The sequence below is a fragment of the Pseudonaja textilis genome, chromosome 8 (genome assembly GCF_049901715.1).
Source record: "Pseudonaja textilis isolate UNSWEBS1 chromosome 8, rPseTex1.2, whole genome shotgun sequence".
Lineage (NCBI taxonomy): Eukaryota > Metazoa > Chordata > Lepidosauria > Squamata > Elapidae > Pseudonaja > Pseudonaja textilis.
The window spans coordinates 41,017,497-41,305,854 of record NC_141997.1 but is presented as its reverse complement, the minus strand read 5'-3'; the positions used below and the strand labels follow the sequence as shown (position 1 = coordinate 41,305,854).

At 42.6% G+C, this 288,358-nt stretch overlaps 1 protein-coding gene across 2 annotated transcripts; it reads right to left on the bottom strand.

Moving 5' to 3' along the window:
* Positions 1 to 79,545: 79,545 nt before the first annotated feature.
* On the bottom strand, positions 79,546 to 263,670 carry KLF12 (KLF transcription factor 12). 2 transcript variants are annotated; one of them, XM_026705313.2, is made up of 7 exons: positions 263,580 to 263,670; positions 235,824 to 235,913; positions 185,911 to 186,448; positions 166,717 to 166,852; positions 120,797 to 120,954; positions 82,635 to 82,675; positions 79,546 to 79,642 (listed from the first exon to the last, which is right to left on the bottom strand). In XM_026705313.2, the coding sequence occupies exons 2-7, from the start codon at positions 235,887 to 235,889 to the stop codon at positions 79,589 to 79,591; spliced, it is 993 nt and encodes a 330-aa protein (XP_026561098.1). In that variant the 5' UTR covers positions 235,890 to 235,913; positions 263,580 to 263,670; the 3' UTR covers positions 79,546 to 79,588. The 2 variants fall into 2 exon arrangements, with proteins under 2 accessions (XP_026561098.1, XP_087794156.1); XM_087938030.1 differs by lacking the exons at positions 79,546 to 79,642; positions 82,635 to 82,675 and adding an exon at positions 94,280 to 95,164.
* Positions 263,671 to 288,358: the final 24,688 nt, after the last annotated feature.

Sequence of the window (288,358 nt, the reverse complement as noted above, 5' to 3'; positions counted from 1 at the left end):
ATACAGTTTCCACAAGGAAGAGACTCCTTATTTAGATATTTCAATGCTCTGTAAGGTCCATGCTTCTACTCTTTATATATGAGAAGCTTCAGTTTAACTCTTTAAAAAGCCCCTGAAATTAAGCAACCTGGGGCAGGTTCTCTTTCTGCTAAAACCTGGGGAGAGTCAAGGTGCAGCATAGGAAAACATGCACCTAAAATGCAAGGGTCCCCCTTCCAGTCTGGCATCTTTTTTAAATGAGGTGTGAGAAACTAATCGGCTTGACATCTGCTTGAGTTGATAGTCCTGTTGGCTTAATGAACTAACTCATGAAAACATACTCTTTAATCTAGATTGTCTTCTGGATTGTCCTGTTGAAAGGTGTCAAAATGCCTTTCTTTCAAGGATTCAATTTTCCCGCTGGGAGAGCTCCTGCGCAAGGATACAGACAACTGCTTGAAAGCTGGATCTTTTTATTTTTCAGGAAGACAGAGAACAGCGAGAAGTCTGCGTTCCTGGGCTAGCTAGCTTCTTATGGTAAGTCCCTGGTTTTTTATACCCCTTTCTCCCTTTGTAAGTTGATTTTGTGTGAGTGTTTGTATTTGTGCCTAATGTTTCAAATCCTGTTTGAATTTGTCTTTATTTCCGCCGGAGGGCAAACTCCGCGGGGTGGCCAGATTGTATTATTGGTTTTCTGTAATCTCTTTTAGCAATCTCCTGTCTGTCCCTTTTGTAATTTATATTTTGTGTCTTTTGTCAGTTTGTTTTGTTTATTTGGTATGTCCTGTGTTTGTAAGGGTTTTCTAAATTATCTTTTGTTTCCTTTTCCTATTTGCCTAGTTTTCTTAATTACTTAGGCTTTTGTCTATAGGGATTCTTTAATACTTTTTATTTGATTCCTTTTCCTATGTAAGCTTGTTTTCTGGCTGACCTGATGTTCCCCTTGGGCTTTTCCTGTTTTTTGTGACACTCCTGCCTTCGTGAAATTCCCTTTCCACTGTCCTAAAGCAAGGGCTTCTGCCCCGGAGGGGAACTGGGATCCGGCAGAAGCTTCCTGCTGGAGAAGGAAGTGGAGCAGTGGTTTTCCAGACCTCCATGCATCAGCTCCCAACTTTGTTTCTCATCATTTCTGAGAAACATCTGGCCTGCCTGAGCATGTGAGAAGATAAGAAAGAAACAGGAGACTGTTCCAAGCAATTTGGTGTCCAAACCCTAGCTATGTATGCTATGCTACCTGCTGCAAAACCACTCTGACTATTTAGCCACATTTTTGTTCTCCTTGTTTTCAGGATCTCAAGGCAGAATTAACTTCTCTCCCTCTCCCTCCCTCTGTCCCTCCCTTCCCCCCTCTGAACCAACCTTACCCTTCCAATTCCCTCTTCCTCATGGCACTTGCTTTTAAGCCCGGCTTAAGGAGAAAGAACCTGCTAGACAAGCTAACCATCAATACTGAAATATTATATCTGCCACCAAAGTCTATTAGGCCATGTCAGAGAGCCATCAAAACTCTGTGAGAACTTGGCAGAAGCCCAAGGGCCATTTCTGGTGTGTAGTGTAGCTACCCTGAAGCAAATGAAGCATCAACAATAATTGTCCAAGAAAGACACCAAAGTCTCAGTGTGCCATGATAAACGAAACCAAACCAAACAGATGTCAAATTTTTGAAGATTCTTTCAAATTCTTTGCTTGCCTTATTGCTTACAGCTCTTACTCCCGCACGTGAAAATATCTACTGTATGGAGAGGCTCAGGCATCCAGGTCATGGTTATCCCCAAAGTGCTTTTTCAAAGGGCAACTGGGCTTTATTTTTCCTTGAAGATGTTTCGCTTCTCATCCAAGAAGCTTCCGAGTTCTGGTCTGAGTCAATTCTGACTCAGAACTGAAGAAGCTTCTTGGATGAGAAACAAAATGGCTTCAAGGAAAAACAAAGCCCAGTTGCTTTTTGAAAAAGCACCTTTGGGACTCACATGAAAATACTTTTTTTTCTCCCAATAAACATATGGTAGACAGATCTTCTGCTGTCCCTTTCACCCATCCATCCTATGCCAACAAGAAAGGCAAGAGGCAGGAATGTCCACAGGATGTGTTAAAAAAAAAACTCAAGGTGTTGGCAGCAATGGTTCAACGGTAGATCCCCTTGATTTTTATAGGTGTTGCTAATTTCTCTCTCTTGTTCCCATTCCAAACATGTTGTGCCCCGCTTACCAACCTATGATTCCTGATAGGAATGCCCTCTGGATTGCTTGCAATGTAAGCAGCTGGAGATATGTCAAATATCTTGGCACATGTGATACGGCAGCTCACTAAAACCATCGCCCTAAAAATAAAGTAGCAAGTGAACCATGATGGGAATTAACAGTGTAGTGCGTGAATAGAATAGGCAATCTCTTACCTCAGACTTCTTTGAATAAAACACCTGATATAATTACACCCCAAACAACAACAAATATATACGTGCGTGTCTATTTTTAAAACCCTTGTGACAGAATTCTTTTGAAACTTTTTGATTTTTTTTTAAAAAACAAAACTATTGATCGGGCCCCAGAGAAATATTTGTAGAATTCACACTGTCACTAGGAATGTTACCTCATTGGGGAAACTCATTGATTTATGCTTCCTACATGATGGAACATTAAAATTAAGCCGCTGTTTTGATCTAATTAGAATTCTGTTCTGACTCAAACAGCCATGCAAATCAGTAATTCCCCCAATGAATACCTCCTTGGAAATGAATTCTTCCCCCATCATGTTGAGTTTGTCTGTTACGTTGCAAGGACTTCCTGGTCTGAAATAGATCAAGAGTCAATCCTAAGCAGATCCCCATTGAGGTCAATGAAACTGACAAGGCAAAGACTGCTGATCTATTTGGCGGGCAGAAGTCTCCTTTGCTTAATCATTTTCTGAACCATTTTCCAAGAAACGTGGTCAAACCAGGGCACAGAGACAATATAAAGTCGTCAACCCATAATTGCAAAGCAATATTTATTGTTTAGCAAACTTGCTCTAATGTGCCTGGCCAGCTTGAACAAATAATTCTGGATGGTTCATGATCCAGAGAAATAAAAAACAGAAACAGAAATGCAAAGAAATATAATAAACAGAGAATGTGGATTTTTTTTTTTTTTAAAAAAAAGCTGAGGTACAAGGAATGCTGACATAATCCTGATTTGATATATTCAGCAATATCAGGCACCACCATAAGCTGACCTGCATTTCTGTGGGAAAAGCCGGGTTTTCCCAGTTTTCTCAAAGGCCAGCAGGCTTGGGCTATTACCCACATTTCTTGAGTCCAGAAACGCTTTCCAAGAGGTTGAAAACATACCTCTAACCCTGCCTACCTTGTACAAACAATGATTACAAGAATTGGATATGTCTAGACTAATGAAAAGAAGGACTAGTGATGACATGATAGCACTGTTCTAATATTTGAGGGGCTCCTACAAAAACAAAGGGATCAAATTACTTCCCAAAGCACCAGAAGCCAAGGCAAAAAACAATGGATGGAACCAAGGAGAGAAGCAACCTAGAACTAAGGACAAATTTCCTAACTGTGAGAGCAACAAATCAAGAGAATAGCTTGCCTCCAGAAGTGCTCCACCCTTGGAAAGCTTTCAAAAAGAGATTGGACAACCATTTGTCTGAAAGGCATAGGCATCTCCTGCTCAAGCAAGGGATTGTACTAGAAGACCTCCAACTCTATTATTCCAATAGAGCCATGACGGCGAACCTATGGCATGTATGCCACAGATGACATGTAGGGCCATTTGTCTGGGCCTGCAAGCCCCAGGGAAATTTACCTCATTGCGCATGCGCATGTCTCCCAGGTGATTTTTGGGCCTTTTTGGGGCCTTGAGGAAAGCCTCTGCAGGCTTTGCAGGCCAAAAAATAGGCCCATTTCATCACTTCCTATATTTCTGGAAATACCAGAAGTGATGAAACGGGCCCATTTTTTGGTCTGCAAAGCCTGCAGAGATATCCCTCAAGCCTCTGGCAGGCTGAAAAAGGCCTCAAAGGGGATAACAATCAGCTGGGAAGCTCAGTGCAGGTAAGAGGGAAGTGGTGGTGGTGGAGAAATCCCACGCGCCTGTGCAGGGGGTGTGGGGGGGCTGCACGCATTGCCTTCTGGGTGCTGGCACCCAGAAATAAGTGCGTTCACGCAAGCGCGTGTGCAATTTTTGGCAAAGGAGCCTAAAAAGGTTAGCCACCACTGCAATAGCATAATAGAATAAGAAGTCCCTTCCAATTCTATTATTATGAATGAATGAATAAATGAATGAATGAATGAATGAATGAATGAATGAATGAATTCTTTATTGGCCAAGTGTGATTAGACACACAATGAATTGGTGCATATGGTCTCAGTGTACATAAAAAGAAAAGATACATTCGTCAAGAATCATAAGGTACAACAGTTAATGTAGTCATAGGGTACAAATAGGCAATTAAATCATACTAGGAAACAGTCAATATTTTCTTGATAAATTGAAGCAGTTAAGTTTATTTTCAAAACAGATATGGTGAGCCACTAGAGACACATGGTTCTCCAAGTGAGCTAGTCCTGTGTTGTGTAGGACTTTAAAGGCAATAACCAACACTTTGATTTACACCTGGAAGAAAACTGGTAGCCAGAGCATTTCACATAACAGAGGTGTTATATAAGCATTACTTTCAAGTGGATGAGAGTAGAATTCCAACTCAACATTCCTGGACATCAAGTGATTTCCATCTCTCTTTGCTGTCCACGGCTATTGCAGTGAACGCATCGGAGTGTAAATGAATGTGAATGTTGATTTTCATCCACGATACCCATAGAGTTGTGCAAAACTTCAGTTCAGAGATTCTATGGTAGTTATTTGCTTCTCCTTCCAATAAAAAAAAGTTCAAATGGTGAATGTGATTGTGTGACAAATCAACTTGGGTTCCGCTATACCGTTTTGAAAATCCTGTGAATGGTGTAGATAAAATTTTAATGGCTTTTTCACTCAAGGGTTAAGATGGGACCATACCAGAGGTGGTATTCAGCAGGTTCTGACCAGTTCTGTAGAACTGGTAGTGAAAATTTTGAGTAGTTCGGAGAACTGGCAAATACCACCTCTGACTGGCCCCGCCCCCATCTATTCTCTGCCTCCTGAGTCCCAGACTGGATCTTCTTTGGTTGCCCTGCACAGGAGAACGCAGCTGGAAAGCAGGTTAGTGGGGTGGGGAGGGAATGGGGATTTTGCAGTAACCTTCCTCCAGGAGTGGGGTGGGAATGCAGATTTTGCAGTATCCTTCCCCTGCCATGCCCACCAATCCACACCACATCCACCAACCCACACCCACAGAACCAGTAGTAAAAATGTTTGAATCCCACCATTGGACCATGTATCCAAACTGATTTGACAAGATATTCTTTACCTTGTAAACAAATAAATAAGGAAGGTCTGGATCCACAATTAATCTATCTTGGAGGAAATCTACAATTCCATGAGATGTAAGCTGGGCCCTGCTGAACAGGTTGTCCTTGACTTAACAACCATTCATTTAGTGACTGTTCAAAACAGTGGTGGGATTCAAATATTTTTTACCACCGGTTCAGTGGGCGTTCCTTGGTGGGTGCGCTTTGCGTGTGTTCACACACTTTGTGCAGGTGTAGAAGCATTCCAAATCGCCTCCTGCACAATCCTGGTCTCTTCAGCAGCTGCTGTGTGGCACTCTTCTGTGCCGAGCAAAGCACCTGTCCTTCAAATTCAGAGGATAAAGGTGAATATGGGAGCCCAGGAGGGCGAGTAGGTCTAACAGCAGATCGGTGGAGAGAACTGGTTTGCTCTCTGCTGCTCATCGCTGCTACGGTCACTGTTAGAATCGGGCCAAACCGGTAGAATACTACCACTGGTTCAAAGTTACAACAGCAACTGAAAAAAGTGGCTTACAACTGTTTTCACACTTATGACCGTTGCAGCATGGTCCCATGATCAAATTTCAGAGGCTTGACAATTGGTTCATACTTATGACAGCTGCAATGTACCAGGGTCACATGATCCTCTTTTGTGACCTTCGGACAAGGCAAGTCAAGAGTGAAGCTGGCTGAGCAACTGCAGCGATTCACTTAATGGCAGCAAGAAGGGACGTGAAATGAAGCAAAATTCGCTTAACAAAGGTCTCACTCAGCAACAGAAATTTTGGGAGCCAATTGTGGTTGTTAAGTCGAGGATGCCCTGTACAGTACGTGGGTTATAATGACCAACCTGATTTTACATAATTGCATTTCTTGGCATTCTGGTTAGGTAAAGTGTCCAGTTTTTAAGAGGAAACCTTTGCACAGAGTGTTGTCTTTTCAGGGGAGACTTTGATTGAAAACCTATTTTTGGCCACAAGAAAAGGAAGAAAGAAAGGGGAAAAAAATTACTTAACCGCACTTGAATGAGAGGAGATTAAAGGTTAAAAGCTTTAGAGGGCTGAAAATGCATTAGCCTTGGAACAGTAAATATAGTCTTCAGAGATATGGACAAATTAGCAAAACAAATGTTAGAGAAGAAAATGCACTTTAAAATGTGCTGGAATCTCGACCAATATATTCCTCACTGCAATGTGCATTTACACGTTCTGCTCCATCCTTTTAAATCCCCTCATTCTCTTAAGTACTGACTGAGGAGAGAGGGGGGCTTCTTTTGAAATTGCCCAGGTGAGGGAGACCTTCCCATTTAAGGGAAGAAAGAAAGTAGGCAGACGGACGGTTCTCCAGTTCAGAAAACCTCCTGGGGAGGACCTAGTGAACGCCAAAAGAACTTTCATCGGAAAAGAAAGCTTTCTTCATAACAAAGAACATTGGATCATAATATTTGTCCTCTTGTTTCGTCTTTCAACTTCTCCTGGGTGTGGATCCCGAAAGGAACGATGCTCTTCTAACTTAGCTTATCCAAATATTTTGCCCAAAATTGTTGTTGCTGGAAACAAAGGTCTGTTTCCAAAAAAATAAAATCTTCCATTTCATTTATAGTTGAGGGAATGGGATGAAACACAACCTTGCTAAATTACTGAAAGGCTAAGTTGCTTGATCTTCAAACTTCCTACGGTCTTTTTTGAGTTTTCTTCTGTTGGGGATGTCCATCTTGAAAAGCCAATGCTTTGGCTGATGGACGCCTTGTGCTTTCAAGGTGAGAAGGCAAGGATGGTCTGAGGTCAACCTGAACTTCTGGGGTTTTACAGGTACTGATTTGTCACTGGCTTCCTCCAAGTCTTAGGGATGTTTTTCTTTTCAGTCTAATGCTCGGCCTTGGGATTGTTATCCAAGAACTAGCCATGTCTGACTCTTGTTATATTTCAAGCACAAATAAAGTCAACCAGGAGCAATTTTCTTTTCAGCTTTATATACCTGCTCTTTCAGAGGAATCTTTCCCCTTGTCAAGCACTAAAGAAGTTAAATCCAAGAGCGGACAGCTTTGCCCCATCATCCATGGAGGCTGATGTTCTCCAGAAAGTTCCCTCTTATCATGGGAATACCAGTGACTTTAGTTTTGAGTAGACTTTGGTAAGATTATGCTTTTAGATAAAAGTCCCTCAAAATCCTAAAATGGTGGCTGCAAAATGGTGCTCAGAATTTCCACCCTGCATTGTTAGATGCAATTTGGAGTGGTGCACAAAACTTGGGGAAAACTATACCAGGCTGTCCTCATAAAAGCCTACTTTGTATTTGCCTTCTCCTCTTCTAGGTCCCATTGCAGAAGAATCTCTACAGTTATGAGATAATTTTAAAGAAACATTTCAGATTAACAGAGTAATTTATAATCACCAGGTGTTTCAGAATGATAAATGATGCCCGTTTTTGCAGCCTGCTTTGAAATCCAAGCCTAAGAGAGGAAGTTGATGGTTTGTCAAGATCCAGAAATATAGAACAGGGGAAAACAACAATAAGAAGACGTGTGTAGTCATTGTTTTAAGTAGTTTTGAAAAAGTTGAGGCAAATGTGTTGACAACTGTTTAGCCCTGAAATTCTCTTCTCTAGATCTCAGATATTGGAACTATTCCTATGAGGTTTATTTCATCTAGATGCCCTTTCCTTGACTTCCTGATGGACTTGGCAGAATGTTCTGAAAAGAAGACATTTGAGCCTTCGATGTGACCAATGGGACTCTGATCAGAGAAACAGGAGCTGGTAGAGAAAGCAATGAAAGGGGGATTTAGAAGAAGATTGTCTCACCTCTTACCTCCCCAAGAATTTTTGAGCTGCCTTTTGATGCCTGGTTTCTCATTTTTTCCTCCATGGACATCCTAGCAAAGACCTAAATTGTCACAGAGTTGAGATGCCCACAAAAGAACAAGAATAAGTAGCAGAGAGACATGTCAGTTCATCGTTGTTCTTAGTTGAGAGCAATGATCCACCTGCCATATTAACTGTTGCCTTGTGGGACGTGGTAGCTCAGTGGCTAAGACACTGCACTTGTTGATCAGAAAGGTCGGCAGTTCAGCAGTTCGAATCCCCTAGCACTGCGTAACGGAGTGAGCTCCCATTACTTGTCCCAGTTTCTGTCAACCTAGTAGTTCGAAAGCATGTAAAAATGCAAGTAGAAAAATAGGGACCACTTTGGTGAGTCATGCCATCCACATGACCATGGAGGTGTCTTCAGACAGTGCTGGTTCTTAGGTTTTTTAATGGAGATGAGCGCCGCCTCCTAGAGGCAGAAATGACTAGCACTTATCTGTGAGGGGAACCTTTACCTTTACCTGCTTTTAACACATCGATAATAAGCATGGTTTCACATTTGCATGAAGGATACCTGATTCTGTCCATACAGAACTTCAGTGAAACCCACAATTGGACGACCATGCATGATAGTTTGCTCCAAATGTTGGTAGGATCAGGAATAGAAGTCATTCCACATCTTTTGCTTCTGTGCTTTCCAACTTCATGGAGTGTACACTGAGGGGGAAGCACGGAAGAAGATGATTGCAATGGATTTGGGGGAAGATTCTATAATTTTTGCATGATCTGCTGGAGTTTATACGTTTCAAAATCAAATCTGAAAAACGGTGAAGAAAAGCAATTGGGTGATATTTCTCAGAATCAATATTTCAGCCTTCAAGCTATCTTCAAGCTTTCTGTAATGACTTTATACATTATGCAGAAAACGGTTATTGATGATTGTGGATGTTATCAGGGCTTTCTTTATTGAAATAAGTCTCTTTAATTTTTTTTCCCCCCTTCAGTGTTATCTACTTGGATAATACACAAACAGTAAGGTGGTTATTTTAACAACGTCTGAACTTACTTTGAACTTTTATTTTTATTAGAGCCCTTTACTGAGGAATTTGGGAGGGAGAGCATGGGGGGAAAGCTATTTGTTTAAATTTTGATTGAGAACAAAGTCTTTAACACTTGGACATCCCTCCCAAAATTGCTCTCCAGCATTAAAAAAAGAAAGAAAAGAAAAAAGAATTATGACTGTTGGTAAGACGGCTTCTCAAGCAAGCCAGTTCTTTTTTTTTTTTTTTACAAACACTGCTAGCCTTTTTGCACAATGTTGGGAAGCCACCAGAACTGTGCATATAATAGTTAAGGTTGACCCTAGGCAGCCCAGGCACAATTAGCTATAAATCAAGGCATGCTATAATATGAGGATTTTTCACATAATGAATCTTTCAGCAAGGCAAACCACTAGTAACTGATGCCCAGATCAGATGGAAGCTAGGAACAAAACAGAAATCCTGTTCCAAGCTCTCTGCTCTGCTCTGCAGCACCAACAGCCCCACCGAGCAGGAGCCCAATACCAGCCCACTTCTTCTGCAGCCGCTTGCTGCCACTCGTGCGCATTGACCTTGGCCTCCATTTTGCCACCAGAGCCTTCCAGAAAGCCCTCTGCAGCTGAGAAATGGGCTCCAAATTGATGCGCATGGCACCCCCTGGCTTCTGTTTCACCTTCAGATGCCTTCCAAAAAGCCCTCTGCAGCAGATAACAGAGCTCTGGATCAATCCGGAGGCCGAGGGTGACATGTGCAAGGGGTGGCAAGTGGCTGGAGAAGTGGGCCGCAGAAGAAGGCAAGGCAGATGTCAGGGTGTGCGAGGCCTGGTAAGTAGGGCAGCTCCCCCACATCCCCACCCTAGCTTAATTTTTACCTCATCCTGCCCCATCCCCTGCACCCTGGGATGGGCAGGGTCTTAATTAGGGCTAATTTGGGGGGATAGGGCTTAATTTGAGCACAGGCATTCAAAAATATGATAAGACTTCTTTTCGGGGTGGGTCTTATTTTAGGGGAAACATAATAGCTTGAGAAGCATGCAAAGCATGGCTCCGTTTTTGCAGAAGAGAGGAACATGCTGTTCTCCAGCTTTGGGGGACTCATCCCTCTTCTTTGCAACCAGCCTGGTCAATGTCCAAGATAATGTCCTGCAAGCAGCTGAAGAAGATCTTAAAAGTAGCAAGAAAAGAGAATCCTTTTCCTTTTAAAATACATGCACCCTACTTTGCAGAAATATATTCCAGTGAGGTGACCTTTGAAACAGAATGCAATAAAAGTAAAGACCTCCTCCAGACCAGCTCCAGATGACTCTATCCATATATTGTTGACTTCTTGGCAAAGGGTTGCTGCTATCTTGTTTGATAATGTTATTGTCTAGGATTCAAGCTTGTTGTTAGTCCTGAAGCTTCCTAGTGGTATCTCATCCAAGGAGAAGCCAGGGGTAACCTCAACCTTGAGAGAGGCTAGTGCTGCCACTGTTAAACCACTGGAGAGTTAATCATGCCAAATTTGTTTTTCATTCCATATTTGCTTTGGAGATACACATACATACAAACCCATGTAATTGCATGAGACTCAAACCAACATCTGATCACCGAGGTGCAAGGGAGGAGATATACAGCCTAGTTCTGAATCCTGTCCTTCAGCTGCTTAGGGGAGGCATTTAAGAAGATCTGACCTGCATGATGCCAACTTTTATGATCGGGCTGTCTACTTTTTTGCTATCCAGGTTGTGGGGCCAGCCCTATCTTGGATTGGATCCAGCAACTACGAGCTGGTTTGAGCAAGAGATGAAAGAAACTGGCCTTTGAACTGAAGATAACAAGTGTTGGCAAGATGCCACCTAAAGAAAGAAAAGCAAGAGTTAAAATAGAGAGGAAAGGATACGACAGAGTCGACATTGTATGAAAAGTTTATTGCACCATGGTGGGTCATGGTGGTTGACCTTCTGTCAGTGTGATTGCAGACATAATTGCATGGATGAAGTGTGACAAGCATGCTTTTTGGGCTTTTGTGAGTCTCATACATGTTTAGCAGGACTGAAAAACAGAGTTGATTTTATTAAAGGAATTCACCGCATAAGGATTTGTCTCTATTTGTGGGTCCCTGCTACACAAACTTGTAAAATGCAATGGATGTGTGTCCCTGAGGGTTTAGCCCACTAGTCATGAGTGACTTTAGGAGGCAGTCATCATCTCCGTTCCCTAAGCCAAAGAGCCAGCATTGTCCAGAGACATTTCTGTGGTCTTGCAAATGGTGTGACATCATGCAACAGCACAAAGTGTACACGTAACATTGTTAACTTCCAGCATGCTTATATGCAGCGCGTATTCATCTACTTCTATTTGCAGGCTTTCAAACTGCTAGTTTGACAGGAGTTGGAACAAGCGATGAGCATTCATTCTGTCTCATGGCATTTGGGTCTTGCACCATTGAGCTGTAGGCCTTTAACAGTCTAATATTCAGTGTCAACCATTGAGCCCTAGAAATGCAAATGGGTGTTCTTAAATTTAGCCCGCACAAATAAGCTGAGCTCTTCCCCTTCCCTACCCAAGAATTGGTCCTTTTTCCTTGAGAAGTGGTCTATAGGACTGCACTGCAACACCCTGGTTCTTTATTCTAATAAGTGAATATGCTGAAAGTTGAAAAAAAATGATCATACTTTATTATTACCCATGTTGTTATTGACAAATCAGCTTTCTAGCTTTACAATCGAGAAGGATCACTAGGCAGGAAAAAAAGCATTTATGAAAGTTGTCAAAAAGAAGCTCATCACCAAGGTGAAACTGGCACCTTTCAGAGAGATAGACAGCAATGCACATTCATTCAGCAGAGAAAAGAAAAAAACAAGAAAGTCCAGCTGGGTCCTGAAAAAGCCCATTTGGGGCAACCATGACCTGGATGAATGAGAATCTCTACAGACTTTTAGCTGTGCAATTTGGGATGAACACCCTTTGAATGGTGTGGAAGTAGGAATGGATTTCCAGAGGAAAAAATGCAGACTACAGGAACTGTTAGCACTACTCAGATGACCCCGAGGACATGGATAAACATCCAAGTGCTTCAATGACCTAAAAGGATGCGAATGATCCGCTGTCTGCAAGGAGTATAAATTCCTCCATTCCCCACCATCCTGTCAGAGCTGAAGTAGCTTCTTGGATGAGAAGCGAAACAACTTTCAAAAGAAAAAAGCAAGGAAATCCAGTTGCCTCCTGAAAAAGCACCTTTGGGATTCTCTTTGGAGGTTTAAAGATTTGATATGCTCCTGATGGGAGCAGGCTGGCATTTTAAAATATTAGCTGGTGTTTGCACTGTTTTTTTGGGGGGTGGGGTGGGGGGCTGCCATCTGGAGGAGAAATCAACAGGAAATGGAAGGAGAAAGTGAAGGTAGAAAGGAAATGAACCCATGGATGGTGATAGTTCAGATGGGGCTGCATTGGTGTGTGAGTTGGAGAGAGAGGGAACCTTTGTCACCCTTTGCTGAGCTCCTCAGCGAAGATTCCATCTTTCCATTTAGAATAGATTAATCCATTAGACTGACAATTACAAAACTGTAGATATAAACAATGTTTCATCAATTATAGAGCAGATGTTTAATTTCTTTTTTTAAAGAAAACTGCCTGAGGTTGAAGCTATTTCAGAAGAGATGTCCTCTTCTACAAGGGAGGAAATGGAAAAACTCTTCTCCAGTGAGGCCTCCTCCATGCAGGTAAAGGTAAAGGTCCCCCTTGCACATACGTGCTAGTCATTTCCTGTTCTAGGGGGTGGTGCTCATCTCCTTTTATAAGCTGAAGAGCCAGCACTGTCCGAAGACATCTCCATGGTCCTGTGGCTGGCATAACTAAATGCCGAAGACTCATGGAACGCTATCACCTTCCCATCAAAGTGGTCCCTATTTTTCTACTTGCATTTTTACATGCTTTCGGACTGCTAGGTTGGCAGAAGCTGGAACAAGGAATGGGAGCTCACTCCGTTATGCGGTGCTAGGGATTTGAACCGCCGAACTACCAACCTTTCTGATCAACAAGCTCAGTGTCTTAACCACTGAGCTACTGTGTCCCATTCACGACATGTTCCCATTCACTGCATCTTCATCCATGCAGAGCAAAGGTTGAATGTAACCCCTTGAGATGTTTCCATCCATTGTGAACCCAGCAGAAGCAACCTTTGAGGTCTCCTGTGAAAATGGTCTTGGGGAATCTCATAGAATACACAGGCTTAGAATGGCTTCTGGTGATCTGTGCATACCATCACATTTGGGGAGTGCTCAGCAAGTATGCTTATTATTTTGCTTTTCAGTGTCCTTGGTTCATTCTGAGGTTGAAAGGCAAGCAGGCAAGGAGAGATCAATGGGTCAGCTTTTTCTGTCAAATGCCACATCGCAGCTCCTGAAGGTCAAACTCCAGGGGTGTGGAATTGGCAACAGTCAAAGTCTTGGGGGCCTCCAGTTCCCATCCTTGTTATGTGCACTGAGCAGATTCTCCGGCCAGTTGAGCTCAGAGCAATGGAAGGACTGGCTCACTGTTTGGTCACGGCTAACCTAGTCCAGATCAAACTCAAGGATGGAGCCTCAGAAAAGTGTTTGCCTTTATTATTATGGTTTCAAAGTTTTGGTTGCTTTATGATGTGCCTCAGCCAAGTTTATAACCATCAACAACTGACATAATTGCATACAATAGTGTTTATCAGCCTCATCGACTTTAAACTGTGTGGACTTCAACTCCCAGAATTTTCCAGCCATGAGTTGAAGTCCACAAGACTCAAAGTTGCTAATGTTGAGAAACACTGGCATACATTTGCAAGAGGCAAAATTCTCCTCTAATGTTTCCATTTAAGAAGCTCTGATATGCAGCAGTGAGGGAGAAAAAGAGAAAAAGGAATAGCAATTCTGCTTGATTATAAGACTTTTAGAGACCATTGAAATAAAATCTGTGTTTTGTTCTTCTGTCTCCTATATTGGATTTCCATTCAGCAGCAAAGATTACTATTTGGATATTCCTAGATGGTGAACAAGTGAATAGAAATTCAGATTGTATTATTTTAGAAATGTCTATTCAGCCTCTGTAATGACTTCCTTCCTTCCTTCCTTCCTTCCTTCCTTCCTTCCTTCCTTCCTTCCTTCCTTCCTTCCTTCCTTCCTTCCTCAAAAAAGCATATTATTCGGTATATGGAAATGGAATGTTTTTTTTTTTTTAAATGAATACACTTACCCTTTTGTTGAAAAGCAAAATTTTATTGTTCAGGTCAGAAATTGTTTCCCCCTCTGCCCCAATAACATTAATAAAACAGAACTATGGAAACTATTCTAAAAGGAAATCATCTCCCATTCTAAAGTTGTATATCTTGGAAAACGATGCTTATAATCAAATCATCTGTTTTGTTTATGCAAAAAATATTTAACATGAGGCATCCTGTGGGGTTTCTTTGATTTTCATAGCTGTTTTGGAAGCCGAATGCAAAGTGGAGAGCTAACATAAACAACTACCGTAACGTGTGTGGACATCTTTAAAACATTAAAAAATTTTTTGATGTTTTAAATGAATACTTTGTACTTTAGAGCTATGCAGTGGCTATAAACCTTCTAACCTGATTGGGGAAAAATCCCCTCCTTGTTTGGTAGTACAGATCAGAAAAAACATGGGTAGGGTACTTGTGGGGTTTCAGCATGTCCCTGCTGAGGTGAAATTCACCAGCAAAGATGGAGACGTCTTCTAAGGCTATGTCCCCATATGCACTCCAGCCAGGAGTGGGTTCTTACCTTATTTGCTACCAGTTTGGTGGGTGATCACGCACGCACACACACCCCTAACAAACCAATCAGCTGAGAGGATGAAGAAGCAAAAAACCAGGAGAAACCCTCTCACCCTCCTATGTGCTTTTCGATCTTTTATCCTCTCAGTTGATTGTTGGAGACTTTTTCCCCCTCCTCTCAGCTGATTGGAGGCCTTTTTTTTTTTACTACCAGTTTGGCTGAACTGGTAGTGGTTTTTTTTACTACTGGTTCAGTCAAACCTAGTGATGGGATTCAAATTTTTTGACTACCGGTTCTGTGGGCATGGCTTGGTGGACATTGTGTGGCTTGGTGGGCGTGGCAGGGGAAGGATACTGTAAAGTCTCCATTCCTACCCCATTCCAGGGGAAGGGTACTGTAAAATCTCCATTTTGTCCCCATCCCACTAACCTGCTTTCCAGCTCCGTTCTCCTATGCGGGCAACAAAAGAAGACCCAGCCGATCAGGTGGGAGTCGGGAGACAGAGAATAGATGGGGGAGGGGCCAGTCAGAGGTGGTATTCTGAACTACTCAAAATTTCTGCTACCGGTTCTGCAGAACTGTTCAGAACCTGCTGAATACCACCTCTGGTCAAACCGTACCAAACCGGCTGCTAACCACCACTGACTCTAGCTTGCCTCAACCAAGGTCTGGCCATCTCATTTTTGCTTTTGTTCAGTCCACAGCTCAGGAGTGGCACTCACTTCAGTCATCTTTGACTGTGGTGGGGTTAAAGCACCATACAAGGCCCATTGTACAAAAGTTGTTGGGTGCTATGACCCATTCTTGTAGAGAAGCTGGAACAGTGGTTCCCAAACTTTCCTGATCTGTGGACCAGCTGTGGCAATGGTGGTGGTGGGAAAGAGGGGATGATTCAGCATAAATGAAGCTTCGTGTACAAGCATGAATGTACAAGCATACATTGCAATGTCCTACCTGTCAATGAATACTTCAGTTTCAACCATAACAACACAAGAGCAAACAATAAATGCAACTCAAGGTAAACCGCATCAAACTTGATTGCAGGAAATACGACTTCAGCAACAGAGTGGTCAATGTCTGGAATACTCGACCTGACTCTGTGGTTTCTTCCCCAAACCCCAAAAACTTTAACCTTAGACTGTCTACTATTGACCTCACCCCTTTCCCAAGAGGTCTGTAGGGGGCGTGCATAAGCGCACCAACGTGCCTACCATCCCTGTCCTATTGTTTCTTTTATTTTTCTTATATGTATCCATTTCATGTATTCATAACTATGTATATTCTTATACCTATTATCTTGTAAGCAATTGACAAATATAAATAAATAAATAAAATGTTTGCGTCTTGTGCAAATGGAGTTTTATTCACTATGCTTACCCATCACTTGCACCGCTCAGTTCCCAATGGGCCACAGCCTGGTACTGGGGGATGGCCCAAGGGTTGGGTACCTCTGAGCTGGAGGACTGGCAGTAACTGAAGTAAAAGAGGGAGGGGAGACATGAGCCATGGGAAGAGGTTTTGTAGGAGATGACCAGTCTCAGCCTGAGGGAGGGGTCAAACACATCATCAGTCATGAGTCCTTTCATGCCCACAAGAGATCTAAGTCCAGCCCACCTTAAATTCTATTGACTCTTATCTACCGCCAGTTTGCTTTGACAGTTAGTAGTTCAGATTCTTCTTGAGAGCTTTTGTGTACACTAAACCTCTGGGGCTGCCACAAAGAAGAGAGAGTCAATCTATTCTCCAAAGCACCTGAGGCCAGGAGAAGAAGCAATGGGTAGAAACTAATCAAGGAGAGAAGCAACTTAGAATTAAGGAGAAATTTCCTGACAGTGAGAACAATTAATCAGTGGAACAATTTGCCTCCGGAAGTTGTAAATATTCCAACAAGGGAACTTTTTAAGCAGAGATTGGATAACTATTTGTCTGAAGTGGTGTACAGTGTCCTGCCTAGGCATGTGGGCTAGAAGACCTCCAAGGTCCCTTCTAACTCTGTTATTCTATTCTAAACCTATATTCATTTGTACTGTGTGGGCTCCTAATTTCCTGTGGTTGACAGTGTTCAGACCCACTCCAGGAAAGATGAAGAATGCCATAATGTGGTTATAGCAAAAAACAAAAAAACCCTCTAAGTCATGTTAGAGTGAAACTGTTGGGCCGTGATTCTCTATCAGATCTCTGGCAATCTCTTCCAGCTGACTTGAAACAGCTCTCATCTCAGGAGGATTATTGCTATCCAGCTTTCTATGAAATACACCTGTATATGAGAAAGTTGCACACTGTAGGAAAGTGTTGTTGTGGGACACTGAATCATGCCAGTTTCTCTCACTGTGGCCTAACTTAGTGTTTTACTGATATGTATATATATATATAAAAACCCAGGACAAATTCACATCAAGCAGAGAACTTTTAAAATATACAGAGGAACAAATGGAATGTAATAAAGGCGAAAAGAAATGATGGATCAGAATTGGTTCACTTCCAACATATGATCCAGACATGTCAGAGCAAAGACACCTCTTTCTTTTCTCCAAACAATACTTCTTTGCTTCCAAAACATTTTATTTCAGTATCCCCCCTAATCTGATGCAGTCTAGGTACATTGGACTGCAAATCCCCTAACTGAGTGAATAATAAAAAGAATAATTCTTAGAGAGATGCAATACTAAATTTCATTAACAGAGGAATACAGTCAAGATCAGGGGAGGTACTAATACCATTCTATAAGGCCTTACTAAGACCACACCTAGAGTACTGCATCCAGTTTTGGTTACCACACTATAAAAAAGATGTTGAGACTCTAAAAAGAGTGCAGAGAAAAGCAAGCAAGATGATTAGGGGACTGGAGGCTAAAACATATGATGAACAGTTGCAGGAACTGGGCATGGCTAGTCTAGTGAAGAGAAGGACCAGGAGAGACATGATAGCAGTCTTCCAATATTTGAGGGGCTGCCACAGAGACGAAGGGGTCAAGCTATTTTCCAAAGTACTCAAAAGCCAGACAAGGAACAATGGATAGAAACTGAACAAGGAGAGATTCAACCTGGAAATAAGGATAACTTTTCTGTTGGTGAGAGCAATCAACCAACGGAACAGCTTGCCTTCAGAAGTTATGGAGCTTCATTACTGGAGGATTTCACGAAGAGATTAGATTAACATTTGTCAGAAATGGTGTAGGGTCACCTGCTTGGGTGGGTGGGGGTTGAACTAGGTGACCTACAAGGTCCCTTCCAACTCTGTTAATCTGTAGTCTGAAAAGCAAAGACATCTAAAGGACTTCCTTGATATATAGAAATATTGAAGTTTTTCAAACCTGGACACCCTAATGTTAAAAAAAAAAATCACTCTCTTTGGAACTGTCTATATTTTTATATGCTGCCTTAACAATTCTTTGGTTAGGACCTGAATGATTAGGTTTTCACCCATCTTAGACTGTAACCCGTACATAATATCAATACCAGAGGTTTAATTCATACTGGATTGGTTGTTACCTGGGTCAACAGCCTTAGGATTTAAACTCCTGAGCATCTGGTGATAAATGGGCTACAGAATTATTGGCAGAACAACAGGGGAGAGCAGCTGCAGGACTATGGAAGAAAAGTTGTTTACCGGTCACAAATGTACAAAGATGGGAAACAAAGACAAAATCACCATCAGTCAATTGCAAAAGGCAGCTTTACTTGGAACAGCTTACATTCTGTGATGATACCTTTCAACACCATCAAACAACAATATGTGTCTATTCCATGTCCTTGAGGAGGCCATGAGACATGGATAGAAATGACAAATCCAATCTAAACAACTGGCTGATTGTGCGTACAACCATAATAATGATAATAATAAGAATATCCAGGTTTGGGAAAAGTTGTTTCTTGCAGTCTGTCAATGCCTCTAATTTATTCAAGGTTTAGGTTTATAAATTTCAGTCAAGTTTGCACCCTGGGAAACAATTTAAGTGACATGATTTGCTATGGCTGCTCATATGTCAGTAGCCCACCATCAAATAGATGTTTACCACCAAGCAAAGAAGGGCTGAAATGGAAAGGGGACACAATTACTTTGCCCCCGCCCCCCACAATTATCCTTCCAGTGGTAAGGTCTCTTGGGTCTTGGATTGGGGCTGAAGGTGTTCAGCAAATGTTGCCAGATGCTGTCATTGGGAAGCCATTTTCCTCACATCTGCAGGGAACAAAGGGGTAGCCGTGTTCCCAACCCATTTGGTCTTCCCACAGAGAACAACAGCGGGGGGGTTCTGCTACTGCCCCTCTTTCCAAAATGGCTTCCTCATTTTTCCTTTCAGTCCATTTGTGAAATCACAGCTGGATTTCAAGTGAAAACTGGCTCTTTCCTCACTGTATGTCTAGATGTTGATTTCTGTATTAAATCAATCAAATCCATACTTTCCCCACTCTCTGAAGGACGTAGAGTTACTTTATATTAAAAGTTCTTTAGGTTGATGTGGAAAGTAATTAATAAATAAACAGCATCAAGGTTTTCTGGTTTTGTCTGGCAAACGCACGTGTGTTGGCAACTTTCAGTTTCATTAGAAACTGTGGTTTGCAACAGTCAGTCCAAGATTGGTTTCAGAACAAACTGTGGTAAAAATCAAAGAGAAACATGTGGGGAAGAGAGAGAGGGAGAAAGAGAAAGGGGGAGGGGGATGGAAGGAGGGAGAGAGAGAGAGAGAGAGAGAGGTTTTCCATTTTAGTTACTACTGAATACCTGCCAAGTTTTTTGGCAGTTTCATTAAACCAAACATGAGTTTTTTCTGAGCACGAATCTCATCAGGAAGAACGATTACAGAGTTCTCTTTAATAAGATTTATTGAGAAGGACCGTACAGTTTCAGGAATTCCAGCAACTGAACAATTTTCCACTTAGAACCAATAAACTCCTGTGTAAATTCAGTGGAGATTTTCTGATTTTCTGTCAGGTGAGGAAGAAGGAGACCTCTTCGGCTGATTGTCTGATCAGTCGGGGAATCATCACCTTTAGTTCAAACAGATTCAGGAATAGTTATTCTATGGTTCTATAGTGATAGGCAAAGCCACGGGGAATCCTACTTTCTGAATGTCGCTGAAATGCACCTGCCATAACTGAAATGATTACCTTAAACCAGGGGTATCAAACTCGATTTCATTGAGGGCCACATCAGGGTGGTGTGTATGGAGGAGGGGAATGGGCAGGGGATGGGTGTGACCATGGTTGGCATGACAGGGGACTGCACCTCCTCACATATGGTTTTATACACTTATAAAAATAGACAGGCGTACATTTCTGTGATTTTGTTTTTTAATGCATACTTATCTACTTGATCACCCTATGAGAGAGAGACCAAATCAAGAAACTGACTCCATAGGAAGACTAGAACTATAAATTATTGACATAGACTATAGCAGCAGAATCCTGCCAGCCTGAAAGGTAAAATATTTGACCTTTCCTCCCTTTTATAACCATCTGAGTCAAGGACAGCCTCCTAGCAGCCAAAACAGGGCCCAGGGGGATGTGCCAGAGTGCTGCAGGAGGCTGTCCAGGCACAAAATGAGGTGCAGAGGGTCACACATGGCCCCGCCATGCCCCATTTTGTCTGCCAAAGTACTGCAGGAGGCCATCCAGGCCCAGACAGGACACAGATGGCTGCCTGCATCCCCCACCCCATTTTTGGTAGTAGAGGAACCATGGGCTAGTCCTTTGCTATTTCCAGGGCAATCCAGCACTGGAAGTTTTTAAGAAGAGAATGGAGAACCATTTGTGTGAACTGCTTTGTGGTGACCTGCTTGAGTAAAGGGTTAGGCTAGAAGACCTCAAACTTCCAACTGTTAAATATCCATTGGTGAAGCTGCTCACAAGATGGAGATACAAATTCTCTACAAATAATGTGCAGTCCAAGGAGAAAAGAAGGATGGGTTGTATTTTGATTGTGTACCATGATGCCTTAAAAAGAAACACTTTGTGGTTTATTTATTTTGTAGCTTTTAACTCTGTGAGGCAGAAGCAGACCAACTTCATTTTAGGAACGTGGCTGCATCTTCAAGACCATGCCATCTTTTTCTTGTTGGCACAGGCAGTTGGACTTTTCCCCAAATGCCAGGATGGAGGCAAGGCAATAGGAGAATTCTCAGCAATGAAATCGGGAGCCAGAAAATTCCGGCTATTTAAATTAGATGCAATATAGGAGAGTTTCCTAGGTAGCACCCAGGACTGTGGGTTTCTCCAGGACTCCCTAGGTGTGGATTCTCATTATGTTTAGCATAAAAATGGAAGCACCGCTAGGCACAGAGAATACAGTTGGCTGGTACAAAGAACAGACTAAAATTTCGATATTTGACTCTAAAATGCAATTTTGTCTTGGTGTACTCATGAAACAGCATCTCGTGGAAGTGGGTTCATCGATCCTAACTTCAGGAAAGCGGTATTGTTAGCTGACTGTTCCAGAAGGAAGGGGGGGGGAACCAAATTTCTCACACTCTGCATCTAATCTAAACAGCCAAACCCTTTATAATAATAAGGGTTCTATTTACGGAGTGCTTTCTACCCTTGCAAAGGTACATTTCCAATTGCTCATAGTGCCTTTCAAGGTGTGAATTATCTCCTAATTACAGGTTTAATTCCTGAGGCAGGACAGGTTTCAAGAGTCTGCCTAAGGCTACATTCAGGAACATGAGTCAAAAAATGTTTCAACTTCCGTTGGAGTGGTTGGACCAGATTTTGAGTTTTGTTAGCATTGTAGCTGAGAACACAAAACCTGTTGGCATCTTCTCATAGCTTGTTCTTGAGCTGGAAGAATGAAGCTGAGTCTATATTTACACAAAAGCTCAACATCCCTTCACTCACTCATTGTAGAGTTAAAGCTAGAGTTGTTTACTCCTGGAGTGGTAGAGAGCTGGTTGAGGCATTGTATCAGCCAAGAGAGAAAGAAGACCTGCTCTTGAAGAGCCTTCCTGGTGTGTCTGGGAGTTGAGGCATAAATGTTGGTGGAAACCATCTTGCCAGTGATATTTTCCCCTGAGGCAGACAGGGTGGTGCCATGAAAGCTTTGCTGTCAAGGCAGGAAATGAGAGAGTATTTAAGGACTTTGTGAAAAAACTGTAGAAGTGTGTAGGCACTTCTACACTCAGATCCTTAGGCTGTCCTAAGACCTCTCAGAAGAAGTGATAGGAGTGAAGTAACATAGGAAGCCAAGCCCTTTGTGTCCCACCACTAGCATAGAGATGAGAAACTCTGCCCCAACAGTTGTGACTTTGGGAGAATGCAGCCTTCTGCAATCCCTCCACCCAATTTGAAAAAGTTTATATCTATACTGGACAAAATGGCCCAAAAGCAAAGAGACCAGAAGTGGTCTTTCAATTAGTTCACACCATGAGGATGTGGCTATAATAGACCACACTTTGGCCAGGGATCACTGATTGTTGGAAATACAGTTGTGCAACTTACTCCTGCTCATGTCACGGCAACAAATTTCAGTCTGTGTAGATGTGTAGGAGCAGCAGAATCTGAGGAGGATTGAAAAGAGTAAAAAGAGGAATCAGCCTAGAATCTCTACATAACCACAAGCTGACTAAGTCAAACCACCCCTTGAATTGTGTTGATCCTTATCTAATTCCAAGCAGGTGCTGATTGTTAGCTGAGAAGATTCCTGTGCATAAGCTTTTAGCAATATATCCCAGGTGGATCTGATCTTTCGTGCCTGACATCAGCAGGGTGCTACATAGATTTACTGATTAAAGTTGGGGCTAATGTTTTGAAGAACAATCCAGCACCAAGTGATCTTCTAACGTGGTGACTAGGAAGGCAATTGCAGAAGACCTTTTTAAGAAAGCCAGCGGGCAGGATGACACTGCTAATCCCCCTCCCTCCTCTGTTGTGATTGCAAGAGACAGTTAACAGGATTGAGTTGCATAAGACATTGTCCCAAGGACCAGCTGTTCCCTCAAAAGCCACCTAGCACCATAACTCAAATGTCATGACATCCTGTTTCACCTTAGCTGACTGTATATGTTTTCTCACAGTCATCTTCTTCTTTAACTATAAAGTGCTAGGGCATACAACCAATTCCTCCTGCTTCTGGTTCTTTCTTGTGCCCTCAATTGCATATTCCTGGCAACCCTTTCACTCAGACTACACATAACTCTGAAGTGAGACGAAGAGTATTCTCCTTTGGATCTCCATCAAGGTACTTTAGTCTGGCATTTACTTTGGCCATTGCAAAATGATCCCAACTAGAACAACATCCCTGGTAGGAGATCTTGTGGCTTCTCTCTCTAAACAAGGGCTAGTTCTTTCACTCATATATTAATTTAATAGAATAGAGAATAGAAAATAGAGAATAGAGAATAGAATAGAATAGAATAGAATAGATTAGAATAGAATAGAATAGAATAGAATAGAATAGAATAGAATAGAATAGAATAGAATAGAATAGAATAGAATAGAATAGAATATTGGCCAAGTGTGATTGTATAGGAATGGAATAGAATAGAACAGGAAAATAGAATAGAATAGAATTCAATTCTTTATTGGCCAAGTGTGGTTGGATACACAAGGAATTTGTCTTCAGTGCATACATTCTCAGTGTACATAAAAATACTTTAATCAAGAATCATAAGATGCAACACTTAGTGATAGTCATAGGATACTAAATAGTAATCAAATTACTAGTAATCAAATTATACTAGGAAAACAAATGAAACAATATAAATCATAGAGACACAAGCAACAAGGTTATAGTCATAAGTAGGAGGAGATAGGTAATAAGAAGGATGAGAAAAACAATAGTAATACAGTCTTAATAAATAGTTTGACGGTGTTGTGGGAATTAGTTGTTTAGCAGAGTGATGGCATGGGAGGTAAAACTGTTAGATCGGTGGATCGGGTCACATAAGAGGCGAGACGCGATAGTGAACAATCAGCTCTTTATTTCAGCTCTGAACAAGGACAGTTTAAGATGTGTGAGCCGCTTGGCTTTATACAGCCAGCTGGCGGCTCGGCGGCCAATGGCAGCGCTTTGAATCTCCCGCGATCGGCTCGGCCAATCGTGGTAGATTCTTAGCGCTCCAATCACAGGCGTTCCTCGAACCAATCGGATTGCGATCTGGGTGGACCAATCAGAATGCGAGTCTTCAAGAATGTTAATACAGAACAAAAACTGTCCTTGAGTCTAGTTGTTCTGGTATGCAATGCTCTATAACATCATTTTGAGGGTAGAAGTTGAAACAATTTATGTCCAGGATGTGAGGAGCCTGTAGATATTTTCACAGCCCTATTTTTGACTTGTACAGTATACAGGTCCTCAATGGGAGGCAGGTTGGCAGCATTTTTTTCTGCAGTTCTAATTATCTGCTGAAGTCTGTGTTTGTCTTGTTTGGTTGCAAACCAGACAGTTATAGAGGTGCAGATGACAGACTCAATAATTCCTCTGTAGAACTGAATCAGCAGCTCCTTGGACAGTCTGAGCTTCCTGAGTTAAGATCAATCAATCCATGCGATCAAATCATGCAGCACTTAAGCAAAATGACAGCCATCAAATTATTCCAAACAATTCTAAAACACAGTAGAGAATGATAGTCACTGGAGATCAGGAAAACCCCAACAGGTGAGGTGTAAAATAGGTTGGAAAAAAATAATAATAACTGGATGAATCAGAAATGTTGATCTATTGCTGACAAATTTGGCGTCGTGGGGCATTTAGGCTTCTAAGGAGGTGGCATTTTATAGTCCCAATAGCTTCCATTAATCATCTGATAAGAATGACACAAATAAACCAGAGGAACTTAGATAGCATCGTTGTGACTGCCATTTTGGAATGGACTAGGAACAGCCAAGAAGGAAATGACAATATTTCTTTAAAGTTCCAGAAGATTAAGACCCAAGAAGAAGAGAGGAAAAAAACCTTGTCAGTCAACAGTCATGAGACAAGATGTCATCAAGGTCAAGTTATACTAGGTGGCTTGAGAAGTATGGTTCTCTCACAAGTCTGAGTTCCTGAACGTGAACCCAGAAAGCTACAGCTGCTCATGTAGAAAAATACAAATGCACCTCAATTTACAACCACAACTGAGCCCAAAATTTTCTGTTAAGCAAGACAATTGTGAAGTGAGTTTTGCCCCATTTTAACACCTTTTAACCTGTCTTGCCATCATTGTTAAGTAAATCACTGCAGTTGTTAAGTTAATAACACGGTTGTTATCAAGTCTGATTTCCCCATTGACTTTGCTGGACAGAAGGTTACAAAAGGTGATCACATGACCCCAGGACACTGCAACCATCATAAATGTGAGCCAGTTGCCAACTGTCTGAATTTTGATCATGTGACCAGGGGGATGCTGCCATGGTCATAAGTGTGAAAAATGGCCATAAGTCATTTTTTCCAGTGTCATTAAATGAACCGTTGTAACTGTTGTGACTACCTGTAGTTCCTTTCAGACATGTTGCTCAGTATATATGCATAGATTTCTATATACATCCCCAAAAGATGAATTTGTGTCCATTGAAGTCACAGACGTCAACCTTTTTCTTTTGTCTTGCTCAAAATAAGTGCCTGGAGTTCCTTTGGTTGTGAAATTTCTACCATCGGTTTTTTCCCTAGACGGATCAGCATTCCTGTGAAGTCACAAGAGTTGGAGGTGATTACCAAAGGTTAGTGACTACTTTGAACAACCAACACAGAAGACAAAAGTTAGTCTCGGTTACCTTTCTTGACCTTAGGCCTCTCTATATGGAAAGGGCCAATTTGCCATGGCCAACTCACCATGGGACAACTTGCTATGAGACAATTTAACAATTCTATTTAATTATTACATAAAATAAATAAAAAATAATTTTAATTTGTGCCATTCACATTTCATACTGTCCCTCCTTTTGCATCCTTTTTAAAAAATAATTCTATTCCATCATTTCTTTGATATTAGTGTAACTCTTAGTGAATTGTCTGGTGGTGAGTTGGCTGTGGCAAGTTGTCCCGCAGCAAGTTGGCCACCGAGTTGACTTTGGGGAGTTGGCCATAGCGAGTTGGCCATGGCGAATTGTCATAGACCCCTCTCTATAGCACAAATCTTCTACATCAAGGGTGTCAAACTCAAGGCCCAGGGGCTGAATCCAGCCCGTGAGGTGCTTATATATGACCCATAGGGTCACCTTAGAAACAGCGAAGGACTGGCCCATGGCGCCTCTGCTAGCGAAAACGGAGCTCGGAGGGGAAGGCACTCTCTGGAGCTCTGTTTTCCTGGCAGAGGATTGAAGGAGGCTGTCACATCCAAAAACAGAGCTTAGGAGGGCTGCATTTGGCTCTCCTAAGCTCTATTTTTACTGGCAGAAGGTTGCAGGAGGATGTGGCAGCCAAAAACAGAGCTTGGGAGTCTGTTTTTGCTGGCACAGAAGTTGGCCTACCACAGATGCCCCCGACATGAGTGACATAGAGCTGGCCATGCCCACCCTGACCCCCCTCAAGGTCTAACCCAACCCTGACATGGCAGCCTTCAATGAAATTGACTTTGACAGCCCTGTTCTACACAATCCACATCTCTGGATTCTTAAACTCTTCAAATTTTATCAGGTTCAACATGGCTGGCGAAGGGTGATCAGAGGGTCAATATATGGGATGCTTCTAAAGATATTTTGATCCAAGTAAGGGCCTTATTGTTTAGAAGCTGCTGGTAGCAGTAGTATTTATATAGTCAAAGAAGAATTTGTTTGTTTGTCCTATTTTTCATGCATGAGGACAACTTTGCATTGACCCAGAAAAAGATGATTCTAATTTTCATATGGTTCCATAAAAGGAAGACCAGACAGATGAAATTGATGTAATTCCAGCCAACATTCTGAGGGCAACATAAGGTTTATCCTTTCCCACTTGGCCCATGGTCATCCATGGTCACAAAGTTCTTAAATAACAATACTTTTTATAGGCTCAACAAAAATTGTTGGAAAAAAATGGTTGAAAAAATGAGCTGGTTAAAATGGACTCAAATTACTCTCCTTAAAAATCCTCTCGAATTTATTTAACATGTTTGTATGTTGCGGTCTCTACCACACTTCTTCCGAAGGCTTTTAGATGGTTTAAAGTCCTCTGTCTACTCCTTTTTATGTCTGCCATAATGTTGTAAGGCCAAGCTGAGAAAGGGAGGGTCAAGTTGACTGTGTGAACAGGATTCAGGTTGATTTTAGTCCATCCCTTGAATCCAGACTAGCTTTGAATAAGAATAAATTCAGTATCCCCAAGTGCTTTTTCACAACTTCTGTTTAAGTCTGTTAGAGAGCTGTGGTGCTCATAATCTCCTCTTTGAAGAGAATACAGTGATAGGGGGTTGTTATTATTATTATTACGGCATTTGAATGGAATGCGGGGCAAATTAATTTGCATCTCAAAATCCTGCAGTGAAAATCTCAGGCATTTTTCAGAAAAATTCCTCTGCCCTACATAAAATTATACATTTGTAAACATAGACTATATTCATAAACCTATTTTGGTAACTGTTAAATGCCAGGCAAATTAATACTCAGACAGTGGGACAGCTGTTCACAGATGCCTTCAAGTGAGGATTCGATTACCTCTGAGCAACGAAGGGGAGAATAATGATGACCCAGGCGGAGTTTGCTCCTGGGTGACAGCAACATTTTTTGAGGTGAGTTGACCACCACAGATCCTGCTCTGCAGGAGGAACTTTACCTCACTTCAGCCGCAGTAGTTTTTGAAGATTCTCCATCAGTCAGGCATGCAAAATACAGGTTGAGATGCCAAGTTTGGGACATGTGCTTTTTAAAAAAATTACAGTGTTATCAGACTATGTGAAATTTTACAAAGGAAAGAAGAGGAGGAGGAGGAGGAGGAGGAGGGAGGAGGAGGAGGAGGAGGAGGAGGAGGAGGAGGAGGAGGAGGAGAGGAGGAGAAGAAGAAAAAAGGATGAAAGGGAGGAGGAGAGGAGGGGGAAGAAGAGGAGGAGGAAGAAGAGGAGGAGGAGGAGAGGAGGAGAGGAGGAGAAGAAGAAAAGGATGAAAGGGAGGAGGAGAGGAGGGGGAAGAAGAGGAGGAGGAAGAAGAGGAGGAGGAGGAGAGGAGGAGAGGAGGAAGAAGCTGAGGAAGCAAAGGAGGAGGAGAAGAAGAAGAAAAGGAGGAAAGAGAGAAGGAGAGGAGGACGAAGAAGCTGAGGAAGAAAAGGAGGAGGAGGAGGAGGAGATCTCTGCTCCTGTAGTTTAGACTGTAACTAAAAACAGGATGATAGCCTATTTTTTCTAGATTTCATCTGCTTTTTAATGGGTTACTGATTCATTTAATGTTCATGAATCCTTAACATCTAACTTGTAGACAATCTGCAATTTACGGAGAAAACCACTATATATCAATTCACAATTAGGCCAATGTTGTCTTTCTGTACAAAAGCAACTCTTCATTCAAAAGAGAGCCTTGGACACATTAGGCTTCAAAGCTTTTCCATGCCAAAGCTAGTCCTCGACTTACAATTTATTTAACAACCGTTCAAGGTTATGATGCTGCTGAAAAGAGTGACTTATAATCAACCCTCACATTAATGACCATTGAAGCATCCCTGTGATTATGATTTGGATGCCTGGCTAACGGTTCACATTTACAATGGTTGCAACATCCTGAGGTCAGATGGTCACCATCGGGAATGTTTCCAGCTGGCTTGACCTTCCCAGCTGGCTTCTTCCTAGCAAAGTCAATGGGAAAGTTAACCGAGAATTGGATCCAAGGATATTGAAATAATTCAACATCAATATCAATGACTACTTCAGTTACAACCGCAATAACACATGGGCAAACAATAGATACAAACTCAAAGTAAACCGCTCCAAACTCGATTGCAGAAAATACGACTTCAGCAACAGAGTGGTCAATGCCTGGAACTCACTACCCGACTCGGTTGTGACATCCTGAAACCCAGAGGTGGTATTCGGCAGGTTCTGACCAGTTCTGGAGAACCGGTAGCAGAAATTTTGAGTAGTTTGGAGAACCGGCAAATACCCCCTCTGACTGGAGATTTTTCCAGTATCCTTCCCCTGCCACGCCCACCAAGCCATGCCCACAGAACCAGTAGTAAAAAAAATTGAATCCCAACACTGCTCAAACCCCCAAAACTTTAACCTTAAACTGTCTACCATGGACCTCACTCCAAACAAAATAAATAAACAAACAAGCAAACAAACAAACAAACAAATAAATAAATAAATTCCAGAATGCTTCTATCTAGTATTTCTCTAAATAGTTCAGTTTACGGATTCTTCCTTCATGGATATCAGAAGTTCTACGTCTTCCAACTTCCCCTTCTACATCATGGCATTGGCCATCTTTCAAAAGCCAATTTCTCTATCCAGAAAGGCTAGAAACTTGCTTTTAAAAAGTACCGTTCTTGAGAAGCAGATTTCAAAAGTGAGTGTGCACATTTCATAGAGTGCTATGATAAAATCAAATGGGCCAGGTGTTTCTTTCTTAACCTTTCGTACCCAATATAAGCTGAGCAAGGAATTTTTATGGGCCAAACTGATGGAAATTCCAAGAGCGAAGGAAGGGAAAAACATTTGAATACACGTCAAATAATGTAATGCTACATTCTTACGGGCAGCTTGCAGCCTCTGAGATTCCCATTTAAAGTTAGTAGTGTTATGTCCTGAGGACTCAAGGAGTTCTCACTCAGGTCCACTCACTTTGTGTGGGCGTTATTCCCCCATTCCCATTGGTCGGTTCTCCCCAGCAGCCAGCTATAAAAGCAGGCTGCGGGGTCCAACTGGCTGCTGATTGCTGCGAGCCAGTTCCAGGCTTGGCAAGCACGGTCAGCCCTTTATTTGTAAAATAAAGTACTGTTGCACTCATGCTCTGGTTCAGCCTCTCATTGCTCAAACTTAACACTGGCGACGAGGATGGGATGGCTACCAGAAGCACCTTGCAACCGCTGAGTCACTAGCCACCGATCTACAGCCCAGAGAGAGCGATCGGCTGGCAAAAAGGGAAACGCTGATCCGCAGCCAGAGAGAGCGGTCAGCTAACGAAACGAGCGATCAAAAAGAGCAAACGCAGATCCGCAGCCAGAGAAAGCGGTCTGAGTCAAATAGTTAGAAGCGCCTGTAGCCGCTTGTTAGCCTCGCTACGGGGAAAGTGAAGCGCTGCGAGCCGCAGCCGCTCTGCATTTGGCGCGAAATTCAAACGGGTGTCATTTGAATTTCGAGCCAGTAGGAATCACAGCACAGCGCTGTAGAGAGTCACTAACGCCCACTTTTTTGGCGCGAATCAAGACACCTCCAACGGCTAGCAGCCAACGTGGTAACCCAGAGAGAGAGAAGAGAGGGTAGCAAAAACCTCTCCAGAGCTGATATCACTAGTAACTCACGAGCGTCGTAGTCCCAGAGAGATTTCTCCGCAGGTAGCCCAGCCGTTCCAGCACCATGGGTTCCAATCCAGTATTCCCGGCGTTTAAACCAGACGAAGAGAAGTGGGAATCGTATAAGAACCGTTTCAATCATTACATCGATGCGGTCGGCCTGTCGGATGCGGGAGAGCATCGGAAAAAATCCTATTTCCTAATCTACTGCGGAGCCACCGTTTACGATACCGCTGCAGCACTCGTGGCGCCGAGAGAATTAAAAACGTTCCGTGGTCCGAAGTTGCTTGAGATCCTCACAAACCACTACGCTCCCAGGCCTTCACAAATCGCCAGGAGGTTCACGCTCCGAATGAGGAAGCAATCAAGTAAGGAGACCATCAACCAATATATGGCCGCCTCAGAACAGCAGCCCTGCACTGCGGGTTTGGAACATACCTGGAGGACATGCTCCTCGATCAATTAGTTTGTGGGGTCAAGGATCTCAACCTACAGAGGCGACTGCTAGCTAAAAAGACCTCAACCTCGCGCAAGCGGTAGAGGAGGCCCTAGCAGCCGAGCTAGCAACAAACTCAGCCACCGAAATTCAGGGCCCAAGCGCCAAGCTAGCAGCGTTCCCAGTCCATTCCGAAGAGGTGGAAGCGGAGGAAGGCCACAACGATGAGAACGATGTCCATCGCCTCACCAATGACAGACGGTCGCAGGTAGGGGCCAAACAAGAATACACCGGTCCACCCAAGCACATCACCCTGTGCCTAGCCTGTGGGGATCACATCAAAGGGCCACCTGCAAGTTTAAAGGAGCCGTTGCAACAACTGCCATAAGAGGGGGCACATTGCGAGAGTCTGCCAAGCCCCCAAAGCGCTGCACACAGACCCCCGTCCTCGCACTCGGGACCACAGAGGCAAGTATTAAACTGTCGCACGCACCGCCTTGCCAGGCATACTTGCCACTCTGTTAGTAAAATTTCTCTCCGTTTCCCTAGAAGGTAAACCGTGCCACATGGAGGTTGACACAGGGTCAGCGCTCTCAATAATCTCGTGGAACACCCTCAAGAGACTCCACCCCAGCCTATCTACTACCCGGCTTCAGAGATGCCAGTTCGGTCTGAAGGACTACCAGGGGAAGGCCATTCCCGTGATCGGCAGAGGCAAGTTCTTTGTCAGTTTTAGAGCTTTTAAAGGCCACCTACCTCTAGTGGTAGTTAACGGCAATCTACCCACCTTATTGGGGCTCGATTGGTTTCCCCACCTCGGCCTAGGGTTAACAGGAGTCCATGCTGTCTCAACCTCAGACACTGACTCCTTATTCGCTGACTACGCAGATGTGTTCAGCGAGGAGCTGGGGTGTTATAATGGAACCCCCATCTCGCTCACCGTTGACCCCCAGGCAGTCCCAATCAGATTAAAACCACGTAGAGTTCCATTTGCTATTCGACCAAAACTAGACGCTGAATTGGATAAACTACTAAAACAAGGGGTCATTGAGCCAACAGATTTCGCCAAGTGGGAGACGCCCATTGTCACACCCTCAAAAAGATGGTAGCCTGAGAATTTGCTCGGACTACAAGACAACAATCAATAAATATTTACAAGTTAGCGCCTACCCCGTGCCCGTCATTCAGCACTTATTGCACACATTCGAACCGGGCAGTATTTTTGCTAAATTGGACATGTCTCAAGCATATCAACAGTTCCTGTTGATAACCAAACAGCGGAACTTCAGACCATCGTCACTCACAGGGGTGCCTTCCGATGCAAGCGTCTCCAATTTGGCGTAAGTGTTGCCCCGGTATTTTTCAATCCCTCATGGAGCGGATTTTACAGGGCCTCCCTGGTGTAGTACCCTACTTCGACGACATCTTGGTCTCGGCCAGGGACAGACCCCAACTCTTCCAGAGAGTGCGAGCAGTGTTAGAGAGGTTCAGACAGCATGGCCTCAAGTTAAAAAAAAGAAAAATGCGCCATTGCCACTAGACAGGTGGACTTTCTGGGTTATAAAATTGACGCCTCTGGCATTCACCCCTGGAGTCCAAGGTCAGGGCGATCCACGAAGCTCCCACACCGACCTCCAAAACGGAGCTACAAGCTTTCTTGGGACTCCTAAACTTTTATGCATCCTTTTTGCCCCATAAAGCCTCAGTAGCCGAACCCCTACACAGATTACTAGACAAAAAGTCACCGTGGCACTGGGGGCACAAAGAAGACCAGGCGTTTAACGCCGTCAAATCACTACTTACGTCAGAGGCAGTGCTCATCCAATTCGACCCCAACCTTCCTTTAGTACTGGCAGCAGACGCATCCCCTTTTGGAATTGGGGCGGTCCTTAGTCACCGACTTGCCAATGGCGCCGAGGCCCCCATCGCCTTTTTCTCCAGGACGCTCTCGGCCACGGAGCGAAATTACAGCCAAATAGACAAGGAAGCCCTAGCAGCTGTTGCAGCCGTGAAAAAGTTTCACGAATTCCTTTTTGGCCACTTCTTGAACTGGTCACCGACCATAAGCCCCTCCTGGGCCTACTGGCCGGTGACAAACAGACACCTCAAGTCCTCTCCCCTCGGATGACAAGGTGGACGCTTTTCCTAGCGGCCTACTCATACAAACTTATCCACCGCCCGGGCAAAACTCTATCCCATGCTGACGCACTCAGTCGCTGCCCCTTACCCACTCCGGCTGAAGACCCAGCTCCTGTCAACGCCATTTTTGAAATCACCCAGTTGGACCTGCCCATCACCGCCCTTGACATCGCCGCCAAAACCAAGGCAGACCAAACGCTCGCCCAGGTGCTCGACTGGGTGAGGAGGGGGTGGCCGGGAGGCAATGTTGATAACAAATTCGCACCCTTTAAGACTCGCATGCAGGAGCTGTCCAGTTTGCAGGGTTGTCTACTGTGGGGCACTCGAGTGATCATTCTGACCTCGCTGCGTACCCGAGTCCTGGAGGCGTTGCACGAGGGACACCCCGGCATTGTGAGAATGAAGGCGTTGGCACGCAGCTACGTGTGGTGGCCGGGTCTAGACGAGGACATTGTCAATTGGGTAAGTTCCTGCAGCATTTGCCAGGAATCCCGTCCTGCTCCCCCATCGCCACCCCTACCAGATGGGAGAGTGCCAGCGCCCCTTGGTCTAGAATCCATATCGATCTGGCCGGCCCGTGCATGGAAAGATGTTCCTAGTGGTCGTGGACGCTTATTCCAAGTGAATAGACGTGGCGCAGCTATCCATGACCACCACACTAGCAATCACCAATGTGTTAACGCGCCTGTTCGTTACCCATGGACTACCCGACTCATTGGTCTCCGATAATGGCCCACAGTTCGCATCAGTAGAATTCAGCCGTTTTGCAGCCAACCTAGGCATTCGCCACATCTTCACAGCCCCATTTCATCCTGCGAGTAATGGGTTGGCTGAAAGGGCCGTCAGGACCACCAAAGAGGCCCTCGCTAGGTTTGGCAGAGATGACTGGCACCACAAACTCTCACGGTTCCTGATGAGCCAGCACTCAACCCCTGTGCAGTCACCAATAAGTCCCCAGCGGAACTTCTGATGGGCCGGCGCCTGAGGACTGTATTAGATAGACTGCACCCACAATACTGCCCTGACTCTCCCCTCGCTTCCACTTCGGGGTTAGACATTTTATGTTACAGGAGCCGATATTCGCAAGGAATTTCGCTGGGGACCCACTTTGGATTCCGGGCGAGGTCATCGCCGTCACCGGGCCGAGATCATATAGAGTCAGGCTGGAGGATGGTCGCGTCTTGAGGAGACACATAGACCAACTCAGAAGGCGCCTCAGCAACCTCGCAAACAAGAATCCAGAGTCTCCAGTCGAAGGGGAACCGTCCCATCCGCCACCTAGCCACACCGCACCCAGTGACCAGTCTGCGCCAGCGGTCGTTCCGGTCAGCCCAAACTCGGACAACAGCGCCCAGAGAGTTGATCAACCGGATCCAACCCACGAGAGTTTGACTCCAGAAACCAACCCGGTGGTTTCCGAGGATGCCCAGTCCAGAGAGAGTGTTGGCGACACTATGCCAGCTCAACCGTCACAGACTGATACCGAACAGTCAGACAATGTTCCCGAGTTGCGCCGCTCCGGGCGCCAACACAAACCCCCCATCTACCTCAAGGACTATGCGTGTTCGCATCTGGGGGGAAGGGGTGTTATGTCCTGAGGACTCAAGGAGTTCTCACTCAGGTCCACTCACTTTGTGTGGGCGTTATTCCCCCATTCCCATTGGTCGGTTCTCCCCAGCAGCCAGCTATAAAAGCAGGCTGCGGGGTCCAACTGGCTGCTGATTGCTGCGAGCCAGTTCCAGGCTTGGCAAGCACAGTCAGTCCTTTATTTGTAAAATAAAGTACTGTTGCACTCATGCTCTGGTTCAGCCTCTCATTGCTCAAACTTAACAAGTAGTTTAAGTTGGAATGTGCTCCTTCTGTTGAAGCTGCACTGCCTTTAGGGCCATGGGGATTGGTGGGTGGGAAGGGCACGTATAGATTTTTGGAAATCCCTTGTAACAGAATAACAGAGTTGGAAGGGACCTTAGAGGTCGTCTAGTCCATCCCCCTGCTCAAGTAGGAAACTCTATTCTATTTCAGACAAATAGTTGTCTAATCTCTTCTTATAAACCTCCAACGTTGGAGCACCTAACAAAGCTGTTCCACTGCTTAATTGTTATCACTATTAGGAAGTTTCTCCTTCATTACAGGTTGCTTCTCTCCTGGATCAGTTTCTCTTCTTGATTAGTGGTGAAGTACCTCAGGTTTTCCACTCTTAGGATTGGTTTGGGGAACAGGCCATCGTTGTATGCAGACTTGGATAAGAATATGAGAAAAAACGTTGAATGGGAGCGTCATCACTTGAGACTTTCAAGAAGACATTGGACTGCCGTTTGTCAGAAATGGTGTAGGGTCTCGTGCTTGGTTGAGGGGTTGGACCAGATCAGGGCAGTGATGGCATTCAATATTTTTTTACTACTGGTTTTGTGGACGTGGCTTGGTGGGTGTGGCTTGGTGGGTGTGGCAGGGGAAGGATACTGCAAAATCTCCATTCCCTCCCCACGCCACTAACCTGCTTTCCAGCTCCGTTCTCCTGTGCAGGGCAACAAAAGAAGAGCCAGCCAATCAGCCGGGACTCAGGAGGCAGAGAATAGATGTGGGTGGGGCCAGTCAGAGGTGGGATTTGCCGGTTCTCCAAACTACTCAAAATTTCCGCTACCAGTTCTCCAGAACTGGTCAGAATACCTCCTCTGGATCAGGGGTGTCAAACTCAGTTTCATTGAGGGCCACATCTAGGTTGTGTGTTGACTTTGGTGGGGTGGGGTTTCCGTGGTCAGGGTGGGCATGGCCAGCTCAATGTCACTTGTGTCAGAGAGCGCCTATGGTGGCCCAAGTGCTCTGCCAGCGAACGGGCTCCCAAGCTCCGTTTTCAGCTGCGATGGCCTCCTGCAAGCCCCTGCCAGTGAAATATAGCTCCGAAAGCCTGCCCACAGCCCTCCCGAGCTCCCTTTTCGCTGGCAGAGGCACTATGGGCAGGTCCTTCGCTATTTCCAGGATGGTCTTGTGAGCCAGATCTAAGCACCCCATGGGCCAGATCTGGCCCCTGGGCCTTGAGTTTGACACTCCCCTGGGCTAGATGATCTAGAAGGTCCCTTCCAACTCGGTTAATCTGTAACGGCATTTAGCATTTAGTAGAGTTAAACTTTCATCCTTCAGAAATGAAACAAGCTTGTACAATAGCAACCCGAGATGGGTGGACTTGGATGGAACAAGCATTATATCTGAAGCCAAAGTTTTGAAGGGAAGGGGACCCTTTCTTGTGTGTGAGAAGCTGGGAGAGATTCCCCTGGGGTCACTTCACTTCACAGAACCTGAAACCAGCAGGTAGCTTCTTGCTAAGCTAATCATGGCATCAGTACCCAAGGCCAGCAAAGGTGGTGAATGCTTCTTCTTGAATTTCAGATGGATGCCTTAGTACATGATATCAGTTTAATTCAGTCTTCCAGGGTCCAGAACAGGGTCTTTCTGGATCTTCTTGATCTTTTCATTTTTCTTGATACCAAGTCAGCTTAGACCTGGACGGAGAACATGGAGACCTTCAAAGTGGGAAAGGTTATTAACATTAAACGAATGATGGAGTCTAAAATGTTCTCCAGATCTAAAGTTTAATTAAACGAACCGCAAAACCAAACCACTGCACTTGAGAAATTCCTGCAAATTTCTAGGCAAGTATCACTCAGGAATTATAATGGGGTGGGTTGGTGTTACTCAGCAGAGGAAATTTGTTTATAAATTCTTCACTGCTGATGTTCAACTCCTTTAGTTATACTTGGTGGGTTGCATTCAGGCCAGGATCATCCCTTCTGGGCATTTTAAGCCATGTGAACGGCAGGTTTCTGTATGAGAGAAACTTCCTACAGTAGGTAAGTTTTCCACAACTGATGATATATCCTGCAAGGAGGTTGTGAGGTTAAGGTTCTAGAAACCATCAGGTTCTTCAAGTTTTTGGAAATTAGAAAGTCCAATTGTCCAATGGTTTTTAAGAACTGAGTCAGCCTTTTTTTTTCTAACTTCAATGCTATAGAATAGAATTCTTTATTGGCCAAGTTTGATTGGACACACAAGGAATTTGCCTTGGTGCAAATACTCTCAGTATACATAAAAGAAAAGATACATTCATTAAGAGTAAAGGATCATAAGGTACAACACTTAATGATAGTTATAGGTACAATAAGCAATCAAATCATACTAGGAAATAGTCAATATAAATCATAAGGATACAAGGGACAAAGTTACAGTCATACAGTCACAAGTGGGAGGGGACGGGTGATAAGGAGTGATGAGAAGATTAATAGTAATAGTAGTGCAGACTTTGTAATAGTTGAACAATATTGAGGGAATTATTTGTTTAGCAGAGTGATGGTTTTCAGGAAAAAACTGTTCTTGTGTCTAGTTGTTCTGGTGCTCTATAGCGTCATTTTGAGGGTAGGAGTTGAATGTCCGGGATGTGAGGGGTCTGTAACTATTTTCACAGCCCTTTTTTTGACTTGTGCAGTATACAGGTCCTCGATGGAAGGCAGGTTGGTAGTAATTGTTTTTCTGCAGTCCTAATTATCCTCTGAAGTCTGATATATTGACCAAAAATTGGAGAAAGGATTTCAGTAGCACCAAAACACCTTGCCTCATAGATCCTACCATGCCTGTCCCCACCATGCAGGAAAACTTCTAAGACCAGTCATGTCCTACTCAGGAACATGATAGCTTCTAAGAATAAAGAAGGGACTTTTCACCATCTATGGTGGACATGTGATAAAGCAAAAAATATATATTGGAGTATGATTCACACTCTAATACAGAAAATACGGAGATAGAAATGATACCTGAATTTTTCCTTTTGGGACTAATGGAAAAAGAACTGGAGAAAAAAATTGCAACCTTGCTACTATACATGTTGACAGCAACACCGACTAGTATATGCACAAAAATGGAAGGACACTTTGATAGCTACCATGGAAGAATGGTTGCAGAAGTTGATGGAGTTGGCTGAAATGGCAAAACTAACTACTCTGATTAAATTTTTTTTTTAAAGCTTAAATTCTTTTGTTTCCACATGGAAACCGCTTCTGAACTTAATGCTTGATGTGGAAAAGAGTGTAATTTTGACTTTGGGTTTTACAGATTAGATTGGTCGATCTTTATAGAAATGATTTGTTCAAATTATTATGCAAAAACAAAAAGCTGTGATTTGATACTAGTGCCTTATTTTACTGCAACAGAGTCAGAAGTCAATGGTTCTTTTTCTTTTCTTTTCCTTACCTTTCCTCACTTCTCTCTCCCCCTTCCCTTCTCCTTTCATTCTCTTTTATCTCCTTTTGTATTTTGTATTTTATATAATTCTATATATATAAAAGCGAAATACCACTCACGCATCATCACAAAATCTCCAGCACAGTAGAGCCTACAAACTTGACATTTGGCTCGTATGTTCCCCTTGGCTTCTAGGTGCCCACTAAGAAAGGATTTTTTCAAAAGGACCATCAGAGCATTAGTATTTCATATATTATTATTAACATGCTCTGATGCTAAGGAGTTCTACTTCCTCTCCCCACCTGAAAATAAATCTGTTCCAAATGCAAAACACAAGCAGAGGAGAGGAGTTTCAGTTTTAGTTTCACAGCAGCAACCAGCTTTAGTACAAAACAGTTGAGCTAAGTCAAACCCAAGCTCCTTGATGTCTCCTTCTTGCTAACATAGCAAATACCGTTTCACTTTCCAAATAGCCCTCAACTCTCTCACACACTAACAGGACAGTAGCAGATGAATACCAATGGATGCTGGTAGGCAGAGGCAGAATTTTTGTTCACGTATTTCCCTCCCCCAAAACCCAAGCGCAATCACATCATTTCATAGTGAAGCATGGGTATCGAGCTAGTACTTTATAACCTAATTAAAAATAATTGAAAAAAAAAGGAACACGATAGCTTTATTGGACAGTCTCTTGCAGTTCTCTGCAAACTCAACAGTATCTCTGCCTTCCAAACATTGCCCCTGAAAATGCAAGCAAGGTGACAGTTATTTAAAACCAACAAGCAAATCACAAACTTGCCAGTGCAAATCCTTATCCTAGTTTGCAAGACACCTTTGAACACAGGACAAAAGATGTCTTTGCACCTGGAAAGCTTCCTCACATAGCAACTGCTCAGCTCTTTTTTCCTTGTTTGCCAAACGCACACAGATCAATGCACAAAACATTATAGGTAAACAACTACACAAAACGCCTAGAGAAAGAGAGACGCTGTCCGTACAATTCCTTTTCCCTTTCATGAGGAATTGAAGTGAGAGGAGGTTTGTAACTTTAGGAGGTGTCCTAAGATTAGGGACTGAAGAAGGTTCTCTGCACTTTCCTTTTGGTCAGATGGAGGTAATCCTGATGGTGAGACGACGTTCTCTACCTTTATTTAGCATTCTGAAGTCAGCAGACGTGAAGGCGATTGCAAATCAGAACCGCTTTAGAGAAAGCGGGAAGTTTCACAGCGGTTGAAGGGAAATGAGCCCAACTCCGTTTCAGAGGTTGGACACAAATAGGATACTTCCGAGGGTGGGCTGTTACCAGTTCATCCCAATTTGGGCAAACCCATAACTAATTTTATGGCCGTTTTATGGCCAGTTCAGCGAACCAGCAAATCCCACACCTGGCTGGCTCCACCCACTCCTCCCCTCCCCAGAGTCCCCACATAGCCCATTTTGGATCCCAGTAAGTACAGGGCCCACACTGAGGCAAAAAACAGGCCTTCTGGAAGTTCCAGAAAGCCAGAAATTGGCCCATTTCTGGCCTCCAGAGGGCCTGTGGACCCCGGAAAGGCTGTTTTCACCCATCTGGAGGCTTGAGGAAAGGCTCCGGAGCCCAAGGAGGGCAAAAATGCCCCCCCCCCCATGGTGCAGGAACCGACTAGGCCATGCCCACCTTGGCCACATCCATGCCCACCCAGCAACCGGGCAGAGAACCGATTGCTAAAATTTTTGAAGCCCACCCCTGGATATTTCTTAAGCAAGAATGATATCAATATCAAAATCAACTTTCCCAAATTAAGCCCTATCCAGACAAGAAGTCATGGATAGAAGATCATTAAAGAGAGATCCAACATAGAATTAAAGAGACATTTCCTGACAGTTAGAACAATTAACCAATGCAATGACTTGCCTCCAGACGTCGTGGGCGCTCCATCACTGGAGGTTTTGAAGAGACTGGACAGCAATCTATCCAGAATAGTATATGGTCTCCTGCTCAAGCAGACAGTTGAACTAGAAGACCTCCAAAGTCCCTTCCAACTCTATTGTGCTGATGTTTCTAAGTTTTGTCCATCATCCAGATGTGCCTTAAACCATTTTTGAATTTCTACTGCTTTGCAAATGCAGTAGATGAAAAGTCCCATGATTTCCAACCAAGTGCCATTTAAGGATTCAGGAAAGTATATTCCAGCCCCTGTGGAAGGTGCCAAATTGGGACAGAGTAATAACAGTAACTAGGTCTGTAAGCATTATCTCTTCTTTGTGACTTTTGAAGTTCAGCATCACGTGACTGTTTTGAGATGGTGAAGAGAGAAATGTAGACTGTGTCTGCTGGAATAAAAAAAATCATCACATGGTTCCTTTTGCAACAGATGGGGTATTTTAAGTTAAAGTGTAGAGACTAGGAAAGAACTGGAGGTATTTTCACAGAGAAAGTCAAGTTGACAGATGTTTGGTAGAGTGATTGTGCTTTCCATAATTAGGAAGAAGAAGAAAGATTCATAATTTATTTTGGAATTAGAACATGGACAATTTAAAAACACCTTTCTTACACAAAGTCCACTGGATGTGTAGCAAAAAAAAGTTGGATGGTCCACCTTTGGGCTGCTTGATCACCCATAATGATTTTGTTTCTTCTACCACTTGTCATATGAATTAAGTATTCAAGTGGCTTTGTTTGCTCAGACTCCTTTTGGCAAAACAAATGAAAACCCAGAAATTCTAAAGCTAAAGAGATGCTGTGCTTTGGCCAATGCTGCCTTCAACTTATAGCACAGCAAGATCTTGGATGAAGTCAGAGAGGTCTCTTCATCCCAGCTCTAGTCTCTGTGAAGGGCCAGATGATGTAGGACAAGGGTCTTCAAACTTGGCAAGTTTAAGACTTGTGGACTTCAAATCCCAGAATTCCTGAGCTAATATGGCTGGAGGAGGAATTCTGGGAATTGAAGTCCACATGTCTTAAAGCTGTCAAGTTTGAAGACCCCTGATGTAGAAGATGACCAAGCTGAGCCTGAGGACATGATCAAATGCATCATAGTTTGGAGTCTCTGTGCACCAATAAGAGATTCTAAGACCAGCTCCCCTTGAAGTCCATTGACCCTTAACTGACGCCAATTCATCTTGACTGCTAGTAGCTCAGATTGTGTGTAGGTAGAATGAAATAAACCTAGAGCACTTCTGAACTCTATCCTGGCTCCTGACTTCTTGCACCTGACAGATGGAGGCATCCATTGGATGTCAGTCAAAAAGTCAAGAAAGTGGACCCAAATGCACAGTTGAAGTCCCATCCCTTTTCTGCATGTGTGGTGCACACAAGATGTACACTAAGAGAAATAAGTCTTCCATCAGGCAGTGTGATGACCCGGGGCGTGGCACAAAAATAACAAAGTCACAAAAATAGATAAATTCCCTTTAATACCTCCAACTTGGCCCCCAATGTCCAGTTATCTTCGGCTGGAGACCAAACTCTTCCAAAAAGAGTCTACAAAGGAAAGAAATACAGACTGAACCCAAAGTACACATAAAGTAGAAATTTAAAAAAAAAAAAACACAAACCACACTGAAGTAATTAACACGATAAGCCAGGATAATAAATTGCAGGCTTCCAAAAGATAATGAAGTATACACAGTTGGGAGGATGCCAAAACCCAGTTAAGCCTCGACAAAGATAATGCACACTTTGCTTCCAGCAAGGTGCTTTGTGCAAATGCCCTTCTTATATCCTGTTCTTCCAGATGCAACTAATGAAAGGGATCAGGGCCTTTTTCTCTCCCGTAAAGCCATGTTGCTCCCTTCTCTGTTCCTCCCTGCATCCCCTAGGATGAAGAGGCAGTGGCCCTGAGTCTTCCTCTGAATGCCCAGCTGGACTATGCCCTTCCCCCATTTTTTCCACAGCCTCATGAGCCACACTCCCACTCCCTGTCAGCTGCTCAACCTGCCCTGCAGAATCAGACTCCAACAAGGGCATGACAGGCAGGCACAGTACTAACTAGACTTTTTAGCACCTTATAGGCCAGAGGTGGTATTCAGCAGGTTTTGACCAGTTCTGGAGAAACGGTAGTGGAAATTTTGAGTAGTTCGGAGAACTGGCAAATACCATCTCTGACTGGCCCCACCCTCATCTATTCTCTGCCTCCCAAGTCCCAGCTGATCGGTTGGGTCTTCTTTTGTTGCCCTGTACAGGAGAACGGAGCTGGAAAGCAGGTTAGTAGGATGGGGAGTGAATGGGGATTTTGCAGTATCCTTCCCCTGCCACACCCACCAAGCCACACTCAACAAGCCACACCCAAAGAACTGGTAGTAAAATTATTTGAATCCTATAACTGTTATAGGCCCTTCTGATGGTATCTGTCTTTTTCACATGCAACCTTGAACTAAGCAGCAAAAGTATCTGAGATATCCATCAAAGAAAGGGTGGTTTGAAATAAGAAATAGGAGATTGTGAGAAACCACCATCGTCATCATCATCATCATCAACAACAACAACATCATCAATCACCCTGGGAGTTTTAGGGATTCTCATTCCGGTGTCTCTGCAGAATGCCAGTTTGGAGAAAACTTCCCTCCAAATTCAAGTCAGTTACCTTAATAGAAAGAGCAAGTATGGACTGGATAATATGTTTATTTTACACAGGTAATTCAAGATCTTATGTAGAAATGATTAATTATCTCCCTGGGAAAGGAATCGCAGTTTCCCACTTCCTCGGGTATCTCTCCTTCTCACCTCAGCCCTTCTAGAAGGTTCTTCCTCCCACACAATACTTTTAAGCTCTGTGCAACTGCACCCAGGCGGTGCTTGTGGGTTTGTTTGCTTTTTCCTCTTCTACGGCAGCGTAGGACAATTAATGTTCTTTACGTGATGGAATCTCACTCTTCCCTCCTGCAAGGCTTGTGGGATCGAACTTGTCACGTGACCCATTCTTGACAAAGGGAGGATCTCTAAAAAAAAAAAGAAAGAAAAAAGAAAAGAAAGAAAAAGGCCTCCTCCCTTCCCTGGAATAAATTCCTGTCGAACTAATCTTGTCTGTACAGGTGTTGACACAAGATGTTCCCAGATGAAAAAGAGGGAAATGACACACGGCGGGTCACGTGGCAGCTGTTGCAATGTAGCATGAGAGAGTTTTATAAAAGGAAGAAGGACACTGCAGGACAATCCTAGGCAACAGGACCTGAGGCTGAGTCCTTCTGGAGTCGGTCGAGCTAACTCCCCGAGTCAGAGCCTCAAGGACAGCAGCCTAATTTGGCAGACACCAACGTGTTGTTGCTGATTCAGACCCAGTTTGGGCTTCCTTGTAGTAAACTCAGAGCCTGAATGGAAAACAAAACAAATTCCATTCTTTGGTATGAATGAGCACCAGCACACGCCTAACCCTTTCTGCTCGCTTTCCGTGTTCTTCCAGGTTGGGGAAGACTGCAATATTTCCAGAGAAGGCCTAGGGTTTGTGTGGTAAGGAAACTCAGGATGTGAGCCAGTGGTGGATTCAAAGCATTTTACTACTAGTTCTGTGGGCGTGGCTTGGTAGGCGTGGCAGGGGAAGGATATACTGTAAAATCCCCATTCTCTCCCCTCTCCTGGGGGAAGGTTGCTGCAAAATCCCACCACCCCACTAACCTGCTTTCCAGCTCCATTCTTCTGTTCAGGGCAACAAAAAAGACCCAGCCAATCAGCTGGGAGTCAATGGGAGGCAGAGAATAAATGGGGGTGGGTCTAGTCAGAGGTGGTATTTACCGGTTCTCTGAACTACTCAACATTTCCACTACCAGTTCTCTAGAACTGGTCAGAACCTGCTGAATAACCACCTCTGGTGTGAGCTTTCTCAAATGATGATCAGTAGCCAGTTGGAAGAGTAGAGGGAACAATTCAGCTAGACCTGTGTTCTTCAGGGTTTGAGAAGCATGCAGTATCTCCAGATAAGGCCTGGGGCTTCTGTGGCAAGGAAACGCAGAGCGGGAGCTTCCTCAAATGCTGAGCAATGGCCAACTGGAGAAGTAGAGGGACCCATTCCTCCCACTGAGTAAAAAGCTATCGGATAGAGTTGCACTCTTCCATTGGACCCCCATCTTTCTTAGCTCATGTGGTCCAACTGGATGGAACCAGAGTGAAAAGAGCAGACATCCAGCTTCATATGGGTGTGTTTCAAGGTCAAATGGTGGATTATCTCTAGTTTCCTAGGCAGCTTTTGATCTTCCCCAGAAAGCATGAAATCCTGATCAAGACCAGATAGCAGAATTTAGAACAGAATCCTTCTCCCAAATCTTTCCTTAACAACCATGGTGTTCCTGACAGGTGAAATGCACCATTGTCCCACAGAGGTGTCTACACACACACACACACACACACACACACACACACAGAGTCCTGAGATTGGCAGCTCTGTGCAAGAGACCATTTGCATGTCTGGGAACCCTGGAGACCTGTTGGACATCTGCCACAATGTCCTTGTTTAACCTCCTGGGAAGAGATATGCAAGGGTTGAGTGGGAGAATACATGATGGGCAAGTTGGTACGGTCTGAATGGTCCACCCTTTATTTTGGCCTCTGGGCTGGGGTGAGGGAGATGGGTCATAAAGTTACCCAATCCTATTCTAGCCACGGTGCTGATTAGTGACATGGTGTAGGTGAATTTCAGAGGGACCGCATTCATGAGCAGTCAATTGCATAAATACTTTTTGATTGCAAGCAGTGATCTTTGATAACATTTGCATAACAAATGTTTATTTAGCTAATGCTAACCAATGGCATTCTTAAAGCAGCAACCTAGGTGAGTAGTTTTACAAGCTCGGACTTGTGTAGGTTTTCTTTGTGTAGAATCAAAGACATTTAAAATAAAGGCAACTATGAGGAGAGTTTGGCTCCTGATGGTTTTATGAACACAATCATGCTGACCTCTTGGCCACAATGGGAAGTGATGTGCCATTGCCTTCTTCCAGGACAATTTTCCAGTTTCCCAAACTAGATCACAGCCCGGAACACCACAGAGGCCTCCCATCCAAGTCCTAGTCAGGGCCAACCATGGTGTGTCTCCAACTCCAGACAGGGATCACCCAGGGATCACCTGCAACTTGACATGGGATTCGTAATGACTTTTTCTGCAGCAAAATGTTTTCATCTGGCTTCCAACTCAGTTACAATCAATGAGCTGTCTAGAATGCCCTAAGAGAACCCAGGGATGGTCTTTAGAAATTTGAGCATATCAGTTCAAAAATGATCTAGCAGGTCACCATAGGAACATAAGGACATAACCAGTTCTATGATGTTCACCAGGTTACTCTCATCATACAGTAGTTTGGCTTAGATCAGAACAAAGTTTTGATCAATTGCCCCTCATATTTTTTTCTTTCTTTCTTTCTTTCTTTCTTTCTTTCTTTCTTTCTTTCTTTCTTTCTTTCTTTCTTTCTTTCTTTCTTTCTTTCCTTCCTTCCTTCCTCCTTCCTTCCTTCCTTTCTTCCTTCCTTCCATACTTCTCCCTCCACAGCCCTTCCTTCCTTCCTTCCTTCCTTCCTTCCTTCCTTCCCTCCTTCCTTCCTTCCTCCTTCCTCCCTCTCTCTTCCTTCCATACTTCTCCTCCTTCCTTCCCTCCTTCCTCCCTCCTTCCTACCATCTTCCCGCCTTCCTTCCTTCCTCCTTCATACCACATTCATTGATTCCTTTAAGTCGAAGTTTGAGAACTGAACCTACAAACCTCTGAGTACAGATCAGATACCAAACCAAGACCCTTCTTTGGGCTGTTGGGTAGGTCTGGGTTTTTTCTTCTGTCAAGAATCTAGCTGGAGGATGAACGTGAGCATTGGTCTGATCTACTGCACGTCAGCATCAATCACTTAACATGTCATAAGAGAGACAAGAGCATTTAAGCACTTCCTTGTGTCCTTCTTTGGGTGACCCAGAGGGCAAAATTCTAGGTGAAGTGAATTCCTTGAAGTGCTCCTTCCAGGTTAGCCAAACCACTGACAAAGTCAGGTTGCCCTCATGTCACCCATCCCCCGGCAGTTTTGGAGATCAGGAATGTACAACAGATTGTATCAGGTGAGGAGTTATCTCTGTGCATACTTGGTAACCTTTGTTTAAGGCTACAGATACCCAGAGGGCTGAAAGGAAAACGTTCCAAAATGATATTTGATCGGATTTGTTGAATCGGTCAGTGAATGTTCAGTTCAGAGAGAGGAGGGGATGCTCTTTGCATTTCATTCAGGCTTTAATTGGAAACAAACCACATAAGATTAATTCTAATATTTCTAACAATTCTAATCAGCTAATTCCTGTAGATGGATCTATTTGTCCAATTGGAGAACGTTACAAGATCCTTATGTTAAAGGAACCCTGATCAAATGACTATGTCAAAATTAAAATGAGAAACTGCACATTTTGTTTAGTGTTTGAATTCAGCTATTTTTTTTTTTTTTTTTTTTGCAAAGCTAGCCATACAATTTCTTCCGGTAGAACTTTTAAAAGTGTAAGCTGCACATTTTAAAAAGCGCTCTGAATTTCCTCCTCTCTCTATATTGAAAAACTTAATTTCAGAAAGGGCTCAAGTTGGAAATAATAAAATTGATGAGCAATCAAACAAGTATAAAAGTTTGCTACCATATACATAGTATTCTCGTTGGTAACAGTGGTGACAAAACAATACACGGCACCGAAGGAAACCAATAGCTGCTGCTACAAGATCTTTGGAGTGGCCTCTCTCAACCTGATACCTTCCAGTGTCCATCATCCTCAGTAAGCATGGTTTTTGAAACCCAGGGCATCCACAGGGTGACAAGTTGGGCACAAGCTGGCTTAATATGGATTTGGAGCATCAAGCTGGATTTCTTCACATACGTAACCTCTGATTTTTGCCCAAGTCCCATTTCTGGGTAGAAAGATTCATCTCCACTCAGTTCCATATGAAAAAAGTGTCAGTTTGAATCAAACGGAAAAAGAAATGAGAATCCAGCACCAGAATTGTCAAGGAAAGAATTTATTTTCAGCTGATTCACTTCTCTCTGATGGCCTCGGTATCTGAATAACCCTAAAGGAACATGAAACCAACTTGCTTGCACACAATATGCACCCTGTACATTTGTAATCACAAGAGATATTTCTTAGTTTTTCATTCTTTTTTGTTTTGTTTTAAATACTAGCTGATCACCCGGCATTGCCCGGGTATTTATTTATCCTAATCCTGTATTAGACAGGAAAAACCCTGATTTTGGCAACCCAGAACAAACATAATTTCTAATGTTGGATTTTCCCCATTACCAGAGAGAGCCCCCTTGTGGAGTACTGTGAAGCCGTTACCATGGCAACTCCACAGCGCTGTGCAGTAGAAGCCATTTGAAGGCAGTATGGTAGAAGCCATTTGAAGGCACAATAGGCTGTATCCTAACAGAACACATACCTGAGGCGTGTTTCTTTCCATCATAATATTTGTTTCCAGAGAGTAAGTAATCTGTGTACCAAGTTTGGTTGAAATTGCTCAAGGTGTTCCAGAGTTATGCTGGAACATACACACACACACACACACACACACACACACACACACACACACACAGAGGCATTTTTAAATATATAGATGATGCAAGAGTGCATCTAATAAATTCCAGTCCTTATTATTAGGGCCTTAAAGGGCCTGGAGTTTTTGATCATTTAGGCAAGATTCCATTTGACATTTATATGTGATTCCCTTTAAATGGAATCCCTGACTCTTTGTGCAGGACATGCAGATGGGTCTCGGATCATTTTCTAGAAACCGACAGGAGGCTTACAAAATCCAAAATCTTTTTGTGAGTTTTTGGGAGCTCTGAACAGATCTCTTTAGTTTTATGGTGCGTTCTTCTCTTTGGGAACCTGTTTGATGGACTTAATTACATTGCCAAAGAAATACCAGCTGGGAAAGAGTAGCACTTTTCTTCCTCTTTGTTAATGGGATTAAGTGGTCCACCCAGGGGTGTTAATATGTTATGCGCCCAGCTAACAGCTTAGCTACTAATTCAAATGCTGCCTAATATTTTCTTCAAAGAAAAGTGAAGGCAATACTGTAGTTAAAACAAAAAAGAACCTCAGAAGCAGATTTACTTTTCCTCGTGAAGCAATTTGTCTGGTAGGCAGAAAGTGTTGGGAAAACAGATTTTCATCCCTCTATTCCCAAATTAGATTAAGTCGAAAGGAGCAAAATGAAAAAACTTTCCAGAGAGGATGGATGGCTGTGGATAGATAGACAACCCTTTTCACCTGGATGATATGCTGAACATTTGTACACCATTCCAAAGAATGTTCACCAATTGCATCAGCAACATTTTGATGATTTTAGATACACAGATGCAAATGAAAAAAATAAAAATTACAGATTACAGATTAACAGAGTTGGAAGGAACCTTGTAGGTTGTCTAGTCCAATCCCCTGCCCAAGCAGGAGACCCTACACAGTTTCTAACAAATGACAGTCCAATCTCTTCTTGAGACCAGCCAGTGATGAAGCTCCCACAACTTCTGAAGGCAAATTCTGTTCCATAGGTTGATTGTTCTCCCTGTCAGAAAATTTCTCCTTATTTTTAGATTGAATCTCTCCTTGATCAGTTTCCATCCATTATTCCTTGTCTGGCCTACAGGTGCTTTACAAAATAGCTTGACTCCTTCCTCTCTGTGGCAGCAGAATACTGCTATCATGTCTCCCCTGGTCCTTCTCTTCACTAGACTAGCCATGCCCAATTCCTGTAACTGTTCAAACATACGTTTTAAATAAAATAACTGTGAGAAGGACTTTGGAGTCCTGGTGGACAATCACTTACACATGATTCAGCAGTGTGCAGCCTGAAAATCTAATACAATCCATGGTTGTATAAACAGAGGCATAGAATCAAAATCACATGAAGTATTAATATTGCTGTTTAAATCCTTAGTAAGGCCACACCTGGAATAATGCATCCAGTTTTGGTCACCACATCACAAAAAAGATGTTGAGACTGTGGGGGAAAAATGCAGAGAACAGCAATGAAGACAATTAAAGGCCTGGGGACTAAAACACATCAAGAAAGGTTGCAGGATTTGGGTTTGGCTAGTCTAGAGAAAAGAAGGACTAAGGGGGAGACATGATAGCAGTGTTCCGATATCTCAGGGGCTGCCACAAAGAAGAGGGAGTCAAGCTATTCTCCAAAGCACCTGAGGGCAGGACAAGAAACAATGGATGGAAACTCATCAAAGAGAGAAGCAACCTGGAATTAAGGAGAAACTTCCAAACAGTGAGGACAATAAACCAGTGGAACGGCTGGCCTTCAGAAGTTGTGGGTGCTTCATCACTGGATGTCTTTAAGAAGAGACAGGACAGGCACCTGTTTGAAATGGTATAGGGTTTTCTGCTTGAGTATGGAGTTGGACTAGTGCAGCGGTGTCAAACACAAGGCCCGTGGGCCAGATCCAGCCCGCCATATGGTTGGATCCGGCCCGCAGGGCTGTTCTGGAAAATGTAAGGGGCCGGCCTGCATCGCTTTGGCCCAGTCTACCCAATGCAAAGAGGAAACGTGCCAGCAGTTGGGGAGTGGCATCAAGCTGGCCACGTCCACCCAGTTGGCCACACCCACCCAGTCGGCCATGCCCATCCAGCCTGCCAAGGTCAACCACAGCCCTGATGCGACCCTCAATGAAATTGAGTTTGACAACTCTGGACTAGAGGACCTCCAAGGCAGTGATGGTATGCTACCGGTTTGGCCTGGTTTGACTGAACCGGTAGTAAAAAAAAGCCTCCGACAATCAGTTGAGAGGAAAGGAAAAAAACCTCCTGAGATGAGAAAGAAGAGAAAAGCACAGGATTGACCCTCCCACCCACCCGTGCGTGATCACCGAACCGTTAGTGGAACAGGTGGGATCCCACTGCTACGCCAAGGTCCCTTTCAGCTCTATTCTGATTGAAATAGGAATACACAGTGTGCCTTCCTGAAGGACTAGAGGATGGTGATCAGGTGGGCTGTTTACTTTTTTCTTTTCTCTCCAGATGTTAATGGGCAACGTCAAGGTCCCTTCAGCTCTCCTTTTCTTCTTAGTTTGGATTTGGGGTGTCGAGCAAGATACCTTCACATATAGGAAAGCAGTTGACAGCTGTTCAAACTCTTCATAAACAGGATACTTGGCCATCCTTCCTGTTGGCAGTGGGTGAGGGTTGCCCTTGGCAATGTTCTCCTTGGTAGTTACATACATACATACCAAGATCTACAAAAAAGCTGCTAACATTTTCTTAAAAAAATAATATCCAAGATGATGAAAAGACACATCTGTAAAGAACTCTTTACTTTCATGGTAAAATATATTCCAGTGTGCCACCATCCTTCCTTCCATCCTTCCTTTCTTCTACTGCTCCTTTCTTTCCTTCCTCCCTTCCTCCCTCCCTTCCTTCCTGCTCCCTCACTTCTGTTGCTTCTCTCTTCTCCCTCCTTCCTTCACTCCCTCCTTCCCTCCTCCCTCCCTCCCTTCCTCATTTTCCAAAGGATTTTACAAACCTGAGGAACTAATTTTCAAAAAGTGGAAGGAAAGAAGCAGATCCAGACCATGAATTCAGAAAAAGAAAAGAAAATTACGAGGGGATTATTAACACACGGAATAAACACTGGCCCCCATTGCGATCCATTAATTAGAAAGCCACCGTAATAAACTCTCATTTGTTTGAAAAACAAAAATGCCTCCTCATCCTTTCATACACTTCGAGACGAACAAAAATCTTGCTTGCTTGAAATGTTGAAGTTATGGGGATCATGTAATCTGATCATCTTTATATCATCACCATGCATTTCCGATACCAGCCCGGTGCGGTGGAATGATATTTCCTGGCTGCCTGAGTAAAATATTTAAGAGCCTCTCTTTTCCTGTGTGTTCCCTAGTGCTATGATGCTCAGGTGAAGAACCACTGCTGGAGAATCGTTCTTCTAAATTGTCCAGGGTTGTGAAAAAGCTCTTTTTCTCTCCCTGCCAAAGGTTGCTTTCCTATTCTCCAAAATAGCGTGTCATTGATGGCTCCTTAAGCACTTGTGCTAAAAAAAACAAATGGCAGTCATTATGCTATTAAAGCTTTAGAATGCCTAATGCACTTATTAAAGAATAGCTGCCGTTCAAATTCATTCGAGAACATTTCCTACTTCAGCTGACAATTACAAGGGTGGTTCAAGTGATGTTAATGCACTGTGTGCTCAAGTATGCCTCCCACGCACATCCATTGGCAGAATTGTAAAGTGGCTTGGGATCTTTCAGGGTTATCTAGTCTGACCCTTCTGTCCAGGGCAAGAAATTTGGGGTTCAGCCTTTCTAGGCTAAGATTAGGAGAGACATGAAGAATTTCTACAAGATTGTCAAGACTAGGGGAAACATTACAGAAGTCTTCCAATATTTGAGGGGCTCCTACAAAGTTGAAGTGATCCACCTACTTTCCAAAGCACCAGAAAGTAAGATGAGAAACAATGGATGGAAACTAATCAAGGAGAGAAGAAACCTAGAACTAAGGAGAGATTTTCTAAAGGTGAGAGCAATGAACCAATGGAACACTTGCCTTGATAAGTTATGAATGCTCCAATATTGGGGGCTTTCAAAAAGAGACTGAATAATCATTTAGCTGAGATGGTATAGGGTTAGGGAGATTGAAGTGGAAGACCTCCAAGGTCTCTTCCAACTCTATTATTCAATGTCTATGTCAAGCTTCTTTGCTTGAAGGCCTACAGCATCTTCTCAAGAACCTTTCACTACTTGAGAGGAAGATGGTGACTCTTCATTTTATGAATTGAAAGGCATGGTATTAATTAAGGTATATGATTTCAAGTCTTGATGACTGAATAGAATCCTTTTCTGCACCCAGAGGACCCAGAATATTTCAGGATATAACAGATTGTGATGGCAAACATAAGCCTGTCATTCAATGAGCCGTGGTGGCGCAGTGGTTAGAAGACAGTACTGCAGGCTACTTCTGCTGATCATTGGCTGCCAGCAGGTTGGCAATTCGGGTCTCACTGGCTCAAAGTTGACTCAGCCTTCCATCCTTTTGAGGTGGGTAAAATGAGGACCCAGATTGTTGGGGGCAATAGGCTGACTCTGAAAGCCAATTAGAGGCAGCTGTAAAAGCACTGTGAAGTGGTATATAATTCTAAGTGCTATTACAAGGAAGGAAGGAAGGAAGGGAGGGAGGGAGGGAGGGAGGAAGGAAGGAAGGAAGGAAGGAAGGAAGGAAGGAAGGAAGGAAGGAAGGAAGGAAGGAAGGAAGGGCTGTGGTGGTGCAGGGGTTAGAAAGCAGTATTTCAGGCAAATTCTGCTCACAGTCAAGAGTTAGATCTTGACCATCTCAAGGTTGACTCAGCCTTCCATCCTTCTGTGGTTGGTAAATGAGGACCCAGATTGTTGGGGGCAATATGCTGACTCTGTAAACTGCTTAGAGAGGGCTGTAAAAAGCACTGCGAAGCAGTATACAAGTCTAAATGCTATTGCTATTGTCCTTCAATATTATGATCCTGGTTTATTTTTCCCTAACAGTAGGTTAGTCCTCAAGGATGCATTTAGTTGTCCTTCTTTGAAGGATCTAGCAAAGTGATGAATGCACAATACCAATATAAAGGGTTTTTTCTAAGCCAAAACTACATTGCCAATCTTTGCAATTACATTGCATCAGAAGCAACTATATCAGTAACGAAGAATGTGAAAAATATGGCACGCATCCTCTTGTGTAATCAAGGAGAGAACACTTGGTTTCCTTTATCTTTCCACATTCCAGGTTTATTTTAATGCATTTTTTTGTTGCTTTTAAAGAGGTTTCATAAATAGAGCTAGCACACACATGCATATTTGGTTTGCTGTTTCAGCTGAGGTGATTGAAACTTACAAATCCATCTACGTTATTACTTCATTCTGCAATAATTTGGAATTTAACTGAAAAGAGGAAACTCTTATAATTGAGCAAACTTGGTTGCCGGCCAATGCACAATCAAGTTAGCAATCAACTTAACTGAGGAAAGACAAGCCTGATCTGGTGATCTAGCATGGTTTCCAAGTCTTTCTATATTTTAACAAAAATATAGAACACCAGAACTAAACACAAGAACATTTTTTTCCCGAAAGCCATCACTCTGCTAAACAAATAATTCCTTCAACACTGTTCAACTATTACAAAGTCTGCACTACTATTACTGTTAATCTTCTCATCACTCCTTATCACCCCTCCCCTACCACTTGTAACTGTATGACTGTAACTTTGTCCCTTGTATCCTTACGGTATATACTGACTGTTTCCTAGTATGATTTGATTGCTGTACCCTATGACTATCATTAAGTGTTGTCCGATATGATTTTTGATTCTTAACGAATGTATCTTTTCTTTATGTATACTGAGAGTATTTACACCAAGACAAATTCCTTGTGTGTCCAATCACACTTGGCCAATAATGAATATTCTATTCTATTCTATTCTATTCTATTCTATTCTATTCTATTCTATTCTATTCTATTCTATTCTACTCTACTCTACTCTACTCTACTCTACTCTACTCTACTCTATTCTATTCTATTCTATTCTATTCTATTCTATTCTATTCTATATCAGGTAGTCATTAAATGACATTTGCTAATAGCTCTGGGTACTGGCTTCGCCATCTAAGAGTGTAAGAAGAAGAGTCCTTAAAATAAAAAAATGAATTGTGCTTCTCACCAAATTTAGGTAAGTAGGTGGGGTGGGAGATAGAGGAGATCTATTTAATTCTATCACTGTCCTGTGTTTTTGGATCATCTAGTGCAGTGGTGGGATTCAAAAGGTTTTACCACTGGTTCAGTGGACGTGGCTTGGTGGGCACGCTTTGTGCACGTGCAAGCACTTTGCGTGGGTGGAGACATCAAACATGCACTTTGCGTAAGCGCAGAGGTGTTCTAACTCACCTGCAAGCCTGAACCCTCCCGGTCGCTTCAGCAGCTTCCGCGTGGCATTATTCTGTGCCGCACAAAACAGTTGCGCTTCGAAAGCAGAGGATAAAGGTGAGTATGGGAGCCTGGGCGGGCAGGTGGGCCCAACAGCAGAACAGCAGAGAGAACCACTTCGGTCTCTGCTGCCCATCGCCACTACCGGCTCGGCAGAACCAGACCAAACTGGTAGAATACCACTTCTGATCTAGCGCAGGTGTGTCAAACTCAAGACCCGTGGGCTGCATCCAGACTACAGGGTGCTTAGATCTGGCCTGTGGGTCTGGTCCTGGAAACAGCAAAGGATCGACCCGTGGTGCTTCTGCCAGAGAAAATGGAGCTCAGGAGGGTGGTGTGTGGTGGCCCTTTTCACTGGCCGAGGGCTGCAGGCAGTGGTGGGATTCAGCCAATTCGCCCCACTTCGAGAGAACCGGTTGTTAACTTTCGGAGCAGTTCGGTGAACTGGTTGTTGGAATAAATCATTTGGGAAAAGAACTAGTTGTTAAGTGATTTGAATCCCACCACTGGCTGCAGAAGGCCATCCCTGCCAAAAATGGAGCCCGGGGGGCCCACATGGGCCCCTCTGAGTTCTGTTCTGCTGGCAGAGTGCTAGCAAAACAAACTACTAGCAAAAGTGGATTCTCCCCAACCCCTCCACAGGTGCCACCAATATTGTTTTTTTATTATTTTTTATTTTATTTGGTTTGTCAATTGCTTACAAGATAATAGGTATAAGTAAAAACATAGTTACGAATACATGGATACATATAAGAAAAATAAAAGAAACAATAGGACAGGGACCATAGGCACGTTGGTGCGCTTATGCACGCCCCCTACAGACCTCTTAGGAAAGGGGTGAGGTCAATAGTAGAAAGTCTAAGGTTAAAGTTTTTGGGGTTTGGGGAAGAAACCACAGAGTCAGGTAGAGTATTCCAGACATTGACCACTCTGTTGCTGAAGTCGTACTTCCTGCAATCAAGTTTGGCGCGATTAACCTTGAGTTTGTATCTATTGTTTGCTCTTGTGTTGTTATGGCTGAAGCTGAAGTATTCATTGACAGGTAGGACATTGCAATGATGTTGAGTGATGTTGAGCTGGCCATGGCCACCATGGCCACACCCACCGTGGCCCCGCCCCCCCACCTTCCCAAGGTCAAACACAACTCTGATGCAGCCCTCAATGAAATCTAGTTTGACATCCCTGATCTAGAGCAGCAAACCCCATCCATTCTGGCTTTGTGTGTTGGCGACGGGGTTGGCAGTGGAGGAAGGAAAAGAGGGGATGGTTCTTCTCGTGCAAGTGGAGCTGCGCATGCTTCCTTGCTTGCCTATCACTTGTGGGGCCTGGTTCTGTATGGGCCGCAGCCCAGTATCAGGCCCTGGCCCAGGAGTTGGGGCAATGGTGGGAGTCAATATTTTTTTGCTATTGGTTCTGTGGGCATGGCTTGGTAGGCATGGTGTGGCTTGGTGGGCATGGCAGGGGAAGGATACTGCAAAATTTCCCTTCCCTCCTCACTCCTGGGGGAAGGTTCCTGCAAAATCCCCATTCCCTCCCCACCCCCACTAACCTGCTTTTCGGCTCCGTTCTCCTGTGCAGCGCAACAAAAGAAGACCCAGCCAATCATCTGAGACTCGGGAGGCAGAGAATAGATGAGGGCGGGGCCAGTCAGAGGTGGGATTTGCTGGTTCTCTGAACTACTCAAAATTTCCGCTACCGGTTCTCCAGAACTGGTCAGAACCTGCTTAATACCACCTCTGGGTTGGGGACCCCCTGAGGTAGAGCTTCTCTGCACACAAAAAAATGCATGAATGGAGCTAATACAAAATAACTGCCCAGTGCCACTGGTTAGGAGATTCAGAAAACAAGCAAATCCTACAAGAGACTATGATTCTCACCAAGCTGCTCATGCAGGGTTACTCCCTTTGACCTTAACTTCTTTTTTGGACACACACAAACACCCACAAATGGAAAAAAGATTCATCTTCATGGTGGTTGTGAACACTCAGCAGGTCTCAACAGATTTCACGCAGCCCTCCTGAATGTTCTGGAGTAGAAAAGTTGGTTTATTTAAATCTTCATAAATAACTTTTTTTTTTTTTTTTGTAAACGATGTCAAAACAAACTACCAGATATCTTTAGAGGATTCTTTAAACAAATAACATTCAACTCTCTTAAAGAATCCCCTCCAGGTATTATACTAAGAAGACATCTGTTCTCTCCAGCAATATCAACTGCCATGGGAAAGAAGTTCAAAGCAAAAAGAGTAACTAACAAAAATGGGTTCTTTTGCCAAGATGTAAATTGCAGCCAAATACTACATTCATAGCTGTAAATGAAAAAAAAAAAAAAAAGATACAGATGTATATAGATACATGAATTGTCCTTTTCTTCCCTGCTCCCTTCTCTTGGTTTTGCACATGCATATTGAAGCTATTTAATGTTTGGTTCCAAATACCCCAAGTTTCAATTTAGCTGTAGATTGACCCTAAATTCATGAGTCCTTTCTGGTCCTATTGAACTGAGAAGATAGCTGAAGCTGCCCCTTGGTTTCTCAGACATATTTCTCTCCCATTCTTTCACCCAGAAGCTCATAGTCCTTTATAAGGTTCTTCCCCTTACCAGTATAACTGTGTTGGAAGGGACCTTGGAGGTCTTATAGTCCAGGGGTCACCAACCTCTTGGACCTCAGGGACCACCAAACTCATAATTTTAAATCCCACGGACCAGAGACCCTGGGAAAATCCCCAAAAAGTCTGCAGGAAAATTCCCCACCCTGTTTTCCTACCGATCGATCGTTCTTTATTTGGGATCGCAGGATACCATCTCCAGCTCTGTTCTCAGGGGTGGGGGTGGAGGGGAGAGACACTTTTGGCTTCATGCAAGGAAAGCAGCAGAAGTCTTTCTTTTTCTCCCCCAAACTCCACCAGAAATGAGTCTTTGTGAGACTTGTCACACCGGTTCAGCCTCTTGGAACAGAATGCCTTGCAGGGTCCCAAAGACTCATTTCTGGCAGAGTTTGGGGGAGAGAAAGAAAGACTTTTGCTGCTTTCCTTGCATGCAGCCAAAAGCAGAAGAAGAAAGAAGCAGAAAGAAGCAGCCCGGTGGCCAGGCGAGGCATTTGGGGCAAGTGGGGCAAGTTCCCCCCCTCCGACCTTTCCTCCTTCCCATCACTACCTCGTGTTGTTCGCAATGCAAGCCTTGTGTTCCCGCAGGCCATTTGGGTGGTGCAGCCTTGTGTTCCCATGCAGCCTGGCTTAATTGCTTTGGGGGGGGGGTGACATTTCTCTGTGGACCATCAAAATTTTCTCATGGACCACCAGTGGTCCCCAACCCACTGGCAACCACTGTTCTAGTCCATCTCCCTGCTCAAGCATATACTATTCTGGACAAGTAGTTGTCCAGTCTCTTCTTAAAAATTTCCAGTGATGGAACTACAACTTTTGGAGGAAAGCCATTCCACTGATTAATTGTTCCCACCATTAGGAAATTTCTACCTTGATTAGTTTTCATCCATTGTTTCTTGTCTTGTCTCCTTGTGCTTTGGAAAATAGCTTGACTCCCTCTTCCTTGTGGCAGCTCCCTCAAATATTGGAACACTGCTATCATGTCAGCCCTAGTCCTTCTTTTCATTAGACTAGCCGTACCCAATTCTTGTAAGCTCCTTCCTGTGTTTTAGCCTCCAGTCCTCTAATCAACTTTGTTGCTCTTTTCTGCAACTCTTTCCAGAGTCTCAAAATCTTCTTTCTTAGAAACCCGGCAAGATGGTTAACCTGGATCAGGGGCTTCCAAATTTTAAGACCTGTGGATTTCAACTAGCATGGCTGGCTGAAGGATTCTGGGAGCTGAAGTCCGCAAGTCTTAAAGTTGCTGAGTTTGTAGATCCCTGGCCTGGAGGATACCGCTCAGCAGGACTGTTCAAAGGAGATGGCAAATTAAATCAAGATGGAATGCTCCACACACACACAAAAATGAGGGTGCTTCGTTTGCACTCTTGTGGATATTCTCTTAATTTATTTATTTTTTTGCCAAAGAATATTTCACAACATTTGTTTTTCCCAGTCTTAGGCTGAACCTCGTAATCATATTGAGTTAGTCCAGTTTTGCCCACTTTCAATCCCTTAAAACTCTGAACAGAATTTCCTCAGCTCTGCTGTTTGATATTTCCCTCCACCCCCAATGGAGATATATTAGAAATGGAAGATCTTTTGGGGCATGTCAAAGTATGTGCACTTCCCATGGTTTTATTAGAAATTAAATATGCTATATATTGGTCTCCCAGACTGAATCTAATTGCAATTATAATCCTCGCATCCTTCTTCATGCAATTGATGTTAATGAAAGAGAACAAACATATTTGATCTACAAGAGCCAAGCAGAACCCTAGGCTAAACTGACGTTAGGCCACAATGTTTTACTATACTCTCCGTGTTTGTTGATCATGGTTTGCATCTCACAGACACCAATATTAATTTTTAAACTCATCTTTTAGGACACTTACTGTGAAAAAGAACGAAGCAGATTGAGACACCTACCCCATTGGAAACAGGGATCATGATCTTTGTTTTCTTTAGCTTCTTGGACTGCACTTTCAGAAGCCCAATAACCCCATTATTATAATTACACTGGGGTGGAAGACAAATATATGTCTTTCCCTATCAAGAATCTCAGGTCTCCTGAGAAGCCCCTGTGCACCCTTATACAAAAATTTACACAGTGATTGACCTCCATTTACAGATTAACAGAGTTGGAAGGGACCTTGTAGGTCGTCTAGTCTAACCCACCCACCCAAGCAGGAGACCCTACACCATTTCTGACAAATGGCAATCCAGTCTCTTCTGGAAAGCCTCCAGTGATGACGCTCCCACAATCTCCGAAGGCAACTTCTGTTCCATGGGTTGATTGTTCTCACTGTCAGAAAATTTCATCTTAGTTCCAGTTTCAATCTCTCCTTGTTCAGTTTCCATCCATTGTTCCTGGTCCGGCCTCCAGGTGTTTGGAAAATAGCTTGATCCCTTCCTCTCTGTGGCATCCCCTCAAATACTAGAACACTGCTATCATGTCTCTCCTGGTCCTTTCTGCGCCAGGCTGCAGACAGGTTGCCACCACGTCCCTATAATTCCAAGACCATCCCATGCCTACCACACCTGCGTGGCTTTTTCATGGTGTCCCACCCGAAAAGACAAGGCCCATGTCAAGAAGATGAAGAGATGAAGGATGATGGCTTGATTATGATGGAGTATTTCCTGGCCAGCAGAAAGAACAGTTCTTGAGTCTTCTTTTTGTCTGGAGAAGCCTAGAGGATCATGGATGTTGACTTTTGGGGTATGGGTGGGAGATGCAATGTATTTCTCTATTTCAGGGAATGAAATACTTCTACCAGCTTCACACCTTAACTTGTCAACTCAATCCATTTGAGGCTTTCAAAAGGCATATCTCTTCCAAAATACTTAATTTGGACTGGATCTTGCCTCTAATCCGTGCACTCTTGTGATGAAATTCCACTCACATCTTCATCAGCTGCTGATTTCACCCTAGGAGAAGAGATTTATTTTTTTAATGGACTTCTGGCTCTTCTATATGTTTCCTATTGGTGCTCTTTGCACCGGGAGCTGTTTGGATACTCCTGGAAAATCACTGCATGTACTGTTGTGATACAAAACATTAAAGCTTTCCTATAAACAAATTAAATGGCGTCCTACTTTGGACGTGCAGCTACAAGATGGAAAAGCCACAATCAAACAATTCTGCAGGAGATACTTTGCGTGCGCGCGCGCACACACACACATAAAATCCCATTTCTGGTAAAATCCAATTACATTTCTAGAAGGGTTGGATTCAACCCCCAAGATTGCACAAGGGCAAATGAGGAATCTATTAACCTTTGGGCTGTTGTGGGGATAGGAACATGGAAGGAAACTAACATACAGTCCATGTAACTGAAGAAAACAACAATGTTTTTCCCCACATTCAGGAGAAAAATACCAAGAAAAATCCACTTGATGGTAAAAACCACAGCTTCGGGCCCAGATGTGCACAAGGGGCAGAGTTCAAATGAGGTGGAGTAGGGCATTGGAAAACCTCAGAAAGCACATTTGCAGAAATGTATAATTAATTCTTGGAAACAAACAAGTTCTGAGCTAAAAAGGCTTTTCCAGCCCCCACCTGGCAAATAAGGGAAGAAGTGCAGAGTGGAAGGGAGGTTGTCTTCTCCTGGAGCTTCTCCTTCATTAAAGGTAGCTTCAAATGGCCTCCTGTTAGAGATCCATTCTGAAAGTAGGGTTGCAACTCCAAGAAACTTTCCTGATACGTGATGGGACTGTCATCCAGACAGTGGTCCAACCCCTTGGTTGTCACTTGCAAATATCAATAGGAAAGTTGGAGAAGAGGTTCCCATCACAAACCTCAGTAGGGATAGGAAACACGATGGCAAACCTATGGCACGCATGCTGGAAGTGGCATGCGGAGCCACCTCTGCCACCACATGAGGGGTCGCCTGGAATAGCCCTACTGCGCATGCGCGCCTGCCACCCGCCAGCTAATTGTCAGGTATCTGGCACACATACGGGGGTGGTGGTGGTGGCAGAGTTTGGGAGATGCGTGTGCATGTGTAGAGATGTTCTGGCATGTGTGGGGGGGGTCTCATGCACATGTGCAGGGGGTGTGGCCCCCCCGCACGCATTGCTTTCTAGGTGCTAGCATGTGAATACACACGCACACACAATTTTTGGTATGGGACCCCCCAAAGTTTAGCCACCACTGGGTTAGGATGAGGCCAGGCAGTCACAATCCATGAACATCTTGCTTCTTCATCACCTTTCTGCAACAAATTATTCCCTGAATATTTTCTTTTAGGAAGCTTCAAGCAACAGGATTGCTGAGATGACACAGCGCTAGAAGTTAACCCGTAGAACCTGATTCTAACCATTGTTTGAACATGGTTGCTCTTTCTTTATGTTGCCTTATCTCAACTTGGCTGATCTTGGAAAGCCAAACAGTTGTTCAGGTTGCTTAATGTCTATGGAGATTCTCAGTCGTACCACGTCATGGTTTTCCCAATGGAGCTTTTTCAAAAGGCAACTGGTTTTTGTTTCACTTCCTGTCCAAGAAGCTTCTTCAGTTCAGGTTGCTTACTAAGTAAGTGTAGGGGAGATAACAAGGAACTACCTGGTAAGTTGGAGGGACAAACATCAACAGCCCAATCCTGTAAGAATGCAAGGAAACCACTCGAGGGTGGGATTCAAAAATTTTTAGCAAAGGGTTCTCTGTCAGGTTGCTGGGTGGGCGTGGCCCAGAGGTGGTATTCAGCAGGTTCTGACCAGTTCTGGAGAACCGGTAGTGGAAATTTTGAGTGGTTTGGAGAACGGGCAAATACCACCTCTGACTGGCTCCGCCCCCATCTCTTATCTGCCTCCCGAGTCCCAGTTGATTGGCTGAGTCTTCTTTGGTTGCCCTGCACAGGAGAACGGAGCTGAAAAGCAGGTTAGTGGGATGGGCAGGGAATGGCGATTTTGCAGTATTTTTTCCCTGCCCCGCCCATCCAGGCCCCTCCCACCAAGCCATGCCCACAGAACCAGTAGTCAATTTTTTTGAATCCCACCACTGGCGTGGCCTTGTTGGCCTCCTGCATCACAGTGGGGGGGTTTTGCCCTCCCCGAGCTCCGGAGGCTTCCCTTGAGCCCCCCAAAGGGCGAAAATGGCTTGCATGGGTTCTGAAGGTTGTCTGGAAGCCAGAAACGGACCCATTTCTGGCCTTCCCAAACTTCCAGGAGGCTGTTCTTTTGCTCTCCCCAAACCTCCGCATGCGCCTTGCACTTACCTGCACCCAAAATAGGCTGTGTGGGGAGTCAAGGTGAGTCAAGGAGGGTGGGGCCAGCCAGGATGGGATTTGGGGGGTTCTCCAAACTGCACAGAATCTTAGCTAGGGGCTGTCCTGAACTCCTGCGAACCCCCAGCAGCTCATCCCTGAAACCACTCCTGTATTCTTGTTGACAAAACAACCTGGTTGTATCCACGAAGCCAGAGTGACTGAATTGAAGAAAACCTTACCTTTTAGGCTTTGTCCTAAAATAGAAGAGGGATTTTTTTTAAAAAAAGTTGAAGTCTCATTTTAGGACGGTTAAAGGAAAACAGTTTTTTGGCCCATATTTCTCAGTGGTGTCTGCTTACCTCGGCTCTCGCCTGCTGCATCTTCCGGTGGGGTCTTTCTCAGGTGAGGGAGGAGGGACTTCGTAACGTCCCATCTGCCCTCTGCTGTAGATTCCCCTTCTTCTCCTAGCTGCAGACACTTCTCCATTATCCTGAGCCTTCAGGGAAAAAAAACAACAACAATGGTTCTTCTCAAATTACCGCCTACCCTCCAATTGTCTGGAGATGACGAGACATTTTTGAGGATTATCGTTCTAGAAGCAAGCCTTGTGCATATCTTCAAACCAGTTTAGCCAGATGTTTTGTCTGAAAAGCAGACCATGAGGAAGGAAGGAAGGAAGGAAGAGGGAAATCTACTTTTCGGCTGAGATGTGGATAGGCTTTTTCCTCACTTTGTCCCTGCTGGAATCTGAAGCTGTGTGAAAAATGAAATCGTTTGTGGAACTGAAAATGAAGAAAAGCATCAAACGTGTTTCAAAGCACAGCGGAGGAAAGTATGTGGGCCACTAATTCTATTTATTCCCAGAGACATTGCTACAAAGGGCTGAAAATCCTTGGGGGAATGATAGAGACTACTCTCCCATCTGTTTTGCTGATAACAATTTTGCCTTGCTTTGTTTTAAAGCATGATAATTGTTGTGGATAGCATTAACAGATGGATAGAATCAAGATCTCATGAAGCGTTAATTCCACTTTATAATGCCTCAGTAAGGCTACACTTGGAATACTGCATCCAGTTTTGGTCGCCATGATGTAAAAAGATGTTGAGACTCTAGAAATAGTGCAGAGAAGAGCAACAAAGATGATTAGGGGACTGGAGGCTAAAATATATAAAGATCAGTTGCAGGAATTGGGTTCATCTGGGTTCAGGGCTAGGGGTGACATGATAGCAATGATTCAATATTTGAGGGGTTGCCACAAGGAAGAGGTCAACCTATTCTCTGAAGAACCTGAAGGCAGAACAAGCAATAAATGGAAACTAATCGAGGAGAGAAGCAAGGGTGAGATTCAAAATTTTTAACAACCAGTTCTGTGGGCATGGCTTAGGTGGTGGGCGTGGCTTGGTGCTTATGTGACTGGGTGGGCATGGCTTGGTGGTCATGTGATTGGCTGGACGTGGCCAACTCAATATCACTCACATTGAGGAACGCATCTCCTTGCCTGGCTTCTCATGACTGTGGGGATGCTGCAACAGTCGTAAGTGTGAAAAATGGTCATAAGTCACTTTTTTCAGTGCCATTGTAACTTTGAATGGTCACTCCACACAAGCAAAGTACCAGCAAAGGAGGGGAAAAAAAACTCCAGAGAAGTTCCTGAGACAGGAAGTCTAGTCCTACCAAGAATGTAATAAGGGTTAACAGAGAGGCAGTTTCTGTAAGCAACACCAGAATGTTTCCTTCCTGCCTTCCTTACAGGATTAGGCCAGTAATTTCTTCAAACAACCTGTTCTCCGAACTGCTTAGAAGGTTAACAACCAGTTCTAGTGAATAGATGTGAACTGGTAGAATCCCACCCCTGGGTGAGAAGCAACTTAGAACTAAGGAGAAATTTCCTAATGGTTGCTATAATTAATCAGTGAAATGAATTTCACCTCCAGAAGTTGTGGGTGCTCCAACACAGGAGATTTTAAAGAAGAGATTGGAAAACAATTTGTCTGAAATTGTATAAGGTCTCCTGTTTGAACAGGGAGTTGGTGTCAACCCTGAAGTGAGCCTGGCTGAAGTAGAAGACCTCCAAGATCCTTCCCACCATCTGTTATTCTGTTTTTCCCTAAATGTGCAAAAATGGTTCATATTTTTTTTTTTACCTACTCACTTCCTTCTCTTCCTAAAATGGTTCCCCAATGACCAAGACAGGCAAATCGTGGAGATTTGAGATATTTTGAGTGAAAAGGGAAATGGTTTGTCTCCCAGATCCTCCTGGTCTTGATTTGGATAGCATCCATTTCATCTCTTCACTGGCATAGAGACTAATGCTTCCGTAGGTTTTACCATCAGAAAGGAGATTTGATCATGGAAGAGAGGAAAGAAAGAAGGGTGTTGTGTTTGCAACAATATTTTGGATATGGCTGTGCAACTGAAAAGGGGGGGTGGGTTATTAGTAGTCCTAGTCTTAGTCACAACATCTTTGCAAAAATGATAGGGATTACACATCTGACGCAAATCACCCCGCCCCCACACGATATCCTTCCCATAAACACATGAAAGTTGCCTTCATAGGTCTATAACGATACAGATAATTATGAGACAAGATTGAACATCAAAATACATAAATGTTTTAGGGCATCACACACACACACACACACACACACACACACACATGACATCCTTCCCATAAACACATGAAAGTTGCCTTCATAGGTCTATAATGATACAGATAATTATGAGACAAGATTGAACATCAAAATACATAAATGTTTTAGGGTGGGCTAACCTTTTTGGGCTCCACTGCCAAAAATTGGGTGCGCACCAGCGCGCACGCGCTCACGTGCCAACACCCAGAATGTAATGCACCTCTCCTCCCCAAGCCCCCTGCACATGCACATGCAATCCCCACCCTGCACCCCCCTTATCTGCACTGTGCGTCACAGCTGATTTTTGGGATGGTTTGACGCCTTTTTCAGCCTCCCAGAGGCTTAGAAAAAGCCTCCCTCTGCATGGCTTTTCAGGCTGAATTATAGGCCAGTTTCGTTATTTCTGGTATTTTCAGAAAAACAGGAAGTGATGAAACAGGGCTAGTTTTCGGCCTGCAGAAGCCTTCCTCAAGCCTTTCGGAGGCTGAAAAAGGCCTGCAAAGCCTGCAGAGGCCTTCCTCAAGCCTTTGGGTGGCCGAAAAAAGGCCTCAAACCAGCCGAAAAATCAGCTGTGAGGCACGTGCATGCATAGTGAGATAAGTTTGCCTGCGGCTCGCGTGTCAGCGCAAATGGCTCTGTGTGCCACTCGTGGCACACATGCCATAGGTTCGCCATCACAATTTTAGGGCCTTTTGCCCAAGCAAACATTGCAAGCTTGTCCAACTGACAAAGTTATATCCAATCCTGGTTTCCAGTCGAGCAAGAGAAAACCCAACCCAACCCCAAACTATTGAATGTACTTCTTTTAAAAGCTACAAAAGCTACTTTGATTATAAATACCAAGCAAAATTAGGGAAAGCAAACAAACATTCTGAACTCTGTTTCTCTTTTAACCCAGAAACAACAACAACAACAAAAAACCAACACAATCACACTTCCCAGGAGCCTTTCATGTTCAAACTTCAAAGAAGCCTCCCCCAAAAAGAGAGAAAATTAGCCTCCAGAAAGCGGCTGCTTTCTAAACCTATTTCTAAACCTATTAAAATGTTCTTCTGCAAGGGCTTTTAAGTGTCAGTTCATTCGCATTTGCTAGCATTTTCACAAGGAAAAGAAGAGGACCAGCCTCAAGGATGGTGATGAATACAAGCAGTCTCCACAATTTCTGCTGCTCAGCCAGAGAGTTGAGAAGTGAATTTTGCCTTGTTTTATGACCTTTCTTGCCACAGCTGTTAAGTGAATCACTGCAGTTGTTCAATGTCTGTGGAGATTCTTAGTCACCCAGGTTATGATTGTCCCAAAAGTGTTTTTTTTTTTCAGGAAGCAACTGGACTCTCAGGTTTTTTTTTAATTTTGAAAACGTTTTGCTCCTTATCCAAGAAGCTTCTTCAACTCTGACAGGATAGTGGGGAATGGAAGGATTTATATTCCTTGCAGACCGACTCCCAGGTGCTTCAATGACCCACTAAAAGGATGCAACTATATTCCTGCAGGGAATATAAATCCTTCCATCCCTCGCTATTCTGTCAGAGCTGAAGAAGCTTCTTGGATGAGAAGCGAAACATTTTCAAAAGAAAAACAAAACAGTTGTTCAGTTAGTAATATGATTGTTAAACAAATCTGGCTTCTCCCATTGACTTCGCTTGTCAGAAGGTCACAAAGTGGGGTCACTTAACCCCGGGAAGGCTGCAACCGTCATAAATATAAAGCAGTTGCCAAGCATCTGAATTGTGATCATGGGATTGCAATGCTGTAACGGTCATAAGTGTGAAAAGAATCGTGACTCGTTTTTTTCAATGCCGTCATAACTTTAAACAGTCACTAAATGAATGGGTTGTAACTCGGTTGTAAGTTGTAACTACCTGGAGAAGCAGGATAGTGATACCATCTCTGCTGAGTTGCCTTGGAGCTAGATGGGAGGTAGACTTCTGCATTAGAAGGACGAGGAACAAGGCCTTCTCCTTTCATTCTTCATTTAGCCAATCTCTGCAAGATTTCTGGTTGGAACAGCTCACATATTCTGCTGCAAATTTGTTGGGATTGCAGCGAAACCCATTACGTGTTGATTCAGAAGTAAACCTCCCCAAATCTAATGGAGATTATTTTCAAGAAGTGGGGATACAATTGCAGGATTGCAATAAAACAAATAGACTGTAGAAGTTGCAAACTTTTAGTTAATATTTAGTACTTGCTGGAAGAAATATCCAGGTCCAGTTCCAAGCCAGAAGAAAGGCACTGGAGACAAAATGGAGACTGGAGCCTGATTGGAAAGATGGTTTAATGATGAAGCGGAAGAACACTGATTTTTCTGGGCAGCTGACCACATGGAGTTGAGAGTGAGGGGGAAAGTATACCTTCTCTTGGGCTTTGAACTTGAGCTTCCTGTTTCTGTGCAAGAACATGCATTCTATTGGATGTTGTCAGACTCCCATAGGGCCATGTACAAATCCTAGGAGTTTGTCTGAGCTAAGTTTGGTTGAAGTTTGGCTGATGCAATGAAGGGGCTTGTTGGGCAATTTCCTATTGTGGCTGAATGGCTTTGCCCTGAAGGATAATTCCATCATCCTGGATCGGAAGATCTTTTGTTTTGTAGATAGGCTGGCCCAGTCTTTCTTAATGGGCACAAAATATCAGCTGGGCAATTAAGAAAGTGGGGGTTACTTTAAAAAAAACCCATGTTTCTCCATTTCTACCTTTGGGAAATATATTATTCTTCCTTTTTAAAGTATATACTTCTCATAATATTTCATTCTTCTAGGAGAGAGGTGGTGTTAAACTTTCTACAGACTGGAACCCTGCAAAGTTGCAAAGGGCGTGCATTTTGTAATGGGCCTGCATTTCAAAAAATAAGCTGATAAAAGGCAAGTCTTCTCATACATCCCTCTCTATGCGATAAGCGATTCCAGAGAAAAAAAATCAAGCCATTTCACAAAAGAGATGCTTGATTAAAACAAATGCACACCCATGGTGCTGGGCAAAACCAGTTCAGGGTGCTGGTGTGATTAAATTGGCAATTATAATAATAATTAAGGAGGGGAAAAAAAATATTTTCAAGGGTTTTCCTTGCCTGCCAAAGGACTCCAGGCAATTAAAGGCAAAAATAATTATGAAAAGTGGAGCAATAAAACAAGAAATATTCAAGCTGGCAACCTCCAAAGATGGAAAATACTGAATTGATTCCATTGTTTTATAAAGGAGCTGAGAGGAATTAACTACCCCCTGTGACATTAATAGGAGGTGAGAAGATAGGAAGCCCATCCAATTGTTGACTTTCTCTACTGTTTGCAAATACAGAGAGCCTTTGACTTATGACCACAACTGTTGCTAAGCGAGGCACTTGTTAAGTGAAGTTTGCCCCATTTTACTTCCACAGTAGTAAAGTGAATCATTGCAATTGTTCAGTTAGTAACGTGGTTGTTACTCAGGCTCTGGCTTCTCCCGTTGACTTTGCTTGTCAGAATGTTACAAGAGGGGATCATGTGACCCTGGGAAACTGCAACCATCATTACTACGAACCAGTTGTCGAGCATCTGAATGTAAACCACGAGACCATGGGGATTCTGCAATGGTCATAAGTGTGAAAAAAATGGTCACAAGTCACTTTTTTCAGTGCTTTTGTTTCTTTGAATGGTCACTAAATTAACTATTGTGAGTGGAGGACTACGTATAATGATATGTGGGAGCTGGATGCTTATGCACCAGAAGTAGAAATAAATCCTGCTGTATAATGGTATAGCTCCATAATGGCGAACCTATGGCATGTATGCCACAGGTGGCACGCAGAGCCATTTGTGCTGGCACGCGAGCTTTTGGCCAACTTACCTCACTGTGCATGTGCGTGCCTCACAGCTGATTTTTGGCAGGTTGGAGGCCTTTTTCGGCTTCCCAAAGGCTTGAGGAAGGCTTCTGCAACCTTCTACAAGCTTTGTAGGCCAAAAACTAGCTCCGTTTCATCACTTCCTGTTTTTTCTGAAAATACCGGAAGTGACGAAATGGGGCTAGTTTTCGGCCTGCAAAGCCTGCAGAAGCCTTCCTCAAGCCTTTGGGAGACAGGAAAAGGCCTGCCAAAAATCAGCTGTGAAGCACAGTGCAGGTAAGGGGGCAGCGGGGGATGGATGGCTGGATAGGGATTGCGCGCACATGTGTAGGGGCATGGGGGGGTGCACATTGCCTTCTGGGTGCTGGCACGTGAGCGTGCAAGCGGACGCACAATTTTTTGCACAGGAGCCCAAAAAGGTTAGCCACCACTGGTATAGCTTCTACAACTTCTGAAAATAAGTTGTATGAAAGCCAGTCATGAGAACTAGAACGGAGTAAAAATTGCTACAAAGTAGGTCCCAATGCAGCTGAAGATATTGTCCAGGAACAGATGGCTGGAAGTCCCAAAGGTGCTTTTTTCAAGAGGCAACTGGACTTTCTGGTTTCGCTTCTCATCCGAGAAGCTTCTTCAACTCTGACTGGATGGTGAGAACGGAAGGATTTATTATTTCTTGCAGATAGCGGGTCATTTGCATTCTTCTTAGAGAGTCGTTGAGGCCACTTGTAGCCTTACTCACCTGAGTATGCAAATAGGTGTGAAGCCCTGTTGGCTGCAGGGTGTTTTCTGATCTTTGCCCCTTCAGTGTTGAAGACAGATGAAGGCTGTTGGGGATGAGTCTGGGTTGTCCCCATCTTAAACTGAAGCACAAATGGTTCCTATAGTCTGCAATTTTTCTGGAAATCCATTCACGCTCCTTTACCATTCGAAGGGTGTTCATCCCAAAGTGCATAGCTAAATGTCTATGGAGGTTCTCAGTCATCCAGGTCATGGTTGTCCCAAAGGTGCTTTTTCAGGAGGTAACTGGACTTTTCTGTTCTTCTTGGAAGACGTTTCGCTTCTCATCCAAGAAGCTTCCTCAGCTCTGACTGGATGGTAGGGAACAAAAGGATTTATATTCCTTGCAGACAGCTGGTCATTTGCAATTCTCCACCATCCAGCCAGAGCTAAAGAAGCTTCTTAGATGAGAAGCGAAACATCTTCAGGGAAAAACAAGAAGGTTGAGTTGCCTCCTGAAAAAAAAAAAACTTTGGAACAACTATGACCCGGATGACTGAGAACCTCCATAGACAGATGGCTAGAACAAAAAAAAATAATCATTTGCATCAATTATGCAGAATGACATGCAGGTAACCTTCAATTTATGGTCATAACTGGAGCCAGAATTTCTGTTGCTAAGCGAGGAAGTTGTTACATAGGTCCTGCCTGCTTTTACAACCTTTTTTCTTTTTTTGGAGAAGTTGTTAAACCAATCACTGTAACTGTTACATGAATCATACCATTATTAAGTGATATTCATTGATGTTGATTGTTGGAAGCTGGTTGTTGGAAGGTCCCAAATGGTAACCAGGTGACCCTGGGAAGCTGCAATCATTGTAAATATATAACAGAATAACAGAACAGAATAAGAAAGTTAAAAGGGACCTTGGAGGTCTTCTAGTCCAACCCCCTGCGCAAGCAAGAGAGTCCTATACCATGTAGGATAAATGGCTGTCCAGTCTCTTCTTAAACACCTCCAGTGATGGAGCACCCACAACTTCTAAAGGCAAGTTGTGCCACTGGTTAATAGTTCCCAACAATGGTGGGATTACACTTTTTTTTTACTAACAGTTCTGTGGGCATGGCTTGGAGGGCATGGCAGGGGAAGGATACTGCAAAATACTCCATTCCCTCCCCACCCCACTAACCTGCTTTCAGCTCCGTTCTCCAGTGCAGGGCAACCAAAGAAGAGCCAGCTGATCAGCTGGGACTCGGGAGGCAGAGAATAGATGGGGCCAGGGCCAGTCAGAGGTGATATTTGCTGGTTCTTGGAACCACTCAAAATTTCCACTACTGGTTCTCCAGAACTGGTCAGAACCTGCTGAATAACCACCTCTGGTTCCCACTCAGATTCTCAAATATGTCAAGCACCCAAATGTTTATCAAATGACTACAGGAATGCTGTGATGGTTGTAAGTCCAAGTCATTTTTTTCCAGATGTTGTGACTTCAGAGGATCACTAAACAAATGGTTGTAACTCAAGGACTACCTATAGTCATGGTGGCACAGTGGTTACTGCAGGCTACTTCTGTTGACTGAAGTACTTGCAGGCTACTTCTGGATACTTCTGTTGACTGCTGGCTGCTTGCAATTTGGCAGTTTGAATCTCACCAGGCTCAGGGTTGACTCAGTCTTCCATCCTTTTGAGGTGGGTTAAAATGAGGACCCAGATTGTTGAAGGCAAGATGCTGACTCGGTAAATGACTTAGAGAAAGCTGTAAAGCACTGTAAAGTGGTATATAACTCTAAGTGATATTCCTGTTGCTATAATTGACCACCCCCACCCCTATAGGTTAAAATATCATCATGTAGGTTGGTCCTTAATTCATGGACACTTGTGTAGTTGTTGTTGTGGCATCACTCTTCCCTTATTTGCTATTACGATCTGCGGTGTGCCTTGTTGGCTGTACAACACTGTAATCTGCAACTCTTACACTGGAAAAACATATGGACTATACAACTCAATCAGGGCAAAGCAATAGACACAATCTACATAGACTTCTGTAAAGCCTTCGATTCAGTGGTACACGACAAACTACTCCTAAAACTAAAATCCTATGGTATATCTGGACACCTGCATAACTGGATAGAAGCATTCCTGTCAAACAGACAACAAATGGTCAAAATTGGGAGTGTCCTATCAAATTCTGTACCTGTCAACAGTGGTGTCCCCCAAGGCAGTGTTCTAGGACCAACTCTCTTCATACTCTACATAAATGACCTCTGTGATCATATTAAGAGCAACTGCGTTCTCTTCGCTGATGATGTAAAGCTATTCAACCCCACAGACAATACTGCTACCCTCCCAAAAGACCTTAACTATGTATCAGGATGGTCAAACAAATGGCAACTTCAAAACTCAATAAATAAATGCTCTGTCTTACGTATTGTCAAAAAAAAATCGGAAAATAAAATACAAGCTAAATAATCAAGACCTTGTTGAGGATCCAAACTTTGTCAAGGATCGTGGAGTACTCATCTCAAATGATCTACGTGCTAGATCCCACTGTAACTACATAGCGAAAAAGGCATTAAGGGTTGTTAATCTAATCCTATGTAGCTTCTTCTCTGGTAATATCACACTTCTAACTAGAGCATACAAAACATTTGCTAGATCTATACTTGAATACAGCTCATCAGTCTGGAACCCATATCATGTATCTGATATTAACACAATTGAATCAGTCCAGAAATATTTCACAAGAAGAGTTCTCCGCTCCTCTACTCATTGCAGAATACCTTATGCCACCAGACTTGAAACTCTAGACCTAGAAAACCTAGAACTACGCCGCGTCCGGTCCGATCTAAATATAGTATATAAAATCATACATTGCAATGTCCTACTTGTCAATGAATACTTCGGCTTCAATCATAACAATACAAGAACAAACAATAGATACAAACTCAAGGTTAACCGCACCAAACTTGACTACAGAAAATACAACTTCAGCAACAGAGTGGTCAATGTCTGGAATACTCTACCTGACTCTGTGGTTTCTTCCCCAAACCCCCAAAACTGTAACCTTAGATTGTCTACTATTGACCTCACTCCCTTTCTAAGAGGCCTGTAGGGGGCGTGCATAAGCGGACCAATCATGCCTACAATCCCTGTCCTATTATTCTTTTTTTTTCTTATAAGTATCTATCTCATGTATTCAAAACTATATTTATTCTTTTTGACAAATCAAATAAATACTAAATACACTTCTAGGGGATGGTGCACTCAAATTATTGCTAATGGTTCCTTCCAACTTTACCTGTAATTTACTGGTGATTTGTAATGTACATAGTGGTTTTGTTTAGAACTTCAGAGATAGATGGCAGATCAGTCGATACTACTTTATTGTTTTCTTCTTGACATGGTTCAAGTTATTCTCCCATTTGGGGCGTGCCAGATTTGGTTGTCAAAATGAATCAAAGGGCATTCTTTCCCTTTTATTTTTCCTGCACTGGTACAATATCTTAAGTCACAAGAGACTATTTGGATTAAACTGTGACATTTGTATTGATGTAAAGCCCCAGCTATAGCAATAAAAATAAAGTTAAAAGATTAATTATAAGTCCTGTGGTGCAATTTGTAATCAGCAAAGTAAACACTCCACCCAAAATAATTCTAGCTATGATGAGTCCTTTTTTAAAATGGTATATTATGATTAATTTGAGTGAGTCACAACTCTGTTTAGCAACCTATTCTCGGCCTTTTGGCTAATTTAATGTCTGATCTCCTCATAGTACATATTAGATTAGATTAACAGAGTTGGAAGGGACCTTGTAGGTCATCTAGTCCAATCCCCCCAGCAGGAGACCTTGCACCATTTCTGACAAATGGCAGTCCAATCTCTCCTTGAAAGCCTCCAGTGATGAAGCTCTCACAACTTCTGAAGGCAAGCTGTTCCATTGGTTGATTGTTCTCATTGTCAGAAAATTCCTCCTTATTTCTAGATTGAATCTCTCTTTGATCAGTTTCCATCCATTCTTCCTTGTCTGGTCTTCAGGTGCCTTGGAAAATAGCTTGACCCCTTCCTCTCTGTGGTAGCCTCTCAAATATTGGAACACTGCTATCATGTCTCCCCTGGTCCTTCTCTTCACAAGACTAGCCATGCCCAGTTCCTGTAACTGTATAAATATTGAAGGTGATGGTTCTATACTGAAATCATTAGTCACAGTGTTTTTCCATTTTCTTTTTAGAAGGGAAATAGCTGCACTTAAGAAGAAAACTTTTTTGCATATTGTCATGTAAGCCCAGTTGAACTAATCCACCAGCAAAAAAAACCCTCCTGCCTCTAGCATGTTCCAATATTCGAGGAGCTGCCACAAAGAAGAGGGTGTCAATGTATTTTCCAAAGCACCTGAAGGCAGGGCAAGAAGCGATGAATGGAAACTAATAAAGGAGAGAAGCAACTTAGAACTAAGGAGAAACATCTTAACAGTGAGAGCAATCAACCAATGGAACAGCAGAAGTTGTGAGTACTCCATCACTGGAAATTTTTCTCATGAGTGTTCTCTCCAAGGACTTTCCAGGGCAGATCCAACTTAGCTGTTCAAGCAGCCAAAAAACCCAATACAACCCCAAGTTTCATTAACAGAGTGGTAGAATCAAGATCATGTGACATACTAATACCACTCTATAAACCTTAGTAAGACCACACCTAGAATACTGCATCCAGTTTGGGTCACCACACTATAGAAAAGATGTTGAGACTCTAGAAAAAGTGCAGAGAAGAGCAATCAAGATGATTAGGGGACTGAAGGCTAAAACATAGGATGCACAGTTGTAGGAACTGGGCCTGGCTCGTCTAGTGAAGAGAAAAACCAGGGGTGATGGGATAGCAGTGTTCCAATATTGGAGAGGCTGCCACAGAGAGAATGGGGTCAAGCTATTTTCCAAAGCCCCTGAAGGTCAGACAAGGAATAATGAATGGAAACTGATCAAGGAGAGATTCAACCTGGAAATAAGGAGAAGTTTTCTGGTAGTGAAAGCAATCAACCAATGCTTGCCTTTGGAAGTTGTGGGAGTTTCATCACTGGAGGCTTTCAAGAAGAGACCGGACATCCATCTGTCAGAAATGGTATAGGGTCTCTTGTTTGAACAGGGGTTGGACTAGGTGACCTACAAGGTCCCTTTCCAACTGTCTTATTCTGTTATGAGGATCAGCTAGGAGGAGCTGTCCCAGCTTTGGAGATGCTCTCCTTGGTGAAGAGTCTGTATTTCTGAAGCTTCAAGGTGGATTAAATTGCCTCTGTCAGCTCCCTGGCCTTGAGGATGGGGCTTGTGCACAACCCCCAGATCTGGCACTAAATTATGAAGTTCCAATTCCCTGGCTGTGTTTCTTAGCACAGTTGGTTCAAGTGGAAAAATGTGTGTGGAGTCTGTAGACAACAAAAGAAGACTTCACAAGTAGAGGTCAAAATAACTTGCATTCGGACAAGAGAATATGAACTGAGGAGTCATTGAATTAAATATGTTTTCTTGGACGCAGACCTCAAAAATTAGGGTAAACAAACTTCTCCACAGCCCCCTGAAGACTTTTCTAAGTATCTTCCAACTAGTTTAAAGCCTCCCAAGTTCAAGCATTAGACTTTACATTGCTACTCGGGAGGTCTGAGAGTGGAGTTTAATGTAAATTTTCTCACATGGGAAGAAATTCACAGTGCAGGTGGAAAAATAGCAAATCAATTTATTCACTAGCACAATGAATGGGTCCCCAGGGCAGGAGCATTGTAAAATTCTCCCCTTCCCACATTTTTGCCTACTTTTAAAAAAGTTTGACTTTTAGTTCAAAAGCTGCTGACTCTTAATTCCAGATAGGCCAAAAAATGTGCCAGTTCTTTTGGGGAAGATTGGCGTTGCCAGTGATGAAGCAATCACTTTGGGGCTGTTCAGAAGCCTGTTTAGTGAATTTGGAAGCCAGCACTGAGCTTTTCCAAACACTTTTTTTTACTGTCTGAAATCAGAGGGGCGCATAACAGCTTTGGGAGACTGATAATGCCTGGGTGGCCACAAGACGGTCACCAAGAATGTCAAACTCAAGGCCCGCAGTCCAGTTCTGGCCCATGGAGTGCTTAGATCTGGCCCTTGGGGCCACCCTGGAAACAATGAAGGACTGGCCCGCAGTGCCTCTGCCAGCATAAAAGGAGCACAGGAGGGGCGCCCCCCTTCCAAGCTCTATTTTCCCTGGCAGAGGGCTGTAGGAGGCTGCCATGGCCAAAAAAATGGGCCTGTGAGGAGGGGGGGTTGCATGGCCACCCCGACCTCCATTTTTGCTGGCAGAGGGCTATCATAACCAACAAAACACAAAACAAAAGGAGAAAGTTTTCCCTTTTGCATTTGAGTATCCAAGAAGGAACAGAAAGAAGAAAGAAAGAGAAAAAGAAGGGAAGGTGGGAAGTGAGCAAGGAAGGAAACAGAAGGAAGAAGGGGGAAGGAAGAAGAAAGGAGAATGAAGAGGCAAGGAAAAAGAAGAAAAGGAAGGGAGGGAGGGAGAGAGGGCGGGAGGGAGGGAGGGAGGGAGGAAGGAAGGAAGGAAGGAAGGAAGGAAGGAAGGAAGGAAGGAAGGAAGGAAGGAAAGAGATTATAATGAGAGTGAGGGAAGTTCTGCCTTAGCACTTGGCCACCACAGGTGCATTTGACATGAGTGACATTGAGCTGGCCACACCCACCCTGGCCATGCCCACTGCTGGCCCCGCAAGGTCAAACACAAACCTGATGCGGCCTTCATGAAATTGAGTTTGATACCCCTGGTCTACGCCATACCTGGCACGCGCTGTTGGAATTGTCTTGAAGGCTCTTGAGATTCTCCTAAGCTCAGGTGTCTAGTTCACCTGCAGCAAAGAGAAACATTTTCTGGTGGAGATCAAATTGCAGGCTAAATGAGAAACTGGCTTGAAGGGTAGACGCCATGCCAGTGGGAATGACTTCAAGCAGGGGTCGAAATGGCCTTCAGAACTTTGGCCAATAGGAGTGGACAATAGCATTTCAGGTTATTAGGCCTGTAGGACAACTTATCTGGAATGGGAAGAACTGTTTCAGAACTGTAAGATGTCTGTTGTGTGTTGACGTTGCTCTATCTATGATTTGATCCCATTCCTTTCCTGTCTTAGTAATTTCAGTCATTTATGGAGTTACCTGCATATTGCCATGATAATACCACTTTTCTACTGAAACCAGCTGGGTTTGGAGCACTGCAGACTCAGGTATACCATTTTTCTAGAAGTAGCTTCTCAACAGTATGAAGTTCTTTGTCTTGGAGGAGACGTTGGGACCCATTTCCGTGGGTGGTTGCATAAAATCAGGCAACCCTCTCTTTTATTATGTTTGCTTTCACAATACTCTTTGTGTAATCAAGGAAAGCTCCATTTACGCATATTCAAACAGAACACATCATTCAGGATGAGATTGGACCTATAAAAACATGGACTCAAGGACACAGGCAGGAAGACTCCTATGACAAATAACATTTTCAGGAGTGATTACCAAGAGAAGTGGTGGTAGGTGATTGACTAGGACAGTGGTGGTGGTCCATGAGAAAAATTTGGTGGTCCACAGAGAAATGTCACCCCCAAAGCAATTAATTCAGGCTGCTTCTTTCCACTTCTTTCTTCTTCTGCTTTTGGCTGCATGCAAGGAAAGCAGCAACAGTCTTTCTTTCTCTCCCCCAAACTCTGCCAGAAATGAGTCTTTGGGACCCTGCAAGGCATCCTGTTCCAAGAGGCTGTGCTGGCATGACAAGTCTCACAAAGATTCATTTCTAGTGGAGTTTGGGGGAGAGAAAGAAAGACTTCTGCTGCTTCTGCTGCTTTCCTTGCATGAAGCCAAAAGTCTCTCTCTCTCCCTCCCCCTGAGAATGGAGCTGGAGATGATATCCTGCGATCCCAAATCAAGAACGACAAATTGGTAGGAAAACGGGGTGGGGAATTTTCCTGCAGACTTTTTTTAGGATTTTCCCAGGGTCTCTGGTCTATGGGATTTAAAATTATGAGTTTGGTGGTCCTTGAGGTCCAAAAGGTTGGCGACCCCTGGACTAGGAGATCTTTCTATAGATTAGCCTTCATAATGAATGAAAACGGAGCCAAACAGTCTTCACATCCGAACCTCTTCTTCCAAATCCCAACCTCTTCTTTTCAGGAGGAGAATAAGGAAAAACAAGTCCTGTCAGCTCAGGGTTGGCTCTGGTGATGGTATGGACAATCTTCTCTCATCTCAATGAGATGTTCAATAAAGTGCAGCTCTTCCAATGAATTTCAGCTGCCTCTTTGACCCACATCCATCTCCTCTATCCACTGTTTCCCACTTTTTGGAGGCAAGGGGGAAAATACCCATCACCCATTCTGCACATATTTTGATTTGTCTGCTCAGCTGTTGAGATGTGATGTTGAGTGGTTCATCTGCCAATGTAAAGTGCCAGGCGAGACTTCCATGGAAGAGGATGGACAGAGTTGGTTTCTTATTGACGTGGAAGATATTCTGGATTCAGGGTAGAATAGAATGGAACAGAATAACAGAATTGGAAGGGACCTTGGAAGTCTTCTAGTCCAACCCCCTGCCTAGGCAGGAAACCCTACAGCATTTCAGACAAAGTGTTATCCAATCTCTTCTTAAAAATTCCCAGTATTGGAGCATTTACAACTTCTGGAGGCAAGTTGTTTAACTGATTCATTGTTCTAACTGTCTGGAAATATCTCCTTAGTTCTAGGTTGCTTCTCTCCTTGGTTAGTTTCCACCCATTGTTTCTTGTCCTGCCTTCAGGTGCTTTGGAGAATAGCTTGATTCCTTCTTCTTTGTGGCAGCCCCAGAGATACTGGAACACTGCTATCATGTCACCCCTCATCCTTCTTTTCGTCAAACTATATGAGGTGTACGAGAGGGTGATGGAGCACTTAATAAAACTCCACACTGGTCTCAACAAGGCTACATCATGGAGACATCATGGCTTCTGACTGGAAACTAAAGCGGACTCCTGTGGTAACCAGACCTTCACAAGAAATGGAAAAGAAAGAGCCATAAAAGTTACAAGGGGAAATGCTTTTGCTGATAAAAGGCAGAGCAGATAACAAATCACAAAAGCCCCCTCAAGGGAGATAACCTTGAGGCGCACCTGTATATAAAGATTAAACAACAACCTGTATGGAGCAATTTATAGGGCTTATCAAATGGCAGGTTTCACTATTGACATTTGCAAAAACTCAACTTTATTATGGGTTTCTCTTTGTTAATATTCTGGGCTCAGGCAGAAACCAACTTTTTTTGGGGTGGGGTGGGGGGAAAGCACTTCAGGGAAGAAAAAGTTTTATCTGAGAAGTTTTATAAAAGGCATTTAATGAAATGCTATATGACCTCAAAAGACAAACAATAAAGGCTTAAAATACAGCTTTCAGGACAATTAGGCCTGTATCTCTTCCTCAACACTTGCATGCATGCCTTATACATGCACACATGCACGCACGCATGAATAACACACACACACACACACACACACACACACACACACACACACCCCTCTTAGTCAGCTCATGGCTGACTAAGTCAAGATCCAACCCATTAGAGTTCAAAAAACTCTGGATTTGATACCTGCCTTGAAGGAAAGGGAGGTTATCAAACACCTGGCAGGTGGAAAACAAGGACTTGTGGGCTGAGCTCAGCAAGCCCTTGTTCAAAAGAAAAGAAGGAAGGGAGGGAAGGAAGGAAGGAGGGAGGCAAGTTGGAAAGGGAGAGAGACAGGGGGAGAGAGCGAAAGGAGGGAGGGAGGAAGGAAAGAAGGAAGGGAGGAAAGAAGGAGGAAGGAAGAAGAAAGGAAAGAAGGATGGAAGAGAGGGAGTGAAGGAGGGAGGGAGGGGTAAGGAAGGAGGGTGGGAGGGAAGGAAGAAAGGGAGGGAGGGAGAGAGGGCAAGTGAAGGGAGGGAGGGAGGAAGGAAGGAAAGGAGGGAGGGAGAGGAAGGAAGGAGGAAGGAAGAAGAAAAGAAAGAAGGATGGAAGGAAGGAACAGAGGAAGGGAGGGAGAAAAGAAAAAAGGAAGGAAGGAAGGAAGGAAGGAAGGAAGGAAGGAAGGAAGGAAGGAAGGAAGGAAAAAAGTTTGATTTTATGATAGGAAAGTATGCTGGTATTCCAGAAAGAGAAGCAGCTTGGTTGTGTGAACTTTTGCTCTTCCGTGGTAGCCCAAAGCCAGCTTCACATTTCTATTCCATGCTTGTTCAAAACATTTGAACCTTGAATGATACAGCCTCTGAACTGAAGCCCTAACATGTAAGCATGTGGCCAAAGCCACCCCCATCATCCATGATCTAAGCCGGAGGTCACTGCTGTGCAAGAACCTGGAGGAGAAAGTTCACCGATTCTTCTACAGAAGAATCTTCTGAAGGGCTACTTCATGGGCCAAACATTTTGGAGACTGGATTCAGTTGCCAACTGCTACCTTAGGAGAGATGGTTAAATTCAGCTCCAGCTTTGTTTCACAGAACAACAGAAATACGATGCACAGCATGTGAACTGCTGTGAGCTATTCAAGTTGTGCAGGACCCAGAGGGAAAACACATTTTTTTTTGTTTTGTTTAATCAAAGGGCAGATGTAGGATTGGAGAGAGAGAGAGAGAGAGAGGATCTTCCCAGGAAGGGTCTTGTGTGGGTGTTCAGTGTGGACAACTTGGACCAAATGGGAAGAGATGCAGTTTGGAGTTAAGGTCCTGTTGGGGAAAAGAAAGAGATTAATTCCAGAAGAGACCATCAAGTGGAACAATTAATCTATTGTCAGGAAGGCATTCACACACATTCACTCACTACATAAGGGGGCTGAGGGACTACTTTGCCTTCCCACAAATCAGTAGCTCAGTCCGCGAAAGTCTCCTTACAATCTCCATAGGACGGTGCTTTAAGGGGGATTTTGATAAAAGCCAAATGCTGTGGGCTATTGTTAATTGGGCTATTGTTCTGGTCCTTATTAGAGAAACCACAATCTCAAATGCAAACAAACAGATGGAGAAGCTCGCATCGACAACTGGATTTTGCCGATTCTCTCCTCAAAACATTGGGCTCTGTGTCAAAGTCAAAGTAGGGTTAAACTTTTTGACCATCCTTCCACCTCCATCTCCCCCAGACTCTGTGGGTGGCTTTTCCTTCAGTTAAATCCCAAAGGCCAATCAGTGGTAGACCGAAGGCTAGATCTTGGCCTAAAGTTCTCCTAATAATCACCCGGAAAAGGACAGACAGAATATGATTGTATTTCTTTTCTTTCTTTTTTTTTACTGAAAAGCAATCATTTTATAGGCAGGGTTTGGCCATAAGCAGCAGGAAGCTGACTAGTCCTGATCTTTTATTTTACTTTAGTTTACAGTTTTAGTTTGGTTTGGTTTGGTTTACTTTACCTTAGGTTGTTTAGGTTAGTTAAGATTAGTTTAGTTTAGCTTAGTTTAAATTAGATTAGTTTAGCTTACATTAGTTTAGTTTAGTACCTTTAAATCCACAGTTTAGCTTTTAAAAAGGATTTGTTTACATATAGCATTATTTACACTTTAGCAGACTCATCAGTGATGGTCTGGTACACATAGCTCACACACATGTACACACAATTACATTTCTCAACATAATAATTATTCAGTACATTGTAACTAGCAACTGACTGGGCCTACTCTTTTGGAAACAAAGGCTCAACAGGGATATCAAGATGACATGTATCCGTTGTCACTTGACGTGGCAATCCTTAAATTTTGGAAACTGTTGAAACTGTTCCAGATTTCCTTGAATGCTCCCTGGATCCTCCTCTGAATGGGCTGCTTGTGGTACTAGCAGACTCTTTTGCTTCCTCTTGAAGCCATGGAATCAGAGGTGGTTATTCAGCAGGTTCTGACCAGTTCTGGAGAAACGGTAGCGGAAATTTTGAGTAGTTCAGAGAACCGGCAAATCCCACCTTTGACTGGCCCTGCCACCATCTATTCTCTGCCTCCCGAGTCCCAGCTGATCATCTGGGTCTTCTTTTGTTGCACAGGAAAATGGAGATGGAAAGCAGGTTAGTGATGTGGGGAGGGAATGGAGATTTTGCAGTATCCTTCCCCTGTCATGCCCACCAAGCCACACCCACAGAACCCTTAGTAAAAAAAAATTAATCCCACAATTGCACAGAATGTTCACGTTTCCCAATTGGACAACTTCAGAATTCTCAGCAAAGACCACATGGATTAGAGCATTCTGGGATTTGAAGACCTCACATCTGGAAGTTGGAAAAAAACATCTTTCCTTTGGGGTTTTGAATGCCATCTTGTGTTTTAAAAGCTGTTGTCAGTTTTCAGTTACAGTAAATCCGCAGTAATAGAGCTATTGTTGGCACGTAGCAGCTTTAGCTAGTCCTGCAGGGCACTGAATTGAAAAACATGAGGACTAGTGTGTCAGCTAGTTGTGTGATCCTTAGAAGAAAAAAGGACAGAGGGGAAAAAAAGCCATCTCTAATTTAATTAACTCCGGGAGTAGTTATGTCTTACATGAAAGAAACAGCTATTGTAGGTAAAAAAACAACTCAGAATACTCATATAATTAAGCAGCACAATAATGTATTATGAGCATTATCCTGTAGGTTTTTTTTTATTAAACATTGCCATTAAAAAGATAAAAACTAATGCAAACAAAAAAAATAAAAGAATTAAAAAAGAAAGCATAGAAAAGAAAAAATAGAAAAGAAAAAAAGGAAAGAAACATGAAATAAATATATAAAGAAATGACTTCCTCCATTGACAAAAGTATAAACAAAATTAGTAACTTATCAGCCACCCTTCTTGAAATACAATAAATAATCTCTTCTTCTCATATTTCATCTCTCATATGTAAACAAATCTTTAAATTTTGCTGCTCAGTCCCAATCAGCAAAAGTAATTTAAGGGTTACCAGAGATAACAACATATCTATTTTAACTTTGATCAAATAAGCCAACTTTATATTTCTTCCTTTTAATTTTAACAATCTTGATATTTATTCTTTTTAAATAATGTCCTGGAACTAGATGTTGTTTTTTCCTTTCTCACAAAATCTCCTTTAATTATAATTGTTAGTTTCTTCTGGTTCCCTTTAGTCTCCAACCTTTAAAGTCTCACCTATTATATTTTTTAACAAGAATTCAAAACAAAAACATTTTCCCATGGGAAAGGATTTTTATAATTAATTCCAAAATATTATTTCAAATCCACATGGACCCTCAGTCTGTTTATAACTTTCAAAAATCAAAGTTCTAACCATCCTTTGCTGCTTATTCCAATTTTTTTAAAAGTTCTTAAACTTATATTTAAAACTTCTTTTGCTAAGGAGTGAAGAAAGCTCAACTGGAATTATAAAACTTGTTGATCAAAAGGTTCCTAATAGCCAAAAAAGAAGTTAACAAACAACTTCCAAGAATGATTAGAAAAGTAGTATGCAAGTGTCTTTCTGAAAGTACTAACAAGATGGCTATTGCCTCACCTCCCAGAGCTCTGGAACTATTGAATACCATTGTCTTGTGATTCCTCAGAGGAACAACTGTACAGAGCACTTGTAGACAATCTCAAATCTTCTTGTCTGGAGAAGAGCCAAATCTACTTGCCAGCTCTTCATTTTTCTGCTTTCTCTATTCTCCACTAAACACAATATATTTTTGAAGGAAAAAAAATCTCGTTCGACCAAGGCAGTTGGAGTTTTGCGAACCAACAGACAACTTACCTTTGACGCCTCCTGGAAGTCCTTGGAAGAATTACAATGTTCTATAGACAGATAAAGCGTAAGGTTAGTCATACCCAAAAGTTGTCCTAGGGCTTTGCAAAAAAAAAAAAAAAAAGGAATGAGGGTATTCCTTTAGGTACAAACTGTTCGTTCCCTTTAAGAGCCAGTTTTGTCTAATGGTTAAAGCATCAGGTTAGAAAACTGTGAATTCAAGTCCTGCCTTAGCCATGAAAGCCAGCTGGGTTACTTGGGGCCACGTCACTCTCTCTCAGCCCAATTCACCTCATAGGGTTGTTGTTGTGGGGGAAAAAGAAGTGTTGGATATGTTTGCATTGTAAAAATAATGAAAGTGGAATACAAATAAATAAATGAATAAATAGGTTCTCCTTTTGCAAAGTGGGAGCCCAGAGCTAGGAGAAGGAAGTTAAAACAAGTATTTGTCAAATGTTTTTTATGGGATTTTTTTTTTTTTTGAAAATACAGATGTATAACAAATGGCAAGCCACCCAATGGAATAATTGATTGGTCAGGAGAGAAACATTCCATACAAAATGCTTTTATTTATCCTTCATGCCTCCATTCAGATATTTATACCAATGCATACATTTAAAAGTTTAAATTCTATTTCAATTCACAGCTCAAGTCATAGGGAAGTGGAATACATAAGAGCAATGCACCAACAGAATTAGGTCTGAGACATCATTAAAAACGTTAATACTTGTTCATGAAGTTAATTGTCTGCTGATGGTTCTTGTCTTTAGAGGGAATCCCCATTACGATGGTCATTGGGCAAACAAACAAACAAACCAAAAATAAAATTCACTGTTTTACAGTAAAGAAGAGAAAAAGCTCTGAGCTTATTTACAATACATACACTATACATAAATACAAGAATGACACGTACATAATCATTGATAAACTTATAACGTAGGCGCTGTTTAGCTGCTACGTAGCCTAGAACGTGCAGGAAGAAAGTACTGGGAAATCAAATGCCATTTTTCCTCCCCGGGAAAAGAAAAATGTCAGCTCTTAAAATCGTTTGAAAAACAACAAAGGAAAAGGGAGGAGCTGTAATTTTGTTGCTAGTACTGGCACAACTAATAATTTGGTGACTATTTTGGGATGAATGGATGGACAGACTCTCATGTTAATAGCCAATGTCTGATCAATTGGATGTCTGGATAAAGATCAATAGGTTGCAAAGCCTTTTCTGTCCTGGGTGATGTCATGACCTCTCCAGTCTTGATTTCCTCACTTTCAAATCACTTTACATCATTGTTGCCTTTGCTGGGGAAGAGAAAAACCCACTCTCTTCTCAGCCTTAGCCAGCATGTTGGTGGTGATGTGCAGAATGGAAGTTGAGATTCAGTGTCACCTGTAGAAGCAGATGCCCACTCTAAAAGGATAACACTCTCAAGTTTTCTTCCACACACACACACGCACACACATAGCAAAAGAAACCTATGGATAGTACGACCCTGTGAGGAGGCCTTTAAAATGGCGGATCTCTCCAAGTAAGCTGAGTCTATCTTACTGACTCTACCATGAGTGCTATGCTCAACAGCTTCCTCGCCTCTTTGAAGTCCCATGCTGGCAAAAACAAAGTTCTAAGGACATTGTGAGCTGAATTTAGAAACGTCTGCAAGGGACTTCCTTATAGGAATTGGGTGGAGAAGGGCATCACTTTGACACACTACTTTACAGAACAAGATTTATTTATTTAGACACTTTCTGCTGGGTTGTGCTTTTCTAGTCAAGAATGGCGCCAGAGAAAGTCCTGTGGAATTGGACTCCAAAAGTGCACCTTAGATTCTTTGACATTGAATATGCCAGGACCAAATTTAATAAAAATTTTGGAGGGTCACTGCGCTTTTATGCAAAAGGCTTTGGGGTCCAGATGTCTCAAAGAAACTGAAAAAAACTCCTCTCTCAAAGGATGGAGAGGCACAGGAATCAGTCTCCCTCCATATAAGGCACCCTCATTTTTTTTTTTCTGTACAGAAAGGAACATTAATGGAGGTATCCACAAGGGCTGATTTAAAAAAAAAGGCAATATGGTAGCCACAACAATGGGATCAATGCTCCACCTTTTATGTGGACAACCCTGATCAAAAGCCACCCATGATTTTTACAAGCTTTGGGTTCACCTATCTTCCATTTTCCATGATGCCTTATTTGTACAAACAAACAAGATGGCGAAATCACTTTGTATACATAGTAAGCCAGCAAAATTAGATAAGAAAAAACCTGACAACTTCTATTTATCATGTGGGATAATGGCCTTTTCCCCCCCAAAATATGAAATGGTTAAGAGTTGTTCACAATATTAGGCAACTTTTTTAAAAAATATTCGTTCTTTCCTTAACGCAAAGCCGTTAAAAAAAACCCCACACATCAGCCCTGTAAAGTTACTAACTCTTGACAATTGTTTCATTCTACCATATTTCAAGATGCTAGAGAAAGGAATTTTAGTAAACTGATGAGAAAGAGGATTTATCTGGCAGTATTTATTGTCTTCTCTATATCAGAATACATGATTCTTACTCCTTGAGTTAGCATTGGTAAGGTTCTGCTGCAACTTCGATCAAGTGGAAATAGACAGAACCCACGAAAATGACTCCAAAGTGAGTACTCATCCCAAAATAAACTGGTCATCTGAATGAAGGGCAACTGGATTTCACGCCAGCTACTAGCTCGCATGAAGTGAAAATGGCCATTTTCTGCAAGCCATTATTTTTGCAGGGGTGAGTTTTAAGGGTTGCCTTCAATTGACTTAGCTTAGTCTTCACGACCGGCTGATTTGACAACATTAGAAAACACTAAGAAGAGTGAGAAATGAAAAGAATTAGAAATGATATGCATCCACTGTTTAGTATGACCTGATGCTTATGAAAAAAAAAAAAAACCTTTTCTCTATTTGTTTTTGTCTTCTAACTGTATAGAAACCCCACCCATCTCCTTGGGATAACACTGTCACACAGAAGGAAGCAGAGAAATGGCACTTGGTGATTTGCTGTGTTGCATTGAACCCCCATGTAATCTTCCCTCCCCCTCCCTCCCCCTTGAAAACAATATTCTAGGACAATTCAGCTGCATGTTTATTGCTTCGTAAAAAGAATAGGGCTCATCCCCATCTGATCTATTGTTCATAGACAGGCACTTTTCAAAGCACTTCACCTGTGTAGATTGTTAAATGTTCCCGAAGAAATTTGTTAGCCGATAGTCATACGGTTATTATTGTTGTTATTATGGAATCCATGCATTTATTTGCTGAGTTAAAATAGCGAGTTTTTCCTCTGGGATCCTTACATATAGGATTGTATGCAAGCTGTGCATAATTTCATACCTCCTCCCTCTTTCTGAGGGAGAACAATTTAAGATCTGAGCCTACAAATGAAGCTACTCTGTTTTAATCTTTATTTATATGAGCTTGGCAGGTACCTGCTCTGTCTCACAAAGCATCTAGCTAAGAATCCATTTGCTCTTCAAAACTGTTTAAGACTCCCTTCTGCCTTTTTTGCAGATGGAGTCTATTGATCAGTGAACAGAAGAAAACCCAGAAGAATAATGATTATTTAAAAGTCCACTGCATTCTACAATGAAAATTATACAGCCTCAATACAACCATCTTTCCAATTAACTGATCAAAACTTGTGAGTTTTCAAAGCAATATGTGCAACAGATTTGATTCCACCTTGTCCATTCACCTCTCTCTCTTTCCAGTTACTCTAAAAACAAGTTACCTTGAAAAACAAGGTCTTTTATCACATATCTACTGTCTGGACTGGCCAGCCTCCAATGAACTTAACTGGAGTATAGGACTATTATCTTCAATTCATCTGACAATTCATTGAATTGTCTTCAATTCATGCTTTCTAGAAAGCCTGTTTGTAAGAACAGAGATAGGAATGATACTGCTATTTATTGTTTATAATTGGAAGACATCAGATGCAAAACGACTTCCATTCCTCAATTATCATCCCTTTCCTTTTATTTCCTTTGATTATCAAACTGGAGTTTACAGGAGGTGAACATTTCCTGTAGAGCCCTGCCTACTATATTAGATGGACTTGAATTCCCTTCATCAGGTAGATGGTACCTGGCCTAAGTACTCTCTCACCTACCTAACTACAGCTCTCTCCTCCCAGATGTTTGTGTGTCCATCTAGTGAGAAGTGAAGCATGTCACACACAGCTGATGACAGGATTCTAAATTTCCCAAAGCAACAGAATAACAGAGTTAGAAGGGATCTTGGAGTCTTCTAGTCCAACTCCCTCCTCAAGCAGGAAACTGTATACTATTTCAGACAAATGGCTGTCTGAAATCTCTTCTTAAAAACCTCCAGTGTTGGAGCATCTACAACTTCTGGAGGAAAGCTGTTTCACTGATAAATTGTCAGCAAATCTCTCCTTAGTTCTAGATTGTGTCTCTCCTTGGTTAGTTTCCATCCATTGCTTCTTGTCCTGCCTTCAGGTGCTTTGGAGAATAGCTTGACTCCCTCTTCTTTGTGGAAGTCCCTTGTGGAACACTGCTATCATGTCACCCCTGGTCCTTGTTTTCATTAAACTAGACATGCCCTCTATGAGTTCTTTGCTGGTAAGGTTGGAAAGTTAAGCTTAGATTTTATTGTGTTAAAGAAAAGTCAAAATGTTGAAAGATTGAAGAAGCTACATTACACTTGACAATGTGCACAGCGTATCCATGAATTGTTTGAACGTAGGATGCCCACTACTGCTCTGTCCTATTTCCAGTCTCAATAGGTCCATTTTTCAAAGCATTCGTGCTTGGAATCACTTCAGGGAAGCAGATTTTTTAGAGTTTAGCTTTATGCTTTGACAGGTTTTTTTTTAAAAAAAATCAGTTTACGGAAATTAAAACTGGTTCTTTCTACCATTTCCTGACTCTATCTCAGATAACATGAAACCAAGTTTCCGTGATACATGACATGAAAGGATTGGGCTCTGACAAACTAGAACAATCTTTCCCGCTTTTTTTTTTTTTAAAGAAAAAAAAGTTAATTGTGTCATAAAGGTTTCACACTGCATTTTCAGAGCATATTCTTGCTGATGACAACCAAAACTTTGTTTCAAAACACTTTTCATTTCCATTATTTACATTCTGTGAAAAACTGTCTGTTTGAAAATACTTCTTCACTATAACATATATATTACAGAATATTGTAACTTTTACAAGTCTGGCAAAATATGTTCCATTCGCTTTTCTGAATTGTTCCCCCACCCCTGTATTTTTATAAGATGCAGCATCCATATATTTGAAGTTCATACTAAAAAAAATATGAACAGATTACTGCAGTGAGTTTGATATCAACATATGGAAAAAGTCCCAACGGGCTTGACCTATTGAGTAAACTATGCACAGTTACAGATATTTTAATGAAATTGTGAAAATATAGCAGTCTTAAATGTACACATCTTCATCTATAAAACACAGGCAAAGGCATAATACAGGAATTACAAGCTGGTTTCCAGATAGGAGAAATTTATGCCCATAGAAGAGCTAGTTCCAACTTCTGTTGGGAAGCCATATTGAAGCTTAATTCAGATCACATACATGCAAATAATCAGCAATGTGCACACATGAGGGACACAGGATGTTTTGATGAGGGTACCCACTCTCCATTAGGCTTAAAAATCAGAGCATTTGGTAGCTCTTCCAGAAAACATGAAAGGGCCAAAGATATTAACTGGCATACTTGTTCCCAACAAAACCAGAAAAGGTTCATGATTTATCTTCCTCCAAAAATTCAACTGTTATCAAACACAACCTTACACAAACATAGATCTGCACACAGATTCTGGGATGCTCATTGACATAAATACAGGTAGTCCTCAACTACAATTAAGCCCCAAATTTCTGTTGCTAAGTGAGATAGCTGTTAAGTGAGTTTTCCCCATTTTACGACCTTTTTTGCCACCGTGCTTGAACGGTGGCAGTTGTTAAGGTAGTAACACGGTTGTTGTTATGTGAATCTAACTTCCGTGTTGACTTGGCTTGTCAGAAGGAAGCAAAAGGAGATCACATGACCCCCGAACACTGCAACCATCATAAATATGAGTCAGTTGCCAAGTAGGTGAATGTTGATCACATGACCATGGGGGAATGCTACAAACCGTCATAAGTGTGAAAAAAACGGCATGAAGTCCCCTTTTCTTCGGCACCATTGCAATTTTGAACAGTCGCTAAATGAACAATTGTAAGTTGAGGACTATCTGTATAACCATGTCACCGATACATTTATGCAAGGAATCTTCCCTGCTCCCCAATACCAATATACCACCAGCCCCTTGATATCAGATTCATTCGATGAGTTCATTCAAGTAAACCACAATGCATGAATAATGCTTCTTAATTCAGAAATTGCGGTGGGCCATTTGCAAAGGGCTCGATACTTTTGAAATAAGTGGGTAGGCAATGAGGTCAAGAATGAAACCCTGCATTATGCTGGGGCCAACTTAAGTTGTAACTTCAGAGCAGCATCTGTAAGATCTTGCTCTTTTCATCAGCAGCACAGACTCCTCCCATTTTGGGCAGGTGACTGATGATGCAGGAAAGAGGCGGGCTTATATTATGATACAATCAATCTGCTTTCATCAGTCTGAACTTCCTTGCCTGGACCCTATGACTGGAAGATAATTGGAGAAGTACCTTTCTGTATGCTTGGGAAATTGCATCTCTATGGTGAAAATTTTGTCCAGTAATCATGGGATGTCCCAGAGTGCATTCAATATAAGTTGAATCTCCAGAGAGCAGGACATTCAGTCTTCCTCTGGCACCAGAGATATTGACCATGTGACACGATGCTCTGGAATGTAGCAATTTCTCCCAGAGTCAAGGGACAAGCAGAGTGAATCTTTTTCTGGCTCAACATGATTGAAAAGGAACAGACCTTGAATGGTCCTTTCATCTGTCTTGAAACAATCTGGGGAATCCACTTTAGTTGGTGGGGTTCAATGTGCTAGCATTCCATCATAATTTAATTTTTAAAACTGTACATTAAAAAAAAAAAACCAGTGGGGTTTAATTGCTGTAATTTATGAACAGGAGAATGCATTCATTCACAGGAACATTTCTGAAAATTGCAAATTTGGAACCAAATAATCCAACATGGGAACGCTTCTGAAAATTGCAAATTCTAAACCAAACAATCCAATTTTACCTGTAAAGTTTTATGTGAGGTTTTACACAGAGTTTTTCATTCCCTTTGAAGCAATGCAACCATCAGTAGCATGACAGAAAAAAAAAGAGAATTTTCCCCATTCTGTTTTAACAAACGGATAATCGGAGAAGAGATGCCATTGCATTATGTCATCATTCCTAATGGAATTTTATTCTGGTGGAAAGCTACTTTTAACAGTAGTGCTAACGAAAGAAATTCGACACCTCCACACTTTCTTTTGTGAAGGCAATTTGCTTGCCTGCTAATTAATCTGCCAAAGAGAAGCAGTTCTTCCAGAATAGCACTGTCTTTGTTCATGGAAAACTTCCAATACTGAAATTTATTGAACCATCCGAACGGATTGGATCGGCTAATAAAATGGTATATGGGAGATAACACTGGCATTAAAAGGTTTGCAACAAAGGCAATCTTTCTACGGTGCAGCCGCAGTTCAAGAAAATCCATGAACCTTGGAACAACATCAACACAACAAGAAAAAAACAGGCATCAGAAAGAATCCTTATAATATGGGTTAGTCAAAATAGTTCCCACTCAACAGTCCTCCCTCAGACATGTAAATTTCTAAAAATTATCCTGTACTGATAACTAAGAGATGTATTAAAACTCATCAGTGCTTTGGATTCCATCTCCAGAAAAGCTTGGAGGTTGTGAATATTACTCCTGCCTGCCACACCTTGAATCAGTTGGATCCAGGTGTTTTAAGGTAGGCAGAGGGTGCAACTTTTGTGTGCTCTGAAGCACCTCTTGGAGGCTGAACATGAAGCACCAAACAGCCCTATGAAGGTCAACTCTCTAGAGAACTAACCAAGGTTCCCTGTGCTCAGGTAGGCTAGGATGAGGATAACTTCCCTATCGGGTCTCTAAAACTAAACTATGCCCCAGTTTGGAAGATGTATGGACCAGCGTGAGCAGAAACTACTGGCGGATGACAGACTGATCATTGCATCCTTTGTTTTTGACTCAGTCTTGAGAAAGAAGGAAACAGAGAATTGTAAGAATAGAAAACATCCTTCTGGTCTAATTTATTTAGAAATTGTCAATTGCACAGCAGGGAGAATAGGAAAGCTGCTAATTATTTTATTGAATTATAGGGTCACAATTAAATTGTGACTCTGTTGTTTGATACACATATTTTTCTCTAAATTGTTTGGGCAACTGTTGCTTTCCAAGGACCAACACAACTCAAAGGATCATTTCCTATTGATTATGAGATAAAGTGATTAGGTCAACGATGAAATTAATCTATGCAGATTTGAAACAATGCTTTTTGATTAAACGCTCAGGAAATATCTCTGAGTAAAAATGAAGCAATTGAGCTCCCTTCCTATTTCTCTTCTCTGAAAAGAGAAAGGAAATACAGGAGAATGTTTGATGGACCACAGCATCAGCCTCCTTCTCATAAAAGGGAAGATAAATCTATCTATAAATCCTTCCATTCCCCACCATCCAGTCAGAGCTGAAGAAGCTTCTTGATGAGAAGTGAAACATCTTCAAAGAAAAACCAGAAAGTCCAGTTGCCTCTTGAAAAAAGGCACTTTGGGACCTGGATGACTGAGAATTTCCATACACATTTAAAGATAAATCTATGTTCCTAGTGAGCAAATCTTCCACAGGAACAGGACTGCATCTTTCTTCTTAGATAATAGTTCAAAAGACCACAGGTCTACAAAGGCAAGATGATTCTGATTTTTGGGAGACAGAAAAACACTCCTCTGGGAATTCCCTGCCATCACTCCGAACTTAATTTGGTCTTGCTGGGGCCAGGATGAAAAGTTGGTCAACCTACTAAGTCATAAGAGTTGACCTGGGAATCAACCAGCCAGAAGAGCTCTTGGTTTTAAGAGGAAGTTAAGCAACAGAACCTGCAGAACTTGAAAACTCCCAAGTTCATCTGAAACCTGCCCACTGGTATGGATAGAAAAATGCCCCAAGACCTCTGCAGTCTGAATGGACTCTTTCTGGAATGGCTACTAGAGGCTGCACAAAGTTATCTTAAAAGTGTACAACTGAGTCTAAAGATCAATGCTACTGGCACGGGATGCTTTGATTCTGCTCCTATGTTCAAAAAATGATGAATCCTTGACTGACTGAATAGCTTACATATGTTAGATGTTCAAGATGGATGAATGATTCCAAATAAATTTAGAAACCTACTGTCATAAAAGAAGCAGTGCAGGTAGTCCTGGACCACAATTGATCCCAATATTTCTGTGCTAAGCAAAAGATTTGTCAAGTGAGTTTTGCCCTGTTTTACGACCTTCCTTGTCACAGTTGTTAAGTGAACCACAGCTAGTAACATTGTTGTTAAGTGAATCTGGCTTCCCCCATTTGGCTTTGCTGGTCAGAAGGTCACAAAAGCAGATCACATGACCCCTAAGGCACTGCAACCGTCATAAATAGATGAGTTAGTGGCCAAGTGTCTGAATTTTGGTCACGTGACCATGGGGATACTACAAGGTGAAAAATGGTGATAAGTCCCTTTTTTCAGTGCTGTTGTAACTTCAAATTGTCACTAAATGAATTGCTGTACCTGTATTGGTTTAATGTTTCCTTTTGTTTTTGACCACTAGGTTCAAGGGTTCATGTAGCATTTTATAATGCATCATTAATTTGTTCTAAGCTCATCATGCTCTCACGGCCCTAATTAGCAAAATCTTTTAGCTCAAGACAACTATGTCTTCTATCGAACAGGGAATTAGAACCAGGTAGATGGGAACCGAGAACTTAAGCTACCCAACCTGACTGATAATTTGTATACCCAAGATAATCTACATCAGGGTTCTCCAACTTTGGCAGTTTTAAGACTTGTGGACTTTAACTCCCAGAATTCCGCAACTGGCCATACCGGCTGAGGAATTCTGGGAGTTGAGGCCCACAAGTCCTAAAGTTGCCAAGGTTGGAGAACCCTGATCTACATGGCTGTGTGAGCAGCTCAGATGAAAAGATTATGGGATGAAGATGTACATATGCATATATGTATTTGAGCTGTGGCCACCCATCCCTTCTACACTAGTTCCAAAGGCCCAGTTGTATGAACAGATGGTTACCATTTGATTCTGAACCTTCTTAATTAAGACTGAAAAACCAGAGCTATCAGTTCACATTTACTTATTTCGACACAGTGGCCCACAAAAATGCTTACTCATTTACGTCAGTCTGCCTCATCGAGAGCAAAGAAACAGCTGTTTCTAGCCTGGGTGCAATGGTTGGCATTTCTTGGGGAGATTTCAGGAGAAGGATGCCCACTCTTCCACTTCTTTCTAAAATCCTTTGGAATCATTTTTATACCATCTCTAAAAATGGTTCCCTGACGTGCGTGGGGAGCCAGTGGCTCCATCACCCCCTACCTATTTCAGGAATCCCTGGCCATGGTTCTTTGTCTAACCACCTGGGCCTCTGCCCAGCCCAGCCCAAATTAACGATGACTAAATCTCACTGGCCCTATATCGTAACTCCATGGAGTGAGTTTAAAATTATTCTTGCCAGACCTTTGTTTTAGGGCTGGGAAGTACTTTGAAATTTTTTCTCAATGCTCTTCTTTATTCTGATGCATTAATTTCCTTTTTGGTCACAGAGGATGTTCACTTCAAAACTTAGACGCTACAATCCTAAGTACAATTCTACCACAGGGGTCAACTGAGTGGGACAATTCACACACACGCACACAGAGACACACACAGAGCCTATACAAATTATAGCATCAATTAATGGATGAACATGTGAGAGTGCACCATCAAGAAGCGTTTAAGACAACTCTCTGTGGCCAACTTGCCATGGGCAACTCACCAGAAAACTCGCGGCGGGACAAGAGTTACACTAATATCAGGGCAAGAGTTGCACTAATTTCTTCACACGATGGAATAAAATCATTAAAGAAAGGATACTAAAGGAGGGACAAAATGAAAAGTGAAGGGCAAACATTGCAATACTTTTTAAATTGTTTGAACTAGTTGAGTTGTCCCCCAGCGAATTGGTTGTGGTGAGTCATCCCATTCTGATCAAGGATCCACTCCCATATAATGGAAGGTTTATCATGCCAACGCATGGACAGGGCTAATCAATGGCGCTGCTTCTCCTGTGCAGTTGTTAATCAACTACAGAGCAACCCAAGAGTAAGAGATGGCTGGTTGAAAATCTGTTACTTTCAGGGAAATATGCTGAGAACTGATACATTGGTTTAGAAAGGATGGCATCAGTTTTGGTTCTATTATGTGTCCAAGTCTGGTTTTAATGAACTCTTTCTATTATAGAGTAAGCAAATGGATATAAAACAGGGAATTTCACACCGAAATATTACGGATGCCAGTTTTACAGATTCCAGCAAAAACAGAAAAGAAAAAGATTTAGGAAGTTTTAGAAGAATTAATGGCCTCTAAAGTCCAGCATAACAAGAAAGAGGTAAATATGTACAAATACCACCATCTTTATTGCATAAGTGTGCTGAGAATTTTTTTTTCTTCACTTCAAGGAGCTTAATTTAAAAAAAAAAACAAAAAAAAAACTCCCTTCTCTTTCCAGTCTGTTCAGCTGGCTTAGGAAATCGTTGGGCAGAATGATATTCTGCAGTGTTTGAAACAGAGGGGAGCAAATGAATAATGACAACAACAGCAACAACCAAATAAAAAAATAATAATAAGAAGAAGCAGCAGCAGCAGCAAACAGAGAGAAAGCTCTTGAGGACTTGCTCTTTTCTATCGTTTAGGAAAACATCCAGTCTTCGAAATAGCAGAAATTCTTCAGGAGAAAAAAAAGTGGGATGGTTGAGAGAAAAATAAAAATAAAATACAAGCCATAAATACTTTTGAAAACGGCGCGGGTTAGAAAATAATGCCCAATCTCGATGCATTTCGGCTTTTATCCTCAGCAAAAAGGTAACGCCTTTCGGGCCTCTGCTGGACAGCCGGCTTAAGGTGGGAGGAAAGATTGTAGCATTCTCGTTCCTGCTTCTTTGTGAATGTGGGACAACACCAAATGCTCCTTTTGTGCTAACACCATCAAAACAGGATTCAGTCCTGCTGAATGCACTGTAGTTAAAAGAGACCCAGCTCTTGAAATTTCATAGGTATATATATATTTCATAGGTATATATATATATATATATACCTATGAATATATATACTCATATATATATAGACAAGGTAGCATTTTTTTCAGACCAACATGTGCCTTCGGCGGTGCAATGCCAAATGATCTGAACGGGAAAAACTTCGGTCACAGTCCGCACACTTGAACGGCTTCACTCCTGTGTGTTTGCGGTAGTGCCTCGTGAGTTCATCTGAGCGAGCAAATTTCCATGTGCATCCTTCCCAGGTACATTTGTACGGTTTCTCTCCTAGGGGAGGGAGCAAAAGAGAAAGAGGGATTCATTATTGGACTCAGAGCGGGTGGTAGGTGATATCCTGAAAATCCAGAAATGCAAGTGCGCATAGAGTTTAGTTCAGAGGTGGTATTCGGCAGGTTCTGACCAGTTCTGGAGAACCAGCAGTAGAAATTTTGAGTAGTTCAGAGAACCGGCAAATACCACCTCTGATTGGCCCCGTCCCCATCTATTCTCTGCCTCCCAAGCCCCAATTGATCAGCTGTGTCTTCTTTGGTTTCCCTGCACAGGAGAACGGAGCTAGAAAGCAGGTTAGTGGGGTGGGGAGATTTTACAGTATCCTTCCCCTGCCACGCCTACCAAGCCACGCCACCCCCATCAATCCATGCCCACAGAACCAGTAGTAAAAAAAATTGAATCCCACCACTGGTTTAGTTATTTAAGAGACTTATATGACCAGTGATCTAATGAGCTGGGTCAGAGCAGCTGTGATAAGAACATCAAAGCAATAAAGACCAACATTCAACTCTCCCCGAACTCATAGAATGCTAAAACAGCACTCCCAAACTTCATAAAAAAAAAACCCATGATTGCTGGGTTCCAGCCTCAACCTGTCCCAATGGAAAGGTAAAGTTTTCCCTGTTCAGTTACATCTCACTGAGGGGCGGAGTGCTCATCTCTATTTCTTAGCCAAGCGAGCCAGTGTTGTCCAAAGACATTTTCCATGGTCATGTGGCCAGCACGGCTATGCTGCAAAGGCTCATGGAATACTATTACCTTCCCACCAAAGTGGTACCTATTTATCTGCTTGCATTTGCATGCTTTCAAACTGTTAGGTTGGCATGAGCTGGGGCAAATAATGAGAGTTCACCTCAGGGTGGGATTCATAAATTTCAGCAACTAGTTCTCTGCCCAGCTGCTGGGTAGCCTAGTCAGCCTCCTGCACCATGGTAGGGAGGTGATGTTTTCATCTTTCCAGAGGGCAAAAATGGCTTCCCCGGCCTTTGGAGGTGCTCCAGAGGCTGGAAACAGGCCCGTATCAGGCCTTCTGGAACTTCTGGGAGGACCAACTTTCACCCTCCATGAGCCTCTGTGTGGGCCCTGTACTCACCTGGTATCCAAAATGGGCCACATGGGGACTCCTGGGAGGGGCAGGGTGGGGTGGGCAGGGCCAGCCACAAATGGGATTTACTGGTTCGCCGAACTGTGCAGAATCTTAGCTAGACGATTGCCCAAACCTGTGTGAACCCATAGGAGCCCACCCCTGGTTCACCTGTTGCAAGGTGCTTGGGTCTTGAACTTAGGCTATCAGCTTTCTACCTGACAAGCTCTGTGTCTTTAACCACTGAACCATTACACACACACACACACCAGTCGCAACATTTGGAGGTCATTGTTCAACAACCTTCCAAATTTGGATTTACGTTGCTATGACTCTGCTGTTGAGGTCAAAACCAGTCGCAATCGTGAACTGGCTCCAAGGGAGATCTGGCATAGATTCCACCTATGTAGTACCATCCAATGTTGGAAAAGTACTGCAAGAGATCCATCACAATGGAAACACAACTGTAAATTGGCTAAGCCCAGCAGCTTTGATCACTGAACCTGTAGATTGGGAGGGTGAGATTTGCCAGCTAATTGCATCTTGGGATTCTGAACTGGGTAAGACAGGGAGGGCAAAGATTTCCATATCCTCAGAAAAGTGTCTTTTCTGAAGTATTCCCAGAGCTGGCCCTTGCTCTTCTTCTGAGAACACTTTTTTCCTCTTTCTTGTGATTCCCGTTTGAAAGCCAACAAAAGCTGTGGACGGACAATCATGGAATAAGCCAGATTTCCTCAAAATTCCAAGTATAATAAGCAAGATTATGGGCTGGGGTTTCTATCATTAGCATCGCACAACTGTCTGACAGGGAAATAAAACAGTTGCTTCTGAGAACACCAGTTTGAGTGATGAGATCCTGGATTGAAATGACCACAATACATTAATAGTAGCAACAGCGTGGGCTGCAGCCCTGCCAGGGAGAGCTTCTCCTTTCCGATAGCCAAAAAAGGACAGATGGTTGGAATATTTTAATTTGTATCTGGAGGTCCACGGCACAGGGTGCAAGGATTTGGCAGCTGGAAGAAGAATAGCCCTAAACTCCATGACAGATGGCAAGACATGTACTATGACATACCCTCACCACAAACAGCTGGCCAGCTATGCCAGACAAATGAATCAGGATTTCATATGACTCGGCAGAAGGTCCTTGTGGGATCTTTAGAGACAAGCTAACCTAGGAAGGAGCCATGCACATCAAGAGAGAAATATAAATACTAAGGTCAGGGATGGGGGTTCACAGGAGTTCAGGAGAGCCCCTAGCTTAGATTCTGTGAGTTTCAGAGAACCCCCAAATCCCACTCCTGGCTGGCCCCTCCCCATTCACCCCTCCCCTCCCAGGAGGCCCCAAGTGCAGGGTGAGCACCGAGGTCAGGGTGCGAAAAAACAGGCCTCCTGGAAGTTTTGGAAGGCTGGAAACAACCCGGTTTCCTGCCTCCAGAGGCCCTCTGAAGCCCAGGGAAGCTGTTTTCACCCTCTCGGAGGCTCGACCAAAGCCTCCAGAGTCCAGGGAAAGCACAAATGCCCCCCTCTCACCCACCCCCAGCGCGGTGCAGGAGGTGAACTAGGCCACCCCCACCATGGCCACATCCACCCAGCAACCTTTGCTAAAATTTTTGAAGCCTACCCCTGACTATGGGGTCAGTAGCCCGAGTATTTAGACTAAAATGATCAAATATGTTCAGTACATATCATTTAATCTGACACTCCTGGTGATTCCTTGACCACATCAATATAGGTTTCATATCAATAATATTTGGGTGTCTTGCTGGGATGGTTTTTGACTTTCCTGGAGTTTCCAACCAAGCCTTACCAGGTCTCTTTGCTGTCTTTGCTTAGCTGGTGAGCCTCACAAGGTTAGTCAGATAGGTAGTAGCGCTATATAATCAATCATATGTTTAATGGAAAGAACTAGTAAAGACTGACTTCTTAGCAAGTCTCTTCCTGTGTATTTGTCCTTAGCCTGACTTGATCAGATGAAGGCAATTCTTGCTTCAGTTTCTCTTTTCCAACAGGGACTAGTGAAAAAGCCCACCAACTACAATAAGAACAACCCTTCCTGGTGGTTGTTCTCTAGGAAGTTGTATTCATTTAGATTCTGCCTCTGTGAATTTAATTTTCCGTTGTTTTATTACTACAGTTATTCTCTATGGACACACCTCACACCTATCTATGAGTCTGTTTAGGTGTTGTTTGAAAGAGATTCCGAATGCAAATCCTGAATTAGAGGAAGAAAGATGTCTTATCTGTCCCTACATCCTTGCCTATCAGATCCACTGAGGGAGTCCGTACACAAGACATGTAAAAACTTGTAAGGTTGTTGTAACAGAGTTACCTTACGCTGGAGGTTCATCTGAACCCAAGTGGAAGTTCAGGGATTATACAAGCTAGAGTTTATGAGAAACTCAGATTTACAATAAATGGATAGAGAACCTGGTCTTTGAAATTGCCAGGATCTTTAGCCGTCTTTGCCACCTGTGAATTTCTTTCAGTACAAATGGCCTTCTCTTCCTTATATCAGAAATGTTGACAATTTAATGAAGGAGAAAAATAGGGCTAATGCTAACAGCAATAACACTCAGACTTATATACCACTTCACAGTGCTTTACAGCCCTCTCTAAGTGGTTTACAGAGTCAACATATTGCCCCCAACATACTAGCTCCTCATTTTACTGACCTCAGAAACATGGAAGCCTGAGTCATCCTCGAACTAGTCAGAATTGAACTTCTGGCTGTGGGCAGAGTTACATAGCAATGATGCATTCTAACCACTGCGCCACCATGGCTCTTGTTATGTACAAGGTTAAACTGACTTTGACTTATGGAATAGATTTTTAAACTTTGCATAACAATTTAGTTTAATAACTTAGGGATGGGTATGGACTAGCCCAGGGGCCTTCAAACTTAACAGCTTTAAGACTTGTATACTTCAACTCCCAGAATTCCTCCTCCAGTCATGTTAGCTCAGGAATTCTGGGAGTTGAAGTCCACAAGGCTTAAACTTGCCAAGTTTGAAGACCCTAGGACTAGTCTAAGCCTTAATGGATTCCTTCCTACCCTTGTCTAGCAAGTCTGTCTTTTAGGCTCAAAAAGGGGAAGGCATCAGAAACCAGAAAGTGATGAGTTGGAGAACAAAGAAATGATGAGATAAAATATATGCAATTCATGATTGCTCAACACTATTTCAAAAGAACAATGTCTATGAAGATTCTCAATCCTCCAGGTCATGGTTGCTCCAAATGTGCTTTTCCAAAAGGCAACTGGATTTTCTTGGAAAACATTTTTCTTATAAAACATTTCATTTTTCATCCAAGAAGCTTCTCCAGTTCTGACTGAATGGTGGGGAATGGAAAGACTTATATTTCTTGCGGTTATCCAATGGTTAGCACAGATAAATCCCCAAGTGGCCTCAACAATTATCACAGAGATAATGACTGACCTTCGGAGTATTAACAACTAGATTACCGCAAGGAATATAAATCCTTCCATTCCCTACCATTCAATCAGAACTGAAGAAGTTTCTTGGATGAGAAGTGAAACGTTTTTCAGAGAAAAGAAAACAAAAAAAGCCCAGTTGCTTTTGAAAAAGCACCTTTGGTTCAATTCAATAGGAAGCTTTGAGAGCACTCTTGCAATAAGACATGGCATAACCTTTTGCCCCCAAGGAGAATTAACACTGAATTTTAATAAAAAAAACATGCTATGTTTAAGGCCAGGGTAGGTCCTCTGCCTCACCTTCAGTTTCTTCCCTCTGTTATCATGGCCACAATCCAAAACAGGATTTATATTTTCATCACATGGAATATGGAATGCTTAATTCTGTGCTGGATTGTGAGTCATATGTTTACATGCTCAAGAATCGGTTTTCCCTAGTAAATTCTTGGCTTTTCCTGCCAGAACAATCTGTTTCTTTTTTCTTTTTTTCCTCCTTTGCTACTACTGGAGTAAGTGCCCTGTGGGCAGAAAGAAAGAGTATAAACAAAAAACAAAAAAAAACACAAATAATAAAATAATATAAAAGTGGCAGTAGTAGAATCCTTCCAAGCTACTGGTCATTTGTTTAATGGATTAACTTCTATTTTTTTAAATTGGTGGTCATAATTTTGTACTGATTTCGTCCTGTTTAATTTTTAACTTTGATTTTTAATTTTGAACGTTTAATTCTGTTAGCTGGTCAAAGTGCAGCAATGTATGGAGGTTTCTCTGTTGAGTCATTTATTAAATCCACTGCTTCCCAAGATATTTGCTGATGTCCACCCTATCACACGACCCCCTTCAAAGGAAGGCATTAGTCATAACACGGAGCCTTTTCATCTGAGCTCCCTGCCCACTGGATGACTGTTACAAATACATCCAAGTTTGAATCCAGGTTAAAATCTCTTCCATATTAGAGGGGATGTACCTCTACTCATGTCCTCTGGTATGCCAAACCATTTTGGTATTAACAAAAAAGACAAAAGTAATTGGGAATCACTGGGTTGGTGGCCCATAGCATTAGAGGACTCAATTATTCTCCTTTTTTATGACCCTGTAATCCCTATTCAGAGTAGAGTTGGGGTGACTGGATGGAGCTGAGCATTTACTGTCTGGATACCCTTCCTAACGCCTATGAGGAGTTCACAGCAGATACATATTTTTGTACCCTAAGAGAGAAACATCTGCTGCTATCTAAGAACTCTCAGTCTTCCCACTGGGAAGCCATTGTCTTCACCACTAGGCTACCATGCCACTCTAGCGTAAGAGGGTCCCTTTAATATTGGCCACATTGCCCGAACTATGTTGTTCTGGGTTAGTAAAGGTATAGGTGCAGTAAGCGCAGGGGTCAGCAGCCAGAGCATAAACTATAACAAGCCATAATTTGTAGGTTCGATTCTAACTCAGTGAAGATCTTAGTCATTTTGGCAGCTATTTTTAATATAAATATTTAATATTTTCTTCAAACCACCACCAAACATGCCCACATACTGAACTCCCATTAATTGCTGTTGTTAAGTGAAGTTCACCACACCCATTTTCTTCACAGAGCCTAAGACAGCAGGATCAAACTTGGAACATGACCTTGGGTCTTAACGAAATTTAATTAAGGTGCGCAGCCAACTCAACGCACCGCATGGAATCCAAAAGGCGAATCTTTCAAGCCCTATGCTTGGCGAGCGGGTGCTCTCTTGAAACGCTTATAGCTATGCAGGTGACTAACTGCATTCTGGGTCATGCCCCAAATTCACTCCACTTGGACCACAAAGAGCAAATAAAACCATGATTTAGGGCATGTCTACGCAGGACTGGAGACTCTGGGTATCTCTGGAGGGGGAATAACAAATGAAGCAGCTGCTATTGTTGCTGTTTCTTCCTTCACAGCTGAGGAGGACCACAACGCTGAGGTTTTGCTGATCAACAGCTAACACAACACAGCTCTTTCCTGTCATAATACCATAACAGTATAGAGAAGCCTGGGATGTGTAGGGAAACCAATATCACCTTGGACGAGAAGGGTAAAGTTTTTTGTGACATTATAAGGTGTGAGGATGGAGACCTTTCCTCAGTGTTTCAACAGGACACTTTTTTCTTCCCTTGGCAGCAGAGGTGGTATTCAGCTGGTTTGGACCGGTTCTGGTGTAACGGTAGCAAACATTTTGACTGGTTCAGAGAACTGGCAATTACCACCTCTGGCTGGCCCTGCCCAACTGCCGCCGTCGTTATCCCTCCTATATTTCCTTGTTTTTTTACCTCAGCTGATTCGCACATCCGAGCGGATTGCCATGCCTCAGCTGAGTTGAAAAATACTTCAGGCAGCTGTCCAGCCTGAACAGAGCTCCGTATTTGTGCTCAACGCACGTGCGTGAAACTCAGCTGATTCACACCATTGCCGCACCTCAGCTGATCTTAAAAATACTCCAGGCAGCTCACCAAGTTGACAGAGCTCTCTATTTGTGCTGTGTGCGTGTGAAGCTTAACTGATTCACGCTATTGCCGCGTCTCATAGAACCGGTAGGGAAAAATTTGGAAACCCACCACTGCTTGGCAGGAAATGGGAGAGGAGTTCTTTCCCCATTCTGACTGACCCGATTTCAAACCGGTCAGTACTGGGCTGACTGGGCAAAACATAGCATTTCTTTTGAGCTTCTGAATGTTTCCAAAGAACGAATGAGCCCCTTATGAAAGAGATACCCAGAACGCTGTGGCAGAAAGCTGGTGTTGTGACTGCAGATGTGCTGATGGTTATTTATGCACAGGCCAATACTGACCATCCTTTCTTGACATCCCAAGTCACATAGGTTCCATATCGCAGTGCCTGGGATGGGAATTCCCATGTTCCCATGTTCTATGCATTCTGCTTGTTAAAAACAAAGGTGTGGGTAAATAGATCTTATGAAGGGGTCTGTTTTACAGGTGCAAAATATCTGAAAACCCATATATTGAAAAAAAAATTCCACACAGCAAAAACATGGGCACACTTCTGTTGGTATGAAGCTACATTTTATGGGAGGGAGGAGAACGTGTAGGCAGCAAGAAAGTGGTGACACTCCACTTTTTAGCTGGGGAATAGAATAGAATAGAATAGAATAGAATAGAATAGAATAGAATAGAATAGAATAGAATAGAATAGAATAGAATAGAATAGAATTATTTATTGGCCAGGTGTGATTGGACACATAAGGAATTTTCTTGGTGCAAATGCTCTCACTGTACATAAAAGAAAAGATACATTCGTCAAGAGTCGAGAATCATAAGGTACAACACTACAAAGTTCTGGGGAACTGAATCTTAGGAGATCTCTTTTGAGACTGAGGGAGGTCCTTGATGCTCTCCGAGTTTGGTTATTTTCTTGCAGACTTTTCATCATCCAAACTAGGTAATACAACCAGTGCTTTTAAGACTTCATTTAAACAAGTACAAAAGTCTTCAGGTGAAGCTCATTATGACACAAAAGTGTGATGCAACCTTCTTCCAGGATACAGTTTTTCAACCAGTTTAGCCCAAACGCCTGGAATTTGCAGGTGGTTCCCCATCCAAGGATTAACCATATAATGCCCTGCTTAGCTCTGGGATCAGCCACAGTCAACTAAGTCCCACAGATGCCAAGCTAATTAGAGGGCTTACTGTAAGGGTTTCTTCCCTTTTCTATTTTGAAATGGCTATGAGTGTTTAATTAATGATAGTCAACGTAAGACCTGGAACCCACAAAAGGGGGGTTATGGGTCACCTATAACCCGAGGAACACTAGGCTTTCCATTCTGTTGGATGACAAGGGTTCACACTATTTTCATGGAGCACCCAGATCTGATGAAAAAAGTGGCTTTGGAGTTGCACTTGTCTAGGAATAAATTAATGGCTTAATAAACCTCACCTCCACTTGAACACATGAGTTGCATCAAATGCCTCTTAAATTACATCAGTTTCATTACTTCATTTCTCAAAAGTCCTTGATTCAGCAAACTTGGACTATGCAAATACGGGGGCTGGGTTCTCCTAGCTATTTGCAGAAATTACTGATTTGGAGCCACTTAGTACCACAGGAACAACACAACATGCAAATAAATTGTCTTTAGTACACAGGTATATATTAAGCAAGCCCCGGGAACATTGTGTTCTAAGAACAGGACGGTGTCTTCATCCTCCAGCATTGTTGAATGTGGGGCAAAACCCCAGAAACTGCAGCGATGACTTCTTTTCCTTGTTCTTTCATTGACTCATAAGAACTCCGAACAAGTTATGAAATGAGATGTAATAAATCAGAATAGTAAAGGAAGAATTCTCTATTCTATACTCCTGTTGGGAAAAGAGTCACTTATAGCTTCAGGGCCAATTCTCTTTCCACCATATCTTTCCTCCGTTTCCTCCTCCATGAGCTGAACTTGGCCATAGATCCACCCAAACTGTGGTCGAAATGTGGGAGGAAACAGTATTCGCAGGAAGTATTCACTTATTCCTGGAATTTTTGTCTTGAATTTGGGCAATTCTGTGTCAAGTGAATCTACCAGTAGGCTTTGAAGTCCCATCCATGCCAAGGTGCTTTGTCTTAAGCAGGTATAAGAGCCATGGTGACGTAGTGGTTAGAATGCAGTATTGCAGGCAAACTCTGCCCACAGTCTGGAGTTCGATCCTGACTGGCTCAAGGTTGACTCAGCCTCCCATCCTTCTGAGGTCGGTAAAATAATGACTGAGTTTGTTAGAGGCAATATGCTGACTCTGTAAACCGTTTAGAGAGGGCCCTATGAAGTGTATATAAATCTAAGTGCTGTTGCTAGTGGCCATCCTTGTTATGACTTGATTGAAATTCGGTTGATCGTTTTTAAGGTTATTAGACTGGGTTGTTACTGGCAATTCATCCTTTTCAAACTCCAGCTGTTCTGCAGTCTGAGGCTTACGGATTTTAATGTTGTGTTCTACTTCATGTATTGGACCACAATTTGAAGTACATGCAGTCCTTGAGTTATGGCCACAATTGAGCCCAACATTTTATGTTGCTGAGTGAAACATTTGTGAAGTGCGTTTTGCCTCATTTTACGACTTTTCTCACCCCATTTGTTAAGTGAATCACCACATTTGTTAAGTGAATCTGGCTTCCCCTTGGACTTTGCTTTGTTAGAAGGTCACAAAAGGGGATTGCATAACCCTGGGACCCGGCAACTGTCGCAAGTACATGCCAGTTGCCAAGCGTCTGAATTTCGATCTCGTTGACTATGGGGAAGCTGCAATGGTTGTAAGTGGTCATCAGTCCCTTTTTTCAGTGCCTTTGTAACTTTGAACGGTCACTAAATGAACTGTTGTAAGTTAAGGACTATTTGTAAAAGTTGCTCAGAGGCCTCACAAAAACCCCTCGCCATCTCTAAACTGCAAACTTACAGCATTTTGTAGCAATTTTATTCTGAGAATGGCAGTTTGGAAAAGCAGCTGAGAAATTATGTTGGAGACCCCCAACCTCAGAGCTGTATTTCTCATTTCCTATGCACAGAAGGAGTAGTAATAGCAATAGCACTTAGACTTATAGACTGCTTCACAGTGCTTTACAGCCCTCTCTAAGCGGCGTACAGAGTCAGCCTCTTGTCCCCAACAATCTGGGTCCTCATTTTACCCACCTTGGAAGGATGGAAGGATGAGTCAACCTTGAGCCGGTCATGATCAAACTGCTGGCTCTGGGCAGAGTCAGCCTGCAATACTATATTTTAACCACTGTGCCACTATAGCTTCCTTCCTTCCTTCCTTCCTTCCTTCCTTCCTTCCTTCCTTCCTTCCTTCCTTCCTTCCTTCCTTCCTTCCTTCACAATAGCACTTAAACTTATATGCCACTTTACAGCCCCCTCTAAGAGGTTTTACACAGTCAGCCTATTGCCCCCAACAATCTGGGTCCTTATTTTACCAACCTCGGAAGGATGGAAGGCTGAATCAACCTTGAGCCTGGTAGGATTCGAATTGCCAAACTGCAGGCAGCCAGCAGTCAGCAGAAGTAGCCTGCAGTACTGCACTCTGACCACTGTGCCACCGTGGCTCATAATCATCTAATCACCATAGCTGCTAAATCATCTAAAACTGAGAGTAATGATAAAGTTGGCCAGTGCGATTATAGATACTTTCCTCCTCCTTTTTGCTTCCCAGACCCTCCTGTTTAATACAGGTAGTCCTCAACTTGCAACAGTTTGTTTAGTGACCATTCAAAATGGCCCTGAAAAAAGTGATTTTATGACCGTTTTTCACATAACCATTGCAGCATCTCCATGGTCATGTAATTTACATTGGGATGCTTGACAACTGGTTCACATTTATGATGGTCACAGCATCCTGGGGTTGGATGATTCCCTTTTGTGACCTTCGGACAAACAAAGTCTGTGCAGAAAGTTCACTTAGCAACCGTGTTACTCACTTAACAACGGCGGCAATTACCTTAGCCACTGTGGCGAGACAAGTCGTAAGATGGGGCAAAATGCACTGAACACATGTCTCATTGAACAACGGCATACATTTTGAGCTTCATTGTGGTTCGTAAGTCAAGGAGTAGCTGTGTACCTGTTTTTGAAATTGTAAGTTGGGTCACTCGTCTTCAAGACCAGGTACAATTCGTCGGATTTGTCTTGCTTGAGAAAGAAGAAGAAAGGGAAAAAAAAAACCCACACAGAAGACAAAATGGTAATGAATCAACTTCCGCCTCTGTCTGCAAGTTGATGCAAAGTCCTCAGATTATACTGCAATATTTATTCAATCCTACGTGCTCCACAGTTGATTGTAAATACAGAGTTGCCAAGCTGGTTACCTGTACAGGTATTCGGTTGCAGCCCTGTTTCTCAGGTTGAATCTCTCTAATTCTACATTATGCCCTGCCGTCCTTTCCAGAGACTCTGCTATTGAGAAAGTCTGGAGGGTTTGAATGTAAAGAAGATTACCTGGAAAGCTACTTGGGTTGATCTAATTGCTCTCAAGACAATGATGCATTAATGTTTTAGCCAATCCAAATGCCTTCCTTCCCGGGCTGGTTATGAGATAGAAAGCCTTGATCGAAAGTTAATTTTTTACCATGCCAGTCACCCAAGGAACAAGCTAAACACAAATGTTTGTCCTCCTCCCGAGGCATGAGAAAAATGATTGAGTCACGATGATGTCTTGAAAAAAGACAATAGCCAACGTCAAGTCTTCAATGTGGAAAGTCACCTGCTTTTCAATCTTAAAGCTCTTCTATAGAGTCCCAACCCTTGGTGTCAGATTTTCCAGGGAGCCCCAAAAGTGGTTTTTCAAGAAGCAACTGGACTTTCTGTTGTTGTTTTTTTCTTTGAAGACATTTTGCTTCTCATCCAAGAAACTTTTTCAGCTCTGACTGGATGGTGGGAAATGGAAGGATTTATACTCCTTGCAAATAGCTAGTCATTTGCATTCTTTTAATGAGTCATTAAGGTCATTTGGAGATTTATCTGTGTCTTCAGAGTCACCTGAGTAGTGCAAATGGTGTGGAGCCTTCTTGGAACTGTTGAAAGAAAGAAGGCTCCATACCCATTTGCACCACTCAGGTGATCCTGAGGACACAAATGAACCTCCAGGTAACCTTAAGGACTCACTAAAAGAATGCAAATGACCAGCTGTCTGCAAACAGTATAAATTCATCCACTCCCCACCACCCAGTCAGTGCTGAAGAAGCTTCTTGGATGAGAAGCGAAACATCTTCAAATAAAAAAAACCAGAAAATTCAGTTGCTTCTTGAAAAACCACCTTTGGGACTCCCTGGAAAATCTGACACAAAGGGTTGGGATTCTATAGAAGAGCAACCTAGAACTGAGGAGAAATTTCCTGACAGCTAGAACATTTAATCAGTGGAACAACTTGCAGTTCCAACACTGGAAGTTTTTAAAGAAGAGACTGAATAATCACCTGTCGAAGTGGTGTGGGGTTTCCTGTCTAAGAAGGGGGTTGGACTAGAAGACCTCCAAGATCCCTTCCAACTCTGTTATTCTATTCTATTCTATTCTATTCTATTCTATTCTATTCTATTCTATTCTATTCTATTCTATTCTATTCTATTCTATTCCATTCCATTCCATTCCATTCCATTCTTTCTCATTCTATTCTATTCTATTCTATTCTATTCTATTCTATTCTATTCCATTCCATTCCATTCCATTCCATTCCATTCCATTCCATTCCATTCTATTCTATTCTATTCTATTCTATTCTATTCTATTCTATTCTATTCTTTCTCATTCTATTCTATTCTATTCTATTCTATTCTATTCTATTTCATTGTATTTTATTTTATTGTATTGTGTTCCATTCCATCTCATTCTATTCTATTCTATTCTATTCTATTCTATTCTATTCTATTCTATTCTATTCTATTCTATTCTATTCTATTCCATTCCATTCCATTCCATTCCATTCCATTCCATTCCATTCTATCTCCATAGATACTTTCCAGGGAGCTTTGAGAAAAGGTGGGCTACCTCTTTTCTTCTGAAAAGGCCATTTCAGCAGGGGGAGAGAGTCCCTTTTTTTGAATATCTTTTGTATTTCTATGATACAACAATGGATTGGTATATTGACAATTTTGTGAGATAACTAAAAGCAATGTTAAAAGGTAATGATAATAAACTTGGGAACTGGGACCACTGGAGTTGTCTACTTGAGAGGAGCAACATAGCCCTAGGCTGAAAAATCCTGCACCTGATTCTATGGACTTCTATGGACTTCTATCCAGACTGGCTCAACCGTGAGATCCTTGTTTCACCACCACTGCCTGTCTGGGAATTATAGTTCAACCTGGGAAGTCTCCTAGTCCAACTCTCCATGGAGACTTACTTGCCCAAATTTGGGGCTACTTGTCGATGAAATTGCTGCCGAATTTGTGACATTCTGGCTTGAACATCTGCACATGTATAGTAATCTATATAGTAACTGAATAGTGGAATTTGAGACATATCGGTCAATTAAATATGCTTTTTACCCTAATTAAGGAGAAACTGCTGGATATCAGTCCTGGCACAAGTATCTTTAATGCTGCGCAATCAGTTCCATAAGAAGAGAAGAAATAGCTAATTTTTCATGATGTACCCAAAGGGAGCTGAAATATACATTAGGCACGGCTCCCACACAGCTGTGGAACCCGGTTTTCAATCTTGTTCTAGGAATGTTTGTGGGCTGCAGTTCTAGAAGTCAAGATATTATGCAATATTTTTGAGTGATCTTACTCTTTGAACATCCTGAAATCATCAGGATTCCTGTATGCCACACACGCAGACATGAACATACACATGTACGACTGTCCAAAAGCAACAGTCATAACTGCAAATCTTTGCCTTACAGCCCACAGAGTGCAGCTCAGGCTCTCAAAGGAACAAAACAGAAATCTTTCTCACTGGGCATAGAATAGAAATTAGCATAGCATAGCATAGCATAGCATAGCATAGCATAGCATAGGATAGCATAGCATAACATAGCATAGCATAGCATAGCAGCTATTCTCCAAAGCACCTGAGAGCAGGACAAGAAGCAATGGGTGCAAAGTAATCAAAAAGAGAAGCAACTTAGAATTAAGGAGAAATTTCCTGACAGTTAGAACAATTAATCAGTGGAACAACTTGCCTCCAGAAGTTGTGAATGCTCCAACAACACTGGAAGTTTTAAAGAAGAGCTTGGATAACTATTTATCTGAAGTGGTGTAGGGTTTTATGTCTAAGCAGGGAGTTGGACTAGAGGACCTCCAAGGTCCCTTCCAACTCTGTTGTTCTATTCTATTCTATTCTGTTCTGTTCTGTTCCGTTCCGTTCCGTTCCGTTCCATTCCATTCCATTCCATTCCATTCCATTCCATTCTATTCTATTCTATTCTATTCTATTCTATAATAGAGTAGAGTAGAGTAGAGTAGAGTAGAGTAGAGTAGAGTAGAGTAGAGTAGAGTAGAGTAGAATAGAAATTCTTTATTGGCCAAGTGTGATTGGAGACACACGCACAAGGGATTTGTCTCTGGTGCATAAGCTCTCGATGTACATACAAGCAACAAGAGATAACCATAATCATAAAATACAATCATCATAAATCATAGCTACAACACACAGCGCCAGTCATAGGATACTAAACAATCAACATAAATCATAACAGGATACTAAATAGGAGTAATCCACATAAATCATGAGCTACAACAACGAAGTCATAGTCATCAGAATCTAAGGAAATAGGCAATAGACAGATGAGAGAATAATAAGTAATGCAGCCCTACTAAGTGGCTTGGCTTTCTACCTAGAAAGAGTGTTGTGGGAATTAGTAATTTAGCAGAGTGATAGCATGGGGCGAAAAACTATCTTTGCATCTGGTTGTTTTGGGGAGGTTGTTCTGGCATGCATATCATACCTACAGAGCAATAATTCCTCAAAAATGGTGTCTTATGAATTCCTGCACACTTCATGGCCCTATTTTCATATCTGCCCATTAATCCAAAGCTATCTTATTGAAAGAAATGGACCCTGGTTGTCATAAGCTTGTTTCCTTCACATGACCACTGGGTCTTCCCAGTGGAAATGCCAGCAGAGTGAAAATCCCCTGGTCAACTGCATAGATCTTGGCTCATGCCTTTCACATCTTGTGTGAGCTGTATAACAGATAATCAGAGTTGGAAGGGACCTTGTAGGTCATCTAGTCCAACCCCTCACCCAAGCGGGAGACCCTACACTATTTCTGACAAATGGCAGTCCAATCTCTAATTGAAAGTCTCAAGTGATGGCGCTCACACAACTTCCGAGGGCAAGCTGATCCATTGATTAATTGTTAATTGTATAGTAAAGGATTTCTGACACAGCGAATATATGTTTCACTGCCCTGTGGGCCAACATTCACTTTCTTTCATTTCCAGAAATTGACTGGGAATATGTCCTTCCAGAACACCATAGCCTTAAGCCAACTATGTTAGCTAAGGAGACAAGCAAACAAGAAATTAATTTCTGATCACCAATTTCTTATTTGCCAACTGGTGAGCAAGGGCTGTGGTGGAAACACTTTTGTATTGTTATTATTAAAAGCTTAAAGTTTTCCCCTGTCCAGTTGTGATTGACTACAGGAGAAGTGGTCATCTCCAATTCTCATTTTAGGACGCCTGAACTGCATAAGAGACACATCCGTCTTCATATGGCCAGCATGAAAATACGGAATAGTGTTAAACTTCCCACTGAAATGGTATCTATTTATCTACTTGCATTTGCATGCTTTTGATCTGATAGGTTTGCAGGAGCTGGGGCAAGTGACAGGAGCTCATCCCATCATGTGGCACTCAGGTCTTGAACTTGGGCTGTCGACTTTGCAGATGGCTTCTTTAATCACTGAGCTAACACACACACCCCTCTCTTCTTTATTATGAATTCTTATTTTCTGGAATTCTAATTTTTCTCCTGTGACGTCAGCCAACTCTGTGCCAACCGGATCGAACTCCACATGGCTAATTTGTGGAAAATAATGTTCTAATGTATGGGTGTCAAACTTGATTTTATTGAGGGCCACATCAGGGTTGTGTTTGACCTCAGGCTGGGGTGGGTGTGGCCAGAGTGAGCATGGCCAGCATTATATCATTTGTGTTGCCTGTGGTGGCCTGAGCACTCTAACACTGAAAAGGGAATCCTGAGCTCCATTTTCAGCTGTGACAGCCTCCTGTAACTCTCTCCCAGTGAAAACAGAGCTCGGGGGACATGAGTGGCCCTCACAAGCTTTGTTTTAGGCTGGGATGGCCTCCTGCAACCCTTTGCCAGCAAAAACAGAATTCATAAGGGCTGCATCTGGCCCTTGTGAGCTCCATTTTTGCTGGCAGAGGCACCACAGGCTGGTCCATTGCTATTTCCAGGGCAGCCCCATGGGACGGATCAAATCACGTTGTGGGCTGGATCCAGCCCCGGGCCTTGAGTTTGACTCCCCTGTTCTAATGTAATAACTTAAAACAATTCGCCTGTAGCAGAAGGAAATCCAACGTGGGCTCAGTTTAGGATTTGGATTAAACAACCAAAATGGCACCCACTGCCCGCCAAGCTGCAATGTTCCCAGATCCATCAGAATACCCCATTCCGCATCCCATCTGCTTCCACGCACACACCTTTTTTGTGTAATGGTTTGGCTAGCCTCAGGATGTTCTCTTTCAGCCCGGTTGAAAGAAAAAGGTTGTTGTGGGACAAAGAGGTACGCTGTGGCCCACATGAGTTTGTGGAACCTGCTCTAAAGAAAGGCAGAGAATCTCTAGAATGAAGACCAGCCCTGAAGGATTAGCAGGAGAGAATGACTTGTCTCCAGTCTGTCAAATCAAGAGATTAGCAGGCAAGACAATTTCTAAAAGCTGAGTAGACAAAGCGTATTAAGACAACAAAAGGCGCTTAAAGGTCACAGAAGAAGGGGAACTTCTCCTGTCTCTGGCCATGAGTTTTACCTGGACTCCCATCTTTTCAATGCACAAAAGTCTGAACAAAGACTAATGACAGGTGCCATTTCTTATTCAAATAATATCTGGAGTAACCATGGCGTCGCAGGAATGCAAAGTTTGAACAGGCTCAGACTAAACAAAATGCGAACTCCTTTCTCCTTTCAAGCAGCATCTCAAAGGTATGAAAAATGAGACATGAATGGCACGGCCATCGCGCTCGTAGCAGAGACTTGTGTGCAAGCAAATCTATAGTATCTATAGTTCTACACCTGCCATGTAGAAACAAAAACAGACCATGACTGTCAGAAGGATGAGGAGAAAGGGGCGGGAGAAGGCTAAAAGCGCAACTCAGAGCTCAGTTTGTGTCCCAATTTTGCAAGAGCGAAGTGGCTGCTGGTTCTTCTTTCTTTAGCATGTATTGTTCTGACCTAGGCTTCACAAAATCACAAAGCAGACTCTTCGTCCTGACAAAATCCCTTTTTATTAGGCTAATGTGAATTCCTATCATTCCCATCCAGCAAAGTCCTGGCAAACAGTCTTTCAAGGGTGAATTGCAACCAAAGATCTTATCAGGCTTGGAGAGTTACCAGGCTGATAGCTTCCAAGCGCAATGCTGTACAAGAAAATACTTGGCAAGGAGTCTCTGAGAGTCACGAACAAATTAAACACACTAGTCACACTAATTAAACAAACTAATTGTCTCCTGCAAACACCACTCCACTTTCACTCCTCTTTATTCCCTATAGGAGGGGCCATTCACCGTCCACCTGTGCCTTTACTCCTGAGTCGATCCTTGTTCCTTAACTGTTACCTTCTCCTGGCAGCTCTGCACATGCACATATAAGGAACAGGCTCCAGCTGTTCTTCTGCCCCACTGATTTCTGACTCCTGGCAGCTAATAACCGTCGGACGGCCCTGGCCCCATTTCTGCTTCCGATGCAGAGCACTAGTCAGAACCTTCCCCAGACTCCAGGACTGGCCCAGGTTCCTCCCCAACCTCCTCACTCTCTGAGTCTGCTGCCAGTATCCCACTCATGTTCTTTAGCTGTTCTGAAAAGAGCTATGTAACATTGCAAGGGTACCGCAATGCTGATCCTGTGGGATCTGAAAACTTAGACTGAATTTGCCTGGGTACTATCAATTTTTTCTGAAGTGTCTGCAGCATCTGCTGTTGTGCCTGAAAAGAAAAGGACTGAGCTCAAATGTAAATTTTTCCCCAAACCCCAAAAACTTTAACCTTAGACTGTCTACTATTGACCTCACCCCTTTCCTAAGAGGTCTGTAGGGGGCATGCATAAGTGCCTCAACATGCCTACCATCCCTGTCCTATTGTTTCTTTTATTTTTCTTATATGTATCCATGTATTCATAACTATGTTTTTACTTATACCTATTATCTTGTAAGCAATTGACAAATAAAAAAAATGGATCCACTATATTTACTTCTCTTCTTTCCTTCAATAGAAGACACACTCAATAGCCTTAGACTAGAATACAGGTAGTCTGCAACGTACAACAGTTCATTTAGCGACCATGTAAAGTTACAAAGCCTCTGAAAAAAGTGACTTATGACCATTTTTCACACTTACGACCATTGCAGCATCCCTACGGTCCCATGATCAAAATTCAGATGCTTGGCAACTGGCTCATCTCTATAACGGCTACAGTGTCCTGGGGTTATGTGATCCACTTTTGTGACCTTCTGACAAACAAAATCCAGAATCTGGGGCATCCAGATTCATCTAACAATCATGTTACTCACTTAACAAATGCAACGATTCCCTTGAGGACTAGGGCAAGGAAAGTCATAACATGGGGCACACTCACTTTACAAATGTTTCACTTTGCAGCATAAATTTGGAGCTCAGTTGTGGTCGTAACTCAGGGACGACCTGTATTACAGAAATGACGTTGCTGTAACTTCTACAAGTTTGTATAGTTCAGAGTATACAAGGAGAAGGAGAAGGCCGAAGCTGCCCGGGTCCGAAATCTTCCTGCCTGGTGTTCTTTGGTGTCCTTTTTCCACCTGCTCTCTCTATGAGAAGGAGTCCCAAAGTTTCCATGGAATCCCCTGGAAGAGGAAAGAGTGGCTGAGGAACATGGGTCCAGGAGTGAGATAGTTCCTAACAGTGAGGGCAATTAACCAAGTTGTGGGCACTCCACCACTGGAGGTTTTGAACAAGAGGCTGGACAGCCACTTGTCTGGAATGGTATAGGGTCTTCTGCTTGAGCGGTATGGGGGTTGGAGTAGAACAGGGGTCACCAAACTTTTGGACATCAGGGACCACCAAACTCATAATTTTAAATCCCGCGGACCTGGGAAAATCCCCCCAAAAGTGTGCAGGAAAATTCCCCAACCCATTTTCCTACCAACTGATCATTCTTTATTTGGGATCGCAGGATACTGTCTCCAGCTTCTTTCTCAAGGGGAGAGAGAGAGAGAGACTTTTGGCTTCATGCAAAGAAAGCAGCAGAAGAAGCAGAAGTCTTTCTTTCTCTCTCCCAATCTCTGATAGAAATGAGTCTTTGTGAGACTTGTCATTCGGTGCATTTGGAGCAAGATGCCTTGCAGAGTCCCAAAGACTCATTTCTGGCAGAGTTTGGGGAAGAGAAAGAAAGACTTTTGCTGCTTTCCTTGTGTGCAGCCAAAAGCAGAAGAAGAAAGAAGCAGAAAGAAGCAGCCTGGTGGCCAGGCAAGGCATGTGGGGCAAGTTCCCCACCTCTGCCCTTCGCCCCCTCCCCTCATACCTCGTGTTGTTTGCAATGCAAGCGATGCAAGCCTTGCGTTCCCATGGGGCATGTGGGCAGGGCAGCCTTGTGTTCCTTCGCAGCCTAGATTAATTGCTTTGGGGGCAGTGCTTTGGGGGTGACATTTCTCTGTGGACCACCAAAATTTTCTCCCGGACCACCAGTGGTCCCCCAGCCCACTGGTTGGCAACCACTGGACCTCTAAGGTCCGTTCCAGCTCTATTCTGAATTGAGTGAGATGGGCTGGTTCTGTTTTATGCAACGTTCTTAAAAATGGTCACAGGGCTGTAATAACTTGTGTGAAAATACTGAAGTGGCTTGAACAGAGCAGGACCTGTGAACAAAGCCTTCATGTTTGAATTTCTTACTCTGAGGAGTGCATCTTTCAGGTCTGGGCTACAACTCAAACTGATCATGGAAGTGGTTCCTCTCTTTCTGGTTGGAAGAACTGCAGCCTGTTGGGTTTTCAGGACATAATGTAGTTTGTCAGAACCTTTGCTCTGAATTCTTGCTGAGATCTTCATGTCACTTCTCGTTCGCTGAATCTTTCACTGTTACAGGCTAGGAGCATTGAGGATGCTACATAAATAAAATGCTCCTTGTGAAGAATACTGCAACGGAACTGAAAAAAGTTAATCCTAATGGCTCTTTTAAATCAAGATTGGCAGGAGAATCTGCCTTAATATCTAGTAACTTTACCATTATAGCTGATGGTGAAGATCTCTGCTTCTGATAGGCTCCATTGTTAGCAATGAAAAGTATCTGCAGAGTCAAAGCAACCAACTTTGTTTTACTATGATGTTTAGTAAAAAGCCACTTAAGCATTGTCGGAAGGATCAATTTACTTCTAATCTGCAGCTGTGGGTTATTAATACATATTGTTGCTCAAGGTTTGAATTTGTACTTTTTCAAGAAGATTTTCAAGAATTTGGTAGGTTTCTTTGAGTAGTTTAGTCTTTCTGTCCTTTTTTTCTGTCTTCACCAGAAGCTATAGTGGTAAAAAATACTATCTATTAAGACAATCCTGATTTGAAAGAACAGTTAGGATTAACTTTTCAGTTCCATTACAGTATTCTTCGCAAGGAGCATGTTATGAAATTGACCTTAAACTATAAGGGTGATGATATTTCTACTTTAATGGGGTAGGATGGGATTGTGCCAAAAAGACAATATGGCATATATATATATATATATAATTGTGCCAAAAAGACAATATGGCATATATATATATATATATAATGTTTACAACTATAAATACAAAACACGTGCAGCCATTTTGGCATTACTTTGCCATGCATACCAAAGATGTAGTCAAACCCATTAACATTTGATTTTTCCAATACTCTACGTAAACTGTTCTTGCTGAGGTCAATACATGCATGATTAAATACGTTGTACCTTTACTGTGGCCTTCCGTCATTATTCCCAACAGGAATAATTCTGGCTGAAATTGAATGTGTTCTCCCACCATTTGCTCTATTCGTGCCTGTCAATTTCCAATATTGTCTTGCGTGGCTTTGATCACATTGACTGTGGAAATGCTACAAAGGTCGTAAGTGTGAAAAACGGTCATAAGTCACTTTTTTCAGGGCCTTTCTAACTCTGAACGGTCACTAAATGAACTGTTGTAAGTCAAGGCCCACTTTTACTCCCTGTATGACAAGGAGCTCTTTCTTCCCACAAAACAGGCAGGACCGATAGAGACACATTTTGTGCACAAGTCCTTGGGAACCCCTTTGACTAAACTTCCCAAATTACTATTAGGGTAGTAGTCACTTTTACTAATCAGTAGAAACTAAAGCTACGCCGACAAAACCTAAGTGTAACTATTCGTAATAGTTTCTCCTTTCGAAAGAAGATTGCACATTTTTTTTTAAATTCACATCTCTTCCACAACTGATTTTACATGTGACGGAAGAATATACAAATGAGAAAACAGTAGGCGGGATATTTGTGACTCATAATTCCTCACTTACGGAGGGGTGTGTGTGTGTATGTGTGTCACACTTGTTTAGAAGCTGTTTGTTGTTAGCGTGCACCCTCTGGTGGATCAGGTGAAACTTACAAAAGCAGACATCGCTCGGCCCCAACCATCTGAAGGGAAAAGAAAGCAATAGCAATATAGCCCTTGGACTTATATACCGCTTCACAGTGCTTTTACAGCCCTCTCTAAGCAGTTTTTAGAGTCAGCCTATTGCCCCCAACAATCTGGGTCTTCATTTTACACACCTTAGAAGGATGGAAGGCTGAGTCAACCTTGAGCCACTCAGAATAGTAGCAGAACAATTAGTTTTGTGAAGCCATATGAACTTGGGGTTAGCAGGCCTTCTTAACTGTCTGTGTTAACCCTAACCCTTTTAGGGTGTAGCAATATCATGTTACTCATGTCACAAAGGCTTGTTCATAGACAACCCCCATCACAGACAACCCTCATCAAACTTGATTGATCTTAAAAATAAAGACAACAATAGCATCCATACACCTGAATCTACACCATTTATATGGGAGATATTCTAAAATTTAGAATAGAATAGAACTGAAAGGGACCCCGGAGGTCTTCTAGTCCAGCCCCCTGCTCAAGCAGGATAACCTATACTATTTCAGATAAGTGGCTGTCTAGTCTCTTCTTAAAAACCTTTTAAAAGTCTCTTAAGACTCTTCTTAAAAACCTTTAAATTTTCAACATCCCAAATGGCCCACAAAAGATAAGATAACCTCTATTGTCTTTTTTTTAATATGAGCACACTGGCGCATATTAAAAATGAAATTCTGCTGCTTGCTCTCAAAAGAAAGCATATATCTACTATCTATCTATCTATCTATCTATCTATCTATCTATCTATCTATCTATCTATCTATCTATCATCTATCATCTCTATATCTATCTATCTATCTATCTATCTATCTATCTATCTATCTATCTATCATCTATCATCTCTATCTCTATCTATCTATCTATCTATCTATCATCTATCATCTCTATCTATCTATCTATCTATCTATCTATCTATCTATCTATCTATCTAGACACACACACACACACACACACACACAAGAGATAGATAGATAAATAGATAGATAGATAGATAGATAGATAGATAGATAGACAGACAGACGATAGAGAGATGATAGATAAATAGCGGGAAAGAGAGATCAGGGGTATCAAACTCAATTTAATTGAGGGCCGCATCAGAATTGTGTTTGACTCTGGGGTGGTGGTGGAGGGGAATGACCAGGGTCAGCCTGGCCAGCATGATGTCACTTGTGTTGGGGGGCACCTGTGGTGGCCTGAGTGAAAACGGGATCCCGAGCTCCGTTTTTGTCTGAGACGGCCTCCTGCAACCCTCTGCCGGAGAAAATAAAGCTCAGAGGGCACACATGTGGCCCTCACGAACTCCATTTCCGCTGGCAGAGGCACCGCGGACCGGTCCTTCACTATTTCCAGGGCAGCCCTGAGGGCCAGATCTAAGCACCCCGCAGGCTGTATCTGGCCCACGGGCCTTGAGTTTTACACTCCTGATATAGATGATAGATAGATGATAGATTGATGGACATAGAGATAGATACAGAATAGATATATGTATATGCACACACAAATTAATCACTGTCCATTTTGAATACATTGAGGAAAGAGGAAACTTGAACGTCCACAAGGTTGATGTTATATGCAACAAAACTGTGACTGAATCTGGATGTTCTGTTTTGGATATCACACAGCCTCTTCCCCAAAAAGTAACAAGGTTGTGAAGAGGATGTGTAGCATCCCAGATACTGTGGACCCTGCTCAAGCATCACTTATAAGCTGTACGCTAGAATTGAATATATTTCCTTTTAATCACTTAACCTATGGAACATTTGTACAATACTGCACATGATCTTTCAGCTCATTAGGACGTCTTTAAACATTTTGGCCTGGAAAAAAATGGAGTCGTTCAGCTCTAAGCAAGTTAGAGTATATTTTAGTAGGAACAAGTCTGCTCACTTACTCGTTTATTAGATTATTATCCATTTTGACTTCATGCACTATATTTAAGAAGACATCCTTATTTAGGCTTTGTTAATCCTTTGTCCCACTCCCTACCTTAACAAGTTCCTACCTGCCAACACAATTCCGTTTTATGAGGCCTAAATAAAAAGGCAGCTCCCTGAAGACTTTTTCCAAGTTTGAGCACTCTGACTCTCAAGCACAGAACTACTGATATATTTTTTTTTACTTAATTGGCTGTAAAAAGACTGCTGATTGTGAAGCAAACTTTCAAATGCAGGTGATTAAAATAATTTTATGTATCTCATGATGTTTTCATGAGAGACTTCTGGTAAAACTGCCCTGTAGGATTGGCAGTTGGGAGTCCAACACCTGTACATCAAATGAAGCTCTTCTGAGCCAAGGAGGAATTGCAATGCTCAGGACTACTCAGGAGACAGTCTCCAAGGGGAGGCCAAAGCATCCACAGGACCTGAAACTTATGGAAGTTCTTTGTTCCTGCAGGGTAATGCAAAGCTGTTAGAACCCAGGGGCACAGGGATGGGTTGCTTCATGTTGATCCTTCTCTATCACGCCATCATGGGAAGTTCATAACTTTTCTGGTTTTGTAGGAGGGAGTGAGGCTAACCACAAGGAGAGATACAAGCAGTTTTCTTACACATTAAAGACCTGGGGGCTTGCCATTCTTTTCTGGTACAAAGTCTCCAGCCCAGATCTTGTCTGAAAAGGACCTGGGAACGCAATGTTCAGTCTCTGTGCCAAGTCACCTTGGGGTTCCTGGAACCCTATCAAGGGGACCCATAAAGAGCAGAAGAACTAGACTGCTTGCCATCTAGGGCACCCTTCTATGCGAGGGTTTTCTGGCAGCCCAGCTCCAACTCAGGTCCTGATGGAGACGGAGATGAAGAGATTACCCAGAATCCCTTCCAGATTGAAACACTGCTCTTCAGTAGCCCATAAAAATGTTCAAAGCCCACCAGATGGAAGGAAAATCTGAGAGTTTTGGTTAAAGGGAGCAGCCCTGTTGGTGAAGGACACAAGAAGCAACCTCAGACATGCTTCTGAAAAGGGTATAATTTTCTTTGTGCATCCTAGCTTCCTTCATCTAACGGTGATGCTAATGATGCAGATGCACTGAAAGGACCTGGGCCCCTTCTGATGGCTCTATAAAACCACCCTAAGGTGAGCCCACCTGAGATCAGTCAGCCATGTGAATGAGCAACCCTCACATGACATAATGCAAGTAGTCAGCATGTGTTTTAACAATGGTTTTAATCAGTTACAGTCCCGAGATTCCTGCTACTCTCAAAATACCATCCTATCTGGAGAATGCAAATCCATCCAAAATAGCCAGAAGTTTTTCAATATTGCCCAAAATCACTGCTGGCTATATAAATTTGATAAATTAATGGATGATAGATAGATAGATAGATAGATAGATAGATAGATAGATAGATAGATAGATAGATAGATAGATAGATAGACAGACAGACATTTTTAAAAAACTTGGGGAGGGGAGTCCTTCTCAGTGACTGGAGGAATGGATACAGAATGGATACCGATTACATCTTTTTCTCCTGAACTGAACTGATGTCCAACTGGAATGTCACGTCACTAGAGATAACCATGAAGAACCCTCTAGAGCAAGAAAGTCACAAGAAATTTATCCAGATTGTTGACTGGATTTGAGCCCTGCACCTTTGTTGACTGTACACATCCTGTTTCCCCACCTTTACAGAAAAATACCGGAACTGAAGAAGTGTTTCTTATTATGGGAAATGCCTGGGTTTCTAGGATTACATGGCAGATGGGAATTATCAAGAGAACTGCACCGTATGCAATTCTATCCAGCTCATCCAGCTGCAATCACCACTCAATTCCTGGCTGCAAAGGTTCACCAACGTCACGCATATTTATGGCACCAACATCGCTAGAGCTGCTCACCTGTGTGGGTCCTCCGATGAGCCTTCAGGTGGGAACTTTTTGTGTAAACCTTATTGCACCCTTCAAAATCACACCTGTGGATGCGGCGCTTTCGAGAGTCTGGCGATTCAGACCGTCTCTGGCGTCTTGTGCTCTCAATGCTAAACGGTGAAATTGAACTGTGAAATAGAAAGAAAATAGGAAGTTAATTTCCTTCCCACAGGTAAATCCTCAGGTGGTCTCAATGGCTCTCAGAAAGAGTATTTTTTAATATATATATTTATTTATAGTTTTTTCTTTGACATATGTAAGTGCTTAGTGAACAGTGTGTTGTCTGGGTCAATTTACTTTATACACAATATTAATAACGGCACTAATAATATTGTGATGACCCAGGGCGTGGCACAAAAGCAACAAAGTCACAAAAGTAGGTTAAAGTCCCTTTAATTCCTCCAACTTGACCTCCAATGTTCAGTTATCATCAGCTGGAGTAAAAACACTCCCAAGAACAGTTTTTAAAGGGAAGAAATTTAGTCTGAACCAAAAGTACATATAAATTATAGATAAAAACCAACACAAACCACACTGCGGCAATTAACAAGACGGGGCAGGATAAGGAATTGCAGAACTCAAAAGATAATGAAACACAGACAGTTGGGAGGACACCAGAACCCAGATAGGACTTGACAAACAAAGATAATGCATGCTTTGCTTTCATCAAGTTTCTGTGCGCAAACCCCCTCTTTATCCTGTTTCCCCAGCTACAGCCAATGAAGGGAATCAGGGCCTCCTTCTCCCCCATAACCCACGTTGATCCCTTATTTGTTCCTCACCGCGTGCCCTAGGATGCAGAGGGGGTGGGCCTAGGTCTTCCTATGAATGCCCAGCCGGACTGTGCCCTTCCCCAGTTTCCTCCACAGCCACCGGAGCCACACTCCCACTCCCTGTCAGCTGTTCCACCTCTCCCTCGGAATCAGACTCCAACAGGGGCATGACAACTGTTTAGGTATATACATCTTTCAACTTCTAACATTTATGTATACATAGTAATTATAATATATCATATTATGTGGCAGTATACATATTGCTATTTTCCCAATTTCTACTTTTTACCTCTATTTTCTAACCCTTAATAAAGCAATTCCCATATTAGGAAGTATCATGTATGTATCCATCATCTCTTGTTCTTTTTAATATTTCAACTCTTGTAAGCTTTTGGACAAATCTCAGAGAGAGTACTTAACAACCAGATGACTGCGAAGAAATAGGATCCTCCCCACCATCCTGCCAGAACTGATGAGAAGTGAAACCAAGAAAGTATTTTGAAAAAACACCTTTGGGACAACCATGGCTTGGAGGACTGACACTTTGCTCTGAGACAAATGTGAGATGGGTGGCAAAAGACAGAAAACTTATTCGGCAAAGAATGAATACAAATCACAATATGGTTTTCATTGACTCTTCTTAATACTCTCACACTTTTCCTCAGCACACTTCTCTTTAATGACACAGAGTCCTGAAACATATGGATATGGGGCACACACCAGGGGCAGGATTCAACTAGTGTAACAACCGGTTCAGTGAGCGTGCACTTTGCGTGTGTGCAGCATTTGCAACTCATCTTCTGCTGCAAGCCCTGTGTGTAAAACAGCTGATGCGCGGCAATCCACTGTGCCATGCAAAGCAGCTGAGCTGGAAAATCTGGAAAGAAAGCACAGATGGGTAGGAGACTAACAGCTGATAGTCAGAGCGAACTGGTTCGCTCCCAGCTGATCTTTGGAGCTACCAGTTTTCCTGAACCGGGTTGAACCAGTAGAATCCTACCCCTGGCACACACCACCTCGCTTTGTAAACCTTGTCCTGGGTCACTAATAGGTCATCCTCAGCTTATGACCCCCATGGAACCCAATGTTTCTGTTCTCTAAGCGAGACAGCTGTTAAGTTAATTTTACCTCATTTTGCAACTTTTCTTGCCACAGTTGTTAAATGAATCACTGCCGTTGTTCAGTCAGTAACAGGGTGGTGCAGTGAGTCTGGTTCCCTATTGACTTTGCTTGTCTGACGTTTGCAAAAGATGATTACATGACCCCTGGGACACTGCAACCGTCATAAATACGAAACAGTTTCCAAGAATCCAAATTTTGATCATGTGATCATGGGGATGTTGCAATGGTTGTAAGTGTGAAAAACGGCCATAAGTCACTTTTTTTCCGTGCTGTTGCAACTTTGAAAAAGTCACTAAACAAACAGTTGAAAATCAAGGACTATGTGTAAGTTTTCTCCCAAGTTCCTGCCACCTTGGGAGCTAATTTTATTCAGCCCAAAGAGGAACCTACACTTGTCTCTTTCTCTGAAGCCTTTACGACACAGGTGTCAAACTCAATTTCACTGAGGGCAGCATCAGGGTTGTGAGGCACGGTTGGGGCCGTGGAGATGACTATGGTGGGCACAGCCAGCTTGATGTCACTCATATTGGGGCGGTTAAGGCGGGACTTCCCTCAGAGCCTCCCTCCTTCTCATAATCTCCTTCCTTCCTCCCTTCCTTCTTCCTTCCTTCCTCCTTCCTTCCTTCTCCTTTCCTCCTTCCCTCCCTCCCCTCCTCCCTCTTCCCTTATTTTTCCTTCCCTTCTCTCTTCCCATCTTCCCTTCTTTTTCTTTGTCTTTCCTCTACCCTTTTTCTGTCCCTTCTTGCATGCTCAAATGTAAAAGGGAAAACATTTCTCCTTTTGTTTTGTTTTTAGTTTGTTTTACCAGCCCTCTGCCAGTAAAAATGGAGCACACACACACACACACACAAAGCTCCATTTTCGCTGGCAGAGGTACTGAGGGCTGGTCCTTCGCTGTTTCCAGGCCAGCCCCATGGGCCAGATCTAAGCACTCTGCAGGCCAGATTGGGCCCACGGGCCTCGAGTTTGACACTCCTGCTTTAGGAGAATTACAGATCTTTGTGTCCACATGTCTGTTCTTCTCTGTAAAAATAATAATAATAATAATTAGATTCTAGCCATCCCCAACTTGGGCCTTGTGCATGAATTTGGACTGCAATTCCAGATGATGGGCACCCAATTAAAGACAGAGGGTGTGTTCCATGGCCATTTTTAATTATATGCAATAACTACAGATAATTGTTTCAAGCTGAAGATTTCCATTCTTCCACTAGATGGAGAAAAAACCCTTCAGAAGAGCGGAAGATTCCCAGCAGCCGCTAAACCAGCTTCTCTCCCCCTTTTAACTTACAACATTTATTTTCCTGCCAAAGGTTTCTTCCTTTGTTTGCCTGATGAAATCACCTGGATTTCACAGGCTTTGGTCCCTACAGGTGATACAAACAATGGTTTTACTGCTTTAAAACCTGTCGTGTGTCTGTCTGAAGAGGAAAACAAATCTTTAATAAGTTGTGTGATTACCTTTTTTTTTTTTTTTTTGGCCAAGGTTAATAATAAATAAAATATAATAAGGTCAGTTAGTTTTGGAGGAACAAATATGTGTTTCCTATAGAACTTTGGTTTCATCACAAAACAATTTATCTTCGCTCGCATTTAGCAACACACAAAAATTTAACCAAAACTGGATCTTCAGTGCAGCAGTTGGATCCTACTTATTCCACTGCCGGTTCAGTGATCATGCGTGCACGTAACATGTGCACACCTAATGCATGCATGCAGCTTTTCCCACACCAGCTGAGGCCTGAACACCAGTCTGCACAGGCCTGCACACCAGCTAAGGCCTATGGAAGGGCCGATCCTGCACTTTTCTCTTCTTTCTCCTCTCAGCAGATTGTCAGAGGGTTTTTTTTACTACCAGTTCAGCTAAACCGGGCCAAACCAGGTAGCATACCACCACTCCTTCAGTGCAGAAATTCCAAAAGTGCTTTGGTGGGCCACATCTTCTATGGTACCAGAAAACAAATTCTTTAATTTGAATTACTGTCAAAGAAGACTCTTCCATCATGTCAGATCCAAATTGGATATAAATACAGAGAATTTTAAGAAGATGAATGCAAAGTTCCAGGTACAAAGACTATCTGGCCACATCTTCGCTAATAAAATGAAGCAGGAACTCTAAAACGAAGTGTCCGCTGATATACGAGTAAAGGTATAAAAACAGATTTTTGCCCTACAAAAATCCAGATGACCGCCAGATAGAAAGAAAGAGGAAACATTTCCTACATCTGCAACCTTGTGGTCTCAGGTTTTTTCACAACTGGTAGCCCAAGGAAGCAATTTTAAATTCTAAGCCCGGAGATGATTTCAGGGTTAGTCCAAAGCAGAGGTGGTATTCAGCAGGTTCTGACCAGTTCTGGAGAACTGGTAGCAGAAATTTTGAGTAGTTCAGAGAACCGGCAAATATCGCCTCTGACTGGAGATTTTACAGTATCCTTCCCCTGCCACACCCATTAAGCCACACCCACAGAACCAGTAGAAAAATTTTTTGAATCCCACCACTGGTCCAAAGTTTCCTTTAGTATTTGACTTTAAGCATTTCTGGTAAGATGGAACAGTAAGTAAACCTGGATGTAACTACATAAAGAAAGCCGAACAGCAACGGAGAAGCGCTTTGACATCTCACAGCAACCTCACTGACTCCATTGATATTTCATTATTCAGTAATCTATGATTCCACAGAGAAATCAACTGTACTTAAATATATTTGTAGTACTAGAGGAGAAACAAAAATGCTAAAAGGAAATTTATCACTGCAGTAAGGTCTTGGGCATTATATTCATGGAGCATGATGTTCCCAGATTTTGACCTATAGAGTAATCTACACACCTGGTACAAATTTACAGTGATATATATATATGAAAACTGCATAGGTTTGAACAAAAAAAAAGCCGGCTCTTTGGGCACAGTCTCGTATAACGAGTGTTATAAATTCTCCAAAGTAGGACTAGGCAATTTATTACGATTTCTGGTTTGCCTCCAAGATCATGGAATCGCAAAACCCCCAAAGCTTGAGGCACATCATTCATCTTTTCACCTGGATTCCTGCAGTGAGAACAGGAATGAAAAATCGCCTGGTTGGGTAATCTCTTCTCCTGCAGTGCAGCAAGGACAGAAAGACAAATTGAAGGCTACACAGCCAATCCTGACAAAATCAGCCATCCTCCCCCTCCCAGCCAAGACCCTTCCTTGAAGAAGATCAGACTTGCTCCTGTTCCAATCTCATGGGGAAGCAATTTCAGTAAGCCCCGCCCTAGGTTTCATAATACTTAAATATATGATATGCAGGGGGGTTCCTCTATCCAGGGGATAACTGTTTTCGCAATTGTTTTTATGGTTTGATTGTCATGCATGGATGGATGGATAGATAGACAGACAGACAGATAGGTGGAATACATAGGATGATGAAAATGGATAGATAGATAGATAGATAGATAGATAGATAGATAGATAGATAGATAGATAGATAGATAGATAGATGTAGATACCGATATGTAGGTAGGTAGGTAGGTAGGTAGATAGATAGATAGATAGATAGATAGATAGATAGATAGATAGATAGATAGATAGATAGATAGATAGATGTAGATACAGTAGGTAGGTAGGTAGGTAGGTATGTAGATAGATAGATAGATAGATAGATAGATAGATAGATAGATAGATAGATAGATAGATAGATAGACAGACAGACAGACAGACAGACAGATAGACAGATAGATGTAGGTAGGTAGGTAGGTAGGTAGGTAGGTAGGTAGGTAGGTAGGTTGATGAAAAGAGAGAGAGAGAGAGATGATGATGATAATGGTGATGATCGATGATGATAGGTGACAAGATAGATAGATAGATAGATAGATAGATAGATAGATAGATAGATAGATAGATAGATAGATGATAAAACAAACCTCTCTGTCACCTAAAACAAGGACCAAGAAACAAAAAAGAAAAAGAGGAGAGACAAACTCTTGAAAGGACAGATTTAAAATAGCCAAGCACTTGTTGACTGGAGGTGACAATGCAGAGGAAAATTAGTCTCACGTGTCTCTTCAAGTCAATTCACAGAGGAATGTCAAAGGGTACCCTGTGTGTTGTGTCTCCATTGACAATTAAAAGTATATTTACTGAACAATGTCAGGATTTTGAATTAACTAGCTTGCCTTTTATTTCTTGACCCCAGAAAAAAAAATAAATAAACAAGGAAGAAGAGCCTATTATTGACCTGGCTTTTTTCCCAAGGACAATCAACTATCTTGATTTAATTTTCAGCCACCTTTAAGGGCTCTTAATGCCTTGATTCCCTTGTTAGTGGTCTCCTAGGGAAAGTGTCTTCAGCCTCATTTGGAGAAGCATAAAAAGCTAGAGAATTGGACAACTCAAGCATCCCCAGTTATTGAGAGTGCCTAGTTCACATTATTATTACTAAAGGCAATGGAGCCAATTGCTGCATTTAAGGGCGGAGGAATTATTCTTTTCATACTTGGCACATTGCATGTTGGGGGTGATTTTATTTATGACATGAAACAAGAATCAGATGCTGGACGAGTTTGCTCATCCAGCCTTCTTTATAAACCAGTAGGACCCATTGTGAAACTTTAATATCTTTCAATGAGAACAAATTATTAAAAAGATCAGAACAAGCAAAAGAGAGCCAAATCATTCCAGAAAGCTGTATGGATCCATGCCTTGGATGTGATTTTGCTTTGAATTTGATCCAAGGAGTTGGTAGAATCCCAGAGAATGAGAGATTAGAATAGGATAGGATAGGATAGGATAGAACAGAATATTAATGTGATTGGAAAGAATAAAATACAATGCAGAATAGAATAGAATAGAATAGAATAGAATAGAATAGAATAGAATAGAATAGAATAGAATAAGGAATGGAATGGAATGGAATAGAATAGAATAGAATAGAATAGAATAGAATAGAATAGAATAGAATAGAATAGAATTATTGGCCAAGTGTGATTGACACAGAAATTTGTCTCCAGTGCATAAACTCTCAGTGTGCACACAATAGTGCACACAATAGCCTTTAAAACATTCCATATAGAATAGAATAGAACAGAACAGAACAGAACAAAACAGAATAGAATAGGATTGGATTGGAAAGGATAGGATGGGATGGGATGGGATGGAATGGAATGGATTAGAACAGAACAGAACAGAATATTAATGTGATTGGAAATAATAAAATAGAATGCAGAATAGTATAGTAATAGAATATAATAGACTATTAATGCAATTGGAAAGAAGAATATAATAGAATAGAATTCTTTATTGGTCAAGTATGCTGCTGACATAAAGGGAACCCAGAAGTCTTCCTGAGTTGGGGTCAAGAAAAGGGAAAAAGGAGAGACCAGGAAAAGACACAGTAACAGGTTGTATGACATCTATATGAGTTCTCTTCTTCCTATTTATTTATTGAGAATATTACTACATTGCCCAACTCAAAGACAAACCTAAATACAAAAATGAAAGCTTTCTTGAATCCTCAACTCTATGAAGCCATTTCCATCTGCATCAGAGATAATATTTTATTTAATGCTTTGGACACTATCCAGCAGGAGAAAAAAACTCTGAAGACCACTAACAAAAGAGAACCTTTGCAATTCCTCATTTACTATTTACACAGTCCAAAAGGACTGTGCTTGAATCATAAATCCCCCACTAAATCTTCTTCCCTGTCCTCACTAACCAGCATATTTATAATTTCCAGGCTACAAGGTGGCACTTACAAAATCTTGCATTTTCAGTATGGCATGGTGACCCCCGAAGCTGAAAGGCAGGAAAAGGAGGCTAATTGGTAGCGTTAGAAGATTCCTATTGGGTCATTGGCTTCATTCTTGACGGTAGGTGGCATCACAGCCTCAAATTTCTCTAGCTACAATCCTGTCTCTGCCCTTTGTTCTTTCTTCAGAAGGTAATTCAACTACATTTCTCTTGGTCTCCTCAAGAGGAAAGACACACACAAGGAAAGGTGTGAGAGAAATAAATTACTGCAGGTAAGATTCTTGGCTAATAGACATCTAGTTATCAATGTATTAAATTGACAAGATTTTTGAGTGATTATGAAATCAATGAAGAATAAAAGGAAAAAGGAGTCCTTCCTTCTTTCCTCCCTCCCTCCCTCCTCCCTCCCTTCTTTCTTTCCTCCCTCCCTCCTTTCCTCCCTCCCTTCCTTCCGTCATCTTGCCTAGTCTTCTGCATGAAAATTCTTCGTTTCCAGACATAAAATTCTGTATCACACAGGGAAGTCAATGAAATCTCAATCCTAACCAAGAATCAGCAAAGAGGAGTTACGAGTTACTAATGTCTTAATTACCAATAATGTAGCTTTACTAAAAATGGACAGCACACTGAGCAGATGGACAGGGGAAAAATAAGAAGAGCATTGTGCTCAGAAAAGATTTCAAAAAAGTGTGAAAGGTAATACAAATAGAAAAAAAGAGAATAAAAGATAAATAAAGAAGTGACTTCCAATCTGCTTTACAGCAGTTTTGAACTTTTTGTCATTCTTTGAAGTTCCACCAGAACTCTCTTCTCGCCATGTTCAAGCCCTTCTTAATCAAAAAAATCTATAAATCGCCAAATTATTTTATTCCATTTTCAGCAAAAAAGAAAGTCCATAAGAAGTTCCCAGTCCTTAAGAAAAGTACCTGTTGTATTATCCTCAATCAAACAAGTCAATATTGCCATTTCTACAAATTCCATCATCTTCCCAATCCATTCCTCCATTGTGGGTATTTCAATATTTTTCTATCCTGGGGCATAATCTCACTCAATTCATATGGCAGAAAACCAGTGGTGGGATTCAAATAATTTAACAACCGGTTCTCTGCCCTAATGATTTCTTCTAGCAACCAGTTCACCAAACCGCTCAGAAAGTTAACAACCGGTTTTCCCGAAGTGGTGCGAACTGGCTGAATCCCACCACTGCAAGAAAACCCAAGACAGCCAGGATTTAATTTAACTTTTTGTGATTTGAAAAGAGGGCTAATGAAGTGGGAAGATGCTCCTTGCTGAACGGACAGATTCTTTATTTATCCATAGATGGAGGATCAGATTTAGGATTCTGGTCTAAAACGTTACACATGTAGATAAACATGGACAATAGAAATGCTTCCATGATTTCCTAAGGCAGGGGACTTAGTATTTCTATTTGCCCCTTGGTACTCAACAGTTGGATGTTTTTCTTTTCTTACTAAGAGGAGAACATTAGAATAAAAATGACTCCTTGATGACAGACCCTCCTTGATTAGACTTTCCCAGACAAGCTGAGGTCCACGCTCAGAAACCTCTTGACAAATGGATTGTATTTGTCGTACTTACTAACTCAAAGCTTTTCTACGTTTCTCAGGCACTCTAAGACAAGGCTCGGAGGAATGAGACTTCCTTGATCTACTACATCCAGGAAGCAAGGGGGTGGGGGAGGTTGTAAGAAAAAAAAAAGACATTAAGCTTGTACAATGTTTACAAGAAAAAGAAGTAGCTACAGCAGGAGGAAGAAGCCAAGATGAAAGAAAACCTTCCTTGCAAAGCGAAGCAAATCAAATGCAAATATTTGAGCTGTGGGATGATTTCCCCATATGTTTTGTTGGATGCGTGTTTGGATTTTGAAGCAAAAAAGGGTGGGGAACCCACAAAAATTGCTGACTCTGAATAAAAAAAAGTCAGTGATTAAAGCTGAGCTAACGTTTCTTAGAACGGATTTTTTAGAGAGGGTGGTTGAACGTTTCCCCCCTGTCCTCCTCCTCCTCCTCCTCCTCCTCCTCCTCTTGCCTTGTCATGCTACATACTGTACAACAATACTATGCTTGGGCCTTATGGACAATCCAAAAATGTCTGTGAAAAAAGCAACAACCAGCAAACACACCATCTCCACCTCATAGTTTATGGGCAACTCTCAGCTTTAAAAACAGGGGAAAAAAAACTCTCATGGAGGTTCTTTTAATCCTTTGGGCAAACATTAGCCAGAGCCTTTGGTGCTTGAAGTCTGGGAGTACTTCATAAGGCCATTTTCATTACACCATAAGAAAATCCACCATCCACTGGAGGTTTTTTAAGAAGAGATTGGATAACCGCTTGTCTGAAATGCTATAGGGTTTCCTGCCTAAGCAGGGGGTTGGACTAGAAGACCTCCAAGGTCCTTTCCAACTCTTCCCCTCTCCTCTCCTCTCCTCTCCTCTCCTCTCATTCTATTCTATTCTATTCTATTCTATTCTATTCTATTCTATTCTATTCTATTCTATTCCATTCATGCAGGTGAGGGATGGGCTTGCTCCAAATCAGGTCTTCCAGCCACTCTGAAAACGAGGTCGCTTCACTTATGTTAGTCCTATGTTCTGACCTCTATTTGGCTGCAGGGATGGGATTCTTCTACAAGCATTGTAGAAACTTAATGCGGATGGATTAAAACCACGTCAACTTGCTGGCTTCCTGTTCTGAGCCATATAGTTCCACCAGCTTTATGAAGGCAAGTTGCACTAGTGAGAGAATAAAGAAAAATAATGAACCACTCATTCCTACCGGTGCGTGACAACCTTCCTCATTTATCAGCCAGAAGACTCAAATCCAGGAAGCACTCACTGGTGTTTGTACAATATCTGCCTAACAACTTTATTTTGGGGCTCCAAAAAAAAACAAAAAAAAACACCAAACCACCCCACTAGGGCTTATTTTGGGGAAAACATGATTTCAGGGTGATTAACCCAGCTGGGTACTCTAGCCCCCATCACACACACAAAAGGCGGCAAGTGTGCAGGGACCAATGATATCTGGAAACAGCTGCAGCCTTCTGGAGCCTTGGGTGTCACACTCGCCTGCCATGTCTCTGTCTCTGTCTGCTGCTTGGACAGGCAATCAGCTCACCTACACTGCATGGGTTGCGGCTGCTGTGCACACCATTGGTTTGCATGCTCTCTCTGTTTCCTGGGCTGGCCACGCCTAACCCCTTCACTAGGGCTTATTTTTTGGGGGTAGAGATTATATTAGGTGCAGATTAAAAATCAGTCTAGGGGTAGGTCCTATTTTTGGGTAAACACGGTATGAGCCTCCCACACCTTGGTTGCCTCCCACATCTTGGAAACCCATGAGTCTGATTGATCTCAGTGGAGCCCTCTTGCTTACATAGCTACTCAGGGAGAGGGAAGAAGAAAGAAAAAAAAAAACCTCAAGTGATAGTGAAGTTAAACTACCTTGGATTTGTAATGAAAATGGGCCATCTCTATAATGAGATAATTCTATTATCTCTGTATTTAAGCAATTTGATCCTTAATGTCCATGACCTTTGGTGATTTGAGGCATGTGCAATCCTAAAAAGCATTCAAGGATATTTCTTTCTGCTTTGCCACCTCATAGCAGCCTTTTCTGCCTCATTGGAACTAGTTACGGTTTATTGGTCATGTTTACACCCCACCCATACTCCAGGGTTACTCGCTGTTATTTTGTTTATCTCTCACAGCCCTAAACCAGCCAATATCCCACACTTCTTTTGGGAGTGTACAGATCGATTTATAGGAAGGATAAATAAGATCATTCCATAAAGCAGCGCAGAATAAAATGAAACAAAAATCCTCACCGCAAACAATCAAACCGTGTGTTTGGAAATAAAAACAACACCAGCAGAAAAGACAAAGCTCCATAAACACTAAAATAGCTCTGGAAAATATCAATATTTCCTTTTGGTGTCAATAAAAGACAAAGTAGAAGCAGAAAACAAGACTTTCTACAGAGGCCATCCTGTTAACATGTCTTCAGTCAAAAAAAATGATACCCTCAGATACCCAACACAAGCTCTCAGTTGGTGCTCTTTTAAAGCTGTTGGATTAGGGGAGGCGTTACTGACTTTTCAGAACAAGGACATTCAATTCTCCTAACTAGCTACAGCAATCAATTATGCAACTGCCATTGCAACCAGATTCTAGCAATGCATCTGTGTGAAAGGCGTTCTATACTTCCTAACTCCTGGAAGTTGATGACAGGAGCTTAGGGGAACGGGGCAATGCCACGTCCTATGATATTTTGCAAATAATGGGACACCTGCTATTTTGAGGTTCTATAAACTGCCTTTGTTTACATGGAAAAAACCTGGTCTGAAGTGATGTCTCTCAAAGACAACAACATGTATTGGCTCACTTCTCTTTCATCCACTAATATAGGGCAATGGACAGTCACTTGTCTGACTTAAAACCTTTTTATTAAATTATAGAATAAAATACAAACATACAGCAGCAAATAGGAGGACATAGTGGGGAGGAGAAAGGGAAAGAAAATTGAAAGGGGGAAAGAGAAAAGAAAAAAAATGTTGACTTCCTCTGTTGCAGTAGAATAAAGCATTAACATCAAACCTTAACTTTTTACTTTTCCATAATAATATAAAATAGCCATTGTTATAACAACAAATCAATCTAACCAGTAAAATCCAGAATCAAAGTTTTGTTTTTTTTTCCACCTCAAGCACAAAGTCAAGAAGTGGTTTCCATATAGTAACAAAAGTACTTATATTCTTTTCTTTGACCAAAACAGTCAATTTAGACATCTCTGCCAACTCCATCAACTTCTGTAGTTGTCCATCCATGGTGGGAATCAAAATGCCCTTCCATTTTTGTTTGAAATGGTATAGGCTCTCATGTATGAGTCTGTTATTTTGTTCTTTCTGATATTAAGGTCCATAAGATTCTGTCTCAGAGATCACATTTAAGGAAGAAAAATGAACACCAAATGCAAGGGATTATACCTGCTCCAGAATAACAATTCTTACGGAGACATGATTAGTCATTGATTTTTTTAAAAATTCAGTGGACAAAGGCTACCTTTTTGTACCACATCAGCTGATGCCTCAATCCATTGAGTAACAACTTATCAAGAAACAGGGTATGTATAATGAATTATTGACACTTCCAAGGAGACCAAAAGATTATTTGCTTGCAGAAATAAGATTGACAATGAAGAAAACCCTCCAAATATTGTTTTGCGGTATAGTTTTATCTCAAAAACACATATATAGGCATACATTCATGATATAATAACCAGGGGTGGGATTCAAAAATCCCAATAACCAGTTCGCTACCCGGTTGCTGGGTGAATGTGGCCATGGTGGCTGTGGCCTACTAGAATTTCTGGGAGGGCCATTTTTCACCCTCCCCAGGGTCCGGAGGCTTCCCTCGAGCCTCTGGGAGGGTGAAAATGGCCTCCCCTGGGCTCCAGAGGCCCACCAGAAGCCAGAAATAGGCCCATTTCTGGTCTTCCAGAACTTCTAGTTAAGCCCATTTTTTGCCCTCCCAGAGCCTTTGCGCGGACCCTGCAGTTACCTGCATCCAAAATGGGCTGCGTGGAGACTCCTGGGCAGGGCCAGCTGATCAGTTCAACTACCAGTTCAGCAAACCAGATGTAAATTTAACATCCAGTTTGCCCTAATGGGTCCGAACCGGTAGAATCCCACTCCTAATAATAATGTAAATGTCGGGCTCTGAGTTTGCAATGGAGCCCGTCAGCTCCGAACACGCCTCTCAGCAAGTAAGCTGGCAGTGAAGAATATCACCTTAGCTCTGCTGACGCTGGATCTGTATTGCTGCTTGTGTGCTGGCCAATGGTGTTGAAGGTTGCTTTAGAATAACTCAGCAGAGCTGTGAGCTGCAGGATGGATTCTGAAGCAACTGCGGGCTGCAGGATGGATTCTGAAACAACTGCGGGGTTGCAGGATGGATTCTGAAGCAACTGCGGGACTGGAAATGGCTTTTTTCATGTATTGATGTGGTACATATTGTTAGAAGAGGTTGGGGCACAAATAGGTGCTAATTAAGCATTAAGACATGGTGAAGGTGGCACCAGGTGGGGATCAGTTAGTGAGGGTCAGACTAGGTTAGGGATGTAGATGTGTAATAGGGTTAATAGCATTTAGAGATAATAGGTTAGGCGTGGCCAGAACTAGAACTGTGTATAGGCCTGGATGTAGTGTGGTGTGTCTCATGATAATGGTAATAAAAGGAAAGAGAGCAAACTCAAACCCAATGCTAATCTTGCCTGGCTTTTAGTCATTCTTGCCTGATTAGAGTATTTGTTATTTGCTGATATATTGAATAAACCATCATTGTCCTAAAGAGGAGCTGGAGTTTGGGTTCATTTAAAGACAAATCTTCAACCCTCAAGGACTGGCTGACAGTGAAATTGTATTACAGTGTCAAATATCACTTTGGGAAAAATGTATGCATGGAAAAAACTGCACAGAAATACATTAGGACAAATGAGTATAAAAACTCAGTGAAACGCTTCTCTGATTTAAAAAAAAAATGCTTGTATTATACAAATGAGTTAGAATGAACTTAGGGTTATCAAAAACAGAAAGTGGGTAAAATTAAACTCGGTGGATTTTTCTAACAATGTCTTTGTTCCTATCGATTTAATAGTCCCTTTGGTATGGTGCTATCTTTCCAGTTCCTTTAACTAGCTCTTTGTCATCAGCAATAAGCTTCCCCCCCACACCTCGATAGCCAAAAATCACCTAGTGAATTTCTGTAACGGTGAATTTGAGCTGGGAACTTCTCAGCCATTTGTCCACAGCAGCTTTCATTAAGAAAGTAGCGGTAGGCTTGTTTTCACAGGCATGGGATTTCAGGGGAACTATAGAAGCAAGAGGTGGTAACTTATTCATGAGTCTCTTCTAAAATAAAACATCACAACTAAATGGCAATTCGGTTGCTCAGGCTTTGACCACAAACAATGGAGCTGAGAGATTATGCTAGCCTACTCGCCTGACTATTTTACTTGCAGATCCCAAAGATAGATTGTTTGGATTGATAGAATGGAATGGAATGGAATAGAATAGAATAGAATAGAATAGAATAGAATAGAATAGAATAGAATAGAATAGAATAGAATTCTTTATTGGCCAAGTGTGGTTGGACACACAAGGAATTTGTCTTGGTGCAAATGCTCTCAGTGTACATAAAAAGAAAAGATACATTCATCAAGAATCATAAGGTACAACAATTAATGATAGTCATAGGGTACAAATAAGCAATCAAATCATACTAGGAAACAATCAATATACTGATATTCTTTTGGGGGTAGTTTTTACTTCTGGCTCTAGTTCCCCAACCCATCCACCCCTGATCTGTAGGATCCATGGCATATCAGAAACCAGGCTGCACAACAAGAAAAGCTCCATCCATGGAATGCAGGCAGCACACAAAACCTCGACCTCTCCACTATGGAAAAAAACTCTCTCCATGGAACCAGTCCCTTGTGCCCAAAAGATTGGGGGCTGCTGTCCTAGTGGACTCCCAGAATGAGTTTACAAATGTTCATAAAGAAAAGAAAACTATGAGGAGGAGAGGGAAGGGGAAGGAGGAGGAGGAGGAGGAAAAATAAAGGGAAAGGAAGAGAGGGGAGGAGAAGGGAAGGAAGAGAGGAAAGGAAAAGAAAGGAAACAAAGATAGAAGAAGGAAAGGAAAGGAAGAAGATAGAAGAAAAAGGAAAGGAGAGGAGAGGAGAAGAAAAGAAGATAGAAGAAGGAAAGGAAAGAAGTAAAAGGAAAGGACAAAGATAGAAAAAAAGGAAAGGAGAGGAGAAGAGAAGAGAGGCGAGGAGACGAAAGGAAGACAGAAGAAGGAAAGGAAATGATAGGAAAGGAGAGATATTATTTTGCATAACAAAAGGGATAGAAGAATTTGGAGATAATTTCTTTGAGTCCAATATGGATGTCAGAAAATCTTTGCGACAAAGCTTTCAGCCCACCTCCCATACGTTTTTCTTCACCCCAAGTAAAAGATGTGGAATTCCATGGCCATTGCTTGCCCTGGTTTAGAATAATTTCTGGCAAACTTCTTCTTTATGAAAAGATTTGCCTTGGCCAATCGCCCTTTCCAATCCTACTGTCCTGACTCATCCCACAACTGTACTTTATAGCCTCATCTGTCACACTTCGCTGCTTTTAATAACTGCTTTAATATTTCCCCTCAAAATTGTATCTAATTATATACCGCTATTGTCTTCACAACACATGCTACTTGATACGGATTAACCCTCTGGGATTCAAACTTTGCAGCAGCTACCTTTCAATGCGTTTTCAAATTAAAAGAGTGGCAGTTTATAAAAAAGGTTGCAGGGAAGCAACCGCAGACTCTGAATGCCTGCAGTTACTTGGTTGGTCATCTCTTTAGGAATGAAGCTAGCTTCACCCCTTTTGTTAACATGGTTAGTTCTGCTCCTGGAAGGGAAGAGGGAATGTCCCTTCCCTGGACATTCCCTTAGAAGCAGGGGTAGGATTCAAAAATCCCAGCAACTGGTTTGCTGCCCAGTTGCTGGGTGGGCGTGGCATGGTGGGTGTGGCATGGTGGGCGCGGCCTATTGGAACTTCCGGGAAGGCCATTTTTCGCCTTCCCAAGGGTACGGAGGCTTCCCTCAGACCTCTGGGAGGGCGAAAATGGCCTACCCCCAGGCTCCGGAGGCCCTGTGGAACCTGGAAATAGGCCTCTTTCCAGACTTCTGGTACTTCTGGGAGGCTTGTTTTTTCCCTCTCCCATAGTCTCCATGTGGACGCTGTACTTACCTGCGTCGAAAATGGGCTGCGTGGGGACTCCTGGGAGGGACGGGGTGGGATGGGTGGGGCCAGCTGGTCGGTTCAAATACCGGTTCAGCAAAGCAGATGCAAATTTAACACCTGGTTCTCCCGAACTGGTCCGAACCTGTAGAATCCCACCCCTGCTTAGAAGTCACTGCTAGGAACTCTTCCAAGATTATAGAAATATCCCGAGACCTCACTTTTTGAAGAATTCTTTTGGATTTCAGAGATGCCTTTGCAAAATGGGGTGAAGTTGCCAATTCCTGTTCTAGACAGCCCTGTGCTTCTTACTTCTGGAGGGCTACCAGTCCAACCAGCAATAGCAATAGCACTTAGACTTATATACCGCTTCATAGTGCTTTACTGTGCTCACTAAGCATATTGAGTCAGCATATTGCCCCCAAGAATCTGGGTTATCCCTTTGCTGACCTTGGAAGAATGGAAGGCTGAGTTAACCTTGAACTGGTCAGGATTGAACTAGCCTGCAATACTGCATTTTAACTATTGCACCATCGGGGCTCTTCTGCATTTAGATCTCTGCTGCAAGATTATAGAAGTGGAACACTGACTGCACCCTTGTCCCTCTACAGAGCAAGAAGGGACACTCCAAAGCACCCTTTGGAGCTCATCATGAGCCATGGCTGTGCAGTGGTTAGAAGGCAATACTGCTACTTCTACTGACTTCTGGCTGCCAGCAGTTTGATTCTCATTGGCTGAAGGTTGACTCAGACTTCCATTCTTCCAAGATCTGTAAAATGAGGACCCAGACTGTTGCGGGCAAGAGGCTGAATCTGTAAACTGCTTAGAGAGGGCTGTGAAGCAGTATATAAGTCTAAGTGCTATTACTAAGGAAGGCAGGCAGGCAGGCATAGTGGCACAGTGGTTAATATATAGTCCTACAGGCTAACTCTGTCCATAACCAGCTGTTTGATCATGACCAGCTCAAGGTTGATTCAACCTTCCATCCTTCCAAGGTGGGTAAAACAAAGACCCAGATTGTTGGGAGCAATAGGCTGACTCTGTAAATTGCTTAGAGTGGGCTGTAAAGCACTGTGAAGTGGTATATAAGTCTAAGCACTATTGCTATCGATAAGCAATGAAACTGTAGCAAAAGACTTATATTGAATAGGTTGGACATTGGGAACAGCCCAACACTAAGCCTAATGTATAATAGTGAAAAGTAATATTTCCCCCCATTTGCATCATTGAGACTGGTCTAGCAAGCTGTTTCAGAACTCAAGTAAGCTATTCCTTCCATTATGTTCCAGCTGAAAGCCTCCTCACCATCTGAGGTTTTACGGATTAGATATTCAGAGAATAAATCTCTCCTAACGTTCCGTACAAACCTACTCAACTTACTGCTGTTAAAGCAGATTCCATAGATGTACCTAAGTCTCAATCTGATTGGAGCTGATGGAATGAATTTCAGTTGTTGATACAACAGTGTGATAAAACTTGGGAAAGCTTGGGCCAATCAGTTACTTTGCTCCGTCCTTGCCAAACTTCAAACATTGGCCTCTTGATGAGCTAATGAAAGTATAAATATTCAGAAATGCAAATCAGCTCATTTAATCAGCCACAAAGGTTCATGACAGTTGCAAAATATTTTATTGCAATATGCTAAGAGCAGGCATTATATATGCATGTTTTTTTATGCTTAAATTCCATAGGCTGACTAATTTTTCTGCTCTAAGTATCATATAGCTCTCCGACGTTATTTGAATCAGGCCTGGTGGTTGTTATCTGCATTAGGCTCTCATGATTGGTTATCCTATTAAGTTGTCTACAAATGAGTTGCACACTCTTGAATTACATTACCGTGCTCTACCTAGACTAGTAATCAAGAACCTGTTTGACATTCCAAATGATACACATTTTCATATGCACACCAAACAGTAGGTATATTCAGAAATACGCCTTCCAAATATTTTGGAAGTTCAAGGTTTTTGTAGATAACAGATTTATGGTGAAACCTCTATCTTCTAATCCAGAGTCTCCAAACTTGACTTTATCCTTATAATTTATATTGACTCTTTCCTAGTATGATTTGATTGCTTATTTGTTCCCTATGACTATAATTAAGTGTTGTAACTGATGATTTTATGACTCTTGACAAATGTATCTTTTCTTTTATGTACACTGAGAGCATTTGCACCAAGACAAATTCCTTGTGTGTCCAATCACACTTGGCCAATAAAGAATTCTAAGTCTAGGTCCTTTAAGACTTGTGGACTTCAGCTCCCAGAATTCTTCAGCCAGCCATGTTTGTAAAGACCCAATGACTTAAAAGTTGGTATGAAAATTCAAGTATATCCTTTCTCTCCCCAATACCTAATGAACACAACAACGACTCCAAAAGTAGCATATTTTGAGGGTCTCCAAGTCAAGAAATGTCTTTTACTATGTTCTCATTTTGATCTCAAAATCTAGAATCTATTAATGGAGGTACTGATAAATCTACTGATGACTGTTCAACAGGCTGACTTTGCAATTTAGGGTGGCTTTGGCAGAGAAGATTAATTTTTGGTATTTCTTACTTAATATAATGTACCTGCTGATATCTTTCTAAGTTTCAAAAAGACAAGAAAAAACCCCTTTATAATTAAAATACTCATTCCTCTAGCAAAATAATAGACATATCTACTACCGGAAGTTAGCATTTCCTTATTGTTGTTATTGTGGATATTCTTTACAAGTTACTGTCTGATGCTTACCCTCACACAAACCACCATAAGAACCTTGGTGGCGCAGTGGTTAGAGTGCAGTACTGCAAACTACTCTGCTGGCTGCCTGCAATTTGGCAGATCGAGTCCCACCAGGCTCAAGGTTGACTCAGCCTTCCATCCTTCTGAGTAGGATAAACTGAGGACCCTGATTGTTGGGGGCAATTTGCTGACTCTGTAAGAGGTCTGTAAAGCACTGCAAAGTGATATGTAAGTCTAAGTGCTATTGCTATTTTTTTCAGATAATGTTGAGATATTCCTAATTCACTCTTTAGCTTAGAAATACAGATTCGTAATCCTTCAATAAACGACATCCCAGCATCGAACAATTCCTTATTTTTTCCCATTATTTTGCCTTTCTCTTTCACATATGCTTGAAACATTCAAAATCCTACTTTCTGCTTACCACCTGTTGCTGTTGTTATAATATCAACCAATTTGGTGCTAGGTTTTGATACAATATTTAATGATGGGTTTTTATATACATGCATGCAAGGAGAATGTGTAGGAATGTTTCTTAATACTAATTGCCAACTCTGATCAGAGGCAGATACATTCAACATATGTTCCCAATTATTTCTTAAGTTGTTACTCATTGAATTTCCTTGTGATCGTATCAACAGATCTACCTCCAACTGCCTCTACTTTCACAATTAAAAAAAAAATACAACGAAACTCCAAATGTTGTTTCTAATGGCGAGATTTCAACACTACTCTCCAAAATGTTAATACAATGCTCTGTACAAGCCCAAGATGGATGTTAAGGCAAATATAGGTAGTCCTTGACTTACAACATTCATTTAATGACGGTTCAAAGTTAAACAGCACCAAAAAAGTGAGCTATCGTTGTTTTTCACACATATGACCATTGCAGCATTAAGATAGTCATGCGCTAGCAACTGAGACACTTGGCAACTGGCTCATATTGATATTACATATTACAATGTCTCAGGATTATGTGATTCTCTTTTGTGACCTTCTGACAAGCAAATGGGGAAGCCAGATTCACTTAACAACCATGTTACTAACTTAAGAAACTGCAGTGATTCACTTAACGTGTTAAGAAAGGTCTTAAAATGGGGCAAAAACTCACTCAACAACTGCCTCACTTGGTAATAAAAAATTTGGGTCAATTGTGGACGTACGTTATGTACTATCAGTACAGAAACTGCCTTTTCTTAACAAAGTCATCCAGTTCGGGATTCCTATCATCAAAGGTTATTGATTAATGTCTATAAAAAATATCTAATAGTCCCAGATATCAACTACAATATTTCCTTCTCTGTTTTACAATGCTATTCATATCTTACTTCCAACTCTTTTCCCAAAGGTACTTTTTCAAGAGGCAACTGGACATTCTTGGTTTTTTTTCCCCTTTTGAAGACATTTAGCTTCTCAAATCTCCAAGTGGCTTCAATGACTTTCTAAAAGAATGAAAATGACCAGCTGTCTGCAAGGAGTATAAATCCTTCCATTCCCTACCATCCAGTCAGAGCCAAAGAAGCTTCTCGGATGAGAAGTGAAGTGTCTTCAAAGAAAAACCACAAAGTCCTGTTGCCTCTTGAAAAAACACCTCTGGGACAACCATGACCTGGATGACTGCGATTCTCCATAGACTTACAACTGTCTTGTCAGTGAGTGTTCGATAACTTTTTAAAGATTATTTATTATTGATTTGATTTCTAAGGTTGCTTCCTAAGCAAAGATTGAGCTTATTTCTTTTTTGTACAATATTCAGGCAGAACCAAGTCTCCAGTTGCTTTAAGAAGCAGACATCTTCTCCACTTTGGAAAATAAATAGATCCTGAGGATAGTGGCGAATATCTGTAGCTTGGGTGTAGGATTTGATTGCTTATTGTTCCCTATGACTATCATTAAGTGTTGTACCTTACGATTCCTGACTCTTGATGAATGTATCTTTTCTTTTATGTACACTGAGAGCATTTGCATCAAGACAAATTCCTTGTGTGTCCAATCACGCTTGGCCAATAAAGAATTCTATTCTATTCTAAAAAGAAAAAGAAAAAGGATGAGGGTGGAGGTTTGTTCTCCAAGTGTGTGAGTTGATTTCCAAATGTTTCTTTACCAGGCTAGGTAATAATATCTTCAGCAGAATGCAGGGAATGTCTGTGTCAGTGTTCCTCTCCTTAGAGAGGGCTATAAGTGGTATATAAGTCTAAGTGCTATTGCTATAAAGTAGGGGTGTCAAACTCTATTTAATTGAGGGCCACATCAGGGTTATGCCTGACTTTGGGGTTGGGGTGGGGCATGACCATGGTGAGCATGGCCAAGGGGAGTGTGGCCGGCTTGATGTCACTCATATCAGGGGCACCTGTGGTGTCCTGAGAGCTCTGCCAGCAAAAATGAGCTCCCAACCTCCATTTTCAATGGCCTCCTGCAACCCTCTGCCAGCACAAATGGAGCACGGGAGGGCTGCACATGGCTCTCTGAGCTGGCAAAATTTTTGCTGGCAAAGGCACCGCGGACCAGTCCCTTGCTATTTCCAGGAGGTCCCCATGGGCTAGATCTAAGCACCCCATAAGCCTGATTCAGCTCACGGGCCTTGAGTTTGACACCCCTTGTCAACTCATAAAATATTTGTATGGTCTTTTTAGAGTTGTCAAGACAAAGGGAGGGGGGAAATGGGTTTGAAACAGCAGTGTGGCAGCTTGGAAATCGAAAGTGTATTCCATCAATAGTTTTTTTTAAAGATAGTAACTAGGTGTCTGAAGTTTCTGCTGTGCAAATATCTAACTGGAGAACATGATTGATGATTCTTGGCTATGGGTGTGTCTCATTGGAGAATATGAATTATGATACACCCAAGGGGTGGGGGGAAAACTAGAGTCAAGGGTGACAATGAATTATGTGTCTCAGAGTCAGTTACATCCAGGCAGTGCCAGCATGTTAATTCCCAATAAATCATTTTTAAGTTTTGGATGTTTGGCTTGAGACTCTTGATTTAATTGGGGTAACTTCTGGAATCCTGACACTCCTGCTATAAGGGCTTCCAACATGAAGCCCGAAAAAGCAGAAAACACAGACAGTGTCATCCCCTAAATTCTGCTGAAATTGTTATCTAGCCTGGTAACAAAACATTCAGAAACCAACCCACAAGCTTTGAGAAGGAACCTCCACCTTCATAAATATGTTCCTTTTGTGCTATACTTTGGCAGGAGGCATCATGGTTGAAAACCAACCAAAACAAATCTTACTCACAAAGATTTCCCCGAGTTATGATTTATTATTCTTGAGTGCTGTCCATGTAAATTGATGACTGCCCCGTTAATTGCCTAATTAAGAATGCTGCCTATTGTCTCTCGCACTTTTTATTTAGTGCATATACATACTGTACATAATCGTTAGAAAAACATGAATATTGTTATGATAGATGAAGACAGGCACTGTTCCTCTTGACTTGCATTTTCCTTTCCACAGACGGACTTGCAACCAGTTTGCTCACAGCTCTCTTTTCACTTTACTCTCTCTGGTTTTATCTCCTTCCCTGATTCATACGTGCATACCGAAAGCAAAACACACACACACAAATACTCATGGGTGCAAGTAGTGCGTAGCTAAAGATAACACAATAAACTTTTGCAACTCTCGCCAGCTCTCTCTCGCCAGTTCAAAATCAAAAACACTTCAGTGTAACAGCAACAAAGGTATTCCATATACAGCCGTGTGGACGTGGGCTTTTTGTCAGCCATATTTCGTTGCAATGGGAAATGACCATATATAGGCGCTTGCAGCCAAACAACCAGGCATGACATCCGGCAAACCAGGATCAACCGCAAAGCGGACAAATTTGGGCTGGAATGAATTGTCTTGTAGTGCAGAACTAATTTTCATCATGTGATTTGATCGTAGCCCCTCTCCAAAATCCTTTTCCATCTGTAATGGGGGAAGATGCTCTTTCGTGATAACTGAGGGGCTTTGGTTCCAACTCCTTAAAATTCTATCTTTGGGTAGCTCCATAAGTCTGGGGCTGCTGAGGGTCAGCTGCAGCTGATCTGCTTCATTCTCTGCAGATTTCCTTCCCCATGGGTGCAAAAGGGAGGGAGAAGGGAGCTCCCAATGCCAACCAGCCCCTCTGCTTGCTGAACTGGGTCACGCACGCCCAGCCTACTTCCTGCAGTCTTGCTAGGTGAACAATCACCTGTTGGTTTTGGCACCGGCTCAAAGAGGCCCCTCATGGAAATGGCAGAATTTGCTTGAAAGGAGAGCAGCCTGGACTCCAGTTAACTCTCTAGGGCGGGTTGGGGTGGGGGAGGTAGAGTGGAAGACCAGATGAGCCCCTGCATGCAACAGCCAAGCGGCAGGGAACAGGAGAGAGAGAGAGGGAGAGGGGGTGGGAGGGAGAGAGAGAGAAACAAATTGCTGGAGAGAAACGAGTTCTCTGCAAGCAAGCAGAAATAATCCCACCAACTGACCAAGCACCATGGCTGTCCATTTTTTTCTCGATAATTGGTAGAAGGAATGTGTGTATATGTGTGAGACAGAGACAGAGGGAGACAGAGAGAGACAGAAAAAGACACCCACAGAGAGAGAGAGACACAGACAGAGACACACAGAGACAGAGACACAAAGAGACAGAGACAGACACACACACACACAGACACACACACACAGAGAGAGAGAGAGAGAGAGAGAGAGAGAGTCAGCTCCAACATCTATTCAGTAATATATACTACTGAGTAGAGGACATGTTCACATTGCTACTAGCCATCAAAAATTTAGGACATCTCCTCTGAGTAGACAGAACCAGTTTTTGCAAACTAGTTTCCCCCTGTGCATGGTATGTCTGACCACAGGAATCTGTATGTTTACTAGCGGGACACAAAATGGAATTTCGAGGGACTTGTTCTGCTGATGTCCAAAGACTCATTTTTCCACCCACTCTTCTTCTCCTCCTTTGATCTGGACCAGATGTACGTGGGCTCCTCCTCCTAAAGGATTGTCACCAGTACTTTTGGAAGAATCTTGAGGGTTGTATCCTTCCATCCAGAAATTCAGCAGGTACCTTCTTTTTGTATCTCTCTGTAACTCGGAAATGGTTCACTCAACTGAGTCTTGGTGCACAAGTTTGGGCAGAAGGTTACAAAGGGATGCAGCCATCTGGACGTTAGAGCATAATCTGCTGTTTCTCCATTGTCTTTGAAATTTTGCCCCAAATACCAAAGTAAAAGAGGCTGAATTCTTCTGGCTTTGCAGGGAGAAGCATCACTTATTAGAACTTCTTCAATGGTTCCATCTGCAGCTAGCAAACCCAGGTGGCTTCATTTATGGATTATTGTGTCAACATCACCAGGAGCCTCATATATTAGTGAGTCTTACTGCTGGTCAACAATGGTCAAGAAGATGACAGAATAACATAGTTGGAAGGGCCTTTTGAGGTCTTCTAGTCCAGCCCCCTGCTCAAGCAGGAAACCCTTTCAGACAAATGGTTGTCCAATCTCTTCTTAAAAGCCTCCACTATTGGAATAGCTACAACTTCTGGAGTTTAGTTGTTCCACTGATTAATTGTTCTGTCGGGAAATGTCTCCTTTAGTTCTAGGCTGATTCTCTCCTTGATTGATTTCCATCCATTGCTTCTTGTCCTGCCTGCAGATGCTTTGGAAAATAGATTGGCCCCTTCTTCTTTGTGCCAGCCACAAAGATATTGGAAGACTGCTATCTTATCACCCCTGGTCCTTCTTTTCATAAACTAAAGGTAAAGGTTCCTCTTACATATACGTGCTAGTTGTTTCTGACTCTAGGGGGCAGTGCTCATCTCTGTTACAAAGCCGAAAAGCCAGCGCTGTCCAAAGACGTCTCCATGGTCATGTGGCCATCATGACTAAATGCTTAAGGCGCACAGAATGCTGTTACTTTCCCACCAAAGTGGTCTCTATTTTTCTACTTACATTTTTACATGCTTTCCAACTGCTGGGTTGGCAGAAGCTGGGACAAGTAACGGGAGCTCACGCGGTGCTAGGGGTTCGAACTGCCAAACTGCTGACCTTTCTGATCGACACGCTCAGAGTCTTAGCCACTGAGCCACCATGTCCCCTCTTTCATTAATTAGAGCTACCCAATTCCTACTTTGCATCTGACATATACCAGCCTATGATGAGAAGAAATGCAATCTGTTTAATAGGACTGGCCCTCCCTTTTATCATAAAAACTTGTGTTATTCTCCACCACATGAAGTCAACACTCACACACACCCCAGAAACACAATAAGATCTTTTCTTATGGACCAGATGTCTGGGAACTTGCCTTTGGATCAAAAAAAAAAAAAAAAAACCAACCCACATTCAGTCTCATATAATGATCCTATTCTTAAAAAATTCAGAGAACTGTCATAGGAAATCCATGCAGCCCATGGAATAGTTGCAAAATGCAACCTGGACCCAATCAGATTAAGGGTATATAGCAACATCATTTAAGGCAGTTTTTTTTCATCCTGAGGGTGTTGGAAATTAAAACCCACCCCTCTCCTAGAAAAATGAAACATTTTTGGGTATACTAAACAGGCAGAATATTTCCCCTAAAAGAGAAGTAGAAACTCAAAAAAGAGAGGCAGAAACTCAGCCCCTTCCACCTTTGTTAATGGGCCATTAAGATCTATTCTACATAAGAAAGATCTACCTCCTTCACGTAGAACCATTCAATTGTCCTTCATGGCACCACCCGCCAAGTTTCAATGAAACTTAGCACACAGACAACCTACAGAGCTACCTATGACCTCTGACAGCAACCAATCGGGATACTCTTCCTGTTCCCCAGGAAGTTCAAAGCCAGAGAAGGTATAAAATCCAGGGACTCTCCGCATCTTTTCACTTTTTCTGCCCAGGAACCCATCCTGTCCACCATTAACAGCCTCAGTGTTGCCAGTGTCTTTTTCCCTACTTGGAAGTGAACCCAGAAGGATATTTCTTCCAACAACGGTAAACTATGTTCACACAACAGAAATAAGCCTTTGGGGGTTATGTAGAAAAAGTAGGACTGCATTCAACATAGCTGACCATGAGAAAGAGATCTGTTTACTTTCTTTTTCTCTGCATCCTAGTCCCCCAATGGGCACACGATGGCAACCAATGACCACCAATTTGTAAATTATCTGAAATTCTAAGACGTAGAGTAAAACTTCCCTAGAATCTGCTCATTAACCAAAGGTGCAAATCGGAATTCATCAGAACTTCTAGTGGGATTTTACTAGCAGGCTGGAAAGAGCAATAATGGGCCCTTCAGCTAGCTTGAGGAAAATGCCAAAATCAGATGTCTGTTAAAATAATAAACCAAATGCTGAACGTACTTTCCAAAGATTTTCTTCCTCAGCGGCAATGGAATCTTGCCCTAAAGCTGGTTTCCTTCAGCAAAGGCTCTTCATGAATATTCATGGCCTATCCATTCCCACACTCTAAGAGTTAAGTGTCACTTCTTTAAACCTTTGGAGTTCTAGCAGGGTATTGTGAAACGGCCTTCTCAGGACTGCCAGCCCTTCACCTCACCCCAATACCGTATCTGCGTGGCTGTTTACAGCAGCAGCCAGCTAAGGCAGGTATCCAGAAGCAGAGGAGGTGAGAGGTTCATCTTTCCTCCAGCCATTATGCAAAGCTCTGGGATTCTGCAGGAAGTTCAACTGTTGTTTTTGGGGATTTATACGGTGAGACAAAGAGAGAGAGAGAAGAGAGGGGAGGGGAGGGGGGGAGGACAGGAGAGGAGATGAGAGGGAAAGAAAGAAAGAAAGGAAGGAAGGAAAAGAAAGGAAAGAAGGAAGGAGGAGGAGGGGAGGGCAGGGGAGGAAAGGAGAGAAGATGAGAGGGAAAGAAAGAAAGGAAGGAAGGAAGGAAAAGAAAGGAAAGAATGAAGGAGGAGGAGGGCAGGGCAGGGGAGGAAAGGAGATGAGAGGGAGAAAAAGAAAGAAAAAAGAAAGTGAAAGAAGTGAGAAAGAAAGAAAGAAAGAAAGAAAGAAAGAAAGAAAGAAAGAAAGAAAGAAAGAAAGAAAGAAAGAAAGAAAGAAAGAAAGAAAGAAAGAAAGAAAAGAGAATTTCACTGTTTCTCTCCATGTACTCTGCTCAATCAACATATAATCTATCAAGAAGAACAGAAGTGAGCAAAGTCAAGCTTCCAGATGCTGCCTTGTATCACAAACCCAACATCCACGAATGGGACCTGGATACAAGAGGTAGAAAGAATTGGCTGCTTATTTATTTTGCAAATCTTACCCTTGGAGATGATCTCCATGCAGGAAATGCAAAACTGTATGTTGCACCAGGACAGAGATTCTAAATGTGTAATTTGAACCTATACTGTGCCCAAACCCTTGGGAATTGCAAAGACTTGCTGATCTGTTGCAAAGAAGTATCTGGAGGACTTGTCTTAGGTTCAGCCCTGCCATGGGCAAGGTGAGTTCTAGGTTTGTGAAGAGTCTTTTACTTTTGCCTGAGGAGCACTGGAGGAGGTCAAGAGCATACGAAGGAGCAGAGGGAAAGGCATCTTTTCAAATCTTCTCCCAGTGTAAACACACCCTAGAGCAGGGGTGTCCAACCTTGGCAACTTTAAGCTGGCTGAGGAATTCTGGGAGTTGAAGTCCACAAGTCTTAAAGTTGCCAAGGTTGGACACCCCTGCCCTGATGACTGAGTTCATGGCATTTTATTCGCACCACTCTAAAAGAGGCTCCCCTCCAGCTCTCTGGAGATTTTGTTTAGACTTCCTGTCAGCTCCCCTAGGTAAACCAGACAGAAAACACAACCAGATGGATCACTGGAAGTGTATATTAACAGAATCTTGCAAGTCTGAAAGTACAACTCTCCCACCATCTCTTTTACAGTCTGAGAACTTGGGGGGAGAAGATCCCTTCGGAGTCGCTTCCTCTGCCCATTATGCAACTCTTTCTCTTTCCTGAGTCCTCCTAGGCAACTTTTCTCCTTTCTCTCCCATCTCCCAAGGTCATTCTCACATACCATTGCACTTCCCAGTCTAGCCAACTGTCCAAGTTCAAGTGCCAAACATGAACCAAAGTCCGACCAGGAACTGCTTACCTGCTGAGAAAAAAACCCTTTGTGAATCTGACTATGGACTCCCTAGGATGGGGGAAAAGTGGCCCGTTGGAGAAAAGCTATGTGAAGCAAGGGAAGAGTTAAGGGCCTCCGCCAGATCTCTGCGTCTCAAACCACTTTGAAAAGGGTTACTGGGATTTTGTTAGAGAATTTCAAACATGCTGCTTGTCAACTAAAAAAAAATACTTCTTTGGTCTTTTTAGTTGCCAGCAGAAAGGGAGTGGGGAAAGCAGTGCATTCCTTAAATGCTTCAGATAATTGCTAGGAAGCTGTTGGCACACAAGATTATTACTGGAGAACATGATTGATGACTCTTGGCTATGTACTGTGTGTGTCCCATTGGAGAATATACATCCAGGGGGTGGGGGGAAGACCAGGGTTAAGGGTGAAATGAATAATGTGCCTTAGAGTCGGCTACACCCAGGTAACGCTGACATGGTCACTCCTAATAAATCTTTTTTTTTTTTACTCCGAGAGACGCAGCTAGAGACTTATGATTTGAATGGGGTGCATTGTCAGAGCCTTGACGCTGCTGCTGTTGCTGTCTACTGAGTGATGTCCAGGCAGCAAGGTCAAGTCCTAGCAAAACAGTGAATGTAATCTCCCATTTTAAATGCCATCTCCCCTATGGAGATCTGAACACATCTGTGGATGATCCCTTTAACTAGCACACTTTCCCGTTCCCCGGGGCCCCATTCATTAATCACAGGGGTAGATAAATGTCCTTGTCTGATTAGTTTGGGAGGAGCGATACACAGCCCCCGATAATGAAATCTGATACACAGTTCTTGATCCTTTAAATCCCTTACTTCAGCAGACTCGAGTCAAACACCAGTGGCGAGTATCTGAGATGGTATAATTAATCCCGATCATCTTTTAATGCTGAAAACGAGCTGATTCGGCACTCTTTTGGCGCATGATTAGAAGACCGCTCTTACTTCTTTCTTCCTCAACGAGCAACAGGTTCTTTCAAACGTTCGGGAAAGAAAATATTTCATATCAAGCATATGAACATGTTTTATTCCTCGATGCTTGCTCATGTAGCGTCATTAATCCCCAGCATGAAATCGGTAAGCTTTAAACATTAACCACATCAGAAGCAATGAATATATATATACGTATGACTTTCTAAATTCTGTATGGAAGTAAACAGTGTTGATAGAAAGGGCGGGGGGAGGAAATGCACATATTTGATCAGAAGATAATGCATGGGTTGTGTCATTTGGGTGGGTCAAAGAAAAGGAGAAAAGGAGATTTTAAAGCTCCAACAGAAATGAGGCTGAAACCAAGGCTGGCTGGTCAATCTTCTGAGGTCAAAGTGCTTTTAAGAGATGGAGCTGACATTTTGAGAGGGGCCCAGAAGCAAAATGCAATTTTGCATGAAGATGTCCTCAGAAGTAAAGATTGCTGCATGCAATACGGTTTACTCCCAAGTTAAACAGGCGTAAGATCGCAGACATTTCTTTGACGCATGTCTCAGGGGTGGGATTCTACCAGTTCACAGCTATTCGATAGAACCAGTTGTTAACATCCTAAGCAGTTCAGAGAACCAGTTGTTAGAAGAAATTACTGACCTAATCCTGTAAGGAAGGCAGGAAGGAAACATTCTGGTGTTGCTTACAGAAACTGCCTCTCCGTTAACCCTTATTACATTCTTGGCAGGACTAGACTTCCTGTCTCTGGAACTTCTCTGGAGTTTTTTCCCCCTCCTTTGCTGGTACTTTGCTTGTGTGGAATGACCATTCAAAGTTACAATGGCCCTGAAAAAAGTGACTTATGACCATTTTTCACACTTACGACTGTTGCAGCATCCCCACAGTCATGAGAAGCTAGGTGAGGAGATGCGTGCCTTGATATGAGTGATATTGAGTTGGCCACACCCAGCCAATAACATGACTGCCAAGCCATGTCCACCCAGTCACATGACCACCCAGCCACACCCACCACCTAAGCCACTCCCACAGAACCGGTAGTTAAACATTTTGAATCCCACCCCTGGCATGTCTCCAAACAGACTTGTTTGTAGGAATTTGGTTAACAGTAATCCCAGAACCTCGGGGTGTGTGTGTGTGTGTATATCCCATAGGTACTTTTTCAGGAGGCAACTGGACTTTCTTGTTTTTTCTTGTTTTTGAGGACACAGACAAACCCCCAAGTGGCTTAAATGGCTCTCTAAAAGAATGCAAATGACCAGCTGTCTACCAGGAATATAAATCTTTCCATTCCTCACCACCCAGTCAGAGCTGAATAAGCTGCTTGGATGAGAAGCGAAACATCTTCAAAGAAAAAAGAGCATTCAGTTGCTTCCTGAAAAATCACCTTTGGGTAACCATGACCTGGATAACTGTGAATCTCCATAGACTTTGGGGATATCCACTCAAGAAGGCCATGCTAAAGTAATAAGAGAAAACCCTTTAGGCTATTATTTATTCACATTATTGTAACAATCTTAGAGAAAAGGTAAAGGTTTCTCCTGTCCAGTCATGTCTGACTTTAGGGCGTGATACTCATCTCTGTTTCCTAGCTGAGGGACTCAGCACGTCTAAAGATGTGTACATTGTCATGGTACTACCAGGATGAAATGCAGAGAACGCTGTTACTTTCCCACCAAAGTGGTACCTATTTATCTATTCACACTTGCATGCCTTCAAACTGCTAGGTTGGCCGGAGCTGGGAAGTAACAGGAGCTCATCCTGTCCCACGGTCTTTGGGTCTCGAACCTGGGCTTCCAGCTTTCCAACTGACGACCTCGGCATCTTTTTAACTGCTGTAGCTTATAAACACCATCTTAGGAAAGGCACTGCTCCTTTTCTCAAAGGAGAATATTTGCATCGTTTAAAAATACTTTTTGTCTTCTCCCTCAACTATCATTTAGCCCTATGCCTTCTAGATGCAGATTACCTGCAAAACCCATCGATCGGTTAAAATAAACACATTCAATTGATTAAGGTTTGCATAATGAATTCAACTACCTTTTGTTCTGCATACAAATCATACTACGCACGATTGGCATACAAAAAAGGCCATCGCACAGAATAGACTTCATTTTTACTGCAGATCTCGGTCTAGATTCACAGGTGTCAAACTCGTGGCATCACGTTGCTGTCACGTGATCTTGTGCGGTGTTTTTTTTTTCCCCTTCCAAACATCACATGACAGCAACGTGATGTCACGAGTTGGAGAACCGGTAACAGAAATTTTGAGTAGTTTGGAGAACCAGCAAATACCACGTCTGACTGGAGATTTTACAGGATCCTTCCCCTGCCAGGCCCACCCAGCTACGCCCACAGAACTGATAGCAAAAAACTTTTGAATCTCACCACTGCCTCCAGTATGACACCCCTATAAGATCTTCCTGAAAACTTCTGTGGCCACATTCAAAATGTCTTGCCTTAAATGGCCTTTGGTCTCTCCTCTATCTGCTATCTCCCATTTGCTCCCTGCAAATCCATGCATCCTTCATTCTCTTATCAATCCTTCTCTTTTGTCTTTCCTTACCTCCTCACTTCTTCCCCATTCTTTCGTCTCTGTCCTGTTTGCTGCCTCCCTTTCCTTTTCCATTATTCTCCGCTGCACTTCCACACGCCCTTCCTTTTGTTTTGAGTAGGCTGCCCATCTGCGCCTTCATTGTCACCACACTTCGAATCACACCCCTGCCTTGTCATTTCCTGGGCACACTCTGGGCTGACTGCACCAGCAGATGTAGCTGATCTATCTGAAGGAACAGAATCAAAGCCATGACCGCTTATGTCATAACAGTTCTCTTAATTTTGAAAATGCCTGGAGATTTTTTTTCTTGCTTCTATAAATGTTACAACCAATGAGAAATATTTTGTGGTAATTTCATCCAGAGTGCAGAAAAATGACATATGTTGATGCCTAAGGTTGATCAACAAATTGGAAAAGTATGGATATCAAAGGCCAAATGAATTTTGGATTAAGCAGCACCACTCCACTGTGGCTGTGACTCCAGAATGGAATTTCTAAGTCCAATATCGGCATAACAGGCACGATGAGTACAAAGTACATTAGTTGAGTTTTAAAAACCCTAGCAAAAAAAAATGTCGATTATTATACTCATTCTTCCATTGCCTTTCATTCTACAAGACCTTCTTGAACAAAGTCTTACTAGGATTTGTCCTGGCTTCAAAAAAAGGGGCTGTCTCTGGGATCAGCACAGCTTCTTCTCCTTTCAGTCCTGCAAAAAGGGGCTATATTTTTACATGGAGGGTCTCATAATTACTGGGTTGGACATTATTACCCAACGTCAGTGGATACAATCACCCAGGTCAATGGCGGTAACTACAGGTTTGGGTAATTAAAAGATGAATGGAAATGAGGTAGGGAAAGGATAAGAGGGTCAGTAGAAAAGGAAGCGGGAACAATTCCTCTTTATCTAAGCCATAAACAAGCAAGCAAATAAATAATCTTGACTCTGCAGCGAGAAAAAGATAAACCAAGCGTTCAATGGGATCTTTTGAGCCAAACAGGGCTCCCGGCCCATAACCGCCTCCCCCAGGGGGAAAAACCAAGGCCGCCTCTGCAGCTGCCCATCCAAGAAGGAGCCAAGAAGCACAAGAGGCCTCCATGCCAGCAGAGAAAGCCAAAGTCGAGGGACTGGCACCTGGATCCTGCAGCTGCCAAACGCAGCCCATCTGGTGACAGGAAGCGAGTTGTGAGGCCAAAGGAGCATCGGGAAAGGGAAGGAAATAAAAAGCAGAATGGAAGTGTGTGTGTGTGTGTGAATAAAGACTCTAAATGGAGATTGAATTTGGTGACATCAATGCATCCCATGCATCAAATCCACAACCTCCTAAATTAGGAACGACTCATGCTCTGTGGCTGGAATAATCTGAGTAAATAGAGATAAGAAGGAAATGTGTCCCTGATTCTTAACACAGGAAAAAGGGTGCAATTCCTTTACTCAATGTAAATATGGTGCTTGAGGATAGAGTTTCTACAAAGGACAGTGGAAGCATTCTTCCAACACCGGCTGGTTCGGTGTTCGCAACCAAGGGGTAAAGGGGTAAAGGGGTAAAGTCACAATGCCCACGGTCTTGCCTGGAGTCTTTCAACAGACAAGTTCTACCCACACGCATAGGGATGTGGTGGCTCAGTGGCTAAGATGCTGAGATAGTTGATCAGAAAGGTTGGCAGTTCAGCAGTTCGAATCCCTAGTGCCGTGTAATGGAGTGAGTTCCCATCACTTGTCCCAGCTTCTGCCAACCCAGAAGTTCAAAAGCATGTAAAAATGCAAGTAGAAAAATAGGGACCACTTTGGTGGGAAGGGAACAGCGTTCCATGCACCTTTGGCATTTAGTCATGCCGGCCACATGACCACGGAGACGTCTTCGGACAGTGCTCGCTCTTCAGCTTTGTAACGGAGGTGAGGACTGCCCCCTAGAACCGGAAACAAGTAGCACGGATGTGTGTGGGGAACCTTTACCTTAATCTTACCCACACTCATAAAACAAAGCACGGAGTATCCCAAAGGTGCTGAACCATGACCTGGATGACTGAGAATCTCCATAGACATTGAGAGCACTGAGTAAGCCAAAGAACCATAAATATGAGTTCATACATAAACAACAACACAGCCACAAACTCCGTACAGTTTTAAAAAAAATAAATGGAAACACGCTGAAGAAAAAGCAAGCATTATAGGAAGCCAGGATAGAGTTATCTCTTGGCTTAATCAAAAGTAGAATGCTAGAAGGCAAAATGAATCAACCCCAAACACTCAGTCACTGGTTCTAGTGCCGTGGTTAGCAAATTGTTTTCTACTCTTATTTATTTCCTATGGTTTTCATGTAGCTTCCTCTCACACTTTTAGAAGGACAGTCAAAACCCAACCAGACCATCCTTCCAACGGCACAAAGGAAATTCTTCACTGTCCATCCCCACTTAAACTCTTCACCTGATCAATGCTTTTTAGATATATAATTTGGGACTCATCATCCTGCTATTCTTTCCTCATTAAAGGTGATGACTGCCTTTTAGAGCAGGGGTGTCAAACTCAATGCCTGCAGGCTGGATCCAGTCCACAGGGTCCTTAGATCTGGTCCACGAGGACACCTTAGAAACAGTGAAGGACCATCCTGCAGTGCTTCTGCCAGTGAAAACTGAGCTCGAGAAGGCCATGTGTGGCTCCATTTTTGGCTGCGACCACCTCCTGCCAGTGACATGGAGCTTGGCAGGGCAGCCCTCCTGGGCTCTGTTTTCACTGGCAGAGGGACGCAGGATGCCGAGCTGGTCATGCTCACCCTGCGTATGCCCACCTGAGCCATGCCCACTCTCCGTCTTGAGGTCAAACACAACCTCGATGCGGACCCTAATGAAATAGAGTTCAACACCCCTTCTTTAGAGTCTTCCTTTCCAACAGAGTCCAATTCTTATTTCAGTATGTTTGGCCAACCCAAGCAACTGATTCCAAAGGCCATTAAGAAGAAGCCTGATCAAGGTTTTACAGAAAACAAAACTGCTTGTTGTTTTACTGACAATGCTAGTAGTCTGGATTCCCGCTTTCTCACCGAAGAAGACTCATTTATGATGCCGTTGATGGAAACAGATTGAAATCTCTGGCCCAGCAGCTACAAGACTTGAGATATTCCACCAACATTAAACCTGCTTAGATACCATAGTTTCTATGGGCAGGGATGGGATCCGATGGTATAACTACCGGTTCTGTCACTCTGCATCGTGCACACGTGAGTCACGCGAGTCGTGTGAGTGCAATTTATGACCTGCTGAGCTGTCCAGACAGCTGAGCAGTGCTGCGTGCAAGTGTGCAACCGCAGCTGTGTCGCGCAAAGCAGCTGCAGTTGAAAACGCAGGAAATAAAGGTCAGGTAAGAACCTGGGTGGGCCAAAACAGCAGCAGACATAGAATCAGTTCTATGTATGCTCTCTGTTTGCTGCTTTTCATAGCAACCGGTTCTACAGAAGTGGACAGAACTGGTAGAATCCCAACCCTGTTTACAGGGGCAGGAACTGCATCCCCCCCTACACAGGCTAATTCTCTTCTGCAAAACACTTCCTATTTTGAAAGAGGGCGCCTGAAACTCTGATTTTTCTCAGACTGAGCCTCCCAGGAAGAACAAGACAGAACTGAGACTTAGTGAAATGGGGAGAAGCAAGGGCAACAGACAGTAGATAGCATAGACTTAATGACTTCTCCATTGTCATCAAAGTATTAAAAGACTTTTAGACCAGGGGTCCCCAATTCCAGGCTGTGGCCCACTACCAGGCTCTAGCCTTTTGGGAATTGGGCCATGTGAGTGGCTGGCCAGTGTGTGTTGAATGCACAGGCAGTTCAACTTGTGCAAGTGGTGGGCTGGCAGGCACTCATGCCCACCATTCATGTCAGTTGAGCTGGACGCATGTGTGCCACCATGCTGCTTGTGCTGACCCACCATTTGCACAAGGGCTGCATACATATGCCACACCTGCCCGTTGCTCACACAAGGGCTTACTGCACATGCATGCCAGACTGCCACTTGTGCAAGGGCTGCGTGTGCAAGCATGCACTGGCTCACTGCTGACACAGCCCAGGGAACTGGGCTGCCAAGCCGTAGAGGTTGGGGACCGCTGTTTTAGATTACACATCAGCCAGGCATTTGCAGTCATCTGAAGGTATTGTCACACCGTTTATGACTTTAATCTTCCATCCCAATATAAAGGGACCTAAGAAGGTTTGATGAATTATCGCCTATGTCTGTGTCTCCTGGCTTTCTTTTTACACTGTCCACAACCATGCCAAGATCAAGCCTAATTTCTGATGGACATGCAGGGCTGAATTTGTAAAATATGTTCCAGGGGCTTCCAAGAGACTAAGCATGGTTAAATATAAAGCCTTCTGAAAATGGCCACTATACCACTGTGTTTCCCGGAGGAGTGGCCAAAATTAAGCCCTTGGCTATTCCACATTTTCCTACATCAAGTCTCTGCAACTTTGGTGGGTAGTAGCCAAAGTTCTCCATGCAATTCGTTTTCCCGGTTGCAATCTATGGCTGTGAAAGTTGGACCACCAGGAAGGCTGAGCGCCAAAGAATTGAGGCCTTTGAACTATGGTGCTGGGGGAGACTCCTGCGAGTGCCTTGGACCGCAAGGCGATCAAACTGGTCAATCCTAGAGGAGATCAACCCTGACTGCTCTTTAGAAGGCCAGATCTTGAAGATGAAACTCTAATTTACTTAATTCCACCTTACGAGAAGGAGAAGACCCTAATGCTGGGAACGACTGAGGGCAAAAGAAGAAGAAAGTGATGGCGGAGAATGAGGGGGCTGGATGGAGTCACTGAAGCAGTTAGCATGAGCTTAAATGGACTCTCAGGGAACGTAGAGGAGAGGAAGGCCTGGAGGAACATTATCCATGGGGTTGCAATGGGTTGGACATGACTTCACGACTAACAACAACAACAAGCTAAAGTCTTGATGTAAACAGGAAGCCTACGCTGTTTGTGGAGCTATTTTAGTCTATCCAAAAGCCATGTTTCCATTGTCTATCTCCACAGAATGATATAATGGATTGTGCTGGACTGATGATGGGGCAGACAGTGTCTGAAGGTCATCTCCATATTTAAAATGAAAGACCAAATGTGAAAAAATTAAAATATCACAGCAAACACCTTTTTTATCTGCAAAATCCTGGCAGAAAGGGAGCTTTTCAAATGAAATGGATTTAAAATATGACACTCTCTCCCATCTCAAAATCTGAATAAGAACGATAAGAAGTAAAGCCAGTCTCAAGCCAAGTTTGACTCTTACTGCACAGCAGTCTAGCTTAGCCACAGCAGCTGGTGCTTGCAAAGCTGTCCTGATTTGTACACAACTTTATTGTTTTCATTCCAGAATTGCCACTGTTTTTCTAACTTGTGAGATCGGAAAACTTTGGGGCAATGTGTTGAGGTAATTCCCCGTTAAGAGAATGAGCACATACAGGGAGATGTATAGAGAGTAGTGTTTGAATAATACACACACAGCACACAGATACACTGTAGTAAATGTAGGTAAATGTAGGTTTTTACTTCCAGAAACGTTAAGCAAAGTCCAAAAACAGGCAGTCCAAAGTCATTCACAGGTTAAATCAGTCAGTTTTCAATCCAGGGATAATCCAAATATCAAAGTCCAGTGTCAAAAACAGTTCAGTAACAGACTTACATTAAATCCAGTAATATCAGTCAATTAGAAGAAATGGAGCAACGGCAATACTTTCCAACAGAATGAAACAGAGATACACTCACACTCTCTTCTGAGACTCAGACTAAGACAAACCAGGTTTCTGGCTCCATCTTAGGGCCGTTTGAGAAACCACACCTAATTACACTTTTGCATTTTCTTAAAGTTACAGTTTTAAAATGTTTATCCTGGTTTATATATTTCTAACTTTCTAATATATTTCTAACTATATATTTCTAACTGTTAGGTGACTCATATTCCTAACACAATGTCCAATTCTTTTGGGAACTGGTCCTATTGCAGACCGCATTGCACAAAGACAAAATATTTCGATGAATGTCAAATGCTGAAGCTTTGAGTGATGCATGTCAAAGGATTTCAAGAAATGTTTCATCCCTGCTTGTCCATATTTTCAGATCCTTAGCCCTTTCCTTTAGCAATTAGCAGTCACTATAGCACTTAGGCTTATATACCACTTTATAATGCTTTACAGCCCCTCTTTAAATGGTTTACAGGGTCTGCATATTGCCCCCAACAATCTGTGTCCTCATTTTACCAACTTCGGAATGATGGAAGGCTGAGTCAACTTTGAACCAGTTGGGATTGAACTCCTGGCAGTGAGCAGAATCAGCCGGCAATACTGCTTCCTAACCACTGCACCACCATGGCTCTTTACTCAAGGAAATTCAACAGTGGCACAGTCAGTTATATTCTACTTTCCAGCTCACAATATTTTTGTAATTGCCCAACCCTACCACAGCACAATGCTGTGGATAGTACTCATAAAATACTCTAAAAGTCTAACAGGTTCAAAAGTGCCTTGCATAGATCTACAGAATAAAATCCTGTTTTCTGATTACACTGAACCGAATCTTCCATGGAATCACATAAATATTATTTTAGTGCACATGGAACTCTTACTCTTTCCTAATGAATAGTATTCCTGAAACACAACTTCTGATATATTTGGAAAACTGAAAAAGTTTCGTATTCAAACTAAAGCAACCTTATTTGGGAACAAGTCTCATTAAACAAGGTATGGAACTGCAATGACAAATCATGATTATTGACAGGGGTCGTTTATAAAATTGCTGTTGGAAGCTAGCACAGGCATTCTTAAGCTGACGAATTGTTGGAAGTCATTGTTTCTTAAACTATGTATCATGGAGCACCCCAAAACCCTGAAGGTAGCACCCAACATGCCTGAGGTTCAAAATCTATCACTTTTCATTAGTCAAACCAGCACCTACCCCAAGAGGGATGAAGGGATGCTGGCAGCCTTCTATGATGTATCATGGCCTGAAAATTGTCAATCTGTAGGCTCCCTTTCCTAGCAAACAAGCATGCAATGTTTTTTAAAGTTATAATGAAGCAAAACACTTCTCCATTATTACTTTGAGTTCTGATATGGAAAAAAAAATGAATTGTCCATTGATTTTGAGGCTAAGATCAGTTCCACTAAAAATAAGCAGCTATTGATGCAATAATTTGATTTGTACAAAATACCAATGTTGATTTTCAGCTTGCTTCAAGGTTATTTGACACATTATACACAGGGTAGGGTACTCCAGCCACCTATACCACCATAGCATTGGCAATCATGTTGTGTGGAGGGGCACATTGAAACCTCTTAAAATATCAAATGCCGAAGATTTGGGGGAAGATAGCAATTTAGAATATGGTTCATTCATGTGTAGCAACTTTCACAATGGTTCACACTCTGTATGAAATAGCCCATCATTAAAGGAGAATATTTGTAGCTCAGGGTTAAAAAAGGGGGCCCTTGGTACTTTCTGACCTTGCTTGTTTTCTTGCAGATGTTTCATTGCCCTAACTAGGTAAGATCATCAGTGCTAGTAAGGAGTGTTGTTTGCTGTCAGTTTATATTCCAGTGTCTTGCTTGTCACGGGTGGGATTCTACCCGTTCTCACCTTTTCGCTAGAACCAGTTGTTAACATTCTAAGCAGTTTGGAGAACCGGTTGTTAGAAGAAATTACTGGCCTAATCCTGTAAGGAAGGCAGGAAGGAAACATTCTGGTGTTGCTTATAGAAACCACCTCTCCATTAACCCTTATTACATTCTTGGCAGGACTAGACTTCCTGTCTCAGAAACTTCTCTGGAGTTTTTTTCCCTCCTTTGCTGGTACTTTGCTTGTGTGGAGTTCAAAATTACAATGGCACTGAAAAAAGTGACTTATGACCGTTTTTCACACTTACGACTGTTGCAGCATCCCCACAGTCATCAGAGGCCAGGCGAGGAGATGCGTGCCTCGATGTGAGTGATGTTGAGTTGGCAACGCCCAGCCAATAACATGACCACCTAGCCATGCCCACCAACTAAGCCACGCCCACAGAACTGGTTGTTAAAAAGTTTGAATCCCACCCCTGGTGTGGGTGGAGGTAGTCTTACAGATTGTTTGGTTGGGCTGTTTGCTGTTGGCTTCTTTGGCAGTTTCTTGATTGGGGTATTGTTTACTTAAAAGCAACAATTAAGTAAGCAATTAAAAAACTGCCAAAGAGCCATCAATAAACAGCCCAACCAAAGAATCTCTATGACCATCCTCACCCAACATAGACAGGCAAGTCACCAGAATATAAACTGACAGCAAACAGCACTCTTTACTAGCACTGATGATATTACCTAGGTAGGGTAATTAGATGTCTGGAAGAAGACAAGCAAGCTCAGAGAGCACCAAGGACCTCATCATCTCAAATCACTGTGGTTGCTAAAAACATCTGCATATTTTTGTAGAATTCTTTGGAAAATTAGTAGCTTTTAGTCAAGAGAAAAACTGGTTTCTTGTAGTTGGGCTGGAGGGTGGGGTCCTTAAAAGAGAAACCATGCATAATGTGAAATGTATGCAGTATTTCCTTTCTTGCCAAATGTAACTTGCTGAGTTATTATATTAACAGTATAGAAGCAGTCATTTGCTTAGCCCCCGCTGCAATGACCAAGGAAAGTTGATTCTCCTGGCCAAAACTCTGTTGGAAGAAGATCAGTGCTGAAGGCTGAAGACAACCAGAGGCTATCACATGGACCTATATTGGCTGTCTGAAATACCTGTGGCTTCATGTGGGTCAAGTTGCCCTTGGAGTCCTGGAAGTGATTTTCTTTGATGGGTTAGACCAGAGTTTCTCAACCTTAAATTTTCTCAGATGCTGGCTGAAGAATTCTGGGAGGCTTGAAGTCCACCCACCTTAAAGTTGCCAAGGTTAAGGAACACTTGCCATCCCAGCATCGAATGAATTACTTTCCTGAATTCAACCTCAAAGCAAGGGACTCTGGGCTGATGTCAATGCAGCAGGCAAAAGATTCAACCCAACGGAGTCCCAAATGGAGCTCAGGTAGGACCAAGCAAGGAGCTTCAGAGCACTTTCTGACAATCAGCCTTCCTGATCTCCAGCCTTTCTGGATCCCAACCTGGTTTGAGCTACTTCTAATGCAAAGAAGGAGAGCGACTCTGTGTCTTGGAAGAGGCTCCTTGTTCATCCATTTGTAACTCTCTGAACTGGAAGAATCTAAGTGGAGAAAAGCAACAGAGGACTTCTAGAGATTTGACTGGACATCTCCTTCAGGCTCTTACCAAGCAGGAGAACTAGCATCTCCCCATTCTTCCCAGAGCATAAGAATCACACCATAGCAGGGACTGTCCCTTGTCTGGCAACCTCAGGTTGTGATGACCCAGGGTGGGATACAAAAGCAACAAGTTCACAAAAACAGGTGAAGTCCCTTTAATTTCTTCAACTTGGCTTCAAAGCTCCAATTATCATTGACTGGAGAAAAAACTCCCCCACAGATATTTGCAAAAAGGAAGAACTTCCATTCAAACTCAAAATACATATAAATTATAAACAGAAAAAACAACAACACAAACTACACTGAAGCAATTAATGAGACAAGGCAGGATAAGGTCTTGAAGAGTCCACAGATATCAAAATACATGCACTGGGAAGGATGCCAGAACTCAGATAAAAATGGAAAGAGTAGAATTATTTTATGCTTTGCTTCCAGCACTGGGTCATGCGCAGTTTGTCCTTTTAAACAGTCCTCACAGCTACAGTCCATGAAGAGGTTCAGGGCCCTTTCCTCCCCCGTAGAACATGCCATTCATGTTTCTCCCTTATCCTCTCTTCCCTGCGTGCCCTAGGATGAAGAGAGGATGGGCCTGGGTCTTCCTCTGAATGCTCAGCTGGCCTATGCCCTTCCCCAGTTTCCTCCACAACCTCCAGAGCCACACTCCCACTCCCTGTCCACTGTTCCTCCACTCCCTCGGAGTCAGACTCCATCAGGGATATGACACAGGTCTTCCCAGCCAGCTTCCATAACTGATGCGGAAGCAAACATTAACAATGAGAATGCAGAAAAGTCTCTTCCTGCTTATTTCAAGTTTGATGTCTTCAATGTCTTCACTGGGAAAAAGGAAGAAAAAACAACAACAAACCAACCAACATGGCAACATTAAGGCAGCAAAAGAGACTTCTAACACAGAGAAACACTTCTCCTGGCATAGTAATGAGGAGAAAGTGCACTTCACCTTTGTTATACCAACCACTTCTATCTTCATTTACAATTATTTATAGGGGGCACTCAAATTCAGTATCATCCAGTGTAGGCACTTGAGCAAACGTTTAGAGTAGTCCTCTGCATTTTAAGTAAGCTTTTCTATGCTGGAGTGGTTCCACAAAAACAAAACAGACCCTCCTTTCCCCTTCCCAGGTATAGGTAGGGTTTGACAGTGTCTTCTCCAGGATCTCTTTCATGTTCTGCTTGGCTTCAAAATAGCAGCTCCTGAGAAGCTTTGGGACTCAGCCTACTTGTGATGTCCCAGGGACAGCACAGAGATAACACACAAACAGCTGGCAGTTCAAACCATCCCTTTATTGCTCCAAATTTCCCCAAATGCTCCCATGTTTCTGGCCAGTCCCAGAGCAAAGTGATGTCAACTCCCCACACACATATCTCAAGCTGCATATAGTCCAGCCCAGCGCCGTGTACACCAAGGCTGCACAGCAATAAATCCAGCAGGGCAAATCAAGGCATTCAGGAAGCAAAGGATCCAGGTAATAAGTCCAGAAAGCCAGAAAGAATGCACGGACTCTTGGGAAATTCAAACATCAGCATTTGTTCTCAACAAATGCCCCTTTCCACAGCATCTCCTTAAGCCTCATTCCCCAGGTGTGCCTTGTGAAGATGGGCCGGGCACTCTTCTCTTGAGTAGCCTGCTCAGTCTGCATTGTTCTCACCTTCTCTCCACTCTCCGTGCTCTCGAATCAGGAGGAGGTGGTCTTTGCTCATTGCCTGAGCTCTGTCTCTCTTGTTCATCCTGCCCCTGTTCCTCCCTGTCTATAAGCTGTCCTAATCCTGAAAGGCCCTGGCCTGAGTAGCCCTTCCCTTCCCCATTTTCTTCCAAAGCCAAAGAAGCCACCCCCCGGATCTCTGTCACCTCAGGTTCCTGCTCACCTTCCCCTGCAGATTCAGGCTCCGACAAGGGCATAACACTACCCCTGTCTTCAGGATAGGGGTACAATGCTGCCAATCAATTGGTGCACAACTCTCCTTTGACTTCCCTGCTCTGCCTTGATCCTCTAAATTCAGATTGTTCTGCAGAGGACACATTCTTGCCTTTGTTCCTTGAGGAATACTTGCTAGCATCAGCATTTTAATGCCCCTGATCATGCACTGAATTAAACACACATGCAGAGGGAAGAGAGGGTCATCCATAGTTCAGCAACATTGCATGCCAGTGCATAAAAATAGCTATTTTTACACAAGGAAGGAAACACGAAAAAGCGATCCCACAGATGGGGAACTGGAAGAGGCAGTAGACAGCACTCAGAGCGACTTAATTCCATTTAGTTCTTTACAGAGTTCTGCTGACACGCAGCCACATATCATAACTCTTAGCAATCTGGCACAATCACAAAGAACAATATTTCCACTTTTACCATTTTCTGGGTATGCTTTTCATGAGTTTCTTCAAGCCCTAAGTTTAGTTGATTTGGACCAGTGGTGTGTTTCAAAATTGTCTACTACCGGTTCAGTGGGCATGGCTTGGTGGGTGCACTTTGCGTGCACTCACTTTGCGGGCATGCATGCACTAAACACGCACTTTACACAGGTGCAGAGGTGCTACAACTCACCTCCTGCAAGCCTGCACTCTCCTGGTTGCTTCAGTAGCTGTTGCGCGGCACTCTGCTGTGCCGCGCAAAGCAGCTGCACTTCAAAAGCAGAGGATAAAGCTTAGTATGGGAGCCCAAGCAGGTGGGTGGGCCTAACAGCAGAGAGGTGGAGAGAACCAGATCGGTCCCTGCTGCTCATCACCACTACAGGCTCAGCAGAACTGGGCTGAACCAGTAGAATACCACCACTGATTTGGACCCTCTCTATCACAGAACATGGTTTATTAAGAGCTTTTCCAACTTTTTTCAAACCGTGATCAACATCAATGTCTCAATGTCCCTTGATCATGCTAGTCTTGGATTCTGTCCAACTCTGAATTGGAGACTCCATTCCAGGATCTGCCTATCAAGCTCTCCTTCACTCCTAAAGACATATCTGGGAGAAAGACACCATCAACCTGTATAACAAGAGGAGGGCAGACTGAACTTAGCATTGCACATGATCCTACCCAAAACACCTAGAACTATTTTTTATCTCCACATAATTATTAATTTAACCAACTTTATTTATGCTTCCACTTTCTTACCCCTTCATGTATTCCTTCAGAGTACTGAGAAGTTGCTTTTTCATGGGACTAATTTTTGATTATATGAACAAGCAAAAATTCAACTATGGCACAGAATCCCCAAAATGCAGCCAACCCCCGTCTGTTTGACTGAACAGAAAGGGTACATGGAAGAAAGAGAGTTCACAAACTTGCAGGCAAAACTATCCTCTACTGATTTTAGCAGTTTCTCAAAACCAGAAGGGTGCTGACCAGACAAACAAGAGACAACAGGATCTAGAAATTGCCTAAAAAACTATGATTGTTTTGCCTGCTTCAAAGATTCATCCAGGCTTGCTCCATACAACGTGGTTAAAAGAAATCGGGTATCAGCCTTATGTGCAAAGCAGTATGAAAAAGCTGCCGCAATAATCTCTTACTTGTTTACAGAAAGGACTCTGAGTTATTTTCTGCTAGTAAAGCAACAGTGGGATCCTACCAGTTCCACTACTGGTTCAGTGATCACGCACGTGCACCTAACGCACGCGCACCTCATGCACAGACACCTAACCTAGCTTTCTACACACCAGCTGAGGCCTGCAGCGCCAATCAGCTGAGAGGATAAAGAAGAGAAAAGCGCAGGGGCGGCTGGGAGGGCCGATCCTGCACTTTTCTCTTCTTTCTCATCTCAGCTGGCTGGAGGCTTTTTTTTTCTCCCTCCTCTCAGCTGATTGTCAGAGCTTTTTACTACCAGTGTGGGTGAACCGGTCTGAACCGGTAGCATGCCACTATTGTAATAAAGTGATCTGATAGTAAATCAGTGTGAAGCCTCCCTGAGTATTTGCATTATCTATCTATCCAGCAGGAACTATGGATAGGGCTTCAAGAGAGAATGGACTTCTTTTGCAATGAATCCAATCAATTGCTCAGGCAGATGCAAAGAAACATCTTCTCCCCAACCTTACAAGTAAAGTTTTGAAAAAGACTTTGTATTCTGGAAAGAGTTACATTTCATTTCTGATAAACAACTCAAGACAAAGAATAATATGAAGAAAAGAGTAAACCCAGAATGTTTCCTTGCAAAGCAGAAAAGATCTACCAGAAGACACCTTTTAAGTTGGCCAAGCCAACAAAAACATCTTTAAAATACAATATCATCGGTTGAGTTTCCTTTGCCATTTGAGGTAACTCCACCTCTAACCGAGCCCAACCAATCAGAGTTTGGCTGTATAGTGAATGGCACTAGATATTGGCAAAGCAGAAAAGATCTACCAAAGACACCTTAAGCTAGCCAAGACAATAGAGATGTCTTTAAAATACAGTATCATCAGTTTAGTTTCCTGTGCCATTTGAGGTAATCCCACCTCTAACTGAGTCTGGCCAATCAGAGGCTGGCTGTCTATCATCAATTGCGTTTCATCAGTTGAGTATCATCAGTTGAGTTTCCTCTGCCATTTGAGGCAACCCCACCTCTAACCGAGGCCAACCAATCAGAGTTTGGCTGTATAGTGAATGGCACTAGATATTGGCAAAGCAGAAAAGATCTACCAAAGACACCTTAAGCTAGCCAAGACAATAGAGATGTCTTTAAAATACAGTATCATCAGTTTAGTTTTCTGTGCCATTTGAGGTAATCCCACCTCTAACTGAGTCTGGCCAATCAGAGGCTGGCTGTCTATCATCAATTGAGTTTCATCAGTTGAGTATCATCAGTTGAGTTTCCTCTGCCATTTGAGGTAACCCCACCTCTAACCAAGCCTGGGATAATCAGAGGTTGGCTGTCTAGTGAACAGCACCTTGCCATCAGCCCGAAGACTCCATACTTACTCTTGAACAGCTCTGGCTATTGAGAGGGCCGTGGATCCAGTCTCATTCACGCTATCCAAAGTCACATTGGGCAGGTCATCATCGTCACTGTCGCTTTTAATCTGCCTGGGAGACAGGCCACGAGGGTCCATTTGTGCTGGGAATAAAAAAAAAACACAATTGATTAACAACACCACTGTGGCATTAATATTGCCCTGTAACCAGAGGTGGTATTCAGCCAGTTCTGACAGGTTCTGGAGAACCAGTAGAGGAAATTTTGAGTAGTTTGGAGAACTGGTAAATACCACCTCTGACTGGCCCCATCCCCATCTATTCACTGCCTCCCGAGTCCCAGCTGATTGGCTGGCTCCTCTTTTGTTGCCTTGAACAGGAGAACAGAGCTGGAAAGCAGGTTAGTGGGGTGGGAAGGGAATGGGGATTTTACAGTATCCTTCCCCTGGAGTGGGGTGGAAATGAGGATTTTAAAGTATCCTTCCCCTGCCACGCACACCAAGCCACACCCAACAAGCCACACCACGCCCACCGGTAGTAATAAAAATTTAATACCACCACTCTCTGTAACAACATTAAGATGGGCATGGTCCCTCTCTTCTGCATATGCCATCAATGAATTTCTTATTCTTGTTTAGATCTCAGGAGCAGCTCAGACGATTTTATTAAAAGGACATATAGTTTAAACAATGAAAGTTGTGAGTATCTACAGCCAGAAATACAGTCTTCCCTCCTGGCCCTTTGGAAAATAAGTTGACCCCCTCTTCTTTGTGTCAGCCCCTCAGATACTGGAATACTGCTATCATGTCAACCCTAGTCCTTCTTTTCTCTAGACTAGCCAAACCCAAATCCTACAATTCATATTAAATGTAATTAATATTAAACAGTCAGGCTCTCTCTCCAGTGTGGGGAGGGGGGATAACATTCAGAACCAGGAAGTAGCCCAACAAAATGGCTGCCACCCCCACGTGAAGGTTATCCCTTTCTGTGATGAGAGAAGCAGTAACAAACTTCACTCAAGCGACTAAGGCTTTTAGCACATCTGCAATCCGACAAAAAAGTGCAGGCCCACAATAATGGTTGCACAATGCAAATATTCAAGCCACACAAATATTAGACTAACTGATCTCAATAATGAATCGGTCACCATGGGTCAAAAAAAAGTTCTTCTAGAAGTTGAACTCCAGATCTTGACCCAATGTTCCTATTTCTTTTTCCTTCGTCAACTCTGAGCATAATGTGCTTCTCCATTAGCACTATCATAATGTGCTTCTCCGTTAGCAAGTCTTGAGTCCTTTCCCCTTGCCCCCCCCTCCCCATTTTTTTTTGTAAGTAACTAAATGGCATGGAATGAGACTCTAAGCAACTAAGTTTGTGCGTCATTCTCATGGTATGACACTGCTGCCCTGGAATTAAAACACAACAACATACAAACAAACACAAATGTGCTGCCTTTTCGCTAGTGTCCAAACCAGTTGTTTATGAATGCAACTGCTCTTCCTGTAGTAGGACAGGATCATCCCTGTTCTTTAGCAAATTTAAGGGTATCTTCAATCGGAGGTCCTCTCCCTTGGCAGAGGCCCTGTCTATCAAATCTGTTTAAATGACAAAGATAATAATGTTTAAGAGGTAAATGGTGTCGTTGCCAGGAAGCCTGCCTATATAGGGTAGAAAAACACAACTGATATATGTGAGGGGAGGAAACAGGAGAAGATTCCTCGTAAGAGTTCCTCAAAGATGTTCAATGAGTGATGAATATTTGGGAAGAAGGGTCTGCCTTGGAACAACACAAAGGAGATGCAATGTCTAGAATTTAAGATGATGATCAATCAAAGATTGTCAGTTCGAGACCCAAGTACTGCAAGATGGGGTGAGCTCCCATTCTTTCCCTAGCTCCTGCCAACCTAGTAGTTCGAAATCTTGAAAATGCAAGTAGATAAATAGATACCCACTTCAGTGGGAAGGTAACAGCATTCCATGCACCTTGGCATATAGTCATGCTGGCTACATGACCATAGAAGCCATCTTCAGACAACATTGGCTTCCTCAGCTAGGAAATGAAGATGAGCACCACTCCTTAGAGTCAGACACAACTGGACAGGGGAAACCAATGCCTGAATTGTAACCAAAACTCCCTCCATGTTGCTTGCTTCCCTTCTATATATTCTGTGGGTTTCTGTGATTTGAAAACATCAGACAGCTACCATAAACCTCAACTCTTATTTAAAAAGAAAAACATCTGGTCGAGTCAACCTTAGAAGGTTACAACATTCACATTTTAAAGGCAATTTTGATGTTTTTTTAATAGGTTGGGTCAATAATGTCAATTGCCTAAACTAACCTCAAAACAAATCATGGATTTTTAGATTTGTTGGGGTTTTTTTCCTCCCTATGTCCTGTTGCGGAATGTGGTTAGAAACCTTTGATTCATAGCAAGATGGGGGCATCAATTTTCAATGTTCTGTTGGCAAATTAAAGGCAAAGAGCAACCTTCAGCACTGAAGTCTATTTGCAAACGATATTCCATCAACTTCATCACTTAGCTGTGACTTTAAAATGGCAGCTATATTATCTTGCCCTTTCCGAATTATGCAACTAATTATGCAGTAAGCTTGTTAATGCCGCAGGATTATCGTTTCTTGGACCTGAATGCTGAATATTAACCTTCTGTTGTGCAGAAGGAAAGCGGGGAGAAGAAGAAAATTGCCGGGAGGATCTGGCACAACTCTAATGGTGTGCTGTGTGAACAGCAGTCTATTTCGGCTCTTATGTGTTTCTCAGTCTTGGCCACTCTGTGAAATGTAGACTTCGACTCCCAGAATTTCCCATGTTGAAGTCCACATATCCCCAAATGGCCAAGGTTGAAAAATACTGTGTCAAAGCTTTTAATGGACTCGCCACACCTAAGAAGATCAAGGTCTTCATAGATCTCCTAAAGAGAATGACCAGGTAGAACATAGAACATTAGAGTTGGAAGGGATCTTTGAGGCCTTCTAGTCCAACTTCCTACTCAAGCAATAGCTCTTAGACTTATACACTACTTTATAGTGCTTTGACAGCCCTCTCTAAGAAGTTTACAGAGTCAGCATATTGCCCCCAACAATCTGAACTCTCGTTTTACCCTCCTCGGAAGGATGGAAGGCTGAGTTAACATTGACCTGGTGAGATTTGAACTGCCAAATTGCAGGCAGCCGGCTGTCAGCAGAAGTAGCCTGCAATACTGCACTCTAACCACTGTGGCTCAGTGAGTCTCTATACAGGAGTCCCTATACCCATGATGGGGAACCTGTGGCAGGTGAGCCATCGCCCCAGATCAGGTGCATTGCTCATGCATGCGCCTCCCACCAGCGAACTGATTGTCAGGTATCTGCTGTGCATGCGCAGGGGTTGGGGCACACATGGGAGATGGATGTGCATGTGCAGAGGCAAGCGGTGCATGTGGGGGATGCATGTGTGCATTCTCAGAGGCGCACGGCACATGGGGTTGCGTGTGCATGCACAGAGGCACACAGCACACGGGGGGGACACACGTGCGTGCACAGGGGGGGCAGGGGGGTTGCGCACGCAGTTCATTATGGGTGCAGGCCCTTTCGGCATCTGAGGATGAAAAGGTTAGCCATCACTGCTCTATACCATTTCAGACAAATGGCTGTTCAGTTTCTTCTTAAAAGCATCCAGTGATGGACCACCCACAATTTACAAAGTTGAAGCTTTGAGGTATGCTGGGGGTCTCCTATTTAGGAAGGGAGAGGAAGGAAGGAGAAAGAAGGGGAAAGATTGACCAATGAGAAGTATATCAGGGGAAAAAAATCAGTGTTGGAAAAATCATAGGTAGCTTCGTGGTTTGTCACCTGTTGGATGTTTTGTGAGAAAGTCCTCATCCTCAAAAAAATTCCTAACTAGTTGGTGCTCCAAAATAGATAGAGAGCAGTAGACACTCGCATGGGACCTCCATAGCTCACATTCTACTCATGAAGAACCCTGAGAAGATGGCCACACTTCTAGTTTTCCTTCCACAGCTTTTTAAATCTCGAAGGCTCCATCTGGCTGGGAATTCAAATTCTGGCCAAACATCCCCAGTCTATGAATTGGTGGAAGCAGCTTTTATGAACCCTGCCATGCAGCCTGGGCACAATCCTTCGTGCTTGCGGTGCTCTTCAGTTCTTCTGCCTTAAACTCTGGCTTATGTCTTATGCCATATCCCTTCTGCATTTTAGTGCCCCTTTGCCCCTTTCAGATCTTCTGCTCATAGGAGGACCATATGCCTGCTAAGTCACAAAGGAGAGTCTTTGTAAATGTAAACACTCTGCCCAGGCAGAAATCCAAAATCTTTCCAAATGGTCAGAGTTTAAGAAGCAGCTAGGACAAAAAACAAACAAACAGAGTGCAACGTTGTTTGGATGCATTATTTGGGTGGGAAAGAAATTGCATCGATTCAGTTCTCACTCATTTTTTTTGGAATTATTTTTTATTTAGACTCATTAAAGGTAAAGGGGTCTCAATGGCTTAGCAGCTGAAGATGCTGAGTTTACCAGCGGGAAAATTGACAGCCCGGGTTTGAAATCCAAGTGCCGTGGGACAGGGTGAGCTCCTGTTATTTGCCCCAGCTCCTAGCAGTTCGAAAGCATGCAAATGCAAGTAGATAAATAGGTAGGAAGGTGGATTGTACATAGAGGTTCCATGGGCCTCCAAAGTCCATTCCAAATCTATTCCATGGGCATCAGCGTATAGTCATGCTGGCCACATGACCATGAAAAATGTCTTTGGACAATGCTGGCTGTCTCCGCTAAGAAATAAGATGAGCACTACCCTCTAAAGTCAGACATGACTGGACAAGGGAAACCTTTACTTTTACCTATGCCTGATTATTTACAGAGAAAATTATTTTTAATTGTAAATACTTTGTCCAGATAGAATTCCAAAATCTATCCAAATGGTCAGGGTTTAAGAAGCAGCAAGAAAAACAATTGGAATGCAACATTATGTGGATGCATTATTTGGATGGACTTGAGAAGAAAAGAAATGGCACTAATTCTCACTCATTTAACAGAATAACAGAATAATAGAGTTGAGAGGGACCTTGGAGGTCTTTTAGTCCAACTCTTTGCTTCAGCAGGAAAAACCTATACTATTTCAGACAAATGGTTGTCCAATCTCTTCTTAAAACTTCCAAGACAGAGCACCCAGGAAGTTGTTTCACTGATTAATTGTTCTAACAGTCAGGAAGTTTCTCTTGTTCTAGTTTGGTCCTCCCCTTGGTTAGTTTCCACCCATTGCTTCTTGTCCTGCCTTCAGGTGCTTTGGAGAATACTTGACTCCCTCTTTTTTTGTGGCAGCCCCTGAGATATTGGAACACATACTGGAAGGTATTAAATCATTAATACCTTCAGGACCAGCTCTGATTTTACAGTCTGTTTTTTCAGATGTATTTTTGGTTCAGCCTCATTACTAACGTCTTATTCTAGGGAGCCTTTCAGGCCTGAGAAACAGCACACATGTGTATGTATGTGTGGGGAGAGCATAAATTAAAAAAAAAAAATTCAGAGCATGTGATGTACAATGCATTGGTAAACAGTGTTCTCCCCAGAGCATCCTCTTTTTAAAAAACTTCAAACGTGGCAATCAACAAATACCTTCAGGACCAACTCTGATTTTACAGAGTCTATATAAACATCGCCATAAATTCATAGGCATCTCTCACAGCGGTATCCAAGTGTCATATAAATCCTGTTGGTTTCCTCTTTGAAACCCGTGGTGTTTTCTCTGGGGAGGGAAAAAGACTCAAAGGTATTCAGTAGGCTTTAAAATCATGTCTGTTGACTGGAGCAGAGCAGTGGGCTTGTTCCCTACCCAGCCTGCTGGGCTGAGAAGAAAACGGCCATTTTTTGGATGGCTATGCTACTCTCTCTCTGTGCCTAGCCGTGATCAGGCAGCACATGACATGAAAATACACACAGCCTCCTACTGTACTGCAAATTAAAAATTTGCGGGCCAGTTGATAAGGGATTACCATTTATCATGCTTTGGATTTCTTAGCTCAAAATGCTAGGCAAATAGTTCTTCTTGCAAAGTTCTTTGAAAGTTGTTTTGGTGAGCAAAGGTGAATAGGTCTCGCTCCCCACACAGCACTGAAGCAATTAATTCTACTTGCATGCCCAAACACACACACACACACACACACACAAATACCCTGCTGAGAAACCTTATCAAGCTGCCCTGATATTGCACCCCATAATTTCTGCCTGAGTTACATCGCAAGCTGTTTGCATGACAAAAGGGGAATTGCAAAGGAGGCAGAGATTATAACGCATAAACCCAGGTCCGAGACCTGGATGACAACAGTCAAAAAAAAACAGATCAGCCTAAGATTCTAAATAACTGAGTGTCGTATAAACAACTTGGCCCAAAACGCAATAACTGTATCTTCAATAAAATCCCGAAGTTTAAATTGCTAGCGGGTTTTGATCTCAATTCCAGCTGAGATCCTAGGGGAGATCAGAAAAGGCTCCAACTTCTATTGGCCTGCTTGCTAGAAATTCCTCAGGCAAGGCATATTAAAAAGCTCTGAATCTTGCAAAAAGGGGAAATTATCTTCTAACCCTTCAGTGCCAAAATGAGTTTCTCATGGATAAGGAAAAAAGTATGCTGGTATGAATCAGGGAGAAATAGCGGCATTTGCTTCTACTCAAATTATTATTATTATTTGCAATAAATTTTTATTGTTTTCCACCAGTACAAATCTTAGTTAGATTTTTCAATAGTTTTTGTATCAACATATAATATTGTCATACATTTTGATCATCTATTCGTACATATTGTTGACATATATTTCCTTTTCTTGAAGTTATTATTGTTATTCATTTATCTGTTTACATATTGCGAACGTATACGCTCTGTTGAGGTTCTCAAATTATTAAGTAAGTTTTTTTTCCTGACTTTTTGCCAAAGTAAGCAGCTAGAAGAATCTTGAATTTTTAATACGGTCTAACAGGTTTGAAAGTTAATGTGAAGAGTGTTTTTAATGATTTCCCAAGTAGGAAGGTGTTCAGTATTAAGGAAGGTGTTCAGTATTAAGGAAGGTGCTAATCAAAGATAGATGCAACCTAGAAACTAAGGAGAAATTTCCTGACAGTAAAAATAATCAACCAGTAAAACAGTGTGCCTTCAGAACTTGTAAGTGCTCCATCACTGGAGACTTTTAAGAAGAGTCTGGATGTGATATTGTGTCTCCTGCTTGAGCTAGTCTAGTGAAGAGAAGGACCAGGAGAGACATGATAGTAGTCTTCCAATATTTGAGGGGCTGCCACAGAGAGGAAGAGATTCAAGCTGTTCTCCAAAGCACCTGTAGGCCAGACAAGGAATAATGGATGGAAACTGATCAAGGAGAGATTCAACCTGGAAATAAGGAGAACTTTTCTGACAATGAGAACAATCAACCAATGGAACAGCTTTGCCTTCAGAACTTGTGGGAGCTTTATCACTGGGAGCTTTCAAGAAGAGACTGAACTGCCATCTGTCAGAAATGGTGTAGGGTCTCCTGCTTGGGCAGGGGGTTGGACTAGATGACCTACAAGGTCCCTTCCAACTCTGTTAATCTGTTAAAATCTGTTAAAGGCCTTTTCCAATTCTGATAATTTGTGTTCTTTTTCCGATGATCTGTTCCAAGTGATACATTTTGACCAAATAATGGTGCCAGGACATCATATCTCAGGGACTTCATATGCACAGGTTTTTATTTTTCTTACTTTAGGATCAGGTCAGGATGGTCTAGCTGTGCCTCTGATTTATTCTAACATACCGTTCTGCATTGGCCAACCTGGTGCCAGCAGAGAGCCCATATGCCAAATTGAATGGAATTGTCCTCCTGCCCCATTTACAGCCCTGAGTGACTCATTTCTTCCACTGGGGTGCAGTCCTCCTACGAAAAGGTCCATGATATGCTTCTAAAATGCTCCAAATTGTGGCCATTACAGTATTTTACATTTGCCAATTCCACTTTCTAAAGAAGTGCTTCTTTTTTTTTATATTGGGAATCTCTCCAGGTTCGTCTGTACTGGCTGACCCTATACTCCGAGAGAAATTAGAACTCCATTTTCTCTTTGATGTGTGGCCAAGGGTGCCTTTCCTTGTGCTTTTCTACTCTTCATACACTCTTGTTCTTCTCAACAGAATAACAGAGTTGAAAGGAACCTTGGAGGTCTTCTGCTCCATCTCAGTGCTCAGGCAGGGAAACCCTATCCAATTTCGGACAAATTGTTGTGCAATCTCTTCTTAAAAATCTCCAGTGTTGGAGCATCCACAACTTCTGGAGGCAAGTCATTCCACTGATTAATAGTTCTCATGGTCAGGACATTTTTTGGAAGTTCTAGGTTGCTTCTCTCCTTTGATTAATTTCCATCCATTGCTCGTTGCCCTGCCTTTAGGTGCTATGGAGAATAGGTTGACCTTCTCTTCTTTGCTGCAGCTCCTCAATTATTGGAACATTGCTATTATATCACTCCTGGAAATACCTAATTCCTGCAACTTTTCTTCATATATTTAGCCTTCAGTCCCCTAATCATCTTTGTTGCTCTTCTCTGCACTCTTTCTAGAGCTTCAACAACTTTTTTATATCATGATGATCAAAACTGGATGCAGTATTCCAAGTGTCGTCTTACCAAGGCAGTATAAAATGGTATTAACACTTCACATAATCTTGATCCTATCCCTCTGTTAATGCAGCCTGAGATGTTGTTATTGATGTTATTGTTGTTATTATTGTAGTTCTTTGACAGCTGCTATGCTTATGACATGGCATCCTACTTAGCTCAATGTCTTCCTGACATGCAAATAATTCCTCATTCCTAAGGAGAAATCCCAGAATTCCAAGGTGATTTTTCTCCTGTCTCTGGAAAATGCCCTCCACATCTCCTTTGCTAGATGGTTGTTCCTAGACTGCACCAGTGACAACACCTTCATCGGTCCTTCTTCCTTTATTTTAACCTTGACTCTCCACCCTAGCATCTCCTTGGATTTCTCGGTAGCTGTGGGTGGTTTTCCTAATACAGAACACAACTCCTCTACCACTGTTTCTATTGCTTTGGTTTCCTTGCAACCAGGTTCTTAGCTCAGACCCCGTTTGAGCTGTTTCCCTTCAACGTACATTACTTCATGCTTGCTTTCGCCACAGTTCATTTGCCAACCACATATTCACTGTGTTCTTGTTGTTTTGAATTCTCTTTTTTTTTTATCCCCTTCTTGTTTTAACACCCAGAAATGATCCGGTATTACATGCCTTCCCCTCTATACTCCAGAATATTTATGAAGTTCAAAACCACAGATCCCAAGTGGGCTCCACTGTTTTTACCTTTCTATATTAGCGAGAGAGAGAGAGAAAAAAAAAAACACATGTGAAAATTTTAAACATCTACCTTTAATCCTCCATAATGGATTGTGCCCGTGATATTTTTACACGATATAAATATCAATAACCTACCTCGTGAAATGACACAGAAGTTTCTAATTAAGTTACTAATAAGCCGAGTCAGCTGACAAAACATGATGAACTGGCTATGCATAATTGGATTTTTCTACTCTCCCAGCACCCTCCTTGGAGTTGTCTATACACTCCTGATTGGTGTTCTTCCAACAGCATCCAATCTTTTCTACTTCTACTTTTATGGGTACTAAGAGAAGGGTTTGCTAGAAGACACAAGAGGCTGCTGGTGAACACAGGAGTTCTGCCAGCATTGCCTTTGTAACTTCCAAGATCCCTCTCAGTAGGTGAGCCCAAATATTTTGGGCATGCTTAAGTGATTAGGAGAAGGAGTGGCAGAACCTGGCAGTGGAATCAAGAGAGGAATCAGCCTAGAGTCTTGATGTAGCCACAAGTGGGCTGAATCCAACCCCTCTTGAATTTCAGTGATCCGTATCTAACACCAAGTAGTGCTAAATATCAGTTGAGTAGTTTTCTGTGCATAGGCACGATTAGTAATAAATTAGTTTAATTGGAACTTCATGTGTGATCCTGATCTTTTGCACCTAAAAGGTACTATAGGGCAAAAAAAGGACTTTTATCTTGTAAACACCCCCTTCTCTCCTCCCCCAAATGGACCTCTGCCTCGCTCTTCGGGAGTATGGCCTCATGCAATGGGGCAACTCTAACTGAGCCTCATAGGTTTCTTATGTTCTAAGCCACCCATAACCTTTTAGATATTTCTTGTATCGCAATTGCCAGCATTTTTCTCAATTGTTCACTCTAAGTGGGGATTCTGGGATTTGTAGTATTTCAACGCCAGTAAACAAAGCTTTGGCATTCCAATTATAAAGGATAATTTTCAGCTTCAGAAACAAAATACTACATTTTTTTCTGTTTTCAGCAAAAAAAAAATTTGTTCAGGACTTCTTTCAGATTTTTTTTTTTAGCAAAAAAAATTAAGAGTTTGCCGCTTTTTTATGTACTTCTCTTCAATCCTCTGGGCATTATTGAAAGCTAAGATAAACAGCTTGGATTTGTATTTGGACAGTTTGATTAATCTTTGGGCTTGCACATTTTTCAGCTATCCAAGAATGCACTAAACATATCATGAATAGGATTTACAACCTATGGGAAATCTTCTATTTCTTGCATTGAGAGAATAATGAAAGGAGAAATTCTATAAAGTGCTTGGGCTATTTTTTTTTCCTCCCTAAATTAATAATGGCAGTATTGGAATACTAATCAAGTACTAAGCATGAGAAGAAAACTATAACTACAAAATGAAGCAGTTTCAATAGTGAACACTCAATATGCACAATATCTTGGAAACAGTCAACTGGGATCCATCCACAAAGTGTGGATTTAAGTTTCACTGCAATGGTTAAACTTATTGAGAAAATCTCGAGAACTTCACCATTTTATCCTCAGGCTATGTTCCTCATCTGTTGAAAGGGAATAATTATTATCTGAAAGCATTATTTGCATAAGGATCTTTGTTTGGAAGGCAGAAGATCCATCTTGGAGTTCTTGGAATCCAAATATAAAAGGAAACTGCTTAACCAACTGAGAAGCTCCTTAAATATTTTGCTTGACCATTTTTGGGCAACATCTCCAGATCATTCCATTGGTCTCATTGATGTAATTATGGGACCCAAAGGAACTTAGAAAGGTGATAGGATGGCCACCTCTGATGGTGCTGCATTACCCTGGGAAATTCAATGATACAAGCAAATATGAATGATCCCTCAAAAATCACACTTTCCAAAGAGACATTTTATACCATTCCAGAGTAAATGAACAACAATGCTTTTAGCTACACTAAAATGTGTAAGAGATACAAAGCATGATAAAAATTGGCTTGCAGACCTAGAGACATTTGTAGTCTCCTGTTGACTATTAATCAATTAATACCATTAATTGAGGGTTTTTTTCTCTTAGATATTCAAGCAGGACTACACCTTAAGTAGTTCTGTCTTGCCGTGGGCCAGTTTTTAGGCAGGACTTGATCCCTCAGCAAAACTCAATAAAATAAGCTTTGGAAAATAGAAACAAAGCAAGGTACTCCCAAACCCTGAATTTTAAAATTAGCATGATTGCTGTGGATCAGGTATGATGAATGATAATGAACTTAAAGCATCACAACACTTAATATATCATTATGGACATCACTAACAGCTATGGGGAGGATTAATTCCCACAAACTGCCTCCGCATGACCAAATAGAATGGAAAGAAATCTTATCCATTTACTCTCCTGGTGCAATATAAGGTGTTAGTTACCTTTAAACCCTAAACCCTGTTAGTTGCTTTAAACCCTAAATGGCATGGGGGCAATTTATTTGCAGGATTGCCTCTCCTTAACTATCCTACCAGATCAGATAGGGGATATGCGCTCCAGATCCCTTCCCTTAAATATTGTCATCTGGTGGGACCTCAGAGATGCACAACCAAGAAAGGGAGGGAGGGATGGAGGAAAAAAGGAAGGAAGATGCTGTGGGAAGCCACCATCATTTTCTAGAAGTATGAAATATTTTGAGGAATATTAAAAAAAAGGGCAGAATATTATACTTCCCCAAATGAGAAGTGGAAAAACACGTTTTTCTTAAAAGACAGAAAGCAGACCCAATCTAGCAGATTTTTGTGCCCATTGAGAAAGATTGGGCCAATCTTTCTACAAAACAAAAGACCTTCAGCTCCAGGGTGAAGGGATTAAGATATGACCCTCCAGCCCATAATAGGATTAACCCATCTAGCCGCAGGGCTCACTACATTGCACAATCTCCTAAGGACATTGCATCACCTTTAGAAACTTCAACCAAACTTCTCAGACAACATACAGAGCCAGCTATGACCCTTGCATAGCCCAATGGGACTGTGACAATAGCCAATAGAATACACGTTCTTGCACAGGAACAGGAAGCTCAAGTTCAAAGCCCAAGGGAATGTATAAAAACCCCTAACTCTCAACTCCATGTGGTCAGCTGCTCAGCACTATCCATGCACTTGGTGGTTCTGCTTCACTATTAAACCATCTTTCCAATCAACTTCCATGTTCCCATCATTAGAGAGTTTATGCAGATGCTTAATATCTACTTTCCCTAAACTGGTAGATCCACATGCTTTTTTTTTTTTTTTAACTACCAACCAATTTCATTCTGAAATATTGGAATCTCTCTGCATTCTTCTTCTCAGATCTCCAACCAGGCTGATGAACATCCTTTTGGCTGTGGTATCAAAGAAACAATCTGCTTCCCTGCATCCTTCTATTTGTTCATTCAGAAGGGATGAGTAGGAAGATGCTTTCTGGGCATTGTTCCTAAAATTCCTCAGTGCCAGTCAGTTGTAATTCAGGTAACATTGATTGGGATGAGGCTCTGGGCCCACCAGCTGGCAAAGAAAAGGTATCAATGCTTAGCCACCTATCTAGGCAAAATCTGATCTGCTCATGAGACAATACTGCTTCCCTGCTTGGATGTCAGACCAGATGGCGTCTTAATAAGTTAGCAAATCTTTGCAAAGGCTGAATTTCCAAAATAAGGGGAAAGAGTTGAGCCCATCACTATGATGAACTTTTATCCAAGAAAGTATCTACATTAAACATCTCATTAAATACATAATTCTAAGAATTGGAATTTCCTTTATTATTTTTTAAGGTGCTATGGCAGGGGTGTCAAACTCAGTTTCACTGAAGGTCACATCGGGGTTGTGTTTGACCTCAGGAGGTTGGGATGAGCGTGACCAGGGTGGGTGTGGCCAGCTCAACGTCACTTGATGTCACCTGGGGTGTCCAAGTGCTAGGGCAGGACTTCTCTCAGATCCTTCCTTTTCTTCTTTTTCCTTCCCTCTTCATTCTCCTTTCTTCTTCCTTCCCCACTTTCCTTATTTTTCCTCCCTTGCTCTCTTTTTTTTCTTTTTCTTTCCCTTTCTCCTTTCCTGTCCCTTCTTGCATGCTCAAATGCAGAAGGGGAAACATTTCTCCTCTTGTTTTGTTTTTAGTTTGTTTTGCTAGCCTTCTGCCAGTGAAAATGGAGCCCCGGGGAACGCGTGCAGTCCATCTACAGGGTAGGATTTTAGAACCCTGAGATTCTTGAGACATTTAAAAGGGGCACCTAAATTAAAAGATGAGCTTAAAGTAACCAAGATACTTAGAAAATAGACAGATACTTGCAACTCAACAGAAGAATACTGGATAGATTGTGGGAGTGCTTTGACTTTATATGTTGCTAGTGACTCCTTCTCCTTCTACTCTTTAATTTAATCAGCATCTTAATATATTCGATGCATCCAAATTATATATCCAAATTCTCCATAATGCACAGGTCACTACATTTAAATTAAGTTTGAATATTTTCTGGAAGTTAATCCATTACTTTAGTACAGAACAGAAAACTACCAACAGTTTTTCTTGATCTAATTCCATTTTTTTGCCCCAATAAAATAAAGGCAGAATTTCATTGCTAGGCTCAGAGGGATAATGGAGAAAAAAGGATGAAATTAATGTTCTTGGTAACTCATACTGCCAGGGGTCCCTGAGGAGCAGAACAGATTAAGATCATAATAAACAGACAAACATTTCCTTAAAATATCTACAAGGAAAGACAAAGTATCTTGACTAAATCCAGGGAGAATAGATACTATACTGAGCTCCAACGAATATACCTGTGATTGATCAAGTACTTTGGAGACACCCAAGCAAAATCTTCTTAGAGCTAAGAAAACATGTGCAACTTTTCTTTAGGCATGGAGAAAATACCCAGAGCTTTTTTCCCCTCTTCTTCCCTTCTTTCCTTCCCTTCTTTTTCTACAGAACGTCATGATGAATGGACTTGCTCTTAGGAAAATACTTGATGATTACCAATCAAAGTTTAAATTAAAAGCAGCTTGCTTCAGAGTGGGGAGAAAAAAAAGTGCTCAATTTATTCCATAAAACTTTATGTACACAGCAGCAAATGGCTGTGAACTTAATGGCCATAATACCATGTCTACCGAGTAATTTTTATTACAATTTATAGCAAGATTACACATACTCCAGTTTTCAGGCCTTTATGGAGATTTAACAGGACATTGCAGCTTAAGAATATTCTCTGGTGCAGCCTCTGAAAAATGGGTTCCAGCTCTCAGGTTTACATTTTGTCACTTTCCATCTTAGCTTTCTGAAGTTCTCGAGATCATCAGTATCCTTCTCTCCATCAGGTTGTGTTTGCAGTACCTCTGCACCAAGACCTTGCCTGTGGATGTCATGGGTTCCTATCAGCCATAAAGACCCATAGGAAAAAAAAAGAAGAAGAAGATAACCTACACATAATTCAAACGCTCATCTACGGAGAACATTTTTTACTCCACAAAAATCTGAAGCCCTTTTTTTCATTTTGAGTGGAATACTGCTAAATTCACACTTATTTACAGGAAGCTGAATTCTTGAGAGTGTCAAGACCTAAATCACATCAAGTATCTAATTTATAACCGATTCACCCTGGAACATAAAGCAAAGCCAGAGGGAAGAAAACCAATCACAACTTTGAGCAGCACACGATGTAAAGGGCTCAACGTGCAGCTTTTCAGTCAAGGCTGTGCTGAAAATGTCTTGCAAAACCTGGCGATTTCTCTGCAGATATTTCCTCAGCTGACGTCACTCCCAGTTCTCAAAGCTGGGCTTCGTGAATATCCCCACTAAAAGCGAGAGATTAGTAAACATCCTGTGACATCACGCCATCTGGGCTAATAGGGATCACCGCACCCAAACATTTTATACGGGAATAAGTCTTTAGCCCAAATATATGATCTGCCTCAAAAGAGTTCCCAATGTATCACGAGGAGAACATGATTGTGCTGGTTATATTTCTGTCCCCTTGTGAGAAGCTCATATAGGTGTCTAACAAGGGTACAGTAGATGAAAGGTTAGCCAAGTTCTCGATATAAATTGAGTGTCTGTGGATGGCAGGCGGAACGTAAAATTTATCCTGGGGAAAAATAAAATTTCAGAGATAAACACTGGTCTTTAAGAGACATGCCTGTAACAAGATCTTTTGAGCTTGGATGTTCTGATCCAGCTCCCCAAACATGACAAATCCTCTGATGTGAACTCCAAAAATTTATTTGTTAGGAATGCTGGCAGACCTGATAAAAAGTTTCTCTCATGGGCTAACAGGTCTGGCCGGCTAGGAGATGAAGAGTTGCCTGCCACATATATACATCTCTGCCTTTTATCCCCAGAGCTAAGGTGGGGCTTCGCTAGCAGGGTTGGGTCTTCCATCCCAAGGATCAGCCCATAGATTTCCACTGCTCTCCTCTCCTCTGCCTTCTGTGCATCTGCACATCAGGCCCTGGACCCAGATGTTCCTCCTCTTCTTCATCAGCCACCTCCAGACCTGGGGGCTGTTGACTCTCCATCTGAGGGATGATGGATGGTCCAGGCTCCGCCTCTGACTGACTCTCTCTCTCTCTCTCTCTCTCTGCCAGCTCCATTCTCTCTTCCCCCTCGGAGCTCTCAGGTTGCCTTGATGCTCACCCTGATTCCCAGGTCTCCTCCTTCTCTTCTCATTCAACTGCTGGAGGGGCCGGTGGCCGACTGGATACAACATTGGGAGGAACTAAGAAAATGGAGATTTGTGTCTTCCTGCAGTGCATGGGATAATTTTGGACAAATTCTAATGGAATGTCACAGTCACAGCGCACCGGTGTTCTCAACACAAATCTTCCACTGCCTGTTATAAAGTCAGGATTACATGTCCACAGACCAGAAAGAATTCAAATAATCTTTGTGCATTGTAGAGCTGCACTTCCCAAAGAGGGCCAGGAGTTGAGAAGCAGAGTTGGTATTCAGCAGGTTCTGACCAGTTCTGGAGAACCGGTAGCAGAAATTTTGAGTAGTTTGGAGAACCGGCAAATACCACCTCTGACTGGCCATCTATTCTCTGCCTCCTGAGTCCCAGCTGATTGGCTGGGTCTTCTTTGGTTGCCCTGCACAGGAGAATGGAGCTGGAAAGCAGGTTAGTGGAGTGGGGAGGGAATGGGATTTTGCAGTAACTTTCCCCCAGGAGTGGGGAGGGAATGGAGATTTTGCAGTATCCTTTCCCTGCCACGCCCACCAAGCCACACAACACCCACCATGCCCACAGAACCAGTAGTAAAAAATGTTGAATCCCACCACTGTTGAGAAGGAAAATAAATTCTGAAGATTTGGAAATACATTTACAAAATACACAACTGCTTGCTAGTAACAGCAAGAACAGCAGTATATAATCATAATCACGGTGAAAATTAACAAGAAGGCAAATGAAAAGCAACTTCAAGATTGTTACATATACTTTCTTTTGACTGATACTCTTAAAGCAGATCTTCTTTTCTTGGCGTGCTGGATTTTATTAAAATATAGCATGAGATCATGGTTGAAATTACTTTATCTCTACTCCTGGATGGTGCTCACAGTGAGAAAAAGTAAAGAAATGTATGGAAATATACTCCCATATCTCTGTTTATTTTTTGCACAAGGAAGAAAACCTCTAAGAGCAACCCAAAAGTGCTTTTTTTTTTTTCAAGAGGCAGTTGGATCTCCTTGGTTTGTTTTTCCTTTGAAAATGTTTTGCTTCTCATCCAAGAAGCTCCTTGAATGAAAAGCAAACCGTTTTCAAAGAAGAAGAAAAAAAACAAAGGAAGTCCAGTTGCCTTTTAGAAAAAAAGCACCTTTGTGACAACGGTGACCAGGGTGATTGAGAATGACACATCAGGAATCACACCCACAAAACCAGCATGCCTGCAAGGTTCACCCATTTTGTGGCACACCAGTAATGTTCAATAAAATGTCCACCTGATTTTTGTCCTACCATCTGGTGGACATCCGGTGGACTGCATACATGCACAGGTCCTTTCTGCATTTTTAAAACAGATGGAGGTTATAAGTTCAGATCTCCAATTCTACTCTCCCTGCTCAAGAATCTACCAAGCCAGTCTCAGAATTTTCTCCCTGTTGGTTGGTGTTTTCCTACGCAGGTGCAGGACCTGACATTATTAGTTACCATGTCGGATTGGGCCAAATGTCCAAATCCGTTGAAGTCATTTTGACTTTTTTTTTTTTTTTGCTGCTTACACAATATGCCTAAATTTCCATTTTCCAATTTGATGACAATTCCTTCCATCTACCAGGTAATTTTTAAAGATAATCCATGGGCATTCTACACCAAGTGCATAGTGACATTGTGGTGCAAATGCCATACTTCTATCCTTGCATCCAACACATTTTGCATTTGGCCTCGCTACTCTTCCAACAAATGCGATAGCTCAGTGGTTAAGATGCTGGACTTATCACTGGAAAGCTGGCAGCCTGGATTTGAGACCCAAGTGCCAGACGATCCTGTCCTCGGCCCAACTCCTCCCAAGGTAACAGTTTGAAAGTGTGTAATGCAAGTAGATAAATAGGTACCATTTTGGGGGGAGGTGACAGTGCTCCATGTTTCATCACATGCTCCACACTGCAGCACATCATGTTAGCCACATGACTGATTAAATATCTTGAGATAACATTGGTTCAATGGCCTAGAAACCGAGATGAACACTGTCCCTAAAATTGTTTAAGACTAGCAGAGTAAAACTTGCAGGGACTCCTTTTATTCCCCCAATGGAGAGTTTACGCAGAGCTCCCACTATTCTGAAACTACTGCAAATCACAATTTATTTCTTCTAAAGACAACATTGTGACCAGGCATGCACATACATTTTCTCACAACAATTCTCACCACAAATCTGTAAGATAAATCAATTCTATTAGCTCCAATGCAGAGGCGAGGAAGGGACAAGCCAGGAATTTATCTAAGGCACTGAGGGAATTCACAGCAAATGGCTGGATATGAATTCAAAAAGTTCCACTTGGAAATTGAGTTATAAATACTCTGGTATACCATCTGTGCGGCTCATTAGCTAGTCTCTCCAATAACTGGCCCAAAAGGCAATTAATACACATTCGTCTTTGGTTGGTGAACAAAATTGAGAATCAAGAACAAAATTGAATTTAAAAATGGAGGAAGGAGACCATCGAGCAAGGAATAACATTAAGGGAGGATATAGCTGAAGATCAACCTTCCTTATACTACTTAGAGGACCCTGACTAGTTTGAGAGTTGGAATACCTAAACATACAAGCAATATACTCAAGTACAGGTTCTTAGTGGATAATAGCACTCTACTGTATGTGAATGTAGAGAGACATGGAGCCCGGCCCATCTGCTGGTATGTCAGCTACTTCCAGAAACATCAGGGGTGGGATTCTACCAAGTTGGCCTGGTTCAGGTGAATTGGTATCTCCAAGGATCAGCTATGAACAAACCAGTTCACTCTGATGATCAGCTGTTTGGCCAACCCACCCACCTTGGCTCTAGTCTGTACCTGTATCCTGGTTTTCAAGCTCAGCTGATTTCCTGTGGCACAACGGATTGCCATGCATCAGCTGTTTAACACAGAGATTGCTGGAGAAGGTCACTAGCAAATGCTCTGTGCACGCGCAAAGCATGCACACGCTCACCAAACCAGTTATTACACTGGTTGAATCACACCCCTAAGAAACATGTACTGATAAATGATTTATTTTGAGCCAGCAACAAAGCCAAGAAGGTGGCTTCATTATCAAAGTTTAAAGTGTGATTTAGACATAGAAGAAAAAGACTCTTAGGCTAGTTTTCAAATGATGATTGAATCGGAATGATTCAGGAAGCATTCTTTCATTGTGCTACTCTTATTTTGTAAGAGTTCTTCTTACCTTTGACATGACTTCTCCCGTCCTCTAGTAGTGGTACTACTATAGTGTTGTTGACATTCCCTGGTGATCTCACCGCAGTGTAGACCACCGGTACCGACTGCACCACCACAGGAATCCGGTGGACATGACTCATTTTGTTGGTCTGTAGGTTCATAGGGCTCGAAGGTGGAACCGGGTGGATTATGTGCAAAAATTGTTGCCCTCCAACCCCAGAGGCAGATGCCACAAGAGGACCTGGAGTTAATACCGATGGGGCGGATGTTGCCGATGCCACTGAGGTTATGACCGTTGGAGACGAAGCTGGCCGACTAGAAGACGTTGAAGTTGAAGAGGGGGACAACGCAGAGGCTGTGATTGATACTGGTGAAGACGAGGTGGCAAGAGGGGAGGATCGGGCTTTGTTGATGGACAAGTCCACTGGCTCTGTCTGCGTCTGGAAATGATCCGTGCACAAGGCGTCTTCTTCTGGCTCTGTCTTCATGGTGTTCAGCAAGAGGGGCACAGCTTCCATATCTGGGTAGTTATGAACGTTGGGAGACTATGGAGAGAAAAGAAGGAAAACAGGTCAAAACAGCTCTTTATTCAGTAGATCAGTACAACTCGAGGTGATATTCAGCAGGTTCCGACCAGTTCTGGAGAACCGATAGTGGAAATTTTGAGTAGTTCGGAGAATCGGCAAAGACCACCTCTGGCTGGCCCCACCCCCATCTATTCTCTGCCTCCCAAGTCCCAGATGATCAGCTGGGTCTTCTTTTGTTGCCCTGCACAGGAGAATGGAGCTGGAAAGCAGGTTAGTGGGGTGGGGAAGGAATGGGATTTTGCAGTAACCTTCCCCCTGGAGTAGGGAGGGAATGGGGATTTTACAGTATACTTCCCTGCCACGCCCACCAAGCCACACCCACAGAACTGGTGAGAACAAACAACCAATGGAACAGCTTGCCCTCAGAAGTTGTGGGAGCGCCATCACTTGAGAACTTCAAGAAGAAGAGATTGGTAGTAAAAGCCTTTGAATCCCACCACTGAGTACAACCCAGCAACTTGTCTGTCTGACAGCTCTCCCTTTTATAGGGAGCTGTCAGATGGCTCAACCAATGAGATTCAACTATTTTCCCGCCAGAATGGCAGACCTGAGTGAAGCCTACATTCCTTGGCTTCACTCCCTTATTAGAGTATTCAATACCCACTGAACAACCTCTCAGAGATATTGGAACATTTAGTCACACTGCCACATCTTATATGGTTTGCCAACTTGGAGATGTGAGCCATTAGTGCTCAACTTTGCTTCTTCCCTGTTTCAACAGAAGCTTAGTACACAAGCAACTAGAAATCTTAAGCTATTACTACAGGTAGTCCTCAGCTTATGACTACAAAACTGAACCCAAAACTTCTGTTGCTAAGCAAGGCAGTGAAGCAAATGTTGCCCCATTTTATGACCTGTTTTGCCACAAGTGTTAAGTGAGTCACTGCACTGTGTCACCGAACTGGTAGTAACACCATTTGAATCCCACCACTAGGGCGCTGCAACAATTGTAAGTGTAGGAAACAGTCGTAAGTCTCTTTTTTCAGTGGCCTTGTAATTTAAAATGATCATGAAATGAACTATTGTAAGTCAAGGAATACCTGTAGTTTATTTTTTAATAAATTTCTTTGCACAGAGAAGTCTCAATTGGTCTGAAATTATTGTGGTTGTACGAACTACTTTTAAAACCACATTATACCTCTTATTCCCCTGTAGGTTTACAGGCCAGGCCTTGTTATCCAGATCACAAAAATTCTCTGCAGATCCATTGAAAATTAGAATCATTTTACTTTCACCCCGATCTGACCATCATATTGGGATTGAATTGCTTTGTCCTATTCAGGGGGAGGTCAATTCCTTATTCGATATATTATAGCCGTTAAGCGTCAATTTAAGGCAAATGCTTTGAAAGTGGGAAAGGAAGGAATCTGGGATCGGATTTTTATTGGAGAAAAATGCAACAGAGGTGGCGATCACATACCACGTAAATTGTTTGGTCTTGTCCTCTGCACAACCTGAAGCTTACTTTAAAAATTTCAGTAAAAATGACAGATAGAGGTGGAAGGAGATGGGATGGGCCCTTTAGCTTTCATGCCAGGAATGTAGCACATTTCATTGACCTAAAGGTGCTTTTCCAAAAGGTAACTAGACTTTCTCGGGGGAGAGGGGATTCCCCTTGAAAATCTTTTGCTTCTCGTTCAGGAAGCTGCTTCTTGGATGAGAAGTGAAACATTTTCAAAGAAAACAAAACAAAACAAAACAAAAGACTAGTTGTTGTTTGTAAAAGCACCTTTGGGACAACCATGACCTGGATGACAAGAGAATTTCCACAGACGTTCATTGCCTAAGATGCAATGAAGGGGGTTGCTCCAACCCCTCAAATGCACAGGAAGACAGTAGAGGTGGACCTCAGCTTTGGAAGGGAGCTGAAGGTAGTACGATAAAGAAATCCATGCACGTGGATTGTACTTTGTATGGAAGTGTGCATTCACACACATATATACAGACTCGATTTATGATGTCACGCCTCCTGATTTAGAACCATTGGCAAAGTATGGTTCTAGATCCCAATGGAGGGCTGGAAATCACAGTTTGTAACAACTCAAAAAAAAAAAGAGGAAAATCCATATCCTGCATCCCACATTCTGACATGGAGCTCAGGACCTTCCTTCAACCTCAGCTTCCCAGCTGTGCAGCAAAAAATCTGGAAACCAAATCCAATCAACAATTCCAGATATGTTACGTCTTATTTCCTAAGGGTAAAGCAGGGCTGTCAAACTCGACTTCACTTAAGGCCGCATCAGAGTTGTGTTTGAGTGGGGTGGGCATGGCCAGCTCAAAGTCATTCATAATGGGGGCGCCTGTGGAAACACAAGTCCTCTGCCAGCAAAAACGGGCTCCCAAGCTCTGTTTTTGGCTGCGACGGCCACCTGCAACCCTCTGCCAGTGAAAACAGAACTCGGAAGGGCTGCACTGCAAGCTGGTCCTTTGCTGTTTCCAGGGCAGCCCTGAGGACCAGGTCTAAGCACCCCATGGGATGCAGTCCAAGGGCTTTGAGTTTGACACCCCGGGGTAAACCAAGGAAGTTAAGTACAATAAGAGAATCAAATGCTTCATCAGGACACTTCCCCTTTTGCTAAGAAATCCAGAGGAGAAAAATAATAATAAAGAAGGATTTTACCTATATCTTTGCTCCCTGAGTGGAGCAAATTGTCAGGAGAAGAAAAGAGCAGGTTTCATAAATTATCATTATTGGGTCAAAAATGAAGGTGAGCACATCAGCTGTATCTGCAACTAGACAGATTTAAGCCCGGCTCCCCAGAGTCCGAGCTGCAGTTACTTTTCATGTAGACATATGCTTCTGATGTCCAAATTACTTTGCAGTGCAAATTAGTACTGTCAAACCTGGATATATTACAAATTAAATGGGAGAAATTTATACTTCCTTTTTGCCTACATCGAAAATAATATCTTAACTTTGAGTATACACATAATTGCGTATTACAGCGTTGAAATTTTAATGGGATAAAGCCGAAAGCTGTGAAATGCTGGCTGTTTGACCAAAATGATTTGGTGTCTCACGAATGGGCTTCAATAAATCAAGCTCCTTATGACCCAATGTGATACAATATGATTACTTTCAAAGGAAAGCAGAGATGAAAGGCAGCAGCTTGCATTTGGCACAATGACATGACAGTCTAAGGGCCTCCTGGTGTACCGTTTTCTGAGAAGATGATTTGTTTTATTTATTTAGTTTGGTTTGTCAAGCATGTATGAGAAAACTAGTATAAGTATGAACATAACATATAAACATGTATAAGTATACATAAGTATACACATAATAATTGAGTACCAATACATGGAAACAGTAGGACAGGGATGTTAGGCCTGCGGGTGCGCTTATGCATGCCCCCTTACAGACCTCTGAGGAATGGAGTGAGGTCCATGGTAGACAGTTTAAGGTTAAAGTTTTGGGGGTTTGAGGATGTAACAAGAGAGTCAGGTAGTCAGTTCCAGGCATTGACCACTGTTGCTGAAGTTGTATTTTCTGCAGTCGAGTTTGGAGCGGTTTACTTTGATTTTTGTATCTTGCCTGGGATCTAGCCCATCATGAGAAAAACATATAACAGATAGCATTTAGCATTTAGCAATAGCATTTAGACTTATATACCACTTCAAAGTGCTTTACAGCCCTCTCTAAGCTAATCAAGGCTGATCCTCTCCTTGATAAGTTTCCATCCATTGTTTCTTGTCTAATTTCAGAATGGGGTACATCTCCAATGAGATTGGATGAGAAATTCAATGAAGATTTACTCTTTGAGAGGTCATGTGGGTAGCATCTCAAACCTCAAGATATTGCAACACAGCCAACGACCCAGGAGATTATAGCACAAGACCCAGGATGTCACAACAATAGAACTCAGAAGGTCATCACACAGCCCATTACCCAGGTTGTTACAACCCAGGAGACTGAAAGACACACAGCCAGTACCTCAGCCACATAGGTTCTTACGAAAAAGCCAACCAATCTGCAAACATCGACTCCACGAACCAATCAAGAAATAACAACATAGCCTGGAGAGTTCCGGTTTGTAGCGCTTCAGCGACAGGCAGGAATCCACGATTGTGCACGGTTTCTGCCTGGGCTCGCCACTGGAGCATCCCAAGCCAGTCTGGCTTCAGGGCTAAGCCACCCCGTAGAGATGGCAAAGAGGGGGGAGATTCCAGAAGGGTCGAGGGAAGCCGCATCTTTCCTCCCCAGTTGGCTAAACTCCCTTTCCCAAAGGCAAACGAGCGGCGGTCAGAAATGGCCACCTCAAAGAAGCACTCATCCGGAAAAGAAAGTGCAGGAAGAAGTTAAGAAGTGAAAGTTTTGGCTGACCGGGATAAGAAGCAACAATCAAGGTATCCTGGAATTTAAATTTTTAAAAAGATACATCGTTCCCTAAGAAGATTCGGAAGCAGCAAATGAAAGTGAAAAGGGAAAGGGTTTTTTTTTTTCAGTCTCCTTCCTTACATTGACAGTGAACAGAGATGAATGAGAAATTGGAAAAACCCGCTTTGGCATCAAGAGGTAATTAATTAAATGTCAAGGGGACAATAAGGATTTCTGAACATTAAAAAAAAATTTTTTTTTCTTGCTGTAAGTGGGAAGGGAGAGGAAAATAATTTGAATAAGATTTGGAAGGAGGAGACTGCCTGGAATTTAAAAGAATCTGATTAAACTCTAACAAGTCTTCTAAAAGATACATTTTAACTGGAACTTTGTAATTAAATAGCAACCCCAAGAAGAGAAAGTGAAAAAAGAAGAAAGTGTTAAAAGAAACAGCTTGTGTCTATTCGGATTGTTTGATGACTTTGGGACATAGGAAAATACCCAAACAAAGCTGAATACTATACATACATACATACATACATACATACATACATACATGGTGTATGTATGTATGTATGTATGTATAGTATTCAGCTTTGTTCGGGTATAGTATAGTACTATTCAGGTATAGTAACTAACTGCTGAACTGAGTGTAGTTCTGAAAGGAATTCCTGAGTCTCGGTAAAAGGGGAATCTAATAGTGTCAATGGAAAGAACCGTGGATGGTACCCCACATTAGCATAAAATGGTGTCATTTGGGTGGAGGTGTGCTGGGAGTTGTTGAATGCAAACTCCACCAGAGGGAGATAATCAACCCAGTTGTTCTGCCGTTGATTTACAAAACAATGGAAATATTGCTCGAGAATGCCAATGAACTTCTCCGTCCCACCATCAGTTTCTGGATGGTGCACCGACAACAACACACCTGCACCTGTGATGTGGTCATCAGGCTTTTCCAAAATTGGGCTGTAAATTGTACACCGCAGTCAGAAACTACCCTGTCTGGCAGGCCATGGAGACGAAAAACATGCTGCAAGAACAAATGGGCAGTTGTATGGGCCGATGGCAATTTACGACACGGAATGAAGTGGGCCATTTTTGTCAACATGTCGACCACCACAAGCACAGTCGTAAATCCTGAGGATGATGGTAAATAAGTCAAGAAGTCCATGGAAATCGCTCCCCATGGTCTTTCTGGAGTCGGCAGAGGTTGGAGGAGACCAGGAGGAGCACCCGTCGCAGCTTTTTCTTGCCTGCACAGTACACAGGATGTGACATAGGTGTGGACATCATACCGTACTCGAGGCCACCAAAAAGTCCGTGTTACAAGATGGAGGGTCTTAAAAAACCCAAAATGGCCGGCTTGTCGTGACACTGAGTCATAATAAGGGCTCGAAGCAGCCCCGTGGGTATGTACAACCAGCCCCGATGCCTGAGTAAACCCTCCTCCAAAGTCCATGGGGATTCAGGTCCAATCTCCCCCATCCTCTACTGCGACCAAGCATCTAGGCGCTGTGCCTCTCGCACCTGAGTCCGCAAGTCCACTGGTTTCTGAACTGCGGCCAAGGATTCTGCTGGCAGCACCGTCCACGGAGGAAGGGGGTCCTCAGGGAAAAGGTACTCGGGTTTGTGGGACAGGGCATCCGCCCCTCGATTGTGACCACTGGGGATATAGGTTACAGAAAAATTGAACCGGGCAAAGAACAACGACCATCGGATCTGCTGCTGGTTCAACTTTCTCGCTGTTGACAAATGTTCTAAATTCTGATGGTCAGTCCGGACCTCCACCTTGTGTCAGGCCCACTCAAGATGATGTCGCCAAGCCTCAAACATAGCCTTGATAGTCAACAAATTTTTTTCCCAGATGATGTAATTGCATTCGGAAGGAGTGAGTTTCCGGGAATAATAAGCACAGGGAAAAAGAGTGACGCTATCCACCGGGGCTTGCAACAGCATCGCCCCAATAGCCACTTTGGACGCATCCATCTCCACCACAAAAGGACGATGCAGATCAGGGTGCCTCAGGATGGGTTCTTGCACGAAAGCATTCTTAAGGGCCTCAAAAGCCTGTTGCTGTGGGGGGCCCCACTGGAATGGGACCTTCCGAAGGAGCTGAGTTATTGGACCTGTCAGCTTGGCAAAACCCGGGATGAAGGTTCGGTAATAGTTAGTGAACCCCAATAAGCATTGAATGTCCTTTCTGCTACGAGGGGGTTCCCAACTACGTAAGGCCTCCACCTTATGTGGATCCATGGCGATACCTTTGGGAGAGATGATGTGCCCAAGGAACTCAATGGAAGTCTGGAAGAAGAAACATTTCTCCAGCTTTGCATAAAGTTGGTGCTCCTGAAGGTGTTGCAAGACCAGACGAACGTGTTGAAGGTGGCAGTCCCTGGACCCAGAATAGATCAGAATATCATTCAGTACACCACCATGAACTGATCTAACATATCCCGAAACACATCATTCATCAGGTGCTGGAAGACTGTGGGGGCATTGGTCAACCCAAACGGCATCACAGTGTACTCAAAATGGCTGTATCGGGTGCCAAATGCTGTCTTCCATTCGTCCCCCTCCCACATCCGCACCAGGTTATAGGCCCCTCGAAGATCGTGCTTGGTGAAGATAGTGGCCTCCCTCAACCTCTCCAACAACTCCGGAATGAGTGGCAAAGGGTAGCTATTCTGCACTGTGATGGCGTTTAGTCAACGGTAATCACAGCACAAATGTAAGTCTCCCATTTTTTTCTTGACAAAGAGGATTGGGGCTGAGAGAGGGGACGATGAAGGCCGGATGAACCCTCAAGTCAAGTTTTTGTCCAAAAAGTCCCGTAGTGTAGCCAGCTCGGGCTCAGACATGGAGTACAAACATCCCTTTGGTAGTGGTACATTGAGCAATCATAGGGCTGATGCGGGGGTAACCGGTCCGCCTCCTTCTCACTGAACACATCCGTGAAGTCCGTCAGTTCAGGAGGTATGGAGATGGCAGAGGTGGTGATGTCCTGGCCAGCACAGGTGTGGCAGAAGTGGTCCATGCACTGCAGATTCGGAAAAGAAGTGGCGTTCTGTGACCATGCCACCTGAGGATCATGAATCCTAAGCCAAGCCATGCCGAGGACTAATAGGAAATGGAGGTCCACAGTGACATAAAAGCGGATCACCTCCTCATATTCTCCAATGACTAGGTGCAAAGGCTGGGTGGTGAATTTAATGGGTCCTGCAATAAGTTCCCGCCCATCAATAGTCTCGACCCTCATCGGAGGTGCTACCAGAACCAAGGGGACATCAAAATGAGCCGCAAAGACTTGGTCCATAAAGTTAGTCATGGCCCCTGGGTCCACCAGCGCATTCGCTGGAATCCCTTCCAACTGGTTAGCCAAGAAAACCCGAGTGTCCAAAATCAGATGCTGAGGGGGCCCAGAGTCAATCTCCGTTAATTCAGGTGGGTGTTTGAATTGTGCCCAGCCTAGGGTTTCCCCCAGGTCAGGCCTGCCCCATTTCCCGACTGATCACGCTGAGATTCAGGCACAGGCTTGAGCAACCCACCTCGCTTTAGAGGACAAATACAAGCACAACCCCCCTTGGCATCTCCATGTTTGCTCCTGAGCTGTCAGGCAAGGTCTAACCACTCCTAACTCCATTGGTTCTTCGTCCATTTTCACAACACGTTGGGTGACCCAGGGCGCTGTTAGCACAGGGCGCTGCACTACAGATGTGGATGGCTGCTCCTGGATGGCGTGATGGTTCTTTCACCATTGGAGATGTGTGTTGATGCACAAGCATTGCACCCCCAGAGTGTCAAGGGTCGGGGCCGGGTCCTCTTGAACTAACTCGTCTTGCAGCTCATCCGACAGGGCATCCTGGAAGGCGTCCATTAACGCCGCATCATTCCAGTTGGAGTCCAGGCATAAAAGCCAAAATTCAGAAATAAACTCTTGCAGGGGCGCCTTCCTTGGCGAAGGTCCTTAAGGCGCCTGGCTGCCGTCTCCACTCGTATGGGGTCTTCATACATGTGGCACATGTGTTGCCAAAAACCCTGGTAATTAGTTAATAACGGGCTGTTCTTGAGCAACAAAGGTGTGGCCCATCTGGCGGCCAAGCCGGAAAGGAGGCTTATCACAAACCACACCCGAGCCTGGTCATCTGAGAAATCCTCTGCCTCATAGCCATAAATAACTGGCACTGTCCCATGAAAGCCGGGAACATCTCAGGCTACCCAGAAAACTTATCTGGCACAGCCACCGGGCTTTCCCGATGGGAAGGGGGAGAAGGAGCTTCATGAGCCTGCAGCAAAGCAAGTCGGGCTGTTAATTGAGCCACTTGCTGTTGTAGAGTTTGATTTTCATCTTGCAGCTGTTGTTGAAACTGCTGCTGCTGGTCCATCTTAGGTAAAAGATGGTTTAAGTCTGGTACGGGACAAAAATGTTCTGTCTCACCTTTCTTCTTTCCCAAAAGATGAAAGAGTACAAACTCACACAAACACAGGCAGGCAAGCTGTCTCGGACTTCATGGAGTTAATTCTTTGGAACTGATAATGTCCTTGGCATTCCAACATGCTATGCCTGCCAAGTCTGAACTGATAACAAGTAAAAAGCTACTCCTAGAAAATTACAAGGCAGACCACAAAAAATCATTCACAAAGAACACCTGAAGTAAAATTAAACTTTGTCCTGTACAAAGTTCCAGCCGACACACCCACTTTTATCCCCTATTGGGTGTGGGTCAATGACTCAGCTCACTCTCTGATCTTCCCATGCCTCCTACGTTGCTGCTCACGTTTCTCCCTATGACGCTGCTTACGATCAAGCCAACATTCTTCCTCTTGACTCCCTGTCAGGGGCTGCTCCAATATGCCTTCCTCCTGATTAATCTCAGGCTGTTCCTCTCGGTTGTCTGATGAAACCTGAGGCATTATCAGGGAGGAAGGCATTGACAGAGAGGAAGGTCCTGGGGAGAAAGGCATCCCCAGATCCTCCTCTTCATCCTCCAAGTCCTCTTCCTCTGACAGCACAGGCTCGGGAATCAGAGCCACAACATATATATATGTATGGTATTCAGCTTTGTTCAAGTATTTTCCCACGTCATTATAGTTGTGCTTTTAAAGTTGTAGCAATGTTTCGGCAGAATCCCATTTGCCATCATCAGGCTTCTGTATAGTGTTCGTCTGGGAAAATACCCGAACAAAGCTGAATCCCATACATATAAATACCCGCAAAAACTTAAGAAAACACACACACACACACACACACACACACACACATATATAACCAGTAAATATATATATTTACTCCATATATATATATATATATATATATATATATATATATATACATACATACATACATACATATACATATACATATATGGAGTAAATATATATATTTACTGGTTATATATATATTTTTACTGGTTACCAAATCCTTCTTCCAAATGTGGGTTGTTGGCATCAGTCTTGCTCTGTTGTCTATTTAGTTTATCTGCATGATTTTTATCTTACACTAAAAAAAGGTCAACTTTTCATTAGTGGTTTTCACAAATTCAAAGCATCCTGAAATCAAAATGCCAATTAAGTTCAATTGCAATGGAAAATAGGCAATTTCATGATCGTAAGAGGAGGCTCCAGGCTTTCAGAATGTTACAAATGCAATATATTTCAATTGAAAGAATTGAGTGGATTTGAAATAACCATTTCAAATTCAAAATAACAACAGCAATAGCACTTAGACTTATATACTATTTCAAACTGCTTTCCAGCCCTCTCTAAGCTGTTTACAGAGTCAGCATATTGCCCTCAATAATCTGGGTCCTCAATTTACCCACCTCAGAAGGATAGAAGGATGGTGAGATTCAGCCTTGAGCCAGGTGATATTCGAACTGAAAATTGAAGGCAACCGGCAGCCGGCAGCCAGCAGAAGTAGTCTACAGTACTGCATTCTGACCACTGTACCACCATGGCTGTTAAAGATATTTTTTTTTGCATGGCTTAAACTGAGCTGATGTATCTGGTAGACCATCTGCCAAGTCCTCCCAATTTGGCACACCAACATTGCAGTGATACGAGCAGTGTCTGCTCAGTCCTCAGAGGCAGCCCAGACAGTGGAGCCCGCTCACAGCAGGAGCAACTAAGACTTTCAGAAATTCCTATACCAGCATCCAAAAGCCATATGTTTCTATGCTAAGTCTTAAATCAGCCATCCAATAAAGAAAGCCTGCACTTCAATGTGACTTGTATGATTTATTAGCTAATTATAAATTGGATTTGCCTCCTCGGTACATGCTACTTGTACATAACTGTAAAGGACCAAGCCAAGGATCATCTAATCTGCTATTGTCTGCTAAAGTAGCACATTTTTAAAAATATGTGTATATATAATGAATGCCGGTTTGCTGATGCTTCTTGGTGCATTTGGAAAATTATTATTATTTGTTCTTGGGTCGTTGCCATCTGAATTGCTATTGCTAATGACCTTGGCTTTGATGATTGGCCTCTATAAATGTTATCCTGCCAAGTGCTGTCCGTGGTCTCATCCTTCTGTGAGCTTAAGAGCCAAGAAGAAATGTCCAAGGAGAGCCTGAAGAATTGGATAAGAAGGGGGGATCATCCAAGCATCCAAGAAAAATGATCCAGGGAGAAGACAGGACAGCAAGAAGATACAATTTTCTATCACAAGCAAGCAGGACATTATACGGTTTCAACCCCACCATCAAGAAGCTCGGTTTTGTAAACAGGTCCTTAAGTGGCTGGCAATTAAACTCAAACTGACACTTCAATACAGTTTCATTCTCTAAGAAAGGAAGTTGCCATTTAAATCCCTTCAGACTGTAGTTTTATCAACTAATGTTTCAATGGATTAATTCACAGGATAATTTAAGCCATCAAGGCAGCTTTACATTAGAGAAGTGAAAGACAATGGCAACTTAATTTATTGAAGCTATTATTGTGTTGTGTTTTTCTAACACAAGATATTTTTTTTTTTACAGTAAATAAGTGATGGCTTCTCTTTGTACTGAAATAATACATGTATCTGACTCTTGAGTCAATGCCTTAACAAACAAAAAAAGTTAGTATCATAAGGGTTTGGTAAGATGCAAATGTATGTAAATTGTTACCCTTCGTGAAACTTGTATCTACATATAGTGGTATGTCAGTGTTTTTTGTTAATTGGTTCCAGGAAACGTGACTGAATGAATACCAAACATTTCCCCCACCAAAAGAAATAATGTAGGTAAAAGAGGCAACCAACACCCACAAGTTCTAACTTGCATGTAGAATATGAAACAAATGACAAATACTAGGACATAATTTTCATTTCAAAGTGAATTGAGTGCCAAATTCATTGAGAGTCAAAGCAGTCAAGTACTGAGGAACCAGTATATGTTGCCAATTCGGCTTTAAATCCTGGGGTTCCTTACAGAATGCAAAAATATGCATTGATTTCAATGAACTTTAATTGATTAACTATCTGTTCATAGACAATAAATGAACAATTTTTGTTCCAGTTGTAGAGAAATCTTAAAGCTGTTACATAAAAATTCATCCCATACTCAGTTCTGACTTTCAAGAACCATAAATCTTACACTGAAATACCTAGAATCATAATCTATACAACATGGTCGATTGGACATGTATTGACGAAACACTCAAAAGTGTGAACTATCAATTCAGTTCATTCCCATCGCACAGAATGACAGTCACACAGGGATATACTGTATTTGTCACTGCAATCGAGCAAGCGGCCCATGTGACCTCTCCCTCTTCCTCTTGTCTTCCAGAGACATGGAATAGAACTTCTGAAGGATGCCAGGCCTCTTGAACAGCTTCTACATCAATGTGACAACAATGTGTCACCGCAGGCCACCTTGAAATTCATGTGAACTTCAGAAGGCTCCTGGGCTGAAAGATTATGAGTGGTGCTAGATTTTTATCTTAATAGAAATTGTTCCTGGGTGAACCTCAGCAACGAAATTACCAACTGTGATCCAGGAATAAGAAGGGCCAACCAGATGGTTACTGGGACATGTCATCATTAATCTAATTAATTGTTCTTCCAACAAGCACCACAATTCTAGTCTTGACATCCTAGGAGTGGTACCTCCAAGGGTTACAGATTTCTGGCTACACTTGGTTTTTCATCTGAGAAATAAAGCAAAGATCCAGCCTCCAGTATGCAGTATCAATTACTTCTTGAGATAAACACACTGAGAGAAGAAAAACAACCGGACACAACTCTTTTGAAATGCTACAAAATGTTTACAGGTAGTCCTTGACTTACAACAGTTTACTTGGTGAACATTCAAAGTCACAACAGCCCTGAAAAAAGGTGACTTATGACTGTCTTTCACATTTACAACCATTGAAGCCATTCCCACAGTCCCATGATCAAAATTCAGATGTTTGGCAACTGGCTCATATTTATGACGTTTGCTGTCACCCAGGGTCATATGATCCTCTTTTGCAACTTTCTGGGAAGCAAAGCCAATGGGGAAGCCAGATTCACATAAGAACCATGTTACCAAATTGACAATTGCAGTGATTCAGTCACCAACTGTGGCAAGAAAGATGTAAAATGGGGGCAAAACATACTTAACATCCGTCTCACTTAGCAAATGAAATTTTGGGCTCAATCGTGGTCCTAAGACAAGGACAAAAGTACACATATAGACTGGGTGAAACCAGGCTCAATAGCAGTAACGGTGAGAGGGATCTTGGAGTCTGTGGACAACCAGCTAAATATGAGCCAGCAGTGTGCAGCAGCAGCCAAAAAAGCCAATGCAATCCTAAGTTGCATTAACAGAGGGATACAGTCAAGATCAAGGGAAGTACTAATACCACTCTATAAAGCCTTAGTAAGACCACACCTAGAGTACTGCATCCAGTTTTGGTCACCACATTATAAAAAAGAAGTTGAGACTCTAGAAAAAGTACAGAGAAGAGCAACCAGGATGATTAGGGACTGGAGACTAAAACATATGAAGAACGGTTGCAGGAACTGGGCTTGGCTTGTCTAGTAAAGAGAAGGATCAGGGAGACATGATAGCAGTCTTCCAATATTTGAGGGAGGAATATTGAGGTCAAGCTATTTTCTAAAACACCCAAAGGCCAGACAAGGAACAATGGATAGAAACTGAACAAGGAGAGATTTAACCTGGAAACAAGGAGAAACTTTCTGACAGTGAGAACGATCAACCAATGGAACAGCTTGCCCTCGGAAGTTATGGGAGCGTCATCACTTGAGACTTTCAAGAAGAAATTGGATTCCCATCTGTCAAAAATGGTGTAGGGTCTCCTGCTTGGGCAGAGGGTTGGACTAGATGACCTACAAGGTCCCTTCCTATTCTGATTACCTGTTATCTGACTGCTTGTATATGCATCTCAGTTAATGATATATCTTTGCACCATTCAAAATGTGAGCATCTTGCACCTTGGATATAAAATGTACTAGTTTTGTGGGTTCAATCAGCTCTTCATACATCTGGGCCCGAAGATCAACAAAGGTCAGCCAGATGTTCCTATATAGAGAAGCCCTTCACAGACACTGCCTTTGTCCCTGTTCCTCTCCACATGCGTATGTCCTCATGGCTAATAGAAAGAAAAATCATCCTTGAGAGATTTGGCTATTGCTAAGCCTGAGAATATAGGGGATATGAAGAATTCCCAAGTATGCTTAGCAAAAGCCACTAATTTTCCCTATTGCAGAAGAAACTCTAAAACTGGACTGAAGAGAATATTCTGTTCTGATTCTTAATGGGCTGCCATTTTCTGTGTTGAGTTAAGACTATCTGAAGTGCTGGGCAGCCATCAGGGAGACATGAGAAAGTTCTGAAAGACTTTCCCAAATCCTCAGCCTCACACGACTCATGTAGGAGTTTCTCTGAGAGTCAAGTTCTCAGGGTAGAGATCAGTGGTGGGATTCAAAATTTTTTTAATACCAGTTCTGTGGGTGTGGCTTGGTGGGCATGGCATGGTTTGGTGGGTGTTTGATCTGGGAGGATGGTTCAAGAACGGAGGCAAGACTCACGGAAGGGAAGGTTACTGCAAAATCTCCATTTCCTCCCCATCTCACTAATCTGCTTTCCAGCTCCATTCTCCTGTGCAGGGCAACAAAAGAAAGCGAACAGCTAGGACTCGAGAGGCAGAGAATAGATGCGGATGGAGCATCTTCTCAGTCATGATATGCTGAGAATGGAGAGACTTCTGGTTGAAGCTCAAGCCATGAATGGATTTGTGGGTCTGAATTTTACTGCCCAATCCGGATGTCAACTCATAATATATTTCTCTGGTCTTTTAAGAGTTGCCAGCAGAAAGGGAGCGGGTGAGGAAATAGTGCATTCCTTAAATGACTTTATAGATAATTTCTAGGTGAATGGTGTTTCTGGCATGCAAAATTATAACTGGAGAGCATGATTGATGACTCTTGGCTATGGATGTGTCCCATTGGAGAATATGAATTATGATACACCCACTGTACAGGGGAAGACCAGAGTCAAGGGTAAAATGAATGATGTGTCTCAGAGTTGGCTACACCCAGGTAGCACCAGCTTGTTAACCCCTAATAAATCTTCTTTAAGCTCTGAAAGATCTGGCTAGAGGTCATGATTTAAATGGGGGTGAACACTGGAGCCCTGATACCTGGTCTGTTAACATGATGTATGATCCTCAGCTCCCCAAATGTACGGCGCAGCCCACAACCACCCAAAGTTTCCTTACTCTTTGATATTTATTTGTTTGTTTATTTATTTGTTCATTTGTCAAACATGTACAAATAACAAGTATAGATATAAACATAAACATGAATAAAGGAAGTAAATACAGATAAATGGGAACAGTAAGATAGGGACGGTAGGCACGCTGGATCGCTTATGCACGTCCCCTTTAAGACCTCTAAGGAATGGGGTGAGGTCCATGGTAGACAGTTTGAGGTTGAAGCTGTGAGGATTTAAGGCTCTAACAATGGAGTCTGGTAGATATTGCCACTCAGAGTTAGTTCAAGTCTTAGCTGACCTCTAGATTTTTAGTGGGAGAAGTTCAAATGAACATTTTTCCAGGAAATCACAATGGGATCACAACCTTCAGGTGCTGAGCATGAACACAGCAGCCATTTCAGTGGGTCCACCATGCAACCACAGTAAAAGGCACTGAGCCTCAGATATTAGTTCTGTTTTCATGGAAGACCTGGTGAAATACCAGACAGAATGAAACGTAAATGCAAAGTTCATACAAGAGCCATGAAATGTAATAGATTTGTGGCTAGAAAAGTATGCATTTAAACAACCCCCAGAGCATCTTTCAGGAAATATGTTAATAAATCCAGCATTTTTTTTTTCACTTAAGACCATTTTGGTTTTGGAAACTTAGTCAAGCAATAAACATTTATGCAGAAGATATGCAGCTTCACTCTTGGCCAACTCGAACAGCATAGCAGCAACTTTGCAGGGATGATTCATTTCTTTTTATCCCTACCAAAAGGGATAGACACATTTACTCTGCAGAAGAAGAAAAAGCACTCTTTTTTTCCAGATAAATTGGGTGTCCATGTAACCTTGCTTTCCAGATCAGGGGGAGGCTGCCTTCTAAATGGTTACACAAATAGCACGGAAATGCTTTCACAATTCCTCTGCCTACACATTAATGCTTGTAAAATTTGCTGCTTTTCCAGACAATGAAACAAGCAGAATGGCAAGAGGACCTGACATGATTCAACCAAATTACACCAGCAATCCTGACTCAAGGATCTTTCAGTATATCTTTTAGCATATTGATTTATTTGGCTGATTTATTAACTGTATTTGTAGCTTTCCTTTTCCTGGGAGACTTCCTTCATTTTATTCTGGAGGTCGTTGCGGAGACAGAAGGTCATTCAGTGAGTGCTGCAGCTTTGCCAGAGCAAGTCCTACACCTTAAACACAACATGATCCCAACTCTGAATATGTTTATGAACAGGAAACATTCGCATATGCCTCTGACAAATAGGGACTCTACAACCATGAACTGTAGTGGGGCAGTGGTTAGAACGCAGTATTGCAGGCTAATTCTGCTGACTACAGTTTGGCAGTTCAAGTCTCACCGGCTCAAGGTTGATTCATCCTTCCATCCTTCCGTGGTCGGTAAAATGTGGATGCAGATTGTTGGGGGCAATAGGCTGACTCTGTCAACTGCTTAGAGAGGGCTGTAAAGCACTGTGAAGCAGTATATACTGTAAGTCTAAGTGCGAAGAGCTATTGTTATAATGACTCTCAGGTCAGTGGTGAGTTAAGCATCTGGAGGTGCTTAAATCAACCTCACCAACAAGCAAAGAGGGTCTGACTCATATAGATGGCCACCATTGGCCCACATAAAATCCACTAAACTGTTTAATTAAATTTGAAAAAGAGCTACGATCCCTGCATTGAAACATTGTTGACTCAAACTGCCTTGTTTCCCTGATTTTCACCGAACCTCAGGTATTGTTTTGTGAACAAATATGGTGGGCCTGTAAAAGAGTAATCTGGGAGACTTGGAGGTGAAGCGGAAAACTTGAGTGGTTTGCTTAGAGTTCTCCAGTTAGTAACTGAAACTGACTCTGTGTGTGTGTGTGAGTGTTTGTGTGTGTGTGTGTGTGAGAGAGAGAGAGAGAGGGGGGGGGGCTCAGCAGTTAAAGACACTGAGTTTGTCACCTGGAAAGCTGAAAGCCCAATGTTGCACGATGGGGTGAGCTCCTGTTACTTGCCCCAGATCCTGCCAGCGTAGCAGTTTGAAAGCATGCAAATGCGAGTAGATAAATAGGTACCACTTCGGAGGGAAGATAACTGTATTCCATGTGCCTTGGCATATAGTCATGCTGGCCATCTGACCAAAGAAAAGGCTTTGTGCAATGCTGGCTCCCCCAACTAAGAAACGGAGATGAGATCACCCTCTAGAGACAGACATGACTGGACAGGTGAAACGTTGATCTTTATTTTTACCCTTCGGTTTGCAGATATGACCCCCCCGTGCCCTCCTTTGTACCCTTCCAGTGCCCTGGACTAGTAGTTTATTGGTCCTAGATCAAGACACATCCCTACTCATGGAAACCCAGGCCTCATCACAGCAGGAGGTCTACGAAATGGCCACCCAGGATTTTCAAAACTCAATAGTTCTGGTTATTGCTTGAGGTGAATCTCCCAAGAATTACAGCTCTGTGCTTTTTCCTGTTACAAATCTACTGCTTTAAGCCTCATAATTCTGTCCTTTGATGAATCGAGCACAAATGCATCATTTCGTTCTGAGCAGCCTTTGGCGCTGAATGTCTTTGGGTCTTCTTGCCAAGGAATTGGGAGTAGGGGAGCCTCATTATCCTCTCTGGTCAGATGGACTCATGTTTATTCCAGAGAGCGTAAAAACATTGAATTTGGCTTTAAAGGCAGCAGCAGTATGATGAATAGGAAAAATGGGATTGGACTCCTGTTGCTGTCAACTCTGGATCTGTAGGTTTAAGAGGAGTTATAGTTCACAGAGAAGGATGTTTTTCAGCATTGGCCAGCTTTCTCTTTATATATACAGAACTATTTTGCTGTATTGGGGGAAAAAGTGTATTGACTAAACACTGGTATTGCAAATTCAACAAGGACCCATTCTACAACAGCCAGAGATTATTTATTCTAGAACTGTTCATGGCTAGGAAAATTTGCTGATTGTATAATGAAGCCAATTTTGCTTCCAATTCACATCCAACTGAGTCACACATATCTCAGCCATAGCTCCACTGACATTTTAACTTGATCTTCTACATCTCCAGCAACCTCAGTGCAGGCAGCCTACACACTTTGAGGTAGTAAAGTTCTACTGGTTTGGCAGGTTGTTTGTAGGGAGCAATGAGTTCTTCTTGGTCAAGGTCAAAGGTTCCCTCTACATCCTCCACAGATATGTTCATCTACCAGAAGGGAGTGCAATGCATCTCAGCCAAAAAAAAATACCCCCGTCAATCTGCCCTTTGAAAGGATATGTTCAGATTTTACTCAGGTTCTTTCCATCTCCTCAAAGCAGACTCAGAGAAGCTCTAAAAATGTCATATTGCATTTCCTTTGGCCATGGTATCAGAAGTCTACTCACTGATTTAGATCCCGATGGGATAATTTATTGTATCTCCATCAGTTTAATGAGATAAAAGTTCTTTAAAAAATGTCATTATGCAGATTTTGAGATGCTAGTCAGATCTATTATCAAAAGGAAAAGAATTCAGCTGTGAAGAAAACAGTATCCTTCTCTGTGAATGTCATATTGGCCATAAGTGTGTGTGTGTGCGTGTTTGTCTGTGAATTAGTTGGATTAGTTCAGCACTTCTGGACTTCAGGAGTGAAAGATCTAACCTTGATCGAAAGGATGGTTTTGTTGTTGTTAGTTTCAAGGTCGTGTCTGACCCATCACAACCCCATGGACATAATTCCTCCAGGCCTTCCTGTCCTCTACCATCTTTTGGAGTCCATTTAAGCTCATGCCTACTGCTTCAGTGACTCCATCCAGCCACCTCATTCTCTGCCACCCTCTTCTTCTTCTTTTGCCCTCCATAGTTCCCAGCATTAGGCGCTTCTCCAGTGAGTCCTTCTTTCTCATTAGGTGGCCAAAGTTTGAGTTTCATCTTCAGGATCTGGCCTTCTAAAGAGCAGTCAGGATTTATGGATGGTTTATGGAAAGGTAATTCCCTTGAGTGGGAACTTTTTGCCACATTCAATGGTCAAATATGAACAGGTCTATGTAGACAACCATGGAAGCCTGTCCAATATGACCTCATAAATTAAATACTATAAAATTCTCCAAAGCACCTGAAGGCAGGACAAGAGCAATGGATGAAAACTAATCAAGGAGAGATCCAACCTAGAACTAAGGAGAAATTTCTTGACAGTGAGAACAACCAATCAATCAGCAGAACATGTTGCCTTCAGATATTACGGGTACTCCAAAACTGGAGCTTTTAAGAAGACATTGGATAACCTGGAATGGTATAGGGTCTCTTGCATGAGAGCAGGGGGCTGGACTAGAAGATGTCCAAGGTCCCTCCCAACTCTGTATTGCATTAAAAAAGAAGTAAAACATATTCAAACAACAGTAATGACATTAAAAAGGCAACAAGGATGCAACCGTTGAGCTTAAGAACCTCATTTAAAATAGTCCCTGCTGGAGAAAACAATTGTTTGAAGTTTATCTTGAAATTAATCTGGGGCAATGTCCCTCTTCTGATATCCTTTCCCAATCACAGCTGAGCTACCTAGATAGCACAGCTTTTCGGATCCAAGTTGCATCAGAGAAGCACCCAATCAAGCTTACTTCCCCAAGGCTGGATGATGGCACTGAAAACATCTCAGCATCCTCAAATATCCTTAGCAGAGCAGTCATCACTTATTGGTGCACATCCCTTTGGCAAACATATTTCTGTACAGGGGTGGGCTTCAAAAACCCCAGCAATGCGTTCTCTTCCCGGTTGCTGGGTGGACATGGCCTACTGGAACTTCTGGGAGGCCCATTTTTAATCCTCCTCAGGTTCTGGAGGCTTTCCTCGAGCCTCTGGGAGGGCAAAAACGGTCTCCCCTGGGCTCTGGAAACCCTCCGGAGGCCAGAAATGGGCCTGTTTCCGGTCTTCCGGAGCCTCTGGGAGGCCCGTTTCCCCCCTCCCTGAGTCTTCCTGTGGGCCCTGCACTTACCTGCATCCCAAATGGGCTGCATTGAGACTCCTGGGAGGGGCAGGGCAGGTAAGTGAGGCCAGCCAGGGGTGAGGTTTGATGGTTTGCCAAACCAGCCATAACATTAACAATAGGTCCACCCAAATCTGGGTGAACCTGTAGCAGCCCACCCTTGATTCTGTACCAGTAAAGGAGAATATTTCTAACTCAGGGTTGTAATGATGAGTCCTGGATGTTCTCTGAGCTTGGTTGTTTTGTTGCATACGTTTCATTACCCAAACTAGGCAACATCATTAGTGCTAGTTATTCTGTTATTCTAGCTTTGATGATGTTACCTAGTTCAGCATTCCCCAACCTTTTCAGGTTGGTGGCCTGGTGCAGGGGGAGTGGAGGAAAGAGGGGATGGTTTTGTATGAGGGGCAGGTGCATGCACAGCTTCATTTGTGAATGGTGGGTAGGTATGTCTGCCACTCGCATGAGTGGGGCTGCATGCACACATGTGCGCAGTGGCCCACAGCATACAGGTTGGGAACCCCTGATCTAGTTTGGGTAATGAAACATCTGCAACATAACAACTACGCTCAGAGACCACTAACGTATTCTGTGTTTATCTATAGGAAGGGAAACGAGTGAAAAAAAAAAATCTTACTCAAATCCATAAAACATAAGAGATGTCTAGACATATAATTGATGTTGGTGCAATATTTAAATCAAACGAACAAAAAATGTTTATGAAGATGGCAGATTGTAGTTAAAATTATACTTTACACTTATTTTTATTTATTTACAGTGTTTTATATGATTTCAGTGATGGTGAAACTAAGTAATTAAGAAAGATATATATTGACAGGGCTTTTTTTTTCCTAAGCGCTCCAAATTCTTTGGTAAGGAAAATTAAAGTCCCATACTCTTTAAATTATTCAAATTAAGCAAATATGCACATTTTAACGTGCATAATTTACTCCGATTTTGCGAACCACTAAAGAGGAAGGCCACTATTAAAAATGTCCCAACAGCTTTATTCCAGTCGCAACAGCCTTCTGAAAGTTTAGCAAGAATCAATCGCTCATTAAATTATATCTGAAAGCTAGAAAATAGCTTGAAAAACCAAACATAATGAAAAAAATGATATTTTTTCCAGAATTTAAATTCTTTAGCTAACGCCAACTTATTACACTATAGCAGGGGTCGCCAACCGTTTGGACCTCAGGAACCACCAAACTCATAATTTTAAAACTCGCGGACCAGAGACCCTGAGAAAATCCCAAAAAAAGTCTGCAGGAAAATTCCCCACCCCATTTTCCTACCGATCGATCATTCTTTATTTGCAATTGCAGGATACCGTCTCCTGCTCAGTTCTCAGGGGGAGAGAGAGAGAGACTTTTGGCTTCGTGTAAGGAAAGCAGCAGAAGCAGCAGAAGTCTTTCTTTCTCTCCCCCAAACTCTGGCAGGAATGAGTCTTTGTGAGACTTGTAATGCCGACATAGCCTCTTGGAGCAGGATGCTTTGCATGGTCCCAAAGACTCATTTCTAATGGAGTTTGGGGGAGAGAAAGAAAGACTTTTGCTGCTTTCCTTACAAGCAGCCAAAAGCAGAAAAAGAAAGAAGTGGAAAGAAACATCCCGGTGGCCAGACCAGTCACATGGGGGGACTGGGGCAAGCTTCCCCCTCCACCTTTTCCCCCCTTTCCTCACTACCTTGTGTTGTTCGCAATGCAAGTGACACAAGCCTTGTGTTCCCGCAGGCCACGTGGGCAGCGCAGTCTTGTGTTCCCATGCAGCTTGGATTAATTGCTTTGGGGGGGTGACATTTCTCTGTGGACGACCAAAATTTTCTCACGGACCACCAGTGGTTCCTGGCCCACTGGTTGGTGACCACTGCACTATCGAAGTGAGGCAGACATTACAAACTTTATTTCAATTTGAATAATATGGAAGACCAACTGCTGTTGTAGCCAATATACCTCAGAAATCATACGACCCAAATTAACAAATTTTGGATTCTTGTGATAAGAGCCAGGCAGAGAAACTTGAAAGTTATCTTTCTTGTCTACTCCTAGCCCATATATGAGGAGTCTCTAAAAAGATATGAGCAAGCCCTTCACTGTGATGTATAAGAACCCTTGGAGAAGAAAGCCTGAAGACCTGAAGACAATGGAAAGAAAAAGGAAGAGAAAGAAGAAGAAGATACAGTCAGAAATCAGTGAAAGATGTCAAGAGCTATGAGTTCCTGGGGTCATATAAAGGTTTCAGCTCAGTAGGTGAACAACAGCTGTTAGCTGTATATTCCAAGAAACTCTCTCTCTCTCTCTCTCTCTCTCTCACACACACACACACACACACACACACACACACACACACTTGCGCTCTCTCTCTCTCTCCTCCCTCCCTCCTCCAATGTGCATAAGATCAACCTAAGCATTTATAATTTTATGCAGCTTGTCTGAAAGCACTAGCAAAGTGTTATCAATTTGCTCTGGTCTCAATGAAAGACCAATCCTGGCCCAGCTCCAACCTTCTGAACCCTTCCTGACTCCAACACACCAAGGTGCCAGGACATATCTTGGCAATGTGTGTTTCCCTTTCCAGCCCTTTCTGCCTGCAGGTATGTAAAACAGACTTCAAACCAGCCCAGCATTTGCACTGCTGTCATCTTTGGAAACGTACTGAAGCTTATCAGTGGAATGTATGCTGTTGCTAGATGAGAAACTGCCGCAACATTGCTGTTACAGTATTCCTTTGTAAAGCAATCGTGTCAGTTTTTAAATTAGAATAAACCTCCATTACAAGCATGATTTTTATTTTTTAATTTCTCCATTGATCAAAGGTATATATTTTTTCTTTCTCCTCCTCAAAAGCCTCATCTCTTGTCTTCCAGGATTTCTTATATAAAATACAGCATTATTTCATTTTTCCAAAGGTCTTTGAAATGCAGCACAGGTTAACTGAAATAATCAATACCCATTTAAGTTCATTAAAAAGAGTTGGCTACATTTAGTAATTCAGTTTGCCTTGCAGTTAGAAAGAGTAAACCTTTCAAATTTACTGTATTCCCTAGAAAACTCAAGCAGAAATTTAGAAGTTATAGGGATACATTTAACTGATGTCCATAGCAATCAGACTAGTTTTCTAAAATATGCATTATAGCCATTCTATGCTTGGGAAGCATATAAGAGTATAAACAAACTTGGAATTTTCTGTGGATATTTAAGCATATTTTAAAATGAGTACATATGCAACCATCTGATAAAATTTGGAAACTCTGAGACAAAATACAGCTTTCTTCCAAGTCATCATGATGGAAACAAGTTTAAATCAATTAGTTGTTGATTAACACTGAGAGATAGATGTCAAGTTAAATTTGATTAACTTATGTCATATGCGTACTTTGCATGTACTGTATCTCCCAGTGTTAATTTGTATGGAATTCCCATCACTTTAGGTTATAAAATTCACTCTGCAGAAGCATCAAACCTGAAAGTTAATATCACATAAATGGATAATATATGAACTGGATGTTGTTGTTTTTTTAAATGTTTACCTGTTTTGTCCATAAGTGTAAGATTAAACCAACATACTTTATGAATCTTGTAAATATTTGGGGCTCACAAGTCCATGTAAAAAATTATCTTCTGTCTGTGGTTTTGAAAACAATTGCATTAGTTTTAAAAACCATCTTTGGAAATTGACTATTAATTGCTTTAATGAAATTAGATGCCTTCAAACTGACAAGACTGGAAACACAAAGTGAGTGCCCTCAATTCTTAATATCTAGAAAAAATGAAACTGTAGCTTTATAAACTGTAAGAATTCAAAATAAACAGCAAAAAGCAAGACAAACTTTTGGCTTAAGAAAGTTTTAAATAAAAGGATCAGAAAAAAGTTGGAACGTTTGACTTTGAATGTTAAGACTTTGAAATTAATTTTAAAGATTAGATATATTGTTGTGGGAAAGAAACAATTATTTTCAATATTGGAGACTTAACAAGAAAAGCAAGTTATAGTGGCATTTAGAGATACTGTTGAGGAATGGCAATGGGACTTTGAATCAACAATGTCAGCTATGCTGTGTATTTTTATGAGCACCCTGTTCCCAGAAGAAGCTGTTCCACCGAACATGCTGTTACAGAAAAAGATTTCCAACAAAACTCATCTGACATGATTATGGAGAACTATGTGAACAACAATTCATCACTGGATATAGAATTAGCAATAGCACTTAGACTTATATGGCACTTTATAGCAGTGATTGCCAACCATTGGGCCGGGGACCACTGGTGGTCTGTGAGAAAATTTTGGTAGTCCGTAGAGAAATGTCACCCGCAAAGCACTCCCCCCAAAGCAATTAATCCAGGCTGTGTGGGAACACAAGGCTGCACCACCCACACGGCCCACGGGAACACAAGGCTTTCATTGCAAACAATACGAGGTAGTGAGGGAAGGAGGGAAAGGGTGAGGGAGGAACTTGCCCCACTCACCCCACAGGCCTCACCTGTCCAGCGGGCTGCTTCTTTCTGCTTCTTTCTTCTTCTGCTTTTGGCTGCATGCAAGGAAAGCAGCAGAAGTCTTTCTTTCTCTCCCCCAAACTCTGCCAGAAATGAGTCTTTGGGACCTTGCAAGGCATTACTGCTCCAAGAGGCTGCGCCAGCAAAGACTCATTTCTGGCAGAGCTTGGGGGAGAGAAAGAAAGACTTCTGCTGCTTTCCTTGCATGAAGCCAAAAGTCTCTCTCTCTCTCTTTCTCCCCCTGAGAATGGATCTGGAAATGGAATCCTGCGATCCCAAATAAAGAATGATCGATCAGTAGGAAAACAGGGTGGGGAGTTTTCCTGCAGACTTTTGGGGGGATTTTCCCAGGGTCTCTGTTGCTTTCTGCAGAGAGCCTGGAAAAATGTCAGCAAGCCACCGAGAGTCAAAATTCATATTAGTGATCTGGGGGATTTAAAATTATGAGTTTGGTTGTCCCTGAGGTCGAAAAGGTTGGGGAGCCCTGCTTTATAGTGCTTTACAGCACTCCCTAAGTGGCTTACAGAGGCAGCATATTGTCCCCAATAATCTGGGTCCTCATTTTACTCACCTTGGAAGGATGAAAGGATGAGTCAACCTTGAGTTGATGAGGCTCAAACTCCAGGCTGTGGGCAGAGTGTGCCTGCAATGCTACATTCTAACCACTGCACCACCAGAGCAGATATACAAAATCAGATATACAAAACATATACAGATAATTCCCTTTTTTACAACTCAGTAATGCTTTAATTCAGGGTAGAATCCGGGTGAATGGATGGAGCATTTACTGGCTAGATTCCCTTCCTGATGGCATGTGGAGGTCACAGCATATATTTTTTCTTTGCATCCTAGGAGAGAAACATCTGCCATGACCTAGAATTGAATTCTCAACCTTTAGCGGGGAAGATGAGCACTAGGGCATCATGCTGCTCATACAAAAGATCTGCAAATGAGGATCTAAAAACTGAGGACAAAATTAAAATGCCTGGTCCAGAGAATAATCGGAATGATTTCTTTCTGCTGGACTTACAAAAGAGACTTGTTTAAGGTTTGAAGAAATTCAAGACAAGGAATAATCATCATTTGAAGGGAATAAAGAGCAAGCTTGCTTTATGTAAAAAGAGGGAATGTAAAATTGGCATATTTGATCAGGGTTAAAATGGATATATTCTTGTTTGGGTGGATCTTTCTGAATTTGCTGACATCTGCACTGCAAAAGGCAATTATTGGTTTTCCTTAAAATTAAGTTTTATATTTATTGATGAATGTGATTATGGCTCTTTTCAGACTTTTCACCAACATCTGGATTAAAAATAATACGTTTATTGATTTTCCCTATAGTTAAGAGTTGAGTTATGGGAAGAATAGTTTTATATTTGTTAACTAATAGGTGGTGAAGAGGTGATGAAATTACTTATTTTAAGGAGAATGGGAAATCGTTTTCTGGGGTGTTTCTCTTCTACTTCTTTCTTTCTTTCTTTCTTTCTTTCTTTCTTTCTTTCTTTCTTTCTTTCTTTCTTTCTTTCTTTCTTTCTTTCTTTCTTTCTTTCTTTCTTTCTTTCTTTCTCTGTCTCTCTCTTGCTTTCTTGCACCATTTATTTTATTTTCCTTTTTTAGTCCGTATTATCTTTTATTATTGTAGTTAAAAACAATCTACCATATTTTGCTCTTGAAATAGAGTAGAACAGCAGTCCTAAATTATGGGGTGGGATGATGTCTTAGATTTATCACCTGAGTCAAGGCTAAAGCTGGGGGCAGTGTTTTCCTCCACAGGTGAAAAATACCTGTTTTGGTCTTAAACTTGATTGGCTTGCTAAATTGCAAAGCAACTTTCTGAAGCTTGCTACCCTCTGGGGTAGATGGTGGGCCTCCCTCTTTCACAGAGTTGCTGAGCAGGATTTGATCTAATGGATGTTAAATCTACCCTGCCTTTCTTTAAGAAACCTGCTCCAGAGACCTTCACTCTTGGAAGCATTATTAGTAGTAGATTTTGGGCCACAAAGATCTACTTGGGGACTCAATTCCAGGCCTGCTTAGTTATACAAAGCCTGAATTGGCTTAAGCCATAATTATCTTCATAGCTGCCTCTTCCTGCACACGATGCCCCATTGCCAAGCCCTCAGTGGAAAACCTTTCGGAAGTTTAGCCATGAATAATCCAACACCAAAAACAAAGGCTTCTTTTTCTGCAGCAAGGCCTCTGTGATAAAATAGGCCTCCTGCCGTTTCGGACAAAGTTTAAAGACATATTTATTTACCTAGGCCTTTTAATGTTATTGTTTTAGTGTGTGCTTTATATCTCTTATGGTCTTAATGTTGTTTTTATGAATGTTTTTATGGTTTCTTTGTAAGCCTCTCAAAGCCGTTAAGGAGATGGGTGGCATATAAAATTTCTCAACGGATAAATAAATGATGAGCTGGGTAAATGTATTGCTACCTGATCTGCCTCTATGACCTCAACCTTGACTAAAGATATAATGATGGAAGAGCGGGAGGCACTTCTGGCCTCGCTTGTGCCTCATAAGAAAAACAAAGAGGTGCTCTGCCTCCTTGGGGGAAGGAAACTGGGCTCGGGGTCTGAATTTGTGGCTAGTACACAACACATTCATTGCACCTGTCCCCAAAACATGGGATGTGGCAGATGTTTCACATTCCAAACCCTTCCGTTTTGAGCTCAACATTCTCCCCTTTCTGTGCGAAGATGTTGATTCCAACCAGGAGCAGGTTGTCTTGAAGACATTAAGCCTGAGGGACTTCTGAAGTGTTCAGAGGAGTCCATTTTGCCCTCAAAAGAAGCAGCTGTGCACTCAAATATGTGAGACCATTACATTTTGGAATATGTTAGTCAATAAACGGGGACTGAGCAGGAGTGGGATTCAAATATCTTAACCTGTTCTGTAGGCGTGGTCTAATTTGTGGGTGTGGCTTGGTGGTCACATGGCTTGTATATAAATATTAGGCATGGCTTGTATGTAAATATTTATGTAAATATTTAATTTTTTATAAAAAAAGAGCAACTTTTACCCCAAATCAGGCAAATCAGGCAGGCAGATTGAATTGCTCACAGAATCACAGAATCATCCAGAGATCTATCTTTCTGCAATCTGCTACCTGAGTCTGCACTGAAAAATAGAAGCTAGGAAGGCTCAGCTCTGCTTTTAGATTAGCTTGAAAGCAAGAAATCCAATGATTTCCTGCTTTCTAGCTAATCTCAATCTTCCCAGCACTGCTGACAGTCGGAACAGTTGATGGTCGGGGGAAAAAAAAGGAAAAATAGCAACTTAGCAGGCAAATTGCATGGCGCACATGCCTGGTGAGGAGTGAGTAGGCAGGGAAGGGTCAGCCAATGGTGCGATTTGCCGGTTCTCCGAACTGCGTAGAATCGTAACAACCGGTTCCATAGAATCGGTGCAACCAGGTAGAATCCTATCCCTGGCACTGAGGGAGAACGTCATGCCAATGGAATGAAAGATGCCAACATCAGCTTTGACCCAGCTGCTCTCAAGAGACCTATAAAGTCCAAGTCTCAGAATAGAATAGAGCTGGAAGGGACCTTAGAGGTTTTCTAGTCCAACCCCCTGCTCAAACAGGGGACCCTATAACCATGTCAGACAACTGATTGTCCAATCTCTTCTTAAATACCTTCAGTGATTAAGCACCCACAACTTCTGGAGGCAGCAGTCCCACTGATCCATTATTTTAACAATTAGGAAATTTCTCCTTAATTCCAGTTACTTCTCTCCTTGATTAGTTTCCATCCATTGTTTCTTGTCCTGCCCTCTAGTGCTTTGGAAAATAAGTTGATCCCCTTTTCTTTGTGGCAGACCCTCACATACGGGAATACTGCTATCATGTCACCCCTAGTCCTTCTTTTCTCTTGACTAGTCATACCCAATTCCCGCAAATGTTCTTCATGCGTTTATGTCATGCCTTTAATCATCTTGGTTGCTTTTCCGAAGTTCCAACATCTTTTTCGTAATGTGGTAACATTACATCACATTTCTGTCTCTGTAGAGGTGAGCTTGGAGAGAGTGTGGACATGCCCATTTTCTTCCTGTGGAAATGGCTTCCTCCAGGACCTTTGGTCTACAGACCCGGGACTCCCCAACAATCCCTATTCAAGTACAACCGCTCAGCATTTCTTTTTAGATCAGCTGTGACCATCTATGGCAAGAAATTCATATGAAATGAAAGAGGTAGAAATTATGACTTCACAGTGAGCACTTTCACACCTGGTTCTTGATCTATTAGTTGGTCTCTCCTGCCTCTCTTGTCCATGTGTGTCTCGTCTGCATGTCTGGATATTTTTCTGTTCAAATTCTCTCTTTTGGAGGATGGGCATGGAGGCAAAGCTAAGCTTTCCCAGTCACACATTCATTATTTTTACAAAAAGATATGTTTTCTACATTTAGCTTAATACAATATTGGCTGAGTAGCACGAATGGAAGAATAACATCCAGTGAAGTTCTAGAAGATTTAATTTCTTCCAGTCTTTCTAGCTCAAACAATTTGGTTCTACAATTAAACAACACTTCAAAAAACTTTTAAGAATAGAATAGAATAGAATAGAATAGAATAGAATAGAATAGAATAGAATAGAATAGAATAGAATAGAATAGAACTCTTTATTGGCCAAGTGTGATTGGACACACAAAAAATTTGTCTTCAGTATATAAGCTCTCATTGTACTTAAAGGCTATAAGTAATAAATCATGCCCATAGTCATAAAAATACATTCATCATAAATCATAAAATACAACACTTAGTGATTGTCATAGGATACTAAATAAGCAATCAACATAAATCATATTAGGAAACTAAATAAAAAAATATAAATCTTAAAGATACAAGCAACAAAGTTATAGTCAAAGGTAGAAATGGAGATAAATAATAGGAAAATGAGAAGAATATATTAATACAGTCTTACTATATAATCCGATAGTGTGGTGGGAATTAGTTATTTAGCAGAGTGATGGCATGGGGGGGGAAACTGTCTAGTTGTTCTGCTGTGGAATGCCCTACAGCATTGTTTTGAGGGTAGAAGTTGAAACCATTTATGTCCAGGATGTGAGGGGTCTGTAGATATTTTCACAGTCCTCCTTTTGACTCATGCAGTGATACTTGTAAAATACCGTTTTATAAGAATATCTATTTTAGAAATACCGACGGTGACAAGCTATGTGTCACCTTCAATTAGCAAGAACAGATATCTCTCTTAGGCCCTTACAGCTCCCACTTCATTATCACCTGATGTTTGGTCAGTACCTAGAGAGCAAATTAACTTTTCTATCTCCGTTTTTTTTGAATCTAACAATTGCAACAAATGACTCTTTAGTCATCCAAGCAATGGAACAACAAAGGCTGATCTCTTATTTAAAGAGAACTGTTTATGAGCCACCGGCTGTTAAAGAAAAAAATATATCTGCAGAGCCTCTGTCTCTTAAGCCATCCTGCAGAACAGAAGTGAGCTGGGAGATGTCAAAAATTGATGCCAACAAGTCAATGAGAAATATGGATTCTTTGATTTCGGTGGGTAATTATCCTGACTGAGTGCAATCATGTTTCCAGTTTATTTTGAAATTATGTGCGCATTCAGATTTTTTTGGGGGGATGGGGTGGAGGTATGTGGGGGAGGGGTCTCTAATAACAGCTGAGGATCACCTTAAATGAAAACGACACTTGCTTATTTTCCAGAAGGTTCATGACAAGAGACTTTCAGCGTGGCTTACAATTAACAAGGCCTTTGATGGAAAAAATTGGCCTCTGCCACTAATCAAAGCATCCAAGACAACCTCCAGCAGGCATAATTCTGCCCCTTTTTGTTTCTGAAAAATCTTGACAAGAGCAGAATGGTTTCCGCCGTTCCTTTCTTCTTTGACAATTAACGAGGGAAAGGTTATTCTGCATGACTCCCCTAAAGATTTTGGCATTAATTAGAGAAAGACCACACACATCCGTGGTCAAATGGTGCCCCCAATTTGTACCTTTGCTAGTTTCCCACAGGGGTGGGGGGTGGGGGAGCTTCCTCTTGAACTGGCCTTGTACCCTTAGTTTTCCTTCCTCCTCGACGGAGCAATCTTTCATCCTAACCTAATCCAAATTTAATACAATGCAAGCAGTCTGAGCACTTCAGCTCTAAAATACTGCAAAAGGGCGACGGGAGTTAAAGATTTAAATCAATTTGCATTCTCGTCTTGCCTCGAGGAAGAAACTCGGCACACAAGAGAACCTGAATTAAGGAATATACAGATTACAAATGTCATCAGTCTGTGGGACAATCTAGTTGCTCCCAGACGCCGTCGCGTTTCACATTTCTGCTTTACCCAGCTTGCTGCCCTGAGCCTCTCAAAACCTCAACTTCTGGGATTTCTGGACAGCAGTAACACCTGGGAGTTGAAATCCAAGGTATTCAGAGGACACTGGATAGAAGAAGGGTATTCCTTTTGAGATAAGTTGTATCTGCCAGGCACAATAAATCAGGAAGCAAGGTGGGTCAATTGACTAGAGGTTTTTTGCATGCTAACGCTGTCTACAAGAATCCAAACTACAGTAGTAACATGCTTAGGATACTGGTTGATGATCAGCAAGTGTACGTTTGAGACCCAAGTGCTATTTTGTGACAGGATGAGCTCCCTTCATTTGCTCCAGCTCCTGCCAACCTAACACTTGGGAAAGTGTGTATCTGTAAGTAGATAGATAGGTACCACTTCAGGAGGCACAATAATGGGGACATGAAAGGAGCCACCAAATGGGCATCCCCCAAGCAATGGTAATGTCACCGGCTAATTTTTTCAGGTTGGAACTGTCCTTGGACATGAACAGTCAAAGCACAATGGTAGTAGATAAGAATCAATGGAATTCAAGGTGGGTTAGATTTAGATCTCCTGGAAGCTCAAAGGGACTCAAGTCTTTGCATTTGAGCCCTTTTCAGGCTCAGCCCGGTCACCTCCAGAATATCACCTTAGTAACATTATTTGGGGAGGTAGCACACCAACAATTCATGGTTTTCTTGTGCAAATTTAGAACTAGATACCACACTAGAAAAGGTTCAATTACCACAAAAATGAACTTTCCATGTCTGATTCTTTTATAATCCATGAAAACTGAGTAAACTTGACACATCCTATTCCTTCTCCAAGAGCAACTACAATGGAGTTGTGGAAGAAGGTAGAAAGTGTCATCACATTAGCACACCGATATATACAGGCAAGAACCCAACCTTTCAGACTAATATTCACACTGGAAGTTTTGAGACCAAGTCAGGAAGATATTTACAAAATGGCTTCCATAGTAAGTATTGCCAGCAAAATAGATATATTGACTTCACTTGGGCTGAAGTCAAAGTGGTATTTTTCTAAGCCAGTCCTCCTCAGATTACTCTGCTGTTTTTGCAGTTTGCAAGACACTAGCTTCCTGTTTTACTTTTTCTAAATTAGTGAATCTTAAAATATGAAATCCAGCAGGTACCGTAGTAAAAGATCTGTAGGAAGTTCTGATTCCAACCTCCAGGAGGTTGGAATCACAATATCTCTGACACTTTCCCCTAAGATCGTCAGAGTCCTAGGATAGCCATAGTTGTAGCACAAGAACTATGAATTATAAAAGCCCTAAAGAACGGACCTTTTCTTCTTTTTCTGCTTCTGCCTCATTAAAAGGTCAACAGATGCAATGAGGGCCATGAGGGAAATCCTATAATGGCACATAAGTCCTGGGAGAATCTGAAAACTGGTGAGAATTTTGACCGAAGCATTGACCAAGGTTCAAGGACAGGTTCACACTTATTTAGCTGATAATGACACAGAGAAGAAAAGGACAATGTAGAAATATATCCAGAAAGGACTCAGGACTCTTCTCCTGTTCACAACTCTTTAGTGCATGCATTTTTCTTTAGACATGGAAATCTGAGCAATGCCACATCCTATATTCTGTATTCCATTGAGAGTCCCACACAGTTCCCTACGTCACAGGGAATCTGTTCCCTAGAACTCTAATTGAAAATGTACCTACTCATTTAAAGGGCTATATGTGTGAGGTGCACGTACAATATTTTTATTTGATTGAACGTTAGATTTTAAAAATTCAATATTCTGGATCATTCTTTTTTTCACCCACAAGGAGATGTATAATAAAACTGTAAAACAGGAGTCCCCAAGCCCCAGTTTGAGGACTGGCACCAGCCTACAGCTTGCCAAAAACCAGGCCATGCAAACAAGGGAAGCCCTATCTGCAGAATGCAGGCAGCACACAAAACCACACCCCCTCTCCTTCGTGGAAAAACCTCTCTCCTGTTGTGGCCTATCAGCTGCTAGCCCCTCCAGCAGTCGAATCAGAGGGAGAGGAGGTGTGGGAATCAGGGTCAGCATCAAGGCAATCAGACAGCTGTGAGGGTGATGAGGGAATGGAGCTGTCAGAGAGAGAGAGACATAGGCAGAGCCTGGGCCGTCCATCAGCCCTCAGATGGAGAGTCAACAGTCCCAGGTCTGGAGGTGGCTAATGAGGAAGAGGAGGAACAGCCGGGTCTAGTGCCTGACGTGTGAATGCACAGAAGGCAGAGGGGAGGAGAGCAGTGGAAATCTATGAGCCGATCCTTGGGAAGGAAGAGCCACCGCTGTTAGCGAAGCCCCATCCTAGCTCTGGAGATAAAAGGCAGGGAGAGGAGATGAATAGGTGTGGTAGACAACTATTCATCTTACTGCCAGACAACTTGTTAGCCTGCTGTGAAAGAGAGAGAGAGAGAGAGAGAGAGAGAGAGAGAGAGAGAGAGAGAGAGAGGTTTTTGTCGGGGCTGCTAGCTCTCCTAATAAAGGAATAATTGATTTAACTACAGAGGGCTTTTTGTGTTTGGGAGCCAGGTCAGAACATCTTCATAGTTCTGGTGGCAGAAAGGTCAAGTTTTCCCTGTCCAGTTGTATCCAATTCTAGGGGGTGATGCTCATCTTCATTTCTTGACCGAGGGAGCCAGCATTGTTTGAAGACACTCTCTGTGGACATGAGGCCAGCACGACTATATGTTGAGGTGCACGGAACGTTGTTACCTTCCCACTGAGGTGATACCTATTAATCTGCTTGCATTTGCATGCTTTCGAACTGCTAGGTTGACAGGAGCTGGAGTAAGGAATGGGAGCTCACCCCATTGCATGGTGCTCAAAGCGGGGCCATCAGCTTTCTAGCTGACAAGCTCAGCGTCTTTAACCATTGCACCATCGTGTCCCAGTGGAACTATACAGATGCTTAAATCAACAGTCTACGCAGACGCATTTAAAGAAAATTCAAATGGGGCTTAGAGTTTACTGTTGCAACATATAAGGAGAACAGGTCCTCTGTGTCCTGTAATGTGCAGTGGCACTCCCAGGAGTAGTTGGGACTCATGTTGAAATGTGAATGTTGGCAATTAATTAATGCAATTTCATTAAAGCAACTTCCATGCACTGTAAATACTTTCACATTAATTCCCCTGTTTTTTGATCAATAAAAAATGTTTCCTCACTCACTTTAAAGAAGGTCCACTCTGATTGGAACAATCTGCTTCTCAAAGGTAAAGGTTCCCCTCGCACATATGTGCTAATTGTTTCTGGCTCTAGGGGGCACTGCACATCTCCATTACAAAGCTGATGAGCTAGTGCTGTCTGAAGATGTCTCCTTGGTTATGTGGCCAACGTAACTAAATGCCGAAGGCGCACGGAACACTGTTACCTTCCCATCAAAGGGGTCCCTATTTTTCTACTTGCATTTTTACATGCTTTCGAACTGCTAGGTTGGCAGAAGCTGGGACAAATAACAGGAGCTCACTCCATTACGCAGCGCTAGGGATTTGGACTGCCAAAATGCTGACCTTTCTGATCGACAAGCTTAGCCACTGAGTCACTGCAGCCCTTTATCTGCTTCTCTATCTGTTCTGAAATAAATTGCTTGCCATTAAAGTACCTGAATGAAGGTTTTGAATCATTATTTATGTATTTGTTGGTTGTATTTCTAGAGTTTTCTAAGTGGTGTAGACTGTAGAGTACTTCAAGAGCATCATGAGCAAAAACGAAATATTCTAGGTTTTACAGCAATTGCTCTCCAGTTAATCAAGAAAGCCAGAGCATAAAGGGGTCCAAAGACCATCAGAGGGCAGGAAAGCAGAAGCCAGGAAGCGGTGACTGGACCACAGGAAGAAACAGACCGAGTAAGGATAAAGAGAAGAAAGGACTTTCTCCACAAGAAGGAAGCCTGGTTTCTCCAGCATGGCAGAAAATGACTTTCCTTTCACCCTATTCGATTGGGTGAGTTCCAGGACTCTCCCGACCTTCCCCCCTTGTCCTTGCTTATAACAGATGGTGCATTAGAGAGAGTTTGTTCCGGTCATCTTGCCAGCTTCAGCGTGGCAGCTGTTGGAAGGCCCTGGAATGGCCGTTCCCTTCTTGAAAGGCCTATTCTGAAGCTCAGTTAGGTTGCTGAAGCTTCGTGCTTGAAATGAGCCATACTTCTGATATTTCCATCTTCACAAAGAAGAGAAGGGAGTGGAGGGAGGAAAAAGAGTATAAGCAACTGCAGGGGAGGCAAAATGGACTCCACAACGTCCATGTCCTGAACAGCTCCACGGTTTGAGGAACTCCTAATTAGATCACCAAACTGCCTAGCCCAGGAATCCCCAATCGGAGGGAAGTGGCCGTGAGGGGTTTGCAACTGGGCCGTGGAAACAGCTAGTGAGCGTGCATCCAATTGCATCCTCATTTGTGCAACCAGTGGGCGAGGGCGTGCACTCCATGGCAATGGAGCTGCATGCACACGCTCGCCAGCCACTTGCACAAACCATCCCTTCCCACTGGTCCGCAAAACCGGGAACGTTGGGGAACTCTGGCCAACTAGCCCTTGTGGGTCAGTGCAATATTTGAGCTACCCAATTTCTAAGTAAGCTACGTACTACTAAAACTTTCATCTTGTTTATCTGTTCGTATCCTCAAATAAGCCCAAATAGTGCTTTATACCACAATCATTTTTGAACCAAGGTACCCCAAATCTGCTAACTTAAAAGAATACATTTAAAAAATCCAAAACTCAGTACTCTGTGGAAATTCCACGATGTTCAGATCAGTTTTATTCAAAAAGGTGTGGCCATTGCTGTGTCTGTAGAATATATATATATATATATATATATATATATATATATATATATATATATATATATATATATATATATATACATACATATAATTTTCTTAAGTTTTCACGGTAATTACATGTATGGCATTCAGCTTTGTTCTGGGATATTTTCTCACTATGCGTCATAGTAGTTGTGCTTTTAAAGTTGTAGCGACGCTTCAGCAGAATCTCATCTGCCATCATCAGGCAGAAACGTCGCTACAACTTTAAAAGCACAACTACTATGACGTGGGAAAATACCCAAACAAAGCTGAATGCTACCATATATATATATATATATATATATATATATATATATATATATATATATATATATATGCGCACACATACACATACACATATGTGTGTGTGTGTGTGTGTGTGTGTGTGTGTGCATGTGTATATATACATCTACCCTTCTTAGATGATCACGGAACCATCCACAATTGGGATTAAAAAAATATGGTCAGACTAAAATCTAATGTTCATTTTGGTCATTTCAGATTGCACTACCTTCCTAGCAAAGAATGACCCTACAGACCACAAGGCTGTCTATTCCCAATTAAATGTCTTACAAGGATCATGTGATGACCCAGAGTATATCAGAAATATAACAAAAAGCCCAAAAACCGCACTGAATAAAGTTCCAAGACAAACCAGGATAGATAATTGCCAACTTCAGGGAGATAACCAGGTACAGTCCATTGGAAGAACGCCAACCAAGATAAACCTTCTTTAGGAATAAAACACTAATTTGTCTCCAGCGTCCGTTAGCACGCTGGTCCAACCTTTTATGCAGATCTCACACCTGCAACCCATGAAGAGGATCATGGCCCTCTCCTCCCAAGTAGACCATGTTTTATCCTAATCTTCTCCTCCCTGCGTGCCCTAGGATGGATAGAGGATGGGCCTGGGTCCTCCTCTGACTGCTCAGCCGGCCTCTGCCCTTCCCCAGCCTCCTCCACCACCTCTGGAGCCACACTTCCACTCCCCGTTGGCTGCTCCTCCTGTTCCTCAGAGTCAGTCTCCACCAGGGGCATGACAGATCAAAGTTACCTAAAACATAATAGATTGCTCAGAAGGAAATAGAGCTGGATTCCTATCTCCATGGCCACTCAGAAATGGCGAGGAGATATTTCAGATCTTTTTCGAGCACTGTTATGATAGTGCTTTGATACTTGCTCTTTAAAAAAAAAACATCCTGCTTTTAAAAACTGGTATTGCAGAAAAGGAAAGTCTGGACAATCCATGCAGAAACAGACTTTTCTAAAAAAAAAAAAAAGAGGTCACCTAATGCCACCCTAATTTGCAGCTCATTTCATGCAAAGTGTTTTGCAGCCTTAAAAGATGTAAACATGAATGTTACATTCATTTGCTTCTCGACGATTTTCAAAGAAATCCGTTATGGTTTCCCTGAAGGCCACACTTTACCTTTCCCCCTTCAAGGTGCGTCATATTCTTCTTCAATGATAGGAACCTATTTTTATGCTTCCTTTTAGGCGGGCCTGAAACATTTTGAATTTGATTTGATCTTAGCACATCCCAGGCTGAATGAAAAAAGCAGACCAACTGAAGCAAAAACAAGCTATTTCAACCATTTACAAGAGCTTTGAACTTGAAACATTTTCAGCGTGGAACACTCCCCCTCTCAGAGGCCAAAATACTTAAAACAGTCAGTTTTACACTCTAGGGAGCAGGGTGCTTTGAACCAGAAGCCTTGAATCTGAAACATTTACACATCCCTTTTCTCTGTACGTTCACTTTAGAGACCAACTGAAGACTCGCCTTAGAACAAGAGAAAAAAACAGCCCATTTTAAGACAACAATGAAGGCCTTGAAGACAGAATTTCAAGCTATTCTTTTAAACAGGGCAAGGTAAAATGAAGGCTGGGACATTGTAATTCTTCACGGTCACTTCAGATGGTCTCCACAGAAATCAAGGAATTAAATTGCTGCAGAGGAAACACCTAAAGCAGATGCTATCCTCACCTGAAAGTAAAATTATTTTCCCACCTCCAAAGAATGGTCTTTTCGGTATAAAGGGTTGTCCTAGAAATATTGAGAATACCCAAGGGTGCGATTCAACTGGTATAACAACCAGTTCGGTGAGCACACACAGAGGGTTTGCTACTAGCCTTCTCCAGAAATCCCTGGGTGTTAAACAACTGATGCATGGCAATCGGCTGTGCCATGCGAATCAGCTGAGCTTGAAAAACAGGATATAAAGCACAGCCTAGAGCCCAGGCAGGCGGGTGGGCCCAACAGTTGATTGTCGGAGTAAAGCGAATGGGTTTGCTCCCAGCTGATCCTCAGAGATACCAGTTCACCCAAACCAGGCCAAACCGGTAGAATCCCACCCCTGAGAATACTGTCTGACAGGTGGAGAGATTTTGTGTTTAACACACCTTTTTGTGGAGAGACAATCAGTTAAATTTAAGGAGGGCCACATTGAGAGGATCAGCTGATATTATAACGGGATTTATGTAAAGAAGTAGGAATGGCTGCCTTTGGATCGGGCAAAAGGTAAGCAGAGTCAATTTCCAGCATAGGATTCTCAGACGCTTATCAGCATAACATAAATCTGGAAACAGAGCACAGGGTTTTCTTCCTGTTCCTCTTGTCCTGTGGTGATGATTGCAATCTTGAAATTTTGGGATGGGGACATGGGCAATTATGAACTGGTGCCTACAGAACCCTAGAAAGATGGACCAGGAACCTGGTTCATGATAAAACATGGGTGTCGATGCTTTATTGGCAAATTTGCAGTACTCACTTTAGAAGGGCATATTCCAGTCACACGGGAGTAAATTCTTTGCCCGAGAGGCCAGGTTGTGGAAGGATGAGCGGTCTTGGTGCTGCAGTTAAAGGGGCTTCAGAAAGCAAGGAATGTTGACAACTCACCTGCCATCACCCAACATTCCACCAGGTAAAGCTCTAACAAGCGAATGTGATGAGAATGACTAGTTCTGGCGGACGCTTTTTCAGAAAAGTATGTCCAAAGGAGGCAAAAAAAAAATGGGGAAGACTTAGCTGATTGTACATAGCCGCCTTCTTCCTTGACTTTCTGATCCTGAAGTCCCAATAACAAAGGGCTTCATTTGGAAGACAACTTTCCTACCACTGCAGCAGATTCACCCCTAGTCTACTTTTACAAGATCTCAAGAAAGGGCCCTTCCCAAACTCTCCAACCTTCTTTGGTTTCTGTTATTTCACATCTGGAACACAATAGGAGGTTCCTCTGATTATCTTTTGATCTTCTTGAGGAGACTCTACATTTCCAGTTTGGAGTTCTGTTGTCATTTGATGAACAACAAGGAGTTATCTCTGTCAGCAGACACCAGATTAGGGCAAACGTGGTATATTTCCTTCTTGTCTCTTCTCAGCAAACTCAAGGTGAGGATCTCACCACAGATCCAGCTGTAAAACTGTCTACCTTCTGAAAGTCAAAAGCTGGCTCCCAAATAATATCTGCCAGTCTCCTCTTACCTGCTCATTTTATGTTCCATTTTATTTGCTTACAATGCTAAATCATCGTGTGGCATTTGGCATGCCACAAATTAAGGTTTGTTTTGATAGTTCCACCAAAGGAATTGTGTTGGCGATGCATCCCTTAATTAAAGGAAATCCTGAAAAATTATATTTCACTTCCAAAGAACTGGTGAAAATGACCTCAACTCATTTATCGCTCCAAGAGATGCATCTGCTTACGGAGCTTCTGAATTTAGATGAGATTAGTTATTCAGCATTTCTGTCCAAGTGAAAAAAATATAAAAAATAAGAGCAGGTCATTATTACCATGTCCTCAGTCCATATCAGCAAGAGACTAGTCTTTGTTAATGAAATGTAATGTGTTTCACATAAAGATGGAATCTTCCTCAAATAGGTCTCCTCAAATGATGTCATTATTCAGGTCTGGTGAAATCCAATTTCAGGTAAAGGAAGCAGTGACATTAAAGAGGTGCAATGGTTAAAGTGTAGCATTGCAGGCTAACTCTGCCTACAGTCTGGAATTCGATCCTGATGGGGCTTAAGGTTGACTCAGCCTTCCATCATTCTGAGGTCAGTAAAATGGGAACCCAGATTATTGGAGGCAATAAAAAAAATAATGCTTACATTATAAACTGTCCAGAGAGTGCAGTGCTATGGTGTGGTATATAACCTATTGATATTCCTCTCTCTCTCTCTCTCCCCTCTTGTGTGTGTGTGTGTGAAATGAGATTGGTATATTCTCTCTCTCCCATCTCTCTCTCTCTCTCTCTCTCTCTCTCTCTCTTGTGTGTGTGTGTGGGGAGAGAGAGAGAGAGAGGAGAGAGAGAGAGAGAGAGAAAGAGAGAGAGAGAGGGAGGGAGGGAGGGAGGGAGGGAGGGAGATAATACCAATAGCATTTAGACTTATATACCATCCCGTAGCGCTACTCTCTCTCTCTCTCTCTCTCTCTCTCTCTCTCTCTCTCTCTCTCTCTCTCTCTCTCTCTCTCTCTCTCTCTCTGTGTGTGTGTATGTGTGTGTGAGAGAGAGACAGAGAGATGTAGCTACAATACGTTTGCAAAATGACTTCAGGCTTCTGTTTCTCATTCTGTTGATCTATTAGGACCAGGCTCTATAAAAGTAATGCCATTTAAAATAGAAATTCGCTTCAGGATAACCCTCTTAAATCAGCTCCACCTATAATCACACCCCAACTTTTTTTTTATCTACAAACCTATCAGGTTAAAAGGGGGGAAGGGGGGAAACAGAGCTTGTACTCCCTTGCTTGAAAACTCCTCGTTCAATAAAACATTTGCAAAGGGCACCCATAAATTCTTTTCTGTGCAGTGACTGGCGTTCCCTCGCACAGAGCTTCCGACTCAGCATGCAAGAATCTGAAGTCCTGTAAAACTCTGTGGGAATTTATTGCTGTTCTCTAGGAACATGGAGTTACCCCCGTGCCAGGCATTCCCAATTCAAAGCCCCAGTAAGAGGATGCAGGATTTATTATCTTTGCTCCTTCTGCTGTAGGCAGGCCTTGAGGTGACTCCCTATTCCGACACGCCAATTAAAAGCAACCTCCAGTAGTAAGTTGTCACTATTCTGCTTGACAATACTCCCCAATCACTTCTGAAATGGGATGTTGTGGAGAGCAAGTTGCAAGCATTCTTGAGGAATGACTCCCTTGTGGTCAACGTCCCCATCCATCTCTTTACCCAAGAAGGAGCTAGTGCAGAGGGCCCCCAACTGGTTCCGTGGAGATAAGTTTTTCTGTGGACTGGAGACGGTGTGGTTTTGCATGCTGCCTGCATCCCATGTAGGGGGCTTTGCTCGTTTGTGCGGCCCAGTTTCTAGCATGCCATGGTCTGATACTGGTACACAGAACAGAGGTTGGAGACCCCCCGAGCTAGTGAGGATCCTCCCTAGAATACCCATCCCATCCATCAGCTCACCCAGTTTTCATCATCTTCTCAAAATATCTTAGTGCAACAAGATGCGCCCTTGAAAATAAAGATGGTTGGCATTACATCCCTAGCCTGTTCGCTTCACTCAAGTCAGTTTTGCCTTCTGCTCTCCTTCCAATCTATTTTGCAGAATTCCTCCATCCTCCAAATGGAATAGGACAACTTGCTGCAGTCAACTCATCACAAACCAAGTTGCCATGACCAACTCATCGAGGGACAATTCAATTTAATTATTTGAAATAATTATTATTTTTTTAAAAAAAGATTGTCATCCACATTTCATTGTGTTGCTCCTTGGGCACCATTTCTTTAATGATTCCATTCTACTATTCCTTGGATATTCGTGTAACTCTTGACCTGTGGCAAGTTATCCCATGGCCAGTTGGCCGTGGCAAGTTGTCCCTTTGTAAGTTGGCTGCAGCGAGTCTGATGCAGCAAGTTGGCTGTGGCGAGTTGCTGTAGATCCTCCTCCAAAACCATTTAGGAGGCAAGTAGATAGCGCTCCCCGCTCTGGGCTGCAAAAAATCTGGATTTGCATAAGATGTGGGGTGGGGTAAAAGAGTTTTCTGAATCTCTCTGCCACCCTCTAGTCCTTGGTGAAATTTCTGCAGGCTAGGTGACAAATATAGGAGACCAATGAAACTTTCTCCTCAGCAGGGTCTAATCAGGTACAGACCCACTACTATTCAAATTACTTCAATAAAAGTTTGCTTGTAACTATGTGCATTCCCAACTACCATAATCTAATGGGGGTTTCCTGTGCAAGAGACACTATAGTTTCCATTGGACTAGGCACATTGTATTAAATACTTTGTTTAACCTAAGCAATGCAAATGCAGAGGGATCTATGCCCAGATTCAGAAAGTAGCATGAGTAGACGGCTGAAACCAGATCATCCTTAGTTCACAGAAAGATAAAAGAGGAACGTGCACGCGGACTTGCAAAATTCTATCAATATAGTTTGCACTAACAGTGGCTCTAACCTACGTTGCATTGTTTTCCTAGTCTTGGGTACCTTCAATGGCTGAAGCTACCTTGTTAGCCCATCTGGACTTTGACCAATGGAAAAGTGAAGTGTGTATTTATTAAATAAGGAAAAGGGAATACTGAAATGCCTTGGAAGTGGAATCTCAAGATCAGTTACCGTTCCCAGTTACTGATGCTTGTAGACCATGTTTTGTGGTACACATGACATACGGCTTAAATCAGTCCTTGTTTTGTCATTGTTCCAAGGGAGCTCAGCATTTTGGCCTGCAGAGAAGGCCAATAAATTAAAGTAAAGATACTCTCAAGTTAAACCTAGCTCTTGGCAGTAGCATCCCTGTGACAAATATTACAGAAGTGGTTTGTCATTGCTTCCTGATTGTCCCATATATCCTGTAATCTTGGAGGATCAGATGGTCACCCAGCCTTGTACTATCTAGGACCAACCCTAATTAGCTTCTTAGGTCATCTGAGATTGGTTCATTCTGTCTTGAGCTAGAGAGTTTTGGTAGTCATGCGGTTGGTGCAACCTAATTATATGAAAGGCCAGTCAGAGTTTTTCGGTGAGATCTTTTTAGTCACAGGGGAAAACAATCCCCACTATATGTGCTCAGGATCACTTGCAAGCAAAAGTAGGTCTAGTTTCTATTCTCAATCTCATTATTATTGTTTCTTGGGAGATTTTGTTCATAGAGACAAGCATATATGTGAGATATTCTCATTATATCATTATAAAGGGGAGCAGTTGGCCAACTGTGGTTCCTCTGAAAAGGAAGCAAGGCTGAATCTGATGAGCACTTGGACTGGAGACACCAAGCTATTTTAATGGCTTTCCAGTCCAAGCTACAGTCCTGTTTCTGGTGATCACCTATCAACCAGATCTGTTCCGATTTTGTTTTCTGAGATCAGTTGCCATAATGTCACATGTATTTCAGACCTGCCATCATATCACGTTTCCTTCAAGACATATTGCATTATGTCATCTTTCTCCATTTTATGCTGTTTTTATTAGAAGTTGCAGAAAAGGACCAAGAGAAGCAACAGTGTTCATCTTGCCCTACTCCAGTATGGTCACCAAGACAGCTATATATAGATCCAGAATGCTTACTGCCCTCAAATGTGACGATGGTTGCAAGGCTGGTTTTGATTTCAACTTCTAGGCCCAGATTATGTTTCTTCACCAGCAGTCTGATCATGCTGCTGTTAAATATGTGCCAATACTCCTTTAAAATGCCTCTAATAACTTTCTGGGCCTCCCCACATACCATCTTGCCGATACAACCTCAAGGCAAAAAGCACCGGGATCCAAAAAATATACTGAACATCACCCAGTCATGACTGATATGAACAAACTTGATACTCAAGGTATTCTGCAAACTTATCACTCCAAGCCATCTAAGTGGCAAACCAAATTCTCCCCTCTCCCTCAATTCCAGAAAGAAATGCCACTGGGTGACCCTGTAAAATGCTACAGAAAACAGATGGGAAATCCTTCTTGTTGGCTACACTTGCTGGCACAGAATGGTGGTAATATCGACAGTGGTCTTGACTCACCTTCAGACAAACCTAACCCTGTTCTCAGGATCTAAATCAGGGGTGTCAAACTCAAGGCCCATGGGCTGGATCTGGCCTACGATGTGGTTGAATCTGGCACAGGGCTGGCCTGGAAAATGTAAGGGCTGGCCCACCTCGCTTCAGCTTAGTCTACCCACATTGCTTCGGCCCAGTCTACCCAATGCAAAGAGAAAACATGCCAACAGTTTTGGGAGTGGCGTCAAACTGGTCATGCCCACCCAGTCAGCTATGCCCATCCAGTTGGTCATACCCACCCACCTAGTCACACCCGTGCAATTGGCCACACCCACCCAGTTCCCCCCAAGGTCAACCAACCCTGATGCAGCCCTCAATGAAATTGAGTTTGACACCCCTAATCTAAATGAACAACCTACAGAGGAATTATTGAGTGTGTATTTTTTTTCTACTTCTATTACTGTCTGGTTTGGTACAGCAACCAAACTGAGAAACAGACTCCAACAGATAGTTCGGATTGCAGAATAAACTATTGCAACCAGCCTGCGTTCCATTGAGGACCCGCATACTGCATAAGCCAGAAAGAGGGCTGAGAAAATATCTACAGACCCCTCACAACCTGGACATAAACTGTTTCAACTTCTACCTTCTGGATGCTGCTATAGAGCATTGCATGCCAAAACAGTTAGACACAAAGACATTACCCCAGGCACACACCATGTCATCACTCTGCTAAACACATAATTCCTATAGCACCATCTTATGACTAAGGATATCTAATCATGTTGTAGAACTGTATTACTATTATCCTTCTCACCTTTCCTACTACCTACTCCTATTTGGTATTTCTCCTCTTCTCTCCTATTCTTGTACCTCAAGCAAGATCACCTCCAAAATCTATTCATCCCGTCAGGGCTGTCTTAATGTATGGGCCTGAAGGGCACTTGCCTGTGGGCCCCATGAGCATAGGGGCATCATATTAATCTTATTAATGTTAACCCTTTAATGCACCTTGCATCATATAAATACAGCAACGTATTTATTATATATTTATTTATTGGAAGTACCAATAAAATAAATGTTTAATTTTATCGACCATTTACATTTTTATTCCCGTGAGTAATCGTTGTAGGGGCCCCAGTGCAATGCTATTTTAAGATGGACCTGCATCCCCTTCTAGTATATTTCAGTTGGAAACATTTGTTTGTATCACCTTCCAGTTCAGTCTGGACTCCTGTTGTCAGTAGTCACAATTAATATCAAGGCACAGGAGCTGCCTCAGAAGCAAAGCTATTATCACCCCATCAATCAATTGAGAATGAGAGTTATTTATACAGCTCTGCAAAGTTTGTTTGCATTTCATTGTACTGGACCATTATTCAACTTTCAGCATCTTTCATTACTTTACTGATTGTTGGAATTTCAAACAGGCATGCTTTTGAAAAAAAAAATGAGAAAGAATTATGGCCAAAACAAAATATTTCAGATCCAGAAATAAAAATCTTCATTATAGAGAATGTTCATTATTTGTTGGTGTTCATACAAGGACGTCAGAGACAGATACAAAAGTTTTATATTATCTTTAAAACAAGAAAGCTTTTTTTTAAAAAGAAAAAGATTGTGAGACTTTTAAGTACTGAGACTTTAGAGAAAAGACACTGAATTATCATATGAATTCCCAATTCCTAACCAAGCCCTGTCCCAATCCCAAACTGAGCCCTGTTAAGAACTTGTTTCTGCTGGGTTCTAGATCTGCTTCAGAACTGTGCCAGTACTGTAGTCTAGCACAACCTGTGCATGAGCTTAAAGGCCAAGATACTCTCAAATCAACCCCAGCCTTGATGACCAGGGAAGATTTTCCTTGGTATAGTATGAAAATATTGCCGCTACCTTTTGCTGGTGGTAGTTGTTATTGTTACTTCCTACTCTACTGTTGTTTACAGGAGCAATGTAGAGTAAGAAATGGCGGGGGGGGGGAAGAAACCTGCAAACTACACAACATGTAGGAGACTCCAAGTTGCAGGTCATCTTCTCTGCATAGAGAACAACCGAATCCCCAAGATGGCAATGAGATGGGCCCCAACTGATGCCAAGCAACCAAGAGGACGCCCTTGAAATGCATGGTGAAGAACATTCATGGAAGACTTAAAGACTCTAAACATCACACGGGAAGATGCTGAAGTACTAGTCCAAGCCCCAAAATGCTGGAGATCCTTTACTGCCCAATATGCTACTTAATATGGGGGAGGTTCTAATGCTAAGATGCTCTACACTGTTAGTAATCATTGGTAATCTCTCATCCCAGATACAAAGCATCTTAGTTTCATTGAAATCAGCCAAAGTTGACTAGGACCTAATGAAGGAGGATAGTTTTAGCTCAGGGTTAACATGAAGGGGTCCTTGGTGCTCTCTGAGTTTGCTTGTTTTCTTGCAAACGTTTCATTACCCAAACTGGGTAACATTATCAGTGCTAGGTAGTCCTGATGACGTTACCTAGTTTGGGTAATGAAATAATCTACAAGAAAACAAGTAAGCTCAGAGAGCAATAAGGAGCCCACCACTAGAACCACTCCTGGTGTGAGGCAGATATCTGTCTAGGTTATCTATAAAGGTTCTTGGCAGAAGCCTTGAGACTTCCACCATGAGACAAACGGGATGCCTTTCTAACATTAATTGTGCGATTTTTAAGTAGTGAGAGATATTTGGGTGCCCCATGGCATCACATACCGTATGCCTGAAAGAGAGAAGTTCAGACTCAATGCTCTCTGTGATATACAACCCCAAAATGTCCACCGAACTTCACAATTCTTATTATCCTTCTTTAGCTCCAAATTTTGAAGCAGACAACCTTCCATGCCTGTAACGAGGCACCAAGAGAAAAATCCCACCTCCCACAAATCCTCTCCTTGCTTCCTCCTCCAAGCACGAAATAAGCAGGAAGATAATTTATGTGAGCTATGTAACAAGAAGTCTCAGTAAGGCATAGAAGGGAGACAGATGGATCTTCCCCTTCCCCTTAGAAAGAATGGGAGGGAATTGAGTCTTATATATGGACCTCAAAAGAACAATAAAGTGAAATTGCGGCACTTAAAAACCTAAGAAAAAGAACCCAAAATAAAAAATGAACAATACAAACAAGATTGTTTAGCATGTTTATTGGCCACAGGAGGTAACTTCTCATCTACACTTGACTAGCTTTCTGTGGAGCACAAAAGAACCATGTCTACTTCACCCCTCTCCAGGACCATTGCTACAGAACTGTAGAGAGCTTTATAAGATACCCCGGAGAAGAAGGTCAAGAGCTATTCAAGGTAAATGAAGGTATTTCGTGGCTGTGTTGCCTCACTTCATTCCAGGACCTTTTAGATAGAAAATCCAGACCTTCTGACTTTTTTTCTGGGGGTGCGGGGAGAGTGGAAAATGCCAGAAGATTGCAACATTATCATTTGTTGTACTTTCCTACAAGAGTAGAATCACTTGTTGACTTTTAGATAATTCTACAATTATAGAAATCTACATATGGATGCCATGCAAGACATGTTTTCTAGTATGAAACATGCCAAGTTTTTTTTTTTTTTTAAGGGCGCCAGAAATTCTGGTTTTTGTTTTTCTTTTCTTACAGCCAACCAAACTGTCTTTGAAAGATCTGGGCTTGAGGGAGACATATCTTCAGACGCCAAGCCAGCAATGCTGGGATAAGGAACCTAGATAAAAGAACTGGTTAGGGAATGTGCGGGCTTGATCTCTGAAGGCCTCTTTCATGGAGCATAGAGGAGAAAGGAAGCATGAACGAACACTCCACATTTATATCCATCGCAGTATATTATCCCCTTTGGGAATAAGAAACATTAAATCAATTGCAGAAAGAGAGTGAAAAAGTGGCTCGAAAATGAAGGCCCCAAGAAGATATAGGAGGAAAGAAAAAGAGACAGCTAAATCTAGTTTAGATCAAGATCCCTTCCTTCTATCTTTCCATAACTTTCTGTCCTTGCAAATTATCTTTGCTTTCACCACGTTCCTAGAACAATTCATGTCTTATTGTTCTTTTCACTGCTTGTATATAGAGATTCTCAGTCATCCATGGTTGTCCCAAAGATGCTTTCTTTAAAAGACGCCCAGACTTTCTTGTTTTGCTCAAAGATGTTTCACTTCTCATCCAAGAAGCTTCTTCAGTTCTGACTGTATGGTGGAGAATGGAAGGATTTATATTCTTTATACATTTATAGTGCTAATGATATGATGACTGCAGGGAATATAAATCAGAATTAAAGAGGATTCTTGGAGAAGAAGTGAAATGCCTTGAAGAAAAACCAAGAAAGTCCAGCTGTTTTGGGGGAAGAAAGCACCTTTGGGATTTCTCACTGCTTGGTGGTCTGCCCCAGAAAAGCCATGCTGGGAACCCAATTCCCTCCTGCAATTTTGCATTCATGCTGATTAACTTTTCTTTGACATAAGGAAGCACTAATGGCAGATAAGGGAGGTACAATAAGCTATTGGACAAGTCTCTGGGGCTTTAGAAATCACCCTGAGAAGTGACAATAAGGAGAACATTGCACAAAGTCATCTCCGAACAGTGCAGACATTTTTCCAAAGGTGCTTTTCAAAAGGAAACTGGACTTCCTTGGGTTTTTTTTTTCCTTGAAGATGTTTTGCTTCTCATCCAAGAAGCTTCAGAAACTTTGAGACAACCATGATTGAGAATCTCCAAGGTGAAGAAAACTGTTAAGTTTGGGTAATGAGAGGCTGAACCAGGGCATGGGTGCAACAAATACTTTATTAAGATAATAAAGGACTGAACGTGCTAGCCAAGCCTGGAACTGGCTCGCAGCGATCAGCAACTGGTTGGACCCCGCAGCCTGCTTTTATAGCTGGCTGCTGGGGAGAACTCAACCAATGAGCGAGGGGCAGCCGCCCCGCAGCGCGAACGGACCTGGAGTGGGAACTCCTTAGAGTTCCAGGGACATAACAAAAACATTCTGAAGGTTTTGTCTGTTCAGGGCAAGGAAAGAGTCAGGAAAAGTGGATTCTGCTTCTGGCCACAAGATCTATTATACAACCATTGCAGGATTGGCTCAGCACTTACTTCATCTTCATAATCTTTCCAGGAAAAGTCAGAAGCCCAGGAAAGGGTCTACTAGCTCCAACATTGCTCAAAGAATGCCTCTTCCTCTGAATTTTTAACCAACCAGATACCTTTACTTACACTATTGCAACGATACATGTACTAGTAGGATTATTGCTAATTGTTAAAGGAGAAAAAAAAATTATCCCCACTCTTTATTTTCTTTACCAACAAATACTAAGAGATTGTTGGAGTGGTTGAATCAGAGGTGGTTGTTCAGCAGGTTCTGACCAGTTCTGGAGAACCTGTAGCAGAAATTTTGAGTAGTTTGGAGAACCGGCAAATACCACCTCTGACTTGGAGATTTTACAGTATCCTTCCCCTGCCATGCCCACCAAGCCACGCCCACCAAAGCATGCCATGCCCATCAAGCCACGCCCACAGAACCAGTAGTAAAAAAAAACTTTGAATCCCACCACTGGGTTGAATCTCTACATGAAAGCGTGGCTCTGCCTTTTTCCTTTTCTTCTCTCAAAAACAGTTTCTTGGACTACCTCTGCTGTCTCCGAGAAGCTTGTAGATGACACTTTCAGAGCAAGAGTCAAGAGGACATCCACTCTACCAGATGACATTGAGGATGAGAAGAAACCGGGTAGAAAATCGTACTGTTTTTGTGGGTACAAAATGAAGGGATTAAGCAAGCAGAAATATCTCAGCGGCATGGAGAAGAAGAACGGAAGGCTGACACTCACCCCTTGTTCTGATTCCAGCAGCTCCGTTTTGACTCTGACTGCAGGCATCCCATCAAGCATTAACATTCTGTTCTCCAATGTGTTAATAGCCTTGAAGAGGAGAAAAAGAAAAGTACCAATAAGCCCAGGAGAAAGAAAACAATGGAACATCCTGGTTTGTAAAGGAAAAAAAAAATGGAAGGATTTGTCTGTCGTTCAGGTCTACCTACAAGAACTTCCCTGCCAAGTATTTTCTAACACTTTCGCATCAGCTCTGAGCCCAACCGATTTCAGAATGTTTTGCCTGTTTCAACGGATGAAGTTCAGTTTATTCCTGGCTCTCTCCTTTATAAGAAGCAGGAATAAAGTCAGTATTGACCTTGGTCTTGCAAAAAAGCAGGAGTCCATAGCTGCTGTAAACATAGTAGTAGCTTTACAAACTCCAAGTCCCTTTGAGAAAGTTTTTGTTTTTACTTCGGGTAAACATCTGAACCAGTCTCTACAGTTTTCTTGGCAAGGTTTTTCAGAAGTGGTTTGCCATTGAGAGAGAGAGGGGGAGAAGGAGAGGGAGAGGGAGAGAGGGAGAGAGAGGGGGGAGGGAGGGAGGCAGGGACAGAGAGAGAGAGAGAGAGACTAGCCCAAAGCCAGCTCGATGTCTTCAATCCCACACTGGGACTAGAACTCACAGCCTCCCAGATCTAGCCTAGTCACTTGATCACAACACCAAACTAGCTCTCCTCAGCCTTTTGGTTGGTCCATTTCCCACCCCACCCCCGTAGGACTTCTTGTCTCTGTTCTGACCCAAGCCTCGTTCAAATCAAATAAACACCAAGTATATATAAAAGCAAACCTTTTTAATGCGTCTCTGTGAATTCTGTTCATTCACAGCAAAGAGTCATTAAAACTGATTGTCCCAGATAAGAGCAAGCCCTTTCAAGGTTACGAGAAACTGCAGAGAAATATTCCAAACCAAAAAAATCTCCAAACGTGAACCAGAACAGCGTCAGCGCCAAACTCATTCCTTGACAAGAAGATTCAGATTCCATTTCCCAAGTCTTTCTGCTTCACCTTCCCCTCTCCCAGGATTGCAGCTCTGGGCAGGCACAATCAGGAACAGCAGAAAGGATTCCTTTCTCTTATCCTTGAACATGCCTATTTTTCCTTCCATAATCCTGACAGGAGGTTAAGCCTTGGGGATCCTTTAGTCCTTCATCAGGCTGGCTCTCCCTTGCAAAACGTCCTGTCAACATCACCTGGCTCTCTCAGGGATCAGATTTGGGCTTTGTCTTTGTCTACGTTCTTCCACAAATACCACGCATATTGAAAAAAAAAAATGAGATTTGCAGCAATGGAGAGGACTTGGGGAAGACTATAAGCAAGGGTGGGATTCAAAAATCCCAGCAATTGGTTCGCTGCCCGGTTGCTGGGTCGGCGTGCCCATGGTGGACATGGCCTACCGGAAGTCCGGGGGAGGGCATTTTTCACCTTTTCCAGGGTCCGGAGGCTTCCCTCAGGCCTCTGGGAGAGTGAAAACAGCCTTTCCCGGGCTCCAGAAGGCCTCCGGAAGCCAAAAACAGGCCCATTTCTGGATTACCAGAACTTTTGGTTTGGCCGTTTTTCATCTTTCCCAGGATCTGGAGTTTTCCTTCAGGCCTCTGGGAGGGCAAAAACGGCCTCTTCCAGGGTCCAGAGGCCCTTCGGAAGCCGAAAACGGGCCCATTTCCATACTTCCAGAACTCCCGGTTCAGCCATTTTTCACCTTCTCCAGAGTCCAGAGGTTTCCCTCAGGCCTCTGGGAAGGCAAAAACAGCCTCCCCTGGGCTCTGGAGGCCTTCTGAAAGCCAGAAACAGGCCCATTTCTGGAACTTCTGGTTTGGCCCATTTTTCACCTTCCCAGAGTCTCCGTGCGGACCCTTGCCCTTACCTGAATCCAAAACAGGCCTCATGGTGACTCCTGGGAGGGGAGGGACGGGCCAGCCAGTCGATTCAACGACCAGTTCAGAGAACCAGATGTAAATTTAACATCTGGTTCACCCAAACCAGTCCGAACCGGTAAAATCTCACTCCTGACTACAAGCCATGCAGTCTAATGGTGATACTTCAGAGAGCAACCACGATAAGGCTCGGCACTCTTCCTTTGGTCACTGGGAGTCTGTATGGCTTGTAGTCTTCCCCGAGTCTTCTCCAGGCTGTGGGTTCAGCAAAGTTAGGACAATCAGAGCTGTTTCACACTGATTGCTAGATGGACACCCAGAATATGTTCCTGGAAGATAGACATGAGCACCTTCCAAGTATAAATGTATAATTTCTTGTTTCAGAATTGTGTGTTCAGGTGGTCCTCGACTCATGATCACAATTGAGCCTAAAATTTCTGTTGCTAGGTGAGACTGTTGTTAAGTGAGCATGATCCCGTTTTACGACTTTTCTTGCCAACATTAAGTGAATTGCTGCAGTTGTTAAGTTATGAATACGGTTGTTCAGTGAACCTGGTTTCCCCGTTGACTTTTCTAGTCAGGATGTCTTAAAAAGAGATCCTGCAATCTCGGGACACTGCTATAGTCATAAATACGAGTCAGTTGCCAAGCATCAGAATTTTGATCCACATGGGGATGCTGCAATCATCATAAGTGTGAAAAAATGGTCATAAGTCATTTTTGGGGGATAACTTTGAACAGTCACTAAACAAACTTGTAAGTTGAGGCTACTGGTAATTCAGATCTATGCAACCTTCATAATGGAGAAATGCTTCAGGCACAGAATTTGGGTTTGATTTTTTACTATAGCTTAAATTTTATGAGCTGGGGGAAAAAAGGAAGTTCCTGGCCCCCATTTTTTCCGACCAAATAGGACCACCAAATAAGCTGTTCTGCTTGCTGGGTCAGAAAAGACACAGAAATCATTTTTCAGTGTGTTGAAGAGGCAGAGCTTCCGAAACTGAGCTCCATGATGCAGATTATGTTTAATGAGAAGAAGGACTAGGGGTGACATGTTCCAATATCTCAGGGGCTGCCCCAAAGAAGAGGGAGTCAAGCTATTCTCCAAAGCACCGGAAGGGCAGGGCAAGAAGCAATGGATGGAAAGTAATCAAGGAGAGAAGAAACTTAGAACTAAGGAGAAATTTCCTGACAGTGATAACAAATAATCAGTGGAACAACTTGCCTCCAGAAGTTGTAAACGCTCCAACATTGAAAGTTTTTAAGAAGAGATTGGACAAACGTTTGTCTGAAGTGGTGCAGGGTTTCCTGCCTAGGCAGGGGGTTGGACTAGAAGATCTCTAAGGTCCCTTTCAACTCCTGTTCTGCTCTGCTCTGCTCTCTTCTCTTCTATTCGACGACTTGATTCTACTTATTCTATTCTATTCTACCCTAACCTACCCTATAAATATTACTAATTACCCTGGGTGTAAAACTCCGCTCTTCTTGATGCAGAATTTGGGCTGGTTGATTGCAAATTGGAATCCCATCCAAGTCCGGGGGATAACATGAAATCCCATATATTAAAAAGAAAAGGCTGCCGTTTCTTGGGAGAAGCCGAAAGCCCCTTAAAAGAAAGATTCACAGGAGAGGGAGTGGCTCGCTTTCCTTCCCTGAATTCCTCCCTTCCCTTTCTGAGCCCTAGGAGCAGGAGGCCCTTCTAGCAACCAGGCGTGCTCAAAAGAATAAAAGAGGCGGAGGGAATTGGATGCCGGGCCAGGCGCTTTCCAGGAGGGTGTAGGCTGACCAGGCCTGCCTTCCATATTCATGGGTGTCACCCACAGCAGCGGTTTGTTTGGCCCTCCGCCTAGGGTGGAGCACGAAGCACTGCCAGCCAGCCTCTCCTATCAGTTTCCTTCCCTCTTTCTGCCTGGCCTAGCTAGGCCTCCTGTTCCACCCACGACCCCCAAGAAGGCCAGCTACTGCATGGCTTGCAACGGCCAATGGGGTCATAAATCTCCTTGAGGTGAGGCTGCCCGGATGAAGGATCTCGCCTGGGGGTCCTTCTGCACAGGGGAAAGGGGGAGCGGCTGCCGGATGGATTGGGGAGGGGGCTGCGCTGCCTGCCTGGAAGGCTGTGCTCTGCTGGGAGGGTCTCCAGCTGTGACAGGCGCCCGGGGCTGCAAGCAGGGAAGAAAGACAAGCCGGAGCTGGATCTATCCCAAACAGGGCCTGCCTCCGAGACAAAGGACAATGCTCAGACTGGCAGGTTTAATGAACTGTTGGAATCTGATTAGAGGCTAATGCCCCGTTCCTGCTTTGCACCGATATACAGCTGATACTTTAACCATCTCTCTCCCGCCACCTCACCCTGAACTTGTTATTCAACAGAAGGAGAAGCTGTGCAGGCAAATGGCAACCTTTTTTTTTTTCCCAGAGCTATAAATCAGCAGATCCCAAGGAGGTCATGCGTCATTTAGCACATCGACACCTTCTTGCTATTTGGGTCAATTCTGCCATTGCCCCTCTCTCTTTCCTGAGAGTCCCAAAGCTGATTTCCCCAGGAGAGGACCCTCTGTTTCACTCTGAGAACAAAAGAACAGGAGGCAGGGAAGAAGGCTATGGAAGTGGGCAGAAACGTATTCAAGGCCTTTTGTGTGGTTCACGGACCGCGAGAGGGATCTTGGCGTCCTAGTCACTTAAATCACTTAAATATGAGCCAGTAAAGTGCTGGAGCTGACAAAAAAGCCAATGCAATCCTAGGAAAGGTGGATTAATGGACAGAATCAAGACCACAAGAAGTGATATTACCACTTTATAAGGCCTTTATAGAGCGACGTGGTGGCTCAGTGGCTAAGACTCTGAGCTTGTCAATCAGAAAGGTTGGCAGTTCGGTAGTTTGAATCCCTAGTGCCACGTTACTTGTCCCAGCTTCTGCCAACCTAGCAGCTCAAAAGTGTGTACAAAATGCAAGTAGAAAAATAGGGACCACTTTGGTGGGAAGGTAACAGTGTTCCATGCACCTTCAGCATTTAGTCATGCGGGTCACATTACCATGCCATCTTCGGACAGCCCTGGCTCTTCAGCTTTGTAACAGAGATAAGTACCGCCCCCTAGAGCCGGAAACAACTAGCACATATGTGTGAGGGGAACCTTTACCTTTTTAAGGCCTTTATAAGACCACACCTGGAATATTTCCAATCTAAAAAAGATGTTGAGACTCTGGAAGCACAGAGGAGACTGACAAAGAGAACTGGAAGTCTGAAGGCTAAAACATTTGAAGAATGATTGCAGGAATTGGGTATGTCCAGCCCCTCTAAGTCCAGAAGAACTTAGAGTGACATGATAGCAGTGTTCCACTATTTGAGGGGCTCCTACAACAAAGAGGGGGGTCATCTTATTTTTGAAAGCATCAGAAAGCAAGACAAGAAGCAATGGATGGAATCTAATCAAGGAGAGAAGCAACCTAGAACTACGGAGGAATTTCTTGACAGAACAATTAATCAGTGGAACTGCCTGCCTTCAGAAGTTGTGGGTGCTCCAACACTGGAGCCTTTTAAGAAGAGATTGGACAAACTTTTTTCTGAAATGCTATAGGGTTTCCTGCATGAATAGGGGATGGGACTAGACCAAAGTCCCTTCAACTCTGTTATTTGTATTTTGTACTGGACTGTATAATTAATCAAATGGGATGTTCAGAAAGATACTTTACCTCTCACCAACCGCTAAAGCAATCTTGCTATAAATTAAATTATAATTTAATGTAAATTTTTGAACCCTTCATCCGCATATTTTCCCATTGTTCAAGTATCACATTATATCCAAAATTCCTTGCCCACTGAATCACACTTAATGCTTCTGAGGTTAATCCCAATGCAGCCTCTTAGCCCACCATGCCTTCTCTCAACCGCTAAGAACGTGGGTGTCAAACTCACATGATATTTCATGACGTTTTTTCCCTTCGCGGAGCTAGGGTGGGCATGGCCTGCATGTGACACATCTAGCCCAAGGCCCGCCAATTTTATATCCCTGACTAAGAAGGATCAGACCTGGTTATTCCTTGGATTGGAACTATTAAGAAATTCCAGATAGTTAGCCTAGATGTGAGTCCTCAAGAAACACCTGAAAGAGTAACAATAATCCTCTTTGAAGCATTGTTTTAAAAAAAATATGTTTTCTATGAAGTCAGCTGGGACTGAGCTAAATTCAAAGATGACTTTCTAATACAGGAGGAGTCTAACCTTTCTCTGTTTAAAGCAAGACAAGAACTTCATTAAACTAAATTCAGTTGTTCTATACAGCCACTATGAATGCTGCTCATCAATTTTATAACAGTGTCTCATTCAATTTAGCAGGAATGTTCCTGTAGCATCTGAAATCAACCTGAGGCCCACACTATGCAAGGTAGATCTTGACTTGTTACAGGTCTGTTCAGTTTAGGTGAAAGAATCCACACGTTGACAATGATGTAAAAACAAAAAGGACCCTATATATAACAAAGGCTCAACATATCTAATACTCCACATCCTGACAGCAGAGAAAATGGTTTACGCCCAGCAGTGGAAGAACGAAAATATTCCTTCAGATAGAGAGATAGTAAAGAAAATACTGGTTTTGTGCAGAATTAGATAGATTAACTCTAGAACTGAAAAACAAAGGGGAAACAGAATGCCATGAGACTTGCAATAAATTTTACCTATGGCTGGAAGCAAGAGGTAGAAATTGGAACATAACATAATTAAAATAAACTGACCTAGAATGTGACACTATAGAGCAGTGGTTCCCAACCTTTTTTTCACCCCGCACCCCTAAAGAAATTTCACTCGAACCTCGCACCCCCTGAAATTTAGACTTTAGGAACTACTGAACACATTAAATATATGGTAGGATTGAATCTTTTCAGCTATGTATGTGACGGCCACTAAATAACGATACTTAACTCTAAAATGAAAACAAAGTTAATCCATTGCATAATAAATAAAAATGCCAACATATAGCCAATATCCTATTATTTACCCGGACTTTTCTCGCACCCTCTGGAATATCGTCTCGCACCCCACAGGGGGTGCAAGCACCCCAGGTTGGAACCCCTGCTATAGTGGATCTAAAAGAGCAGGGTGCAGAGGTGGTGTTCAGCAGGTTCTGACAGGTTCTGGAGAACCAGTAGCGGAAATTTTGAGTAGTTCGGAGAACCGGCAAATACCACCTTGGACTGGCCCTGCCCCCACCTATTCTTTGCCTTCTGAGTCCCAGCTGATCAGCTAGGTCTTCTTTTGTTGCCCTGAACAGGAGAACGAAGCTGGAAAGCAGGTTAGTGAGGTGGGAGGGAATGGATTTTGCAGTACCCTTCCCCTGGAATGGGGAGGGAATGGGGATTTTACAGTATCCTTCCCTTGCCATGCCCACCAAGCCACGCCCATAGAACCGGTAGTAAAAAAATTTGAATCCCACCACTGTCAGGGTGGTCAAAATAATTGTAGCAAAATCAATATTGTATAAATAATATGTATGTTAGTTGTTTAGCTCTATTTTAGTATGTATGACAGAGGAATGCCAGGTCTGTGTTTGATATCTATATTTGTAAACGATAAAATATTTTTTTTTTTAAAAAGACCCTATAAATCCCATTATCACCGCCTTGTCTCTTTTCAGAGATCTTTGAAGATTTTGACTTCTGAAGGATCAACATAAGTACCCACAGGGGGAAAAAAAAAATCTTCAGCCATTCCTTTCGATCTGGGCTGCAGGAGCGATTGAAAGAGGAAGATTTTAGACTTGGCTGTGCGATGTGAAGGACTGCGCCCTTCAAAATTTCCTTGGAAGCAGAAAGTTCAGCTCCAGCTTCCTGCTGAGTCTCTGTGCTGCCTTGCTATTGAATCAGGTTGCCTAGCCATTGTCTGGAAGTGAATTCAGTCTTTCTTTGGCCAGAATATTTGTTGGAAACATCACAGGGGCGAGGAAGAAATCGAGTGGATGAGCTTCTCCTCAGAGGCAGAACCCAGGAGGTGGGACAGGAAGAAAGCAGGATGAATGCTTTGGGAAAATGCTTCCCTGTCAAAGCAAGGTCACAGAGGGAAGATCTAGGAGGGGATAGAAACAAAGGCACAGTTGGCATGGAAAATTCCTTAATTATTTAGGGAGGAGCCCACCCTCTATATTCTCGCTCCCCCTGTCTTTTCTCCTTTGAGGATTTCAAAAATTGGCCTTTCCGTTTAGTTTAACCACAACTTCAAATCCATCGCTGCGCAGTGAATCTCAATTCTCTTTCATCTGAAACAAAAGTCAACTTCATATCACCCAGAGGTCATCACCCCAAGTTACATTCTTTGGAATTCTGGCTTATTATAACAGAGGAAATGTTGATTCCGATCACTCCCATTTCAGCTGTGATTATTAGTTCAATTTATAACTTGTCTTTTTGCAAGAAAACAACCAAGCTCAGATAGGAGTCGAGGGCAGCTTGCCATGGCCAACTTGCCATGGGACAATTCAATGTTGTATTAATCATTTCATTCATATACTTTTATTATTAGTTATCATGTTTTCATCAAAATTATTGTAACTTGCATTTCTGGATTGACTTTATTTTATTGTTATTGGCCACAGTTCTGTCAAAATTAATTTAAGTTTTGTATTTGTTGAATTATCCCATGGCAAGTTGTCCCTCGGTGATTTGGCTGTGGCGAGTTGGCCACAATGAGTTGGCTGTGGTGAGATGTCCCATTATACTCAGAAAACACCCACCGTTCAACCCTGAGCTACACAGATTCTCTTTTATCCCCATAACCCCAACTCTGGAGAGGCTTTTATTAAGAGCGTCTAATATCACCCAGCAGGGTCACGGCTGTGGAAGGTGGACTTGATTCCGGACCTCTCAGTCCCAATCTAACACTTTAACCACTGTCTTGACCTGCTCCAGAGTCTTTCCTGGTTCTCCTTGCCACAGAGGCTGAAAAGTACAACTATGTAAGACATTTATATGATTTACTTCTACTATTTGCAAGACCTGACTAGCAGCCATTAATGTCTCCCCTTATTTACAATGTTCCCTATTCCCACATAACATTATTATCCTTTTGGGGTAACTGTTAAAATGAGCCACCTAATAATAATTAAAAATGGAAAGAAAAGTTTCAGTTTTACCTGAACCAGCATAGGTACTGGGAAGGGTGAAGGACGGGGATGCCATCACTGGCTGGCCATGCCTTTGCTCATTTTTCGGACTGTTTTCAGCCATTTTCAGGGCATTTTGGGAAGCATTTTTGAACTAAAAACAGTCCATAAAACAGCCTGAAAATGGCCTGAAAATGCCCCCCAAAACTGCCAAAATTGGCCAAAAGAACACTCCAAAACGCCCTGTTTATTGGCCATTTTGGGGAGCATTTTCAGCTGTTTTGGGGGCCAAAAATGCCCCCCAAAACTAGGGGTAGGTCTTATATTAGGTATACACATAAGAACACAGTAAGGCTTATTTTCAGGATAGGTCTTATTTTCAGGGAAACAGGGTAGCTACTGATGGTCTGCAGTCAGAGCCGCCCAGATGTTTCACATAATCAACCGCAAGGTATCCTGGTGAACCTCATTTTACCTGCAAACCCCATGACTTCTCACCTAAGCAGAACCGCCCCGTCAGCAATGAATTTGCAGGATGTGAGGAAGCGGGTTTCAGAAGTGTCAACAATTGCAGGGGTTTGCCTGAGCTTGGAAACTAAGCAGGACCAGGCCTGGCTAGTCCTTGGATGGAGATCACCAAGGAACCCCAAGAGAGTAGGCTAATATACACGTCCCAGGGTAATGTTGCAGGATCAAATCTGGGTTGCTCACTGGGACCAGAGGTTTAGTCTTCCAAGCTTTCAGATTCATGATGGAGCTTATCCTCAGAGAACTCTCTAGTAGAGTGTATGCTTTGGCAACCCAGACAGAATACCCCAAAGCACATACTCTGTTAGAGAGTAGTTCTCTGAGGATGCACTCAAGCATGAAAACTCAGAAGACTAAACTTCTGGTCCCATTAACCAACCCAGATTGGATCCTGCAGAGTAGGCTAGACTGGTAAGTCAAAAATCCATCCTGGGGTGAGCTGTGGCCACCTTGTCGCTGGTGAGAAAATGGCACAGTTATGCCTACAGAGTCCCCTGGAGCAGGGGTGGGATTCTACCAGTTTGCACCTGTTCGCAAGAACTGGTTGTTAACATTCTAAGCAGTTCAGAGAACCAGTTGTTAGAACAAATTACTGGCCTAATCCTGTAAGGAAGGCAGGAAGGAAACATTCTGGTGTTGCTTATAGAAACTGCCTCTCCGTTAACCCTTATTACATTCTTGGCAGGATGAGACTTCCTGTCTCAGGAACTTCTCTGGAATTTTTTTCCTTCCTTTGCTGGTACTTTGCTTGTGTGAAGTGACCATTCAAAGTTACAATGGCACTGAAAAAGTAACTTATGACCATTTTTCACACTTATGACTGTTGCAGCATCCACACAGTCATGAGAGGCCAGGCGAGGAGATGTGTGCCTCGATGTGAGATATATTGAGTTGGCCACACCCAGCCAATAACATGAGCACCAAGCCACGTCGACCCAGTCACATGACCACCAAGCCATGCCCACCAACTAAGCCACGCCCACAGAACTGATTGTTAAAAAATTTGAATCCCACCCCTGCCCTGGAGCCAATCTCAACTTGAAGAAGAGTCTATATTTTCCTTACTGATCTCAACTTCACTTGCTTCATGTACATTAATTAAATCAAAATAATGATCTCCTGTACAAAGGTGGCTATGACATCTCATGCTTGGCTTCCCAGCCTTACATGCACATCTTATCCTGTTATCTGTGCTCTTTTAGCAAGCGAGTTATTAAAACAACGTACATGCTACATACATCAAACAGGAGTAAACCATGTCTGTTGTGAAGGCTGGAACATTTATCTTTCATTCATTATGCAAAATCTCAAAAGAGCAGCTAACCAGCAGTGAACTTAATGCAGTCAATAAGATTAGCCACTCATCTAAGTTAATTTTCACTTAAGGGAAACAGAAGGCCTTCAGCTTTTCTTTTTTTTAAAATTTGAAGGATATGTAGCTTGGGTGTTATTTTGATATATTCTTTTAGCTCTGAACCTAACACATCTGAGACAAAAGGAAACTCTTTTTTCCCCTGAATTTCCTTAGCATATTTAATGTTTATAATTACTCTGCCTTTTTTTTTTCCTGGGAGGTTCAGCAGAGCATGGGAGGAGTGAGGAATTTTCCCATGTTTAATCCACTTTTCCTTCATGTGGCACCCAACAGGGATCAGACTGGATGTTTACCCTTGCAAATCCCCAGAGAGAACAGGGAATTAATGCAGAACGACAGGAATAAATGGAATATAATGAGAATGAAGGGATGTAAGAACTGCGATTCCACCCAAGTTACTGTTTAAAAGAACAGTGTGTTTTAATAAATGATGAGGTGTACGCGTTTGTGAGTCAAACCCATCTTGATGGATGTACAAACCAACAAACAAGAATGGCCACAGGTCTATGGAAATTGACAGTCATCCAGGTCATGGTTGTCCCAAAGGTGCTTTTTCAAGAGACAACTGGACTTTCTGGTTTTTCTTTGAAGACGTTTCGCTTCTTATCCGAGAAGCTTTGTCAGTTCGGATGGTCATCCAAGAGCTGAAGAGGCTTCTTGGATGAGAAGTGAAACATCTTTTAAAAAAAACAACAACAGAAAGTCCAGTTGCCTCCGGAAAAGGCATCTTTGGGACAAGAATGGCCACAATCTTTCCCAACAATGTGAATAGACAACAAATGATTAAGGGTCAGACACAACTCTTCTACAAGAGCTATAGCACTGGGGTTATTCTAACCCTGGGTGGGACATTAAGAAACGAAACAAGAAAGTAGAGCCCTACAAACTCTGGACTGAAGACAATAACTAAGAACACGTTGAAAGGTGAAAAGAAACAGTCATTCAGTCTTGGACGACATAATGAGCCAGCTGCTCTCTTGGGACAACAGCCAGCCAAAAAAATTCACATATTGGTCAGGAGGAGGTGGGACATCACATGAAAGCAGATGAGAGGTCAAAATAAAGTGGAAAGGCAGGACCTATAAGAGGGCAAGAATGTACTTAGAAAGTTACTGCTGGAAGCAGATCAAAATGATGAGTGTTTTTTCTCATGTTTGTCCATCAGAAGTCAAACCCCAAGAGATGGCATTTGATTCATTTAAACAATTGGGATGCAAAGTACACACCAAGAGGCAGAGTTACTTCCCTTCTTACAGTACCAAAATGTGGGTTTTTCTGATGAAGAAGAGCAGGATGCTCAAGCTAGATGCATAAACCACAACTAAATGCTTCAGAATCAGGACAGATTCAGATACTCCACAGTTATTGGAGATGTAATATAGAGCATTGCACACCAGAACAACTAGACACAAGGACAGTTTTTCTCCCATGCCATCACTCTGCTAAACAACTAATTCCCACAACACTGTCAAACTATTTACTAAGACTATCTTACTACTATTCCTCTCATCCTTTCTATTACCTATCTCCTTCTACTTATGACTATAACAACCTTGTTGCTTGTGTCTTTATTATTTATATTGTTTTATTTAGTTTCCTAGTATGATTTTGATTGCTTGTTTAGTATCCTATGGCTATCACTAAGTGTTGTATGTATTTTTATGTACATTAAGAGCTTATGCACTGAAGACAAATTCCTTGTGTGTCCAATCACACTTGGCCAATAAAGAATTCTATTCTATTCTATTCTATTCTATTCTATTCTATTCTATTCTATTCTATTCTATTCTATTCTATTCTATTCTATTCTAATTCTATTCTATTCTATTCAACGGTGGACCCAACCACTCCAATATTTTTGGCACAACATTCTCACATAAATATGGGAAGACTCCTTCAGACCAATGGCTTTTGAACAGACTTTTTGTCCTTGTCTGATCTGAGAAAGTAACTAGGTCAGTGCCAGTCACTCTGCCTGGGAATCTAAGATGATGGTTAGCCTGGGATGACTAAAATATCCTGAGGGAAAGCAATAGCAAACTACTTTCAGTATATTGCTGAGAAAACAGCGTGAGAAACTATAGCTTATAGATATCCAGCTTGATTCAAGAGTCATTGTTATTCCTCAATTTAAGGTTCCCCCCCCTCCTTTTTTTTTCATTTCAGTTTTGTGCTTTTATTTTCTTCCTTTGTCTTCTTCTCCCAGTCTGTGAGTCACCTCGGCCAACCTCCCTTTTCTGCACATTGATGCATTTCCTCCAAAGGATTTTCTGGTTCCATTTCACTCATGGTTTCTGTCCTCCGGGGCAAGTTGCATTAGTTTGGACTGCTAAACCAGTTTTCTTGATGGTGGTAAGTAGGTCTCTGATTTAGAGAACTGCCGGTGTGTTATTACAGAGCCTATTTTTAAAGAGTTTCTGAAAAATCCAGCTTGTGCAATCTGCCGTGCATGGGATATTGGGTGGTTACAGTCACGCTCGGCCAACATTGGACCTGGAGTTGTTTTGCATTCCTTTCTGTCCAATTTTCTCAGTTTAAAAAATTTTCAAAAAAGAAAGAAAAGAAAAAGTTGTATGGTGTTTTATTTGCACAATTTTCCCTAATGCACACATTTTATTTTATTTTTTTATCTCATCTTTCCCTGGGGTACAGTATATATAATTTTCTAGCGTATGCTTCACTTTTCTATTTATCTTTCCTGAACATACTAATTTTATATGCAATATAGTTGAGCCAAGAGCTACATCAAAGCATTCGGAAAAGTGAATACAGTAATTCAAAGAATGTTTGTGTTCTGATCCCTGTGTTCATTTGGGAATTGCACATTAATCTGTTCATTTCCAAATGCAAGGTAAACCTAGTTGTGCCCTGTGCTCCTTGTCAGTTGAGTCATGCATTTCCAAGAGAGCCCTGCTTGGCCCCTCCCTTGTAGATAGTTCAATGCCAAGGAAAATATATTGATGTCTCAAGTCCTTTACGGTCTGGATACTTCATTGCCAAGCTGGGCTTGGGATTCCTTTTGCTTCCACTGATATTTTTTTTCAATCCCTTTAGTGTCTGTGCATTTTCTTTTGTGTTTCAAACTGTGTGTATGCTTGCTGTCCTCCATCTGCTGCAGAAGGATGCAGAAGTCAAATAAGAACCCAGAAAATGACAAACTGCTAAATACGGTATGATTTCTTGGAAAGCTTAATGTGATGCCTACCGTGGTGGCGCAGTGGTTAGAGTGCGGTACTGCAGGCTGCTTTTGCTGCCTGACGGCTGCCTGCAATTTGGCAGTTCGAATCTCATCAGGTTCAAGTTTGACTCGGCCTTCCATCCTTCCGAGGTGGGTAAAATGAAGACCCAGACTGTTGGGAGCAATAGGCTGACTCTGTAAACCACTCTGTAAACCAGCTGTAAAAGCACTGTAAAGTGGTAAATAAGTCTAAGTGCTATTGCCATTTTACGTTGGCTTTAACTTCAAAAATTAAGTTAACTTTAATGGATGAACATCTAATTCCCACAGTACTATCTTGTGCCTAAGTATATTTATCCATGTAGTAGGGCTGTATTACTTTTATCCTTCTTATCTGTTCCACTATCTTATCTTATTGGTATCATTATTAGAATTATTACTTTGATATTATGATTATTATCATTTTGTTTTGCATGTACACTGAGAGTTTGTGCACAGAAATAAATTCCTTGGTGTCTATCACACTTGGCCAATAAACCTATTCTATTCTATTCTATTCTATTCTAATTCCATTCCATTCTTTCTAATCACATTGATATTCTATTCTAGTCTAGTCTAGTCTAGTCTAGTCCAGTCCAGTCCAATCCAATCCAATCCAATCCAATCCATTCTTGTTCTTAAAATGAAAGTGTACTTTAAGTTTAAAAAATAAAAAACCTCAGATCTCTTTAAATTAGAAAAACAAGATATTTCATTGGGATAGTTTTAATAGGACCAAACACATCTGGATCCCTGATGAGTGTCCCAAATCGGCGTAATTTAGCTTTTCTTTCCATAGTCGCATTTGTGCAAAGGTGAAACCCAAAATGTTATTGGCAGCTCAAGAGCAGTCCAGGAATGCTTTACAAGTTGACAGTTATATTCTTTTTATAATTTCATGAAAGGTTATTAAGAAGGTCATCTTAGTTTCTAGATAAATTCCACCTGGAAAATGGACATGGACGCTCTACATTGGGCAAGGGAAAAATCCTATCTCCAAAGAGGATATTTTCTTGTATAGTGTCCCTCACATATTATAATACCAACTCTAAGTGCATAAAGTTCAACGTGATAACCAACACTATCCCTGATGAAAGAATGATTGATGAAATTGACACTTTACTTATTTTATTTATTCCTCTTGCTGAGCTGAATACATTAGCTTGTTGGATTAGAGAAACAAATCTACATTTATCTGGACCGGAAACCTCTTATGGACGTGTCAGAAAAAAAAATGGAAAGAATAGTTGGGAGAAGCATAAGGGTGAAGCCACAGAGAAATGCAAAAGATACATTGATCAATCAAAACACACAAATATGCTGTAGGTGATCATCAGAGCATTTTAACTTATTTTCTGAAGTGCACAAGGAAATTCTTTTAAAATCCTGCCAGAGATGGAAGTGGGATACATTAAGAAACTGAAACTGAATGTTTTAATGAAACGGAGTCTGATTTTTTTTTTAAAAAAAAGGATGAAAAATATCAAAGCAACCCCAATGGAATGTTTTAAACTATTTTCTAGGTTATTTGTGCCACCTTTTCACCACCCAAAAAAGTTTTGGAAAGTAGAGCCAAGCTGTTTCTCAAATGTGAATTCTAACCATGTTTAACAGAGGAAACAGGGCTAGTTGCTCCTCAGGTCATCATCCTGGCTAGCAAAGTGGTAATAATCAGAAGTCTTCCATCTCGGAACAGCCATTATTTTAATCTTACCCTTGCTGATATTCCTTGTTCCCAGGAATTTGCTTTTGTTTGTAACTAATTGGGACAAGGCTCCAACGGCGCACAATTTAGAGGCCAACTGGCTCCAGATGCCTCTGAGCAAGTATATTTATTTATCTTTCAAATTGATATCATGGCTCATCTCACAAAACCAGTCACTCTACTCCTGAAAATAAACTTAGTTCTTAAAAGCAAGAGGAGAGAGCATACAAGAACAGAAGAGGGGGAAAAAAATCAAACATAATAAAAAGGAAAACCAACAAGGACTTGATAACCACTTTACCTCAAGGTCTCTCCAAGAATACATGGGCTTTCTGAACATTATTAGGATGGGATAACCCACAGGGACTTCTGGGAGCTGTCCAGAAGACATCTCAAAGAGGACCTCCTTAAGTCCTAGTAAATACATGTTTGATCAAAAGGACCTGGAGCAAATCCTTGTCTTAGCTGACAGGTGGAAACCATTGGAGATAGGCCATCCCTTCAATAACTAAGCCCTAAGAGCCGTGGTGGCACAGTGGTTAGAATGCAGTATTACAGGCTAATTCTGCCGACTGTCAGCAGTTCGATCCTCACCAGCTGAAGGTTGACACAGCCTTCCATCCTACTGAGGTCAATAAAATGAGGATCCAAATTGTTGACGGTGATATGCTAATTCTGTAAACCGCTTAGAGTGGGCTGTAAAGCATTGTGAAGTGGTATGTAAGTGCTATTGCTATTGCTATGCCATACAGGACTTTACGTTTAATTATCACCTGTAAAGCCCACTGGTGGTCAATGTAGCTTGCAAAAGCAGCATTGGACACCTGAGCACTTCAAGAATCCTTCCATAACTGCCTGCCCCATTGCATTCTGGAACAGCTGTCATTTCTGAGTTGCCTTCAAGGGCCGTTCCCACTGACTGTACTTCAAGGTGACCATAGTGCAGGGGTTCACTGAAACAAGGCAGACACTATCTTAGAACAGCTTTTAGCACACAACAAGGAGAGGCCGCACAGAGACCACAGCAGTTGGGTCTTTTCCTCCACCTTTACCAGATGTTTGGAAAATAAATCGAGTATAAACAGTAAATGCAGGCTCAGGGGATTATGTTTTATGGAGGAAGAGAAATAGGAAATTGCATTAGCCAGACATACATCTTTATTCTGGTTATTAAGAGAAAAAGCTACTCAATCGTTTCACAGCTAAGCTGTGTTGCTATTTGGATAGTTACCAATAGCACTTAGCATTAGCACTTAGACTTATATAGCGCTTCACTGTTTTACAGCCCTCTCCAAGCAGTTTACGGAGTCAGCATCTCGTCCCCTACCATCTGGGTTCTCATTTACAGACTATGGAAAGATGGAAGGCTGAGTCAATCTTGAGCCAGTCAGGATCAGACTGCCAAAACTGCCGGCAGCCAGAAATCAGCAGAAGTAGCCTGCAGTAGTGCACTCAAACCATTGAGCCACTGTGGCTCTTAAGACTGAAAAGGCCATTATCACCAGAACGATGAATGTGGTTTCTTCTGCGTTCTCTAAAAGCATATCCAGACTGTTTCTAGAAACTGCTATTTTCTACTCGCACGTGGGTAAGCCCTGGCTCTAGCTTGTTAGCATTCTCGAGACTCGGCCTTCTTTTCTTCCAAGTCTCTAGAATACCTCTTTCCAACTTCCTCACGGAGTTGGGAGCCTCGTAGGGCCGCCCATGGTCTGAAGAGGTGCTCAGCTGCCTTCTCCAGAACAAACTTGTACTGTGTGTGCGTCGGACAGCCAGATTTTGAATACAAATTAGTGCATTTGAATAATGATTTTTAAAAAAAAAGCTTCAGGAGAGAGGAAATTTAGAGGGGAAGCAAAGAAAACAGGTGGATAAGCAAAAACAACAGCTGGAAATTGAATCCAGACCAGAAGAGCTTCTACAAATATTGTTCCATTTCCTACACCAATGTTTTTTGCAAAAACACTCTCTTTCCCGAGGGAAAGTCTTCATCCTAAAATTACAGGAGAAAGCAAAGGACCTTTGTTTGTATTCAGAGTTCAGAACGAATCTATGTGGAAGTTTCAGAGAAGAGAACTCTCCCCGCCACCCCCGATAAATCTATTTGCCAATACGGCCAGGACAGTAATTGGACAGCAGGATGCGTTTCATCAAGACCCTGGACAGAGCCAGCCTCCCCTTCAAAGAGTTGTTCAACTCTCCCTGAATCTCCTTCTGGGGACGGGAAATTTCCCGAGGCACCTTCTGGCTGAGATCAACATCACATCTGCCTCCTGTGGGGAGAGGGGAGATCATTAACCCTACATGGATTTGAAAGAATCCAGCTAGGTTTTAGCTTCTTGGGTAAGAACAATCCTGGTGGTCATCATCAACAGTTAATGATCCCATAATCCTTTGCGGGGTGGAGTCTGGGCAACTAAATGGAGCTAGTCAGCATTTTAACAGACGAATGCCCTTCCTGTTGCCAGTGCAGAGGTTTTTTTTTCAGTAGATATATTCTCAATTTTTTTCCCAGAGGGAGAAATATCTGCCTCTTATCTAGGATCGAACCCACAGCCTCTGATTGTGAGGCAAGAGCTCCACCTCTAGACCACTGCAGCATTCTAAGAACAGCCCTGGTGGTGCGGTTGTTCAAGTGCAATATTGCAGGCAAACTCTGCCCACCACCTGGAGTTCGATGCTGATGGAGCTCAAGGTTGATGCAGTCTTCCATCCTTCGGTTAAATGAGGATCCAGATTGCTTGGAAACAATAGGCAAATAATGCTTCGACCTTGTAATCTGCCCAAAGAGTGCTAGAAAGGGTAGGATGATACATAAACCGAAATGCCACTGCTATTCTTGGGTAAGAAGGCCACAAGTCCGCTGCGTCTTGGAAGCATCATGGAAACAAGGGGCTCTTTTCCACTCCATTTCCCCTTTTTTGGCATCCTCTCTGGTGCTTCAGAATTTCCATTTCATAAGGCAAATTTTCTTTGGCACAGGAGGCCGCCTTGGGCGTCTTCGCTTCCCTCTTCTCCTGACCTGAGAAGGCTCTTGGGACAAGGGGTGCTTTTCAGCAGCTACCAACCCTTCAGGCTTCCACCAACCTCCCCACTGGTCCCCTCGGCCAAGTTTCCAGCAGAAAGCATGTGAAACATCTGCATTTTCATGGCATGACAAAGCCCCGCTGGGGAGGGCAGCCGGGGAGGGCCAAGGCCCCGCATGAAATGACAGGAATATTACATTTACAAAGCTCCATGGAGTGTCTCACAAAGGCAACACTTTCTGACCTGTAATTGCTTCCAGATCTTGACCTTCTTCTCCATCGAGTTCTCTAGCACACACTCCCACCTAAAGACAGGCACACACATATACAGATAGTCCTCAACTTAGGACCATAATCGGCCCCAGGTTTTCTGTTACTAAGCAAGACAGTGAGTTTTCCCACCCCATTTTCCCACCTTCCTTGTCACCGTTATTTAAAGAATCCCTGCAGTTGTTAAGTTAGTTGCCCAGATGTGAAGTGAATCTGGCCTCCCCAGTGACTTCGCTCATCAGAAGGTCACAAAAGGGGATCTTGTGACCTCCCAGGACACTGCAGCTGTCATAAATATGAGTCAGTTGCCAAGCATCTGACGTTTGATCACGTGACAGTGAGGATGTTGCAAAGATCGTAAGAGTGAAAAATGTTCATAAGCCACTTTTTTCAGCGCTGTTGCAACTTTGAACAGTGACTAAACAAACTGTTGTAAGTCAAGGACTAACTCTATGCATACCCACTCCTTCTCTATCCTGATTCTCCCAGACATTATCACAAGGCAAAGCCAACTACAGTGGAGCCTCGGGTCACGACCCTAATCCATTCCCGGACTCGGGTCACTTCCCGATTTGGTCATGTCTGGAAGCACAACTAGGGAATCTTTCCACACCAATTTTGTTCACCACCTGATTTTTGAATCGTGACCCAATTCAAAAATCCGGTGGATTTTTTGTTCACCTCCTAATTTGGTCATGAATAAGAGCGTTTGCGACCCGAGGTTCCACTCTAGACTGGCAACTTTTTCTTCACACCAGTTAACAGGGTTGCCCGATGTTGATTAAGACTCATCGCTCTTTCCATCTACATGGAGGGAAGTACGCGCGGGGTACCCCAGGGCTCTGCTTTAGGACCTGGACCCTTCAACATCTTCATCAATGATTTGGACGAGGGGATAGATGGGGAACTCATCAAATTTGCTGACGACACCAAGCTGGCAGGAATAGCCAACGCTCCAGAAGATCGGCTTAAGATACAGAAGGATCTTGACAGACTTGAATGTTGGGCGCTATCTAACAAAACAAAATTCAAGGGTGAAAAAAGTAAGGTTCTATCTACATTTAGGCAAGAAAAATCAAATGCACAGGTACTAGTATATGTGGTACCTTGCTCAATAGGGATCTTGGAGTCCTAGTGGACAATCACTTAAATATGAGCCAGCCATGTGCTGCAGCTGCCAAAAAAGCCAACACAGTTCTAGGCTGCATTAACAGAGGGATAGAATCAAGATCATGTGGAGTGTTAATATCACTTTATAAGGCTTTGGTAAAGCCACACTTGGAATACTGCATTCAGTTTTGGTTTTCACCCAGTTTTGGTCACCACAATACAAAAAGGATGTTGAGGCTCTGGAAAGAGTGCAGAGATGAGCAACAAAGATGATTAGGGAACTGGAGGCTAAAACATAAAAGGTTGTCCCAGAATTACTCTTATTCCACATATGAATTTGCATACTTCCTCATCACTGTAGTCCTTTTTTAAGTTAGAACTGAACCAACTTTATATCCTAACACTCCTATGTTCACCTATGAAGTTTCTTCCATCAAGGTGCTAATGGCCAGAGAAAAGAGCTTTGCACCCTTCAAAGATTGCGCATGATAGCAGCCTCCATCCATCTTATTTCTTATAAATTTGTCCCAAGGCCGTTATGTTGCTCTACAGATCAAGCCAGCCTCATCTGGTTCAGGAATTTCTACCCTTCTTAACGAGGGTTGCACCTGGGAAAGGTATTTTGTTTTGAGATCAGAACAAAACAGGCCAGCTTGAAAGATTCCTTTGGAGTTGGGTGGGACAAAACTTGAAAGAGATGGGAAGGTTTAGTCCAGCTTCAAAACAGAATTCTTGAAACACACACACACACACACAAACACATACACGCAAGTTTTGTGCTCAGAATGCTCAAATGTAACATGTGTTTTCTATGACAGATGGGCATTAAATATTAAATGTTCAGATTTTGTTCTTGAAACAAAACTCTCGGAATCGTGAGAGTGCTTGAAATGGCCAAGGCTGTGCAAAATGTTTCTTACACCTTTATGCTTAATTCCACACAGATGTGAACATGTATCAGGAAAAATGCATTGTTATTCACTTCGTTTATGCTTAATGTTATTTTCAAGAGTAAATCTGAGGCTATTAAATTTCAGCACCAGTCATCCACACTGTAATACCACATTGGGAAATACAAACTAACTGCCCCACAGAGGGTAAGTTTTAAGCCCTCTATTTCCAATATCTCAGTGAGGCAGAATTCACATTTGGCTTTCTGGATCTATCAGCGAGCACCTGGGCTAAAATAAAAAGGGAACTTCACCACACACAACCTGTTCTCCTTACCAAATTCTATCCAAAGCCGTTAAGTATTTTATTTCCTCTTGGAAACTGAGACAGATAGCACAGCCTACTTTCACCAATGACTATTTAGGGATTTCTGACTGCTGCCAGAAAGGATATGCAGAGATGGTTTCAGGGTGTAATGACTTCCTTCCAGTCAGTCATCATTCCTGGTGACCTCAGGGTCATGTTCTCCTGGCAACAATCTGCCATATTCTCTGGGGATAATTCTTTATTTCCCAGTCTGGCCTATAGCCCTGGAATTTCCTGATGGTTTCCCCTCAAATACAAACCAGGTCCAATCCTCTTAAGCAGTGGTGGGATGCTGCCGGTGTAACAACCGGTTTGGTGACTAAGCACACACTTTCCTAAAAAAAAAATAAAAAAATTACCTGCTATGTTACTACTAGGGAGTAACACAGCTGTGGAGCGGCAATCCGCTCTGCTGGGCGAATCAGCTGAGAGGATATAGGTAACTATAGCGCAGGGGTAGGCGGGAGAGCAGGCCCACATGACCATCGGATCTTCAGAGCCAGGGATTTGCCTGAACTGGTCCAAACCAGTAGAATATCACCCCTGCTCTTAAGGCTCTGAGAACAATCAAGATCCACGGAGTTGAAAATCAAAAAGATGCTCGTTATCCTTTGAAGGTGAAGCGAGTAATCTCTTTCTCTCTCACTCTCTTTCCCTCTTTTTCCCCCCTCTCACATACAAACACACAAACATACATGCGCACACGCAACTACCTCATACATAGGAGCCTAACAGAGAGAATATCCAAACATATTCAAACAGGCAAACAGAGAGGTACACAACTACAAAACCAAATACTGACTCCAAGAGAAGTTTTCAAACGTGTGGACTAGAAAGCATAGCAAGATTTTTCAAACATTTCTAACAGGGGTACACATTTGATGAAAAACTGTATTTTCATTCTAAGCAGGTTCTTCCTAACTTCCCCAAATAAATCCTTTTTTTTTTTAAAAAAAAGACATACCTTATTTGGCAACAAATATATGTTCTTGGTGTGTTCAATGAGTCTTAAGTCAAAAGAGATCTAAGGTACCATTCAGGGACATTCAGTCTCTGAAAAATCTGGAAACAGCCTTTGGCCACCAGAAGAATTGCGAGAGAGAGAGAAATATAAAAATAATGTTTATGGCAAATGTTTATCTTTAGCTCCAGAAATCAGAATCCTTTCTCCTGATGTCACTTTGATGAAGGCATTCAGTAGAGACTCTGAAGATAATCAAATGCGTGTTAAAGACGCCTCAAAGCTTTCACTGAGAACTTTGCCCCACGTGAAAGGCAAATTTAAACAAGAAATAAAATACAGACTGGTTAACTTATTGCTTGCTCCCATTTGTTTGCATGGCTTACTCTTGTTGGGTATATGGATACACCAACTAGGTTTGGGTGAATAAATATGTAAACCGAGGTTTAAGTGTTTGTAGCTTTAAGCACCAAACTGCAATGTAATTAGATAATTAAGGGTGCGGTTGCAAGCAGCAATAAGAGGCAGTGAGATAAACGTAACACTTCCTGGTTTCTGGCTGCTGACCTGGTTCCTGGTTCCTGGTCGCTGGTTCCTGGTCTCTGGTTCCTGATCTGGTCTCTCTGCTATCTGCTGCCTGCTGTTTTACTACTGTTTGAGACGTCTGCTTGTTATTGCTTGTTGGCTACTGTGCTGGGTACCGTTTCTACTGAACAAGAGGACTGTTTACTAGGTGAGCTGATATCCTGTGCATACTCAGCGTTGTCTTCCAGAGAAAGGTATCGGAAGAAGAAGATATTTCAATAAGCAGATAAAGACATTGTACTGACTAGTTAATGGACTAGCTTACTGGATGGATATATTGGATAATGACATATGGACTGCTTGACACTGCTTAAACTCTGTATGAATTAAACAACTATTTAAAACTACAAACAGTGTTTTTGTCTCCAGTGTGTGTATACTCTTGGGCCCAGCCTCTCTCATTTGGCTGCCTGGCTTGACTGCTGCTGCATACTCTGCTTGGGGGTTTATCCCCAATCACTAACAACTCTGTTTTAATAAGGGGTTGTTTTTTAACTGACTCATTGCCTTAAGACAAGAACAGAAAATAGGATGGTCCATTTGGCTGAAAGCCGAAGGAAGAAAAGGAATGAAATGTAGATCTGATGCCAGGATGCCATGCATTGAGGCAAGCTGCCCAGGTGAGGTCACCTTCACTTGCTGGTCAGGAGTACCTCCATTTTGGACCCTTTTCTGAGAGTTATTACTTAAGGGGACATCTTATATTCTACTCTACTGCACTCCTTGTTCTACCAACAGGACCACTAGGAATAGTTGAGATGATTTTGGTTCCATCTCCTACTCAGGATCTCAAGAGGCCCACCACATGAAATGTTTGTAACAATTCCTTCTGCAGCTGCTGAAATCCTGGGTTTGGGCACTTGGATCCTGTGGCAGGTACCCCTGGTCCAATGGCATGATTCAATGAGTGACACATCCTCTACATGGGACAACATTCAACACAACAAACTTGCAGACGGGCAATCCATTACAGATTCAAAGAAACGAAAAAAAGCAATCTCTTCACCGAAAGACATTCCCTAAAGGACGTTTTGTTTCATAAACTTGAATTAAGGGTAGGGGGGAAAAGCAGAACAATTTAGGCATTCATTGTTTACTGTCTCCAGGGAGCCTTATTGAAAAAGCTGTGGATCTAGAATACCCTAAACAACCATCTCAACTGCGTTGTCCATAGGAGAAGAACATAAGTCTAAACCATAAATAGTTCTAGAATGATTCCAGAATAGGCCAGCAGCTTTCCATGGAAGTCTCTACTTCAGGAAGACAAAACTGAGATGAGAAGATACTACCCTTCTCAGCTCTTGCACAGTCCTATCTTAAACCAGGTTTTTAATCTCCTATCCCAGATGCTAACAATATCGGTATCAGCCAAAAAAGCAAGTGCAATCCTAGGCTGCACTAATAGAGGAACATAATCGAGAACAAGTGAAGTTCTAATACCATTTTGAAAAGCTTTAGTAAGCCACACTTGGAATACTGCATCCAGTTCTGGTCACCACTAACTAACTAACTAACTAACTAACTAACTAAGTAAATAAGTACATAAGTACATACGTATAGAGAGAGACTGACTTTGAAAGGAGTGCAGAGAAGAGCATCAAGGATGATTAGAAGTCTGGAGGCATACAAGGAATGGTTACAAGAATTAGGTATGTCTAGTCTAATGAAAAGAAGGACTAGGGGTGACATGATAGCAGTGTTCCAATATTTGAGGGGCTCCTACAAAGACAAGGGGGTCAAACTATTTTCCAAAGCACCCAAAAGACAAGATAAGAAACAGTGGGTGGAAACTAATCAAGGACCTGGATGACTGAGAATCTCTACCGACTTTTAGCTGTACAATTTGGGATGAACAACTTTTGAATGAGGTGGGAGTAGGAATGGATTTCCAGAGGAAAAATTGCAGGCTACAGGGACCAGGGAAACTACTCAGGTGACCCTGAGGACACAGACAAACCTCCAAGTGCTTCAACCACCCTCTAAAATCTGAAGAAAGGTATTTGGAAGGCCAAGACTGATTATAAGAGGAAGATTGAGGATAATTTTTATAGCAATAACATGAGGCAGGTGTGGCGAGAGATTCAACAAATTAGAAACCATCAACCGACCAATGTCATCCCTGCCGAGGGGGATGCTTCATTGGCAGAGGAACTGTGTCATTTCTTTGCTTGCTTTGAAGTGGAGACATCAGAGACAGATAAAACACAACTACCAGCCAATTGTAGCCCCCACCTCACTGTGGAGGAATAGGAGGTGAAGAGCATTCTGAAGGCTGTGGACCCTAGAAAGGCTGCCAGTCCTGACGGTATCTCTGGCCGAGTGCTTAAAGACTGTGCTGATCAGTTGGCTGGAGTCTTTACCAAGATCTTCAATCGGCCTTTATCCCAGTCCACTATTCCATCTTGTTTGATGGCTTCCACCATTGTTCCGCCGCCAAAGAAGTTCCCTATCAATAACCTCAATGATTACAGACCAGTGGCACTCACTCCTATCATCATGAAGTGCTTTGAGAAATTGGTCTGCCGGCACACCATTTCTGGTTTTCCGCATACGTTTGCTAAACACCAGTTTGCATACAGAAAAAAAATAGATCTACAGAAGCTATAGATCTATAGCCATCACTCTTCACACTGCTCTGACTCATCTAGAACAGCAGGAGGGCTACGTGAGGTTGCTTTTTGTGGATTTTAGTTCTGCATTTAACACAATTCTTCCACATAGACTAGCATCTAAACTTCTGGACCTTGGGCTTTCTAATTCAATCTGCCTTTGGATTATGGATTTCCTGTCTGGCCTCTCACAGAGGGTCAGATTATTCCTAACATTGGTACACCACAGGGTCGTGTGTTGAGTCCCTAATTCTATACTCTTTATGTGCATGACTGCATTCTCACTCACGTTAGTAATACTATTGCTAACTTTGCAGATATAAAACAAGTGGTGGGACTTATCTCCAAGGGGGATGAGTCTGCCTACCGAGATGTGGTGGACCAGTTGCTTTCCTGGTGTGGAGACAACAACTTGGTCCTCAACACCAGTAAGACCAAGGAGCTTATAGTGGACTATAGAAGGAACAGATCGGACATCCAGCTCTTGCTTATCAATGGAGACCGAGTGGAGCAAGTGGCCATTGTTAAGTTTCTGGGTGTTACCCTAAAAGAGGACCTGATCTGGGGTGCCCACATTGCAGCCTTGATCAAAAGGACCCAGCAGAGATTATACTACCTGAGACTTCTCAGAAAACAACACCTGAATGAGAAACTGCTGTTGACCTTCTACTGCTGCACCATAGAGAGTATCTTAATTTACTGCACCTCTGTATGGTTTGCCAATTGCACAGTGGCAGATAGGACAGCACTCCAGAGGATTAATGTCATTGCCCAGAAGATCACGGGTTGCCCTCTCCCCTCTTTGGAAGAGCTTTATAGCTCCCGCTGCCTTAAGAAAGTTCAAAACATTCTCAAAGATCCATCTCATCCTGAGAACCCTTTTTTTGAACTATTACCATCTGGCAGGCAGTACAGAATAATAAAAACAAGGACGAATAGGCTGAAAAACAGCTTCTATCCCAGGGCAGTAGCTCTTTTGAATTCTGCTGTATAGTGCAGTGTTGGTGTGGTGTTGGGGGCTTTTGGTTCAATGTGTGAAGGGTGAAAGGTATGTGTTTGTGTTTATTTTCATGGTCATGATGTGCACTGAAGATGGTGTTTGATTTCGTTGTACAAGGTGCAATAACAATAAAGTAAACTAATAAAACAAGGGTCTTCAAACTTGGCAAGTTGAAGACTTGTGGACTTCAACTCCCAGAATTCCTGAGTGGACATGATTGAAGGAGGAATTCTGGGAGTTGAAGTCCACAAGTCTTAAAGCTGTCAAGTTTGAAGACCCCTGCTCTAAAAACATGTAAATGACCAGCTGTCTGCAAGGAATATAAATCCTTCCATTCCCCACTATCCTATCAAAGCTGAAGAAGCTTATTGGATGAGAGACAAAATTCAAAAAATTCAAAATCTTCAAAAAAACAAGAAAGTCCAATTGCCTCCTGAAAAAGCACTTTTGGGACAAGCACAAAGACACACACCATTTTTCATATATTCTTGAGTCAAGGCACCTTTCCAAAGTGCCATCAAATGAGAACTTTTACTACTAATTTATCAGAATAAGAGAGTTGGAAGGGATCTTAGAGGTCTTCCAGTCCAACCCCCTGCTCAAGCAAAAACTCCTACACCATTGCAGGCAAATGGCTGCCCAATTGCTTCTTAAAAGCTGCCTTTTGCTATTGACTGATGTCAATGCTGGTGGCATTCAAGTGGTGCTCACAAAAGATCTATTACTATGGGTACTACCTTTGCTTTCTTTTGCTACAATCATTTATTATGATTTTGAGAGAAGTAAATTGGCAACGAAAGGCACCGGTGAATCCAACAAACTGATCTAGGCAGCAATTTCCCCATCACAGACAGAGTGTGACCTGTACCCCTAGCCTACAGCTGTGTTCCTGTTAGAGGTTTTTTGAGGTCTTGGGTACAGGAAACCACCTGTCTCCAAATTCAAACTGCCAGTGTGGTTTTCTGTGCCCTGGAACAAGTTGGGAACCTTCATCCACAACCTCTTTGGGGATGATTACGCAAGGCCCAAGTCACCCACAAATCCATTTCCCACTGACTCTCTCTTGAGCATCTTTTCCCATTCTGACTTCTCTCCCAATCAGGAAACTAACCCAGACGGGGCAGATGCACTCCAGTTGGACAGGCCCCCGTTGGTGAGTGGATGACTCATATCATGCTTCATGCACATCCTGGAAGGGAACCTAGGAAGGTGCAAGAGAAACAAGAAGGTTGGTCATTCGGAAAAGGTACCTAACTCCAAGTTGAGAGAAACACAAAGACAAGCTTGCAAAAAGTCTTAATCATGTAAGTCAGGGGTGTCAAACTCGATTTCTTTGAGGGCCACATCAGGATTGTGTTTAAACTTGGGGGGCCAGCTTGATGTCCATTTTCGGCTATGAAAATAAAGCTTGGGGACTGCACACACACACACCCTCCACCTGGTTTTTGCTGGCAGAGGACTGCAAGAGGCAATCATAGCCAAAAACGGAGCTTGGGGAGACCTCACGAGGCCCTTTCTGAGCTCCATTTTCACTGGAAGAAGCATCCCAGGCCAGTCCTTCACTGTTTCCAGGGTGAGCCCAGGAGCCACATCTAAGTGTCCCATGGGCCAAATCTGGACCATAGGACTTGAGTTTGACACCCCTGATGTAAGTGATTAAACACAGGGTGATTGGGGTCACCTTCTTAGAGCTGGCACAGATGCAGACACATTTTGACTCCAAAGATGGAAGAATTAGATGGCTATCTGACAAGAGAAAATGATCTAACGCTGATTGTTGAGCACCCCCCATAGGATCACTTCAACCACAGTTGCCTAGAAGAATCAAGCTAGCTTGCCAGATGTTTGGGGTGATCTCCTCTCACAGACCTTGTCAGATAAGGCCACCCCACCCACCCCACTCCTCCAAAAATGTACCTGGTCAAGAGGGTGAAAAGGGACCCTGGTAGAAAATACCTACGAGGATATTTTAGCAGAAGATGTGTCCTATGCAAGTCCAAATGACAGTGCATTTTGCAATGAGCAAAGAAGACCCCAGAAGTTGTCTGATGAACATCCAAAGCAACCTATTTGGGGATCGCATTGTTCATAGAAGGGACCAGTGATGGGATTCAAAATGTTGGTTTGGTGGGCGTTTGATGGGCATGGTGTGGCATGGTGTGTGTGGCTTGGTGGGCGTGGCAGGAGAAGGATACTGCAAATCTCCATTCCCTCCCCACCCCACTAACCTGCTTTCCAGCTCCGTTCTCCTGTGCATGGCAACAAAAGAAGACCGAGCTGATCAGCTGGGATTTGGGAGGCAGAGAATAGATGGGGCAGGACCAGTCCGTGGTGGCATTTGACGGTTCTCTGAACTACTCAAAAATTTTTGCTACTGGTTCTCCAGAAGTGGTCAGAACCTGCTGAATACCATCTCTGGAAGGGACATTTTGCACCCCAAGGCTAGGATAGGGTGAGTCCCTTTTGTAGGCTCTCTGTTTGGCGAAGGGAAGGAGGACAGACAGGACTTCATCAGCTCTGCAGTTTCTCCTTCCTTCGTGTTTTTTTTTTCCCCAAGCCTGGCCAGAGACTGAACTGTGACCTTCTGCTGCTGAGATACAGATAAACATATTTTAAAAAACAACAACAATCATGGCCCCCTTTGCCTTCCAAATTTTGCAGTCAGGAACTGCCTCAGGCAAAGAAACTTTGGTAAATTAAAAAAGGAGGTGGCACTTACTCCCCTCCCCCACCAATCTCTCATCAATAACTTTTAATTAACAACCAGGCAGCTGAATTAGTTTCTTTTTTTAAAAAAAAAAGGTGTAATGATACTTCTTTGTTTGACAGATTTTTAAAATTACCCATCAGCCTATATTCAGATATTTCTAAAGGCATTTTTTGGCTATTCTTCTTATATTCTTCTTATCTTTCTCATCTTCTCATCTTTCTCACCTCTCATCATTCCTACTACCTTCTCCTCTATGGATATGATAGATCAATTGTTGTATCTTATGATTTATGATTGTATGTTATGATCTATGATTCTATGACTTATCCCTTTGTTGCTTGTAGGAACACTGAGAGCTTCCGCACCAGAGACCAATTCCTTGGGTGTCCAACCACACTTGGCCAATAGAGAATTCTTTTCTATTTTAAAACTTTTAAAAGGCAAGTGTTCCGGGCAATTTGCAGTAGTCCTTCCATCTTGCAACATCCCATTTAGAAACAAGAGCAAAGAAGCCATGAGTTAACCTGCCCCTGCCCCCAGATAGGAGCCAACAGAAGCTCCTGGATGCAAATGTCACATCCACCACAAAAGCTATTTTCTGACATGAGGAAACACCACTGCTAATCCTACTCATCTACAGTTTCCGGACACAGCTCTGGAGCAGAGCTAGGACATAAGGTCAGCTAGGTGGGGGAGACTGACTGGGAAAAAAGCTGCATTCCTTCCAAATCCCCAACCCCCATCCCTGCCTCGCTCTCTCCCCACCGCAAGAAAGGAATCCAGGGACAACGGAAGAGCTTAAGCCCTCCATCCCAGCTAGAAGAAGGAAGAAAGTATTATGGCCTCAAGTGACGTCTCTTTCATGCTGGTCTGGGATAAAAATGCAAAATCTTGGAAGCTGTCAGAGAAAAACCGCCTTTCCCTTTATGTGGGTTAATTAAGGCAGGGAGGTCTTTGAACTATCTCGAGACTCTGCAGATTTCTCTCTGAGTTGTAAAATAAGCTGCCAATTGACTCACCTTCTGTCTCTTGAATGCCTAGGTCTACTCTCCCTGACAACCTCACAGCCACGTTACGATGAATGCCACGTAAAACCTTCAGCCCCGACAAGATGATTCGATTCCTTCCTATCTGATTCTCAATAAGATAGATCAAATCCAAAGGAGCCAGGATCTCTCACACACAGAAAGACATAAAGGATTCATGTGTTTTGTAACATAATGGATTCCATAATATAATGGACATAATGGATTCACACTGCATCCAATTTGGGCTGCCACGATGTAAAAAAAAAAAGATGTTGAGACTCTAGAAAGAGTGCAGAGAAGAACAACAAAGATGATTAGGGGACTGGAGGTTAAAACATAATAAAGAACGGTTGCTGGAACTGGGTATGTCTAGTTTGATGAAAAGAAGGACTAGGGGTGACATGATAGCAGGGTTCCAATATCTCAGGAGCTGCCACAAAGAAGAGGGAGTCAAGCTATTCTCCAAAGCACTTGAGGGCAGGACAAGAAGCAATAAGTGGAAACTAATGAAGGAGAGAAGCAACCTAGAACTACGTAGAAATTTCCTGACAATTTATCAGTGAAACAACTTGCCTCCAGAAGTTGTGGAGGCTCCATCACTGGAAGTTTTTAAGAAGAGATTGGACAACAATTTGGCTGGAATGGAATACAGTTTCCTAACTGATCAGGGAGTTGGACTAGAAGACCTCCAAGGTCCCTTCCAACTCTGTTATTCTATACTGTTACCTAAAACAGCATCTCAATAGCTCTAAAGAGCTGTGGTGTTGCAGTGGTTAGAATGCAGCATTGCAGGCTAATTCTGCAGACTGTCAGCAGTTCCATTCTCACCGGCTCAAGATTGACCTAGCCTTCTATCCTTCTGAGCTTGGTAAAATGAGGACACGGATTGTTGGGGGCAAGATGCTGACTCTGTAAACCACTTAGAGGGGGTCGTAAAGCACTGTGAAGCGGTATGTAAGTCTAAGTGCTATTGCTATATATCAAAACCTAAAAGTTGTCGGGTCCAACAAACAACAGCTGAGCTTTAAGGCTACTTCTTGGTTTGAAAACCAGTAGTAGAAGCCAAGGATAACAGTCCAGTTCAGGCCTTTAGACCATATGAGAATGTTTAGCCTAGACTGACTCCAACTTCCAAGAATTTGGACTCTTAACATTTATTAATCCCTTACTTTCCTACAGACGGGCTAAAATGAAATGAAGGGACCGATTATCTACCCATACATCAAATTCAGCCATCAGACAGAAAATAGGATAGCAACGTTGCTTCTGATTTCTAATGACGGGATTGAGACATGAATGGAGGGGCATCTGAGTGGAGATCCCACCTGAGAGGTGGTATGACTGTTGGGTTGGCTAAAGAGACTCTATAGAGATGACCATACAGTCATCTCTATAGAATCATTAGGAGTCTAGCTGACTGTAAGAAAGCAATATTACAAAAGAACACTTTGCCAAAGTAAACATTCAAAGTAAACAGTAGGCTCTGCTCTTAAAATGGTCCAATTTCATCCCACTTCCTCCCCCACACCAGAGTCTATTATAGGACACTTTGTGACTTAGCCTGAAACACAAGGAAGACTCAATCACCCAACAGGGAGGCCATTTTTAATTGTATTGCACGTTGGGTTTAAGCTTTTTCTGTCTTAAAAGAACACCTGACTCAAGAGTCTCGGAACTGCCGTCAAAACCAAATTCAGAGCAGAGAGATTTAGAAGGAAGCAATGACTAAACAAAGTGGAGGAGAACTGAATAGTTTCTCCACTCTGCTCCAGGGTGCTCCCCACACCCCTGGAGACCAGCCTACATTCCTGAGGTATAAAAGGAAATAAACTACCATATCAACTTGGAGCAAAAAAAGATGCCAGAGAGAAGAAATCCTTCCTAATTTATCTCCCCGAGTTTACCCTTCCAAAACTTTCTGCTAACACTCAGATTAAGGATGCCTCCAGTTGGTCTCCATGTCCAATGAACGTGCCAGTGTCAACGCAATCCTCCTTTCCAACCGATAACTCCGAGACAGACATCTCTGAAAGATTGCTTTATTTAGATAGTGACTGGCACATCTGTGGAATCCTGAATCCGAAAGTTTTCGGGCCTCCTTGAAATTTTCAAAACTACACATCCATCCCCCTTCAGCTGTCACACGGCCCAATCACGATCCGTCCTAAAGTAAGATTCTTATTTCATTCTGCACCATACTCAGTGACCTTGAACTAACAAAAGAATTTTATTTGGGCTATTTAGAGACAATCAGTTGAATCCCCCATCTCCTACTTTCTCAGGCCTGTGGCAGCATGGGACCATCAAATCTCAATATGGCTTCCAAAGCTGACACCCAGCTTGTTTAGTGCCCATTATTATTTTTGCACTCTTCATTTTCTTCTCTATCTCATGCAGGTGTGATACCGAAGGAAAAAGCACAATCTTTTTAAGCACCCAGTTTATTGCCGGCACTCATTATTGATTGTCAATCATCGTTATTGTTGGCATTATTTAAAAAAAAATACAAAGTAAGTCACTGAGACTATTTAAAAGCAAAAAAATGGATTAAGCATTATCAATGAACCGGCAATTATAGAATGTCAACCAATAAAAGTCCATTCAACTTGCCAAGTATGGGAATGTAAATGAAATTCATTATTTTGTGCCATAAGTAATTAACGGGCCAGGAATCTGGTGGTGAGACCTTAAACTTGAGCTAATTAAATGAACAATTGTAGTAAAATAAACATCAATTTTCCTGCAACACATTTTGAACTGGGAACATTCAGGGAAAGGTAAACTTGATACTGAGGATTATTTCAGAGAGCTTTAAAGGGTATTAGGAAATACCCTCAACCGTTCAGCATTTATGGACGTCTGCTTTTGCTTGAAAACCAATGGCAAAAGTCAGAAATAACAGCGTTTTAATTAAAATCATTCCACACTGACATAATCTATCGGCTGGTCTGCTTAATCCCTGCAGCTGGAAAATTATAACACTGCAAAGAGTTTCAGATGTTTAAAAAGATCGCTTTTTTTTCTTTCTTCTGGGGATATCAAGTTTTCCTACCAAGCCTGCATGGCTTAGGATCTTTTCGCTCAGGTGCTTTAAGAAATTAAGCCTCAGAGAGTAGATGGTCTAGAGATAACAGGGCTGTGTGTGAAGTGTTTCAGGTTCAGTTGCCAAAATGGGCTCCAGGATACGTTCTGCAATTCTTTAAGGCTGGAGCAGCTTTTCAAGAAGGCAGGATGCAATTCTTTTCGAGATGCATCCACCTCAATTTGTGGCCGAGAGATGCGGTCATCCTATGGGCAGCCCCCTTTGACAACAGAAGTCAAAGCCTTCCAATGAAGATAGGATTTTTTTCATCCTTCACAGCAGTTTCTTGTTAAGAGAGTCATCTGGCCTCAGCAACAGCTGATCCCCTTCCCTAAGGACAGAAAGAAAAGTCAACATAGGCCAAGAAGAATAGACCTAATTTGGATTTCATCACATTTTGGACCTGCCCACAGTCAACCATAATTCTGTGGACTGTACAGTGATAAAAGCGCGACCTGGAGGAAGTAGTCTAGTTACTTGGATTAAAATGTCCATATTTACTTCTTTTCAGGAACTCGCTTTGACCGGATGGGGGAGAACGACCTGGAATGCATTGCTTAAATAGAGATTTCGCTGGAGCCCGAATGAACCAGGTACTCTTTCAGCTTCTCCATGAAAGATCACTAGGTGTGTTCTGTTGTGCACTAGATACTTTGTTCTACAATTCCCATGGAAAGCTACCATCCCAAAGGCATGAAACGTCTTTCCCCAGCTATACTCCCTTCAGCAGTTATGCCCTGTCCAAAACTGTTTACATTCCTGAAAACATCCCGCTCGGTTGCAAAATTTCCGATTTCAGCCTTTGAAGTGTTGTACCATAGCAGCTTAGACTAATATGATTATCTTGATGGGACTTGCAGAATCTAAGGATTAATGAAATATTTCTCCCCAAAAACGGGTTGCGGGAATGGAGTACGTCTAGTCTAGTGAAAAGAAGGACCAGGGATGACATGATAACAGTGTTCCGATATTTCAGGAGCTGCCACAAAGAAGAGGGGGGTCAGCCTATTCTCGAAAGCACCTGAAGGCAAGATAAATAACAACGGATGGAAACGAATCAAGGAGAGAAGCAACCTAGAACTAAGGAGAAATTTCCTGACGGTCAGAACAATCAACCAGTGGAACAGCTTGCCTTCAGAAGTTGTGGATTCTCCATCAATGGAGGCTTTTAAGAAGAGACTGGGCAGCCACTTGTCAGAATTGATACAGGGTCTCCTCCTTGAGGATGGAATTGGACTAGATGACCTTGAAAGTCCATTCTAATACTGTTATCCTGTTCTGTTTTGTTCTCTTGAGCCCTTCAGGTTATATTTCTTTTAAAGCAAAGAGAGCATCATAGGAGTCTATCTTCTGAATCTCCATCCGTCCAGGCTAGATCTGCTGGGCTTTTGATCTCAGGTGAAAATACAGATAAGAATGCAACTTCCAATGCCCTCTAACAGATCTCCTGTACATAAATCTAAGGCTTATTTAATCTTTTATTTGCTCACAAGCTCATGACATGTTTTAGTTGCTTTTTTATTTTAGCATGTTTTATACGATTCTAAATCCAATGGGAGCTTTTATTCCCCTTTTAAAAGGCTCCTAGATGCTCTGACATTCGTTGGCCTGAAAAATAAATTACAGCCACTGCAAATAAATACTGGGATGTAAGTATAATTCAATGTGATTTAATTGCTGACTTAAGATGTTTCATATCATGCTGAGCAATTTTTACAGAACCTAGCAGGGCTTACCGGGGAGTTAAACCCACTTGCTACCCTCATGCCTCAGAAAGCAACACAAGTCTTTTAAAAACATGTTTATAGGAAACAAGACACCAATACAAACATTTAATCAGAGATTAGCAGTAAAGTAAAACTTTAAAATGCTCGAATGAACTGAGAAGTCTAAGCCAAATAGGAAACAGCAAGTTGAAACAATGAGTGATAGGCACCATCACAAAGGGGGAAAAATAATAAAAAAGAAACAAAATTCAGCTACACATCCTGACAGTAGCAGGGATGTTTAATCTGCAAAATGTAAAACTTGGGGCTATTTGTGGGTGGAAAACCCACTGGAGATATGCAGCATTCAAAATATATATATTTTGATAGCTATCATGTTTGCTATTGCTAAACAGGAATCTAAAGTAGATCCAGAATCTATGTCAGTAGCTTGATTACTCCTCCCAGCTGTGGGATTTGCTCACTTGCAAGGCAGTGCATCTAGATTACAGATCCAGTCTTACTTAGACAGCTTGAGAATCCTTGGAATGGACCTCTAGCATAGCATCCTTTGGCTACGCTAGTGGTTCATGAGCCCAAATTGGTCCAGCATGACTCTTACTGTGTCCTTAGAGAAGGCACTGCTGCCTTGGGACAATTGGTCTTCCCTTTCTCTATGTTACTGAAAGGGATTAAGTGACAGGTTTGACCATGATGGATGCCAACAGGCCCATATGGTGAAGACCTCAGCATATGAAAGACTGCAGCTTGGGAGAGAAAAAGAGAAGAGAAGAAAAGAGAAGAGAAGAGAAGGGAAAAGAAGGGAAAGATGGAGAGGAGAGGAGAGGAGAGGAGAGGAGAGAGAGAGAGAAGAGAAGAGAAGAGAAGAGAAGAGAAGAGAAGAGAAGAGAAGAGAAGAGAAGAGAAGAGAAGAGAAGAGAAGAGAAGAAAAGAAAAGAAAAGAAGAAAAGGAATGGATGGGAGTGGAGAGAAGAGAAGAGGGAGGGGAAAAGGAGTGGAGGAGAGGGGAGTGGAGAGGTGAAGAGAAAAGAAGGGAAGGAAAGGAATGGATGGGAGTTGAAAGAGGAGAAGAGAAGAGGAGAGAAGGAGTGGAGGAGAGGGGAGAGGGAGAGGAGAGGAGAAGAGAAGAGGAGGGGAGAAGAGAGGAGAGGAGAGGAGAGGAGAGAAGAGAAGAGAAGAGGATGTTTGTACATTTGCTGTGGCAGAGCAGAATAAAGGTGGTCTAATCTTGCAAAGTTGACCAATGCCCACATGGACATGAAGGTATGGGGAGACATGTATTCTTCCAAATTCTTTTATTTTAGGATTTTTTTTGTATCTCTACTTAAAATTCTGTATTTTGTAGTATTTGTCTCTTTTTGTCTCACAAGGACCAGCACTTGACCTCTAACCTAGTCCGTTCAAGCTAGTCTGGTCAATCTATACTCCAAAATGCACAAGGCGCACATACTCTTTTAGTCCCTCCTTTGTGATTCCAAGAAAGCCCAAGTTACAGAACTGAAATTCAGTGGTCTGATTTTTCATTATTCTTAGCATATAAGGAGGAGCCTGGCTACAATCAACACCCTCATAATCAATGAAAGGAAGCACCCCATCTCTTCTGTTGGCATCATTGCTGGGTTGTCCACAAGGTCCATGTGGAATCAGTCATGGAATAGGGCTGCTCCCTGATCCAAGACAGGCTGGTAGAGTAACCACAGCTCAAAGTGGCTGTACGGGAAAGTGTTTATTTGGGGAATGGGCTGAATTAGACCCATAAGGTCAACATTCCCACAAGCAGAAGATGAGCTCATTCAAACCAACGCCCATGGCAGCTTTTCTATGGCTGTAGGGAATTCTGCTTCAGAAAATGATGCTTAACCTTCTTGATTAATTCTAGCTGTTCAGTTCAAGGAAATCTCACACTGCCAAACCAATATTCGTTTTTTCAGCTTTAAGCACAGTTAATGCTATGGAGAGACATTCCTACCATCAGGTAGACAGATGGAGCCTGGGTCTGTTAGGAAGAAACAAAACGTCAAACAGTGAAGTGTGACAGGAGTTTGGAGCTTCAAATATTGTCAAAATACCGTACTCCAGAAGTCTGGTGGCTCTCAAAAAGAATGCCTAATGAATGTAAACACTTTTGAGGGTACCTTAATGGTAATGCCAGCTATGCGTGTAAGTATATATACTTACAGAGAAAATCATTCAAGTGAACACAGCATACATTAATCCAGGGGTCAGCAACCTTCAATACTCAAAGAGCCACAAAGGTCCTAACCGGAACCCCCCCATTCAATTCTGGAGCTGACCAGAAGTCTGGTTCCCTCACCATAGAGTCTCTTCCTAGCACGGCAATCCTTTTACCAACTGCCAACAGGGAGCTGCAGCAGAGGGATGAAAGAGCCACATGCGGCTCCAGAGCCGTGGGTTGCTGACCCCTGCATTAACCCAACTAAAATTTCTCCTGCTATGCTAAGTTGTAGCAACGTTTCGGCAGAATCTCATCTGCCATCACCAGAAGCCTGATGATGGCAGATATATATATATATATATATATATATATATATATATATATATATGTGTGTGTGTGTGTGTGTGTGTGTGTGTGTGTGTGTGTGTGTGTGTGTGTATGTATATGTATGTATGTATGTATATGTATATGTGTGTGTGTGTATATATATATATATATATATATATATATATATATACACATACACACCTCTAATGAACTTTGCGCTCTTGCCATTTAAAAACAAGGGAGAAGGCATAATGCAATATAAAACATCTGGCTGGGGTTCCTCCCTTTCCCAAGGAGTGGCTCTATAAAGAAAGGAAATGCCAATTAATTTGGAGGCGGGGTGTGTGTGGAGTGTCTTGATATTAATTGGGGAATTAATGCGATGAGACCTGCCACTTAAATGACATCCTTTTATTTTATTTTTAAATTCCTTTTGTTTACTATTTTGTTTTAGCTTACTATGTTTATACTAATAGCTTTGCTATTATACTAGCATGTTGTTAATATAATAAAAAACACTCTGGAGAAGTGAAGGAGAGATTAAAAATTTCCATGCATTTGGGCAATTTTATGGCAGTCCTAAAAGTGCTTTTTTTTTTCAAAAGGCAACTGGAGGTTTTTTTTCTTGAAGGTATTTCCCTTGTTATCCAAGAAGCTTCTTCTGTTCTGACTGAGTGGCGGAGAATGGAAAGGTTCATATTCCTTGCAGTCACTTGGTCGTTAGCACTCTTTCTAAGAGTCATTGAGGCCACTTGGAGGTTTGTCTGTGCATCAGGGTCATCTGAATAGTGCAAAAGGACATGCAACCTTCTATAAAGAGTAGAAGATTCCACACCCTGAGGAAGCTTCTGGGATGAGAAGTGAAACACCTTCAAGGAAAAACAAACCCCAGTTGCCTTTTGAAAAAGCATCTTTAAGACAACCATGACCTGGATGACTGAGAATCTACATGGACAATTTTATGGTGGATTGCTATGTTCAAAAGATGGCTTCAACTACTTTCTCAGTATATCCGAAATAAAACTCGGTCTCTCCTTAGCAGGATTCCCTAGCAAAATGGTCGACTTATGCGAAAACCCTTACTTACTGTTTCTGTCAAAATTAAGAGTGGAAATGGGGTTTATGGCAAACTAGGGTTTTTATCAGACAAGCCTCTCTAAGAAATGAGCTTGAGGAAAATGTCCATATCCACCTGGGATGTGGAAATCCTGCTATTTCTTGGTACTTATTGTAAAAAGCACCATGTTGGGAGAATGGGCCCGGTGGAAGGGCAACTAGGTCCTGTGAGTATAAAAATCCATAAGCATTGAGCATTGAGTGTAGGACATGGCCTGGCTGAGCCCGAGGAAAGGGTCAAATGTGTCATCAGTCATGAGTCCCCGCGCCTCCACAAGAGTTCTAAGTCCAGCCCACCTTGCATGTCTTCATAATTCCCACTCATTTCTCTTGACTGTTAGTAGCTCAGATTCTTGTAGGGCCCTTAAGCTTGCAATAAATCCTACTAAGGCTTTATAAAACCTTAGTAAGGCCACACCTGGAATACTGGATTCCAGTTTTGGTCACCACATTTCAAAAAAGATGTTGAGACTTTGGGAAAAGTGCAAAGAGCTAAGATGCTTAAAGGTCTGGAGACAAAACCATATGAAGAACGGTTGGAGGAACTGGGTATGGCCAGTCTAGAGAAAAGAAGCCGTAGAGGTGATATGATTCCAGTATTTAAGGGGTTGCCACAAAGAAGAGGGGATCAACTTATTTTCCAATGCACCAGAGGGCATGACAAGAAACAAGGATGTAATCAAGGAAAGAAAAAATCTGGAATTAAGGAGAAATTTCCTAACAGTGAGGAACAGTTGACGAGTGGAACAGATTGACTTCAAAAGTTGTAGGGGCTTCATCACTGAAGGTTTTTAAGAAGTGACTGGACAGCCACCTACCTGAAATACAGTCTCCTACTTGAGCAGGGGTTTGGACTAGATTATCTTCAAGGTCCCTTCCAGCTCTATTCTGTTTGGTTGATTGATTGATTGATTGATTGATTGATATCTTTATATTCATTTGAACTATCTGAATTTCCAATTTGCCCAGTATTTGACACTGAGTCCATGAGCTGTTCATATACATATGCAGAGTCCACATGTTAGGGTAGAAGCAACTCTGACCAATGTCGTGCTGTCGATAGAGTGGTACCTCGATGCCCATCATTAATTGGTTCCTGGAGGTGGGACATGTTTCAAAAACAATGAGTACCAAACAAATGTTTCCCATAAGGAAAACACATTAATGTGTTCCATACCCAAGACATGCACGCTTTAAGGCAATATATAAAAAATAAGAGTTGTATATCATTACATGAGAAATAAACCTAAACATTAATAAAGACTTAGATTCAATTTTTTTTAAAAATCACTTTACCTATACTGATGAAGAAAAAAAGTACAAAAATGTCCAAAATGACCACAAAAGCTAAGATAAGACTGGAAGGGGATGTGCACAGAACAAGAGTGATTGCATGACTGATGCGTGACCCTTTGTTTCGGCTGGAAAGGATGGCAAGTCACAAGGCATCCGCCACTGAAAAGTTCTAGCCTGCATGTCAAGTATCAAACAAACAACGAGTACCTGGACAACATTTTCTTGTCAAAATGCGTGGAGTACCAATCAAACAAGTTTCAAAGCAGTCAAGTAGCAAAGTATGATGCTAATCTTTTCCCTTAAACTTAACTTTCCCGCAGGACTGTTGTCTGAATTTAGCAGGGTTATGAAATGATATTATACATCCAAATCTAAATAAAACTGATAATATGAAATGTATATGGCAAGACTGTACCACTGCAAGAGACTCATCTGAATCGTAAATAAGGACACACAGAGCTATGTTGTCGAGATGAGACATTGCCTAATAGGGTGCTGGCAAACCCAGAGCATGCATATTGTAACAGGGAGACTTCTGGCTGAGCAAATGTATTTAACAAGGAAGCTAATGATTTAAGGTAATAAAATATACAGTAACAAATTCACACAGAACAGGGCAAGTATTTTTCACAAGCAAAGGGAGTGAAGTTTTAAATGGCAGATAAACTATCCTCAGAAACTGGATCTACAGCCGTGTCATAAAATGCAAAGTTTACACCGAAACATGACAAATGAGCAACAATTAAAGTAACACAAAGAAATTAGCGGTGACCCTTCTAAAGTGTTTAAATTGTTGTGTTCAGCACCACTGGCAGCAGGCAGAAGAGAATTACTCATTTATGGAACACACACACAAACACACACACACACACACACACACACACACATCATTTCTACATGAAGTTTCTGCACCATTTCAAAAATGTCTCTGGGGGTTTTATGAATTGATATTAATCATGTTTGAGTTATCAGCCAATTTGTTTCTCCTACCTTATATGTAAATTACAGTAAAACCAAATTTTGAGAGAAGAATAATTTAATAATATCTTCTAGATCTATTTCCCCCCCTTTGCAAAAACTCCTATCTTACCATATCTCCTGGATCCTGGTGTAGAAAGTTAGCACCCACCCCTTTCCTAGAAAAATGAAATATTTTAGGAAATGATAAAAATGCAGAATATTATATTTCCCTGGATGAGAAATTGAGAAACATGCTCTTAGAGACCGAAACTCAGCCCCAGCTCTCTGCCCCCCAGCAGATATTTTGGTGCCAGCTTATCTACAAAACAAAAGTCCTCCAACTCCTGGGTGATGGGATAAAAACATGACCTCTCAGTACATAATAGGATTAACCCTCTACCCATCTAACAGCAGGGGTCACTTCATTGCAAAATCACCTGGGGACATTACATCAGCCCAAGGTTCCATCAAACTTGATTCAGAGAAACATGACTGCACATGAGAGTCTGACTACAGCCAATAGAATACATGCTCTTGCCACAGGAACAGGAAGCTCAAGAACAAAGCCAAAGAGAGGGTATAAATAACCCTCACTCTCCATTCCATGTGTTTAGTTGCACCAGGACCATGTGCTTAATGGTTCTGCTCCATTAAACCATCTTTCCAATCAGCCTCCGTGTTTCCAGTGTCTTTCTCCCCACTTGGAACTCAACCCAGATGGATATTTCTTCCAACACTGGGTTTCAGGTCCTTGAAGTGGAAAGGTGGCTTGACATATTTTTGGCTTCACCTCAACTGCGATTGCTGAGATTATGTGCGTACCCATCCCATTGAGCAAAAAGCACACAACTTGAAGGAAGACTATGGAAGAGGGACTGGAGTGGAAGCCATTTTTCTTACCACAAGGTCTTCATCAACTTGATGAGGAACATTTTAAGATCATCAGGATGGAAGGTGGTTGTAAACCCTTGCTTTTGAAGTTTTGGAGATTCCCTCCTGAATTCTGATCCCTTGGCAGTTGAGAAACAAATGACTTGCCACAAAGTTTGACAAGTGAAAACTGCAAGTGCTGAAAACATTGTAAAAGATCATAGGCATCTGGGAGAAGCTTGAGGAGGGCCTAACTGGAGTAGACTTTCTTTTCTCCACCCATGGAAGAGGCACATACAGGCACATACATCTAGGCACATACAGCTCTTTTAAAATATGTAGTTCATGGATGGATCACCGGACGGATCTGAAGGCAGTACAGCACTGAGCACACTCCTCTCTTCTCCTTTCATCTCTTCTGTATCTGGACATCTCAGAGGGCAAGTTGTAACTCCTCACAAGCACTAATAGGCCAGCAGACTCCCTCCTCAAATGGGAAATTGCACAGATGCTTTCTGCCAAAAGGAAAAGGTAGATTTTGATCTGATTTTCCAGCTGCTCCTACTGGGAATTGCAATCTTCAAGATTCATCTTCCTAGCTGGGTTCATCGTCATCCTAAAGTTGTTTTTGGCCATTCAAATCCAAGGATCACTACTGCAAAAAAACACCCCAGCTTTGGCAGCAGAATCAGCAAATAGTCAGCAAGAGAGAAAAATATTCCTACCGTTCAGCAGTCATCTTGGGGGAAGATCAGATGCTTTTAATCAAGGAATCATCAATTTATTTGTTTCCCAAATACACCTGGGCTTTTTGGGAAAAATAAAAATGGCAAAAGGTTGCACTCCATCTTTTTAAGTATATCTTTAGATAAAGAAAGAAAGATCTTTCTTTAAGATAAAGAAAGACATATGACAAAGGGATAGCAGAGTCAAAGGCAACTGGGAATGCTAAAAAGCATTCCACCGCTTTGCCTTGAAGTGAATGGAGACTTCATGACTAGGCCTACTTGTTAGGGAAGCCATTTTGTGAGAATACTCACAACCATCTCAACCTTCTAAACTGTCTACTGTCCTCTTCCCATAAAAAGGGGGGAAAGGAATCTCCTGTTTTAGAATATTTTTAAGGCAAAGCTATACCTGATAAAAAGTTCCAGGGCTGCATTTTCCCCATGTGCTGAAGGAAACACCACTAAGAAGAACCACTTCTTAGAGGACTCAAAAGAAAGACATCTCCATTTTTATCCCTTTCAGTCACCGCAGCCAATTTTCACCACCGGGACAGGCATCACAAATGACCAAGATAGCTCTTCAAATCCCACAAAAAAGGAGAGTCCAAAATATACATGTACTTCATATAACAAAAAATGGCAGCGGAAGTGATAATGTCCCAAAGGATATATAGTGTGCATTTCAAGTGTCCCAAGATCATAGGAAATTTCACCCAGGATTGGGGAACAACTTTTCAGGGAGGGATTGCTTTTATCAGAGGGGCTCTGAAAGATGCGGTGATGATCATTTCTGAGAACCATGTGGAGGAAATCCTGAGCATCAAAAATAGAAAGGCAAAGTCAGCATACAGAAGTAAAGCAATGTAAGGATCAGGTGCATCAGTAGGAAACGACTATTCCAGTCCTTTTCTTGTTTTTTCATATTTCTCCTTGAAAATGAAAACCAAAAGTAAGTTTCTGGCACCAGCAAAGGAAGAAGCCATGTGCCACTAAATACCCAGAGCAGCCAAGCTAACAGAATCCCATCCCAAAACAGGTCAAGGTTTTCCTCCCCCGTAAATCTGCTCAAAAACCTTGTTGAAGCAGCCTATGAAGCTAATCTGACTTGATGCTTTCTTTAAAAAAAAAACCATCAGACTTTTCGTGTTTGCCAGGTTGTACTGTCTTCCCATGTAGAGGGTTTGCAGGGGGCTATGGGGCCCCATCCCCAGATTTATTCCTTGTAAACAGCTGTTGGCAGCCTTGCCAAAATAAATAAAATGAAACACCTTTGGGGAAAAAAATAAAGGAATCAATATTCGCAAGAGCGAAAGCTGCCGTCTTGATCACGGGAACTTTAGCCGATGAAGTTTAATTGACTTCCAAATTTATTTTCATTACATCTGTTCTTTGAGGAGACCGAACCTACCAGGGCAGCTCACGGTTAACCATCACATAGAGAGAAATATTTCTGGAACAGAAATAGCCATTTCTGGGGTCCTTCCCAAAGGACAACTAGTGGAAGGGGAGGTCTGTTTAAGCAACTTTCTAAAGCGGCCTTCAACTGCTGTCTTCTTCTCTGTCCCTTGTCTTCTCATGGAGATGTATTCAGACTAGTACAGAGGCTCCAGTCTTAACAAAATTTAGTGATTTCAGAAAGAACATCCTGGAACCCTTTTCCTAATTCCCACAGATAACCATCTTCAAAACAACTGGAGAAGGAGGAGAAGGAAACGCTGACCTCTGAATGAATGAGCAACAATCTGGCTTGTCGTGCTCCAAAAGGTCAGAGGAGAGAAGATGACTCTAACTGCTTCTGTCTGAGAGGTTCACACTGGCATCAGCTTCAGCAGAGTGTTTATAGGTCAGCAGTATGGAAAAGACTCACTTTGGTGGATTACTCATGACTATTTCATTAGGCTATTTTTACAGCCTGCTGCTATAAATGCGTTTGATGTTGGCCAAACTCAGCCTCTGCATATGACAACTGTCCGCACCTTTTTTGCAAATGTTTTGAGGAAGTGAGGAAAGCAAACCCAATATTTGGCAGTTTAGCACAGGGTAAGTTTTGGCCGCTTCATCGCAGGTGGTCTATGCTGCTACAGATTTATAGAAGATGGAGCCCAGAAGCATAAAAGGGATTCAGGTTGGAGAGGACCCCTTATATCTATTTCCTTACTTCTTCTGTCTGTTGTTTACCTTCATCTAAAAATTCTGTAGTCAGGAAGGATGCAGTCGGACTCAATCAATCAGAATAGAGTTGGAAGGGGCCTGGGAAGGCTTCTAGTCCAGCTCCCTGCTCAATGCAGGAGACTCTATACCGCGGGTGTCAAACTCAATGTCACTGAGGACTGCATAAGGGTTGTGTTTGACCTGGGGGGCTGGGGTGGGCATGGCTGGGGAGGCGTGGCCAGCTCAACATCACTCATCGAGGCTCTGTTTTCAGCCACGGAGGCCTCCTGCAGCCCTCTGCCAGTGAAAACAGAGCTCAGGGATGCTGTGTGTATCCTGCCCGGGTTCCTTTTTCAGCCATGATGACCTCCTGCAGCCCTCTGCTAGTGAAAACGGAGCTTGGGGAGGCCGTTTTTGCTGGCAGAGGCCCCATGGGCTAGTCCTTCATTGTTTTCAGGGTGGATCTGCGGACCTGATCTAAGCATTCCATGAGCCGGATCTGGCCCGTGGGCCTTCAGTTTGACAATCCTGCCTTATACCATTTCAGATAAGTGACTGTCCAGTCTCTTCTTAAAAACCTCCAGTGATGAAGCGCCTTCTGGAGACAAGCCATTCCACTCATTAATTGTCCTCACTATTAGGAAGTTTCTCCTTAACTCCAGGTTGTTCCTCTCCTTGATTAGTTTCCATCCATTGTTTCTTGTCCTGCCCTCTGGTGTTTTGGAAAATAAATTGACCCCCTTCCTCTTTGTGGCAGCCTCTCAGATACTGGAATACTGATATCATGTCAATGGGTATCTGTACAACTAAACTCTGATTTAGCAAGTCACATGCATCAAAGAAACTTGAAAGAGTACGAACAGCTGAAAACACATAAGAGTCCCATGTTAGAAGCAGATGAATATCTCTTTGAACATGGCACATATGGGATTCCCAATTAGCTCCGAGTTCTTGCAAGGGTCTCTTTGCAACTTTCCTGACCACCTCATACAGTTGATTGATATTCTATGGCAATGCAAGCCTGAATCTTTGGCTGCAATCTCTCACTTACTAATTATAGCAAAGAACAGCATCACACCCCCACAAGAGTTTGCCCAGCTTTTGCTAGGCAGCTGCATCACTTGGGGCAGGTTCGTCACATGACCCGTCGAGGAAAACAGCTGCCAATCCCAGGGAGGAACACACTTTTCACCTAAACCAGGGAGGACTGAGAAGATTCTCTTCCAGACCAGTAGATCCTAAGCTGAATGCTCTGTTGTTGCTTTCTCCTCTTCTGCATTGGAAATGATTTATTTGACATTCAAAAGCTGCCACCAGAAAAAAAAAATACTTTGCCCAAATCTGCAGCTTGCTCCATGGTACTTTCATCGTGAGGCACGGTTAAACAGCTACAAAGGAAAAGCCATCCGTTTCCATATGGGTGAAAATGGCTATATCCAGGACGGATCGAAGCAGTCCAGAAACTCAAAAGTCTCCAGAAAGTAAATGTCGCTGATTGACAAGCATAAGCTTTCTTCCGCTTTGTTTTAAAAACCAAGAACCAGATTCTGACTCCGGCTGACAACAAAAGACTTTCACTTCTATTTTAAAGGGAAAAAATATAGCCTTTGACATCACCCCAGTCTGCCAAACTAACCTCAATTACACAACTGGCTTCTTTTCAAAAGCCAACGTAAGATTTTAAACCCTAGAATTTCACAATTTGGAGTCTAAAATGGTCCACTTGAAATCTGTTTTCTCCTGGCTGCAGTCTGGAGGGAAGGGGGAGAGTGGGAGCCTTACAATCCTCTTCCTGCTCAGGATCGGAGCAAGCTGAACCTTTGGACTCCCACAACCGCAACTATCGAAGGAAAGTTGTTCCATTGGTTGATTGCTCCCACCATTGGGAAATTTCTCCTTAGTTCTAGGTTGCTTCTCACCTTGGTTAGTTTCCATCCATTGTTTATCATCTTGCTTTTTGGTGCTTCGGGAAATAGTTTTACCCCATTTGCCTTTGTAGGGAAGTGGTGGCTCGGTGGCTAAGATGCTGAGCTTGTCGATCAGAATCTCTAGCACTGCGTAAGGGAGTGAGCTTCCGTTACTTGTTCCAGTATCTGCCAACCTAGCAGTTTGAAAGTGGGTAAAAATGCAAGCAGAAAAATAGGGACCACTTTGGTGGGAAGGTAACAGCGTTCCACGTGCCTTCAGTGTTTAGTCATGCTGGCCACATGACCACAGAGTTTCAGACAGCCCTGGCTCTTTGGCTTTGTAACGGAGATGAGCACCACTCCCTACAGCTGAAAATGACTAGCACGGGGAACCTTTACATTTACTTTATTTGTCTTTGTAGGAGCCCCTCAAATATTGGAACACTGTTTATCATGTCCTTTTCGTTATTCATTATATTTCATTAGACATACCCAATTCTTGTAACCATTCTTCATCTGTTCTAGTCTCCAGGCCCCTAATTATTCTTGTGGCTCTTCTCTGCACTCTTTCCAGAGTCTCAACATCTTTTTTATATATATTGTGGTGACCAGAACTGGATACGGTATCCCAAGTGTGGTCTTACTAAGGCTTTGTAAAGCATTACTAGAACTCCACGTGATCTTGATTCTATCCCTCTATTAATACAGCATAGGATTGCACTGGCTTTTTTGGCTCCCACCGCACAATGTTGGCTCATATTTAAGTGCTTGTCCACTACGACTCTGAGATCCCTTTCACAATTACGGCATTAAGGCAGGTTTCACCCAGCCTGAACCTATACAGTTGGGTTTTTTTGCCCAAGTATAAAATTTTACTTTCATCTACATTGAATGTCAACATGGGAAAGGGAGCATCACTCTGTGCCCATGAAAGAAATAAAAGGATTGTAAGATTCTGCAGGACAGAATCCGGTACATCCTCGGGAACAGAAAGGATCTACTTCTGTAACTCCAGGGCCTGATACCACCAGCTGTTTCTCCAGTATGTTCTGGGCTCTTTCCAACCTCTCCTCTCAAGAAGGGTGCACTCCAATCTGCACAACTTCTGCTGTCAATTTGCACAACTCAACAGCGAATCCCTCAGAACGGTTTGGGTTGCAGGTTGCTCTTCGGTGTCTTAAATGATCTCGAATGCGATGCAGAGCAGACAATTTAACTGGGGGTGGGGATGGGGAGGGGAAATATAGTGGAATGAAATTTTAAAATGTTTCATAAAAACTTTACAAAACCGAGGGAGGCTTCTGTGCTTTCTGCCATCAGCTTTTTCACTGAGAGCCCGTCTTCGTCAGCATGGCATTTCCCAGGCGGTCCATCTTTGCAAGAACTGCTGTGGCTTCTCTCGGCCTAGCCTGCAGCTGCGGTTCTTCTGCTTCTTGTAAACAAGGCAACTTCCTGCCACGAGGGTTTCCACCACTGAATGGAGATGAAACTTCGCATCTTCTGCCAGCCTGGCCTGTAGATGTATTCAGGCTAGAATTCTGCCTCTTCTTAGGATTGCCATTAGAAGAGGGCTGAAGATGAACTTTCAAGGCCCTAGAGCCATCCCTCCTCTTCTCCAAGACCTGCCCAAGACTTGCCATCTTCTGCAGGAAAAAAAACATACTGGGTGGATTTCCTAACCAACTACCCTCTGGGTTATTTTAGTCCACAGATTCTGTAAACTCAAACCACTCTTAACTAGGGATTGTGGGTGTTAGGGTTCTCTTTTTGGATCAAAATCCCAAATTTGAATTCCCCAGGGGTTACTCTTCAACACCTCAGCAGGTAAGAGCACCTAGACAAATGTGGCTGAACTTGGCAAAGCTAAGCAGGATTAGCCCTGGTTATTACTGGGATGGGAGACGATCTGGAAATAGCAGGGCTGAGAAAGCAAAAAGGTAGAAGACGACAGCCAGAGCACACCATCAGCTGTTGTGTTGTTGCCAAGAAAACGACACAGAATCTCCCTAAAGCCACCAGGAGCTGACCTTGACTGAAATGAGATTTGATCTCTGTATCTATCTACATGCAGATCATTTCTCATGAAATTATTTATTGTTCTTTGGGATAACTGCTACAAGGATAGGAGGACCACCTCATGGACTGTAAACCACGGCACACCTGGGTCACTAGGTTAGCTTGACTGAGCCCCTCACCTCTCACCCTCCCACATCTTACCTCTGAAATCAGGTTAGTTATTGATTTCATTCTGAACTTTTTCATCAAAGTGCAAGGGATTTTCTTACTCTCTGAAGGAGCTTCAACTACACCACTGGGATTGGACCAAGACTACCCTAAAGAGTTGTGATATAGAAGTGATTTTTTTTTTTTTTTTGATAATGCACTTACTGCTGTATTTACCACCTCTGTGCCATTAAAACGCTTTGTACTTTGCAGGCCAATTGCAATCACTATAACCTTGTCAGGCATCTAAGAACCAAAGCAACGAAGAGGATTAGGGGACTGGAGGCTAAAACATACGAAGAACAGTTAGAGGAACTGAGCATGGCTCAGTCTAATGAAGAGAAGGACCAGGGGAGACAGGATAGCAGTCTTCCAATATTTGAGTGGCTGCCACAGAGAGGAGGAAGGGGTCAAGCTGTTTTCCAAGGCACCTGAAGGCCAGACAAGGAATCATGGATGGAAACTGATCAAGGAGAGATTCATCCTTGAAATAAGGAGAGATTTTTTGACAGTGAGAGCAACCAACCCGTGGAACAGAAGTAGAGAGAATGGGGATTCCGGACCCCTTCCGATTCTCTCCTCGGTGACTGGACCACTTCTTCTTCTCTCCTTGGTGACGGGCTGTCTGTTGACCGGGCGGGGCTGCCCTGAGGATACGGAAGCCAGAGCCAAAGGTGAAGGAAAAGGCTGTGCAGTGCCGAGAAAAACAGCAGTGTGCAGATGCCGTTGAGTTCCGGGGCTTACATTTTGCGCTTCCTGGTCTCCTGCACGGGAAAAGTAGAATCGGAGCTGCGGGAACTTCTTTTAAAGTCAGGGTTGAGGACCGACGGCCCCTTTACGACCTTTTGGGCCCCAACCCTCAGGATCTGGAACCACTTGCCTTCAGAAGTTGAGGGAGCTTTGTCACTGGAGGCTTTCAAAAAAAAGAGACTGGACTGCCATCTGTCAGAAATGGTGTGAGGTCTTCTGCTTGAGTTGGGGGTTGAGCTAGATGACCTACAAGGTCCCTTTCAACTCTGTTATTCTATTCTTACCAAGCAGCTATTTACTCTTTATTTGGAGGGGGGAGGGAAATCTCCTCCCAAATCTCCTCCCAAATCCAGGTCTTGCTTTCTGCTCTTTTGATCAAGAGCCCATCACCCTAACGGCATCTCCCCTGCCCTGTTTTTACTGATCTGTTTCTCTGAGGACCCCCCCACCTCCGTTTCTTATTCCAGAGCACAAAGCCTCCTCCGTGGTTTGCTTTTTGCCCATATGAGTGACCCAGTTTGCTGCTGCCTGGGAACCGGGAACGAGTCCCTGTCAAAACCCGATTCTGTCTCCCCTGTTCTTCAGGCATGTTTGTCCAAGGGCACTCTGTGGCCGTATTAAAATAGAACGAGTTCTCTCTAGCAGCCAGCTGTCCATGCCCTCACCACCTGCTTGAGGGCTGAACAGCCCTTCGCTCCACATGGAGCATCGGTGCTTTCCTTGCAAGCACCCTCCTTCCTTCTTAAAGCGTCCACCGTCTTAATTTAGATTTCATTCATTCAGCAAGAAGTAACCATTTAAAACGGTCACCGTTGCTTTTGTCTCCTTCCTGTAGAAGTGGGATCCGAACCACAAGAGAAGGCTGGTGCTGAAAGGCCCAAGGTATGCAACGGGTTTTGCAAGCCAGAAGAAGAAAAAAGTAGACCAAGGGACGAGCGACATCCGCATGACCCGCAATACCAGGGTTTTTGCTACGGCTGAGGTGCCTTGTCTACACGCGCATCTTGGAAAAGGGACAGAACTGCACTTTTTCTTGGGGAAAACCAAAAGGGCTCTCAGTGTCTCGTGGGAATGGGAAAGGATCTTCAGGAATGGAGAGGGAGGGGGAGAGAGGGGGAAGAGAGAGGAGAGATGGGAGGGAGGGGAAGGGAAGGGAGAGGAAGGGGAGAGGAGTGGAGTGGAAGGGAGGGAAGAGGAGAGAAATGCAGAGGGGAGGAGGGGGTGAGGAGGAGAGGGGAAGGGAAAGGGGGAGAGGAGAGGAGAAAGGAGAAATGTGGAGGGGAGAAGAGGAGGGGAGAGGAGAGCAGTGGGAGAGCAGGGGAGGGGAGGGAGGGAGGACAGAAGGAGAAATGGGGAGGGGAGGAATGGAGAGGAGGGGAAGGGGAGAGGAGAGAAGAGAGGAGAAATGGGGAGGGGAGAGGAGAGGAGGGGAGAGGGAGAGGGAGGGGAAGAGAAGGGAGAGGAGTGGAAAGGAGAGGGACCCAATGTTCTCCTTTAGAATAGGCCGATCTGAGCCCTTCAGTGGAGAGTCATAAAGTGATGGAGGAAACAGGAAGTGGTTCCCGTTCTCTAATCAGAAGCAGAAGATGGGAAGATTCCTCTGACATTTACAACTAACCCAAATTCATTGTTCTAGATTGAAGAACCCATGCCAGCAATGATTAACTCTATGGTTTACATCAGGGGTGTCCAACCTTGGCAACTTTAAGACTTGTGGACTTCAACTCCCAGAATTCCTCAGCCAGCAAAGCTGGCTGAGGAATTCTGGGAGTTGAAGTCCACAAGTCTTAAAGTTGCCAAGGTTGGACACCCCTGGTTTACATTGAAAGAAGCTCCTTTGAAACCAAGGTTGATCAGTTTCAAACTAAGCCAGCATGTGCATCTTTATCAATCAAATGAGCTGCACGCAATAACAAGGCAATATAGTCACGAAATTATCAAAATAATGGCAACAGCACCATAAATCATTGCCTGCCTGTCCCATTCTTCCAAGATCATGGCAGAGAAACCCAGCCAATCTTTAGATTTTAATAATGTCTTTTATCACATTTTATCCACCACTTGATAGCCTGTGTTTATGATGTAATTGAGACATCTCTCCCAGTTTAATTGTAAATAAAACCACGTTAGACTACCTTTGAAATGCCTGTCAATACTCTGCCCTTCTTATTTTTCCCAAAGGTAACACTATACGGATTATGCTCACGCATTAGCAGTACTTCAGCAGCAGAATTTAGAGGCAATTTTCTTGGAGAACCCTTGAAAAAAAATCTAAATCAGTTCAGAAATGGGGACCACAGTAGAGCGGTTGACCAGGTATTGCATGACTTCTGGGACAGCTTGCAGCGACAGCTTCTTGGGTCTAACCAGGGATGAGCTTCAAAAAATTTAACAACTGGTTCTCGGTCCAGTTGCTGGGTGGGCGTGGCCATGGTGGGCATGGCCTAGTTGGCCTCCTGCACCACAGCGGGGGAGGGATATCCGGCCTTCCAGAACTTCCGGGAGGCCCATTTTTCACCCTCCCTGAGCCTCTGTGTGGGCTCTACACTTACCTGGGATCCAAAATGGGCCACATGGAAACTCCTGGGAGGGGAGGGGCAGGGTGGGTGGGGCCGGCCAGCCGTTGCAACTACTGGTTCGGCAAACCCGATGTCAAATTAACATCCGGTTCGGCTGAACCGGTGTGAACCGGTAGTAGCCCATCCCGGGTCTAACCATATACTAAAGCTCAGTTTGCCTCTAATGCAGGAGACCCCAAGCCCCGGTCCATGGACTGGCACCAGCCCACAGCATGCCAGCAACTGGTCCACGCAAACCAGTGAAGACCCATCCATGGGAT

What these genes read in the sequence shown, in the direction of transcription:
- KLF12 (XM_087938030.1), bottom strand. Translation starts at nt 235,889, where the DNA reads ATGTTAATGCTTGATGGGATGCCTGCAGTCAGAGTCAAAACGGAGCTG. An exon ending in TGCTGGAATCAGAACAAGGG is followed by an intron (nt 186,449 to 235,823) that starts GTGAGTGTCAGC and finishes TTCTCTCCATAG; the next exon opens with TCTCCCAACGTTCATAACTA. An exon ending in CGGGAGAAGTCATGTCAAAG is followed by an intron (nt 166,853 to 185,910) that starts GTAAGAAGAACT and finishes TTTTATTCCCAG; the next exon opens with CACAAATGGACCCTCGTGGC.